Here is a 202,110-nt window from a genome sequence, read left to right on the forward strand (position 1 = left end):
ATTTATCTGGGTATATCACGGTTGCTCCCTTAAACTTCAGAACTGCAAATATTGTGATTATTATTCAGACACCTGTGTGTCTCATCGTCCACTATTTTGTTTGTACGCCAAGATTACCAAGATTCATTGCTTAATTAATTGTCAAACCCAAAAGACTTGAATCAACAAAATTCTTAGGATTACATTTTTATTTTGGCGATTTTATCTTTATTTTCCTTTAAATGGGCAAACATTATTATAAGAAGTGAAAGGGCAAGGTTTAATTTCTCTTAATCTGTCGGTCATTCCAAGTGTTGATATTTTCGAATTCTGTTAGCTGTAAGACGGTTTATTGCAGAATATGAAACATACACCACGTATAAATGACGCAAAGATTATAAAATCGGATTAAGATCAATACGTATGAGACTAGCTAAAATTAAATGTGAGAACTATATCACGCGTCGAAGGATCACATGTCCAGATCAAAAATACACAATGGATACTTTGCAAAAAATTCATGCACTAATATTTTACGAAAATCTTAATCATGTTAATATATATATAGTATTTAGAAAAATATCGTGTTTCGAGCGAAGAAATAAAATTTAAAAAGTTTATTACTGCAGTGAGGTTTATGAAAGAATAAAAATAAATCATTCGCAGTCTGCATCACTCATAGAAAAGTTTAGAACTTGTTTTACTGGAAGTCAAGATTTTATCATCTTGCAAGATGTGTTAAGTCTATTCTGAAAAATTATCTTAAGGTTTTTTTAAATCTAAAAATAAATAAATTATTTAATTAATTTTAAAAAATATGTCTATAATAATCAAAGATATTGTTAGTGTGTATGAAAATAATAAATAATGTATGAATAAAAGACTGTGAAAACAAATTAGATAATGTTCAAGCCACAAATGTCGACACCGGTAATCTTTTTAGAAAGATTTGACACCATTTGTCGAGTGATGACAGACAGGGTGTATATTGTTGAATGAGATTTTATCAAATTCTCCTCAAACACAATTTTCATCCATGACGGATTGAATCCAGAAAAATTACGCAACACCTAACGGCCCATTCAGTGCCACGATAGCGTGTAAAATCATTACTTCTGGTAAAATAAATACTGAATTTGTAATGGTAATTAAACCCTTTTAAATGATAAAATCGCAATGTAAGCAAAATTTATTGAATATCAAAGTTTTTTATTAAATTGAAAATCGCTGATGAGTAGCTAATTTTTTATCTTCTATTGTAAATCTATGATACTGTTATATAGATATTGTTATATAGATATTAATAAGTGGGTTTGTCATGAGTTTCGTTATCCAACTCTTTTAGTTTCTTTAAAAAAAAAATTAAGAAAGAATATTGTGATTTACATATTCAGTAATTAAAATGCGATTTAAATCTTTAAGAAAATGTTACATGTATCTTAAGTCTCCTAGATTCTGTTCATAATTATTTATAGTTAAATAAACATGATATATATCTTAAATATACATAAGTGGATTAAGAAATTTGTCATTGTAATTTTATGTGATACAGATAAGAGGTCCGTCTTCTAAGATTCGTCAAATTTCAAATGAAAACAATCCAAATACTTGGACGGTGTATATGCAAAGGAATCATTTCAAATACCAGCATCTTCTTAAAAACATTTTAATTCATCATAATTATTATAAATCATTCAATTTTGAAAAAAAAATAGAAAGAAAGTAATTAAAAACAAAAAATTCATGAAATTGTAAATTATCCTCAGCTAAATTTGACTTTAGAAATTATTTTCCTCTGTGTCAAATGTGCATATTTTCTTGGTTATCCCCTGGTGTCGGATTGTATTTTCAAAGTATTTTACCAAATGCAAATCCAGAAAACCTGTTGTTTATTATCATAATAAATGTCAAATAAACAGCTAAAAAATTCACACGCGAGAATATTTCTGACCGAAAAGATTCACAGAAAATTCAGCTAGAGTTAGATTGCATTTTAGCCCAGTCTGGAATTTTAATTAATATGCTTAGAATAATGGTATACATTATATCAGAAAATCTGCAGGCATGAAATCAGTTACATTTTTACAACAAAATTACATTTTCACACTTTAATTCCTTTCATTAAACCAAAGTAAATATACATGTATATATATGCTTTTAGAAATAAATGATTTTTAATAGTTCCAAAGACTGAAGTCGGAATGTAATGGGTGAAAAAAAATGTTTTGAATTTCTTGTTTATATTTCTAAACTCAGGTCTGCCCAGATATTTGTATTAAATTATCTTCATTTAATTTAATATCAGATACATTTAATGCTACACGGTATGGTCTTGTACTAAAATTATAATAGTAATTGAACTTATTGGTATTATATTTTTGTCTATATTTTGTACTTATATTGGTTTTATTGTATTATACAATATTGTAATATTGCCATTTACTAATATTCATGCTTGACTTGTCAGACTAAATCTTCATGAAAATATATGTGTTTGTGCGAAATATACTAAATAGCAGGTTATAAGTTACAAACTACAATAATTAACAATTCAATATTTTATTTTATATAACACTAAATATCTACCACCAGTTGGTCACATTAAATGTGTTACCCATGTATAATATTAACAGAAAGGGATAATGGTTATTTAAGGCCACTTGCTACTGAAAAATTTTCAAATCAAATATTGAAAGTAGATACTAGATCCATATCTAAACAAGTAAAATAAATAAGCTTGGCCACATAAAGTTTAATTCTTAGTTGTTGCCTATAAAATGTGATATAAAACTTCCAAAGATTATAATTTTGAACACAATAGGAAATTTATAATTTCTTAATATGTATGAATAACGAATTTTATTTCCAAATAATTTACAAAAATAGAGAAAAAAAATAGAAAAGTATCCATGCATCCAAATTATTCGTTTGTAGTAGCAAGTGTCCTTATGACAATTTTCAGATTCTGAGAATAATTATTTTACTAAGTCTAACAATGAGTCATTTAAATTGAGTAAATCAATAAGAAATTATAAATAACATACATATTCATGTTTATAATCCATTTGATCGGAGCACTAATGAATTTGAAATGGATGTTTATAGGGGAAAACACTCTACAGTTTGTTGTCACTTTAAGTGTCGGGAGTTAACACTATTCGGTATTTTGGAGTATTTTGCTGATAAAAAAAATAATCGTTTGCATATGTCATTTTCAAAACACATTTCTAAAATTTGCCGTAATCACAACTGTAGGCGCTAGCGGATTTGTAAGGGTTTCTGAAGGCCGCCAGCTGACAACTGGAGGGGGACTGCGACTGCCCCTGGGCACTGAGAAGTCTCTGACTTTCAAACACGTCCCTGACGGTAGAAAATGGCGAGGGGCTAGGGAAGTCCGGGTTATTTAAATGGTTAATTTCTGACGGTGTCGCCATATACCAGCCGTTAGGTGGTCGTCCGTAAGATTGGGTCTGCGACATGGAAAACATGGCGGGGTTGATGCTGTTGGCCTGCGGTAACGAGGGATGGATGTGGGCCGGTGACGGCTGGGGGGACCCGTCTCCACCGCTGCCGTCCTCTGTTGCGGGGGGTGACATGTTTAATGATGGATTCCCGTTTCCAACGGTAGATTGCGTAAGAAGGGCCTGCGCAGCCATGTTGCTGGGGTAGTTGTAGCCGAGCGGTGGCGACATATTTTGGTTACAAGTGGATATGTTCCGATAGATATCGTTGGATCTGGAATACGAAAGAAGAGAAGGGCTGACTAGGGATGTGGGGCGACTAGGGGCATAATTACACCCGGCCCCGGGTATGTCACAGTTAGAACTCACGTGAGAATTGGTCATTATGTTTTCTACTGAAAAGTTTGAAGTTGTCGGTTCCATGGGATCGCTTGGGATCGGTAGAGAACTTGGGCTGGAATGAGATCGGTTGGTTGCAGCAATAACATCCTCTGAATTTTCCAAGGGTTCCAGTTTGGTGGTGACCGGCGGTCGAGATGGTTTAACATCGGGTTCGCACTCCCGACTTTTACAAAAGTTATCCTTTTCGTTGTTTGAATTATCGGAGTATTCGGAACTTGCTTGCTCGTCTTTTGTAACATGGCCACGATCTGGAGATTCGTCGTCGCGGTTTTCCGATTTTTCTAAGTCGTCAGTAACTTTGGAAAGTTTCCCCCTGAGATCTTTCTTCTTAAATCTTCTCCTTCTTCGTAAATAGCTGCCGTTGTCAAACATATTGTAACTGTCCGGGTCTAAACTCCAATAACTACCCTTCCCTGGTTTTTTGTCGTCCCGGGGAATTTTGACGAAACACTCGTTTAGCGACAAGTTGTGTCGTATACTGTTTTGCCATCCTTGTTTATTTTCTCTATAAAACGGAAATCTGTCCATAATAAACTGGTAAATACCATTCAGGGTGACTTTTTTGTCAGGCTGACTCTGAATCGCCATCGCAATAAGCGCTATGTAGCTATACGGGGGTTTGACCATGTCTTTGGGTGACTGGTGGGGGGCTCCGTAATGAGAGTAGGGGGACGGGCGCCCCATGGGTGCGTACTGCTCCGGGGAGTACATGGCGGCTGAAAGTCCCCCCATGGCCATCGTGGTGTATCCCCCGTGTCTGTAGTAGTTTTGGTCGCCGAATAAGGCTGGCATCATGCTCAGTCCGGGACCATTGCTTATCCCAGGAACGTTTGCACTGGGATGATAGCGGTGTTGTAAGCTGCCTGGTTGCATTGTTGTTCCTGAAACTCAAACACAAACTCCAAATATTATTTTTCTCCGTGAATCAAAATGTCACATTCGCACAAGTTTATTTCTCTTGGTCCTCTCGCACTCAATCAAAATGATTGAACAAGTTTTCACAAAATATTAAGTGAGTGTTTATATTTCGGTGTCTGTTTCTCGCATCGAGTGTGTTGAGAATAAGCAATACACTGTTATTATAAGCAAAGATTCTCAATCGCAGCGTGCCCCAAATCAGCACATTACTGATTTACTATCAACCTCGATTTTCCATATAAGGAATCCTGGCCCGCCCCTTACTCAACATCCTACCAATAAGCAATCGAGATTGGACATTCGACCCCGCCTCACGCCACCGCACACAGTTCAATGACTAGCATATCGTGAGGAATATCAGAGTACCTTGAGGGAATACACGAAGGATATCTCATTAATCTTAACAAATATTATTTTTTAACAAAATTGAGTTTGAATAAAGTGGGAAGATTTCACGAGTTTCTTGGCGGGTAAAGTTTTGTTAACAGTATAGATTCAATTTAAGAGATTATGTTGTATATTCCGAAAGTATTATTTAATATACATGTACATTATATATATGAGAATCATTTTGTAACAACCTTCGTGGGTTTTGACGTCATATTCTACGATTAACACTTTTTGTAATAAGAAGACTATCAATATGAATGTCAATTCGTAAAGCTCAAGAAGGCTGCATTATAAAATTAAAAAATATATTTTAAGCATTTTTCAGGCGCTGTACTGTTCATAAATATACTTACGATATTACGAATTCAAATCAATTTTGATTACATAAATGCATGACTACTTTGTTTATTTCAGTATCCTCCAATATCCTCCAACACAAGACGAGTGTGTTCAATAAACAATAGCTTAAAGTATTTTTGTTGTTTTGTTACATAACGTAAAATTATATTTTATTGATGATTTTTGTTTGTTACATGTAGCTGAAATTACAGTTTATTTATAAAGCAGATACTTCGTTGAATTTTTGTGCATGCAACTGATGTCGATATGTATTTCCAGTCGCATGTTAACGAGAGAATAGTGGCAATCATTTCAAAAGAAAAAAAAAGATTTAATGAAATCAGAAAAAAAATTGGAAATAGTTTTTTTTTTTCATTGGAAACCTTATTCTATTAATGCATATATAGCATATTCCAATGTATTCCAAAAACACCTATTAGAAGTTAAAAATAAAGAATTAGAAAACCTGCCCGTTTCTGATGATTTAATTATAAAATGAAACAATGCATGTCAATAAATAATAATCATAATCATCATAAAAAACAAAAAGATAAATATTCATTACCAAACAAAGATTTAAGATTATATATTGATGATGAATAAGCATAGATTCGAAGATGAGGTTAGGGTTAGGGTTAGTTAATAAAATGTTGTTAATAAAATTTACCCGAATCTTGCAAATTTGTTGAATGCAAAAAAATTATTATTTACATCAGCAGTAAGGGAATCGATACACCCTGATATAAAGATTTATATTGGCCATTGCCAATTAAATTAAAGAAAATTGTTCACGAGGTTATTTCTAAGCCGTTCGTATATCTAACACGCAAAGAAGAAATGATGTACATCTTCAGCTTAAGTGGGAATCTATTTCATGTATGATATAAATCATTATTAAGTATGTGATTTTTATCGCAGGAATATCCGAGATTTCCCGATAGCTCATTATATCCATACTCTAAAGTGTTGAAAATTACCTTCGTTTATTTCATATTTGTACATTTGTACTCAAATATTAGTCTGTATATTTTTATTGTCTAAAATACAAATTTTCAGATAAAAACAATCATCTGAAATATGTTAACTTATGTTTTTTTGTACATTTTTAATGGGGATTGTACCGTTTGGTTTTTTTTCCATAGAAGAAAATCAATTAAAATTTCCTTTTACACCCAGTACATATTACGTCATATAATAAAGACCTTTGGGATGTACTTAAAACACGTTTGTCCATTGTAGACATGTATAATATTTCAAAATAATTTTGTTTGGTGGAAACAGATTGTTTAATATTTCAGCCTTCAAGTAGTAGCATTTTTTCTCTCTATGCCAAACAACTATATGGCTACGTGTTTAACATTTGTCAATCATCAAGATCTTATTATATCATAAAATAAATTGATAGAAAATCTCATGAGAAACTGCAGATTTCCGAAGCAAAGCGTTGAAAAACACCTCCAATTTATAACAATCATTTTATTCATGAAACATGACATAATAAATTTGTATCGCGGATAGGAAAAAAATAAATCATTCATTTACCACAAAGCGTTGAATGAAGTCTAATTACTAGTAAAATGTTGAATGAAGAACTGTCCGCGAGTAAGTTAGGAAACCTGAGAGTTTGATGGATGTGCTCGCTAGACTTCGTCCAGTCGTCATAGGTAGATAATTTACCGTCCAGTTTTAATTGAATAATAAGTGTCAGATTGGGTTCTAGTGGTCGAGTATGGATACAGGTGTAGTGAAATAGAGCTCGTATTGTCCCCGTCAGTCTCGGCTCCGACCTCGCGGAATCTGCCCCAATGGTACGGCCTTTCGTGTCCACCAAACGGACTAAATTGAAACTGTAACCCGATAGAAGCCGATTTTTCGCTGGGTTTCAAATATTATAAGACTGTCATATACTAGGTGCGTCACAATCTGCCACTTCTTCGACCTGCCAGATTTATATTCTGAACGGTCTCTGTCATGACCGTCCAGACTTCTGCGAATCATAAGAAAAGTTCCGGAGGATGTTTGGTTTGTATTCTGCTTCCACCGGGGGCCTGAATCGCGGCTTGTTTTCTTTCGCCCTAGGTTATAACTGGTTACTCTTGCTGGTAATTATCTGCAGATTCCCCCCTCAGCATTCCTGTACAGGGTTTAACCAGGTGGGATTCAACTTGACATTGGTCACTTTGTTCCCAAACAGTTTTCCTGATTCAAATCCCGCTTTTTTTTTTCTTGACCTGTCTCGAATTCAGCATACAAATGAACATAAGTGTTTAGAGATTAACATCAAATTGTTTCGAAAGAAAATGAAACTAAAATAAAATTTTCATGTAGATTTACAACAATATGAAAGTTTAGATTTTTTTTAATCATCAAAACATTTACAGACTCTTTAGTAACAGTTAATTGGGATGTGGAGTACCAAATATATCAAGATAAAACGTAAAATTCAGTTAATGTACATGACATTTTATCGACTTCTTACGAAAGTCCAAAAAGTTTTCATAACTTTTTAAAATAATGCGTGAAATAATATGCGTGAAAAAACATCAAATAATAATGTGTGAAAAAATAATGCTCTGATTTTTTAAAATTTCATATGACTTTTGAAAAAGTTATAAATATTTAAACAATAAAATGCTTTCTTTGTTTGTTGTTACTGGAATGAACGGAAGCAGCTGTTGCAGAAAAAGTACATAACCCGCGTAATTTTATTGTTTATATTTATATCTGTTTCAATTATCATTTTAAGTAGGATTAAAAATATTAATTATTGTGTTAATGATGCGAACGTCTTTGTACGTTTCATTGATGGAACGGCCACTGATCAAGAAATCTGTACAGGTGATATGCCTAATGTAGTTTATGCAGGGATGAACGCAATGGGTTTTCTTAAGAAATAAAGAAGAAAATATTCAGTGGATGTAAATATATTTCATATGAAAAATTTAATATGAAAATTATTTTAAAATGTGTTCAATGTGTGGGAAGACTTAATCTTTAATCTTCATCGTTCTTAAATTTGTTGAAAATATTTTTTATTATTTTTATTTCAATTAATTTGTTTGTTTGTTAGTTTGTATGTTTTTATTTGTTTGTTTGTTTTGGTTGAATAAAGATGTAACGTGCGTATTATGATATATAAATGAGTAAAAGCCTTCCGTACATTTTCTGTCATGGCTCTAAGTCTTGCCCATTAATCTGGAAATTTGTCAGACAGCACGATAGAGATCGATCTGAATTTGGTTGTAGATTCTGACAGAACTAGCCGGTAAATTTGTCAAATTCTAACGAGGGCTTTACGCGCAGTTGAAATAGATAATAAAACGTGTGATTATTGCTACGTCATGGCGGCGGATGCTTTCTATCAGCGGACGGTTCCCAAATATCCGACGATGTTTGGAAAAGCATTATGTTCTTAAATTAAGTATAAATATAAGAAAATAAAAACACAAAACATGGTCCATGGGTTATTGCTTCCTTTGTTGTAAGTTCAATCGAAATCTTGCTGGTCGGCCCTACAGATTAAGTCTAATGTTTTTCTAGGCGGAGAATGGACGAAAATTTCTTTTTCTGCCTCAGTGCTACCTTTCATTTAGAAAAACAAAATCAACCACGGACATTTTCCAGTTGGCGCATAGAAATGCCTTGTGTACTTAATGTAATTTAACGTGCGATTGAAAAAATAAAATTCCTGTTCTTTAAATGTTTGAAGAAAAATATTGCAACAAAAAGAAGGAACGAATTTCCAAACTCGTAAAAACAGACAGCAATAATTTTGAAAGACAAATCAACTTGCCATCGCTGGAGTATCAACATGTAATAAACTTAATAGATTTCACTTTACATGTTTTGAAAAACAATAACCGGTGTTTATTATAAACAAATTAATTTGCCTTTCAAACATATGAAGTTAAGTCTGGTGTAGTGGATAGAGTCTTTTGTAAGGTGTTTTAAGTGGTTCTGAATTGGCGAATCTTGTCTCTCTCACACTGGGAAACCGTTGCAGATGTAGCGTTCCTATATACACTGGGCTTTTTGCGCTCACTTGATGCGATCTAACTCGATCTATCGCAGATTGGACCCGATAATTCCCAGGCTTTACAGTAAATAATGATTCATGAACGTCAAAACAAAATTTCTTAGGTTTCAAACACTGTTGGAACTCCTGAAACTTTGGCCATTTTTTTGTTAAATTTCCCCATGTGTAGACGACCGTCGATTGCTATCTTCTAATGAAGCAATGCCCAGACCTGCAATGGGGTCATGTTCTGCATACATTAATATTTCTCTACAGTCATTTGACTCATAAGTGCATTGAAGAGGATCTGTATGTAATTATAATGATTTACAATACAATTATCTTAACTTTTTATCCTCTAGTTTGTTTTTGCTCATGTTGCTTTTTAAGCAATAATTTTTTACAAATATACACGTAGTTCTTTTCTTTCGGTGTATTTTGCAATTTTATACATGATTTGTATGTCATTTGTAAATGCAGTGTACAACTGTAAACCACTTCATCATATTTTTTTGAACGAGGTACAGTGTCATTTTTAATTATTCTCATATAAAAAAATCAAATTAATTAAAACGTTGTCCACCTAAATAATTCATCTCGTCTGTCTTTGGCATAAGTCCAAACATTTGCTGAGGTTTTAATTTAACAGCTTACCAAAATAAGCGATTTTCAAAGGAATCTCGGACACCTGCAAAAGCAAAGCCAAGCAAGAATGACCCTTGTGTAAGCGCGATATCAAACGGTAACTAGCCCCCAGAGATCGAGGATTTCACCCTCCCCTGGCCGTGAAGACTAAATTTCAGGAAAGTGAGCACACTTCAAAGACTCGATGATTTGATGACGTCAGATAATCATCGGTTGACATGGTTAATTTGTTGCCGTGCTGGTTGAAATGATATCGGGATGGTAGATCGCTTGACAAAGTGGTGACATCTTTTTTCTTTGATTGCGCTGTTTGAAGTTTCTGTAAAAATGACGCTTTTTTCCATTGCTTAAAATACATTAATGGGTAAAATACTTGTGCTGCTAAGTCGAAATGTATTTAAATAAATGCATAAATAAATATAAAATCTATACAAAAAAGTTTGTGGCATTGTAAAATGTTCTTAAAATTATTGTCTCTCCGACGATTTTTTAAACCTTTAAAACTTTTATATCCACAATTTAGACTTACTGAATAAACAAGCAAATATACATTTCAATTTAAATGTAAATTAAATAATTTAGGAAATAAAACAATTTAATTCAGTGACAGAAATAGCACATGGGTTCTGTAAGAATTCGGGAACAGTCTGGGTAATTAAATGGCGTGTGGAGGGTCGGGAAAGCAGATGGTGAAAAACCCTGTATATATACTCCCCAGTTCTCCATTTCGAGACTTTAACCAAACTGTTCTTTGTAAAATAGCATAAATACTGAAAGATGTTAAATGGAATTACTCTAAATAGTTTGTGTGTAGGAAAGACAATTAAGACATCCATGTTAAATAAGCAATTTGCACCCGTCCTTTGAAATGTTTCATGACAATTTGTTTCCAGATTTTAAAAAAGAACAGTGATTTGGATTAGCTCAGAATTTAAAATTTGAACTATTTCATGACAGGAAAATATAACTGACAAGTTTGATTTGATCAATTGCACTATTTATAGTCGACATGGACCATGATCGTGAAGTACAAGACATATGGAGTGCTAAATCCGATGTTATTAAACAGATGATGAAAGAATGGAAGATATTCCGCCACACAATCCCTGATAATACCTTCTGTTTCTTTTATTTCATAACTCGCCACCAACACAACATTAAACAAGCGACGAAAACTCGATGTAAAATTTAATTTGCTTTTATCAGATAGGTTTTGTAATGCAGAGCTAGCACCATCGAGCGATCCGTATCTGAATCGAAGGTGAAAATTGAATGACGTTGCATGTAAACAATTTGACAAAGAATTCGTCTTTATCTCGGAAAGTATTCTGTAACAAGATGGGGCGGATAGACGTTACGTAAGGATTATCAGATGACATCGGTCGTGTCTTATAATTCTTTGTCAAATATTGCGAAGCTATGAACCATTTCTGTCTTGTGTACATGTATTCAAATTTAATTTGATTCATTTATTTAAATTGTAATTATGCATATCAAATTGAGGATATATTTCAATAGCAATACATCAAATTTCTTAAATTTTTGAAGGCAAGAACAGTGTTATTTTCATTCGGGAATTCCAATACGTTTTTGGAAGAGTGCTTAAATTGTTTCTGATTTTGGTTGTAAAGTATCGGTCACTGCATCTCTTAGAAATTGCAATTTGTATTTTAATATATTCTTCAATAGAGAATATAAAAGACTTTGTTTCCACTTACCAGGTGGAACATGTATTGTTGTTAACATATACGCTATTTCCAAAAGCAGCACCGCATACATTTACATATTAAAACATGATGTACATCTATGTACCATTTTTGCATTGCAAACAATACTGCATATTGCGTATGAATTACATGTAAATCTTGGTGCTGAATGGAGAGAGAATTCGGGGTATGAATGTGATATAATTCAGAACAGACCTAGACCGGGAGTGGTGGGAATATGACTTTATGTCAAGACCCGATTATAAATCCGTACGTCAGAATTCACCTGCTCCAGTGTCCATCGCGAGGGGTGCCCAAAGATGCAAGATATATAGGTCATTGGTTTCCAAGATAAACAAATTAAAATTCTTGCAATCACCAATCAAAGCACATCACCTGCCACAGTGATGGCTTTAAAAACACCCTGTAGTTTGGCTTGCACGTGTTCCAATGATAAGTGTTTTACTGACGTGAGAACTAAGCATTTCTTCCTTGGTGTTCCTCTACCCTGGCGGATACCTTAGTGGGAGGGGCTGGTGGTGGCTCACGTGATGGACCGATATCGAGGTTGTCTTCAGCAATTTTTTTAAAATTCATAAGAAAATTATCACAATATAAATGCATTGTATATTAGAGTTTTTTAGCTCCTAGGAAAGATTTTTATCAGTTGTGAATGGGTATAAACTCGTACATGATGGCATAAAATTGCAAAAACTGTCGATTAGAATGTATTCTTCTCATATTTATATTGTACTTGAAATTTAATGAAATTTTCATGCATTCAAGAAGAAAATGTCCCTAGATGATTGTTTCATTTAGATTAACTTTGGCTCTTTTATTTTAGGAGTATTGTATCGACCATTGAACTTACGAAATGATGACTGTTGATACTCTGGTTTCATCAGATTGTTTGTCAATAACTTACCTCGTTTTAGAAATTGTTCATACGTAGCATGTTCTTGCGTAACGAATCAATTGAGAGATATTAACCCTGTATGAAGGTGATAAGGTTATATTGTGGCAAAAGTAAACGAAAGAGAAATTGACGATTTAAAAATTAATTTGAAGTCATTACGTTTATAATAACGTTTTGTTGTTAGATACCCATTAACGTTTTTTTCCTGGTAAAATGTCCAAATATGAATCAGATGTGCCAGGCTTTGTGATATCTTTTATTCCAAGCTTTCTAGAATATATTTTGTCGATATATTTATGGAAATAGCTATTATATAAATAGTGCATGTAGTTGAGTGTAACACTGAAAATTTTCACCCCAAGAAAACCATTGTCAACCGAGGCACGAAAGAGAAATTGACGATTTAAAAATTAATTTGAAGTCATTACAGCAAACGTTTTTTTAGTAAAATGACCGAGGTTGACAATGGTTTTCAACCGAGGCACAGCCGAGGTTGACAATGGTTTTCGAGGGGTGAAAATTTTCAATATTACACTTAACTACATGCAATATTTATTATAGGTATTACACTGAATGTTTTATACAAATACATATAACAGTGAACCATGCGCGCATAAATTCTGCGCAGTCGCTATTTTTTGGAATATCACCCGTCGTCAAGCACTGTTGACTGTTGCTACGCTGGAGGACGTGGCTTCATTATTCAGCGGGTAACAGTGTTTTTTAACAAATGTTTCTCGACCTATCAGATTCAACTAATTTTCATGAAAGTATAATATTGTTAATTGATATTATGCCTAATGTAAACATTTTTATATAGGAAAAAACAGTAAAAAAAAAATCAGGAAAAAAATGAGAGAGAAAAAAAACGAACACCCACCCCCTTCCCGGTTCTAAATGTCTGTTTTAAAATGTTCCTAAAATAGTGTCTTTCTAATACGACCAATACTGAGAGGAAACGAGCAACAGAGAGAGAGAACAGGGAACGACTACCAATCGATTAGAAATCACGATTGTCAGCTATTCATACACACTTAAAGTACGCTATCAACGTTTGTGAAATTTTATATAATCAATATCCTGTTTTATAACCTGGCTATCCGATATCTGTCAATGGATTATATGCAAAAACAGATTTTAAAACAAGCTTTCCATTCGTTGAGAGACTCAAGAGAATATTAAAAAAAACAATGATCGCATTGGCACATGCACTACGTCATGAAAACGTCACAGAAATAAAGTCTATAAACATGAATGAAAAAAAATGATAATAGGTGAGTTGTGTAAGGACTAATAAAAAATACCATGGAAAAGTTATTGAAAGATATTTTATAAGTAAAATGTATTTACTAGTAGCTGCCAAAAAATAAGCTAATTTAATGAAAATATGCCCACGCTTAAGACAGAAGTTTATCTGAGATGTCAGCTAAAATAATTTGTACCGATTCAAGTTTGTAATCTTTACCTTTGACTCAATTTGATTCACGTTTTCTTTATATAGCCTCGGAAGTACTGAAATGAATCTGGAAATATTTTACAGAAAATGTAAAATTGTTATCTTGATCTGTGACCATGTAACCTCAAAACCAGTAGGGTGTTGCTTAATTAGAATGAGTCTTTGTTTCCTTTTCAAACGCTCAAAGACCATTAAAATCATCAATAGAAAAAAAACATGCAATATAAGAAGAAATACGCACGCTAACTCTCGATTCCCGCCTACATTTTGGAACCATTTAATTCACTATAAATAGCAAATATAAATATAATATAAAAATATAAATGGCCGTAAAATCTTCGTTTAATACAAAGAACAGTTCAATGTAATTGATAAGTCGTCTTAACACCAGCGATAAACAGTAAATTATCCATAATTCCAGTTCTTGGAAAAAAAAGGGGTAGACGATATTTTCCCTTGAAATCGGAGTTTCAAGTATTTCCATATTTTGAAATAGTCTTGGATATGATTAAATGTTCCTTATATCTTTTGTTATGTTTTAAGCAAATGAATAAAACATAAATATTTCAATAAAATATAATGTTTCAGTTGTATATCGCTTTGAAATTGATGAAAAATAAGCATTTTTTACGGGTTTTTTTGTCAATAAACATACGCCCCCCCCCCCCTGTGTCACACAAAAAGCTTTGGTATGAATTTGTGAAATAACATTCCAAATTACCTGTAAAAAGGAATTTTTGTGACACAGGGGGAAAGATGTTTTAAAAATATTTTCCGTTTTCCGTTGATTTCTAAAGTGAAAAACACAAGTTTTACCAAAATTTTAAAGTTATCTCTCTTTGATTTCCCAAATAAGTAATGTTTTATGAAAATCCATATAATTATCTATAAAATATATTCATAATTCATCGAATATGTTAACTTTTGAAAATTGACTTGGAGGTAGGCGGGAGAACAATACTATCGTTCGCAGTTCTTTATGACATAGACCTTTGACCCGAATTAAAATTGAGTCTTCTATAAGCCATAGGGGGTTATATATTTTCATTCCAAATGCTAGAGTACTCTAAAAGATATTTTCTCGGAAGTAAACATTACCATGTCATTATATACATGTATTATGAATTTTTGACCTCGAAATAAACAAAGATCTTTGTTAGGTTAAAAGAATCACCTTAAAATTAATTAAAAAACAACAACAACAAAACAAAAATGGAGAATTATCTGGAAAGAATTTCTTTATGCAAAATATATAAATTTGTGACCGTGATCTTTGATCTTATGGTCTCAAAATTAATAATTAATTATTAAAATAATGACAAATTAATAATTACTTAGTCAGAAGTTGTTATATAAATATGAAAATTCATTATAAAAGCTAATGTACTTTCTAAAGTATTTTCATCCAGAAATGACTGCGCGCGGGACAATTATGACTTTGCCATATATTATTACCTAAACTTTTGGCATCAAAATATTATTTTTTAATTAATAGAGAGTTATAAAATTTATTGCAATAAAATGAAGGAATATTAGGGACAATATCCGGGAATGACATATTTTTGTATGGCACCAACGGGCTTCCGTAAATAATTACTTAGTCAGAAGTTGTTATATAAATATGAAAATTCATTATAAAAGCTAATGTACTTTCTAAAGTATCATCCAGAAACTGACTGGGACAATTATGACTTTGTTACCTAAACTTTTGGCATCAAAATATTATTTTTCAATTAATAGAGAGTTATAAAATTTATTGCAAAAAAATGAAGGAATATTAGGGACAATATCCGGAATGACAATGATACAGACCGACAGAATGACTTCAGACAGACAGACAGATTCAAAGAATTACTTTAATCAGAAATGGTAGAAAACATTTTTATATTAGATAAACTAAAACAAAAATCTTGCAGCTCTCTTGCGTGGTAATTACATGGATATATAACGTTACTAACTCCGTATTATGTAATACGTTCGGTGTATTTGGGACTTTTCAAAGTTTTGATTAATTGTTGTAATAAAATATAAGATTGGCGCCTCTGCTATAATCCTAAAATGGTAACCATTTACGACTTTGTATATACCCTGGATCTTTGGGAAGTACCACTGAGATCAAGGCAAAGACCGCTACCAAAGAACGAAGGTTAAAAACGTTAAACGTGAAATAAAAATATGTGAAATGCATGTATGCTTTAGGTTGAAAATCAAAGTACTCAGAAGTACAGAGAGCCGGGCTTATTTACAGAGTAGAATGAATTTCTTACATGAATCACGTTTATATTCCGAGGAAAATATATTTTAAAACTATCAATATAAATGATAAGACACTGACAGTGAGTTTTTCAATCCTAACACCGCGGTCCGATTTTGTCAGAATCATAATATTAATCTGGTACCGCAGCTGAATGTAAACAAACAGGCCAGTCTGGTTCCCTCTCCTGCTTTACCTCGTATGTTTAGAGAACTAGGATAACACTGATTATCAAAAATCCTTACGCTATTGAAGTATGTTCTTTGTTTTAGGACTGAAGTTTTCAAAGTCATTACTACTAATGTTTATTTATATAGATAAAACTTCGTTTTATTTTGTTGCTTTATTTAGCGTTTGTATTATCTCAAAAGCGGTTGAGAATAAGAACTATATTTCTGCACGTAACTTTAAAATGGCGACTATGGGGTTGACTTCCTGCCTTGAACAGGATGACATAAGCCGGCAATTGCTCTTTGATCAATAAGCCAGGCTAAAAATCATAAATTAGCACACAAAAAGATAGGCCAGACAAACATTTCTACAGAAAAGAACCGTATAAAGTTCTATACCCGGTCAAATACTGGACAGCATGCTCAAAAGTGCCAATGAATTACCCAGGCGTGGTCGTGGGAACCGGGGTCTTCCCCCTGACTTTGTCGGTATACAAAATACTATAGAAAACATAGCTACTGTATGTCTGTGCCCCGTCAATAAAAATGTTTGTCGGACTATTTTTTAAAAAAATTTTATTTATTTTTATTATTATTATTATTATTTTTTTTGGCTTGTCAGGTAAATTTTGGTGGTTGATAGTGCTCCCATCTGAAAATGTATGGCTGTGCCCCCAGACTGAAATTGCTTCCATCAGCTCTGAATTAATTCTACCTTGCCCTTTTATAGGGTAGAAATGTCTACGTTTTACAAGAATGTGTGGAGGACTTCAAAGTACGTTAATTCATTAAGAAGCATAAAAAGAAACTTGTTGAACAAAAAAATAATTTCAAGGTACCCCTGAAAAGTCTTCAAATAAATATGAATTTCAAATTATTCCACCTGGCTGAGAGATAACCATCCTTAAAGACAGAAGGAAGATTGAGCTTTAAATACATGTACTATAAAAATAAAAAATCTATAATTTTGTTTTTAACATATATTGTTTCAGAGAACTGTTTCAAGAATTAGTGATAAACCGTGGTAACTATCATTATACACGTACATTTTTTCCACATTGAGGAGTGTGTAATACAGAGATCTAGAGTGAAGGTCAATGCGAACTCATATAACGGTCATCCAAACATTAGTTGTCTGCATGAAGAATGACAGATGTAATATATTCTAATTAAGAAAAAGGTGAATTGTTGCAACAATGTCTTCATTAATTAATCCACATTATGAAAAATTATCACCTTTCTTACTTCATTGACGGATGCATAATTAGCTGCTATGTAGCTTCTTATTTGGGGTGGGTGGGGTGTTTCTCATTGAGCAGTATACAATGTATTCACTATTTCTATTGCAACGTGATCTGAAATTACTGTATACACGTTGTAACTATTTCTATTTTTGCAAAGAAATATATAATTCACCAATCTAAAAATCTAACGAGGAAATGGGCTCAAATAAACTGAGACCAAAATTATCTCAAATTTTAAAATTTAATTTTTTTTTTGTCCAAAAAATTGCTAAAAAATTAGCAGTTTTGTCTAAAAATTTAAATTCAAACAGATGTTGAAAATTTTGTTACATTTTTCAAAATTATTTCAAATGTTTAATTGGTTTGAAATTTGGCTTCAGTCTCAGTATATAGTCCTTAGCCCAGTTATAATTGTCTTTTGAATTATATGGGAGAAATGTTCAAATGGGATATATATTGTTTTAAAATCTATTTTTTTTCTCAACAACGGACGTTTTTAAAATGTGTTAGCAGAAAGTTTGCTTAGTCAAATACTCTAATGACGATTTAATACGTCGAGTTTATTAAATCTGGCAGACAAAATGACAGCCGATTGAACGAGTAGAGAAAGAAGCAGGATCGGGGGGCATTGGGTAAAACAGATTTAACTGGGCGAGTTTTGCCGCCGTTCGTCTGTGACCTATCAGAGTTGCTGCAATGTACAGTTCTACAAAACCGTCAGTCTAAATCAAAAGACTGGACATACACTAATAAGCCTGCCATTCTATTCAACTGATATGTTAATTAGTTCTGGAAGCACCGTAAGGAAATCGACAGATAATTTTGACTTTGTAAACCCGCGATAACCGTCTGAGCGTCTTAGCGGGGAATTTGGCAAAGAAGTCTGAAGCCACGAGAAGAAGACCGCGATTTAACCGATAGAACTTGTACGCGGGAACACCAACAAGGGTCTTACCTCTCCCCAGGGGCACTATTGGCATTCCCGCGCTAATTGACTCCCCGTAATCACAATTAGTGATTGTGTATCGATCACTGTGCTCCTTTAGCAACTTTGGGGAATCATTCCGAGCGATACAAATACAGATTATGTTTTCTCACAACAAAGGTGTTTGTTCAAAGGTATTTTTGTTGTGATTTCTGTGCTGTTTCAGAAAATATTACTGCTACAGATCTATTTACCCAGGTCGGTGGTAGTCATTAAAATACAATGAAAATGTTTTCTCGAATCGACGGGAGAGCTGAACATATCTATAACGATCTGTTTAACTATTTTAAAAGATATTATATTGAGAAGCAATGCTCTGCATGTATTCTAACATGATGGTAAAAGCGAGAGCTTAAAACCAATTTTTTATGCTTATTATTTGAAAACCTCACATTCTGGAGAGAAATATTTTGCGGATGGTTTCATGTACAAATTTTCTGAAGCAAGTGGTCAGATGAGCTTCTCGATGCTGGATCTGGAAACTTCGTTTAAGAAATAGGTTGACAACTGGATGGTCATTTCAGGAGGAATGGGGAGAATTTTTGTGTACTGCAATGCCAGTCTTGGATAGAGAAGCTGATTACATACAAATGTCAAATGATTTCTGTCTGCACGGAACAATTAGTGCATTAATTTACTACATTCCTTTATGTTGTCCGGAATCCGCCAAATCTCACGAGAGAAATCGTGTTTCCATTATTTCAAAAAAGTATGCCAGTACATGTTTGAGGTGGGGCGAGAGCCAGAGCACGTGCGCTTTTCTGATAAAGAAATTTTTTCCATTTATCAAGCTTACATCGGCGATCGGGGTGCCACAAGGAATTACATTTTATTACATTTTTATTTAAACGTCAGCACTTTCGTAATAGATGCAAATTGACGGTAAATGCGATATTTTACGGACCATTTGCGCAATATTCGATGCATATTTATTGTACGGTTTGCATGGTAACACATGTATAAGTTTAAGAGCATTATTACAATGGTTTTTTTTTCTTTGTGCTGACCAATGATAAAACTCTTTTTGAAAAAAATATTTCGATTTTGCAATGCAATGTTAAAAATTTTAATTTAATGGTACGATTTATTGGTAAAGAATGATTTTAATTTTTGCCAGAGAATTGAACAAGAAATACATTTTGTTTATACATTTTGAAGTAAAACCTTGACCATTGCTGGATGTTTATTACGCTATCCTATTACATTCCTACTCTGAAGGCTGTAACCCGACTCTGACCATCTGGGGACAGTGTAAATGCAGGTCTTTTCACTCCGAGTTCCGCTGGGGGCTACACCCGCCTTTTATTATATTAACGTGATATCATCAGAGAGTCTATATACCCGGACTCTGTGTATTCTCTATGTTCGTATTTCACGCTCCTCTGTCATGCGGCTTGACACCTTTAGTTATGAATTATAGGACGCGGTAGGTTTCTTCATCTGACATGCGTGGCAAATAATTACTAACTGAGAAATCATGTAGAAAAACAAATTGATAATTTTTGAAATAGGTTTACTTTAAATGAGGGAAATATATAGACTTAAAGTAATACATTTATAAAGCCAATGATATTATTATTCCAATATTCATTTTCTCTTTTTTTGAATTTAAGATTATTTTGAAAAAGTAATATATTTGAAATATACTAGTATTTAAACGCACAAAAAGAAAGCATAAAATGTGATGCTAACCTTAATTTTCCTTCATTTTCAGTTACCCACCATTAGTTTATTGATTTTACTTTTAGAAGATTGTCATAACTCAAAAATAGAGTTAAGTAAAAAATTAAAACGCTTAGATCACATATTTTGTTATTCTTGTAATTAAAAAAAAAAGCAAGATGAATTTGTTAAGGTAAAAAGAATTAGTTTTCACTTAAATTTGCATCAGGCGCAGGAGTACCATTTGTGATGTCCATAAATTTTTTTTCTTCTTTATTTATAAAAGAAGAAAATCGTGTTTTCTTTAAATTAAAAATAGATAAATAAACAAAAGCTACCAAAAACAAATATGATGTTGAAATTCGGACACTTTGTTTGAGTGCTTTGACGATGCTTTGAAAATGAAATCTACGGACTACTAGTATTCACTTTTATTGATAGTTTTAGAAAATATGAGTATATGTTCAAATATTTTATGGACAGTTATTTTTTAAGAATGTGCATGAATATACGTTAAAATAAATTTGGGAAAAATAGATGGTTGAGATTCACCACACCGGGACCCCCACCCCTAAAATCCTCTGTGTTAAATATATTCATATTTTTATGTCAACCTTCAAGAAATACAAAATGTTCGTAGGGGCGATTAGGAAAATGTCTTGGAAATATTTCTAGAATACAGATAAATATTTTAACGAAAACAAGCATAACTGATCAACCAACACAAAAGAGAACACGAATTTTCAATCTGGTATGATAAAATCACATTTTGATACATTAGAACTGGGTAAAAGTAAGAATGGGCGGGTGGGACATCGGGGAGCCGGATAGATGCGGTCATTGTGTGACCGATATTAGTTCTGATATTATCGAATTACGGGCTATTGTGGAAACAGCTAGAAGTTGATGGGGCATATCAAACCTGCATTACTGTTGACAAATAATACAGACGGCGATAGCCCTGTTTCATTATCTACTTCTGTCTTATATTTCACCCATGTTTCCTTTCAAAATATCGTAAACAGATTGTCTTATTTTGAGAGAAACCTTGGAAAATTTTATAATTCAGGAATCATGACATTAAAACCATAAGAAACTATTAATCATTTTTATATGGGCTTGGAGTTGTGGGATGTTGGGAGGACGTTGGCCATTTAAATGGAATATCCACGGAAGTAAAAAAAAATCTTGATACGGGATCATTAATCATTGATTGAGATGGGAATTATGTGGCTTGATACATTTATTAGAAATGTTCTTCAGGAACACAACTTGATGCAAGCAAAAATTGTGATGAAATTCTAAACAAAGAAAATGTATTATTTTTTGCTTTTGTTTATTTCTTTTTTCAAATTAACGGTTATTTTAGAATTTATGAAAATAAAAACGAAAAATTGCTTAGCTATATATATCGTAATGATGATTTTAGTTATGTTCGCAAGTCCTTTGGATTTTCAAACGAATTCCATCAGTAAAGGTCCTCTATTGATCTAAGAATTTGAGATGAGGACTTGGGTTCTGGGAACACGATTATTGCTTGGTCCTACGTTCTTGTTAGGTAGTGAACCGAAATAAAAATTCATTATATTAGACTTAAATTACAACTGTTTAAGACATCGGTTCCATTCTTACTGCGCCTAAGTCAAAAACAAATAAATACAACAAAACATATGTTTCAATTTTCTCTGTTTGTATGTACAATGATAGTTACTGATATGAGAGTAAATATTTTCTTTTTCCCGGATTCTGCCACGCACGAGCGAGAGACGCGAAAGATTTCTAGTATGACTTAATTTCAAAGTGCGTTTTTCTTCCAATGTTTCATTGTGTCTTGCTGAGTAAACTATTTTTTCAATTCAGGAATTCATGTAATTCATACATGTATAAACTTTTAAGACGTTTTCCCGATGTTCATAATCTAAAATAAATAGCCTTTCTCTGGGTTCATAGTGGATTCAGATTGTTTCCCTCCCTACCATCTGGTTTTCTATAAATTAGATAAATATTGAAAACACTTGAAAACAGATTCGTACAAATCTCCTATGAAAGATTGTCATCGAAATGTTAAGGTAAATTTAAAAGCAACGATTTATCCAGGTGTTTTAAGAATACATATCCATCATTTTTAACTCACTCTTAAAATTATTTATTCCAATACATGTTTCATTCTTTAAAAGATTTTATCAACGATTTATCCAGGTGATTTTTCAAAAGGTCAAATACATATAGCTGTGTACATGGTAGATTTATGCAATGTAATTTTATACCAAAAAAGGGTCTCTCGCCCCTCTCAAAGTGCCCCGCCCCGTTTGTTTTATTAGTATTTAAAACATGTCGCTATTTTTAGCGCAGGGGCATGAGGAGAGTTATTGCGTATAAAACAGGTTCTCGGCGGACTTTATGTTCTTATTACCTCTATTAGAACTGTTTAATAAGGGCTAAATAAATCAAACACCATGGATTGTTTAAAATTTTGAAAACACCGAACATGAAAACATGAATATATACATGTATGCGCATAGAAACTATATGTGATTTTGCGCTTTATAAATTAATAAAATAATAAAAAATAATAATATGTGACTTCATTTCTGCATATACTTTAGACTAGTGGTTATGTCTCTCGCTTCAAATGTGAGAGGTCATTGTTTAACTTTTTTTTTTAACTAAATGATAGTATTCAGCATGTGAAATGAAAAATTTATGAGGTTATAAAATCATCATTCAGTGTGATAAAATTATATTCTTCTATACACATAATATAAGCAACCAAATCTTTATATTATTGACATACATGTATTTTATTTGCTTCAGTATACATGTATCTTTAAATAATTCTACAAATTCAGTCAGGGGGAAATTTTTCCCTAAGCGAAAAAGAATTCTCTGAATTAGCTTGTTTTGTTTGTTTCAGAATCATTATACTTCTAAAATTATTCAACACCGAAAAAGAATAGTTCATATATTTAGATACTCAGTATTTTCCTCAACGAATCATATTCGTAAATAAATTTTGGCTTTAATTCTTATAAGGATTTGTATATATGATAATAATTTTCTTTTAAAAAAATACTCTTCTTGAATATTTAATTCGTTTGTTTTAATTTGTCCCCACGTGTGTTTTTAAAACAAATGTGTATTTTTCCAAACATTTGTAATACAGTGAAATTAAATTAGAAAGTAAAAGTTTTTTCTTTAGAATACGCTTTTTAAAAAAATTTTTCAAAGATTCACGGCATTTCCTTTTCATGACAATTCTTGGAAGATATACCAAAACAAAACCCCCTCTATATTATAATAATTACAACATGTAATCTAACGAGCAGAATGATTTTATACGATCCCGAAGGAGCATCGTCCGATCTGAACTGTCAACCAAAACGTCACATTCCCTTTTCAATTTGCTCCCCTTCTCTCTCGGCTATCGGCAGCTATAGTTCCCTAGGGAGGATATCAAAAGGCGTGTTATCAGCGAGAAAATAAACGGTAAATCAAGAGGCAAGAGCCCAATGAAGATTTCAATGTTCTCGTCCCATTAGACACGAAAGGAAAACAAATAGAACCGCATATAATTCACAAGATATCGAGAAAGGGTGTAGAAAGGGAATCATTATCATTTAGATTTACCTTTTGGGTGCATAGTTGTAAAGAAGTAAAATATATAAGACTTTAATAAAAGCTTTAAACAGTTTATCAAGTTTTATGAATTTTTCAAAATTTAATATCTGTTGCTCTTTTTAATGCAAAATGACGTTCATAACAGAAACGGAATGAACAAAAAAATTTTTTTAAATAAAAAAAGCCAGCAATGTCATTGGTTTTTGTTTGAGTGATGATGGCGGTGACTTAGCCCACCTGTTCCGGAGAACATCTGACTTTTGTTAGTTTCAGGATGATTGTCAGTTTCTCGGAAGGAAGTTGAGAACTTGCAAAAATGTGTGGAAGAAAGCAGAACTAGTGCTGATACGTCCCTGATTTGACGGAATGGAGTGTAATTTGGTCTGCTGACAAATGGCGCAATCGTGTGTGGCAATTCTTGAAAATTCTTTTATTTGATAGATTTCAAAGACAATCACTGCAGTGTAGCTCTCAGAGTGATCGAGGCTTGATTTACGATGGCTTTTCTTACATTTCACTTAATTTCTACCACTTGTCAGATTTTTTATATACCCTTACCTTCTTGCTAACACGTGAGAGAAAGTATAAATTGGCAAAACTTTTTCGGGAACACAAGGTGAGAGAAATCAAAGAATTCTGCTCTCATTTTGTATCATTTCATACACAACGGTTACTGAAGATCGAAAAAGCTCATTTGATGGAATTTCGCGTATTTTGCACTCAGTGACTATGTTTTTAAATTTTTGCAAATCCATGTAGTTAGCCATAATCTTCATTTGGTTTTCAAGTACTTTCTCCAGTAGAGGCATATTTGGTTGTTTCATTTTATTTTATATCTCAGTAATGAAATATGATGCTAACACCCAGAATCATATCAAAAACATATATATCAGAAACTAATAACTCTTTGAACAGCATTTAGACAATTTAATCGAAATTTCGCTTATATTTATTTTCTTTTTCGGGTGAATTACTCATCAGATAATAACAAAAAGCAAAAAATTAATAGAGAAATTGTCGTTTTAATCATGCATAGCCATTGAAATTATTTATGTTATTTATTTATTTATTTTCATAATTTTAAATTTATTTGCCGTGTGTATATAATTACACGTACATTGTACGAGTTAAATTCACATCCAAATCTATTAATTAATTTTTAGCTCTACTGGTCAGAGACCAGAAGAGCTTATGCGATAGTAATGCGTCCGTCGTCCGTCCGTCTGTCTGTCTGTCTGTCTGTCTGTAAACAATTTTTCAAAATGCTACTCCTCCTACAGTTTTTTATTTCAATATAACTTGGCACACAAGTAGACTACACTAAGATACATAATTCTGTGTATCGGTTTTTGATTTCGATGAACGGTGTTGCCGTGGTTACTAAAAATAGAAATTTCTGTGAAATTCTTTCAAAATACTACTCCTCCTAAAGTTTTAGTCTGATTTCAATATAACTTGGCATACAAGTAGACTACACTAAGATACACAATTCTGTGTATCGGTTTTTGATTTCGATGAACGGTGTTGCCGTGGTTACTAAAAATAGAAATTTCTGTGAAATTCTTTCAAAATGCTACTCCTTCTACAGTATTAGTCTGATTTAAATATAACTTGGCACACAAGTAGACTACAATAAGATACATAATTCTGTGTATCGGTTTTTGATTACGATGAACGGTGTTGCCGTGGTTACTAAAAATAGAAATTTCTGTGAAATTCTTTCAAAATGCTACTCCTTCTACAGTATTAGTCTGATTTCAATATAACTTGGCACACATGTAGACTACAATAAGATACATAATTCTGTGTTTCGGTTTTTGATTTCGATGAACATGGTTACTAAAAATATATATTTCTGTGAAATTCTTTCAAAATGCTACTCCTTCTACAGTTTTAGTCTGATTTCAATATAACTTGGCACACAAGTAGACCACAATAAGATACATAATTCTGTGTATCGCTTTTTGATTTCGCTGAACGGTGTTGCCGTGGTTACTAAAAATAGACATTTCTGTGAATTTCTTTCAATATGCTACTCCAAATACAATTTTAGTCTGATTATAATATAAATGTGGCATGCAAGTAGACTGCACTAAGAACATAATTTTAAATTTATTCTATTTTGCTGTGTGTATATAATTTCCAACTGCTTAAGTACTTTTCTCTTCCTTTGCTATAAGTACAAACCATTAAGCTTAGTTTTTTTTTTATTCAGAAGCCTATAATTAGTCACTGTTTGATCATCCATCTCGAAAGAATTTCTCATTTTGATTTATACAAAAAAAAAATGGCACTTATTGCACTACTTTATACGAAGACAGGTTTTCAGCATAAAATAAAAATAAATAAATAAAAAAATAATAATAAAAATTACAGGGGGGAGGCGAATTGCTTAAAGGTTATTGTAAGTTTGGTCAGTAATTTCTGTTTACAATGATCGATACATGAAAAAGTCTACTTTAAAAAAGTTTGAGATGTTCTCGTACATCTCTAAATTTCGTTGTTCCTAATTCAATTTATTGATTTGAATATTGCAGGTACAAAAATAGCACAAGACCAAGGGTTAATCCAATAAGGATGAGACGTGTTTTTACTTACAAAGATTTCGTCCTGTGTGCATGAACTTATAAAATCATTGAGTAAAATTATGTTAAAATCGCGGATTATATACACGATTAACATATATTTTATTCGCGTCAGTACGGTTAAAAGCTAAGGTGTAGAAGATATCTTTAAAGTGAGAGAGAGAATTTATTGAATCACCAATTAGAGTCTCGATATGAAAATAACCTCTGCCAGGTACTAGTGTGTTTTATCTCTTGAAAATTTAGTTGCTACTGTTATTTGTTATGATATTATGTTTATATAATTGTACAAATTGTAATATTGTTTAATATGGAATAGTTATCCTTAATAAATAGAGTTACATACCTTGGATTTGACTGTCATTTTCATTCATATTACATGTAATAGGAAGTGTTTAATGGTCTCTAAATAGTGAAGATAAGTATTCGAATAGACTTCATTTAATTCATAAAACAGTTTAGTATATTCCTTTGACAATATTAATTGAAATATACGGCAATTTGTATATTTTCTCTGGTGTAGAATCCGTTATACCGCATCAAGTTAAATCTTGTCAATTCATGCTGCGGGTCACCACTTACAAATTAAAACCGTGACCCGCAAATAAAATTATTAAAAATCTTACAATGTATCAAAGGGTGACACAAATTAAATTATCTCACATCGGGATCGGACCACGGTGGGCGACATTGTGTATCTCACCGCCGTAGTGCGAGGTTCCGGTGAGCGTTATGGCGGCTTGAGTGACACTGACAGCAAACCCCAGATTTCAGTGGTCAGTAATAACATCTTTTGTTACAGTGTAAAGTCCAGATTCAAACCCTCTTGTCCGTGTAATACACCCCGATTGGACTTGATCGCTGGACAATACGAACTATTTTTCTCCGGGCTGTGACAGTGTGTAGTACTCCGCCTTCGGGCTCGAAAACGATACGATGGTTGTTCATTCATACACATCGTAATCAGCTCATGAAGTATAACTGTGTAGGAAGGGTCATTAAACAATTTTAAAAGTTTAATCATCGCCCGAACCACCTCATCCCGAAATCTACACAAGTTTCTTTATAACTTTAATCAAATTTTACATACCAAAAATAATTTGAAACAAACTACCACAAATATCCTCACCAGGTGCGCGAGGACAAATGTTATTTTCCCAGGATCTACTAAATTAATGTACTTTATAATTTTGGGGTAATTGACATTGATCAGATAAGGAAATAATGTACTTTACACTGGTCAGTCGATTCATATTGGTGGACAGTACTTATTTTCTTCTTGTTGATATTCAACGCTTCAATACTATTACTTGTACTATCAATTAGGTCGTTGTCAATTCGAGAACAAATTTGACTTTAAAAAATAAAAATAAATCTCAATCTAAATAGTTTAGAACTTTTCTTTATTTCGTTTAAATTGACTTTTTCCAAACATTTTTTATTAAACTGCATTTTATATTACGGAGGATATGTTGAATAAAAAAAAATCTGCTTTACATGCGCTTAATGCTACTAAATGTAACTGAACACAGGAGAGCTTGTACATTTAATGTTCTTTCAAAGATCTATTGCGACGAGCTTGTTGACTTTAAGGAAACTTAAACTCTGTTTATTATGTTCATTATATCTAACAATAACTTAAAGAGTTTATTTTGAAAACACACCTCGAATAAAAATCGCTTTGCTTTAAAGTTGGATTGTCGATAAAGTCTATAAAAGCTAATTGTAGTGCCACCCAAATGACGACCCAGCAACGCTCATCTCTACAGCTTTACTATCTGTGGCAAAATGATCGGTAATGGTATGAATTTTACATTGATTTTATTTTAATTTACTTTAAATAATTTTTCCATCTACATGTACTAGTGTATTTAAATGTACATGTACGTACTTTTTAAACATTTTAATTCTGAATAAAATTAAAAGAACACTACAGTTTAACATTGAAGATATCGTTTTTCGGAAGGTTTTCATTACATATAAAAAAAAAATACAAAGCTCTGAAAAAAAAAATCAACACAGACAATGCATCCTCACCAAGAGTTCGAAAATGACTCTTGTGTTATTTCCATACATAATATATTAAAAAAAAAAAATTAAATGTGTCATTCTTTTTCTATTTTTAAAAAGAAAATTACATTTTTTTGGAGAAAGAGAATTTCCCAGAAGCACCCCTGGGGTCTGCCAATTTTTTTTTTGATATTCTATATGTGGACCTTTAGTTCGCTGTTACTCAAGGTAGAATTAACCGTGCCTAACGCGCTGATGGCAGTCTGCAATGTTTTGAAAACTTGTCACATCAACATTACATGATTTCAGCTTGATCCCCCTTCTGAATGCTCTACCTGTCACTGTACGGATTTCTCGATCCTTTCTTCGATGTAAATAATACTCTGTAGAAAAATGCTTCTTTTTACACAAAAAAATACTTTAATTTGCTTTATCTTTTCTCCGTGTATTATTATTACATGATGTACTACTTGTATTTCTGGATTTTTTTTTAATTATTATATGTATTTATAAGTGTTTTCTTTTTGTTCACGGGAGTACAAAATGAAATCAAATATTTATTAGCATCCCTCAGAAATTAATTTGAAATTTCTAGCCTTCCGACAACATCTTTTTAAATTCTATTAATCGCGACAGAAATAGAAACTCTAACCTTTCCCTAAGAACTGATGCATCTTTTTTAATTTAATCATATCTGTATTGACACCAGTCATCGTTGCCTGTTTATCTGCCGTAATTCTGACAGAATAATCCACTATATATTGTTTATTATTCGAGAGTTTAATATGATGTTACGAGCATGACACAAAATGTGGATACTGTACGTCGATGTACCCTTTCTGAGAAGAACGTTTTTACGGCTAATTTCATGGCGTCACGTGCTAAATTTTACAAACTGTCAGGTTTCCAATTCACTGATAAATCCATCCTAAACCATCAACTGTCAAAAAGATATCTATACATTTTTATTAAAAAATTATAACCATAATCCAAATTAGCTTCAGACGGGAGAACGGTTGGTCAGACCGTGCGCTTGTGAGCCCCGAGCCCAGAGAGGGGGCGCTTATTAGCGTATTAAGTAACACATGTTATCATTTTTGAATCTTAAAATACATGTGAACAGTTGCTGGCTTCTTCTGATCAAGACGTGCCACATCTTCTGAAGGAAGAAGTAAATTGGATTAATCAAGCCATTGGAACATGCACGTGCATAAAATATAAAGCGGCAAAGAGCTTCCTTGGTTTTGATAAAGAAAGGGTAAACTTGATATATTCGGAGCAATGACATCAGGAACTATCGTACGGCGCGCTACTAATCAAATGTGATAAGAATTCGGCGTTACCTTTCTAACAACATTTGGAAACTAGCTTGTTTAAAGCGAGATAACTTTGAAATCAAGTCGACAAATAGCTAAATATTTGAAACATCATTCATCTTTCATAAAGAACAGGGCAATTACGGATAGATAAAAAGATTTAGCGCAGATAAATCCAAAAGTTAAAATACCACCCAAACAGTGAACGACTCTTAAGGGGTCCACGAGGAATCACCGACAGAAACGTCACGGAAGTTTCTCCGACAGGTGCGAGTTAGGCTTTGTGTGGCCTTCGGTTATCCTGTACTTGACTGTCTGATGAAGTTTAAATAAACAACTTCTGTATCCGTTTGCGACCGTACCGTGCTAGAACTAGCATAGAAAACAATGCAAAACACGAAGTAAACTATCATCCTTCTAATATGTACACGTTATCATCTAGTGGTCTCAACAGATGATTTACTTTTTAACATGACGGCTTATTTTCCTCTAAGGCTGCGATGGTAGTTTGTCGAGGTCCCGCTGACTTTCCCCAATTCACACGTCATCACTTACAGAAAAGGCCCGTCACTCAATCCCCGGACCCGATACATTTCCCCATCTTCCCCACCACCAAAGGCCTGGCTTACATTACACCCTCATCTACTGAGTTCGCCAGAATCCTCGCAGTCTTTGCCGCTTAGACGTGTTAATTACAGACAAAAACGTTGGCCTCATCTTCCTCGAGTTTGGAATCTTAATGAGAACCGACAGGGGATGATCGGATTTCGATTAATTTGACGTTTTTCGGTGGCAAACACTTTCAGGATAATCTTGTATACATCCCTGCCATTCTCGCTGATTCTTCGCAGAGATTCACGCGGTGGTTACCTTGTTTGACATCTGTCGCTTCGTTAGATCCTTCCCAGGGATTTAAAACGTCACTCAACACATTTCAAAATATAACGTAATGCATAATTCAATGGTATCATATATTCTCAAGCTTATAAAATTAGGGTTTAGATACGGTATTCATGTATGATATCAAATTCCAGTTCAGTCAAAATAAAAGGTTTCAGCAATCATTCTCTGTGTAATTCAATATTTATTGCGAATCGATCATTTCCGACCAAAAGAGAATAAATGGAGATCATCTACTTACCTAATAAAGAAAATTATTTTCAATATTTTGAGTTTTATTTCACATACCGATATTTTCATGGATATTTGCACATGCATTTAAATTTTAATTTAAATATAAGTGGCAAAGCTTTGTTGTATTAAAAAATAATTCAAAATTGATTTTTGATTGATTTGAAAATTGAAATAATTCTGTTCTCAGTTTATGGTCATTTATTGGCATCAAAATGGTGTGTGTATTGAAATCAGAATTTTTTTGAAATCGCGTGTATTGGTAAATATTTGGTAGAGGATGATGCAAATGTCAAATATCTAAAATATCAAGAAACTGTAAACTTTTTTTGATGTTATTATTTTTTCGACATCACTTTTATAAATCTGTACAATTTTCCATCCCTCTTTGGACATTATTGAGAAACTTATTCCCTTTGCTTCTAATATAAACATTTAGTTGATATTATTTCCACGACTTTGGGGAAAAATGTTTTTATTAACTGCCTTAAAAGTTCCCAAACTATCATTATATCTTTTAAGCTCTTTTTCTTTACAAAAATTAATGTTTTGATAAAACATATAATTAGTTTTCATCTCATTTGTCAGTTTAAAAATGTGCTTTTTCTTGTAAAGATTGAAGCAAAACTTATTCAACTTTTTATTTTAATTCATATTTACCGTCTACAACATGTTAAAATGTTCATTCTTTCAAAAACTTGATTTAAAATAAAATGCATGTTTACATTGAACGTTTGTTTTTTTCCTAATTAATTTTTTAGACCATTTGCCACCAAAAAAAAAATTTACAAAAAAAAATAAATATGTAAAAAAAAATTTCAAAGTTAAAATAAAAAAAATCTTATTTAATATTACGGGAAAATGAATTATTGATAGAAAAAAAAAATTGTCAACAATTCTACCATTATCCATGTATAAATTTTAATACCTTTCAATGCAATTCAAGTTCCTTTAATTTTAAGTTATAATGTCGTCATCAGAAACTCACAGATATATACCTGAAGTGTATATCTTTTTATATATTTATATTTTTATTATTTCTAATAATTTTATTTATTGTATTAATATACTGAATGACGGAAGTTACACGGAAAAGGCATATATTTTTCAGAAAGGGTTATCTCTCTTTCTTCATAGGCAAGTAGTTTGACGCAGCTAATCTGAGGAATTAACACATTTTAAAATGATTTCATAATACACATTTTCAAAAAGAAAATCGCGCATCTTCGGAAAACGACATTGTCAAGAAAGAAAAAAAAACTGGTTTACCTAACATAATTTCAGTTAACTTTAATTTTTTATTATCAAAACTAACATTATATGAAAGAAGTAAGATGAGAGTTATTGCCCTTTGCACAACCGTATCCTTAACTAATATAATTTTGTTTTTCTCAAAAGTCTTTAACATCCAAACTTACGACTTTCAACACTTTATACAAAAATTCCTCACGATAAAATAAAATTGGGACTTTGATATTACAGAGTCTTAATTAAAAACAAAACTCATCTTGTGAATGGTCATCATTAGCAACATACTTCGTGAAATGATTGTAAACACAAGTACTCTGAAGTTGATATTAAAGAGGATGCTGGAGTTCCTCGTTGACAATATTTATGTAGTCTTTGGAGACAAAGTTTTCCAACAAACTGACAGTTGGAATTCCTATGGCTCCTGTTTTTATATTCCCATAAATCAAAAGAATTTATTGGAGGTAAACACTTCTATATAAAACGAGGAAAACACTTGCTGTGGCCTTTAATTCAACATTTAAATTACAATAAAATTGTTGTTTTTTCATCTGAAATTTGTTAACAATTTTTTGTATATTTTGGATAAGTACTCATAAAGTGTAACTCAAAACCCAGTGTGAATGAAACATTTAAGAGATTTTTGCACTTAAATTTCATCTCTTTGGTTAATTACTTTAACCCTTATTATATTTGATCAGATGTAAGCATGGCAATAAATATAATCTTATTTTACGTAAAATAGTTTGAATAATTTTATCATTAAACAAATCCAAATTAATGGTAAATTATTGTGTGACCTTTTTGCACTAAAAATAACATATTTGGGGTATTAAAAAACTTAATAGGCAATAAAAAAAATTTCTTATATCAAACTTTTTACACTTAAGTGCTGATCAGTGACAAGTTAGAGTTTAAAATTGAAAGAAAAAGGTGGGGTCAGTGATGTTAATTTTGAAAATTTGTATCAGGCAAAAAACAAATTTCACTTTTTAATATATTTTCATTTTTTGGAAAATGTGCAACCTAAAAATATAAATTAAGAAAATTTTTAGCAATATGGAAAACTGCGAGTAAAAACTGGCTAAATTTCCATTACATTAAATTTTATAAATGTGCAAAGGGCACAACTCTGTCCATAAATCTTGCTTCTCTGTAGATTTTTGAGCAGTTTTTTCATTGAATGTTAAAAAATTTACATTGTTGAATTTAAATATGTTATAAAAATTGAATTTTAATAAGTAGTTTTAAATAGTGCAACCTAAAAAGCTGTAGTGAGAAAGTCATGTCAACTCGAAACCTAGTGAATGAAATGAGATGTTTCATTGTTTGTAAAATACTTTTGTCCCCCTCCCCCAAATACTGGAATTTTTGAAGAGGCACAACTCTTTAAAAAGGATATCAAAACAGATGACTTAAATATTCTTACAATAAATTTGTATTCCAAATTTTATTTCAATATGTGCAATCTTTGCAAAGAAAATGAATGGAAACTGAAAATAACTGGAATTTGAATTTTGTAAGTCCAAAGGGCACAGCTCTGTTCAAAATGGCTCGATCGTACCCAAGACAGTACCTTAACAACCTAGATATTCTTATAAATCTGTATACCAAATTTCATTTCAATATGTGCAACCTCTGTGGAGAAAATGATGGTGGACCGAAAGACACACAGACAGCGGCACAGCAATATGCCCTCCCTTCTTCGAAGTAGGGCATAATAAAGGATAATACAGAGTCTATTACATCTGTAACATGTAAGTCGACTGCATACGCAGTTGAGAACCGGAATAAGGACATCTGTCATTCAAAAGTAATTATACAGGTTAAAGATTTTTAAAAGTACGAATAGATCAAGCAAAAAAGTGCAAAACAGGTCTTGTCATAATGAATGCACCTGTGAAATATGAAAGCCCTAGCACCAACGTTCACAATTTATTGCCATGTTTAAAGTTTTCCAAAGAAGAACTTTCCGGTGTGTCAAACTCTAAGGTCAAGATCAAAATTGATGGTACACATTGTCATCTCACAGCAATTATAACTCCAAAGTGTACAATCTTTTGCCCGCGTGACGCAGTGGTTGGAGTGTCTGCTCTACAGTCACAGAGTACGAGTTGATCCTTACGTCGTGGGTTCAAATTCTATTACGGGACGTGGAGACCGATCCTTCTGATGAGACCTTATGAACAATGACCTGTGTCGCAGAAAATGCTGGCACAAAAAATCTCTCATTGCTCAATGACCCTTAGTACCGAGTATCGGTCAAAATTTGCAGCTCCCCATCGGCAAGTGGTGGCGTCTCCATATGATCAAAAATCATCGAGAGGGACAATAACTACAAATACACAAAACCCACTAAAAAGGATTTTCAATGGTCAAGGGACGCCCGCGTGGCGCAGTGGTTAGAGCTTCTGCTAGAGAGTCGTGAAATAAGGAGTTGATCCTTACGTCGCGGGTTCGAATCCCAATCTATGAAAGTTGAGACCGGTCCTTCGAATGAGCCGTATAAACCGAGGTCCCTTGTCACAGTAGGTGCTGGCATGAAATAGACCCTTCACTGCTCAATGGGTACAAGTGACGAGAAAAGGACCAAATTTGCAGCTCTCCACCACAAGTGGTGGCGTCTCCATATGATTGAAAATTCTAAAGGGACGTAAAATAACATATAATCAATGGATCACAAAGACATCTTGTTTCTAGTTGGTACAATTAGAGTCAATTTAGATCACAAACAATGCTTTTAGACTGTGATGAGTTGTTGAAAAGTACGTATGCCAAAGAAATCACTACAATGTGGTATTTGATTGATGTGTATATTGTTTAACGTCCCTATCGAGAATTTTTCACTCATATGGAGACGCCACCACTTGCCAGTGGAGAGCTACAAATTTTGTCCTATACTCAGCACTTACGACCATCGAGGCTGAGGGATCTTTTTCGTGCCAGCACCTACTGCGACACTGGAACTCGGTTTAAAGGATTTCACGAAACTGACGAAAATGTTTTGGTTCTGAATTTTTGACTTGTATTTCTTGGGATTTGAAGAAAATGATTAGACACTTCCCGAGCAAAAAGAAAAAAACTTTAAAAAGTTTCAATTGGTTTTAACTGTTATGAAAAACGTGGAGGTTGAAACAGTAATGATTTTTTTGAATAAAAATTTTTTTTTAAAAAAAATATCAGATAGTCGTGTAAGTGGCGCAGTGGTAAGAGCGTCTGCTCTAGGGCCGCGAAGTAAAAAGTTATCCGTATGTCGCGGGTTCAAATCCCCCTGCGGAACGTGGAAACCGTTCCTTCGGATGAGGCAGCATAAATCGAAGTCCCGTGTCGTAAAAGGTGATAATACGAAAATAAACCCCTCACTGCTCACAGCCCTGAGTACTGGTGTTAATACGATCCCTCACTGCTCATGGCCCTGAGTATAGGAATTTTGAAATCTCTACATGGTGGCGTGTCCATACAAATGAATATTTTTTCCTGAGGACGATAATTTAACAACACACAAACAAACATAATTGAAATTGAAAATGTATTTAATAGTCCATTCAATTCATGCCGTGGAAATAAGGAAAGTCTAAGAATAGAAAGATTATGCAGGATAGAAGTGTATATCAAGATCGAAATCAGATCACAGCGTCTCATTGTGGTCCCCCGCTTGAAAAGTGGGGGATATTAATTTGGGTCTGCCCGTCCGTCCGTCCGTCTTTCTGTCTGTCTGTAACGCTTTCGTTTCCACACGATATCTCTAGAACCCTTTGAGCTTTCGCAATGAAATTTTGCATAGCAACTCCCTTTGGACTACAGAAGGACCCTATTGATTTTGAGGTCAAAAGGTCAAAGGTCAAGGTCATAAATTCGCAAATTCTGTCTTTTACAAGAATAGATATGGGTTACCCCATATTCAAAGATATTCGACTTTTAGATTTAATATGTTTAACAGTGTTTAATGACGTTTATAAAAATAAAACTGCACTGTCTAGTTATAGAACTTGTGTAAATTTCGTGAGTCCGTAGCATTACGGTCACCCGTCTCCTAACCATGCTAACAAACAGTACACATACCTATGTCCGCAAGACAGTTAGCCTTGGTCTATACACACGTGCGATGGAGTTGTCAAACGGACTCCCGAGAACAGAGAAGTTACGATGGCAGACAGAACTTTTTTTCATAATTAGATCACAGGAATACAAATTCTGATTCATAAAAATTAAACGATTGTCAGTTTAGAAATCCCCGGCCAGTTCGGGTTTTGTTACACATGCATTTTACAGGTACTCTCGGACCTAGATATTCTCTGTTACCAAACATGTTAAGATAAAAACTGAGGAGGGAGCGAGCGTGGGAATATTCACATTTTTTATTTGCATTTAGGGGGGAAAGTGATCTTTGGAGGAAAAATTAACATTAATTTTGGTTACACAACATTATTCTTATCATGAACAATTATGTTGTATCTACTTATTAATGATGGAACTATTTTTGTCGGAACAATTTGTGTGAGTCGCCGCTGACTACAGTAATATATCTTGAACTAATAGTATGCACTGATCGAATATATTAATAACACTTTCGTTTCCGTGCGATATCTCGAGAACACTTTGATCTTTTGCAATGAAATTTTACATAACTCCCTGTGGCCGAAGGAAGACCCTTATTGATTTTGAGGTATATATTCTGTCTGTATGAAACACTATCATTTCCGGGCGATATTTCAAGATTCTGAGCTTTTGCAATGTAATTTTACACCAAAACTCCCTCTCATCCCTCTCAAAGTGTCCCGCCCCGTTTGTTTTATTGAGCGCTAGCAACTACGTTAGTCCAAATTCCTTGAATACGCATGCTCGGCCGCCATGGCCGTGCATTCTGGGAAAACTGTGAAATCTATTACAGATAGACCGTACGATAACAATTTCGTTGTATCATGTTGTAGCATGAAATAACTGTTTATTTATTGTGTAGCTTACACTTTAAAGATAACTTCATATTTATAATATTTCAAATTCTGGGGGTTTTGTTTGCTGACGGAAAACCCCGAGTCATTATCTGATTCTTCTAAGCAATGACAAGGAAGTTTTTTTTTTTTTTACATCTGGTATAAGCACAACCAAAGATAGATTCTAATTTCTGCTTGGTCAATTCAGCCAATCTTCCAAATTCCAGAAACAGAAGCAAGAATTTACACTAAAATTAACGAATACATCCACTATTTGCATTAAAAAAATTCTGATGTGTATGGCTTTTAACCTAACATATCTTGACAAAGATGACCCAAAGGACCAATTAAGCTACTTCACATGCGTTCCAAACTCTCTGGACTCTTTACACAACATACACTTTGAGTTATTTTCTATATTACTTTCAACTCCCATGTATTTTCTTTGCTAAATTGCCAGGCAATTCTCTTCTTTGAATCAGCTCATACATGCAATGTCTCAATCGGCATCTTCTTCTTATTGCATAGAGCCCCCCCCCCCCCATCTCCAGTAAAGGTTATATATGTTCCTTTGCGCCAAAACTCTTAAACTATAGGTCACCCACCCACCCGTGTTTCTTTACCTATGTGTCTATAAAATACGTTTCACAAAACAATAATAACTTTATCACTCTCCAACCTCGATAAAAATTAAAGAATTCATCAAAATAAATCACTTGATCACGGATCTTCCTTTCTTTGTTTAAAAATTGCTACGGCGCTAGCTCACCTATCTTTTTAAAAGATAAACTTGTTAGTATTTATTGTATTATATGTCGCTATTTTTAGCACAGGGGCATGAGGAGAGTTATTACGTATAAAACAGGTTCTCGGTGGACTTTATATTCTTATTACATGTAATAGAACTGCATTGTGTAAAATTTTGACAGTATCGAACGTGAATACATACATGTATGTGACTTCATCTTTGCATGTAATTTCCACTGATTTAAAGCGGCTCCGTGGTCTAGTGGTATGTCTCTCGCTTCTTATGTGAGAGGGCCCTTGGGTTCGCATCCCGGGAGATCTAAGTGTTTTTTTTTTCGAAATACATTTTTTTTTTACTAAATGATGGTATTCATGTGAAATGAAAAATTTATGAGGTCTGGCTTGTACAAACTCATAAAATCATCGTTATAGTGTGATAAATATTCCGTATAAAAAGAATCTTCTATACACATAATAAAGAATAAGCAATCAAACCTTTATATCCATATTGGCATATTTTATTTGCTTCATTATACATGTATACATTTAATAATTCTACAAATTAAGTCAAGGGGATCCGACCCCCCCCCCCCCTCCCCCCGAACTGCGCATGGTTTACTTTTTCCCTAAGCGGGGGACACAAATTCTCTGAATTAGCTTGCTTTATTGGAAATGTCTGCTGTACAAGTTGATTAATGTGCTCAAGTTATCTATGTTTTAAGCAAAAGGTTTATTTAATTTAACTGACCCCCTTTCGAGATTTTTTTCAATCATATTAAGATGCAACCAGTTGCTTGTGGAGGGCTGCAATTTTTACACCTATACTCGGCTATCAGGACCATTGTGTAGCAAGGGATCTTTTTCGTGCCAGCACTTTTTGTGCGAGTGGACCTCAGTTTAATTTTTCTCACCCGAAGGACCGGTATACACGTCCCGATATGGACCATTCGAACATGTGACGTAAGGATCAATTCCTAATTCTGCGACTCGAGAGCCAACGCTCTATAACCACTGCGCCATGCAAATTTTATTACCCAGTCAGTTGGACCAATGAAAACATGGGGAGATGATGCAACCCTGTCTAACCCCTGCGGGACCTCAGTTTCTATGGTCTCATCCGAAAGATCGGTCTTCGAACCCGCTACATAAGGTCAACTCCTTAATTCGCGACTGTATAGCGGATGCTCTAACAACTACGCGACGTATCGAGTTGACCCTTAAACCCCTGTCACACCAGGGCTGCGTCCTCACGGCGACTGCACGGCGTCCTCAAAAAATGCAAAACGCCGAGGTGATCGCAGTAGAATCTCCTACAGCGCCGTGACAACGTGGCGAGATCTCCACTGAACGCCGTAGGGTCGCGTAGGGTCTCCAAGAACGCCAGGGGACGGCGATCACTTTGGGCATGCACAAAGTACGCGCCGTGTGATCGCGGTCTGATCAGAACGCGGTAGAAACGTAGTATGATCGCCGTAGCAGCGCGGTGGGATCTCCAACAACGTGGTGGGAGCTCCGTGCGAACGCCGTGAAGACGCACATGATCGCGGCACGAACGCAGTGATAGTAGACTGCGCTTCCACGGAGACCTCACGGAGTCCTTGGAGATGTCACTGCGTTTCCATCGCGTTTTTACGGCGCTTCTAATGAGATTTATCGTCTTATGATTTTTTCGACTGCGATTACACGACGACAGCACGGAGTTGTCACAGCGATCATTGCGCTCCCACGGCGTTTCTACAGCGTCCGTTGGCGATCACAATGCGCTTTCACGGCGTTGTTAGAGCGTTGTCACAAAACAAGAGCAATGGGATCATATTTGATCAGCAATAATCCCAACGTATTTGTTGCACTAGGAGCATTTAAGTGAAAAAATGGAAGAGAAAATTACACTAGAACTTGTTCTGTGTTTCACTTAAATTTTGTAGAAAACTTTTCGGTGTGTTTATTTATTTTTTTTTTTACATTCATAATAAAATAAAGAAAATCTAACAACACAACTGAACCAATGAAATTAAAAAAAAAGGAGTTTAATCATAAAACTATTAATAATTTAGTACTAAATTATTTAAATATAGAACATTTTTAATTATCAAGAATATTTCTTGAGTTTAGAGTGCATTGTGAACGTATTGTGAACGCAGCCAGCGCAGTGAGAACGCCGTGAACACGAGGTGAAAACTCCTAACGCGCCGTGAAAACTCCGCGGAAGCGCAGTCAATCGCCGAGAGATCTCCGTGGAAACGCAGTAGAACGCCGTGAGATCGCCGTAGAATCGCGTCCGTCGCCGTAGGGACGCCGTGACATCTTCATATTGTGAAAATTTTACAGAAATATGTGCAATTTTCCTGCGATTCCACGGCGATTTTAAAAATTTAACAGCGCCGTAATAACTCCGTGTGAACGCAGCTTGGTGTGACAGGGCCTTTATACAGCGGGTTCGAATCCCACTATGAAAATTGGAGACCGGTCCTTCGGATGAGGGCGTATTAACTAAGGTCCCGTGTCGCAGTAGGTGCTTGCACGATAAAGACCCCTAGATCACTGTTCAATGGCCGTAAGTGCCGAGTACAGGACGAAATTCGCAGCTCTCCGCTGGCAAATGGTGACGTCTCCAAATGAGTGAAAAATTCTTGACGTTAAACAACATGTACAAACTACTTTTGTTATCCCTTTCGTCTTTGTGACAAACCCCACGCAAGAAAAAAAACTTTTTGGGGGTTTGACTACGGTGTCTTCTTAATTTGCCATGACTGTAGAAACTTTCTGGTAGGGGGTTTCAAATGAGTAAAGGACTTTATGTTCAAGCATCGTTTCGTATTGATGTACCATCCTCTTACCCTATTCAAATTTAACTACAATTTTTGAAAAGAATGATATCCATTCTACATAAAACGAAAAGAAATTAAAATGAAAATGAAACAATACAAGTATGTGAACAGCATAAACACGGACCCGTGGAAATTTCAGGGGTAGGACCTTATTCACAAAGCCTCCGTAATTTCCGCAGTCGCGGAGCGTTTACGGAGGGATTGCGGAAAGTTTACGGAAAGATTACGGGTGGTTTACGGCGTATTCACGAAGCTTCCGTAAACTTTGCGAAATTTACGGAAAGTTTCCGCAAGTGAAACACGCTGAACGGGCACCTGCATTGAACGAAAAAGAGTTATGACCATATTAAAACTTTAATAGTTTTGAGGGTGTTTTGTTTATTTTTTTAATCAAATGTGTTGCATACTCGAAATTAAAGAATCAAAACTTAAATGAGTAATAACTTTCTAAGAAAAAAAAAGAATAAGACAGTATTTTATCACGTGTTTATATTTTTATAGTGAACAAAAATAAAGCTTTTTAAAGGTTATTTATAACTATTGAAATCAAAATATTCATATTGTTGTGATTATTAGATAACTAAATGTGTAGTCGGGGAGGGGGGGGGGGTCATTTTTTAAATATACTCGATTGAAACTGGTAATTATTTATATAATAAATGAATAAACAGCAATTTACAAATAATGAATAAATAATAAACGTTTTCGGCGTAACATATATATTTGTACATAGGTTTAGATAGATTCTCTTGATATCTCTTTTGTCCTGTGAACCTATTGTGACGTCATGACTAAGAAAATGACATCATTGAAATTCTGACAATTAAAGCTGAAATTATGGAAGATAGAAAAAAGAAGCCGCGCTTTTGTGAAAAAGAAATTGAAATATTAGTTCAAGGAGTTAAAGAACGTTCAGATGTCATCAACTCAAAATTCAGTGACATGATCAGCAATACAAAGAAAAAGCAAGCGTGGGTGGAAATTATGGAATCTGTAAATGCTGTCTCATTCTCAAAAAGAACTGTCGATGAAATTAAAAAGAAGTGGGATGATGTGAAGAGGGGTACAAAGAAGAGAGCTTCTGCCGTCCAGAAAGAACGTTGTAAGACGGGGAGTGGAAAACTGGAAATTATACCTTTAAGCCCAATGGAAGAAGATATTGTGTCTGTAATGGGAGAGGAGAGGATTTTTGGATTCAGCTCGTATGTAGACACCATGATTCCACCTGTAAGTGAGCCTAATTTCATTCCGTCATTTATTTGCTTTAATCTAAAACAATATGTTTGTTTCAAGACTTTCAACAATTTTGAACGATGTTCACATAAAAAGCCACTAAATTTCAATATATGGATATACATAACCTATAGTACACAAATTATCGCGTTCGAATCGCTTTATTATATTAATTATAATAATTCAGAACTTGAGTGTTAAATCTGTGTTTTAATTTTTTTCTCTGCATTTCTAATATGCCATTATAGTTACTTCCCCTGTCATAGAGATGGCGTGATTTCTACATTTATCCTTGTTTCCTCTTTTTATAAAAAATACTTTACTACTGACGGTTAATTCATGTTACATCATTCTGAGATGATACTGTGGATACAATTATAGGGATAGTAGCCTATGTCCTTAAAACTACTGTAGAAACGTGAGTTAGAAATCTTCATTGAAAAAAAAAATGCAGATTGTAAATATTGATCTTATTATGAATTTCCCTCCTATAAAAAAAAATATATATATAATTTTTTTATGACATGAGTTATTAGCAAGCCAGAAATTATCAAGTTTATCATGTACCAAATTCCATGCACTCAGACACCAAGCAAAGCTGTCTCTGGAGAGAGTCCACCACAAGAAGTACAAGAGGTACAGACGACTACAGAAGGAGGCATCAGTGAAATAGCACCAGAATCTGCTTTCTGCACGAAGAAAATGAAAAGGCGGCCAATCCAATATGAGGCCGATGAGAGGTGATTTTATATGCTAGTATTTGGATAACACATTGATTGCATTTTTCTGAGTAGCATGCCAAGAAACCCCGTCCATTTTCGATAGCAATGAAGCAACGGCACTTGTTTCTTCAATAATTTTAACCCATAGTATAATATTTTTTATACAATGGGTTAAAAAATTACTACAGAAACAAGTGCCTGTGCGATGAAGTCCAGAAAAGTGTAATTGATGCAAATCACCCATGGGATCTTATGTTTTAAGTTTTCGTAGTTAAAAAAATAAATTTCTTCCCCAGGAAGTAATCTCATGTGCCCTGAAGAAAATATATAGTTCTTTTCAAAAACCTTCATTTATTTACAAAGTAAGTAAAATGCACGAGGCACAAGTTCCCAAACTGCAAAAATAGATTGGAAGAAAATTTTAAAAATTAAAGGGAAAAAAAGTTATATGTATGCGCCGTACAATTTATATATACTGGGGAAAATATTTAGATTTCGTTACACTTAAACATTTGAAGTGCATCTAATTTTTACTAAACGATTAGTTTACTAGAATTTTTGTTATATTCTACTTTTTTTACCGCATATGATTTGCATGGAGACACCCCCCCCCCTTTCACCCATCAAAGGAAAAAAAAGGGAAAAAGGTTCAAAAAGTTCTAAATAATAAGTATTCTAGCTTTAATTTAAAACCAGTAAAACTTTCGATCCATCCCTCAAAACTGCTGACATTAATTGGCTTACACACATCTCTGGGAAACTCTTTTTCCGCTTTTATTGAGTTAGATCTAAAACTAGAATACGTACCTTTTTACTAGCGCTCTCGATCGCTAGCAGCTACGTTAGTTAATATTCTTGAATACGCATGCTCGATGTCACGTTCGGGAATCATGGGTAAACTACTAAAGATAGACTGAACGATAAAAATTTCGTTTTGTCATACAAATATAAATGCTCTGAAATTGACACTGGCAATACTAGTCTAGATCAGGATACATACATGTACAATCGGAAGTTTAGAGTTTTATTGTCTAACCTGCACTTAAATGTACAAAAAGTAACAGTAAGTTGGGTTTTATAAAACCAAGATTATGACAGTTGTGTTTCTAAAATTGTAATAAATGCATAGCTTTTCTAATCTTCCTTCATGATCGCGGCAACCTCGGATATATTTTCCGAGCTTGCCAGACCGAAAGGCCCGAATGGATGCTATTAGTAAAAAAATAGTAATACAATGGAAATCTTTTAAGTAGGTACTCATTGGCTCTTCTGACCTTTTTTTCACCTCGAAATTGAAAGCAACGCAAAATACAGAATGTTGTTAAGAGTTAAAGAGTTATCCATTGCCGACGTGAAGTACACTCTTATAGATTGACCATTCTGAATTATGCCCCCCCCCCCCCCGTGCAACAATGTGTCTTTTTTTAAAATCTGATTCAGCAAATTAAAATTTGGTTCAGATGATTATCTTCTGTTTTTCATTATGCTACAGCGCTACCTCACCCATTTTTTTTTTAAAAAGATAAGCTTAATTGTCTTGACATAACTATACGTTAGTACGAGTTTTTGAGTATACTGAATGATTGTTCTTCGGTAGCATGGTACTACAGAGAGAACTGATCAATATTCAAAGAGAATGGCTAGATGTGGAGAAAGAGAGACTCGGTATCGAGAGGGAGAGGCTTCAGATAGACCGTCGACGCCTGGAGATGGATGAGCGGGCCAGGGGATTTTCCGCCACTTGTAATAATTCGGAACGCAATACATCGGAATTTCAACTGTTCAACGGTGCATTTATGCAAATTTGAGGAATATTAATTTGCATTTGATAATTCTTTTAATTCTTATATCCACTGTTTTCTTTGATTTGCATGTACATACAAAACATAAAGTTCCATTCATTATGAACAGCATATATGTAAGTTTTAACTGTTAAATACGATGTATTTTTCCAGAATTACAAATGAACAATAAGTTCTAGACATCGTAGTTATCTCTGTTTTCTTTTCAATCTACAAAGAAATGTAAAGAAATTAGATAATACATACAATTGCTCCTATTTTTTTTATCACATTCTGCAATTTGAGAGAGAGAGAGAGAGAGAGAGAGAGAGATTTGAAATATGTGAGAGACGTATTACCTAAAACCTATCTCTGATGATTATGGCCCTCATCTGCTGTCCACTTCGATCCTGAACATCGTTGTCCACTCTTTCGTCGGTATCATTGTCATCGTTATCCTGCTGCATTTCAACAGGGAACCCTTGCTTTTCACATATGTTATGAAGCACTGCAGTAGATGTGATAACATCCACTGCAGTCTGAAGTGCAACGGTCAAGGGTCCACCTAAAAAGTTAAAACCCAAAAAATATTGGCTGGTAAGAATGACAATACAAAACATATGTTTCATCTGTTCAATCAAAATTTCAGCGCGGACCTCGTTGAAAACATCCAATTAATTCTAATTGATTTTCAATCCGGCTTGCAGTTCCCTTGTATAAAGTATTAGACATAATGCTTGATATTTCTCAAATGATTTAAAAATGATTTAAATCAATGTTCCCTCAGGAAGACAATGTTTTTAAAAATTTATTTGGCATCCACTGTTTTTAAAGACATGCGGTACTTGGAAAAAATCTAATGCATTTTATAGAGGGGGATGCTTGTGGTATCATTTAATTTAATTTAGTACATACATTTCTAAAATCTGCAAATTCCAGGGGCGGGGGGGGGGGGGTGTGCTTTTGAATTATTATAGAAAGAATGGCGGTATCCATGTGCTAAAAGAAAGTTAGGGGTGCATAATGGCTGACAAATTGCGCATAAGAGATGGGTATTCCATAGCGTACTGTTTGTAATGGACGGACGGACATAGACAGATAGATGGACTGACAGACGGACGGACACCCTAATCAGTATAGTTATATACCCCACGTTTGAAGCGCGGAGTATAATGATAAAAGCTGCTAATTTTTTGGTCTTGCTACTTATTCAGCCTTACATGTATTGGAAAAAAGGGGGGGAAATACATTATCAATACGATGCCTTAGATATACATGTAAGAATATTGGCATTGAATAATTCCATCTAGATATTAAAGAAACATACCATATTTGTGAATACAGAGCCATCGACTTTTCCAACGACCAAAAGTGTCTTCTATCCTTTGTCGTGCTTTTTTATGAGCTACATTAAAAGCCCGGTCAGCCTGTGTCTGAGGATTTTTTAATGGAGTCAAAAGATATTGGCGCAAAGCATATGCCTGATCCCCCAGGAGATGCCCAACGTAAGGCTGACCCTCGAACCATTCTCTCAGCTTACAATTGTTCCAAATATAAGCATCGTGAGTGCTGCCAGGCCATTGGACCACGATATTTGTAAGCATCTTTCTGTGGTCACACACACCCTGGACGTTGATGGCATGGTATCCCTTTCTGCATACGCAGGCATCTTCTCTTTCCGATGGCGGCTTTATAGCAATGAGAGTTCCATCAACACAGCCTAAAGTGTTGGGCATGTTGAATTCCGTGGAAAAGCCCTGCTTTACTGCCAATTGTTCTGTATGTGTTGCTGGGAATTTTACATAATTTCCTACTTTTTGAGCCAGAATTTTGGATGTTTTCTTAACAATCCTCGACACAGAGGGTTGGCTTATTCCCGATATGTCTCCAATAACCTGTTGGAGCATAGTGTGTGATAGGGTAATGTGCGTAATCAATGAATTTTAGAAATTTTAATCATTGCTGATCATGATGAACATTTAAATTTCGATATGATCACAAAGGACTAAATCGCAAACAAAGCTGCACTTTATTTTAGTATGAAGAAAATTAATCGTTTTCCACATTACAATCATGCATGTCTATGTATTGTACATGTATATCTGGTCCTATATATATATATATATAAAATCTGCTGACGCTGACCAGGCTATTAGTGAAATACTAAAGTAATTAATTTTAGAGGCCAATTGATCGGTGAAGAATTTTCTATTCCTATATGAAATTTTTGTGAGCTTGTCGCTTTTTGCTAAATATAGTGTTTTTGTACAGTGTTCATGTTACATTTTTATTAAAATAACTATTTTGTTTAGACTTTAATTCAATTTTTCTAGGAGTGTACTCAAAAATATAAGTAGAAAACGTAATGAGCTTCGAAATAGTCTGCATTTATTAAATAACTTTTCTTAGTCAGCGTTAGTTACAGAAACTTGATAGAGTTTTGCAACCTTTATTTCGGGTTTTGTCTAATGAAATGTATGACATCATACAAACATTGGCATATTTAGTTGTTTTTTTAATAATAATAAAAACATTAATAGAGCTCCTTTTTTAAATTATTATAAAAAAAGAATTTATGAATAATTATCAATTACAGTAAGTTTTAATTATTTTTCAGGAAACGCAATTGTCCTTCATAACTAGGTATGGGTCTATAAGAAACGCTATAGGCCTATATATGCTTAATATATCACTGACTTAATTGAAAAATGGGATTTTCTACAAATTAGCAAATTAAATATTTTAGAAATATAAATGTCTCACTACATGAATGTTTTTTGAAATTAAAATACCTGTTGAAATGAACCCGTAGCATAAAACCGGAGTGCTGCAAATACCTGCAGCGATGCAGGAATGCTGTGTGACCTCATTGTGGGAGGCTCTAAGTCATTCGACAAGGTATCAATAAGTTCAAGAATACACCATCTTGGCATCCTGTAGCGGCGAATCAATTCCGTGTCGTCATAGATGTCTAAGGGGTGTGACCGATCTCGGAAAACCCTATCTTTTCTTATCGAAACGGAGCGCTGAAACATTATCTGGAACGCCATGTCTGTGCAATATGACGTCATAAATAACGTAACAATTGTTTTGGCGTCATGAGTGTTCGTTGTAACTGTATTGTACTGTATTGAATATGAACAACATATTCTAATCATACTGTATTTGATATGAATCGCATATTCTAAAACTTTTCCTAGTAAAGGAAACTCCGTACAAATGATAACATTAAAATGTTAATACAGTGTACTTTAAAATATTTTGTGCTCCAAGCTGTTTTTCATCTCAATCATATAAAAAAAATGAAGTTGCTGCATTTTTGAATATTTAAGGAATGAAGCTTATTTCAAGTTATGTTATACGATATAACATAACTTGGGGCAGTTTACGCTTTTTAAACCGCGAAGCGGTTTATAAAAAAGCGTAAACTGTCCCAAGTTATGTTATATCGTATAACATAACTTGAAATAAGCTTCATTCCTTATAATTTAATTTCAATATAGATAATGAGACAATTATTCCATTTTTTCCTTCGGAAAAAAGGCTTCAAATATCGCATATTTTAAAAGTTAACGTCAAGCGGAGTAATACGCTTTTGACGTAACTCATTGTGACGTAGGCAAGTTATGTTATACAAAATGGATAAAACAGTTTAACCAATCAAATGACGTGATACAACTGAAATTAAATTATTTGAATTTACATTTAAAAAGACAAAATTTCAATTAATCTTAAAAAATATTTTAACATGTGCTCATTTTCGGAATCTTTACGGGTAGTCATAACCTCCCGTAAAAAAACGCATGTTTTACGGAGAGTTTCCGCAACGTTTACGGATGCGGTATTTACGGAGGCTTTGTGAATAAGAATTTTTCGACTGCGGGTCGTTTCCGCAAAGTTTACGGGTCCGGTTAGTTTACGGAGGCTTTGTGAATAAGGTGTCTAGGAATCCCATGTTGACCGGTCATGTCTGCTATGAGTCCTAGCCTACTGATCAGGTAGATGGAAAATTAACTAGTTAAATTTAGTTCAAACACAAAGATATAACAATGTCCATCAAAATGCGACCAAGTGGTTGTATTTATTGTAACGACCGAAGAGTCTCCTCCGTGGCATAGTGGTAAGAGAGGGGGCGGCTCTAGAGTCGCGGAGTAAGTAATCCACTGCGGGACGTGGAGACCGGTCCTTTGGATGAGACCTATAAACCTAATTCCCGTGTCGCATTAGGTGTTGTATCATGTTGTAATTTTGAATTTACTAGTTTTCATGTTGTAAATTTTGCATTTACCTGCCCCTTATAAATTTAACAGTTGACACGAAAAGTTCTTTCAATGCTCAATGACACTTCATAGATATAAATTTGCAGCAAAATTATGTCGTATTCAGTGATCAAAGAATCCCTTTTTCGTCTGCTTTCTAATGCTTCGGTCGCCTGCGTGCCGCAATGGTTAGAGCGTTTGCTGTAGAGTCGCGAATTAAGGAGTTGATTCTTACGTCGCAGGTTCGAATCCCACTGTGGGATGTGGTGCCTGGTCCTTCGGATGAGATCATATAAACCGAGGTCCGGTGTCGCAGTAGGTACTGGCATGAAAAAGACCCCTCCATGCTTAATGGCCCTAAGTGCCGAGTAAAGGAAAAAAATTGCAGCTCTCCACCGGCAAGTGGTGAAAAATTCTCAAAAGGGACGTTAATCAATATACAATCAATCAATCCTAATGCTTATTGGATTTTCCAGAAAGAAACTGTAGGGTCTCTATCTTGAATTGCTGATCTAAACTTTGCTGCATAAGCTGACAAATAGCATCATCTATGGCTGAAGTCTCTGCATATGGTTGTTCAAATTGATATATACAATGTAGCTTTAAAGCTGAACACGATTCGTAAAAAGAATTTGTCCGCCATATTTGTTCGAGCTCTCGCTACATCTGCAGGCCCTTATAAATAGAACCGGTCACTTCGTCACTGTTCAGTGTAATGAATTGTCACTGGTGTACATGGACGTATGCTATACAATACTCAGTAGCGACAAAAAACTACTTCTTCCAATGTAGGAAAGTAACTTAAAGATACCAAAGACACTTAAGACAATTCTCAGTTAAGCTTGGACTTTCAGTAATGCGTGGCATTCTCGGCGTTACGTAATTAGTCTTTGTCAAATGGCGAATAGATTCTCATTGGTTAAGAAATTAATAATTTCAGGAAATTTAAATTGTTGACAACGATGAAACGACTTAAGACAACGATTAGACGACGTAAGCCCCGCCTCTGTGCCGTGCGAGAACTGGTAATTGGCTATTTGCTCCACTAGTTGACATTCGGCCAAATTTCTATCCTATGTTTATTTCAACAGAGAAGGAAAGCTGCGTAAATTTCAGAAGCTTATTATGTAACAACAATTTCTAGGTCAAGGGTCAAGGTAAAAGAAAATAGCATCTATGTTTAAATTCTTGTTCAGAGCATATTTTCTCTCTCCTTGACCTAATCTGACTCATACTTCACCCACAAAGTGTTTAAGGTAAAGGGTGTGCAGTGACCATAAGCGATGTTTCTAAGATTAAGGACATATCAGAATTATATGAAAAAATTTTGTCCGGAGTGAGCATATCTTCTCTTCCCTTGGTCCAGTGTGGCTCATTTTTCACTCACATAGTGCCACTGCTCAACGGATGTGCAGTAACTTTGAACGAAGTTACTATGTCAAGGGTCAAAATAACCTCTCATAATTTCTATAAATTAAGTCCATTTAGACTTAAATTTTACCAATTGACTTAGATTACGGAATATTTGTGATTTTTCTTTCCATATTTTCGACCGGTCGTGGTAGCCTAGCTAAAGGGCGTTCGCTTCGTGATCGGGAGGCCCGGGTTCGATTCTCGTTCGTCGCGGCTGTGTCAAACATAAGATATAAACATAGGTAGTGACTGTTCCTTCGCCAAGCGCCAGGCCCTAAAAGTGAACGTCACGGGTCTTTCGGATATGACCTTAAAACGTTGGTCCTCTGTCACGGTAGGCATTGGCACGATACAGAACCCTCACTCCTCAATGGCCCTGATCGAGTGCTGAGTATTAGGTCTAAATTTGAAACCCTTCATCGTCATACGGTGACGTCTTCATGTGAGTGAAAATTCTCGAATGGTACGTTAAACATTATACATTCAAGCCATAGTTTGATAGAGGATAACAATTTTCACAGAGGATAGAATTCTAAAAAAAAAAAATTTATTATTTATAGGTCACCTGAGTAAACTTAGGTGACCTATTGCTATTTGTTTTCGTCGTGCGTTAATATTTGAATATTTTCAACTTCTACGCAATCACTCAACCAATTTCAACCAAGTTTGGCATAAAACATCTATGGGTAAAGGGGAACGAAAATTGTGAATTTCATAGTCCCCGCCCCATGGGGCCTGAAGGGTTTGGCCAAAACCACTTAAATTAATGCAATCTTTAAAACTATTCTTCTTTACTCCTGGACATCAAGCAGTCAAACTGTTTGCATTATTGTAATCAGCATTGAGTCCTCTACCAAATTGTGAAATTCATGGCATAAATTCTTTGAAAATCTTCTTCCCTGCTCCTGGGTATCGATGCTTAAAGTCGGGCCCTTTGAAATATCCGCCATCTTAATGATATCTACCGGTGGTTTACATTTGTTATTCAAAACCTAGATCCACTCCTTAGTTCGTCGAAACTCCAAAAGAGATGATGGCATCTTATTCTCTAGAGGGGGATAATTATGTAGAAGTGTAAGTTCCACGACACCCTACTAACTTGAGTTTATGGGTAACCCTTAAGCTCAATAGGTAGAACACTGGACTGGCAAGCTAGATGTCCTGGTGTCGTATAGTGAGACTTCCCCCATAGTGAGGCTTCCCCCGGAAGGCTCATTATATAGTGAGTCTTCTCCCCACCCCCCCCCCCCCCGGAAGGCTGGCTATATAGTGAGACTCCCCCCCCCCCCGGAAGAATGGCTATATAGTGAGACTTCCCCCACGGAAGTTTCACTATATAGCCTTTCTTCCGGGGGAAGGCTCACTTTATAGCCAGCCTTCCCCCATTCATAGCGACACTTCTCCCTCTTATTATAGTTTCCGGAGCATTGTTTTATTATTTAAAAAACTTCTAACAGTGTTAATTCATGACGAAATTATCTTCCATATATATACATGTATTTATATATTTATTTTATATGCATGAACAGTTTGAATATCGTTTTAACTGTTGGATATCCATTATAACATATAACTGACTTTGTCATGATGATCTAGCCTATGAATATTTCGCAAATATAATTAATTTGATATGGAATATTTTTAAATGAAAAAATATTAATCTTATAATTATGTATAGACAATAAATTTGACTTTATCTAAAAAACATTTTTTTAACAAACATTTTATTTCATTTGCATGTTTATTTCATAAGATGCTCATGTTCAGTCAGTATAGACGCTGCCTGGTGATGGTCATCAAGATGATCTCCAAAGCCCATCAATCCAAATAAAGCCCGGAAACTTCCAACAAATTGGAAGTATGATCCAGGAATGTAAATATCGCCTGGCTTCACATGTTTTATTCTGTTTTCAATTTCGAAGGTCAGATCCAAAATATTAAAAGTCTGCAAGCTCGTGGTCTTGGGGGTTATCATAGACACACATCAAATCCTCCAAAGCTTCGCAATCCAAGGTAGAGGCGAGTAAATGTCTCTGTTACAGTAGAACGTTCATTTTATTACCGTTTTTGTGCGCCCGTAGTCGAAGATTCGGGTATATAGTTTCTGCCCTTATAAATATCCACCACTGAACAGAAAATTTTTTCCATCAAATTTCTCCAGCTTGATGTTGCAGTTTTGTTGTAGCTGGCACTGACTTATTGCATTTGTTGTTGGGGTGTTAGTACTTGCTGCTTTTGCTGTTGTTGCTTGAGCACCAGTAACTGCTGTCTCATGGAGGCTTGCTCTTGCTCTTCTTGTCGTTGCTTTTCTAGCTCCACTCTTTGTTTAAGTACTTCGATTTCCTTATTTTTCTCGTGGACCGTAGCCATGATTTCTGCCTGAAGCTTACTTGGTTCTGCCTGTGTGGAAATCGAGGCATTCTCGGGCGTTCCTAATGGCATGTTTCTTCTTTTCCTCAAGTTATACTTGGGCATACGAGATTGTGGTTCTCAAGGAAGGTCTCAACAAGCTGTCACGTTGATTTCTTGACTGTACATGAACTTTTCTGAGTATATTTTAATTTGGAGAATATATTTCTTTACTCCGTATTTGGATTCGCTCTGCTCGTGGGCAGTATTTGGCTTGTCCTCTTAAGAGAGTGGCTGTAAATATCCAAAGCATAAAGAAATAATATGTGTTCAGTTAACACTAAATTTTCTATTTTGATAAAAATTTGTTGGGAGACAATACTTTTAACATTCCACCCAAGCAAGGTGAGTTCGGATAACCTAAGTACGGTTTGATTTGATTTTAAAACTTCATTTAAATCAAGAAACATATATTGCCGGGTCCAGCAAATATTCCACCGATCCCCTGTCTTTACACTTTACCAAAATACTTTAAGTGCTTTTCATGAATTTTTTTTGTTGGAAAAGAGTTTCAGGTCCTTGACGCGAGTTATTTACCTTGTCTTCTTAAGAATGTTGCATAGAAGGAAATGTGATTTCTGAGAATTTGGGAAATGATTTACTTGGCATAATAAAGTAACCTGTCTCTTTGCTTCTATTAAGAGACAAACTGGCTAGCTGTTCTGCAGGTTGTATAGATAAAAACCATTTATATCAACTGAATGTAAGAATTTATTCCGTGATTTATTTGACATTGGACTGGTTCCAAAGTGACGAATTCTGACAAACAATATGCGAAAATATCCCAAGAAAACAAGGTTCCTATGACACAATGTCAAACATATTAACATTTTTGGTCTATTTAGTTGTGATGTATGTAAGTATTCAACGCTTAAAAGTACGGCTCCACTTTGGGACTTTCGGGTGTTAAATACTAAACTTTTATTTTGAAGGAGACTCAATTTTATATACAGGTATTGAATTACATGTAAAGTCCCTGAATACAATAATATTACTTAATTGAAAGAATTCATATTTATCCATGCCACTTGTTTTAATCCAATTATGGATTCTTTTCTTTTCTTTTACATCAATTTCTTTGTGGTTAAAGATGATATAAAATATTCATTCCATGCAGCATGAATTAAAATGAACACTACGGTAGAAAAGTCAAAATATCTCAAGATTTATCTTGTTTAATTTATAAGGTTGCACGCCAGAAGGATTATTTATATTATCGATGTAGATTTGGTATGGAAATCGATGCATATCAAAATATTTGGTGGGTTTTTTACAGCGAAGGTTAGTGATGATGGAGCCGAAATGTTTATACACAATTTCAACCAGATGTAGTTTGTTTATATTTATATTGAAAGCGGTCTTTAATAATTATTTAAAATAAACAAGTAAAATACAAACACATTATCGAGAAATTAGCAAGAAAGGGAGGAGCTGATCTGCCACACAAGAGGGCTAAATGTCTGTGTGCCACAGTCAAGTCTGCTGAGGCAGCAATTAACATGGATGGAAGAAATTTTTCATATACAACTTCTTCAAAAATGTCTTGAAGTAACATCTTAGATATCTGTTTGATTTTAAAACTGTTTTGTTGTTCAATGTCCTTTGGTCGCCTGCATGGCGCAGTGATTAGAGCTTCAGCTCTAGATCAGCGAAGTAACAGTTCATCCTTACGTCACGGGTTCGAATCCAATTGTGTAGACCAGTCCTTCGAATGAGATCGTACGTATAAACCGGGGTCGCAGTAGGTGCTGGCGCGAAAAAGATCCTTCACTGCTCAATGGCGTTCGAGTGCCGAATATAGGACAAAGTGTGTATCTCTCCACCGGCAAGTGGTCTCCACATGAGTGAAAAATTCTCAAAAGGGATTGATTGATTGTATACTGTTTAACGTCCCTCTCCAGAATATTTCACTGATATGGAGACGTCACCATTGCCGGTGTAGGGCTGCAAATTTAGGCCTATGCTCGACACTCACGGCCTTTGAGCAGGGAGGGATCTTTATCGTGCCACACCTGCTGTGACACGGGGCCTCGGTTTATACGGTTTCATCCGAAGGACCGCCCCATTTGGTCGCCTTTTACGACAAGCAAGGGGGTACTGAGGACCTATTCTGACCCGGATCCCCACGGGGACTCAAAAGGGACTTTGAATAACATACAATCAATCAATGTCCCTTCGAGATTTTTTTCTGTCCTTGAGACGCCACCAAAGTTCGTTTTTGTTTGACTTTAATTATTTAATTACTCGGGGCATTATTTTGAAAATTAGTACTGAAAGAAATGTAAGGTAAATGTATTGAGCTTAATATAATATTTTAAAGGGCTTCTTTGACTAGATGTACTACTGTATACATATATATTATTTTTACCCAAATTAGGGTCTTCAAGTGTTAAATGGTTTACCTGTAAAAAGTAAAGATAACAAACACTTATCATGTCAAAATTTCCATAAACAATACAAATATGTGAAGAGGGCATAAAACACGGACCCCCGGAGATTCAAGAGGTGGAAGGAGTTAGAATCCCTTGTGCCCCACTCTCCTTGAGTAATTTAAGAAATGCAGATGTTGAAATCCTTGTAACATCAACTTATCAGTGAATATCTTGCCTCGCTTTAGAAATTGATCGTACTCAGAACATGCTCTTAAGTTAAGTTATTGACAAACAAGTTGATGAAGCAAGGATATCAACGGTCTCGTTTTAAGTCATCTATGGTCGATACAATGACCTTGAATTGAAGTGAAACGATAGAATGCACACGCGCAACATCAGAAGTCGGACAAACCATTAATATTTTTCTTTACTATTTTTTAACTGCAAAACAGATGATAACTCGGGTGTAATTTTTGGCTACCAAGTTAAGTGAAACATAGTTTACATAACGAAAATGAACCAAGTTAATTTGGGGATAGAAAAGTCGGGCTATATATAAAAAAAATTAAATAGTAAATGACACTGTAATAAATGCCTTTCAGAATACCGGTATTTAAAATTTAATATTTTTTTATGGAAAAGTGTCAGTCTAAAGATTGTCGTTAACAGACTGAAAAAAAAAATTTCAAGACAGGCATGCTATCTATTGTCTGTATAATTCAACAGGCCTAATTTTGACTTTGTTTGGTATATATCACAGGGAACAGGAAATACAGACAATTGGTTTGTTGATAATTTATAATGATAGGAACACGTGTATACTGAGGATATTAACAGTTTCTCGCTTCTTCTCTGGTGATCTCCACAAGAACATCAGTCAAGTACCCATAATCAGAGTCTGGCCTGTGTTTGTCGACACGACGAAAGTGCTTGAGAGTTGAAAAATACAAAACGGTCTCCTTGCCAGCCACCATCCGATTTGTGTGTTATTATCTAGCTCTCTGTTATGAGCTTGCTTTGTTTACACATTGCTGCAAAAAATAGAGGATTGTGTTAGAAGGTAACAGGTAAACTGAAAATGAATTTTTAACTAACCCCTCCTTCTGTTTTGATTTCATACATCAGTGCAAATTTTTAAAAAATATATCCTTTAAAATTACATGAAATTTTATGACTTTGTTATAAGGTATTTTGCCTATAGAGGTTTTACTTTCAATTCAAAAGCAACGTACTTGAAATTATTTAACCGTGAAGAGAAAAGAAACAGTTGCTAAAATCTCAATATTGACAGATATTTATACCAGAAAAGAATACCCAAATATTCTTTTGATGATGGTAGTTTAAACATTTAACCATTCCAATGATACGATTCATTCCTAAACCTTGCCCAGTTGACAATAGAATTAACTGGAGTTTCTTCTTCAAGTGAAATAGGATTAAACATTTTTCTTGTGGCTTCGGTGACCACTAAATGATTTTCAAACAGAAATCAGCAGAGGCCGTAGCAGTAGAATTGTCCAGTCGGGTCGGATTTGCTTTTGGTTAAACATCAACACCTGTGTTTGACAAAGCGTTCACAAGACATTGATGTAACTTAAATTTCTGATCAAATAGACTCGTTCATTAATCTTGTTTGGGTAACCAGTAACATATTGGATTGTGTTACTGTCAGTATGTGTAAATAAGAGACTGCCACCACCCTGTCAGGGAATGGACATCCATCACATATTGTAAGAGACTGAACAGCAGACCAGTAGTTAAATAATGTCACATCACTCCTCAGGAAAACAGCAATTATCTGTGATAACCAGTTCATGGTGAATTATTGGATAAAAAAAATAACATGATAAATTACATTTGTTTTTGTCCAAATTTTCAAAATGAAATACCCGAACATCAATTTCCTTTACTTAACACTTGCTTGTTTAATAATTTTTTTATTATACGAAAGGACAAAAAAGGGCCTTTTTTGCTTTCAAAATCCAATTTTGTAAAAAATAAGATTGAAAATTTCAAGTTATTTTGTTTTTGTATTTCAGTTCAAAGGTAAATTGAAACTAAAGAAATCAACCAAAGTGCTAAAAGTATTTTCTGTTGAACAGGAAAAAGAACGAAGAGTTGGTTGCAATATGAGTTAAGAAAATCGCTTTTTTAAAAATCATTTCTTTTTAATTTCAAATTCGATTTTGATTTGTACACATTACTAGTTATATACAAATTTCTGAACATTAAGATATTTTTTACTGCTTGCACTTGAGGACAAATGATACGTTCCTCAGTAGTTTCCCCCAGATTTCGTCATGGACGTATTCTTACTTTAACATGTATTAATTTTTGCTTACTAAAACTTGCTGTACCTTACCTGGAAGTTTTGCAAGATACCAGAGAAAGGTGTTTCCTATATAATCCTTTTGGGGGAAAAATTATATTTGACGAATCTTTTTTGTGTTTTATTTTTAAGAGATTTAGAAACCGATTTAGAAATTAGAAGATAACTTAATTTTCGAAATATATGTATTTTTTATACATAACGAAGAGATGCAAAACAGATTATTGACGTACACTAAGAAACGCATACTAAGACCATCAAAAGATGCATTTGAAATAGTATCTAGTGAAATGCTGTAAAAGAACTTTTATTTGAATTCTTGGAATTAATATCGAAGACTTGAAAGAAAAAAGAATTCAAATTATTGGTTTTGGTGAAATGTGAATAAAAGTTTGTTAATCTTGCGCTTATAATGTTTGCAAGGAATAAAACAGTCCACTTTCCCTCTAGGTTAGTGGTCTATGTACCTGAGTTATAAAGTGTGAAGGACAAACATTCTCGCCAGGATTTCCTCGCCTCTGTCTACAGACTCAATCCTGTTTTGTTAGGGGATAAGGATTTCTCCGACACCCCCGGGCGATAGAGTGACCTTCTCAATCGCCTTTACCATCTCCTAATATTTGTTTTAGACGATTTTCTGTGATTGATCGCGCTTGTTTATTTATACGAATGTTGTATTATTTTCTCTAATGCCTCTTGATGTTATATTTAAATATAAGCTTTCGCACATCATATTTGGTATCTTCAACATTCTACATCATTCCCTGAAGCCAACCCACATTGAGTTCTTGGATAGTTCAAAGGCGATTTTGGCTACTGAAAATTATAGCGATACTGAATCCTTGTCCTAAAGTATAACACGAGTATAAAAAGATGTAAATTTTCTTCTAAAACCCATGGTATTATACAGGTATACATGTACGTTTGCTTAGAATTTTCAGAAAGTTAAATTTTGCTGTTATTTTTTTTCTATCCTTTACTGCACGTAATGATCTTCTATTAATATTGCCAAAAGAAAATCTGTCTAATGATTGAGGTCATAAAAACAGATTTTTTTTTTTAAATCTATTAATATTTCTATGTTTTTGGCGCGTAATGGTAAATAATAGTGATACTTATTAAAATAGTTAATTAAATTTCGAACATTTTATCAAGAGTTTGGGGAAAAACTGTCCTCTAAGCGATTTTCTTTATCTAATAGAAGATATCTTTATCGGCTTATAAGCATGTAAAAATTATTACTAATTAATCCTTTTTAATCCGCACACCCTTTTTATACTTTTCGGGGAAATGTTTCCTGGAGATATTTTCTTTTACAGGTATACTCACTCCGGTTTCCGGCTCGATTTCCACCAGATCAAAGTCGGTACTTAGGAGGGTGGGTGTGAAACGGGTGCGTTTGATTACAGAACAAACAGATTGACCAAATCTTGCCCATTGAGAGGTGTTCCCTGCTTCTTTAAGACGCCTCTGGTTGTTGAGATATGGAGGTGGTGGTGAATTATGATTTGGTGTCGATAAAATACTTACTGACAATTAGCCCGCTAATCTACCGATAAATGACTTTTACACGGGATTTTATCTCCTATTTGTGCTTATTTGTTTGGAAACTTTCCGTTTATTTTGACAATACAAATAAATCACACATATTTTCTTTTTTTCTTTCTCTCGCCCTCGAGAAAAAAATTTATAAAATACGTCTAACAAAAATAATGACAGCTTTTGCTCTAGTTCTCATCTCGGTGGTATTGCATCACAAGTTCCACCACTTTCAAATAATCGAATCAATCCAAAAGTGGAACATTTTCTTTAAAAACTCAAGTTCGTCAATAATTCAGAATCCACATTGGATGATTTTATTTCATGTTATCAATTTTGAGCTATATTTTTGACTCACTTCGAGTATAACGTTAGACTGTTTTGTTACATTGTGCGTGTGTTTCACCCGCCTGACAAAATAGACATCGCTCTGTTTAGATGTCGCCGCGGTCAGGTTGATAACTTGCGCTTTTTAAGGTTCTGAAATAAGTATAAATGTCTCTTTCAGTTCTTTTCTCATTTTTCTGGTTGTCAGAAAGAGTTGTCATCTTTAAAACGCTGAACCATGCGCTTATAAATGTAAAGAAATACTGGAAAATAAATAAACTTAATAAAAAATCATTTGAAAAATGGAAAAGAAAATCTCTCTCTCGCTCTCTCTCTCTCTTTTTTCTCTCTCTCTCATATATATAAAATCAATTTGCGTAAATCAAAAATTCAAATCTTGCTCTAGTTCTACAGTAATCTAGAATTTTACTTGCAACTATTTTTTTTTTTATTTACATGTCAAAATCCAGATGGATACAGAGATTCTAGGTTCAAGAATAAAAAGATCCATTTTACTAAGGTGAATAAAGTATAACACAGAAAACCTCTTATCGGGGCCAGTGCCACCGGCTGTAGATTTCTGGATTCTTCAGGTTGACAGGGGGCCCAGATACAAATAGCAAAAAACAAACGACAGTTTTTGTAAGGTGAAGAGGCCAACATTTTAGGTACATTATAATATGACTGGCTCCCGAATATGACAAGTTCATTTGTTTATCAAGAGAGATTTACGTGTTATTACTCCACGGATCGAAAATAAAGAAGTACATAATGTGTGTAATTGTACTATTAAAAAATGAAACGGAGTCGGTGGTAAAAAAAATAAAAATAATTGTTTTCAATTTTCATGACATTGGACTAAACTTAACCTTTTTGGTAAAGACTTTCATGTAACAAATTACATATTATTTCTTTATCCGAGAAAATGAAATGTTTTCTCATTTTTATTTACACATGATTTCCTGTTTTCTGTAAAAAAAATATTATTAAAACTGCGATTTGATACATTTATTTTCGTTTTTTTTTTCTCAAGTTCAAGTTCATTTTATTCACCCGAACCATTTTTCTTACTTCCGATTTTTAAACAATTTTATCATTATTATCTTTTTTTTATTTCAATTTGATTAAATACAGAAATTGAATTAATAAATTCAAGTACAACTCCCGTGCCAATTAAGAGGGAGTAATCGTTGTTTCCCTCAACAGTGTATCGATATGTTTTAATTGACAGTTAATAATTAAACAATAAATCGTTTTATTCAAACGATAGGACGACGCGAATTGTTGAATACAGTCGGCGCTGGCCCATTAGATACTACCTGCTGGTAGTGATAATATTTTGATTTCACGGAGTTTATAATGGAGTACTGCTTTTTGTTGTATTTCATGAAGAAACCAGGGAGGTGTTGAAACGATTAACACGCGGTTAAGAAAACTGATTGATTGACAAAACGTTTCAATAAGACTTGTCTAATGGTTTTTCTAGTGAAGTAATTTCATGACCTTTGTAATGACTGTTTTTTCAGCCATAACTTTAAAAGCTAAATCCATTTATTTAACCTTTCAAAGCAATCTACTCTGTTTTTCTTGTTAACTAAATTTTGAATATTTTGTTCGGTTTTCTTCGATGTTTTTGGAAAATATTGGGTCTGTTCATAGACTAGTTTCCATTGCCTGCGTCACATGTTCGCTGTATCAACTTCTGTTTGAAACTCTACAATATCAATATTTAAGTTCACACCAGTTATGTCTATATATTTCTATCAAACAACATATGTCACAAATTTTGCTTGTAAATAGTATTGTGGTTTATTAGTAATATTTTTTTCAATTTCGAACAAAAAAATTTGCAAATTAACCCTAACAATAGTTTTAAATAAGAATCTTAAAAATAAAGCTAAAAAAAAAATCTATGGCTACGTATAGTTTCAGCCATTTTTTGCTTTTATTTTTTTATTTTACGTTTATCAGAAATGGTTTTGAAAAAGTTTGTAAAATTCATGAATATTTTTCTTTATTTAAAAAAAAAAAAACCCATGGGTTTTGAATTTTTTTTTTTCAAAATTATATATGTTTGATTTACATATATCTATAATTGATTTGTGTTTCTGATCTTTTAAAATCGTTTTCATAGCCGTCATTTTTTCAAGTTAAAAAAATCCAACAGATGGCGAAAACTAAACTTTAACTTATTTGAAAGAAAACTAAGATATTAGATCATTATTATAGCTGTGGATCCACTTTTTTAAAACTGCTAATGAAAATATAAAATCTAATATTTCTATTGTTAATTTCAACTACCTTTTTTATGAGTTTTCTCAAAAGCGTACACTAATTTCTGATTTCTTTTTTTTAATTTATTCCTTTCATTAAATTTAAATATTTCACTAAATGATGAAATAAATACAGGTCATTCCCAATATATGACCATGTGCGGATTGAAAGTATTATTTCATACAACTGCATGGTTCTTTGAATAGTTTGTCTTTGTTTAACAGCATGAAATATTTTTCAAATATTTTGTTTTTGTTTTAATTTGAAAGATGAATTTTATTTTTTGAATAGGTTCTTTTTATTAAATAAAATATGAATCTCAAAAATGTGACTTTTATACAACAGGAAAGAAATAACTTACTTATCATTAGATCTACTGCAGGTGACTGCATAATTCAAAACAAATCAATACCACACAAGTAATATTACACAACACTTAATGATATCAAATATAAGTAAAAATTTTGCCAAATTCCATAAAACAAGATGGTACGTAATGCCAACACAGTGTTTTTGTGATTTAGTGAACTAGCAGGGGTATTGGGTTGCCTTTTTGCATGATTGTACCGTTTACACTCCGATTTCACCGGGTCTAAAAACTGATAACGATCTGGACGGTTAAAAAGCAGTTAATTAAACGAGAGAATCTGTATAACTGTTTGTAAAAATATCACTTAATACCTGTTTATGCAAAGGGTGGTCAATTTCTCGATTTGAAATTTTTAAATAAACACTTTTAATACAGCATGGGTGGGCGTCGAGATAACGATAGTCGGTGTTTGTAAAACGCTTACAGTTGCATCGCGCAATTTGATTGGCTGACACACGCAGCGAAGTGTTAACGTATGTCTAACTGACAGGGCAAAAGTGAACAGGGGAAAAAAGCTACTCTACAAATATTTATGGGTTTTGGCATTTATTTTAGCATCGAAAGTCAACGTGCTTTATGAAAACAATTAGATAGAACAATATATGCTATCAGCACGGCGGATAAACAGGGATTTAAAATTGTTTCACCGGTGGCCAGCAAGCCAGAGAAGAGCAGAACCTGAAAGTAATAGGATGGAACTCTGACTCTCGGGCATTTTGAACACGCAATTCAACAATAAGTGACTGAAGTTGAAAAATTAACTTTGTTAAAAGTATGTCTTCCCCAAATGAACTTGTTCGTGCGCAGCAACTGGCAATGGTTGGAAATTCCTCTACTGGACTGTATCCTCAGTATGGGAATCTGGGACCTGGGATGCCTCCATATCCCTACCCAGCGGGACTTTATTGCCCCTCTCTGGATTTTAACCGAGCCTATGCTCTGAGGATGATTGAGGAGATGCATCGGAGGGACCAACCTCAGAAACCCCCGTACTCCTACATCGCTCTGATTGCAATGGCCATCAAGAATGCCCCGGACAGAAAGATCACCCTTAACGGAATCTACCAATTCATCATGGAAAGATTTCCTTATTACCACGACAATAAGCAAGGTTGGCAGAACTCAATTCGGCATAATTTGAGCCTCAATGACTGTTTTGTAAAAGTAGCAAGAGAAAAGGGAAAGCCCGGGAAAGGGAATTATTGGACTTTGGATCCAAATTGTGAGGAGATGTTTGAGAATGGTAATTATCGCAGAAGGAAGAGGAGAGTGAAAGGATCAGGCAAAGAGGATGGAGAGCAGATTGAGGGTAGCTACGAAACAGACAATCATTCGGACGCTGAGGATCGTACCGACGAAGAGCTAGCCGGTCCAGACGAGAATGATAGCGGAATTAATGTCGTCTGCTCGGACGAGGAAAATTCCAAGGATGGAACAGAAAATCGTTTTTGCAGCGAGGAAGTGATTTCCAACTCTCCTGAAACTCCAGCAATCCGAAAACGACTTTTTACGATCGATAGTTTGATTGGAGACGATTCACCGGTGCATTTCCAGACGGACACAAACGGAAAACGCAAACTGGAAAACTATGAGAACATTTCAAATGAAAAGAAGAAAAAATATGACATTTTTGACAAAATCCCCAGCCCTCCTCCAAAAATCATCGACTTGAAGGGACAATCGCCAACCTCATTTCAGATTTCTCTCGCTTCTGGACTGTATAGCAACGGTTTCCTCCGGAACCATCCACATGGTTTGTCACCACCGATGGGAGCATACGCAGGGTATCCTCCTTTTGGGGGATTTTCCTTACCAATCAATAACCCACAGGAACTTATAATGAGAGCACAAGGTCTTGGACATTTTCTAAATGCCGGAACCAGTGATCGGGATTGGACGGCTCGGACATCTCAGGCCGGAATTAGATGATGATGTCTGACAAAATAATGCTGTGCTTTGATTAATTTTGAAATGAATGAATGAGAGTTTTGCTGTTTTGTACTCGGAGAACCTTGTTTAATAATCAGTGTCAAAAATTCCACAATTGTTTATATTAATGTACAAATCTGTCAATTTTTTCATCACTTCTGCCGATGTATTTGACAAGGATAGTGGACTTTAATTGTGAAATATTACTTTTTTGGATAAATGACATTTTTAATACCAAAAACCATGAGTGAAGCAGACAGTGAATGAGATTGTCCATAAGAATTAATTTTCCAGAATTTTGTCATAAAGCTTTTTTAAAAGATAAATATCGTGTGCTGTACATGGAAAAAGGAGATGAATGGTCTAGATATTTTATTATTAAAACAGATGTTGTTAATTATTATTTGTATATATTTTATTAAATAAATAGTATTCGTCTACGCATATTTGTGTCATTTAATTCTTAAGCTTTTTTCAGGGAAATTACAATGTTTCTAGATGTAAATAATATATTTGTTCAATATTTTGTACAAATCGTCCCGACTGTAAAACAGGGTTATGCTATATCAAGAACTTTTAAAAATTAATTGAAACCATAAACTGCGAAAAAAAAAAAATTTGATCAAAGAATGGGTCCATATTACATTGAATATGAAGTCAAAAGTTAATTTTTTTTAAAGTAGAAGACATCGTCATGTATATGTACTAAAGACGAGATATGTAATCAATGTTCTAATAGATTATTTTCTCAAGAAATACGATCATTTCCTGGGAGTTCTGTCAGATTGGGGTGCATTTATTTATGTGTTCTGTGCATCGGAAACTGATTGCAAGCGTTGAGTAAATATTTATAATGACATTTAGGGAAACACCTATTTGATTAAATTGATATTTCCCTTATCTTCTGATTTTCGGGGGAAAATCTTGGTCTGTTTCTCTCTTTCCTCCAATAAGTCTACTAATTCGTATATTATCGTATAAATATTTATTGTCCGATTATATAACTAATCCATTGATATTGGATCATTTAAATTAAACCACATTAAAAAAATAAACTAAATATATAGTAATAAAATTATAGTAATTAAAGGTACATGATAAGAAATTAAGAATTTACATACCTTTGTGGAATATTATGAAACAGAGATTTGCACATGCTTACATGTTAAATAAGAAAAATCTACTATTTAATAAATAAATTAAATCATGAATAATGAGAAAAAACATAATGTAGAAATCAAGACAATAGAATATATATTAAAGAAATTTTAACCCTATTACGAAGTGTTCGAAACCTTATTTTTACGCAACAATTTTAAATTTAATGCACATTTTAAATTATCATTGTTAAAGTTTATTAATATCTACTACTAAGTAATTTCATTGGAAAAAATATTCTGCATTTCAGCAATTAAACACAAATATGGATATACACGTATATATTAAAAAAAATATAAATGTATTTTAATTATTAGTAATAGTAATCTATTTAATGTTTTGATAATATTATTGAATATTGGTGATTTTGTAATACCAGGTATGTCTTAAAAGCTTTTTCCTTTCATATATTCTTTTTTTCTAAGTCCGTGTATTTATGTAGGAAAAGGTATTATTTTTTCTTTCATTTCTTGGAAAAAATACATAATACATGGTCTTTACACTGATACAGAAATACCAGGAAAAGTTTTTTTTAAAAAAAGGAAACACAGTCTTTTCGAAAAACATGACAAAGATTTTGTTAGAACCCGTGAACATATGATAGACTTTGATAAAGCTTGCATCCCCTACTTGGACCACTCCGATCGGAGACGGCAATAACACAAGTTACATTTTATTTACGCTTTCCCTGGTTTTGTATTTTACAGTCACCCAGGGTCGTACTTGGGGGGGGGGGGGGTTGCATCCCCACTTTTTCGAACATAATCTAACCCCCCCTCCCCGGAAATAGGATTTTCGAGTTTGGACATTAAAAATATTGTTGGAATTATTAAGTTGTCCTTTTTTGGCTACCCACTTAAAATGATATTATATGCCCTTTAACCCAAAATGTTGGGACAGAAAGTCGGGTTAAAAGGGTCCTTCGCTGAAAGCAAGTTCCCAAGGTTTGATATATAAGCAAAAAAATCTTCAGGAAAAATTAGAAGTTTTTGAAATTAATTCTGAGCTCTACTTTTATTTTCTACTTACATCTACAGTTTCTACACATATCTGTGTTTTTTATAATGCAGTGGAGGTAAATTAAATAGAGTTTTCAGCCAAAAACCTTCAGACACTTTGCTCCTTTGGGACGATTGTGTAACATGCAAAACTGTACATTTAAATTGAAGGAAAAATAATTTACTAGCACGCTTGGTTTGCAAAAAGTAGTGGTTTGAACATTTTTTTTATGTCCAATGCGTAAACACAGAATTTTAGGGAAGAAAATATTAAAATGGTATCTTTCTCTTGAAACTTTCATGAGACAAATACCATTAAAGTATTTTCTTGAAAGCGAACTTGATCGTTAAATGTATTTATTATTTGCGTATAAATGTGCCTTATTTACGGTACGGTAGCCAGTCCTCTGTCTCCTGCCAGCTGATGCCTAAGTACACTGACTTCTGACTTGGAGTGACATAATCAATTTCTCAAACGTGAGTGACATGCGACCAACACCGCCATGTTTATTTGGTCCGCTTCAGAGCAGGGGAGAATCAGTTTAATGTATTACAACCCGCCAAAGATGTTATGAACTTTTGTAATTGTCAATTTTTTGTAAACATATGGAGTAAATTTGATACTAGTGGGAATCTACTTTAGGACCATAATGGCTGATGATTTGTTTTCTCGCACGGTGTCCTATGTAATGTTTACCTGTCATATCCTATGGAGCAATAAGTAACAATAAACTGATTGCAACATTAAAATCTCATTTTCAACAAACCGAACGCACATTTCGTGTACGCGTACATTGCATGAGTACACTCAAGCATACCATAAAAAGGTCAACAGTTTTAAGGAACGACATGACCTTTTGACACGTGTGGAGTTCATAATGGGGTATTAAGTTTCCGTGTGGTCGTGCGCATTGAAGAGAAAGCTGTCAAACCGGGAATCGAGCATTAAGCCGTATTCGGCTCGAAAATAAAGACACGATTTCTTTATAAAACTGCAATTATATAAATAGAATTTACGAGGTTTATTTAAACAATAAAATGCTTTCTTTCTTAGTTATTACTGGAATTAACGGAAGCAGCTGTTGCAGAAAAAAAAATTTCTGCAATAGCTGCCCGTTAATTCCAGTAATAACAGACAAAGAAAGACATTTTATTGTTTATATTTATATCTTTTTAAATAATCATTTAAAGAAGGATTAAAAAGTTTAATTATTGTAATAATGATGCGTACGTCTTTATACGTTTCATTGATGGAACAGCCACTGATCAAGAAATCTGTACAGGCGACATGCCTAATGTAGTTCATGCAGTGATTAACGCAATGGGTTTTCTTAAGAAATAAAGGAGAAAATATTCAGTGGATGTAAATATTATGTATTTATAAAATATTGATGCAACACGGAGAATGGTTGTCATTTCACTCTTGAAAGACAAACCTGAAACGCTTCGTGCTTACCACGCCAAAGATCGTCCGTATAGATCTGACATGCGTGATGTCAAAATAAATATTAGCCAGACTGAGCTGTATAGTATGTGTTTATAGTTAAACAATATCATTTCAGTTCTCTGAAAATAATATCCAATAAACAGATGTCCAAGCGTGATTCTGTTTGTTTTATTTAGAAGGAATGAACATTCCTTATGTACAAGCAAATTTATGTTTTCTCAGATATTAGGATATCGTCTCCCTAATTCAAGATTTGGACGTGTATGCCATGCTATGTTTTTTATATGTAGCTTAAAAAATATATATTTTATAGCTTTACACTGATGAAATCTGGAAATTGATAATCCTTTATTTACTTGTGTTTACATTGAAATCTTCACGGTTTTGCCAATTTTGAACATTTAAGATGTCATTGGCAAATTTATATCCACGTATCGTGCATTCGCTCATTAATATATAATTTTTGTCAAGTTTGTCGAGCAAAATTATAAACATTTCCACTTGTAATCTGAGACAAAACACTAATTTTCAACAATTTCGGTCCTGTTTGTTTCGGAAAAGCCAGCAAAATGCACTATTCGTAAAGAATCACATCACCTAGAGTGCCCCAAACGAGATAAATTTCCATGCTTCTTTGTGTCATGTTGTACAACCCAAATCTCACTGACGATCCACAGTTGTCTTTTAAGATCTTGTAAAATAAACAAATAGTTATTTTCGAAAATAAATACACGAGTGCTTACTTTAAATGCCAAATGTCACAATAATTAATACGAATTTTTGAAAAAAGAGTGATTACATTACGTCATGAATGAAATCACGAACAAAGTCACGCCCAATTGCAATTCTCGCGTTATCTGATCTGCGGGTGCGCGAGAACAAACCCATGACATACCGAAGTGAACTCCAAACATCAAAATTTATAAATTGATTTTTAAGTGTCAAATCATGAATGAAAGCAGAAAAATTTTGTCCGATTGTCCCAGAAGTAGTCATATACAGGAGGTGTATTCTTAGACGTAAAACAGGAAGCTCGTGTGTAAACTTAATTTATTTTCATCAGTTTGCATCCAGAGTTTGCCAAATTCTGCACACCATGCAGAATGTATTTGGAAACACTTGGAAATAATTAAAATAATTGTTTCTCACCTTCAAATTGATACACCTGATCGCAGTTTTGAAATTAAACAAAAAGGGAAAGATTACCCTTGAACAATAACAAATCTTAATTGAAACCCTCGCATTTTGAATTGAATTTACTCTGAGATTAAAAGAGAGCTGACATGAAATCGTTCTCTACTGATTACACTGGATTACACGGCTCTGCTGATAATCTCCATAAGAATGAGTCAGGTTAAAAAACTTACATTTTTTTAAATTCAAAAAAAGGATAATTCAAGATTTTTGTAAATTTTCAAATAATTTCCGATATTTCGCTATATATACTTACATGTATTTGATTTTTCTTAAACTGAAATGTAAAAAAATTAATATGAAAAAAAAATTCTGAAACTGTCTTGAAGAACCATTTTTTAAAGTATGCGTTCTTGTTTTTTTTTTTATCAATAGCCTAATATTATTTTTTACTAACCCTCCCGTTTAAGGCCAGCATCTACTGCGACATGGTACCTCGGTTTATACGGTCTCATCCGGTCTCCATGCAAACCCTCGACGTGAGGATCAATTTCTTACTCCGCGACTCTGGAGCACGCACGCTTACCACAGTTATATTGTCATTTTTAATTTACCGGGTGGTAGTAAATACAAAATGTTACCACACGGTAAATTCAAAAATTACAAAATGACACCACTGCACCAGATGGGCGACGAGAAAGTTAAGTAAATTCTTTACAAAACTTTTTTTGCTTGTGGAAGGAAAACTGTTCATGTGAAGGAGTTCAAATTTGTGATTTATCAATTTTTTATGGGTCTAGAATTCATAGCAATGCGAATAGATAACATGAAAGGATTAAACAGTACGTTCTCGTAAGTCAATCGCATAGCGTTTTGTAAAAGACCTACTATAGTGTACAACATGTATATATACATGTACTTGCTCCTTGTAACTTGAAACAAACACTTATCAAAAATCTCTATGTCTCATCACTTATACAAAACAATACCAGAGTACTCTGAAACGAAACAAAACCAGAATAGTTCCAGAATACTATGAAACTAACTTGAAACAAAACAAAACCAGAATACAAACAAAACCAGAATACTCTGAAACGAAACAAAAAATCTCTGTGTAAACTAAACAAAACCAAAATACATCACTTATACGAAAAAAACAATACGAAACAAAAGAGAATACTCTGAAACGAAACAAAACCAGAATAGTTCCAGAATACTATGAAACTAAACAAAACCAGAATACTCTGCTAAACTAAACAAAACCAAAATACTCTGAAACAAAACAAAACCAGAATACTCTGAAACGAAACAAAACCAGAATACTCTGAAACGAAACAAAACAATCCCAGAATACTATGAATCTAAACAAAACCAGAATACTCTTAAACTAAACAAAACCAAAATACTCTGAAATGAAACAAAACCAGAATACTCTGAAACGAAACAAACCCATCCTAAAATGTATTTAAAACAATTGAACAATCCAAAAAAAACTGAGCAAAGTAATTCCAAAATACTCTGAAACTAAACAACCACAGAATATTCTGAAATCCTACAATGCCAGAATATTCTAAAAACTGGACAATCATGGAATATTCTGAAACTGTAAAATATCTGAACACACTCCGAAATATTAAGATACCCGAATATTCTGAAACTGAACAAAACCAGAACGCTTGGACACTGAACAATACCAGCTACTAGAGTACTCTGAAACTGAACAATCTCAAACTACTCTGAAACTGAACAAAAGCAGAACGCTCTGAAACTCGGCAAAACAATAAGAGAACGTTTTGAAAACCAGCAAACCTGTATCACATTTCTATGAAACTAAACAATACCAGAATGCTTTGAACAAAATAATGTCAGAAAGTTCTGAAACTGGGCAACAAATACAAGAATGCTCTGAAATTGTACAAATACCTCTGAAACTGAGCAAAACAATACCAAAATAGTCTGAAACGGTACAAATACATGAATACTCTTAAAATTAAAAAAAACGATACAATTTAATGACGATAATTGTTTGAAGTACCAGGTATTTTCTATGCAGAAGAAATCTATTCATTGATGCATCTTTATTTTTCTTTTTTTTTTTTTTTAAAGAAGTCTGATAACTTTATACATTGTACATAAATTGTAAAGTGACAACATATGTACACGTACACAAAAAATATACATTATGTTGTCATGGCATGTATAAAATAAAGAAACTTCTTTTTGCCGGGTTTGATTGATTCATTGGTCAAAGTGGGCGGTACGGGTCGTCACGGACGCGAGACAATGGACAATTATTATCCAATTAAACCACACAGAAATTAAACAAAGTGACAGGGGAGGCGGGGCAGTCACTTCGCATTATACACTGTCCTAATTTCGACATCGGATGTAGATATATATCTTTTAAATACGTGTATTGCAATGAGCAGATCTTTTTGCCTTCAATTGTTTTCTCTTTATAGTAAACCCTAATATTGTAAAACTGTATTTTGCAAGGTCGATACTTTTCTATTATCTAATTCTAAAGATGTTATAAGACCATCATTTTTTAAAAACAATTTTTTTTTCTATTTACCTATTTCTTGATCTCATTCCTTACATATTATTGTGATTAACGGATAAGATCTCCCGAGAATTCTACGAGATATGTGACTATGATGGTACTTTACGTCTTATGTAACCATGATAAGAAAAGTCACAAAATCAACAAGACACTTCCCAAAATATAAACTTAGATGTTGGTCTTACTAGATAATCAAAAAACATTTTGCTAGCATCTCGTCATGCCCGTAATCTGGAGTGACAATCGGCATATGGAGAAGTATTGTTTATTGTGAAAATATCCACTCTGTTCGAAGAGATCTGTTTTTAACAAGGTATGGAGAGTTCTGTTTATTTTTCAACAGTTACCGATATATATCTCGCTCTGATTTTGTGGAAAAACTTATAGTGAGTGTTGATTTTTTCCTAGGTCTGTCGAGCAAGGAGATATCATTCCCAGCTCCTTGCTGACAGATGAAACTTAGGGTTTCACGTGTGGTCCTAGCAGCAGATTTTACGCCGGAAATTGAACTCGAGAATTGGTTTTAAATATTTGATTTAAAGCTAATACCCAGTATTGGTAGCTCTGTTCGCTATATATGTTTATAAAGATTCCAAAAAGAAACACAAACGATCTCTCAGTTACGTCAAGAAAGTAAATCCAATTATTTCTTGTCTATACTCCAATCAATTCACTTCCCACCATCGAAGTACTTCACAAACGGATGTGATAGGGCAGTTCTACCAAAGAAAAAAAAATACTGGACAGTTCTTGGCAATCAGAAGTTAGTACAGTACCTATTCAGCAGTTAATTTTCAGTAGACATGTGATATGATATTTCTCCAGTTGTGTGACAGAATTTACTCCCAAATGCTAACCATGATCATGATTTTTTTTTATCAGTTGATTTGCTTTTTTATGGCTTACTCTTTATTCTGACTTTACAACAACGAAGAATTGGGGGAGACGGCAACAAGCAGCTAAATAAAAATTTTCTATGGCAAAAACAAAAAAAAAAAACAAAAAATGTATATATTCTTTGCTTATCATAATTGAAATATTAAACAGGCTTTGAAATCTAGGAGGGACTATATCTTTGGCGGAATCGCGGCGTATGAAAGTATTTCCTTATCTGCCTTTTGAAATGTTTACAGAACAACATAAGAATTTAACAAAAAATTTTAAACAATGAAACATTTGAAGAAATTTTGAAATGTAACTAATAGTAAAACTAAAAATAACGGATGAAATCTGGGTTGGACTATATCTTTGGTGGAACCGCGGCGTATGAAAATATTCCCTTTTCTGTCGTTTGAATTTTTACAGAACAACGAAGAAATTTAACTAAAAATTTTAAACACTGGAAGAAATTTTGAAATGTAGCTGAAACTAAAAATAACGGATGAAAGAAGATGGGCGCATTTGGCGTGTGATCTTTAGGAGTCATTTGTACGAAACATTTAATATGGTTTAAGTGTACATGATTTGGTTGGCTGACCATAGCTGGTCAGATTTTACAAACATAGCTATAGGAATTTTTCTTTCATTCAGTTTGAAATACCTTGTCAGATTGTAACATTTATGTCCATTTTTCTTAGAAAATACAATAACAAAGTAATGCTTCACAAAAAAGTAATTCCTATACGATAAAAGGCATATGATAAGTGTACATGCACATTTAAAATTAGAATAGAAGATTTCGATCTCGGTGCAATTGAACCAAAATTTATCTAATTCAAAATTGTAATAAATCAGTACATAAAATGAAACTGACAAAAAAATTGATTGTTTGCATCCCCCCCCCAAAAAAATAATAATGCCTCTTGCGAGGCTCTAATCAAAATCTTTTCATTTCTAGTGCACTGAACAGGCAATCCATATTACTGAGCTATCACCGCTACACATATTTGGGTTATTATAAAAAGACAAAGAAGCACCATATTTTCATAATTGAATTTTGTGGAAAAGGTTCATTTTTTATGGTCTCTGGGTCATTTCTCCATTTTTTTTTTACAAATGTATGTTCGTTTCTTTGAATTAAAATGCACACAAATAAAGTTTCAAAAAAATCATGGAGAGAAGACCCAGATATAGAAAAATTTTAGAAAAACGTGCTTAAAAATGTACCATTTTGCACCAAATGTCTAATCTAGCCAATTTTGAAGTAATTTTTAAGCAAATCAAAACTCACTATCAATTATTTTCCTTTCCCATTTCACAGGAACCCGATAAATTAAAAAAAAATTTAAAATTTCATGTGACATGTAGATAAAATTTTCACTTTTCAAATACGCCCAGATTCATGCCGAATGCCAATCAAAAGCGCCCTCTTTCTTTAAAAATAAATCAAATACTAAGTACATTTGTAAATATGACTTTTCATGCAAGCAAACTATCATTTCAGTGTTAGTTTTAAACGGCTTCCAATTTATTTACAGATTTGAGCAAAAGATCAGTAAAAAGAGATTTTCCTTTTTAAGTAAACGATCAAAACTTTTATTTTTTATCACTTTCAATTTTTATCTGAGTAGTTTACAAAATATGATAATAATATAATAATATAACTAAAAATTATTCGAATTGGCCAATACCTATTTTCGCTTTCAGTAATTTAATTTTATTTGGTAATATCATAAGATAGACACTATATATATAGTAACATTTTCAATGCAATAAAAAGTAGCCAAAACATAAAAATAGCAACATGAATTGTTTTATTCTTTTAAAATGTCAAGGGAAAAGATTAACCTTAACCTGACTTTGCTTCTAAAATAAAACGGTTAAATTTAATCTTATTGATAAAATAAATTTTGGCGATGTTTTCTTGAAATAATGCAGGGAGATTTCATTAATTTTTAAAATAAAATAAATATAGAAAGAATCCACCCTCTATAAAGGATGGATTTTTCTCATATTCATCGTTTTTTTAAAAAAAATATGGAAATTTTCACTTACGGCATTTCCATTCTCACAATTTTATGAGTTCAGATGCATTGTAGGAAAGCTATATTTATTTTCATTGAATTAAGTTCAATTAATTAATCGTCACTAAAATTGTATAGGTGGACATATTAGTTAATGAAGAGGAAAGAAGCAAAGAAACAGATGCATTTGTCAGCTTTTGTCCTACATTTTCGGATGAGCGACCACTTTTATTTTTGGGGGGATTGGGGGGAGGGTCATTCTCAAGTAAACATAAGCTTTATCTGGACCAAACTTGCAAGGATGATGCATCTAGGGATGAAAAAAATTGTCTTTTATAGTCTGATTTTCCTAATGAACAAAATACCAATAATATGTCATCATTTATTAATATTAAGCTTTATATACATGTATTTTTCTGGTGTTTATTAAATGTATGTGCTATTTATCATTTAGAGAACCATACCATGCCAATTTTTTTCTTTGTAAAATGTTACACAATTGTGATGATACAAATGTACATTTAGTAGGAGAGAAATAGAGAATGATATGCTAATGTGTAGAAATGCCCCCCCCCCTTTCCCCGAATTCTTGAGTTTTCAGAATGTCTAATTTCTATAACTTACATGTCTTAATTTCACCTGAGAAACATTCTCTATAATTCTTATCTGTAAATCAGAGAGAAATCGAGAGGATTACAATATTAAAGATAGCTGGGGTCCCCTAAATTGGATAAAATTTCAGACTACAAAGATCTTTGGAGGATTTGAGTTTTATCCTCCTCTGAGAAGAGGAGATCAGATCAGAAGGTTATTACAGTGTTTGTTTAGCTGTGTAAAGTATATCTACTGCAATCAATTAAATCCGGCCGCAGGTAGAAACAGATTAATTGATATCTAATAGCCCTGAATGAGCTGTGAATTAAACCTTCACCGTTATAATATTTGTTCTTATCAGAAAGCCCTTTGGAGTATATTTGGCTAAAATAGTATAGAATTTAAAAATTATTTTGATAAACAGCCGTGATCATTATGCTTGTGGATTTACAAAACATGGAATAAACTGATACTTATTATTTTGTTATTTCGCCCGATTCAGTTTTTTCTTAGTCTGTTTTCTTTGATATTATTCGCTAAAAGGTGCCGGCATAAGACTTTAAATATACGTATTTGGTTTCTTCTTATTTATATTTCGATAACCAACTCGAATTTAAATAACTTCAAAGGAAGTTTACAAAAAGTAAAAAGAAAAACAATTATTTTTTTCTGATAACTCCAAATCATATTTAAGTGATGACTAATAAATCGTTTTCAGACTTATTTTCAAATGAGTGCGCATGTATGATAATCTATTGGTTCTTAACCTGTTGACGTAAAGGAAAAACTCTCACAATAATATTTTCGCCTAAAATTGATATTAGAAAAACTCTAAATTTTACGTAGAATTGGTGTGTATGCGAGGAGCGGTTGGGGGCTTTTTCGTTTCATTCTGAGCTTAAACGAATCAGAATATGTAAATTTTGCAAACTTTTAAGGAACAGCACATATCTGATAAATACAAAGTAGGCGATTTTCTCACATAAACTTTCCGAAAGAAAATATATCTAGTAAGTTCGGTTCCACTTCTTAAATCGTACAGGTTCACCAGAAATTAATATTATTAAAAAAAAATATCTCAGTTAAATTAAACAGGTTTAGAAAATTCACACAATGACATTTCCTTGAACGCTAAGAAATAATGGAATAATTGGCATTTCTGCGAGTCCGTCAATGTTGGACATGTTTATTATTCGTGGTCAGAGTATTACACAGCAACAGTGCAATTATTGACAAAGTTTTGACATGTTGACAAAGAAAGAAGCAATTTTAGATTTGATTTCAATAAACTTTTCATTAAAATCGAATTTTCTTTCAAAGAAACATTGTACATCTTGGTTTAAATACTCTTCTTATTTGTTTATTCCATTTACCAAAATTTGGCCCGCAAACAGCTGCGTTTGACCAGCAAACAGACCTTTCACACTGGAACCAATAGGCACAATTTTCCATTCATTAAAACAAACTTCTCAATAGTAAGAAAAGTGACGAATTCCCTCCCAGGGAAATTAATAAAAGTTTATATTTCTTTTGAATTTGTTGTATATAAACCACATATGTGTATATATCTTGTTTTTGCAATAACCGCCATGATCATGTCAACAGCCCATTGTGGAGGCGGAGTCTGGTCCCGTTCTCTTTCTGCTAGTTCCAGGAATGCAAGCGAAAGAACAATTTTTTTCACCTTTTTCTTTAAACAAACCAGTCTTTCATAGCTTGCACCTGGGCTGACAATTCTTTTCCGTTATCGATTTCTGGGTTTGGATCCTAACACGTGTTCAAATAGAAGTTATCACTGATATTGAATATTTCTAAATTTGTAACCAAAAGATGGAGAAGAGAGGAAAGTCGCACTACCGTGCCCCATTTCATGAACTCGTAACATTCCCTTGCAGGGCGGGGGTTTAACCTTTTTACTGACTAATTTCGTTGATATTTAGCAACAATTAACATGGCTTTTGTTTTAATTTACCCATTCGTGTATATTATACTTTTCCCCTACTACAAGAATTTGTACATTGAAATGTTAGTCGAAAGTAATCTGTCGGAACAAAGAGCAATTATTTTACTTGGTGTACTCCATCTATTTCTCTGTAATGCTAGAGAAATTAACAGCTAATAAATTTCTTATTTGCTTTCCATATGGTGAATGTGTATTCCCTCCAACTTTTTTCACGGGAATTTCAAGTTTTATGTCTACCTAACAAAGGTAGCAATCGTTTTAGTCGAAGTATGTATAGTGTAACAGTTTCTGACCATCTAAAAGCTGTCTGTCATGCGTCATCTGTAAACTTAATTTTTTTCATCGCCACCAATTTTAACCATGTTAGAATCCTTGTAAGTGAATAGAATTTTTATTTGTTTAAATGAAAATCTCGAGAACCATGGATCAGGAATGATGAAAGCTTCCCCTATATTTTTTTTTCAATTTTGCTTTTTGACCTTGACCCTTGTTGCTAAGCTGGGGTTTGCAAAATAGTGCTAAAAGCTTGATATTACAGCAGGATATATACATTGTCCTTTTGATTATGATAATACAAAAGCATTTTCATATAGATTGAAGAGCAAGGATTGGTCGCTTTGGCTATTGTGTGGCTGAAATTGGGGTCAAAGAATTATTTAGGAATAAATACTAGTAGGAAAAAAAAAATTATTTAGGAATTCAAACAAGACCAGTAGGATCGTAATTAGTTGTGGTGATGTGCAGTGATTTCCATGTCCATAGCCGCAAAAGGGAGTCAGAGAATATCCTTTAGCCGGAAGACGATGAAGAAGTTTTTTTTTAATCTCAATTACTGTATATTGACATTTGAAAGAACAAAGGAAGACTTATTTTGATTGGCAATTAATCTCAATATCCTGTAAATTGAAATCCCGAAATCATAGATTTACATTTTTTAAGCGGGAATCTTTGGGATAAGTTTTACATTATAAGGAAGAAATCAGGATGTAATTCAAAAAATAAAAACTTATTTTTGAAAGACATTCTCTTGTGATAACTATCAAATATATATGAGAAAGGTCATAATCAATCCAGGATCACATTTTTTTCAGTCAGAATACAATCCCCCTTTACATTTATCCCCTCAAAATATCAAAGTTTGAGAAAATTGTAGATATTTGCTCTAAATTTTACCAGTATAATTTTAAAATTTTACATAAACAAGCTACTTTGATGTCAAAATAAAGTAGATTTATTGTGCATTGGTGTAACTTACACAGTATTGACCAAATGCTCCCACGCCAGATACATCGCCCTAAAACAGAAACTCTTTGGTATTTTTCTTTTTGGTAAATCTGTTGAAGTAAAAGCTCAGGTTCTGGATTTGTACACACAACAAATTCCTAATCCCTCTCTCAAGAGCTAACCAAGAGCATTATTTTTCTTGCGGTACTTTCATCTTTAAAATGACATCAAATAGGCCAAACTTTAACTTAATCTTTGTTTTATTTCATTTTAAATAAATACAAAACTCATGCTTTAGTCTTTTAAAATTGTAGTTTGTTTATCCCAAAAGAAAATTCAAAATGAAATAAATTTGCCTATTTATCTTGAGAATTTTTTTCTGAATGTGGAGAAATTAATCTCTTTCTGCTAAGGGCCTCTTTACTTTGCTGAAGAGCGTTTGTTACATTCTACAAAAAAAGTTGAATCATTGATTGGTGAGAAAAGAGTTAAGTTAATATTGTAAGTAAACATACATTAATTATAAAAGATGACAGAAATTAAATGGTGGGAAACTTTTGATAGCATCTATTTTGAGAATTTCAAAACTGGCATTTTTAAAATATTAAAATTGTTACAAAAATATTTTATCCAAATATCCCCATTATTGATGGTGTAAAAAAGGAAAATATGATCATATTTTGAATTGGGTGAAAAATGATGTTACATAATTACAGTGTTACAGAGATTTTACTTGATTTGAACATATTTTATTGCACAAAATATATACAGTGGGATTGGGCACAAGTTCTAAAAACTTAAATCGCCCTCTCCCTACATGAGATATTATAACAGGATGAATTAGAAGTGTTCAACAGTTTGTACAAAATAAATAACAAGTAAATTAAATAAACTCTCATTGTGGACATATATAGACTGCTACATTATTGTTTATACAAATAGTTTTAAAAAAAATAAAGTGTACAATCAGTTAAATCTACCAGAATGCTGAATATAAGAATGTACAAGTGATAATTCAGCATGATGTCTTTAATAGGAAGTGTGCGAGGAAATCAACGTTCAAGTCACCTACAATTATAAATTTGTTGGATATATCTGATACTTTTTCAACTGCCCATAAAAATTTGTCCCAAAAGGATTTTTCGCTATTGGGTGGACGATATATACAACAAAGGAAAAGATTACAGGTAGGTTCACTTATTTCAATCCAGACGCATTCGATTGACATGGGTTCAAGGTCAATGCGACGAATAGCACGAAAACATGAAGAAACATAGATAATGATACCTCCACCATTAGAATTTCTATCTTTGCGAAAAATTGTATCATAACCTTCAATCATAATGTCACTATTACAAATACTTGAGTCCAAGTGTGTTTCCGTGAAACATAAAATATCAAAATCCGTGATTAATGCTGTTACATTTTCAATCTTATGTCGTAAACTTCTGATGTTTAAATGAAATATATCCAATGTGTGTATTTGATCATTTGTAGGTCCCGGATTTATTTCAATGTCCCCTGACAAAAGATGCAAGAAAAAAAAATAATTTGAAACCAAAATTGCAGATGCAAAACGTTTTGAAAAATACCACACATTTTTTGTAGTTTAAACCATTTCTTGCTAGAGTTTATCAAATATAAATGTAGATTTTTGACATCTAAAAAAGTAAAGAACACTTTTTGGATCGTACATCTGCTATTGCAGTAAAAGTTACCAATAGCGGCTCGATATTGCTCGATAGAATTACCTATCTTTGATTAAAATATTGATACATTTTTCTTTAAAAATAGATCGTAAAGCCGCAAGGTATAATTTGTGAGAGCAATATCGCAAATTGGGCGGAGCATACATACAAGACTGTGAACACATGAAAATGGAGAAAAACAAACAAAAACAAAATAAAATGGGGGTAAAAAGACAAAAAAATAAAGTACAAAACAAAAATGGAAATCTATGTGATTCAGTCATAAATGACATATGTACAAAAGAACGACCGATCACCATGAACAAAAAGAAACCAAATGACATAATCAAAGGAGAGCAAGTGGGTGAATAGTGCTATATTTAAATAAATGTAGTGCTTAATAGCTGCATATAATATAATATGATACGTAAATTGATATTTTGTATCCTTGGGATTGTAAGTGGCAGTCTTGATGAATGTCTCACATGTTTTGGTTATTTATAATTCATTTACCCGTTAAGGAGATTTTCAAGATCCTCGAATGAACGTACTTCGTAACGGTGTCCCTTCTTTTCAAAATTAATGAAAATTCTCCCGTCGTAGTTTTACTTCCCTATTAGCCTAGTGAAAAAAGGTCTCTCTCTCTCTCTCTTGATTTGTGAGTTTCTTAAACTATACATACAAGTAAATGAAGAAGACATAGAATCTGATATTAATAATTTTATTTCCATTTAGTGATAAATGACATGGATTTCACATTTCCTCTGATTAGGTCCATGGAGGTCAGCCAGATTTTTCTTCCTTGAGAAACACAACTGGTTTAATATGATTGTTATAGTGGAAGCAATACACACACCCTCAGTTTTTTTTCTATCCTATTAAATTAGCAACATCAATAAGCCAAACCTCAACCTGAGGCCTTGGAATGTACATGTACAAGAAAGGGACACAAGACATTTACATCGGTGTGTTCCCCGAATGGCTACTGGAATAAAACAACAAGTAATTATCACACTCAATTAAGGGGCCCTCTAAGGGGTACAGGTAGACTTACCTGTGTTTACCTGGATAAGCAATATTTTGTAAATCAGATATATTCATTCAATTATATTTTAATTCAGAGGGTTTTCTATTTTCCAAAATATACTGAATAAAAATATATATAAATATAAGTAGATAAAATTAAGATTAAAGAAAAATGAAATTTTTATTGTACCTTGAATTTAATTTTTTCCCCAAATTATTAATAGTATTGATTGAGAACTTAAAAATTATTATCCCTTTTTGTGCTACATTTTCAAACTCTTTTAGATAAATTAACACAAGTGGGTTTTTTTTTAAATAATATACCGGTAGATATATATGTATGATAAATAAAGTGTTTCTATAAAGTTTTGTTTAATTTATTTTATTTATCTTTCATTTTGAATTATCAAAACATTCTATTAAATAATCATAAAATCCAAATGAAGTTTATGAACTTCTTCACCTTTCATAGCAATCCTTTAGTTGCAAAGAAATATACGGAGATGGACTAAATAAATTGTAAATATGTGTTATATGAAAGTGAAACAGTGTTATCTCATATATAATGTGAAAATCAGTGCTGCTAATCAATAGAACTTCAAGATAATTTATAGTTTTTATTATGATTTGTGCTTGTAAAATTATTTATTTAAAAAATATGTATACAAAATATTTATATAGTGCTCAAATTAAAATAAAATGAGATGAATTTCCATTTTATTTTGTTTCAATTATGGTAGATTGTTCATACCGGTAAGTCTACCTGTACCCCTTAGAAGGCCCCTTAATTGAGTGTGATAATTACTTGTTGTTTCATTCCAGTAGCCATTCAGGGAATAAACCTTTACATCTACTAATGTTAGGAGGTTGTTTTAGCAAACAAATGTACACAACAGCTCTATAAAGGCAGCTGTCATTGGATTTCAAACACTGTGTCAAAACACAAAACAGATACATTGCATAACTATTTGGAAAGTAAAAGCTTAATAGACATACAAGATATAAACCACAGAAATAATAATTCACTCTTGAGATTCATTCTAAATTTGTATTAAATACTATGCATACACATAATACTGTAACATAGTCTTTTTATCTGTAACTATCCATAGATTCAATTTATATATTAATTTAGTTTTGGGGAAAACTTGTCATCCAAGTAAACATGTACTGGCTAAATTAAATTTGTTAATATGAATTACAAAATAAATAATATCCAAACTATTCATCATTTTATGACAATTTGAAGTTAAATATATGTAGCAAAACAAAAACAAACAAATCAGCTTGCATATTTTTGATTTACAGAAATGTAAGATTTTTAAATAAATAAAAAAAAAATCACATGTAAAATTCCAAATAAGAATCAATGCCAAAATATCCTTAACAATTTTGAAGTATTCAACCTTCATCAGCAACATTAATCACATCAACTAATCAAATCTAAATGTTAACTTTGATCAACTTTGTTTTTCTACATCTTAATGTAATAATATTTGCTAGTCACTGCTGGGACTAAATACGTTGAACACACAAGGGTTGTCTCTCAGTGTGTATAATGACAAAAGAAAATGCTCGAATGTACAGATATATACCATATACAATGTATAAATATCAAAAAATGTGTTAAACCTGACTTATCAAAATTGATCCTGATCATCTAATGAAGGTTTAAAAACACTGAGTAAATATTTCAGTAGAAAGATAGTATACTTTAGTAAATGAATTAGCCTACGCTATACTATTTGTAAACAGTTAAAGGGCAAGTTGTTATATAAAGCATTAATTAACGTACTGGTGATATATCACAAAAATTCACTTCAATCATTGATTGAAAATAAATAATAATTGCAGTATTTCATGAACATAATAAATACATGTATAAAAACAGAATTTGATCCCACATAAAAGTATGTCCACCCACGAAATGTACGGCTAAGGAAAGAGTCTGAAAAAAAAAGCATGGATTTATTCTGTATGAAAATTCACACTCATCCATAACTTTGAGTACCAACTCAGAAGGAAATTCTTGCTTGCAAGTCATTAGTTCCAGAACAATGCATTTTAAATTAGTACAAATGGAAAATAAAAAGATTTGGGATTCTCTAAAATTTATAGGAGAAATGATACACTATTGTACAGACCTTGTGATTGAATTAAGCCAGAGGATTAGTTTTCATTAGTTTTATATCTTCCTCAACCATTTCTTTGACCAGTGCCTATGGAAAAATACAGAATAAAAGTTTGTTTTGGTACAGTCTTTAATAATTTATAAGCATTTTCATTACTACTTTATCTGTATATGAGCGAGACTAACTGCAGAATTTTAGCTCTCTAAAAATATATATAGAAAGACCAGAAAGCTATAGTGTCACCCATAGAAAACCTATATATTTATTGCAAACAGAAATTTGAGGTCAGTTCTGGTTTTATGACATTACTTGGCATTACCAATATTAAAATCTTTGCATTTAATTGGATCTATTTCTGACAGATTCCCTTTTTCTCAAATCTGTATTTTTGATCAAAATTATCTACTCACATCAAAGGAGTAATTTGGCTGCCATTTCAACTCTGTTTTTGCTTTGGTACAGTCTCCCAGCAGAAATTCCTAAAAGTAAACAACTTAAGTTAGATACTGAAAATTTGAAATTCATAATGTAGTATTCAAACCTTTGAAAAAAATTAATTTATTTTTAAATTTATTTTTTATTAAACCAAATATTGGAGTCATTACCTAGAACATTTGTAACTATGGACCCAAACATCTTACTGGATTTAAATATATTTTATTGATTATCATTCCTAAAATTTCTTTGACATTCCTAAATATATTTCCTATTTTGTCATAAAATGAATTAGCCAAGTCTGACTTCTTATAGTAGGAAATTATGAAAAATTTCTTGGCTCAATTATAACAGTAACGTTTAACTAACAAACAATGCAAACAGATAAATTTCCTGTATTGTTTATAGATATTTGGTACCAAACCCAACAAAGAGCAGCCCAAAAGGTCTCCATACGAAAATGGGTCATAGACTGTCTCTTAACACAGAACAGACATTTGTATCATCTTGCCATTAAATCTTACTCATCAGTTACAAGCCTAACTGAACCACTTTTAATGTCAAAAACGTTTTTGTGTGTAAGAAATTTTTAGGCATCATTTTTTATGATTTATTAGAAAACAACGGTGGTGACAAGATTTCAGTGTCAAACTGTGGCTCTCGTCTGTCGCATTTTTTGGTAAGAAATCTGAAATTTTATGGGGCTTTTTATGGCTAAAAGGGGTCATAAAACTATCAGGCTGTGATGAAAATAAATAAATAAATTAAGTAGTTCTACAATAAAACAATAATGAGCAGTGTTAGGCCTGACTCACTGGTAGGCTAATTTTCTCCAATATGTAATCAGTACTGTGTGATTCTAATTAAAATATTTATTTTAAAATTTTACTCTATTTTAAGGGAATTCTCAAACTAGTGTACCTTTTTTTAGTTTTTTACCATTTTGAATTTGAATCCAAGAAAAAAAAAGTTTATTACTTGTATTGACCATTAAGCTCTACTAATGGAATTCAATGTAGCAGCTTTACTTATTTGTATTAGGAGAAAACTATACATGTGCATTTAAAAAAAGAGATTTTTTTGTACAGGTACCAAGAATAAGTTGTTGATGCTTCTGGTGAATTCAATTGTATTATTTTACTACAGCTATTTTATCAAATTTTGTATCATGAGAAGATGATCCAAGTTTTTAAATTTTGTTGGGTTGATAAAATATGTTCAACTAAAAAAATTAAATGATGCTATACATGTATTTACATATTTCTTCAACTTTTTTTCTGCAACCACTTTTTGCATTAAATATCTTTTTATTTTTGTTACTAGTCGCTTTAATTTGGTTTTTTTGTGTGTGTGTGTGTGTTTTTTTTTTTTTTTTTGGGGGGGGGGGGGAAATAAATTACACATAAAACAAAAATTTATATATAAAGCACAATTATTTTTTTTTAAACATATATCTCCCTTTTTCATACTTGCTTATAGAGCTTCATTATTCACTCCCTGTCATTAATGTTTTCAGTATTGTAGCGACACATTAACTATATTTCCTAATTTGTTGTGTATACTTCTACCAGCGCAATTACATGTAACCAGCAAGTAAAATATGATGTGTACTTAGTCAAAAATGCCAAACTCTCATTAAAAACTACTTGTGTTTCGACAAACACAAATCACATATTATTTTTCTTTCTCTCTCTCTCTCTCTCTCTCTCTCTCTCTCTCTCTCTCTCTCTCAGTAGACAAAAATATAGCAATCTATTAAATACTTCATTAATTTGTTTTAAAAGTTTGCTTTTTTTTACTTTTATTAAAATTCTGGTTAGCTCTGAAAATAATATAGATGAAATAATAATGAAACAATGAATCAAATGTGTTGTTGAATGGCAAGGTGTGAAACCCCCAGGGCATGTCGTTTCCTGCTCAGGCACTGCAGGAAATGATCGCGGCTAAATTACTTAATACACAAAAGGGGAAAACAAAAATAACATTGAATATTTATTAACCTTACAGTTTCATTACACTGCACATCCTATCTTACAACCATAAAATTGACCAAGTATAAAATGTGTTTCAGCTACATGTATTAGAAGGGAACATTCAGTATACTACAGAATGTAGCTCCATCTCTAGCTTGACCAATAAAGAAAAATTTACGACCACAAACTGAACCAAGAATGACAACTCTTACCACTTGTACATTTTATATACAATAAAGAAATTAATTAATAAACAATATGAAGATGTACATTTTTAAAAAGATGTACATCTTTTTTTTTTCGAATGTGAAAAAACTTGAGTTCAACATTTATTACAGTTTGCATATAATCTAATTAAAATTTCTAGTATTTAATTTTGTTTCTTGATAGATTCTTAATAACACAAAATAATTAACCATTGTAACAATTTAATAAAATTTTCTATTCAATTTCAAATATTGATATGTAATTTTAGAAACAAAAATAAACTTATTTTTTCTTAGTTTAAATTCTATTCATAGCAAAATTAATTAATAAACACACGGTTTTTTGTTTTTGTTTGTTTGTTTGTTTTTTTTTTTTTTTTTTTTTGTTGTTGTTATTTTTTTGTTACTCAAATTGACCCGATACCTCGATGATTTCCTTCCCATCGTTGTGATTATACAGAAAAATGTTATTAATGACAAAAATATAGCAATCTATTAAATATAATTAAATTTGTTTGACTGTAACCATTTGACCAAGTATAAAATGTAAGCATCATGTATCACATTATACTACAGAAAATTATTTAAAAATTTACGACTACAAACTGAACAAAGAATGACAACTGTAGGACGGAATGACCCCCTCTCCTTCCCATCTACAGAAAAAATGTTAATAATGTAGCAATTAATTAAATTTGTTTGTATTCAATCTAAGCATCAATCACATGCAAATTATTTAAAAATTGAAGAATGAATGATATTGTTATAAAATGTATCATCAACCATTCAAAAAATTGATACTAGTAAACAATGCACTCTAATTAAATCAAAACCATTCCGAGAGGCTGTGTTCTGTTTTGCCGAATTACTCCACCATTAATTTACTCATATGTCTCAAGTTTTATTAGGTTTCACATGCTGCCATTAATACCTGCACATTTAAATTTTGTTATACTTTGATATAAACCACTCCATAACTCAACCCATTTTTGTTAAAAATACATGGCACCTGTAGTTTGGTGTATGACATATGTGCATTTATTTTGTCACAACTCAACTAAACACTTTAAAAATATTTAAAAAGGAATTAAAATACTGACACAAATTAATCTGCAAAGTGCGTTTTTCTGTCCAGGTTTCATGGTGAAATATTATTTTAGTGCTTGCAAGTACAGTTTTTCATCAACAAAAAAGATTTAATTGTCTAGTTGTCTCTATCTGCAATTTTCAACATCAAAGAAAAATATTGCCAGTGTACCCCAGATGTTTAAAATCTTAGGGGTTGTACAAGATTTTGCTAATCACTGACAATAAATTAAACAAACGAAATTATGAGCCATTTCACTCAAGGCAAATATGAAAAAATAAATACTTTTCCTTTTTATGATTTATAATCTCTCTGATGTGTACGTGATGTTTATCATGTACTTATAAAAAGGAATTTCTAATTAACAAAAGCTTTCTGTCCCCGATATAATCTAAAGCTAAGATGACATTACTACTACTGTTTATCTTTTAAAATCAATAGCTATGATGTATTTATTGGGGTATTTTAATAGTATGAATCATTTCAGTTGATAAACCTAAATGTATACATTAACTGCTACTTTTTATTTGGGGATAAGATCATTATAAACTTTAACCCCCCTACCCCTTGGTCTATTAAAAGTATACCATCCCCTCCCAATATCAATTTAATTTCTCCTAATTTCTCTTTTGAATCCATATCTGCTGTGTGTTATTCATAAAAATCAAATCATAAAATGACAATTTTAACAGTTCTTCCACATACACCAAGACTATAATTATAACGCTTGCCATCTGTACCAGGTTTACATAATGTGCCTAAGTTTAACTCCATGCATCCAATGTGCCATAAGATCCTTGATCTATATCAATAAATAATCTGATCCACATATTTGTAATAATATTACTCTTCTATCCACATTTTCACTGTATACCCATATTCCACGTCTCACTCTATCCACATATCTTACATACACATGTGTACTTCTATCCAAATCTCGTCATTTTCACTGTATATCCATATTTCATGTCTCACTCTACCCACATCTTACAAACATACTTCAGTCCACATTTTCACTACATGTATACCCATATTCCAGATCTCTACACACTTTATCCATATCACTTACAAAGTATCCACAATATTTAACACTGTACCTCCACATCCACCTACTTCATTTTAAATCGAGCTGCATCCACACTGTATCCACTCTTATCATCTGAACTTGTTCAGAATACTTACACTATATCTACATTCACGACTTTGAAGGCTTTCTCCACAAATTCCCTGACACTGTGGGCTTCTCCCATAGAAATGACAAAATCCTCCGGTTTCTCATGCTGAAGCATTTTCCACATTGCCTGTGTGAACAAAAATTATTTACACTGAAACTTTTCAATCACTCTTTAACCACTAGTTTCAAGATGGTAATTTTTTGTTTCTGACATTTTTCTTTGAAAAAAAGGCTATAAAATAGGGTTTTTTTTTTTATTATTTACAAATATATATGCATGTATACAGTCATCTATAGTAACCATTACTGTAATTCTGTAGATTTTTTTTAAATGTGACATATATATGTTCAATTTTTTCATCGACTGGAGCCATATCATAGTCATCTAGTGTCAATCCATTATTCTTTTATGGTAATAAAATTATTTCAATTTATAACATTTTATTATGATGAAAAAAATAAACTATCCAATTCTAAGATGAAAATAGTTGTAGATTTTTAAAGTAACAATTTTAGAATTAGATTGAGGTGATGTCCATATACATTTTGTAGTTGTTTAACAGTGCTCCATCACTTAATATGTTATGGAGAATTGCTCTTAGTATTCCAGGAACAATAAAAAGCAGATGTTATATGATCAATTTAAAATAATCCTCACATTGGAATGTTAATGCCATTTCTTAAGTGAAGAAATCCAGAAGATTCATACACCTTTAAGCACAGACAAACTTAGAGCACAGAGACAAACTTAAAGAAGGGATTCTGCAAATCCCATTTTATAGGTTTGCAGTGTTTATTCATGAAAATTGAACTGCTGCTCCAAAGTGTCAATTCGCCAATGTACAAAGCCAAATTGACATTCACTTTTTGTAAAGTTGAGGATGAAAAAATATTATTGCAGGGATTTTTTTTCTGACAGAGGTTTGCTTTAGGAACCACTTTTGTTTGCTTAATTTTCTGAAGACAATCTGGTGTTATTTCTCAAAACAAGTGAAGAAGGAAATGCAAACTAAAACTTCTTCTTAGTGATGTTCTGTATTTTAATTTAATCTAGAAACTGGAAACTTTAGCATCATCCTCTTATACTAGGGAATCATTTTGTGGAAAAATTAAATCAGCAATATGAAAATCTCTATTTATTTTCGTCATATAGTAGTATTTTTTTTTAAACCCATTTTTTCTCAACCATGTGTCCTTTCTCATGTATACTACAAAGCGGACATCGTTACATTTATGAATGGAATGGTATCTAGCTTTAGTTTAAAATGTTCCTTTATCAAGATAGAAATACATGATACATGCATCTATATTGGCTCAGTGTGCAGCATGTACCTCTACATAGTCCTTGGCGTGTCCCCAATCTCTCTTAGCGTCCAGGTTTCCCAGCTGTACGTTCTCCTGTTGTCCCAATATAATTTTAGCAACAGCTCGCGTAATCTTTCTCGTCACAAAAGTCTCACCTAGAAAAAAAAATATTATCAAGTTGGATTTCTGTATCTTGAGTAGTGATTTCGAACAAAGCATTTTCAAAGTCCGTTTTTACTTAAAAGAAAACAGCTTTGTATTTACCTACATTTAGTTAATCTGATGCCTAAAATGAACTGCCAGGGACAGGCCCTATTGCTTCATTATACATGTTTTAGATATAATTTGTTATACTCATCAGCTTCCCAATAAATTCAAAACCCATGGGGAATGAAAATCACTTCTTTATAAGCATTAATTCATGATAAGCATGTTTGCTATAAGCATATTTTACTGTATGCCTTTTTAAAATATAAAGCTATCACTTAGATTTTGCTACAGCTTAATTAGTTAATTTTTATGGCTTTAATAGTTTTACACATACTACTTACATTATACCATCAGCACAGTTTATAGGTAGTACAATATATTTTTTTTTTAAATCCTCTATTTTTTATTCAACAAAAACTAACCTGATTAGCACATGATCTTACAATAAACTTCTGTCAGTATGCTTAATTTTCAATTATTCATCATAAGTTCACAATTTCCTATAATATCTTTGATTTTTGTCGGAGATTTGATATAAAACACAATCTGTAATCTCATTTGCAGAATGACTGGAAGACATCATTGTCTTGTCATCATCTAATTGACTGCAATTTTACAAAGTCCCTTTTCTGAGGATCAGGGGACGCTTTGTTTTGATAATGTCAGACTGAGAAGAAGATTCAGCCCACTTTTCTATTCCAATCATGCAAATTCCACTTCATGCAACTTTATTTTTCTGTAAGGATTGACGTGGGATAAATTAGTTATTGTCAGATTCAAAGTAACTCTTGAAGTGATTGAATATGACCCCATGTAAGAAAACATTCACAGGAATCTGATCCTGTTGTCAATCATTTAAGAATAAAACTTTATCCCTACATCTCAGGATAAAGAAAAGATGTTTGCTTAGTGTTATATCAGGAAACTGATGAGAAATCTAGGTAAATTAAGTCATTATTCTAAAACATTTCTAAAAACTGCATGGTCTATTATCTTCAAATGCAAACACAATTATTAAGTTTAATCTTGAATTGATTGAAAAAGGAACAAAACCTACATCATGGACACTCTTAACTCCGCTAAATTTTGACTTGCTTACGGGGCGGGGTTTTCATTTTTAATTCATTTTCTCCCACTGAGTGCAAGTGTTATCAAGTTACAAACCATAACAAAATCCAATACTAAGAAAACATCTTGACATTTTGTTATGCTGGGACAGATGTGGGAGCTGCCTGGGGCTGATGGGAAGGTTTTCCGACTGAGTAGATGGCTGACGGTGACCTCAGATGATATTTGTTTGGGGACGGGGTGAGTGTCAATTTGTGCACTGCCTGCAGCAAGTACCATGTTGATAAACATTGGCCTGTCACAAGTGCTCTTTCAAATTTAAGATTTGAGCATGACAGTAGATTGTTTTTAAACAGTAAAATTCCTTCAATGGCCCAAATGATCAAATTTAATTTCTTTTCTAAATTCTTAAACATGAGATTTATTTTCTTCTCTACCAGTGACATTTGTTCTGTAAATAATTAATCAAATGACTTGTGTAGGGAACACCTATACAAATCTCTTAAGTGTTTCAATATTTTCAGCTTATTTTTGTAAACTTCCATGTGGTTGTGTATGTTGTACAACATGTTATTGAGGACACAGTAAAACTCGGTTATAATGATGTCATTGGGACCTGTGAAATTACTTCGCTATATCCATAATTTGTTATATCCAAATAAGAAATTCATAACATTTTAATAGTTGGGATCCAAGAAAACTTTCCTAATTATCCGTGAATTCGCAATATCCGTGTTAGTACTTAACAAGCTTTATTGTACAACATATCTGACAACTTTGCAGTACTTCTTTTCATTCTTGCTGATTATTAATACTAGGTTACTGATACATGTATAAGACTTGACCCTATGAACTAAGTTCATGACCTCTCACCTCTCCTGGGACTTTCATGGTTAAATAGGATTCCATTGCAGGCAAACATGTCATAGGCTTCCCTGTAGTTTACAACAATCCAATAGGCATAAAGCTTGGCAACACCTGAAACACAAAAAAACAATTCAATTATATTACAGCATGTATTTACTTAATGCCATTTTTTAGGCAAAAGTTGAATTTTTCATCATCCCCTACAAGAAATTTTTCTGTGGGCAAATTAATGAATGACTTATCAGAAGTGACAATTATACTTTTTATGTATACTGTTATGGTATCCATCGATTTTAAATAAATTTACTATTACGTGTGTATTTTAAATAGTATCCACAATTTTAAAGTTTTATATATATGTATTTCAAAATCAGTGGGAGAAATAAAGAATAGAATTTGAACACTTTTTGCTGACTAACAAGCCAGAAGTTGGACTATTGAGGAAACTTGTTCAAAATAATGATTACTGAACATTCCCCCAAAAATTGCAGGGAATTAATTTTTTGTGTAATTTTGCGAAGAGTACCACTTGCAAAATAGATTGAATCACATTTGATTTGTTGGTGCTATGATGAAATCTCTTCATTGACCATCAACTAAAAAATAATTGTTCTCACCTAATGTCCAAGAACCATTTTGTTATCTGTATTAAGTACTTATGAAAATTAAGGAATTTACAGTATGCAACGGATCAGTGACATTTTCATTTTCTGTATGAATTTCTCACCGTATGGGGACCTTGGATAGAAGGGAGTGGTCTCTTTTTGGGGGATTTCCTGAACCTTTCCAAACATTTCACTGGTGGATGCCTGGTAAAATTTGACCTGGTCCGCTAGTCCACATGTTCTGATGGCGTCCAACAAACGCAGCGTTCCCACAGCGTCAACGTTAGCTGTGTACTCAGCTAATTCAAAGGAAACCTACAAAGTGTTATAATCATCATTACACCAAAAATCAAAACAATGTTTACATTACAATAACATCATGGGAAAAAAATAGAACTCTGCACAAAATTCATAATAAAGCTACTAAAAGTGAAGTGTTGAATAAATTGTGTAACAGTATATTGTAATTTATATTGTAAGCTTAGAACCCCTCCCCCCTTTTTGTTTATTTGTTTGTTTTTAAATTTTTAAACATCCATTTTTGCTCCATATAGATTTTTCATTTTTCTACTCACTTTCTAAGTTGTAATTCCTCAATTATTTTTACTACAATATTAATTTAATTTTTTTTGGTTTAAGGGGAAGAAGGACCTTTAGCTGAAAAAATACCTGTCTTAATTTTTTCATATTTTGCAGATCTCTAATATAGTATGTACTACATACCTTAAAGCATATATATCAATAGGTTTCTAGACTTATTTTTGAGATATTGAGTGACAAATACTATACCCCACAGTGTCTAAGTGGAGTTTTAATTCTCAATGTTTCTTGGCCCATTAATCGGTCCATAATGGATTTTTTTCAATATAGATAAAAAATATGTCAGCTAACATGTGTCTTTTAAAATATTTCAGAGTATGAATAGGGATAAAAATTCGAAAAAGCAATATTCTTTTGTCACATCGCATCTGGAGACGGAAAATTACGTACTTTTTAAGACAATTTAAACAACAACAAAATTAATTTGCAAAAAATCCTGTCATTCAATATTTTAAAATTTACATTGAAATGCAAGATCGTCATGTTATTGATTAGTTGTAAAAATATCGATTGGTGAAGCTAAGCTTAATATTGCACAGGACATAGTTAAACAAGACTTGAGCTTGAGAAAAACGTGTCATGTTTACATTTCTGGAGTACGGGAAAACCCAACTATGATGTCACACTTTTGCTGAATAAGCGAAATAAGACATACCTACAAAATATTTCCATCAACAACCATGTAAAAATATTTTTTGTGCTCTCTAATTCACAAAATACCCCACCATGTACTGATTATGACCAGTTTTTATGATAATACTATCCGCATTTTACCGTGTATAATCTTACTGTACTGAGAGATCTACTGTGACGCAACTTCGACGACAACGACTCGTTGGACGCGCAGTGTAGGGAAATAGAAGAGTGGATCAATTTTTTCCGTAATTTGATAATATTTGCAAGAAAGTTTGCATGTTTTTAGATATTTTTATACAAGATGGTGAACTCAAACAAACAGTCAAAAAAATATACAAGTACTGTTGTTTCAGTCTTGTTTTGTACATATTTTATCAGAGATTATGACATAATTAAACTGAGTCATGTGACCAAACATCCTTCATCCCCTTAAATTGTTTTGATTCTAATGCAATAACTGTAAAATTTCTCATACAGTGATTTACATACAATTTTTTCTACTCATATTTTATGTGATAATACATGTATTCATTTCCTTTATCATCCTTTACAATTTTAATTTAGAGTGAGGTACACGAAATATGATATTGCATTCAATTAGAAGCACTAAATGGGGGACAAGAAAGAGAATTTAATACATCAGAAACCCTCTACAATGGGGTGTTAACAAGGAGTTCCCCACCAGGGGGCAGTGTTAGGGACAGATGAAATAACACTGCTGAATGGATTCCATAATCAGGTTAAACTGGTAAATTAAATCTGAAATTAACGCTGTCTGTTCCACTTATTTCATTATAGTTTTGCTGAATTTAACACAGACACAGAAGTGTAGAAAAGAGGGTGTATCCATGTCTGATGGGAAAAGAAATACACCATTGTCAGATAAGATATTATATGCATCAACCTCAACCCCCCACCCACCCCCTTCTCCTTTGCACTTTAATTGCATTTTTAATTAAAAAATTTTTAAGTAAAATATTTCTTTAATTCCTTTTAAATTCACATATTTAAACCGAACTAATGAATACAATAAAGTATACATTATGTACTAATGTATTTTTGTTAATTTCCTCAACATGATTAAAAGCCTAATTCAGTTTTCCTTTTACGATTTAATTTCTACATCATGTTTAACAAAATAATGTTATGAATAATATGAACAAATAAAACAGCTGATGTTTTCTATGTATTAATTAGAATATCCTTCTCATCTCTGTTGACTTAATGCGCACATTTTGACATATCTAATTTAGTCCACAGTCGCTAAGATGAAAAAGACAAGCTCTAACTAATGTGTATGTCAGCTGTTTTAAAAAGCAAACCGAATGTTTCTTATAAATAAGCCGATGACATTTTCAATTTACGCTGTTGATTAAATTGTACATGGCATGTCGTCTTGTCAACCCATCTGGAATGAATTTGCAAGCATACAAAGAAGGATAACTCCTACTGGTTACTGAGACCTTGACAAAGTCCAAAAAAATCTCTTGCATTTCTTCCTTAATTTTACCTGCACTCAAATAAAATAAGAACAGGATTTATGTGTTTTATTTTCTACATTTTTTATGGAGAAGAAATATTGAATATAACTTTTTCAAAGACAGACTAAAAAACAATTAATGTACAGTGAATCGCAGCCCTTATGAATTTCAAGTAGTTCTTTCTCATGAATGAACTACATGCATTCATCAATTTACACAAATTACAAACTAATTAAACTACAAAAATTTTCTAGGGTCCTCCATAAATCTTCAGCATAAATCCTACTACATGTATAACTATGCACCACATGGTCTGACATTAAAATTGGTAATGTATTGCAGTTATATAATTTATATTGACTTTTTATTAGTAAAAACCTTGCCCCCCCCCCCCCCCCCCCCTCCCCCACGAAATAGGATTTTCGTGTCTGGGAAATAGACATTTCCTTTTTTTTTTTTTTTTTTTGCTTGTCAGGTTTTTATGGAGGTACAAAAAATTTTTTCTTACACTTAGCCCCCCCACTTTCAATTTGCTTCCGACGCCAATGAGACCTAAATACTGGTATTTGGGTACAAGTTATAGAGTCCAGAAATTATTCATTTATTTGTTCAATTTTTTAAATAACACAAACAGAAAGTCCAAAAAATGTTGTAAAAGGTGAAAAGAACGGCATCTCACCATCCAATCATGATTACAATTTTATGTACATTAAATTTCCAAAAAATGAAAATTTGTTTTTCTAGCATATTTTAAAGAAAAATAATGACAATTCATTTAAAATCATCGAAAAATTTCTTGTAAAAATATCATGATATTATCGTGATATTTTGGGAAAATATTGTGATATATTGCGATACGAAATTTTTGGCGATACCCATATTCCAATATTATACAGTGTATATCTCTACTCTAGAAATACAGTATAATCCCTATTAACCACCCCTGCCCATTGTAAATATCCATGAATTTGCAATATCATTGTTCGTACTTAAAGAGTTTTACTGTACCATATTGTATATGTCAAAGCGATCTGCAAGTCCGAAGCTTTTTCTTTATATACTTTACCCTAAATATCTCTAGCCCTCAGATATCACAAAAAAAAATTTCTAGGTTCCATCAAGTTCAAGAGAACAAGGTTTGACTGTACACTAGTGTACAGTGTATAAATAACCTACATGTAAATAAAATTTCCCCACAGCTGATAACGTTATTTTGTTACCAAGTCTTGTAACATGTGTCAGTTGATGAGGACGATATTACTTACCTTGACATGGCTCTGGGCTCCCAGGTTGTAGATTTCGTTAGGACGGACTTGACTGATAATTTTAACTAAACAGGTACTGTCTGTGAGATCACCATAGTGAAGATGCATGGCTGAAAAGAAAGCACAGGGGTCCATTGATCAAAATGTTCATGTCAATGATTTTACCAGAGCTAAAAAAAAATTTTAGCCAATTAACAACTGACAATAAAAATTCACTAATTTCTTAATTACTTGAAAAAATTTCCCTGTTTATTATGACATACAAAATTTCTACAACAAAATAGATATTGTAATAATACACCAGGGAAGTCTAGCTCAAATCCATGCACTGTCACCCATGCCTAATATTCGGTTTGCAAGGTTTAACCCATGAGGACCAATGTACATATACATGAAATATACATGAAACTAACCCCTATTTGGAAAGTTTCATGAACAATACTTGCAAAGATTTATACCCAAGCAGTATTTTCAGCATTTACAGCAATGCAAACATTTCATTATGCTAATGCTTACTCATCTTCCCAAGTCAAGAGTTTCTGATCCGCTCCGCTCCACAAGTTTGACGGGGTTTACTGTCATGCCATCTAGTGAGATTACACATTTTGAACTCTACTGACCTCTGCTATTGGCCAATCAGAGTAAATGAATTCAACAGAGAACTTGAGATAATATTGTCAGTCAGTAATAAATTCAATATAACTGAACTAACTAGAACTGTCCAAACGGGACAAAATACCGCCGGCTGGGTTTATCAGAAGTAAGTTTTTCCATAAGAAAGATATGGACCGGACACGAATTATGAAATTTTTCTTCCAGTGACCTTGAACTTCCCCAAATGACCTTGGGTCAAGGTCATGACACACCCTTGGGTCATGGGCAATCTTTGTGTGAAATGACAACCTACCAAGTTTATCCATAGGAAAGGTATGGACTGGACAGGAAGTATAAATATTTTCTTCCAGTGACCTTGAACTTCCCCCAAATGACCTTGGGTCAAGGTCATGACACACCCTTGGGTCATGGGCAATCTTTGTGCGAAATGAGAACCTACCAAGTTTATCCATAAGGAAGATGTGGACCGGACACAAATTATGAGTTTTACTTCCAATGACCTTGAACTTCCCCAAATGACCTTGGGTCAAGGTCATGACACACCCTTGGGTCATGGGCAATCTTTGTGTGAAATGAGAACCTACCAAGTTTATCCATTAGAAAGATATGGACCGGACACGAGTTATGAAATTTTTCTTCCAGTGACCTTGAACTTCCCCAAATGACCTTAGGTCAAGTTCATGACACACCCTTGGGTCATGAGCAATCTTTTTGTGAAATGAGAACCTACCAAGTTTATTCATAAGAAAGATATGGACCGGACAGGAATTATGAATTTTTTCTTCCAGTGACCTTGAACTTCCCCAAATGACCTTAGGTCAAGGTCATGACACACCCTTAGGTCATGGGCAATCTTTGTGTGGAGTAGTAGATTCTAATGTCCCTATGTAAGAAAGATATGGACCGGACACGATTGCACAGACAGACGGACAGCTAGACAGACAGACAGACAGACAGACGGACAAGGTGATTCCTATATACCCCCCAAACTTCGTTTGCGGGGGGTATAAAAAGCTGAGACAAACCTTTAACTGGTCTATTTAGTATTTAATGATAAAGACGTTATCCTTGGGACTAAAACTGGTGTGTTCTTCTGTTTACAATTTAGTTTCAGGTTAAATAAAAGAACGATTTTGATTGGTTCATGCAGACTTGCATGAGGTCAATCAGAAAATGCATTTCTGACCCCCTCAAACTTAGTCTATTCGGTCAAGGGTTTATGTGGAGCGGAGCGGATCAGAAACTCCTGACTTGGGAAGATGATGCTTACTGTAAACATTTCATTATGCTAATGATTTCAACAATTACAGTATGCCAATGATTTCAATTTATACATATAATAATGACTTCAATTTGATAGTATATGCCAATATTTCTACATTTACAATGCAGTAAAACTCGTTCAGTACAAACACAGATATTGCAAATTTATGGATATAGCGAAGTCATCTTGGATCCCCAGCTTATAAATATAATGAATTTCTTATACGGTTATAATGAATAACGGATATAGTGAAGTAATTTCATAGGTCTCAGTGACTTCGTTATAACCAAGTTTTGCTGTAAAATGTTAATGATTTCAACATTTGCAGTATGCTAAAAAGAATTGCAAATGATAGTTCTCCAGTCTACTTCCAAAGTAATTTTCAAAAGTTAATATATTTGAATATTTTTATAGATATTTTTACGGATTTTTCTAAAACTTACATTACTTATTTGGGACAATCATATGTCTATAGACAAAAAAACTGACAAAAATGTTTATTTTTTCACCAATTTCAAAGCATTTTAAAACTAAAACATTGTATTTTATCAATTTATATGTGTTTTATTTATTTGCGTAAAACATAAGAAAAGATATAAGGAATATTTAATCATATCCAAGACTATTTCTAAATATGGAGACGCCCTTGAAAGTCCAATTTCAATGGAAAATATTGTCTACCCCCCTTTCTTAAAGAGCTGGAATTAAAGATAATTTACTATCTAGAGCTGGTATTAAATAATTAATCAATTACCAATACCATTGAACTGTTCTATGTATTGAACAAAGATTATATGGCCATACTGCCATTAATATTGAATTCAAAGGGTGCAAAATGTAGGCCGAAATCGAGAGTTAGAGTTCGTAGTTCTTTTAATTATTACAGTACTGTATGGTAATAATTTCAATATTGAATGATCAATTATCTTAATAATTTGTAAAATAAAAGTATGCTGCTGATTTAAACATTTACAGTATGCTGCTGATTTAAACATTTATAGTACGCTGCTGATTTAAATGTTTACAGTATGCTCTGATTTCAAAGTTTACAGTATGCTGCTGATTTCAATGTTTACAGTATGCTGCTGATTTAAATGTTTATGATTTAAACGTTTACAGTATGCTGATGATTTAAATGTTTACAGTATGCTGCTGATTTAAACGTTTACAGTATGCTGCTGATTTAAACGTTTACAGTATGCTGCTGATTTAAACATTTACAGTATGCTGCTGATTTCAATGTTTACAGTATGCTGCTGATTTCAATGTTTACAGTATGCTTCTGGTTTAAACATTTACAGTATGCTGCTGATTTAAATGTTTACAGTATGCTGATGATTTTAACATTTACACTATGCTCCTGGAGTTATATGCTAATTCTTATGCTGTTTTGTGTGTGACAGGAAATGATCACTACTATACCACATCAGTATACTGAATGTTAATGTGTTGATAAATTTGGCTTTATACACTGAGTCAAGCATGTAAATGGTTAAAGCTTGAAATAATGCTATAGTGATTAAGGTTGTATCCATTAAAATCTACAATTTATACATCCCTCCAGTACTTACATTGGTCTGGCAAAAAATGTCAAGCACAAAAAATAATTCAAAAGGTATATGAAAAGAAAAAGCCAAGGGCCAGTGAAGTCATATAGGGCATACAATAGGCTTCAAAATACTGAACAATCTTCAAATCGTGAGATGTTGTATTTTTTGATAAATAAGAGATAGTGTTTATGTATGAAGCATTATTACATGGTTTGATATTAGTTATATTAAAAAAAATTTCTTATGATGGCACAAAGATATTTCCTGTATGGTGCCCCATCTACGTAATTGAGGGTCTTCTTAAATGTAGTGTAGCTGATTAGTTTGTAAAGCTAGCTAGCTTAAGACAGTGGCAACGTAGGCATAAGTGATGTACTAGAATATATCTAATCAAAAGGTCTTATCAATTCATGTTTGTGCAATGATCAATGAGGGGGTAAAATACATACATCCTTCGGTGTGGGACTTAGGGTCGGCATACAGGTGCTCTATCCTCGAAGTGTTGAAAGAACTGGATCTCCTAATGATGCCATGAACCTAGAAATAGTCAACGTTAATCAAATAATTAAAAAAAGTTTTTATATCCTGTTAAACTGCTACCCAGTAGTACATGTACCTGGGGCGATAAAATGTATAATACTGTACAATAAAAAGTGTCTTGTGTCTATAGTACTGTAACAAGAGTTGTTTGTGACCCCCACTCCCTCCATGGAATACATGCGAAGAAATTGAACAGAAACTGCTAATAATTGGTTGGAATTGTTCAAGTCCAAATGGCATAACTCTGTCAAAAATTGCTCTATCATATCTAAAACACAACTTGAATTAGATATCCTTATGATAAATCTATATACTAAATTTCACTTCAGTATGTGCAACCTCTGCAATGAAAATGAACTAAAACTGCAAAATAATTGAAATTTTTCTACACAAGTCCAAGATACATAACTCTCTCAAAAACTGCTTGATTGTACCCAAAATAGAACTTGACCTAGATATTCTTATGATAAACCTGTATACCAAATTTCATTTCAGTATGTGCAACCTTTGCAAAGAAAATGAGGAACAGACACTGCAAATAATTGAAGTCAAAGGGGCATAACTCTGTTAAAAATTGCTTGATTGTATCCAAAACAGAACCTGGCCTAAATATTTTTATGATACTTCTCACTTCAGTGTGTGCAACCTCTGCGTAGAAAATGAATGGAAACTGTTGTTGACTGACAGACGGAACCTATCGATGGACAGAAAACAGCAAAGCATTATACCCTCCCTTCTTCAAAAGGGGGGGCATAATTTTATATCTTGGGGTATTACATCAATGTTTTTCCAGTTCACTCCATTAATAATCAAAAAAGAAAACATCTTTCAAACAAGAGGCCCATGGGCCATATTGTTCACCTGAGTAACACCTTTTGTGACCCCGGCCTTCCCCCGGAGGTCATGATTTGGACAATTTAGAATCTATACTACCTGAGGATGCTTCCATATAAGTTTCAGCTTTTCTGGCCCAGAGATTCTTGAGAAGATTTTTTTTTTACCCTACCCTGCCTTTGTCTTTTCCTGATTATCTCCCCTTGGAAAGGAAATTGGCCCTTCACAATTGAACAATTTTAACTCTTCAATGATGCTTTGTACCAAGTTTGGTTAAAATTGGCTAAGTGGTTCTTGAGAGGAAGAAGATGAAAATGTGAAAAGTTTACAGATGGACGGACAGACAGCTAGACGGACAGACGACTGACAACGGATGATTGGAAAAGCTTACTTAAGCTTTCAGCTCAGTTGAGCCAAAATCTGGTCACCCTAACATAATAAAGTGTAATATTGGTAATTTATACCTTCAAAGAGACATAACAAGCTGTTGGTGTTATTGATCATTTCACTGTCTGAAGTAAGACAAAAGATCAAGAAATTCTATTGTTTCTGTGCAGCTATGTCGTCTCGGTAAGGGATCAAATAAAGAACACCTTTAACTGAACAATACATTGAATTCACGCTGTGAAAATTCACAGATAGTTGGGAGACCACAAAATTAAACACTGCATGAACTTCTTATTTTCTTTCCAAGAATTAACATGCTTTTAAAAAAAAATCAATAAAAAATCAGCTCATATATGTGTATACATATGACCTTGGACGAGTCAAAACAACTTTAAATGATTCAGGCAGGATACCTTGTATGCTCAGATATCCATGAATACAATGGCGAGTAAAGTGTATCATGTGTCATTTAAACACCTGATTTGTAACTCCTCTACAAACTTCTTCACTGGCTTACAGAGTTCTTGAAATCTTTCGGTCCTGTCATCAAGACCGATAAAAACAACCAAGGATCTGTGTCAGTCCAAATGACCGGTAGATAATGAGAGAGCAACTTGCGAAAATCCGAATAAATTTTATATGAATTGCCTATAACCTACCGATCATAATCTGTTAAACACTTCAGTATCTCGTAATGGCTTCTTCGATGAACGCAAAGTACCAAACTATGATTTATTAATTGTTTCATCAAGTTTGTTGACGGCGATAATGTAAGCCAGGTGAGAAAATCAAACTACCCAGTAGATAAAAAACTTATGAAGAAAATCGACCTCCCACGAGAATTAAACGAAAATTATTATAGGATGATCAAATCGGCAAGAAGTGTGCAGTGTGTATTGACGCAGGGTGCAAAATGCATTGATGATAAAATTCAAATACAGTTTTCATCTTTTTATTGACTTTTTTTGGGACTGATAGATATCTGTCTGAACTGACAAACTTTCCATGATATTCAGTCCAAATGACTGACAGCAGAAAAAAAAAGAATTCAAGAACTCTGCATGCTACATGTGAGTAGTGTTTTTAGTGTTAGCTACTTACCTGATAACCTTTGGCCAATAAGAATTCTGCCAGATAAGAACCATCCTACAAATAAAACACATTTTTTTTCCTTTAATATCAAAGATGTTAAAGGACTCTTAGTCCCAAGGCATTATCCCTTAAATTAAGAAAATTACTGATATTTTGCACCAAATCATAAAAATCTGGCAGTAAACAAATAATTGTTTATGTCACTATATCATATCTCACACAGCAATTTGGAAACAGAAATTAAAATCAGTGGTGTCAGCGGTATTCAACACACAAAATTGTTGTCAATAATTAGAAGAAAATGCTATTTAACAAGTGATCTTTAAAAGAATTTCGACGTTGCATTTAGCTTAAATATTAAATATTATACTACCTAATGTTATCTTAAACTCAGTAGGACCAAGGCTGAAGCAAAAACTTTATAGAGAGATATGTGGACATTTGAGATACTTAAATACCATACACAAAGCAATAGTAGATGGGATTAATTGACTTCCAAATGACTTTGAGATATCCATGGTATTTAAGGAATCACCGTCCACTTAGTAGAATATGCCAAGGCATCAACGATAGTTGGAAATGTAGAATAATTTGCATAATGGGCAAAACCGTTATGCATAAATTATCCCACGTTTTCAACTATCACGGTGTCCCTAGCATACTCCGCTAAATAGACAGAGTAGTGTTTTTCAGACACTGTATCAATCAAGCCTCCTTAGCGTTCAGACACAAAGACAGAAGATGTACAGGATTTACATTCAAGTTAGGCCTCTTTAGCTCCTGACCTATCGATTGGCAAAATTAACATCCCAGTAGAATGATAAAAAAATCATCTTTAGTAACTTTCAAAGAGTTATCACAGAGAAAGCAAAAAGAAATGGAAATATTTCAAGATATCTGTGCACATAGATCAAGTATTGTTTATTGGTTTTATATGTTTCTGTCCCTACATTGCAAACATATATTATTTACAATAGTTTATTTAAATGCCTGAAACGTAGACATACTGATAACTTATTATGATAGACCCTTGGTCAGTTTTCAAACATGGCTTTGTTAATTGAAATAGAAAAATTGAAATATTAATTTTGCAAGTCATTTAATCAACTGAGGATAAAAACTGACAGGGCTTTATCCCTTAATAACCTTATTATGGCTTATACAACAAATACGAGGTTCCAGGATATACTGTAGGGCAGGGTTGTGCCTCTCAATAATAATTTTTCAGACACCATATCATATAAAAAAGGTACTTTATGAGTTTGACCCCTCATTAACACCTTTTGATGCCCCCACCCAATGAAATTGCCTCCGGCCTTATAAAACAGGGTGTGTTTTGGCAAATTTTATTTGTCTGTAAAAGTACATAAAGCTAAGTGATCTAATATATTCTACTATTTGGTAAATATATTCAAATAATAAATTCATTTTTTAAAACAATAATTCAATAGATTTTGCTGTATATTTACCTGGCCTGTAATACCGGTTATGAGAGCAATTTTCTGACTCGTTGAGCTAGTCGCCATCTTTGTTATGTCAACGTGGTTAAACGGAATCCTGTAACCACGTGATGCAAAGGGAACTACACCATTGGCTTAAGTATTCTATAAATAAATATGGACGGAAACCCCCTTTCTAACAGTACCGAGGCATTTCTAATCGATATTGTCATTGGATACATTAAAGCGTCCCATAAAGTGATATCCAATCAAAAGCTTCAAATCAGACCGTTTAGGTTTCAAAGCATGTGTTGACATTCTTGAGATCACATGCTGGGAAAGGGCTGACAACAAACTAAAAATGCAATTTTAGCATAAATATATTGATTTATGTTCAAACTATCATGAGTTTTGGGAACACCTTTAAACAAGGGTACAATGACAGAACGTTTGCAGACGCTTCCAATACGAAAATTTTTAGAGAAGATGGGATTAGTGCAATACTTGGACATGTTTTTAATAAGGGGCTACGACAGTGAAACAGACATTACTGCTCTAGACGAGAATGACCTGGACACAATGATGATCTCGGATCCTGATCACAGGCACCAAATATTACAGGCCGGTAAGTTTACTTCCGGGTCAGGATTTGTGGTAAGACTATAAATCAGAGGGCGCTATCTTGTTTACATTTTGATGACCTTTTTTGAAACGAATATTTAACATGTTTATTCTGATAGATTGTGAGTTTATATTAATAAACTTATTTTTAAATTTGTACATAAAAACGAGTAATTACAATATCAATAGAGGAAATATGTATTCCGCAGGTAGCTACACTACTTTCACTTTAGCTTCTGGAAATATAAAACATGCAAGACATTTTATAAAACACACTTACCTATAACCCATTGACATTACCGTAAACAATAAAATCATTCCTCTTTATCTGCTTTAACTTTTAGACATTCAACTTTTAAAACTTTTAGTTATTTTTCTGTCGATTAACCATGTATTTGTTTAAATTGTTCTTTTCAGCCAATCAAAAACTTTACCAGAATTTTGGTAAGCCTCGTTTTGGCGTTACAAACGATATCACGTATCTTTACCAGACCCTCTGGCTGGTCGGAGATTTACGGAGACAGCCGAGTGTCTGGTTGAACGAGACTAGGTAAGACTATAAATCCAAGTAGCCTGTTAACAAATTAAGTAAGTATCTGAACTTACATAGTTAGTAAACATTTTCAGCTCTCCCATGAAATATTAGATAACATTAATCTTAATTAGTTTGTCTTGAGTTTTCGGGGTATAATGGGGGGGGGGGGGGGGAGTCGTGCCCGCCCTCCGGTCAGTCCGGATTCCTTTCCCAGCCAGAAAAAATTTCAAGTCACAGAAAGAAAACAAGTCTAATTTTGGTTGCATCCCTCAATACTAACTCAAGTTAATATTTCTATACCTGCTTATCTGGAATTTCTAATTTTAAAAAAAGTAATTGGGGTTCCATTTCACACACACCCCTTAAATTCTTCCTGTGGTTTTGCACGGGAGCAGATTCCAGAATTGTCCGAAAACCCAGGCTATAAGTATGCAGTTCAGCATGAATTATATGATAGTTCTGAAAGTAACTTAGTTTAAATTGATATTAATTGAATGTCCACTCAAGAAATATTAGAACTAGTTAGCCTAATTCAAGTTCCATAAAGGCGAAGGAAATGATGCGGCGAAAATATTATTGGTTAATCAATAATGATTGCAATTAACGTATCCCGGAGGTGCCTAAGTAGAGGGAAGCTTTATAACTGAATCAGTTTGAAATAATGTTCTGAGACAGTTTTTTAATGTGTATATATTTATATAAAGATTGCTCAAGTTTATTTTTACACTTGGATATATGTTCAGATATATCATTGTAATGGCATTGTGTGTATAGTACCTGTCGCGCACCTGTCGTTTCATGTCCGACATTAATTTTGCATCCCTCCGCAGGGAAAGCGATTATCGAAGTGAAATGAAAATAGTGTATCGATTTCAGAATTTGTGGTTACAGTGGGAAACTGATAAATGAAAGCATTTAAAGGTGTTATTTTTAACAGACAATTACGGAATAATGCAGCAGTATGCTTTAGTATTGATTTATTGTTCGTAAAGACGTAAACCGCAAAGATGGTTCTACATATATACATGTTCAAAATGCCATATGTATACATGTACATGTACATGTTTATGCTACAAAATTCTCTCTTTGTACAGTCGATCATGTATTTAAAGATAATGAATCAAAAAGCATATATTCATTTTATGATTTACGTGTCATAATTGAAAGATTTATTAACAATATCAGTACCTGTCTATCGAAGTTTTGACAAACGGAAATGCACTGTAGAAAAAACGCATAAATACGCACTGTTGTTTTGGGTATTATACAATTAACATATAGGGGGCCTACATGTATGTAGAGAATTTGTACCCGTATTCAAGTACACAGTACACAACTTAAAACATTTCGTCTTGAGGAAAAGACATGTAGTAAAACGGGAAATTTAAAAGAAGAAAAAAAAATGTTGAGGTTTTGCGTGATTCAGGCAAATTTTTTCAAATTCCTGACATTATTTTCTGATAAAATTACAGGTTTCAGAACCTGAAAAAAAATGCTTGTAAAAAAAAAATCCCCTAATGCAGCGGCAGATCATCGATATTACACGTCTTTTAGTAAGCCAGAAACTGAAAACAGTTCTAAATTTGATTTACAAGTATTTAATTCCCGTAGTTCTTGATTTTGAAAACTTTTTTCCAGTAATGAAACCCAATTCAAGCCTGCCTAATCCTCTCTTTTCAGCGGCACAGTATCGGTCTCCCGGAAGTTTTCGGATTCTTGATTGGTTACAACGTTATGGCCTGGAACATTATTACGTCGGTTTCATACAGAGTGAAATTACGTCAATGAACGATGTGAGAAATATGAAAATAGATGAGAACCTGTTTGATGAACTTGAAATAACACTTCCTGGACACAAAAAGAGACTGAAGCGAGCAGGTAGACATAATGTGTATCTTAACCCTATTGATCGTAAAATGGAAGCAAATGCATAGTATTTCGTATTCCAATTTAACTATATGGAGAATTTTAAATTATTCAGATAATAGAAAATATGATTTTACACCAAAACTGCCCATATGGGTCTTATATTTTCTTTTATTGTAGGAAGGGGGTGGGGGGTTGAGAGATATTTATTATCATGACAACCTTTGTGGCATCGATCGAAAATCAACGACTCGTTGTTTGGGTGACAGTTAATTCTGTTTCCCTAAGAGCATTTCCTTATGATTCCACAAATCCAATTAATTAATTGACAAGCGTACTGTATAAGTCATATCGGTAGAATTTTAATATTTTACCCGATATCAATATCCCGGGTTCTGTCTCAGTCAAACATTGACTGTAAATGATGCTGGATCGATTTCGTCCTCCTTTGATTCAGAAATCAAATATTTCAAAAGCAGACCAAAAAAGACAGGTGCGCTTTGGTTAGTGGGTAACAAAAGAATTTCATTACTAAATAATTCCATTGTAACGTATCGATATTTTAAACTTTAGGCTAAACAGTTTACATAATAAATTAACCGATTTTGCTGACAGCATGAATGAAATAGCTTGTAAATTGTAATAGAACTTGTATATTTTAAGATGTGACAAGCAATTGCATTAAAATATTCCATATCAGAGGATACTTAATAAATTACTAATTTATATTAACAAACATACATCAAATACTTGGACTGTTTACAGTAGAACCTTATTTTTTCCCCCAGTGACCCAGTTACAGAAGGAGCAGGCAGGAGACTGTCCCACCGAGGATGTATTAGCTTGTGGTCGGTGGAAAAAACCGGCCACGCTCAGCGACGCCAAGTTTGATTTCCTTGTGGTAGATGCCGGTATTTACTCAACTAAGGAACCCTCTAAATGTCGCAGAATAGGTAAGGAGTGAATCTCTATAGATTAAGGTGCTCACACTGGGTCTTTTTCTCACCAAACTAGCTGCAGAATTGCTAACCTGATACATACTCGTTGCAGCTAGAGATTGATTGATTGTGTGTTGTTTAACGTACCACTCTGGAGAATTTTTCACTCATATATGGAGACACCACCAATTGCCGGTGGAGAGCTACAAATGTTAACCTGTACTCGGCACTCAGCGCCACTGAGCAGTGAGGGATCTTTTTTCGTGCCAGCAGCTACTCCGACATGGGATCTCGGTCTATACAGTCTCATCTGAAGGACCGGTCTCCACGTCCCACAGTGGGATTCGAACTCGCGAGATAAGGATCAACTCCTTACTTCGCGACTCTAGAGCAAATGTTCTAACCACTGCGCCACGCAGGCGACTGGCTAGCTGCTCGACTAACTGAAAGATTCGGTCAATTTTTAAAAGATTTTTTTTTTATATAATATTAATTCTTGATTTAGAAAAATTGCCCACTTCACCCTTGTGCACAGTTAAACTGAAATAAATGTTTCGATTCCGCTCTTGGTGATTGCGTAATTTGATCAAACTGGGGGGGAGTGTCATTGCAAACTACTTTAACTAGATACATTTTACAACTGATTAAAAACTATGTTGAGTACTGTTCTATTTCAGAGTTCATGGTGGACACAGGCAGTGACGTGACCACGATCCGACAGGAAGTTTTAGATGAACTGGACCTGGAAGTTCTGGGGCGGATACACAGTAAAGGTGTTCACGGGTCTAAAACCACGACCCTGTACAAAGCCAAAATACTCATAGGAAATCAGGAAATGGAAATAGAGGTACACGTTAAAACTCAGAATAAACATATGCTTTGCGAATTAATTAAGCATACATTAGCAGTACTTAAGAATTTAAATACTTTAAAGACTACTTAAGAATCTAAATACTTTAAAGACAACAACTACTCTCAGTTTGTGAAATATAATACTGATGTCTCTTTACAGGTCATGGGAGAGAGTTACGATTCATTAGGTAGTCGTGTTGTGCGTCATTTCCGTCATTACGTTGACGGCAGGCATCACGTGTGGCTTCGCGGAAACTTCTGTGACCAAGACAGTAAACTGTGTCAAACAGCCAAACACCAGCCCCTGAATAACGTGTCCACTCATCAGTCACTTATTTCTGATTCTTTAAATAGTGCAATATCTGCTTCCCAACCTAAAAATTCTCAAGTCCATGAACACCAAACATCAGACAGTGCTATGCATAACAATTCTACCTCCAAAAAGCGAAAGAGATCGTCCACTGAGGAAGATGGTCTTCCGTCCAAAATGTCTTCCACGACATATCTTCATGTATCGCCAGATGAATTGGACCTGTGATACATTTGCTATCATAAGTGACTTTGAATCAACTACGGGGCTTATTATAGAGCTGAAGAATTCGATTCTTGTTGGGCATTTTATCTTCTTGTATAATATGAAATATGGTACACCTTCCGTCCATAAGAATGCGATAGTCCTCTAGACTGTATTTATATAATAAAGCATGCCAGTATAATATTTATAGGCATTATAGTTAAATTAAATAAATCTTTATTATGAAAAAAAAGATCATTTGAACCGCTCATCTATGATCGCTACTTAGCTGCACTGGTATTGTTAGAATCGTATGTGAGCGTATCAAAAGATCTATTTTAATTTGAACGTATTCTTGAAAATAGAGTTAATGATGGTTGTTATGTTGTGCTCTGAGTATATGTTGAAACTTGTATGTGTGTATTAAAAATTATATACGTACCCAAATTGAGTTATCTTTTGTGAACCATCGCTGCTTTTTTTTTTTTACCAAACTGAGGCTTGGCCTTATTTCTCTTTCTCCTCTGCATTAGAAGATTTGAAAATCTATGATAGTTCACTTTTCCTGCATGGAAATTCTTCAAAATCACATCTCTTGTCTTTAATACATCTGACATTCCAGTCAACGAATGGGAATCTGATTTACCATACGTACATTGGATTCCTGTAGAGCATCCCCCAGAAAATACACTCTTAGGCCCCTATGGGATTTAAGAAATGTATAAACCGATTTAATTAATTTTAAAATAATTGAAGTAAAACACAGACAAATATATATGGGGAAATTTGAACCAGAACTTTAAAATATTGTGCCGATATAAAAAAAAAATGCAAGAGATGTTTGTAAAATACTTATGCCCCCCCCCCCCCCAAATAATTGGAATTTTTCTAAGTCCAAGGGGCCAGATGAAGAAACGAGCATGGCAGTGAATTGGTCATACATGGAGAAAGACCCAAAACAGCATCATTAGATAGGCATTGGACTGGAATCCACAAGGTCAGAGAAAACAAGGGCGATCATTACACAGTTGGAGGAGAACAAGATTGAAAGAGCTTGAAAACATTGGAAAAACCTGGAATGAGGCAAAAAAAAATAAGCCCAAAACAGAGTAAGGTGGAGAGCGACTGTAGTAGCCCTATGCTCCACAAGGAACGAAGAGGACTATGTAGGTAAGTAAGGGGCATAATTCTGTCAAAAATGATTTGATCGTATCCAAAACAGGACTCGACATAGATATTCATATGATAAATATTTCTACCAAATTTCATTTCAGTATGCGCAACCGTTGCGAAGAAAATGAAAGGAAAGAAACTGCAAATAAGAATTTCTATGACCGAAGAAAATGAACGGAAACTTTTATATGGACCGACAGACAGACCGACCGATAATCTCAGCGAGATGATGAGATTTACCAACCGACAACAGCAAAGCAATATGCCCGCCCTTCTTCGAAGAGGGCATAAAAAACGTCAACGGAAGAAATTAAACTAATTTTAAAAAATTATAGATTTAGTTGATGACGTCATAATATCAGAATTACACTCTTTCCTATGAATTGGTCAAAAGTCACTAGTGGTCTTTTCCGTGCCAGCACCTACTGCGACACGGGACCTCGGTTTATAGGGCCTCATCCGAAGGACTGGTCTCCACGTCTAACAGTGGGATTCGAACCCGCGTCGTAAGGATCAACTCCTTACTTCCCCGACTTTAGAGCAGACGTTTTAACCACTGCACTACACTGTAAAAAATGCGCTTAGAAAATAAACACTTCCATTACATGTTTTGACCTAAACATGTATAAGATTGTGTTTAACGGCTAAACACTTAGGTCTAAACGTGTGTTAGATTGTGTTTAACGGCTAAACACTTATGTCTAAACATGTGTTATATCTAAATGATGTTAAGATTTAACACATGTTTAGATATGTGTTTAGAAATTGAACACTTTTCTGTGAAGTGCAGAGTTATCTTCCCGGAAATGACGCATATATATTCGAATGATAAATAGAGCGGTTATCGAAACAAAGGAAATCCCAAATGTTAGCTAAAGAAGATGGATTAAAGGAAGTGAATGCTAATCAAAGTGATAACAATGAAGAGATTGTGAAATGCATTTAAACTGCAACATTACTGCGATAAAAGGTATGTTAACTATTATTTTTATTTTACATAAATTGACCATGATGGGCTACGTAAACAGACATGCGTTTGCACATGTAGCTGTAGATCAAGATTACCTTCGGTTATATTTTGTATTCCTGAAATCTAGAAAGGAGTACATTATATAGAATATCAATTATATCTATAACAGTATCAATACTAAATAGTGGTTATATAGACGAGGTTCAATAAAAGTAGCACAATAATAGCTATCAAACATGTAAAAAAAAAAAAAAAAAAAAGGTTCATACAAATCCAGCCATTGAAAAGCATATTTTGATAAGATCTTAATTTCTTTCTTACAGGATATGGTCCACATCGAACTCGAAAGCAAAAATACACGTATCAGAGAAACTGTTGCCATCTCCAAGTCCACAATGACATGCCATCGTTCTTACATTTTTCAACAACTTTCTAGGGGAAACAGTTTTGTGAAGTCTGCTGTTCGTTATAGCTTTGAACAACCTAAAAATATTCTCAAATAATGACAGTGGATTACCTACTGACGGTCACAGATGAAAACAAATTATGCGTGTGTTGCTCAGTGAAAAATTGCTGGAAGTTAAACTTGATACAGACATGAGAAATAACTGCTTGCTAATCTGGTTAGAATTAAAACCAGCGTGTAAAAATTTAATGTACATGTATATTTAATTTAAAATTCTTTATAAAAAATCCATGTTTGAATGTTCATTGAATAAAATTTAAAATGTAAACAATTGTTATTTTTTCAGTTTTCTTGCAGGAAGACAAGGAAAACATCCAATATGTATCATAACATGTTTTGTAAAGTGTTTAAAGTCTAAACATGTAAGTGTTTAGGGTCTAAACACTTTCCGTTACACGTAATGAAATTCAATGTGTTTAGAATTTCAACGAATCAAAAAAAGTATGACAAGAAAGTGCTTAGGAAAGTGTCTATTATCTAAACACATTTTTTACAGTGTACGTAGGAAGCGTTATTTAGCTTAAGAGACTTGACTGAAATACTAGTAATCTTCGTTTTCCTTGCCTGATAAATGATTGTACAATTTCCTTTTGGTCAATTTCTAATGAATACCTAGTGAAGGCAGAGCATTAGTGCACAAGTTAAAATCTCCAGAAATTCTTTGCAAAGTACTGCGCGTGTATAACTCTTGATTCACCACTTGTACATGTACTATGCGTCTTTATCGAGAAAATAAAAGGATCTTTCAGCCTTACATTTTGTGATAGGTAACACACATGCAATGTGCAGAAGAATTTTCACGTTCGGAAAAAACGTCCCCATCTATACAAAGTTGAAAAGAAGGATCAGATTGCAGAGCTTGTCTGGTTTCTTTGCTCATGTTAACACAATTATAATGTTTCCAATCTTGAAGTTCTTTCCCTTTACAGAAAGACAAGACAGGTCGCTTCCCCAAAATATCAGTTTTGAGGCAAGTTTGGACAATTCCTCTTGTGAGAGATTTGTCATATTGACAGGCAACAACGAGCATATTGAATATGCAACCAGATCTTCTTTCTGAAACCTCAAATTCACTAAGAAAAAAGTCCGGGAATGGCATAGCCACGAGAGAGCTAATAATTTTTTGCAAGTCCAGTATTTTCTCTGTGTTGCTCTTGCAAAGTACTTGGGATTTTAATCATATATCAAGGTCATCTGCAATTTGTTTTGCGTTTTCAAAGCGAGAAAAGGATCTTCCAGCCTTACATTTTGTGATAGGTAAGACACATCCAATGTGCAGTGAAAAATTTATCTCTTTTCTGGAAAAGTCAACGGTTTTATTGTTTCTAGGACTTACCTTACAAACACAAATATTGAAAAGAAGGATCAGCCAAACAAATTCAAAGAGCTTGTCCCCCGCTTTGGTGTCTTTGTTTCATGTTAACACAATTATAATGTTTCCAATCTTGAAGTTCTTTACCTTTACAGAAATTATCATTGAAGTTGATTTATTTGAAGGTGAAAACGCTTTCCTGACCGTTAAAAATATCAGTTTTAAAAGTAGGTCAAGTCCAAGGTCAAGATCAAAGGGTCAAAGTTGTGAGAGATTTGTCAAGGATTGACGTATGTGCAACAAAAGCATATTAATATGCAAAAGTTGTGGTCAAGGTTAAAGTTTTTACATAAACCTCAAATTCACTAAGAAAAAAGTCAAAGTTGTTGATATCCAATGGCATAGCCACAAAGAATACATATGTGAAATATAATTTTTTGGATTAAAAGTTATGGAGGTTAATTTCTTTTTAAAAAGTTAAAACTCCAAGGTCAAGGTCAAAGGGTAAAACCCTTGGAATTTTAATCACTATATCAAGGTCATCTGCAATTTGTTTTGCGTTTTCAAAGCGAGACTCAAACTCAGTATCTACCGCTGTACCGCTGTACGAATTTCTTTGATCCTATCCACGTGTTCCTCAATCAACTAACTTGAAGTGAAAATGTCAATATCTCTTTTCTGGAGCTTCAGAGTCAAAGGTTTTATTGTTTCTAGGACTTACCTTACAAACACAAATATTGTCGACACAGAGAAGGACGTCATCGAAGCCAAAAAACTCTGTGTGGTCACTTTAGTTTCTCTATCCCAAGACCAGTCTTCAATGATACTGTCATCAAGGTTTTGATTGATAATGTGCTGCAGACATTTGATGACGAACTTTTACATAGAGTAGAACACATTAAAGCAGATATGATGTTCAACCCACCTAGTCTTACAGAGTCCAACTACAGACCCCTCATTGTCCCCCGCTTTCGCGAAAGCAAGGAGACATTAAATCTCATTCATCTGTCAATCTGTCTGTCCGTCCGTCACAAAAACTTTAACCTTGCCCATAACTTTTGATTTAGTGGAACTATGACTCTCATATTTCACATGTGTATTCCTTAGGACAATATCTTTCTTTGGGCACCACCAAATTTGACCTTGACTTTTTAGTTTGACCCACTTTTACACAAAAATTCCAAACTTTAACTTTGGCCATAACTTTTAAACAGTAAGTACTTGGACTTTTATATTTCACATATTTTTTGTGGCAAGACCTTTCACTACATACCAACAACTTTGACCTTTTGACCTTGACCTTGGAGATTTTCATACTCATGAAAAAACTTGAACTTTGGCCATAACTATTGAACAATAGGTATTAGGACTTTAATTCTTATCACACATAATCCTTGTGTGAAGACCTTTCATATAATTTCAACAACTTTGACCTTTTGACCTTGGTCTTGGAGATTTCTGTACTTATGGAAAAACTTTAACCTTGACCATTTCTTTTAAACGGTGAGGTCTAGGTCTTTCATACTCCACATATGTAATCCTTGTGGCAAGACCTTTTATAGGATACCAACAACTTTGACCTTGACCTTGGAGATTTTCGTATATGAAAAAATTTAACCTTGATCATAACTTTTGAATGGTAAGGGCTAGGGGTTCCATACTTCACATATGTAATCCTTGTGATAAGACCTTTCATTGGATTTCAAGACCTTTGACCTTGACCTTGGAGTTTGACCTACTTTTTAAAAATGTCAACCTTGGCCATAACTTTGAAGGGATTGGGCTAGGACTTTCATTCCTTACATATGTAATACTTGTAACAAGAGCTTTCTTAAGAAACCAACAACTTTGACCTTGGAGTTTGACCTACCTTTCAAAAAATTATCCCTGGCCATAATTTTTGAACTGGTGGTGCTAGGGTTTTCATACTGAACACTCGTATTTCTTGTGAAAAGACCCTACTTTAGTTACCAATTTATTTAATTTGCACTTAAGTTTAATCTTCTCTAAGTTGCCATACGGGGGGCATCAGTGTTTCAAAAACACAGTCATCTTGTTCTTTATAAGTTTTGATTGAGAAGAGAAGGAGTTTCCATATTTTTTGACATGTGCATTACCAGTGTCAAGATATTTGCTATACTATGAATTCTGGCCCCTTGACCTTCACGATTGACCTTATTTTTCAAAGAAATCAACTTCAGTGTTATTTCTAAATGACATATGCTAGAGCGTTCATAAATTAATACATTTTGCAAATAAATTCCGAAACAGGTGCACAAGAGTTCTTACTTACTCCTCTAATACTACACTACATACAAGATGATGTCCGTAAACTAAATTTAGATTTTACTCAGATAGTAAGTATCGTACATAAAATTAAAAGTCTACTTCAATTTTCTAAAAACAGCCATGAAATAGCATCAACGTAAGTATGGTGGCGTTTCCGGTTGGAGGATCTATGCTATTGCCAAATTTTAATGAAACTGACTACAAACAATCGATTATTTATTTCATAAAATGTCATCATTGAATTATTCAATCAAAACTTGATTTAAGGAAGGTCCATACTTTTACGGATCCGGTTTTAATTTTACACACCAATATGAAATTCTGATTATCACTTTTTTATTGAAATGAAATATTTTGGGTGCTTGAAAATAATTTAATAAGTATATATATTTATTAATTATAGTGTCAATTCGAATACAAAGCATTTAATGTATACTATTTATGGAAATTAACACTTTACACTCTCTCCATATGATTTACATGGTTTTAGCACATACACAGACACAAAATTCTTAATTGCCTTTATGAACCTAAAGCTTTGAAAATTCTAAATTTTTTTTAAACAAACTAACTTGAGGTCTATTTTTATGGATTTTAGACCTATATCATCTTTTTAAATTTTACTTCCGTTTTAAATTTTGTAAAAAATTATTACAAAACTTGATATTCCAAAAATGGGGATATGCGTGTTCAAAGGGCTGTTTTGTTAAATTTTTTTGGTCAATCATAATAAAGTTTGTGTTTTTGTTACCCTTAGATATAATTCTTACTAATTTTAAAGAAAAAATGGCATGTAAACAGTTTAGATTTTGAGAATTATTAAAAATAAAGATATTTTTAGATTTTATTCTAAAAAACGTGGACAGATTCAACATCAGTTTGTTAATGTTTTCCAGGAAAGATTTCAAATATTCTCCTGGCAAATAAATCATAATGTTTTTTGTTTCCACAAGTTTTAATATAAATTCGATGTGATTTGGTGCATAGCTTAATAAAATATGATATCACACTTCTTTATGTTTAATTTTGGCTGTTGAATTTTTAGAGGTATGTACTCTGAGACAAGTTGTTTGAAAATTAACCTGCAAAGTTATGTCTTTTATGGGTGTTTTAATTAGTGTATGAGTTATTCAAGGTATTCAAGTTAAAAAATGATCAGTTTGACAGAAAATTTTGAAAGTACGGACCAAATAGTGCTAATTATTTTCGTCAATCACCGATCTCAATATTGACGGAAGCCTCTAGAACATCATGTCCCTTTTGCTACATTGTTTTAATCAAGAAATGATTGTAACTAATTTAATTAACGGGTTATTTGACTAAATAGTTTTACAAAAAATAATGTTTATTATTATGTTATATAAAATAAAGACAATATAAAAAACAATAGTTTGGTAAAAACGAGTAAAGAATGCTCGGGAATTATTAGAAAAATCATATTACATTGCCGGGAAAGCCACTAATATTTATTAATACAAGGATTATTTAAGTAGATAAATGGCAATAGATCATTGCATAATTAAATATAAGTGTCCGATGACATGTGGCATTCTGACAGCGAGGAATGTCAAAAGTTGATGACGAATTAATGATAAGTGTAAATATCGTAAGTACAGGAAATACATGGATCGAAAGACTGTAATATTATGTAGTCAATGTATGTTTTTCTTATGAGTTTACCGGTAAAAATTGTATTTTCCTTACTGAGAGCATCGTTGAAACCCGAAGTACAATTTGTACTTTGTAATTAACTTGCTTACAAGAAAAGAGAAAACTTACTGTATTGTTCAAATACAATTAAAGCTGCAAAGTTTTGTGCAAATCAGTTTTTTTTCTAAAACAATCTTTTTTCAATTACTTGGCATTTTTTGGTATAAGAATATGTACATGTATGCACCTTATTGCTACTTTTTACTTATCGATAAGGGTACATATAAAATTATAAACCAAGACCAAAGTACCTGTGAATTTTTACCCCTCCCCCCAACCCCCAAAAATCCATTTATTTGTAAATTGTGTATATTCGCTCCTTTATCCTTCATAAAAATGAAATAAGAACATCTGAAGTGCAATATCTATAACATTGTATGAGGTTTCACATAAACGTCAAATAAAGAAATTTTTATTTTTCAAGTTTTCACAAAAAGTGGCTGGGGATGGTGACGTACATCTACTTCGTGAAGGATTTTGAACAAATTTTTTCTTCCCTCTATAAGTCTGTAGTCTGTCAGTAAAGTCTATAATTTACAACAATATATTTAATTTTTTGTTGTAACTGGTAACTATATATAAATTCTATTTTCCACGCTTGCGCGGGTGTTTATCTAGTATGCCATAAAAATGGCATCTCACCCACAAGGATACCGAAAGCGGAGGACCACAATTCTTTGTATTTGCTTGTTTTCTATAATAATCTCAAAAAACCCTTGTCTGTGTGTCCATCTGTCTGTCTGTAATTTTTTTTTTAAAAATGCTACTCATCTTACAGTTTTGGTCTGATTTCAATAATCTGGCATATAAGTAGACTACACTAAGATTCATAATTCTGTGTATCGATTTTTGATTTCGATGAACGGTGGTGCCTTGGTTACTAAAATTAGAAATTTATGTGAAATCTATGGCACGCCAAATTCACAAAAATGAGATAATCATAGTTTCACAATTGATAAACTAGGTTTATCGACTGTAAACTATAGTTTACAAACCGTAAACTATAGTTAACGATTCGTTAAGTATAGTTTTCATCTGTAAAACTATATTTAACGGTTGTTAACTATAGTTTACGAATGTTAATTTAAGTTTATCTGTCTGTAATAAAGCGTTAACAATAGATTTTGTTGATAAACATAGATTCACGTTTGTAAACTATAGTTTACAATCGTAAACTATAGTTGAGAGTTGTTAATCATAGTTTCACAAATTGTGAAACTATGTTTATCAGATCGTTAACTATAGTTAACGGTTTGTAAACTATAGTTTACAAATCGTGAAATTGTATTTATCAGATAATTTATGTTTTGCAATCACAAATGATTGTTTTCGGTGTTAAGTATAGTTTACGGTTGTGAAACATAGATTATCGCGTTAACTATGGTTTACAGATGTGAAATATAGATTAACGTTGTTAACTATAGTTTACGGTTTGTAAACTATAGTTTACAACCGATAAACCTAGTTTATCGATTGTGAAACTATGATTACCTCATTTTTGTGAATTTAGCGTGCCATAGAAATCCTTTCAAAATGCTACTCCTTCTAAAGTGGGATCTTCTAGCAAGAAATACGATTGTGAAATACGAAATCCCTAGCACCACATGTTCAAAAGTTATGGTCAAGGACAAATTTTTGAAAGGTAGGTCAAACTCCAAGGTCAAGGTAATTCTTGATATCCAATGAAAGGTCCTGTCACAAGGATTAAAAATTCAAAGAATTGTGGTCTCCCGCTTTCGGTGTCTTTGTGGGAGTGATGTGATTTTTTATGACATGTTGTCTCAAATATGAACGCCCTTTCATATGTCATTTAGAAATTATCACTGAAGTAGGGTTTTTTTTTAATAAGGTTAATCGTGAAGGTCAAGGTCATTGGGTCACAAATCATAGCATGCTTAGAAATATCTTGCCACAGGTAATACACATGTAAAAAAAAAAACATGAAAGCCATATCTCTTCTCAAGATAAGGAACAAAATGTGGCAACATACCGAAGAAGAAACTTTTCTTAAATGCAAATTAAGGAGGCTGGGGGTCAACAAATTAATCACAAATTAACCACCAGATTTAACTTATATTTTAAGATATGGTATCTTAAGCTGTCAACTATCATTTGGCAAAGAAAAAATTCATATATTTTAGCTTTAAAATTTGGTCATTTTTTATATCTTTATATGGAGCTCTTCTTTTAAAGGAGATTGAAATAGTCTGAAAATGGCTGCCACCCCCCAGCCTCGTTAAATTTGACATATTACCCAAATTTTTTTTTTCATTAAAGTGGGTCAAACTCTAAGGTCAAGGTCATTCTTGATATCCAATGAAAGGTCCTGTCACAAGGATTAAATATGTGAAACATGAAAGCCTTAGCCCAAACCCTTTTAAAGTTAAAGGTTTTTTTAAAAAGTAAGTTAAACACCTAGGTCAAGGTAAAGGGTCAAAGTTCTTCGTATCCAATGAAACGTCTTCTCACAAGGATTACAAATGTGAAGTATGAAAGCCCTATCCCTTACTGTTCAAAAGTTATGGCCAAGGTTACATTTTTTTCACAAGTACAAAAATTTCCAAGGTCAAGGTCAATAGGTCAAGTTTGTTGGTATTTAATAAAAGGCCTTGCTACAAAAAATATATATGTGAAATATGAAAGTCCTAGTATCTACCATTCAAAAGTTATGGCCAAAGTAAAAGTTCAGAATTTTTGTGTAAAAGTGGGTCAAACTCCAAGATCTAGGTCAAAAGGTCAAATTGGCCAAAGATGGGTCTTGTCACAAGGAATACACATGTGAAATATGACGGAAAAACTGACAGCTAGACAGCCTGACGGACAGACGAATGAGATTTAATGTCCCCTCGCTTTCGCGAAAGCGGGGGACAAAAATATGTGAAACATGAAAACCTTAGCTCTAACCCTTAAAAAGTTATGGTCGAGGTTTGTTTTTTAAAGTAGGTTAAACTCCAAGATCAAAGGGTCAAAGTTCTTGGTATCCAATGAAAGGTCTTTGCACAAGGATTACATATGTGAAATATGAAAGCCTTAGTCTTTACCATTCAGAAGTTATGGCCAAGGTTAAAGTTTTTTCACAAGTACGGAAATCTCCGAGGTCACTTGGTCAAAATGTCAAAGTTGTTGATATCCAATGAAAGGTCTTGCCACAAAGAATACATTTTTGAAAAATAAAAGTCTTAGTATCTATCGTTCAAAAGTTATGGCCAAGGTTTAAAGTTTTAATAAAGTAAGTCAAACTCCAAGGCGAAGGTCAAAGGGTAAAAGTTCTTGTTATCCAATGAAAGATCCTGTCACAAGAAATAAATATATGCAATATGAAAGCCCTAGCTCTAACCCTTCAAAAGTTATGGTCAAGGTTTGCATTTTTTAAAGTGGGTCAAACTCCAAGGTCAAGGTCAAAGGGTCACAGTTCTTTGTATCCAATGAAAGGTCTTCTCACAAGGATTACATATATGAAGTATGAAAGCCCTAGTCCTTACCGTTCAAAAGTTATGGCCAAGCTTACAGTTGTTTTCATAAAAAAGGGAATCTACAAGGTCAAGGTCAAAAGGTCAAGGTTTTGGGTATCCAATGAAAGGTCTTGCCACAAAAAATACATGTGTGAAATATAAAAATCCTAGTGTCTACCATTCAAAAGTTATGGCCTAAGTAAAAGTTTTGATTTTTATGCCCCCTTGAACGAAGTTTCGGGAGTATATAGTTTTTGTTGTGTCCGTCCGTCTGTCTGTCTTGCTGTCTGTCTGTCTGTCTGTTTGTCTGTCCGTCCGTCACAAAAACTTTAACCTTGCCCATAACTTTTGATTTAGTGGAGTTATGACATTCATATTTCACAAGTGTATTCCTTATGACAAGACCTTTCTTTGGGTACCACCAAATTTGACCTTTTGACCTTGACCTTGGAGTTTGACCCACTGTTACACAAAAATTTTTAATTTTTACTTTGACCATAACGTTTGAACGGTAGAAACTAGGACTTTTAAATTTCACATATATATTTTTTGTGGCAAAACCTTTCATTGGATATCAACAACTTTGACCTTTTGACCTTGGAGATTTCCGTACTTATGAAAAAACTTAAACCTTGGCCATGTCTTTTGAACGGTAGGGGCTACTTCACATATATAATCCTTGTGAAAAGTCCTTTCATTGAATAAAAAAAATGTTGACCTTCTGACCTTGACCTTGGAGTTTGGCCCACTTTTGAAAAACTTTAACCTTGGCTATACCTTTTGAAGAGTTAGGGCTAGGGCTTTCATACTTTACCTATTAAATCCTTGTGACAAAACCTTTCACTGGATATCAATCACTTAGACCCTTTGACCTTGGAGTTTGACCTACTTTTTAAAAACTTGAACCTTGGCTATAATTTTTGAATGGTAAGGGCTAGGGCTTTCATACTTTACATAAGTAATCCTTGTGAGAAGACCTTTCAGTGGATACCAAGAACTTTGACCCTTATACCTTGACCTTGGAGTTTGACGTACTTTTAAAATATGGGTACCAATATATTTAATTTGCATTTTAAAAAAGTTCAGTCTTCGCTTTGTTGCCATACGAGGTCATCAGTGTTTCATTAGCGCATCTTGTTCCTTTTTAACTTTTGATTGAGAAGAGAAAGGGCTTTCATATTTGACATGTGCATTTCCTACGACAAGATATTTCCGAGCATGCTATGATTTCTGACTCCTTGACCTTGATCTTCACGAATCACGATTGACCTTATTTTTAAAAAAATTTAACTTTGGTGATAATTTTTAAATGACATATGATAGGGCGTTCATATTTGACATCTCACCCACAAAGACACCGAAAGCGGGGGACCACAATTCTTTCTTGTTATAAGTACAAATACAAGACCTTGTTTGCAATTACAACCTACTTTCATTAATTATCGCCCCTAGCAAGAGGTTTTGGCCCTTCATTTGAACAAACTAGAAACGGGTCAAATTCAAAAGTCAATCCATATTTTTTCCTTCTTTAATATCTGATTGCTTGGGGTTTTTTTATGCCCCCGTAAAGGCCGGTATACACGATGAGATTTGTAGTATAATACAAGTATTATAATACTTTCTTGTACTCACGCTAATACATATCTTATAAGATTGTAAATAAACTACGTGTTTTCCCCGCCACAATTCTCTTTCTGTCAAGAAAATAAAAATGGAGGATGAGGCTCTGATAGCAGTGGTTATCATCGGACTATGCACTGCTTGATATTTCCACTAGTCCTCTTCCCCTTCCCATAAAACCACGAGTTTTTTAATGTCTTTACTTGTAAAGTTGGCCATTATTATTTACCATGTGCTTTTTGTAGTAATGATAAAAATAGGATGACCCCTAGTGTCATTACATTTCATTGGTTGAAAGTGATAGGTAAGTTAAGACTTGTATTAGGAAATAGAGCATTGCTCTATTCTTAATACAGTTTTATAAGATTCGAAAAATCTTATGATACACTGTATTAAGAGTGTATACACAGTAAGATTTTGTATTATAATACAAATCTTATAATACAAATCTTACCGTGTATACCGGCCTTAAACGAAGTTTCGGGGGTATATAGTTTTTGTCGTGTCCATCCGTCTGTTCGTCTTCCTGTCTGTTTGTCTGCAAAACTTTAACCTTGCTCATAACTTGATTTAGTGGAGCTATGACTTTCATATTTCACAGGTGTATACCTTGTGACAAGCCTTTCGTTGGGTACAACCAAATTTGACCCTTTGACCTTGGATTTGGACCCATTTTTATAGAAAACTTCCAAACTTTTACTTTGGCCATATCTTTTGAACAGTAGATACTTGGACTTTTGTACTTCATATATGTATTCTTTGTGAAAAGACCTTTCATTGATACCAACAAGTTTGACTTTAGAGATTTCCGTACTTTTAACCTTGGCCATAACTTTAATCGGTAAGGGCTGGTGCTCTCATACTTCACATATGTAATCCTTGTAAGATGACCTTTCATTGGATACCAAGATCTTTGACCTTGGAGTTTTACCTACTTATAAAATATAAACATTGACCATAACTTTTAAAGGGTTAGGGCTATTGTTTCATACTTTTCATATTTAATGCTTGTGGCAAGACTTTTCATATAATATCAAAATTTTTTACCCTTTGACGTTAACCTTAAACGTTTGACCTACTTTTTACAAATTTTAACCTTGGCATAACTTTTGAAGGGTTAGGGGTAGGGCTTCCATACTTCATATACGTATTCTTTATGGCAACACCTTTCATTGGATACCAATTACCTTGACCTCGGAGATTTCCATTCATATGAAAAAAACTTTAACCTTGGCTTACTTTCATATTTCACAATTTCTAGTGAGAATGCAATACTTTGGGTGCCAATATATTAAATTTGCATACAAGAAAAGTTTAATCTTCGCTATGTTGCCATACAGGAGCATCAGTGTTTCACAAACACATCTTGTTTTACATGTACCTTGTTTTTCCAGCATGTGGCAAGAAATTCCCTGAATTAGCTAGTTGGAATAAATTATATACATCTACTTGTCTATTATTCTTCTTTTATTTGATGTTTTATTTCCACTCTCAGCACATATTTTTTAAACAGAAAATCAATACAATCAAACATTAGCATTCAGCACTTTTACATGAAATATATATCACATATTAATCACAAAATATATATGAGAGTCTCTCAACCAAAAAAAAAAAATCATATACTGATTCGCATCTTAAAATTCATAATTTTTTCTCCAAAAATGTGTAAAAAAAATATTTTATTCTAAACTTAAGACATCACATGTATATGCTGTCTGTAAGTTTTCATGAGACTTTTAATCATTGTTAATATAATAGGCCCATGATCTTAGACACCTGAATTATTTACATTAAACATGTATAAACACTTTGCACTCTTTGCAATATTTCCCTACACATATAATCTTAGAACTTCTGAGGACTTGTCAATTACCGTATAATCCCTATTTACCACCCTGGGCACTTGTGAAAAGGTGGCGGTTATTTTGCTTTTTTAGTTTTAATTTTTATGTCTTATTTTACTTCAAAAAATCTTTTGAAAAAAAAGTAAATTCAGAGAACGACTAAAAGATTTCCTAACTTTCCTTTAAGCCAAGATACTGGTAATCCACCAAAATTATGCTATATCAATCATTTTCTACTGAGAAATTAGAGATTACACAAGGAGGACAAATTTTGTAGGTAACTTTCACTTTCAGAAATACATAATGATTAGGTGGTTCTAAAATCTTTCACTTTCAGGAATACTTTACATAAGAGTTACCCTATAACCAGCTTTCATTTTCACTTTCTTCAAATTATGGCACACTTTTGATGCAATTCTAGATGATTTTCATCACTGTACACAGGACTCCAACAATTGAAAAAGGCCTAGGGGCGCTTGTAGGGGTAGGGGCAGTTAGTAGGAATTATACGGTAATTTACCTGTATAAACTTTAAAAGACACAGTTTGTTCTGATTATTTTGGCATCTATATCTTGTGTTAGTTCTGACTGTAAGATTTTATTACAAATAGCTTGTATTAGGATCTGTTTCCTGCTTTTAAATTTTCTGATTGGGATGTAATTTTTGACTTTCTTACCTAAGAGGAGTCAAAAACAAACAAATATATGTAAAGTAATTAAATACTATGTGAGAATGATTTTTGTATAAATTCATATCTACAAACCTAATTAATAAATAATTAAATGTCAAAAAAGAACTCTCTAAATTCAAGCAAAATAAACAAATGACTGCTATCATAAAAAAAAATTAAATAATCTATGATTTGCACAACATCACTGTTTTAAGCAACAAATCAGTCATCAGTAGCGTCGGATCTTCTTAGAGGAATCTTCACTCTCCACTTCCATGGTCTCTTGTATAGACATAGGGGGCGCCACGTAATTAAGAAGGGAATTCTGGGACATCTGACCAAACAAGCTGGTCAGCAATGCCACGCCATAGCCTGTAGCTCTTTCTCCCTAAACAAGTAACAAAAATATTCAAAACTTTCCATACTAAAAATCACCTTTCACAATTAACAGAGTAAGTTCTTTGAAAAAGCACATATTTTTATCATCAAAGTTGTTGTAGAGTTTTGAGTAAATACATAATGTTTTTAAAGCCATATGTGCATTAAAAAAAACTAGATATTTATTAATGTATAATTATATAAAATATTTTTTTTAATTTGCAGTAACTTACATTGTGAACGGGGGCAGCCATATCAATATGGAGCCAAATTCCAGGATAGTCAAATCCGAGGTTTGATGCTATGTAGAGGCCAGCACAGGATACCTGAGCATTACTCCTGTCCTGTAAAACAAAGACACAATCATAACAGGGTGGACCTAAACACTGTAATTCTGGAGAGGCAAGCAAATCTTACTAAAAAGAATTGTCAATCTGTATAAGTCAGTGCTCAATATACAGTGTATATTTCTATATTGAGAACAGGAAAAAAACCTACTAAACCTTAGAGAATAAAGTTAAAAGAATTATATAATTGTTTTTTCTTTGAAAATAAATTCTAGTTCTGCCAAAATTTCTTCGATTCATGATTGCCATGGCAGTACTATGAAAGAGGAACAAACTAACTGTGCTTTGTTAACATTGCCGCATGTTGTATATGGTTATTATGGTAGTGATAATAATAATTCAGTCTCACTTACTGCCACAGAGTTTTTGGCATCCGCTATTGCACTATTGAATTCTGGGAAATGAAGCTCGGGGGAGTATGGCATAGCATGTACTAGGTCTGCTGAATTTTGTCCCGCCTTCACGCACCACAGCTCCATGTTTTCATCATTGGTGACAATACTGCCATGGTATTTACCTATCATCACAAACAAACCCTAATGTCAACCAAGAATTAAAGGATTGGAAAACTAGAAATCAAGGAAACAGTTCATTTTTTCCACTTACCAGTAGCAATTCCTTGGGCACCAGTTAAAGTTGCCATGTCAACAACAACATCAGCTTTCAAATCTTTCCTAGCATAAGCAACCTTTAGAAAGTAAAAAACAAAATAATTACAGGTAAAATTTCCAATGCATTGTAAAGTAAGACATGAATACATTATAGAACTCACCCCATCAGCCAGAACAAGTCTTCCTTCTGCATCTGTATTATTCACTTCCACAGTTCTGTAATAAACATAAAATGTCAATGTAATAGTTGAAGAATGGCTCAATATATACCATGTAAACACTACTTGATAAAGCCCCCTTATAAAATCTGAAGATCATTTTTACTTCCTGAGTAGTGTGTGTAGACATCATCAGTCTGTGTGCCTCACTTTATAAACACTGACCATTTACTTTGACTTGTTTTTAGATTGTCTTACCTCCCTGAGTAGTGCGTATAGACATCGTCAGTGCGTGTGGCCAGTGGTCCTACTGCATTCTCAGCCACACAGAACACAGCATGTAAATTCTCACTAAAACCCTGAAATATTAATGATTACATAAAATAATGTATCCTTATCCCTCCACTTTTTCACCACAAGTTGTACTTACATGCATTTAAACTTGAAGGCTTAATAAAAGATATGAAAAAGAAATTGTACAAGGAGAAATCATAACTACAGTATTAATTATACATGCCTGTTAATATATGTAGTAACTATTTAAGCTCATTTTGACAAGAATTCAACAAGACTGAATTTTACTTCTTTTAGTTACATGTAAAGAAAATGGTGAGAATGTGATGGGAAGGCCTATCAATGTGATAAAAGAAGTAAATAATCTTTTTGTTGGTAAATTGTTTGCAGGAAGAAATGCCTAAAACTATAGATATTTATACATTACACTTTACCAGTTTGACAGCCCCATAGAAAGCTCCAAGGATACCTGCAGCTCCTCCACAGTCCCTCTTCATCCCACACATACCAGTCTGTAACAAAAACAAGATTAACCTCTGTCAGAAATCTCAGGAAAAACATATATATAAACAGTACCTTCATATAGCATGTGGTCCCATTGTACACTTTTTATTATTTCCAAACTTTTATTAGGAATGATTCAAGCAAACAGGAATTGATCTAGTGTCTAAGTCTGGTCCATAAATGAATACCAAGATTTTTGCCCAAATTGCTCAATGGTTATTGCACTGTATAGGCACCATTCTAGCTATGAGATTTTTCTCTCTTATGTAAAAACAACCATAACAAACCACAAACATAGGTAATCAGAGATTACAGAGCTCACCTCAAAGAATGTTGTCTTTAAGTAAGGCAAATTAAGTCACACAATTAACCAACAAAAAGTGTATATCCAAAAATGCAAAATTTATGCAATTTTGATACTTTGGAATAGACCTATATAAAAACTTAAAACTAGTTCTTCATCATGAAAATGTAATTAAAATCCAGCATCTGAAGCAAGATTGAGTGTTTTCATCCCTTGATGCATCATTTGTGCAACTTTGGTTTATATAAGCCTTATAGTTTCTTGGTGATAACCTGCACCCATAACTTTAAACGAGGTCTAATCTGGAAAATGTATGTCGAATTCAGCATCTGAAGCAAGTCCATTAGTGTGCATCCTAAGATGTATCATCCATGCAAGTTTGTTCAACATAACTCAAAGTTACTTGGAAATGCAAGTTTGGTCATTATAGGGCTCAAAGTTACTTGGAAATGAATCCTGCACCATAAACTTTAACCTGTTTACTCAACCGGAAAATGTAGGTCAGATTCAGCATCCGAAGCAAGTCTGGTAGTATGCATCCTAAGATGTATTCCAGGCAAGTTTAGTCATTATAGGGTTCATAGTACCTTGGAAATGAAACCTGCACCAAAAATTTTAACCTGTTCACTCAACCGGAAAATGTAGGTCAGATTCAGCATCCGAAGCAAGTCTTGTAATATGCATCCTAAGATGTACCATCCATGCAAGTTTGGTCATTATATGTCTCATAGTAACTTGGAAATGAAACCTGCACCAAAAACTTTAACCTGTTCACTCAACCGGAAAATGTAGGTCAGATTCAGCATCCGAAGCAAGACTGGTAGTATGCATCCTAAGATGTACCATCCAGGCAAGTTTAGTCATTATAGGGTTCATAGTACCTTGGAAATGAAACCTGCACCAAAAATTTTAACCTGTTCACTCAACCGGAAAATGTAGGTCAGATTCAGCATCCGAAGCAAGTCTTGTAATATGCATCCTAAGATGTACCATCCATGCAAGTTTGGTCATTATATGTCTCATAGAAACTTGGAAATGAAACCTGCACCAAAAACTTTAACCTGTTCACTCAACCGGAAAATGTAGGTCAGATTCAGCATCCGAAGCAAGTCTAGTAGAATGCATCCTAAGATGTACCATCCATGCAAGTTTGGTCATTATAGGGCTCATAGTATCTTCGAAATGAAACCTGCACCAAAAACTTTAACCTGTTCACTCAACCGGAAAATATAGGTCAGATTCAGCATCCGAAGCAAGTCTTGTAGTATGCATCCTAAGATGTACCATCCATGTAAGTTTGGTCAACATAGGGCTTATAGTTACTCGGAAATGAGACCTACACCAAAAACTGCACCAAAAATGTTAACCTGCACCAAATACATTAACCTGGTCATTCCTTTGCTGAAATTGCAGCATCTGAAACTTTGACTGGTACAATGAAACACATTAGAAACATCTTCCATGCATGTCTAATCAATATAGGACATAGAAGTACTTAAAAAGAAAACTGCTCCAAAAAACTTAACCTTAACCCGGGACGCCGACGCCGACACTTCGTTGAGGTGAGCTAAAAAGTGAAATTTTTTTAGCAGCAGAAGCCATGCCCACTGACCTACTGAATCCAAAATAAATTCTATATGAGCTCTTCATCAGACCATACTATGATCAAAACATGTCATGTTATAATGAACATAATAGTTTGTGAAATTGTCAAGTTTCTCTATGGAAACCAAAACATTATTTTCAATCTACTTAGGCCAAGAAACTTGTACACTTTTAAGATACACTTTTTTTACAAGTATATTTGAATTTTTCTCTTGAGAAGCGAGCTTACCCTAGCTTTAATGCAGAGTCCACCAGTATCAAACACAATCCCCTTGCCGACCCAGGCAATATTTTTGGTGGCTCCCTCTGGTTTGTGGCTCAGCACCACTAAAGCCGGTGGGTGTTCTGCGGCCCTTCCAACATTATAAATGCCTGGTCAAAGAAAATGTACAGTGTATGTAGCTCTGACATTATAAATGCCTGGAATAAGGAAATCTACATTAAAACAGGTTCAGATGCACGTATTAAAACCATGATCAATAACTATGTAATCTACATACCCCCAAATCCTTTTTCCTTTAGATCCTCTCCCCGTACAATATACGGAGTGATCTGAAGCTCCCTAGCAACAGTCTCTGCCTCCTGTAAATAAGAGATCAAACAAACATTAATAGTCCTTGGTAAACTTAATACAACTAAAAAATGGAGCATTAAGTATGATAAAAGATCTATCAAAATATTTGTAAACTTAACATGCATAGCAAAAAGAATAAGTAATAAAATGAAAAAATTCTAAAATGCTACTTTTAACTGCAATTTTGTAAATATTATTTGCAATTTTAGTGATAATAAAGTGTATATAAAATGTGCTTAGCAACTTCAATTGTAAATATCTTACAAATTAAATTTCCTCTATTCACTTATTTTAAGACTTATTTTTACCTTTACAAAGTCATCTGTGTTCATATGAGAACATGGCTTATCCACAATTTCTGCAGCGAGTCTGATGCCATGAGCTGAGGCCGACAAACAGTGAAGATCGTCCTTAGTAAGCGGCTTATCCTTGTCTGGCCCAACCAACAGGAAGTCCACGGTCAGCGTGTAATCTACGGAGCTCTGTCCAGACTTCCCCGAGTACAACGGCAAAATTCTGGCTACAGCACAGCCCAGGGCGAACACATCCTTTCTCTCACACACAATCTACAAAAGGATAATGTGATAAAATATAACTTGTAATCAATGCTGAATTCACTGAATTTTTTAACATCTAAAATATATTTCACTGTAAGAATTTATCATATAAAATACTTAGTGTGCTAAATGATCTATACATAGTCATTCAAAGGAATCCCCGAAAACTACTAAAACTTAAAAATATTAACTTTTTCTGAAGAACTGCATAAGCTTCATAATTTCATTACCACAACGAATTCATCCTGGCCAGACAGACAGCCTTTCACGAGTTTGGACAAAGAATGAGCACGAGATGGGGTGTTGTGTCGGCTACTCTTCAGGGGCAGGGCAGCTAGGGTGGCATTCCTTAACCAGAGGGGACAAGTATCAGTAGGGGAGGGTCGCAGGCTACTCACAGCTAGACTAAACGTCTGAAATGTAAAGTCAATATCTAGACTATTAATTGTCTGAAATATACATAGTCAACAGCAAGGCAAAATGTCTGAAAAATACACAGTTATGGTCATCAGCAAAATGTCTGATTCAGAAATATACAAAGTCATGGTCAACAAGTAGACAATATTGTCTGGAATAAACAAAATCATAGCATATATTCTTATTTATGCCAGTGACTCTTCAAACAAAATAATAAAAAACAACATTGTTGTACTTACTTCTTTGTTGACTCTAGGTTCCAGCTTAACTTTGACATCATCGAATGTGATACTTGTGAGGTGAGGCAGCTGTCCTACAATGACCACCGGGAAATCTTTGGGATCTGACTCCGTCAGTTTCCCCCCATACACCAGCTTAACAGGCATCTTCTCTCACTGTGGCAGTTACAGTTCTGCCACAAATACTGCCTAAAGAAAGAATAGACCTCTACTTTAAAACAAGATACTAAACAGTAAGACTTTAAAATACTCCTTTGTGATTCAATTTCATTTTTTTGTACTTTTGGGAGGTATCTTGATGGGTATTCTATTGTGCGATTCAGATGTTTTTAATGTTTTAAAACAATTAGTAGTGGGCTCATGGAGGTGGAATTCCATTGATAAATTAATGATAACCTTTTTCAGTATGGTAGCTGCATCAGTTCTTGTGAAAAAGGGAAAATTACCTAATGCAAAAGCAAGTAAGATAATTTTTAAAAATGAAGAGGCCATGGGCCACAATGCTTACTAGAGCGAAAATGAAATGATTTTCGCAATAAAATTTTAGTAGAAAAGTTTGTCTTGAACATCACAGCATCCATTATAACTTAATGTCCTGAAAGTAATAGATAATATACATTAAACCCTTTCAATTTTTCCCTATGGATTATGGAATAGGTTGATGCACAAAATCCTATCAATGTCTTACTAAGGAGTACTCCTACAAATAAAGAGCCTCAGTGAACATCCCTACGCTCCTTATAGACCTTGGACTCTTACATCCAAAGGCCATTTTCTAACAAGCTCATTCCGCCTGAGATTTTGGGCAGAACACATAATGTGTGAAATAAAGTGAAAACAAGTAATTTTCAGTAATTACGTGTTTGCATAGGGTATAAAATTCAAAAGAAATCATAAAATCTTTTTTATTCAGTATGCATCATTGTTCTTTAATCAAAATTGTAATTAGTTCAATTTGTCACCAGAAGTACTTCTGGTTTGACTTTATGTTATTTTGTGGATTTGCTAGTCAGAAAACAAAGTTTTTGTTGCAGTAAACAAATTCTAAATAGATCACTGGTTTCAATTTCTGCTTCGATTTAAAAAAAAATGGATTTATCGCTAATACAAAAGATTTAGAGTGTTTTATGTGCAACAGAGCTGTGGAAAACTTTTTCAGGCAGCCAGTCATTCGGACCGTCAAGAAGACAAAATAGTTCGCTCCGAAGTAATTTTTGCCGGTCCAAAATATTAAGTTGCAAAATTGAAAGGAAAAGCATAACATTTATTTTTTTGATTACACTTTACTTAATAATAACATTCAATCTTCATTTCCAAGTCCACCTCCGTTTTCGTTTTTTGCTTTTATAACAATACTAAGCCCCTATAGATTTCATCACTTTTGCTGTTTCAGGCAGATGACAATGATAATTCGATCTGCATAGTAAACATATTTTTTTAAAACATTATGCATTTGGGAATTATATTTTACCCTGAAAATGAGTCTAAGAAATTTTGTGCATCAATAATAAAGATACCAACATCATAAACATGATTGATGAAAAAAAAAACCGAAATCTAGGACCGTCGAAACAGTGGAAGTACTAGATTTACCGCTTTACTCAACTGTGTTTGAATTTTTTTTTTTCGATATATTTTACATACCCAGATATTTAGCCTGTCTTTATCTTTTTTTATGTTTCTACCTAATTCTGTCCCATTTGTAAATTTAAAAGGTCACGCGAGACAATGCTGGTTTCGCTTTCATTTATAGCCTCGATCTCGTGCAAAGAAAAAGTATTGCGCAATCGTATGTAATGTACGATAATTAAGCTGGAAAGTGCGTCGATGATAGGCCCTAAATCAAAATGGAAAAACAAAAACCTTTAACAAAAAAAGAGGTCTGTCATTTGGACCGACATCGATATGTTTTTTATCACAGGCATTGTTTGCCGGTCGTGCCGGCATGACCGGCAGTTTTCCACAGCTCTGGTGCAAGTTTTACCGTAAATAGTGAATATTTTATAGTTTCAAGTCATTCATTAATATTAAAAGCCTGAATTTTTAATTAAATAATTTATTTCCACTTGAGGTTTTAGCGGCAAGAATTTTTACAATGGACGCTAGAGGTTACATATCACCAAGTCAAAAGTATCTCACCATGAACCATGCATGAGTAATTAAGGAGATAATGAAAAGTAACATGAAAGGAGAAAATGCATGGCTGGACTTGGAATCAAGGTTGGGACCTCTGTATCACTAGTCAGGTGCTCTACTGGTTAATTATTAAGAATAATATTCACGCCCAAACCAATACAAGCAGAAAAGAGGGGATGCACTGTAAAATATGAAGTTCACAGGTTTCTCACAGTACTGACAGTAGTGATCCTTATGGAAGCAACTCAAGTGACCCTGCATACAGTTACACTGTGTTTATAAAGTGAAGGGGGTGTCATATGAAAATTTAAAACAATTTTTATAAAAAATGAAATTAAAATACATTAAAAATATTGATTTTTACCATTCAATTAGCTGATTAAAGCAGCATTCAGTTTAGGAAATTCTGGAATGATATTTCATTAGTAGAATGACTTTTATTTATCTATAGTAATTAAAATTACTTGACAGTTTGCTTGAAACTTAGTCTGGAACACTCTTATTCTTCTCTTACCTGGATACCTGCTGAGTTATTAGGGAAAAACAGCGGCGGGTGGGTTGCTATTTGCAATGGCGTGAAGTCACCTTTTGATGAGTTAAATTTATCGGTTATTTCATATCGGGCTCGATGTACAATATTTACCAAAAGCAGAAGGCGTGCTCATATATATTTAGATTGTTTAGTTAAGTTGTCACCATGAGAAGTTTAATTGAATAGAAAAATAATGGATTTAGAATTTTCAGATTTTGAAGAGGCGTTGGAAGCTTTGAGGGATTTCGAAATTGAGTCTCACTCACAGTTTGTGACCTACCGCAAAACAAAACATTTCAACACTTCACGTGAGTAATTTGTTTATTATCGGAGGTACTACCTGTACAACTGTTGTCCTTTAATTCGCTCCAATAATAATAATTATAGTTTAGGCTTCATGTCAGTCAAAATTTGAATTAAGTGTTAAATTGTTTTATTTGTGCACATTTTTAATTATTCATATAGTTTTTTTTGTACTTAAAATAGAAGACTTTATTTAATCTTAATTTGACTTATTTTATTGTCTTAGATTATATTTTGTTGTGTAATAATTTGCACATGAACTGAAGCATTTTGTTTTTATTATGTACACTCATTTTGCATTGTATCAGGAAGTAAATACATATTATTGAGCAATTTATTGATTTGATTGATTTAATTTCTATTAATTATTTCTTGTCGTGTTATTAATTTCCTCCGTTATATTTTTAGGCGTCCTTTTTTACATGTAAAATAAGTTTTATAACTTTTGATTTGTATTCTTCTTTTTCATTATAAAAAGTTTTTTTTCTTGATTTAGAGGAATTTCTGTATGTGGATGATTTAATTGCTATAAATTATACGTTGTTGTATTATTATAATAATCTCATGAAGAACCCTCTATACACTAGAGAGTTCTGATTCTATGGTATTTGTCTGCAATTAGAGTGATCTTACCTTGGATCTAATTCTAAATAAAAAATAGAAATTTACAGTATATTACTAAATTTTAATAATTTCAATTATTTTTTAACATTTCAAAAGGTCAGGATAAATTAGTTGATAATGTTATTTACATTATTTTCCCTATAGAAATAAACAACAGTTATTTCTATTCACTGATATTAATGGTCTTTGGACATTTTTCCTGGGAGTTAATGTCATGCACCATACAGTGAAAATTAAATAGATAAGCTCAATATTGACTCCTTTGTGCAATATATTTTTCTCAATGTCCAAAAACATTTTGAACTGGTATATATAGGATCCGTAATCTTGATTTTTTTGCATCTTTTCAAAATGAAAATGAATCGTTTTTAATATTTATCGGTACACTTATCATACATTGTATATTGATATTTATACATGTTTAAAAGTAATTTCTTTTTTTTTTCATTGCCATGAATTGTATTTTGTCTAGTTACAATTGGTAAGTGATCAAGTTTTCAGATGTCTTGTCAACATTTAAATTGTGTTTCAGGATTTATGTGCCCGAATAGATAGGACCTGTAACATAAAGACATTTTATTTATTATGATTTAAAATATTTTGTTGTGAACATATACTTTTGTATACTTTTGTTTTGTTGATTAAATTTAGTTGGAATTTAGTTATCTTTTTTTCCTTTATTCATTAAGGTTCTAAAAAGGTGTTTTACGCTCATATCGGTAAACCCTATATCATGGCAAACTGTTTATTACTGGTGTTTTCTTCCCAGCCATTTTACGACATGCTTGTATTTCTTTCTGGAAACTGGAAACAGCATAAAGAAAACTCTTTTTTCCCAAAATTCATATCACATAACTACGGAAGCGTATTAGGACCGCAGCAGTATTTTTTTTAATTTGTTATAACAAATTATTTATTTGTTTAAACAAATTATTAATTTGTTAATAATTTAACAAATTATCAATTTGTTTAAACAAATTAATAATTTGTTATAACAAATTTTTAAAAAAATACTGCTTCGGCCCTAATACGCTTCCGTACATCACAGAATCATACAGAGCTGCCAACTCTTACGATTTTGGCGTAAGGCGTACAAAATCAGTGTCTAAAATACGCCTTACGATTTCTCTCCATATTCTGATGATTTCAGTTTTTCTCGTTCAGAGTTAATAATACCGGTATTTGCATAGCTGGCAGTCCATAGTTTCTACATTATAATATGTTCATATTTCTTACAATGTTTGCTTGTATCATCGTTTCTGTTTAAGAAGGTCGATCACATTCATGTCAGTGTTTCAAAGTAAACAAAATGGAAACAATCATGCCTCAGACTGCCTGTTCATTTACAAAACATCTTCAGCGCATAGGCGTCGGAACCGGGGGGGCTTAGCCCCCCCACTTTCTTTCCAAATGTATACTTAGTATAGACTTAGCCCCCCCCCCCCCACTTTTTTTCCAAACATATACTTAGTATAAATATCGTAGGTTTAGCCCCCCCCCCCACTTTCAGCAGATACATGGCAGTATAGGTAAATAATGGGGAAAAGTTGGTGTATAGAAAAATAATTTTGGTACTGAAATTCGAATCTAACCCCCCCCCCCCCCTACACCTAGCTCCCCCACTTTGAATTTGCTTCCGACGCCATTGCAGCGTCAGGGGGCTTATGTGGTCCTTAGATCCCACCTTACTATTTGTCATTTCAGAATGTTGGCAGCTCTGATCATATACTAGTATCATATACCATAATCTGGCGGAATATGCTCATGTCTTATCAGTGTGAGGTATGAAAACCTCAGCACCAACCGTTCAGAAGTCATGATCAAGCTTAAATTTTCATAATTTTTGCAAAAGATGATTGAATTCAAAGGCAAAATAAGCCTATACCAAAGGAAAGGCCTATTCACAATGAGCAGACAATTCAAACATAAATGCAATATAAATGTACATTCAATGAAATGTTTCGGTCATGATTCAATGTTTTTTACGAAGAGACACACACGATAAAAGCAATATAATCCATATCAATCGATCATCGGGGCATAAATATTACTATATTCACACAAATCTATTTATTCAGTAATCTATTTAATATCTAATATTATCCCATTTATAAGGCTTTTACTAATATATTTTGCAAACTTTTAGTCAAGAAATCGTACAATGAAGCGCATTGAAGTTTTAAAATTCTCCATTGCAATGGAAAGTTTTGAACATTCATTAGAACATTGATAGTCATAAATATAATGACACGCATATTTCTTTTGAAAAGAAAAGCAATGTTCAAATGGTTTATTTAAATACCTGTAGGCATTGCATAAATACCATAGGAATAATTTGAAATGTAAAAGAAAAATACAAAACAATACGCTTTATACAAACAGGAAATCCACATTAAACAATATTATTATATAGTCTATTTATAGTCCCTATATAATCTATACAAACGCAAACAGTTCATAACACTACATATTCACCGGATTTTAGGCCGTATTCACCGGAGGGTCAATGCGCGTGCAACGGCATTGTGACGTCACAATCAGAACATCGAACAACGTTGTAAACAATTGTGGCCATATTCACCGGAGGGTCACTGCGCGTGCAACGGCATTGTGACATCACAATCATAACGTCAAACAACGTTGTAAACAATGGTTGCACCGGCCGCAGCGAGCTACGTATCTGAGCAGAAAAACAATTATTCAAACCTATTTCAGGATTATTTTTTAACATTTGGACGTCTTACATATAGCAAAATTCGGAAAGGAAAACAAGGAAGTTACAAAGAGTAATCTGGAGAATTTTTTCTATTTTCAACAATGGAAGATCGCAAATGAAAATGGTGTCGTCATACAGCCTTCACTCTCTTTTTTATTCGAATCCCGACTATATAATAAAACAATTATGGACTCTTATGGTGTTGAATATGGTTTGTTATTCACCAGAAAAATATCCATATTAACCTCGGCTTCGCCTCGGTCAATATGAATATTTTTCTGGTGAATAACAAACCATATTCAACACCATAAGAGTCCATAATTGTATAATATTCAATTGAAATATGAATATATGACTGAAGTTAACTTCACGCCATTGCCCGTGTATATAGATATCTAGCAAGAATACTTATCGCCATTGTACGTTTTCATGAATTTAAGCAAGGGGAATTTACACCATTGCACGTGGAAATGCAGATTTAGAAAGGTTACTTCATGCTATTGCAAAAAACTGCAAATCTGACAAGGAGACTTAACGACATTACACGTTTATATTATCAAAATATAGGAAGGGAACTTCACAACATTGCACGTTTATATGAATATATTAGTAGATGTCACGCAATTTCACGTTTATAAGAATATATAAATAAGTTAGTGACTTGACTACATTGCACCTTTATATGAATATGTAGCAAGGGGACTTCACTCCATTGCAAATATATATTATGAATATGTAAGATCGTGACTTGACTCCATTGCACATATGATTATCTACCAAGGGTACATCACGCCATTTCGCGTTTTTTTTTATGATTATCTAGGAAGGTGACCTCACGTAATTACAATTTTATATGATGATCTAGCAAGGCGACTTCACGCCATGGCACGTTCATTTGATTATCTAGAAAAGGGACTTCACGCCATAACTTTAAAATGATTATTTAGCAAGGGGACTTCACGAAATTGCACGCTTATATAAATACCTAGCAAGGGGACTTCACACCAGTGCACGTTTAAATGGTTATATAGGTGGATGACTTAACGCCATTGCAGTTTTATATGATTATATACCAAGGGTACTTCACGCCATATCCTCTTAAAATTCTTATAAAATATAGGTACAGAATGTCAATTGCACCTTTATATGAATATATATATTCGTAACTCGACCCCATTGCACCTTTATATGAATATCTAGGAAGAGGACCTCTTGCCATTGCGCGTAAAAATGATTATCTGGCAAAGTGACTTCACACCATTGCACTTTAATATGATAATCTAGTAAGGCTACCTCACTCCATTTCACCTTTATATGCACATTTATCGAGGTCACTTCACGCCATTGCATGTTTATATGATTATCTAGGAGGGTGACTTCAAGATATTGCACGTTTATATGATAATCTAGGAAGGTGACTTCACGCCATTGCACGTTTCTATGATTATCTAGGAGGGTGACTTCACGACATTGCATGTTTATATGATTATCTAGGAGGGTGACATCACATCATTGCACGTTTCTATGATTATCTAAGAGGGTGACTTCAAGATATTGTACGTTTCTATCATAATATAGGTAGGTGACTTCTCGCCATTGCACGTTTCTATGATTATCTAGGAGGGTGACTTCACGCCATTGCACGCTTATATGATTATCTAGGAGGTTGACTTCACAACATTACACGCTTTAATGATTATCTAGGAGGGTGACCTCACGCCATTCCATGTTTATATTAGTGTCTAGGAGGGTGACTTCACGCCATTGCACGTTTATATGATTATCGAGGAAGGTGACTTCACGATATTGCACGTTTATATGATGATCGAGGAAGGTGACTTCACGATATTGCACGTTTATATGATTATCTAGGAGGGTGACTTCACACCATTGCAGGTTAATATGATTATCTAGGAGGGTGACTTCACAAGATTGCACGTTTATATGATTATCTAGGAGGGTGACCTCACGCCATTCCATGTTTATATTAGTGTCAAGGAGGGTGACTTCACGCCATTGCACGTTTATATGATTATCGAGGAAGGTGACTTCACGATATTGCACGTTTATATGATTATCGAGGAAGGTGACTTCACTATATTGCACGTTTATATGATTATCTAGAGGGTGACTTCACAACATTGCAGGTTAATATGATTATCTAGGAGGGTGACTTCACGCCATTGTACGTTTATATGATTATCTAGGAGGGTGACCTCACGCCATTCCATGTTTACATTAGTGTCTAGGAGGGTGACTTCACAACATTGCAGGTTAATATGATTATCTAGGAGGGTGACTTCACACCATTCCATGTTTATAAGATTATCTAGGAGGGTGACTTCACGCTATTGCATGTTTATATGATTATCTAGCAGGGTGACTTCACGCCATTGCATGTTTATATGATTATCTAGCAAAGTGACTTCACCCCATTGCATGTTTATATTAGTGACTAGGAGGGTGATTTCACAACATTGCAGGTTAATATGATTATCTAGGAGGGTAACTTCACAACATTGCATGTTTTCACAACATTGCATGTTTATATGATTATCTAGGAGGGTGACATCACAACATTGCACATTTCTTTGATTATCTAAAAGGGTGACTTCACGCCATTGCACGTTTGTATGATTAACTAGGAGGGTGAATTCACGCCATTGCATATTTATATGATTATCTAGGAAGATGACTTCACGACATTACATGTTTATATGATTATTTTGGAGGGTGACTTCACGCCATTGCATGTTTATATGATTATCTAGGAGGGTGACTTCAAGCCATAGCATGTTTATATAATTATCTAGGAGGCTGACTTCACGATATTCCACGTTTATATGATTATCTAGAAGGTTGACTTCACAACATTGTATGTTTTCATGATTATCTAGGAGGGTGACTTCACGCCCTTGCATGTTTATATGACTATCTAGCAAGGTGACTTCACCCCATTGCATGTTTATATTAGTGTCTAGGAGGGTGACTTCACAACATTGCAGGTTAATATGATTATGTAGGAGGGTGACTTCACAACATTGCATGTTTATATGATTGTCTAGAAGGGTGACTTCACAACATTGCATGTTTAAATGATTATCTAGGAAGGTGACATCACAACATTGCACATTTCTTTGATTATCTAGGAGGGTGACTTCAAGCCATTGCACGTTTGTATGATTAACTAGCAGGATGACTTCACGCCATTGCATATTTAAATGATTATCTAGGAGGGTTACTTCACGCCATTGCACGTTTATATGATAATTTAGGAGGGTGACTTCACGCCATTGCATATTTATGTGACTATTTAGGAGGGTGACTTCAAGCCATTGCACGTTTGTATGATTAACTAGGAGGGTGAATTCACGCCATTGCATATTTATATGATTATCTAGCAGGGTGACTTCACGCCATTTCACGTTTAAATGATAATCTAGGAAGGTGACTTCACTATATTACATGTTTATATGATTATTTAGGAGGGTGACTTCACGCCATTGCATGTTTATATGATTATTTAGGAGGGTGACTTCACGACATTGTATATTTATACGATTAGGTAGGAGGGTGACTTCAAGCCATTTCATGTTCATATAATTATCTAGGAGGGTGACTTCACGATATTGCACATTAATATGATTATCTAGGAGGGTGACTTCACACCAATGCATGTTTATATGATTATCTAGGAAGGTGACTTCACGACATTACATGTTTATACGAATATGTAGGAGGGTGACTTCACAACATTGTATGTTTTTATGATTATCTAGGAGGGTGACTTCACACCATTGCATGTTTATATGATTATCTAGCAAGGAGACTTCACCCCATTGCATGTTTATATAAGTGTCTGGGAGGGTGACTTCACAACATTGCAGGTTAATATGATTATCTAGGAGGGTGACTTTACAACATTGCATATTTATATGATTATCTACGAGGGTGATTTCACGCCATTGCACGTTTATATGATAATTTAGGAGGGTGACTTCACGCCATTGCATATTTATATGATTATCTAGGAAGATGACTTCACGACATTACATGTTTATATGATTATTTTGGAGGGTGACTTCACGCCATTGCATGTTTATATGATTATTTTGGAGGGTGACTTCAAGCCATTGCATGTTTATATAATTATCTAGGTGGGTGACATCACGATATTCCACGTTTATATGATTATCTAGAAGGTTGACTTCACAACATTGTTTGTTTTTATGATTATCTAGGAGGGTGACTTCACGCCCTTGCATGTTTATATGACTATCTAGCAAGGTGACTTCACCCCATTGCATGTTTATATTAGTGTCTAGGAGGGTGACTTCACAACATTGCAGGTTAATATGATTTTCTAGGAGGGTGACTTCACAACATTGCATGTTTATATGATTGTCTAGAAGGGTGACTTCACAACATTGCATGTTTATATGATTATCTAGGAAGGTAACATCACAACATTGCACATTTCTTTGATTATCTACGAGGGTGACTTCAAGCCATTGCACGTTTGTATGATTAACTAGGAGGGTGACTTCACGCCATTGCATATTTAAATGATTATCTAGGAGGGTGACTTCACGCCATTGCACGTTTATATGATAATTTAGGAGGGTGACTTCACGCCATTGCATATTTATGTGATTATTTAGGAGGGTGACTTCAAGCCATTGCACGTTTGTATGATTAACTAGGAGGGTGAATTCACGCCATTGCATATTATATATGATTATCTAGCAGGGTGACTTCACGCCATTTCACGTTTAAATGATAATCTAGGAAGGTGACTTCACTATATTACATGTTTATATGATTATTTAGGAGGGTAACTTCACGACATTGTATATTTATACGATTAGGTAGGAGGGTGACTTTAAGCCATTGCATGTTCATATAATTATCTAGGAGGGTGACTTCACGATATTGCACATTAATATGATTATCTAGGAGGGTGACTTCACACCATTGCATGTTTATATGATTATCTAGGAGGGTGACTTCATGACATTACATGTTTATACGATTATGTAGGAGGGTGACTTCACAACATTGTATGTTTTTATGATTATCTAGGAGGGTGACTTCACACCATTGCATGTTTATATGATTATCTAGCAAGGAGACTTCACCCCATTGCATTTTTATATTAGTGTCTAGGAGGGTGACTTAACAACATTGCAGGTTAATATGATTATCTAGGAGGGTGACTTCACGCCATTGCATGTTTATTTGATTATCTAGGAGGGTGACTTCACGACATTGTATGTTTATACGATTATGTAGGAGGTGACTTCACAACATTGTATGTTTTTATGATTATCTAGGAGGGTGACTTCACGCCATTGCATGTTTATTTTATTTTCTAGCAAGGTGACTTCACCCTATTGCATGTTTATATACGTGTCTAGGAGGGTGACTTCACAACATTGCAGGTTAATATGATTATCTAGGAGGGTGACTTCACACCATTGCATGTTTATATGATTATCTAGCAAGGTGGCTTCACCCCATTGCATGTTTATATTAGTGTCTAGGAGGGTGACTTCACAACATTACTGGTTAATATGATTATCTAGGAGGGTTACTTCACAACATTGCATGTTTATATGATTATCTAGAAGGGTGACTTCACAATATTGCATGTTTATATGATTATCTAGGAGGGTGACATCACGACATTACATGTTTATATGATTATTTAGGAGGGTGACTTCACGCCATTGCATGTTTATATGATTATCTATCAAGGTGGCTTCACCCCATTGCATGTTTATATTAGTGTCTAGGAGGGTGACTTCACAACATTACTGGTTAATATGATTATCTAGGAGGGTTACTTCACAACATTGCATGTTTATATGATTATCTAGAAGGGTGACTTCACAATATTGCATGTTAATATGATTATCTAGGAGGGTGACATCACGACATTACATGTTTATATGATTATTTAGGAGGGTGACTTCACGCCATTGCATGTTTATTTGATTTTCTAGGAGGGTGACTTCATGACATTGTATGTTTATACGATTATGTAGGAGGGTGACTTCACGCCATTGCATGTTTATATGATTTTCTAGCAAGGTGACTTCACCCCATTGCATGTTTATATACGTGTCTAGGAGGGTGACTTCACAACATTGCAGGTTAATATGATTATCTAGGAGGGTTACTTCACAACATTGCATGTTTATATGATTATCTAGGAGGGTGACATCACAACATTGCACATTTATATGATTATTTAGGAGGGTGACTTCACGCCATTGCACTTTTGTATGATTAACTAGGAGGGTGAATTCACGCCATTGCATATTTAAATGATTATCTAGGAGGGTGACTTCACGCCATTGCACGTTTATATGATAATCTAGGAGGGTGACTTCACGCCATTGCATATTTATATGATTATCTTTGAAGATGACTTCACGAAATTACATGTTTATATGATTATTTAGGAGGGTGACTTCATGCCATTGCATGTTTATATGATTATCTAGGAGGATGACTTCACGACATTGTATGTTTATACGATTATAAAGCAAGGTGACTTCATGCCATTGCATGTTTATATAATTATCTAGGAGGGTGAATTCACGATATTGCACGATTATATGATTATTTAGGAGGGTGACTTCACGACATTGCATGTTTATGTGATTATCTAGAAAAGTGACTTCACCCTATTGCATGTTTATATTAGTGTCTAGGAGGGTGACTTCACAACATTGCAGGTTAATATGATTATCTAGGAGGGTGACATCACAACATTGCACATTTCTTTGATTATCTAAAAGGGTGACTTCACGCCATTGCACGTGTGTATGATTAACTAGGAGGGTGAATTCACGCCATTGCACATTTATATGATTATCTAGGAGGGTTACTTCACACCATTGCATGTTTATATGATTATCTAGGATGTGACTTCACGACATTGCACGTTTATATGATTATCTACGAGGGTGACTTCAAGCCATTGTACGCTTATATGATTATTTAAGAGGGTGACCTCACGCCATTGCATGTTTGTATGATTATAAGGCAAGGTGACTTCACGCCATTGCATGTTTCTATGATAATATAGGAGGGTGACTTCACACCATTGCACTTGTATATGATTACCTAGGAGGATGACTTCACGCCATTGCATGTTTATATGATTATCTAGAAGGGTGACTTCACAACATTGCATGTTTATATGATGGTCTAGGAGGGTGCCCTCACGACATTGCATGTTTATATGATTATAAAGCAAAGTGATTTCACGCCATTACACTTTTATATGATTATCTAGGAGGGTGACCTCACTACATTGCACGTTTATATGATTATCTAGGAGGGTGACCTCACGACATTGCATGTTTATATGATTATCTAGAAGGGTGACTTCATAACATTGCATGTTTATATGGTTAACTAGAAGGGTGATTTCACAACATTGTATGTTTTTATGATTTTCTAGGAGGGTGATTTCACGCCATTGCATGTTTATACGATTATCTAGCAAGGTGACTTCACCCCATTGCATGTTTATATAAGTGTCTAGGAGGGTGACTTCACAACATTGCAGGTTAATATGATTATTTAGGAGGGTGACTTCACAACATTGCATGTTTATATGATTATCTAGGAGGGTGACATCACAACATTGCACATTTTTTTTTATTATCTAGGAGGGTGACTTCACGCCATTGCACTTTTGTATGATTGAATAGGATGTTGAATTCACGCCATTGCATATTTATATGATTATCTAGGAGGGTGACTTCAGGATATTGCACGTTTATACGATTATCTAGGAGGGTGACTTCACGACATTGCACGTTTATATGATTATCTAGGAGGGTGAATTCACGGCATTGCATGTTTATATGATTATCTAGGAGGGTTACTTCACGATATTGCACGTTTATATGATTATCTAGGAGGCTGAACTCACGACATTGCACGTTTTCACGATTATCTAGAATTCATTTCACGATATTGCACGTTTCTATGATTATCCAGGAGGGTGACTTCACGACATTGCATGTTTATATGATTATCTAGGAGGTGACTCCACGATATTGCACATTTAAATGATTATCTAGCAAGGGGACTTCACGCCATCGCACATTTATATGATTATCTAAGCGGGTTACTTCAAGTCATTGCACATCTATTTTTTTATATAGCAATGGGAATTCACGCTATTGCATAATTATATGATGATCTAGGAAGGGAACTTCAGGCCATTGCAAGTTTATATAAATATATGTATGATTCATAGATATGAATGTGGCTACTTAAACATGTTTGTTGCCTTTAAACGAAGATGGTATATTACCAAATTTTCCATGTATTAGATTTTCCAGATGATCTAAGAAGAAGTAGGATATGGTTCTCTGGGAACAGTAATGTTACTGGACCTCTGGCAGCCAACACCCCTTTCATTGTGATTGGGTCATGGGATCTAGCTTGTATCCATGGAGATAAAAGGAAAGGAAGACAACAAACAAACGTAATCAAGGAAAATTAATAGCAATATTATTATTTCTTTTCAAGTCCGAGTTTACCGATAATTACAGATTACAGGTTACAGAAGATATATGTTCTCTTATATTTTTGAATTAGAATCAGAAATCAACTTTTAATCATTTGTGGACACTGTATTCCCCAGTGTTTTTGAGACATAAGATACAAAAGAGTCTGACACATTTGTTTCATATTTGGAAATATTAAAACTGAAAAGTGTTAATGGTAAACTATCAATACATCTTTCTCATAAACGATATGGCTTAAACTTTATAATCGTTAACAACTTATCTATAAATAAACCATAGTCAAGTGCAGTTGGACAGAGTGTCTCTCACGTTTAATTAACTATTAAAGGACACATTCCACCTATGAACAATTTATAAAATAATGCAAGCTATTGACAAACATACCGATGAAGCAATAATAAGAACTGTTTTGTTTAAAGTTATCATTTCGCAAGTTCCATGGTCGATAATTCCACATTGTCAGCAAATGCAATATTTCATGAAGTCAAATTATGATTGTCATATTTCAAAGTACATTTTAGACATAATTAAAATGCTGATGGACTTTTTCAAATTAATTATTAAACCATTATTAACAACTACATTTTATAACGACATTCCTGACCGTTTTCCTCGATCATTGGAAAGAGCATATGATGGGTGTGATCGGTCAGCCTGGAATGGAATTTTCAGCTTGAAAACTGTTGCTTTTCTCCATATTTTAATATGTAAGAATAAAACATAAATGTACAACGTGCATTACATCATTAGGCAAAATAAGAATAATTTTGATTTCTGAAGATTATGAAAAATATTATATAAGAAAGTTATCGTCATTTATCATGATTTATCCCCTAGACATTGACTGATCACAACTATAAGAACAGACGAAAAAAAAGACAAGAAACTAAGAAGCAAGGTTGTCCCTGTAAGGTTATAATGCAAGAAGTATTGGCATTTGAAGTGCAGCAGGTCAGTTGAGAGGACACAATCGTAAATTTATTGTACTTTCCTGTGTAAAATAAATAATAGAACTGATAAAAGGAAGTTTGGGATTGACAAGACTCCTTAACTACCCTAAATGTTCTTATCATTCATTTTAAACGCACATTACAGGAGCCAACATCCAGAAAAAGAAGACAAAATTTGTCGAAGGCTATAAAAGCTGGCAAACATGAGGAGTCCAAACGAAGATTATTTATTCTTCGACAGAGAAACCAGCACTCTAATCACATAAGTGGAGAAGTAATATTTCTTTCTATAATCCCAGAGACAATATCAAAAGCCCATTTGCTCACATGAATTTCTTGTTTATCATTATTTATTGTAATGGTATTACTGTTTCTAAGCAGAAGAAAACTGGAAAACATTTATCTCATGTATTTATCTTTCTATCGTCAACTTCCTTACTTATGTATTAATATACCTTCAACACCTGCATAAGGTGTTTATATATCTCAGTTGATTCGATACGCAAGAGCATGCTCTACGTACGAACAGTTCATTAAACGATGTAAGTTAATGACAGACAAGTTGATGAAACAAGAATATAAACAGTCTCGTTTAAAGTCATCATATCATAAGTTCTTTTGTGGATACAATGACCTTGTCAGAAAATCCAATTTATCATTGAGTCAAATGCTGACCGACGTTTTTCATACTACTTTGCAAGTCCATAATTTATACACTGATTTGACGACTATGGTTGGCCGTTCTACTCACAATTATATATTTTTACTCCACTAAATCATTTTTAATGCAATGGAAATAAAACACTGGTCATTGCTACTCACAAGCTGAACACGACTCGTAAATAGGCATACGCCATTTTCGACATCATTGTCTACGACACGTCAACACTAGGGTATACTCCTCGCATTCGTTACACCTGACTAGTACTGCTTTATTGCCACGGGTATCGGCGTGGAATGGCTACCTGTGTTCGTGCTGATTATCTTGCATTACCGTAGTTTACATTTTATTGCAGTTATGTGTATCTGTGTTGTTTGTATACTGCAATGACCTATACTACTATAAGTGTAAATTTATTTGGTACTAGTATCTTACTTTCCTGCATTAGACGAAGTATTACGTTATTATTCTCGCTACTGAGTCCTGTATAGCATACGTCCGTCTACACCGATGTCAACTGATTACACTGAACAGTAACCAAGTTTTGCCCTTTATATATGTGTCTGCAGAGTGGCAAGAATCGGGGGCAAAATGGCGGACACATTACTTTTACGAATCGTGTTCAGCTTTAAGTCGAAAATGTCATAGAAAAAAAATGTTTACTGGCTATAGACTATGGACGCCAGATGGAGGATTGGCATCATTTTATCAGTAAAGCTCTATTTAGCCTTCGACTCAGTTGAGGTAAATTCGAACCCCAGTTCTAAGAGCGAAACAGTAACAACACTTATATGGTAATACAATGTAAATGTACAGATTTCAGGTGTCACCAGAAATATTTCGAAGGATGTGTCAAAGAAGATTCATGAGTTGGCCTCTTCGGGTGTAACACAAGTACCCTGTGTGCAACGAGAATTGCGTATTCATGTAAAAAGATTGCCATTGAAGAAAAGGCCTTCAACATTTAATCAACAGTATTTTCCCTCCAACAAAACTGTCTATAATCATATTCAGCTTGCTATCGCAAAAAACAGGTGAAGATATAACTTGTATTTTGCCCTATATTTAAATGTCTTATTAACAAATTAAGCTTAATATCTCTTTCTCTCTACTCCACTATATGCCAAGTATAACAAGAGGCCCATGGGCCACATCGCTCACCTGAGAAGCTTTGACCATTCTGTTCTTTACCAGATTTCCCCCTTGTTATACATAATGTATCCCCACCCTACCCCACTGATAATAATTTAGACATTTTGAAATCTACACTACCCCATGAACTTTCCATGGGCACATATGTTTCAGCTTCTTTGGCCCAGTGGTTCCTGAGAAGAAGATTTTCAAAGATTTTTCCTATATATTTCTATGTAAAACTTTGATTCCCTATAATGGCCCCACCCTTCCCCGGGGGTCATGATTCCTACAATTTAGAATTTACACTACCCAAGAATGCTTCCACATAAGCTTCACTTTTTCTGGCCCAGTGGTTCTTGAGAAGATTTTCAAAGATTTTTCCTATATATTTCTATATAAAACTTTGATTCCCCATTGTGGCCCCGCCCTTCCCCCGGGGGTCATGATGTGAACAATTTAGAATCTACATTATACCAGGATGCTTCCACATAAGTTTCAGCTTTTCTGGCCCAGTGGTTCTTGAGAAGAAGATTTTCAAAGATTTTTCCTATATATTTCTTTGTAAAATTTTGATACCCCATTGTGGCTCCGCCCTTCCCCCGGGGGTCATGATTCCTAAAATTTAGAATCTACACTATACCAGGATGCTTCCACATAAGTTTCAGCTTTTCTGGCCCAGTGGTTCTTGAGAAGATTTTCAAAGATTTTTCCTATATATTTCTATATAAAATTTTGATTCCCCATTGTGGCCCCGCCCTTCCCCCGGGGGTCATGATGTGAAGAATTTAGAATCTACACTATACCAGGATGCTTCCACATAAGTTTCAGCTTTTCTGGCCCAGTGGTTCTTGAGAAGAAGATTTTTTTAATGATCCAACCCTATTTTTGTCTTTTCTTGATTATCTCCCCTTGCGAGGGGATATGTCCCTTCATTTTAACAATTTAGATTTTCCTTCACCCAAGGATGCTTTGTACCAAGTTTGGTCAAAATAAGACCAGTGGTTCTTGAGAAGAAATCGAAAATGTGAAAAGTTTACAGACGGAGAGACGGACAGACAGACAGACGGACGACGGACAAAATGTAATCAGAAAAGCTCACTTGAGCCTTCGGCTAACAATATTCACTCATCTTCTATTATATTTATATAATAGACTTTTAGATTCATATAATGGACTTTGAGATTGAATACTGTTCGTTGTCACCTTATCCTTCTTATACTAGTGACTATATCCTAATAATGATCGGTAAAAGTTTCAAAGTGTCTTTAATTGCATACACATAACAAACTTACCCCATTGAAATTAGTTTTTGTTTAATTGTGTTATTAGTAATATGCATTTACTTTTACTCTTGTTTGAAGAGCTAACAAAATCGATAATTTGGATTATTATATTGAAATTCAATTTCGGTTTAGTCATCAAAGCTTTTAGCAAGTACATCATACGGAAAAACAACACCTCACACCAAACACCAACACCAACAAATACCTCACATGAATGAAAATAAGAAATAAACAGATTCTATATTACTGTGTCGAGAAAAATGCAGTAATAAACACAAGTTAAGAGACCCTTTCTAAGTTAAAAAAATATTGTTAGAAATCCACATTTAGCCTCAAAGGTTGTGTTTGTGAGAGTGTGTGTGCAATTGTGAGTGTATGTATGTAAGAGGGAGAGAGAGAAGGTGTGCATTTAGGAGGGGGAACGGCAAGATGGGTGGGTTTTTGTCAAAGTTAACATGCAATTCTTCATCTCAAATGTTTTGTAGATATTCAACTGAAGAACAAGAGAACGTCAGTAAACACTTGGCATATTTGTGCAAAAATGAGAAACCACCTGGGACTTTTCAATACCATTTTCAAGCTCATAGGTTTGTTTTGTTTTAGAATATTAATAAGGCACCAAAAATCACAATCATACAAAGTAAAGAATTTTTTTAAACTTAAAGAAATATATTCATTGTTGAAATAATTTAGGCAATTATAAAAGCATTAAGACATTTTGGAATACAAACCAGAGGTACTGCAATGAGCTCACTAAATGATACCCCATTTCCTATATGAGTATAATGACAGTGGACATGTTATACTAAGGAAGACCACAAATATGTGTCGGATCAAAAAATGAAATAGGAGGCACACAATAGAAATATGTAAAAAGTATTCCCTGAAAGTCTCATCAAATTTCATTCAGAGGTATGATAAGAGTTGCAGATAAGAGATGGGTTCCCAAAAGCATAACAGACGGACGGATATCTTGATTTCTATATACCCTCCCTGCTTTCAAGAGGGGTTATAGTAAAAGCAAAAATTCAGCTTTAAAACAAAATTGGTTATGTCTTTAAATGTGAAGTAAAAATAAAACTGCTTCTAAATTACAGTCAAGAGGAAGAGAAGAAATTTCTTATTGTCCTACAGACAACATGGCAGCAGGAACTATTGGCACAATTTGGAAATTGCCTCGTTATTGACAGTACCTTCAATACAACGAAGTTCAACATTCCGTTGTATGAGCTTGTTGTGCACACCAACACTGGGTATACTCCTATTGGAATAATCATCACTGAAGATGAAACAGAAGAACAGATTGCAGAAGGACTCAGCATCTTGAAATCTTGGAATGCTGGTTGGAGTCCTTCTGTGTCTGTCACCGATTGCGACATTGCACAGAGCAATGCACTGAGCAAAGTTTTTCCAGGTTAATATAATATGTATTTATAGTTTTTGTTGTTATTTTACCATGTCGTTTAAAATTAGATTAATTACTGCTGTTTTTTAACTTTAAAAGTATTTTGTTCATTCTCATTTTCCCTTTCCATCCCTTTTTTAATATCTTAAGACATTAAATTCTTTCTATAAAAAACCCAAATAAATAAATAAATAAATATACGAATACTAAGAAATCCGTATGTTTATAATTCAAGATGTCCTTGGTATAGGTATGTACATATAGAAAAATAATCCAGAGTTTGGAAAAGATGATCACATTTTATTCCATAGCGCTTTCGCCATTCGGCTCTTCAGTGGATTTTGAATAACAATAGCAACATGACATGATAACGTCGTTATTATGACGTCATAGTTAAAGGACAACGTTAAAATTTGGCGCAAAAAATGTCTGTAGAAAGCGCCAGAGTAAATAGACTTGACACTGTAAATGATACATATTTACACAATAATAATCAATAATTAATAAATTTTAAAAAAAAAACAATATTAACAGTCATTGATTAAATCAGAACATTTATCTGTTTAGTTTAGGCTTAAATTTATCAATGAAATATTGTTCTTTGGCCCGCCGTAACTGTTCATTTTCCTCGGTAACTTTATAAAACGGAAAGATACTGAAACGTCCTTTACCGCATTGTTCAAAATGTTCGCTACACGGAGTATTTCTTACGGAAGGGTCCCTTATCTGCTGTTTGTGCACTCTAACACGGTCTGATATTTTATTCCCTGTTTGACCAATGTAATTTTCTCCGCAACCACGGCAAGTCATGCAATATATGACGTTCTTGGTTTTGCAGTTCATATTATGTTGAACTCTAAAATTCATTCCCGTTTTGAATGTGAATGATTCTCCACTTTGTATAAAATCGCAAGTTCCACAGCGTGGATCGTCACATTTGGAAACTGTAAATATTTCCTTTGTAGAAGTGAATTTGGCTTTGGAAAGGATTTTTTTTCAAATTTGGCGGTTGTCTTCTACTATAAATCAAATTCTTCTCCGCAATAAGGTCGTTCAAATTTTTTTATTGTAGAAGTATGGGCAGACACTGTTTCGTTGTGTTGAAGATGTTGTGATTTTTTGGATTATAAGTGACAACGAATGGAATTTCTGTGTACATATTATCGGATTCATTCTTTCTGTTCACTTTCCTAAGTTCTGTAATTGGGATTGCTTCGGCTTTTCTTATCGCTTCGGCTATAAGATTTTTTGGATATTTTTGGCGGCGTAGAAAAACACTTAATTCTTCAAATCTTTTTGTTCGACGTTTTTCGTCCGTAACTATTGTGCATATTCTTCTTGCCAAATTAAATGGTATATTCCGCTTCGTATGTGAAGGGTGGCAGGAATTAAAAAGAAGATACTGGTGACTGTCAGTTTCCTTGTAGAATAAATCTGTGGAAATGTTGGTGTTTTCCTTAATTATAAGTATATCCAAAAAGGGAAGTTCTCTTTGACTGGTTTCGATAGTAAATCTGATATTTCCGTGTAATCCATTAAGTAAAGTGTGAAATTCCTTCAATTCTCTTTCAGATTTGTCCCAAAAAATAAAACAATCGTCTAGATAACGTTTCCATTGATGTCTTACATAATTGGAGAATTTCGATCCGAAAACTTTTTCGGTTTCGGTGTACATCTTTTCTTCAAGGAATCCTAATACTAGCGTAGCGTAAGTTGGGGCTACCTTTGTGCCCATTGCGGTACCTTTTACTTGTAAAAAGTACCGGTTGTCAAAGAAGAAATCGTTATTTTCCAGAACTAGTTGCAATCCCTCTAATATAAAATCCTTGGTAAATCTAGGGTCTATCTGGTTTTCATGTTTATCTACCCAGAATGATATTGCCTCTAGTCCCAAGGTGTGTGGTATATTTGTGTATAGGCTAGTCACATCAAGGCTTACCAAAATGGTTTTTTCCTCAACTTTCTTAGGGATATGGTGAAGAAAGTCCATATCGTCACGGATGAAACTTGGTACTAGCTGACAAAGAGGTTTCAGAATTATATCTAACAAGTTGCTTAGTCTCTGAGTAGGACACGATGGACCAGCTACAATGGGTCTAAGTTTTAAGTCTTCCGGTTGTGGTAATTTAACATAGTTAGATTTCCTTCCCTGTATACCGTCTTTTATTTCCTCTGATTTATGAATCTTAGGAAGTCCATAGAAGTTACTGTTTTTAACTTCAAATTGCAGAAGGTATTCTTGTTCCTTTTTATTAAGGATACTTGAGAATTTAGATGTAAATTTGCTTAATTTTCTCATTGTTTTCCTTTCTTCAGAATTTGCGAGTTCTCTATAGAACTCTTGGTCATTCAGTTGATCAAGGGCCATTTTTTGATAATGTGATTTATCCATTATGACAACGGCTCCTCCCTTATCTGCCTGTTTAATGATAATGGAATCATCCTCTGTCAGACTTTTTATTGCGTCTCGTTCTTTCTTGGATATATTATCCTTTATCTGAACGTTGTTGTTATTTGCTTGAGCTGCACTCTTAAGACATTGTATATATTCGTCCAAATGTTTATCTCTGTTTGAGTTTGGCTTAAAATTGCTTCTACTTCTTACAAGAGATATGTCATCACTATCACTGGAGTCTTCAAAGAATTCCCTCAGTCTTAATTTACGGCAAAATTCTTCAGTGTCTTTAAGGAGATCGGCAGTATTTCTTCTAGGAGTTGGTGTAAACTTCAATCCCTTTTGTAAAAGTTTTATTTCAAATTCATTTAGATCCCGTGATGAAATGTTAATAACTTTCGGGTCCATCTCACTAAAACTCGTATTTAGTGCTTGTTTTTCCTTTGAATTTGAACTTTGTGACGATCTTTGTGGAACAGTCCTTTCCACAAAAAATGATTCGAACTATTATACTGAGGTTTAAAGTAGGTGCCTGAGTTTGTAATTTCTCTATGAGAATTATCCGTCTCGAGTATTTTCTTTTTATGTAATGGATTTCTCTGTTCATTGAATGAGAATTGAGCATTTCCACTTGTGAACATAGGGTGTTTCCGAGTGTTCCCTTAATGATTCCGTTTGATCCGCTGTTGATTCTGGTCATTACTTATTTGAGTTCGCACTGCCTCAGCATATGTTTTCTGATTTTCATTTTCATTTTTCTGCTCAGTTGATTTTTTATGGTTGAAGTTCTTTCGTTTATTTTGCTTATGTTTTTGCGTGTGTTTTACTGGTTCATTTCCGTAATTTTTCTCATAATCCTCCAGCCATTTTTGCTTAGCCTCTAAGATTTGTTCTGATTTAGCCACTTCACGGGAAATGTCTGTTTTCCATAAATCAAGAAGTTTTCCTTCTATTTCGCTGTCGTTCTGTTGAGTTATTATCTCTACCATTTTCTGGTCACATTCCTCATATTTGTTTTTGTATTTGTATTTGGGAACTCGGATCCGTAGCAATGTAATTTCGTCCTCCATTTTATGCTTTGCTAGATTGATCCTAATTTTTGTCTCTTCAGCGGGTTCATTATTAATGCTTTTTACCCTGTACTTAAGTGGGAGAATGATAGTTTCCCGTTGTATCCAATTCTCATAAGTACTTGCAAGTTGTTCACTTCGGATTGCATTCCAGTATGCTTGTTTCCTTTGATTAAGAAGCATATTCCACGTGGAAAGCATTTCTTTCTTTATTTGATACACACCATTTTGGGAATTTATTTCATTTCGGCGCTCAGAAATAACATCTGCAATTGTTTTATATACTTGTGCGTCGATATTTCCTGCGATGAATTCACCTCCTTCTGATTTGAAGTTGTAATCTCTAATAATTGTGTCAAGTTTTAAATCAAAGGAATTAATTTTTTCCTCTAGTCGTTGAAAAATGTCCGTAAAATTCCCTACCTTGGTGTCCAAAACGGATAGCTTGTTTGAAATTTCCTCTAGGGGTTGTCCAAATTGTTTGTATATTTTGCTCTTGTCTGTGTCATCTTCTTCATATACCAGCATTCATATATTATAATTCAAGATGTCCTTGGTATAGGTATGTACATATAGAAAAATAATCCAGAGTTTGGAAAAGATGATCACATTTTATTCCATAGCGCTTTCGCCATTCGGCTCTTCAGTGGATTTTGAATAACAATAGCAACATGACATGATAACGTCGTTATTATGACGTCATAGTTAAAGGACAACGTTAAAAATTGGCGCAAAAAATGTCTGTAGAAAGCGCCAGAGTAAATAGACTTGACACTGTAAATGATACATATTTACACAATAATAATCAATAATTAATAAATTTAAAAAAAAAACAATATTAACAGTCATTGATTAAATCAAAACATTTATCTGTTTAGTTTAGGCTTAAAATTATCAATGAAATATTGTTCTTTGGCCCGCCGTAACTGTTCATTTTCCTCGGTAACTTTATAAAACGGAAAGATACTGAAACGTCCTTTACCGCATTGTTCAAAATGTTCGCTACTGAAGAGCCGAATGGCGAAAGCGCTATGGAATAAAATGTGATCATCTTTTCCAAACTCTGGATTATTTTTCTATATATATATATATATATATATATATATATATATATATATATATATATATATATATATATATATATATATATATATATATATATATATATATATATAGAAAAATAATCCAGAGTTTGGAAAAGTATATATATATATATATATATATATATATATATATATATATATATATATATATATATATATATATATATATATATATATATATATATATATATATATATATATATATATATATATATATATATATAAAAATAATCCAGAGTTTGGAAAAGATATGTATATATATATAAATATATATATAAATATATATATATATATATATATATATATATATATATATATATATATATATATATATATATATATATATATATATATATATATATATATATATATATATAGAAAAATAATCCAGAGTTTGGAAAAGATATGTATATATATATATATATATATATATATATATATATATATATATATATATATATATATATATATATATATATATATATATATATATATATATATATATATATATATATATATATATATATATATATATATATATATATATATATATTTAAATTTCAATAATGTCTCAGTAATCGGATAACAATATTTAAAAAAAGGTAAAAAGAAAACACAAAAATCCTCAGTTAAGCTTTAGCGCTTTCATTTTCAATCTTCAGAAGCTTACAATAGTATCATAGTTACAGTGATAGTTAAAGTGATTATGACGTCATGTTAAGCGGAAAGTTAAATGTCTCAATCTTCAGAAGCTTACAATAGTATCATAGTAACAGTGATTATGACGTCATGTTAAGCGGAACGTTAAATGTCTTTATGTCATCACATGTCCTGGATGCAAGGAATATTATATTTGTGAAACTGGCAACACTCTCCCTGCCCGTGTACGTATACATAAGCAACACATTATTACACCCGAATACAGAAAAATTAAATTAAGTTCGCACCTGGAGGCGTGTGGTAAAAAACAATTGAAAATTTTCCCTTTCTATAGACTCAGTTGTGCGACTGATATCCAGAGACGGGAAAAAGAAAAACATTTTATTAGCATTTTTCAGCCAAAACTTAATAGTGTTTTATAAATTACTTGTGATTTTCCCGTACTTTTGTCATATTGTATCTATGACGTCATAATAGACATTTAACGTTTCGCTTAACATGACGTCATAATCACTGTAACTATGATACTATTGTAAGCTTCTGAAGATTGAAAATGAAAGCGCTTAAACTTAACTGAGGATTTTTGTGTTTTCTTTTTACCTCTCTCTTTCTCTCTCTCTCTCTCTCTCTCTCTCTCTCTCTCTCTCTCTCTCTCTCTCTCTATATATATATAATGAAGAGGAAGCATAAAAAGCACTAATATAGATATTCATCAATAATTTCTGTAGATATTTATGTATTTTTAGACTGCTCTCAATTTCTGTGTAAATTCCACATCATCCAGGCTTGGAAGAGATGGCTATCAAGAGGTGAAAATAAACTGACAGGTGAAAAGGACGCAGTTTTGGAACAGTGCGTAAAATATTTAAAAATACAATACACAATTTAGTGAACATCTATTATTCTGCTGGATTGCAAGTATTTATGCATACAGCCTGATGGTATCTTGCATTATATAAGTTAGTAAGTAATCCTACACTGATATATATGATGTATAAATTATATTTTTAAATGTGTATATATATATATTTTTTTTCAACAGTCTGAAAAGTATAGCAGATTCTGCTACTAAGGATGATTATCACAATAACGTACAAAACTTAATGGATACAAATATGTGGAACGAAAATGAACATTTTCAAAATTACATCAACAATTCCTGGCTGAGCATTGCTAAGGTAACAATTTAAATTTTATCAGTTAAGTTAATATATATTATTAAGTTGTTTATGTTATTCATGCTGCACACAAATGTATTTAATCTATGTAATCTTTGCAATTTTTGTAGAAATGGGTGAGAGCCTTCAGGCCTCTTGATGAAGATATTGTCGTGTCAACAACAAATGGGGTCGAAGTCCACCACCGGATTTTGAAAGCCATATTAAACACCAACGGTTGCAGGACCGTACAAAGTCTTGTTGATGTTCTCATAAAGAATTATTTTGAGGAAATGCTGAAGAGGTAAATTGATAATTATTATCATGTTCATGATGCGGATTATATTTTTTTAAAAAGGGTACAATGCCAGAGATACATCTGTTTCATATATGATATATTACTAAAAGAAAACGTAAATGCTAAACTATAACAATACAAATCTTATGAAATGCTTTATGACAACAACTTTCTTTCACCAATTTCACTATGGCGCGACCGTACCCAAAACAAAACTTGATCTAGTTATTCATCTGATATATCAGTGTACTAAATTTCATTGCAGTTTGTGCAACCTCTGCGAAGAAAATGAACGGAATCTGCAAATAATTGGAATTTTCTAAGTCCAAGGGGCATAACTCTGTCAAAAATGGCGCGAACGTACCCAAAACAGAACTTGACCTAGATATTCATCTGATATCTCTGTATACTAAATTTCATTGCAGTATGTGCAAACTCGGAAACTGTAAATAATTGGAATTTTTAAAAGTACAAGGGGTGCAATTCTGTAAAAAATGGCTAAACCGTACCAAAAACAGAACTTAACCTAGATATTCATCTGATATAACTGTAAACTTAAACCAGTATGTGCAACCTCTGGGAAGAAAATGAACAGAAACTGCAAATAATTGGAATTTTTCTACGTCCAAGGGGCATACTATAGTAACTCTGTCAAAAATAGCGCGACCCTTCACGATGTGGATAATTTTTTTTTTAAAGTACAAAGCCAGAGACACATCTGTTTCATATGATATATTACTAAAAGAAAACTTAAATACTTATCTTACAATACAAATCTTATGAAATGCTTTATGACAACAGATTTCTATCACTAATTTCACTGACTTTTGTAGCAGTATACACTTTTCACCCGCATATATTGTTTATTTCTATCACTATATTTGATTTCCTTAAGCATGCAAACAATATTTAAAATGTGGCAAGCTATTGACACACAAATGAATCAAAACTGGATATAAAAAGTCATTTTTAAAGTCATAAGTTCGGAGTAATATGTTAGATATTGTCAGTACCAGTTAATACAATCTATTGTTAAATCAAATACTCTGTCGTCTTTTTATGCAATTGAAATAAAAATACTTCATTAATTTCACCCTGAAAAGTCAACAATTTTTTACATTGTCCTAATCATGACAAGGAGCACACGGCGGGTGTTATCTGTCGCTCTGGTATGCTTAATCCTGATTGGCATTTGATCCGGCCGCCTCTTGTGTTTTTGGAGGTCCTTGTTGCCCTGCTCCCTACTAGTATTTATATTACTGATACTTACGTTTTGAGCTTGATAACTGTTCTCTACATCAACAAGAGATTTTTGTAAAACACTTATGCCCCATTCCCACTAATTGAAATTTTTCAAAATCCAAAAAGGGCAAAACTATGTTAAAAATGGCGCGAACGTACCCAAAACAGAGCTTGACCTAGTTATTCATCTGATATATCTGTATACTAAATTTCATTGCAGTATGTGCAAACTCTTACAAGAAAATGAAAGGAAACTGCAAATATTTGGAATTTCCTAAGTCCAAGGGACATAAGTCTATCAAAAATGGCGCGAACGTATGCAAATCAAAACTTGATCTAGATATTCATGTGATATATCTGTATACCAAATTTCATTTTAGTATGTGCCAAGGTTGTGAAGAAAATGAACGGAAATTAAGTGGACCGACTGACAGACCGACCGACCAACAGAACTACAGGCAGCAGCAAAGCAATATGCCCTCCCTTCTACGAAAGGGGGAATAAAAATTCAGTTAAAATGAATTTCTACCATTAATTTTAAAACGATTTTTTTAGATATGTGACCAAAAACGTACAGCCTTTGAAAACATCCAAGGTATATAATGATTCAGTACCTCGATTTCTGATAGAAAAGACACCTCCATTTATGGAGCATTGTTTGTCTAGACTCGCAGATGCCACTCTAATCGACCCTTCAATGGTTCGAAGGATTTCTGAATCACTGTTCAATGTCACCTCCTCATCTGATCCCTCCAAGACTTATGCTGTGGATTTAACAGCCCCACACTGTGAATGTTTTGACTTTCAGAAACATTTTATGCCATGTAAACACGTGTTGGCTGTTTTTACGATGTATAAATCATCATCAGATGTTTGCAATCATTACATGAATTCTAAATACTTTAACATTAATCAAAGATTCTTGGACTGGATAAACAACAAAGATGTTGAAGCTTTGGCTTCTGCTTCATATGTGAAGCAGAAAAAAGCAAGAGATGAAGACGACAATAATTGTAGTGATGTGTTTATTGCGACCGAAGAAATTCCATCTCTTGCACTCAGGAAAACAAATGCATCGTTAAATAAATTAAAGAATTTTATTAACAATACAAACAGTGAGGAAGCCATCAAAGAGTGCAATGTACGTGTCACTGAAATATATTCCACTTTGGAGAGGAAGTATGGTTTTCCGTCTTCCTTTTCGAAAATGAAAAGTCGAAGTGGAAACAATGGAAAACTCCAAGTGCCATCTTCCTTTCTCAAGACGAAAGTAAAGAACAGGCGTCGATTACAGAATAGAAGGAAAGGTGAGTCTGAATAATGGAAACTATTCAAACAATTCATGTACTTCAATGAATGTTTAAGGAGAGTATTGATAGAAACATGTTGCCATAGCAAGAATAAAATCTTCTTTTTCTTCTCAGTGATTAGAAAACCTTACAACAAAATATGTATTCCATCGTGTGTTATTTATTCATGAGATGAGTGTATTTAGGTGTTAGTTCCAGGGACACACAAAAAAAACTCTAAATCATTTTCTACACACACCGGTACTGTTAAAAAGCTGCAACATGGAAAAATTAGTAATAAGTCACAGAATGATAGGTGAAATATTGGAAACTTGATGTTCACATTATATAAGTTCATTACAGTATAAACGCCATTTGATCCAAAACTAAATGGGTTATAGAAATCCTAAAGAACGTTGTTTTTTGATTGTCTGCCATTAATTTGACGCGGACGTCTGAGAGAATATAAATCAATTCGTAGGTTCTCCTATACGTCCGCAATAAATCTATATGTCAAAGCAGAAGATTCAATTCTATTTTTCCGAAATAGATACGAAAAAATTATTTGGATTGAAATAAATTTCCAACTTCAAGTTTAGTTTCAATCAAATACAAATTTTAAAAATAGTTTTCCAATAATAGACTCTACTTTCCCAAAAGGCAAATCCAAAAAGCAAAAATCAACTCAGTGTTAAGGACATCTGTAAAACAAAAATGATGAAAATTGCGACAAACCAAATGAGGTATAGTGACAGACGGATAGAACGACACACAAATAAACAGGCTGACAGATAAACAGAAAAGCAGACAGGAAACTTAGGGTTCCTCTGGTCTCACCGATAGGTGTCTAACAAAAATAAAATAAATAAAAGGATTTCCATGAGGACAGTAATCCTTAAAGAAACTCTGTTTTCAAAATTGTGAAGGGGAATTCAATTTTTTACAACTTCATTTATTTCATGATAATGAGGAAAAAATGTTCTTTCTTTTAATGTTGCTACTGTTAAATCTATTTTAGTACATTCAATTTCGAAGAGAAATCTACGTAGAGAATCCAAACGAGAGGTAAACTAATGATTTTAAGAAATGTGATGACCTATATGTCCGTTATTAACTCAAGCATTATAGTGATGTATCATGTATTTTGATATAACATCTATTTCTGTTTTACAATTTTTGCAATCATATTGACAGGGTATTGTTGAGAGTCATTTTACTGGAGAGGAAGACAAAGCTTTCAAGGAAGTACAGATGGTATAATCATATTGCTTACAAGCTTACAAGACCAACATATGAAAACTTAATATAATTGTTATGATGATAGGTGGTTTCAATAGTTTTTATTCCTTCATAAATACCAAATCTATATAAAAATCATTTATGAGGTTATGTGTAACAATATGCGATGTTTACAGTAAATATTATGCATTAAAATTGAATGTGAAGTGTGAACATTCATCAGAATAAGCACTGTTCATCAAAATATATGTATATACAATTCATTTTGAATTATAGAATTTTAAAACAAAGTTACTTTCCTTTTATTTTAAAAGACATTTTGTGAAGAAGATGAAGAGATTTTAATCGAAGAATGCGTGCAAGCGGCTGAGGTACGCCTATTAACATAGATTTGAAAATTATACATGTATTAGGAATTGCTTTTATGCATACAAAAATTTCCTTTCTTTTCTTCTTTTTAATTTCTACATTTTCTTTACTGTTATCATTTTTGAATGAAAACACTTCTATGCTTTTTGCATATAATGATTGCACTTATATCACAAACAATCAAATATTCCCATTCATGACTCTTATATTTAGTATCTATAAAAATGTATATTTCTGACTTTCTCAATAGACAATATGTAAGGACAAAGAAAAGATTGCACCTATGGAAGGTTTGCAGGAGTCTGAGGTATTTATATAGATAGAGAGAGATGCATATGTTAATGTGCATACATATCACAAACTAATTTGCATGTTGAAATAGACATCAACATTCAAGACAATAATAATAAGCATTTATGAAAATGTATATTTCTTTCTTTCTCAACAGACAATCTGTAAGGACAAAGAAGAATTAGCATCAAAGAAAGGTTTACAAGAGGCTGAGGTATATATGTATAGAGAAAGATATGGGAATTTCCAAACTGAAATACATATCAACATTCAAGACAATAATAATAAGCATTTATGAAAATGTATATTTCTTACTTTCTCAACAGACATTTTGTATGGACAAAGAAAGGATTGCACTTAAAGAAAGTTTGCAGAAGGCGGAGGTATATATATATATATATATATATATATATATATATATATATATATATATATATATATATATATATATATATATATATATATATATATAATGTGCATACATATCACAAACTAATTTGAATACATGTATTTAAACACATTTTTCCTTTTAAAACTATTCCATTTATTATTTATGAGAATGTATTTTTCTTACAGACAGTTTGTATGGACAAAGAAGAGATTACGCCTAAGGAAGGTTTACAAGAGGCTGAGGTATATATGTATAGAGCGAGATATGCAAATTTTTAATCTGAAATACATATTTACTTTCAAGACAATAATAATAATAATCATTTATGAAAATGTATATTTATTACTTTCTCAACAGACAGTGTGTATGGACAAAGAAAAGATTACGCCTAAGGAAGGTTTGCAGGAGGCTGAGGTATATATATTAAAAGATATGTTTATGATAATGTACATACATATCACAGACTAATTTGAATATTGAAACACATTTTTTCTATTTAGGACTATTCCATTAAGCATTCATGAAAATGTATACTTCTTACTTTCTAAACAGACAGTGTGTATGGATGAAGAAGAGATTACGCCTAAGGAAGGTTTGCAGGAGGCTGAGGTATATATTTAGAGACATGTTAATGATAATGTGCATACATATCACAGACTAATTTGAATATTGAAACACATTTTTTCTATTAAGGACTATTCCATTAAGCATTCATAAAAATGTATATTTATTACTTTCTCAGCAGACAGTTTGTATGGACAAAGAAGAGATTACGCCTAAGGAAGGTTTGCAGGAGGCTGAGGTATATATATTAAAAGATATGTTTATGATAATGTACATACATATCACAGACTAATTTGAATATTGAAACACATTTTTTCTATTTAGGACTATTCAATTAAGCATTCATGAAAATGTATACTTCTTACTTTCTAAACAGACAGTGTGTATGGACGTAGAAGAGATTACGCCTAAGGAAGGTTTACAAGAGGCTGAGGTATATATGTATAGAGCGAGATATGCAAATTTCCAATCTGAAATACATATTTACTTTCAAGACTTTAAAAATAATAATCATCTATGAAAATGTATATTTCTTCCTTTCTCAACAGACAGTGTGTATGGATGAAGAAGAGATTACGCTTAAGGAAGGTTTGCAGGAGGCTGAGGTTTATATTTAGAGATATGTTTATGATAATGTGCATACATATCACAAACTAATTTCCTTACTCAAATACATATCAACATTCAAGACAATAATAATAAGCATGTATGAAATGTATATTTATTACTTTCGAAACAGAGATTTTGTAAGGACAAAGAAGAGATTACACCTAAGGAAGGTTTACAAAAGACTGATGTAAGTATATATAGAGATTCGCATAATAAATATCACAAACTAATTTGCATATTGAAACCCAATTTCCCATTCAAGACTAAAACATCAAGCATGATTGAAATTTTTATTTCCTACTTTCTTCACAGACATAATGTCAATTCAAATCTATAGAAAATTGCAAATTACCCCGATATAATGTGCATGCATATCACAAATTAATATGTTCTTCTTTTTTTTTATAACACTTCTTTTTTCCATTTATTTTACAAAATATCATAAAATTATGAAAATTGATCTGGCAAGCATTATTCAGGTTACCAACTTGAAAATAAATTTATAACAATATTTTGTTATATGAAAATAAGTTTGTATTATTTATTTTAAGTAGTTTGCCTTTCATAGATTGGCTGGCTTCTTCAGTCTCTCATTATATGCCTTCCTATCAATATTGTCAATAATCTGTAAACACTTCAACAGTTTGTTTATAAGAATGCATTGAAAGCTGAGAGCCAGGTTCTGTTTCAGAGGCGACAATTGCAAAATATTGAAAATGTAAAATTAAATTTGAAATCCTACCCAGAAACACGGCGCCATTAAATAATATAAGCAGGAAGACAAAAGTGTAAGAATAAGAATTCATCACCAGTCATTTACCTGTATATTATTTTTTGCAGAATCCATTTGACACCTACGAACTAACAATGCAATTTGATGAAGCCATGGAATCTGACATAGTATGTTTTTAACCATACCAAATAAATTTTGGTTTCAATTAAAAATGATTTAATTAAATTCTACATTTGGTAAGAACCAAAAACAGTTGCCTTTTGGACTAAATATGACCTATCTCTTATGATTTTTGTAATATTTGCTACCATAAATATTTAAATTGCCCATAGGATTGATTGATGAAAACATGTAGAGGGGACCTGGCTATGATTCACTAAGAAAACGTCATTCTTTAAACTCAAGACACGAGGTTTCATTAAAATGTATTGATTTCTTTAAAGACTACACTTGTAAATATGATACTGGTTCCTAGTCTTGCACACTTTTGAAAGAATTGCGAATTTTTTGTCGGATTTTTTAAAAATACGAATCCAATTACTTTGTACAACTTCAATGCCTATAATTAAATCATCAGCACGTGTATTAGACATTAAAATGAACGGAAAGTAATACATAAATATTTATGATGGCGAAAAATACCTTTTTTCGTCTAGAAATTTACACCTTAGTAATTTCATTACTTTTTTGAAATTACTCTGTGCATTATATATTTTATTGGAACCTATTGCAATATTGATTGATGATATCATATAAGTCATAATAAGGAATTATTGCAAGTTAATATACGGAATTATTCCTGTTCTATTTCTCATGTTAAAATGTGTTTTTGTATAAAATTCATTCTCCTTAAAACTTTCAATTAAAGCACATTAAAGAGTCTTGTATGAGTTTGCTTGTATTTTATCATATAATAAATAAAGCTATTGTTGTGTTTTTCAATCAATAGGATGATTTGGTCACCTTTGAAGTACAATATTAACTTCGACCTTCGGGCTCAATGAATATTGTACCCCTCAGGTGTCTAAATCATGGAATTGATCTAAAAAAAAAACAACATTTGTTTAATCATTCAACAAGGTATATTTTAAGAATGTATATTTTAACAGGAATCGTATTCACCTATCACTGAACGAGAGCTCAATACCTTTTTTGAGAAAGTGCCATTTAACCCATCGTTTCAGGTACGAATTCATACTACAACGAAATTTCATCACCTTGGGGACACTTCGTCCAAATCTACTTATGCTTTTTGTATTTTACGCTGAATGTTAAATGTATATTGAAGTGTTAAACTGAAATTTGTTTTAATTTCCATTTTTCTTTCCATGAGATTTCATTACTGTTCATGCATTTTAGATACCATTACCTGATTATGTGGAGATAAATCCTTATAATCCACATCTCTTGCGAATGAAAGTAAGAGAAAACAAATTATCTGAGGATGAGATTCCAGATTCTGTCAAGAATTACAAACCAAAAAGAAAAATTAAGCTTTCATCTTATAAGGAAACTGAGGTTTTTATGTTCATATAATTCTATCATTTTATAGATACATACCTGTCATTAATAATGTTGAAATGGTATTGTTAAGAATAAAAGTTTAATATTCGGCAAATTTTATCAATTTGGATAAAAGGAAAACTAGTCACTAAATAGTTCAATACATTGAAAAAAAAAAATCTCATTCAAGACTAAAATATCAAGCATTTATGAATATTTTTATCTCTTACTTTCTTAACAGACTGTATGTAAGGACAAAGAAGAGATTGTACCTGAGGAAGTTTTGCAGGAGGTTGAGGTATATATATATATATAGGCAAATTAGAATGTGTATACATATCACAAACAATGCATAACGAAAATCTTTTGAAAATATATATATTTAAAAAAAAAGAAAAAGAAAACACAAAAATCCTCAGACATTATTTTTATTTTGGATATATAAATATATATTTCAGGATTGTCATAAAGAAGAAGCTACAATGAAACCCCAGGTTTAGCATGTTTATTTTAAGTATGTGAATAAAATTTCAGATTCAATAAAAATTTCATGTTTTATAAGCAATATTTTTACATCTTGCTCTTCCATGAAATTCATCATAAACGTGCTCAAGATATAATGTTAATATAAGTTAACCATTTGAAGAATAAATAGTCGCCTCTACTCATCTTGAAGTGAATTTTTTTCTGTTAAACAGCTTAGCATTTTGACACATTTGGTAATTTGGTAAAAAAAAATTGGATTTGGTAAAAAAAAATGTTTTGTCAAGAAGCATAATCTTCAATGAAACCCTAAGAATTCTTTCTTGTTTATTTATATGGATACTTTTTATAAAGAATTTATAAAGAATTTAAAGGTGTTTGTAGACTGGTTTTCATGTCATATATTACCCAACAATATTTTATTTTCATTGATATTTTTGAAGCAAAATTCAGGAAAGCACAAAAGAAAAGCTGAAATCGCATACCAGGTACATAACAAAATAGATAATAAATTAGTATGTGTGACATTATTTGAATTTCATTGATAGGAATATGATTAAATCATTTAATTTTTTCTAAACAAATAAGAATAATTCATTTCTAGATATTGTTAACATTTTTGCATTTTTTATTCGATGTAAAAATATCAAAGTATTGGTTTAATAGATGCAGAAATTTTAAATGGGATATAATTGCATATCGTTTGACTACTTAATACATTTTAAAGGACCCTATAATACCCGACATCGAAGAAATCTGGAAAAATCATCGGGGATCGCCATCATTAATGGCAATAGTCGGGCCATATAAATTATATGGAACATCCTTTGATTCTCTCAGAAGTGGAATGGAGGTTACAGATGAGGTACTATATTATACATGTATAACATGAATTTATATGAACATTTAAATATCATATATATATATATATATATATATATATATATATATATATATATATATATATATATATATATATATATATATATATATATATATATATATATATATATATACATATATTAGTAACAGCAAAATATACTTAACCTAGACTCTGATTTCTAGATAATTGATGCCTACTTGCAATCCCTGATAGATGCAGGTAACCACAATGTGTCATACATCAGCTGTGTTGTAGCAGGGAAATTATTACTTCAACCTAGTGTTTGTGCTCTGATGACATCGGTAAATTACCATTTCTCAATATATTTTTTTCATTTCAATTTAAATAAATTTAGTATAACAGAAACAAATATGTAATTAATATTTAAAAAACCAAATAATTTTAAACACACACCCTACCTGACACCCCCTCATACACCCACACCCATACCCTCCCTCACACACAAACAAACTATATATATATATATATATATATATATATATATATATATATATATATATATATATATATATATATATATATATATATATATATATATATATATATATATTGAACAGCTATCTCTGGATGCATATGAACAAATCTTTTGCCCATACAACAACAATGGCCATTGGGAGATGTTTGTGGTCATGCCAAAGGAGAAGACTATAAAGTATATAGATCCGCTGGGAGAACTTACAAAGAAGGGATGTAATATATTACGATCATGGAAGACGTTCATTAACCGGCGTTTTTCTGCGGGTTTGGAATCTACTGGACCAAGCAAATGGAAGCTAGAGACCATTCAGCACAGCAAACAAATGGACTCTGTCAGTTGTGGAGTTTTTATCATGAAGGTTTGTAACATTTCAGAAAACAAAAGCATTATTTTGTTATACTATAACTCCGTCGAACAAGTTGAACGATGTTGTCAAAGGCACAATTAAAAAAAACCTGAATATTTCAATTCTCATACAGTATATATATTGACAATTCTCTTACATTTCTTTCTTATGAAAATTAACTCAGCTAGAAGAAGCATGAAATGAATCATTTGAAATGATTCAAATTACATTCTTTCATATTCAATTTTAATTTGAGGCTTAATATGATATACATTTTGCAATAAATTTAATTTAATTATTTCTTAACAATTTTTTATAGTTTGCTGAATTGCTCATACAAGGAAAGCCACTATTTTTTAACAGTAGACATGTGGACACAATCCGAAAAGACATTGCTGCAATTTTATTAGGAAGTTGTGGTTGGTAAATTATAGAAGTCTTCATTTATATAACATAACATTTATCCATGTTTTGCTATCCACTATTTTCAAGAATAAAATTGAATAGAAATTAAATTTTATTTGTTAATTCTACTGTCTGTAGGGAATGTGACAAATAATTGCCGTTCCTGTGGCCAGAATTACAGATTGCAGCACAAATGGGTAAATTATAATTAAATCATCCCATTCCAAGATAAATAACACGTTATTTAAATGTAAACGTTTTTAACAATATAGAAATATTTGTTAATTATCGTTTAAGTTTATAATTCAAAGAAAGTTTTAGACAATTGAAATCACAATACCATATAAGCAGAATTTTGAACGAGGATTTATTTTCGGCATTATAAGCGAGGATGCTCAGTTCGCTTAAATTGAATATCGCTTAAAATTTGTGTTTTATTTGTAATAGCTTCTTTATTGAGGAGTTTGAATTAAAATACCAGTCTTTAACTACATCTAGCCTCTCGCTAAAATGTCCCTTTATACGGTATTTCAAAATGTCCACTTATACGGTATTACCAAAATGAAAGGCTTTAAAATGTACAACTTTTTCACTTTATATTCAATCCTTCTCAAAGATAAATTAAAGTTCAGGCTTTTTATATCACTGACATCTTCTTTTTTCAATAAAAATGGAACTCGTAAATTTACTTCAATTGTCATTGGTCATTTACATAATTACTTTGTTAAAAGCACTCTGATTGCTCACAAGTACTATGAAATTGACAGATGCTTGACGCTTGAGTTTCTCAAGGTATTCCATCGATTGCGCCCCGTTATAAGCACACCTATTTTTTGTATTCATATAAAGCACAATTTGTGCAAAATCCTAAGCGTGAAAAGAAAAAAACGATTGCAGTGGCATTCAACTGTACATTTAGATATATGGACGATGCATTGTCAATTAACAATAATAATTTCCATTCTTATGTCGATACGATATATTCTGGTGAGCTTTAGGCAAAAGATACCACAGAGTCTGAAACATATGTTTCATATTTTGATATTTTACTTGAAAACGATGCTAATGGAAATATATCCACCAAGCTTCATGATACACATGATGACTTTAAATTTTCATTTGTCAAATTATTGCAGCAATATACCTTCATCACCTGCATACAGAATTGATATATGCCAGTTAATTCGATACGCAAGAACTTGTTCTATGTATGAACAATTTCTAATAAGAGGTATATCATTGACAAACAAGTTGATGAAACAAGAATTTCAACCCTCTCGTTTAAGTCATCATTTCGCAAGTTCTACATACAATACGATGAGCTTGTCAGCAAATACAATTAATCATACTAATATATAGTCCATTAATCATACACTGAATTGAAGATGGAATTTCTCGTTATTTCCGGATTAGGACAAGGAGCACACGGCAGGTATGACCGGTCAACAGAGGATACTCACTCCTCCATAGCACGTAATACCACAGCCGATGATCCCTGTTTAATTGCTCTGCTCCTATTTTGTATTGTTTTATGGACTTTTGATCTTTAATACTGTTTGTAATCTTCATATGTTTCATTCTATTAGATACAATGCAACTCTTGCCAGTGGTGGCACCATTTTCAATGTGCTGACGTATCAAGATCATACGATGAAGCCAGTGATGACTCTTTTTATTTCATCTGTAAGACTTGTCGCGGACTCGATACCCAACCTTGCACCTCACAAGCGCGGGAACCTCCCATGAAAAAAAAGAAAACCAATCAGGATGACTCTCATGGAAGAAAAGATAACTTGTTGCAACACGAACAAAAAGTTAGTACAGAATTAACAAGGGAACCTTTTGTTGTTTGTAAATTATCTAATCTGGTCAAATTATGTGCCGGATGCAGGGAGAGATTTGAGAAGCCGTTAAGATGTCCAAAAGATATAGGCATACGCCACAGGGAGATGGACAGTTTCTTTGACAGAAAGGAAGGGCGAATGCGTGAGGTATTTAACAACAAATACTATCATGTCTCGGCTAACTGCATTCAGGCTAGAAACCCGTTATTCACCAAATCATCAATCTGTGTTCCACCGGACCTCAAGTTAACACAGGAACATTTGGCACATTTTAAATGCCATGGGGTAGACTTAACATCTCTTCTTCACAGAAAAATTTAAACAAGAAGATGTAGAAAGAATATGTGATTGTATTTTTATGCACCTATAAACGACGATTAATCAGTCAATTAATCTGTGAAGGCCTTATTTTGATACCAACATACTTGATTTGTATTCCATAATTTTTTTTATCAAGTTATCAGACGGGGTATCAGTGTTTCATTTGGATGCAAGAATTTCCATAAATTTCTTCATTTATGTATATTAGTTATTTTTACCTCTGCATTAAATTTCAAAGTTATGTTAACTAAAATGGTAATTGAGAAACGTTGTTAGGGATGTATTAATGTATCAATTTATAATTTAGTATCGATATTTAGGGAATGTGACGTATGGAAACCAATAAGTATCATACAGGCATATTTTCTAATGTAAAACAGTTGGTAATTTGATTATTATAGGTTATATTAATCACTGTTTGGAATTAAAATTTATCAATAATTATATAATCAATATGGAAATAGCACGTCTTAGATGAATATAACATTATACGTAGACAACCTTATTTAACAAGTTGATTTCACAGTCATTAAAAGTTTAAATCTGAAGTGTATTTGTTACGACAGTAAGACAATAACTTAGGAATAGGTTATAAAACAATAAGTTTTATAAAATCCATGCATAAAATGAATTACAGACTTTTTCGTTAAGCTTACTGTAGATTAAATAAATCTGATATTGCAATATATAACATTGTATCATCATATTTTGCTCAGTACATATTGTTAATTTTTTTTTTTTACAATTGAATTTTGTCTATAAACTGGTGATGTTAATTGAATTAGCAGCGGTTGTTAAGTAAAGCCAAAGTATTTGTTCCTTCTGAACTTATGTTAACACCTTTTTAATGCCATCGAGTGGAATTAATAACTGTTCTACGCAGATAAATTGAAACCTTAATATATAGAAGTCTAAATGACATGTGATTGTATTTTTGAATGCAAGAAATTCTATCAATGCTATAATCTATGCAAAAAATGTGATCTTTACATTAGCAATAACTTTCACAGTCAAATTCAACTCAATGGATACTTTTGAAACATCGTTGATATTTTTTTCATTATTTTTGTCTTTAATATTATGATGCAAAATGAATGAGTATCATAAATCTCTTTATTTTCATATATTCATGAAATGGCAAATGAGAACTATTTCATAATATGCAGAAAAAATAAAGGCTTTGATTTCTTTAAATGCATATCATTGATAACTAATTTTGATGATGCTGTGGTCAAAAGGTCGCTTTCATTACGTTATAAAAAAAAACCATAACATAACCTGTGTCTGTGTCTTCAATATTCATTATAAATTCATGGATATGTTTAATAAATGCTATTGTTATATAACTCAGTGATTTTTCAGGGACGGGGGGCAAATGACTATCATCTAATTGATATGAAAGTCATTAATAGGTTAACATGAAGGTCAACATGTACTTACATATAAAACAGAATTTATTTACCTGCAAGTTTTTCTACGAGATATAGAAGGGTGCATTTTATTTCAGGAAACTTGCATGTAAAGCATTTAGAAAAAATTATTACTAATATTGACGTGAAGTCACCCTCCTAGATAATCATATAAAATTGCAATGGTCTGAGGTCACCTTGCTTTATAATCATATAAATGTACAATGGTTTGAAGTCACCCTCTTAAATAATCATATAAACATACAATGGCGTGAAGTTACCTTGCTTTATAATCATATTAATGTGCAATGGCGTGAAGTCACCCTCCTAGATAATCGTATTAACATGCAATGGCATGAAGTCACCCTCCTAGATAATCATATAAACATGCAATGGCGTGAAGTCACCCTGCTTTATAATCATATAAATGTGCAATGGCGTGAAGTCACCCTCTTAGATAATCATAGAAACATGCAATGGCGTGAAGTCACCCTCCTGGATAATCATATAAACATGCAATGGCGTGAAGTCACCCTCCTAGATAATCATTTAAAAGTGCAATGGCGTGAAGTCACCTTGGTTTATAATCATATAAATGTGCAATGGTTTGAAGTCACCCTCTTAAATAATCATATAAACATACAATGGCGTGAAGTTACCTTGCTTTATAATCATATTAATGTGCAATGGCGTGAAGTCACCCTCCTAGATAATCGTATTAACATGCAATGGCATGAAGTCGCCCTCCTAGATAATCATATAAACATGCAATGGCGTGAAGTCACCCTGCTTTATAATCATATAAATGTGCAATGGTGTGAAGTCACCCTGTTAGATAATCATATAAAAGTGCAATGGCGTAAAGTCACTTTGCTTTATAATCATATTAATGTGCAATGGCGTCCTAGATAATCATATTAACAAGCAATGGCGTGAAGTCACCTTCCTTGATAATTATATAAAGTGCAATGGCGTGAAGTCACCTTGCTTTATAATCATATAAATGTGCAATGGCGTGAAGTCACCCTACTAGATAATCATATAAAAGTGCAATGGCGTGAAGTCACCCTCCTAGATAATCATATAAAAGTGCAATGTCGTGAAGTCACCTTGCTTTATAATCATATTAATGTGCAATGGCGTGAAGTCACCCTCATAGATAATCATATAATAGTACAATTGCATGAAGTGACCTTGCTTTATAATCATATAAATGTGCAATGGCGTGAAGTCACCCTCCTAGATAATCATAAAAACATACAATGGCGTGAAGTCACCCTGTTAGTAAATCATATAAACGTGCAATGGCGTGAAGTCACCCTGTTAGTAAATCATATAAACGTGCAATGGCGTGAAGTCACCCTCCTAGATATTCATATAAAAGTGCAATGGCGTGAAGTCACCTTGCTTTATAATCATATAAATGTGCAATGGCGTGAAGTCACCATCCTAGATAATCATATAAACGTGCAATGGCGTGAAGTCACCCTCCTAGATAATCATATAAACGTGCAATGGTGTAAAAAGTCACCCTCCGAGATAAGTCACCCTCCGAGATAAGTCACCCTCCTAGATAGCCATATGAACATGCAATGGCGTGAAGTCACCCTCCTAGATAATCATATAAAAGTGCAATGGCGTGAAGTCACCTTGCTAGATAATCATATAAATGTGCAATGGCGTGAAGTCACCCTCCTAGATAATCATATAAACATGCAATGGCGTGAAGTCACCCTCCTAGATAATCATATAAATGTGCAATGTCGTGAAGTCACCCTCCTAGATAATCATATAAACATGCAATGGCGTGAAGTCACCCTCCTGGATAATCATATAAACATGCAATGGCGTGAAGTCACCCTCCTTGATAATCATATAAAAGTGCAATGGCGTGAAGTCACCTTGCTTTATAATCATATAAATGTGCAATGGTTTGAAGTCACCCTCTTAAATAATCATAAAACATACAATGGCGTGAAGTTACCTTGCTTTATAATCATATTAATGTGCAATGGCATGAAGTCACCCTCCTAGATAATCATATAAACATGCAATGGCGTGAAGTCACCCTGCTTTATAATCATATAAATGTGCAATGGTGTGAAGTCACCCTCTTAGATAATCATATAAACGTGGAATATCATGAAGTCACCCTCCTAGATAATCATATAAACATGCAATGTCGTAAAGTCACCCTCCTAGATAATCATATAAACGTGCAATGGTGTAAAGTCACCCTCCTAGATAAGTCACCCTCCTAGATAGCCATATGAACATGCAATGGCGTGAAGTCACCCTCCTAGATAATCATATAAAAGTGCAATGGCGTGAAGTCACCTTGCTTTATAATCATTTAAATGTGCAATGGCGTGAAGTTACCCTCCTAGAAAATCATATAAACATGGAATGGCGTGAAGTCACCCTGCTTTATAATCATATAAATGTGCAATGGCGTGAAGTCACCCTCCTAGATAATCATATAAACATGCAATGTCGTGAAGTCACCCTCCTAGATAATCATATAAACATGCAATGGCGTGAAGTCACCTCCTGCTATAAAAGTGCAATGGCGTGAAGTCACCTTGCTTTATAATCATATAAACATGCAATGGCGTGAAGTCACCCTCTTAGATAATCATATAAACATGCAATGGCGTGAAGTCACCCTCCTAGATAATCATATAAACATGCAATGGCGTGAAGTCACCCTCCTAGATAATCATATAAACATGCAATGGCGTGAAATCACCATGCTTTATAATCATATAAATGTGCAATGGTGTGAAGTCACCCTCCTAGATAATCATATAAACGTGCAATGGCGTGAAGTCACCCTTCTAGATAATCATATAAACATGCAATGTCGTGAAGTCACCCTCCTAGATAATCATATAAACGTGCAATGGCGTGAAGTCACCCTACTAGATAAAAAGTCATCCTAGATAATCATATAAACATGCAATGGCGTGAAGTCACCCTCGTAGATAATCATATAAAAGTGCAATAGTGTGAATTCACCCTGCTTTATAATCATATAAATGTGCAATGGCGTGAAGTCACCCTCCCAGATAATCATAGAAACATGCAATGGCGCGAAGTCACCCTCCCAGATAATCATAGAAACATGCAATGGCGCGAAGTCACCATCCTAGATAATCTTATAAACATGCAATGGTGTGAAGTCACCCTCCTGGATAATCATATAAACATGCAATGGCGTGAAGTCACCCTCCTAGATAATCATATAAAAGTGCAATGGCGTGAAGTCACCTTGCTTTATAATCATATAAATGTGCAATGGCGTGAAGTCACCCTCCTAGATAATCATATAAACATGCAATGGCGTGAAGTCACCCACCTAGATAATCATATAAACATGCAATGGCGTGAAGTCACCCTCCTAGATAATCATATAAACGTGCAATGGCGTGAAGTCACCCTGCTTTAGATTATCATATAAATGTGCAATGGTGTGAAGTCACCCTCTTAGATAATCATATAAACATGCAATGGCGTGAAGTCACCCTCCTAGATAATCATATAAAAGTGCAATGGCGTGAAGTCACCTTGCTTTAAAATCATATAAACGTGTAATGGCGTGAAGTCACTTTGCTTTATAATCATATTAATGTGCAATGGCGTGAAGTCAAACTCTTAGATAATCGTATTAACATGCAATGGCGTGAATTCACCCTCTTAGATAATTATATAAAAGTGCAATGGCGTGAAGTCACCTTGCTTTATAATCATATAAATGTGCAATGGTGTGAAGTCACCCTCCTAGATAAACATATAAAAGTGCAATGGCGTGAAATCAACCTCCTAGATAATCATATAAACATGCAATGGCGTGAAGTCACCCTCCTAGATAATCATATAAAAGTGCAATGGCGTGAAGTCATCCTCCTTGTTAATCATATAAACATGCAATGTCGTGAAGTCACCCTCCTAGATAATCATATAAACGTGCAATGTCGTGAAGTCACCCTCCTAGATAATCATATAAAAGTGCAATGGCGTGAAGTCACCTTGCTTTATAATCATATAAATGTGCAATGGCGTGAAGTCACCCTTCTAGATAATCATATAAACATACAATGGCGTGAAGTCACCCTGTTAGTAAATCATATAAACGTGCAATGGCGTGAAGTCACCCTCCTAGATAATCATATAAACATGCAATGGCGTGAAGTCACCCTCCTAGATAATCATATAAAAGTGCAATGGCGTGAAGTCACCTTGCTTTATAATCATATAAATGTGCAATGGCGTGAAGTCACCATCCTAGATAATCATATAAACATGCAATGGCGTGAAGTCACCTTGCTAGATAATCATATAAATGTGCAATGGCGTGAAGTCACCCTCCTAGATAATCATATAAACATGCAATGGCGTGAAGTCACCCTCCTAGATAATCATATAAACATGCAATGGCGTGAAGTCACCCTCCTAGATAATCATATAAAAGTGCAATGGCGTGAAGTCACCCTCCTAGATAATCATATTAATGTGCAATGGCGTGAAGTAAAACTCTTAGATAATCGTATAAACATGCAATGGCGTGAAGTCACCCTCCTAGATAATCACAAAAAGTGCAATGGCGTGAAGTCGCCTTGCTTTATAATCATATAAATGTGCAATGGCGTGAAGTCACCCTCCTAGATAAACATATAAAAGTGCAATGGCGTGAAGTCACCCTCCTAGACACTGACATCAACATGGAATGGCGTGAGGTCACCCTCCTAGATAATCATATAAACATGCAATGTCGTGAAGTCATCCTCCTTGTTAATCATATAAACATGCAATGTCGTGAAGTCACCCTCCTAGATAATTGTATAAACGTGCAATGTTGTGAAGTCACCCTCCTAGATAATCATATAAAAGTGTAATGGCGTGAAGTCACCTTGCTTTATAATCATATAAATGTGCAATGGCGTGAAGTCACCCTCCTAGATAATGATATAAATGTGCAATGGCGTGAAGTCACCCTCGTAGATAATCATATAAACGTGCAATGGCGTGAAGTCACCCTCCAAGATAATCATATAAACATGCAATGGCGTGAAGGCACCAACCTAGATAATCATATAAAAGTGTAATGGCGTGAAGTCACTTTGCTTTATAATCATATTAATGTGCAATGGCGTAAAGTCAAACTCTTAGATAATTGTATTAACATGCAATGGCGTGAAGTCACCCTCCTAGATAATTATATAAAAGTGCAATTGTGTGAAGTCACCTTGCTTTATAATCATATAAATGTGCAATGGCGTGAAGTTACCCTCCTAGAAAAACATATAAACGTGCAATGGCGTGAAGTCACCCTCCTAGATAATCATATAAACATGCAATGTTGTGAGGTCAATCTTCTAGATAATCATATAAACATGGAATATCGTGAAGTCACCCTCCTAGATAATTATATAAAAGTGCAATGGCGTGAAGTCACCCTCCTAGATAAGTCACCCTCCTAGATAACCATATGAACATGCAATGGCATGAAGTCACCCTCCTAGATAATCATATAAATGTGCAATGGCGTGAAGTCACCCTCCTAGATAATCATATAAAAATGCAATGGCGTGAAGTCACCTTGCTAGATAATCATTTAAACATGCAATGGCGTGAAGTCACCCTCGTAGATAATCATATAAATGTGCAATGGCGTGAAGTCACCCTCCTAGATAATCATATAAACATGCAATGGCGTGAAGTCACCCTCCTAGATAATCATATAAACATGCAATGTCGTGAAGTCATCCTCCTAGATAATCATATAAACATGCAATGTCGTGAAGTCACCCTCCTAGATAATCATATAAAAGTGCAATGGCGTGAAGTCACCTTGCTTTATAATCATATAAATGTGCAATGGCGTGAAGTCACCCTCGTACATAATCATATAAACATACAATGGCGTGAAGTCACCCTGTTAGTAAATCATATAAACGTGCAATGGCGTGAAGTCACCCTCCAAGATAATCATATAAACATGCAATGGCGTGAAAGCACCCTCCTAGATAATCATATAAAAGTGTAATGGCGTGAAGTCACTTTGCTTTATAATCATATTAATGTGCAATGGCGTAAAGTCAAACTCTTAGATAATTGTATTAACATGCAATGGCGTGAAGTCACCCTCCTAGATAATTATATAAAAGTGCAATTGTGTGAAGTCACCTTGCTTTATAATCATATAAATGTGCAATGGCGTGAAGTTACCCTCCTAGATAATCATATAAACGTGCAATGGCGTGAAGTCACCCTCCTAGATAATCATATAAACATGCAATGTTGTGAGGTCAATCTTCTAGATAATCATATAAACATGGCGTGAAGTCACCCTCCTAGATAATTATATAAAAGTGCAATGGCGTGAAATCAACCTCCTAGATAACCATATGAACATGCAATGGCATGAAGTCACCCTCCTAGATAATCATATAAACATGCAATGGCGTGAAGTCACCCTCCTACATAATCATAAAAAAGTGCAATGGCGTGAAGTCACCTTGCTTTATAATCATATAAACGTGCAATGGCGTGAAGTCACCCTCCTAGATAATCATATAAACATGCAATGGCGTGAAGTCACCCTGCTTTATTATCATATAAATGTGCAATGGTGTGAAGTCACCCTCTTAGATAATCATATAAACATGCAATGGCGTGAAGTCACTAGATAATCATATAAAAGTGCAATGGCGTGAAGTCACCTTGCTTTATAATCATATAAATGTGCAATGGCGTGAAGTCACCTTGCTAGATAATCATATAAATGTGCAATGGCGTGAAGTCACCCTTCTAGATAATCATATAAACATGCAATGGCGTGAAGTTACCCTCCTAGATAATCATATGAAAGTGCAATGGCATGAAGTCACCTTGCTTTATAATCATATAAATGTGCAATGGTTTGAAGTCACCCTCTTAAATAATCATATAAACATGCAATGGCGTGAAGTCACCTTGCTTTATAATCATATAAAAATGCAATGGCGTAAAGTCACCCTCCTAGATAATCTTATAAAAGTACAATGGCGTGAAGTCACCTTGCTTTATAATCATATAAACATGCAATCGTGTGAAGTCATCCTTCTAGATAATCATATAAACATGCAATGGCGTGAAGTTACCTTGCTTTATAATCATATAAATGTGCAATGGCGTGAAGTCACCCTCCTAGATAATCATATAAACATGCAATGGCGTGAAGTCACCCTCCTAGATAATCATATAAACATGCAATGGCGTGAAGTCACCCTGCTTTATAATCATATAAATGTGCAATGGTGTGAAGTCACCCTCTTAGATAATCATATAAACATGCAATGGCGTGAAGTCACCCTTCTAGATAATCATATAAACATGCAATGTCGTGAAGTCACCCTCCTAGATAATCATATACCTTGCTTGATAATCATATAAATGTGCAATGGCGTGAAGTCACCCTCCTAAATACCCTCCTAGATAATCATATGAAAGTGCAATGGCATGAAGTCACCTTGCTTTATAATCATATAAATGTGCAATGGTTTGAAGTCACCCTCTTAAATAATCATATAAACATGCAATTGCGTGAAGTCACCCTCTTAGATAATCATATAAAAATGCAATGGCGTAAAGTCACCTTCCTAGATAATCTTATAAAAGTACAATGGCGTGAAGTCACCTTGCTTTATAATCATATAAACATGCAATCGTGTGAAGTCACCCTTCTAGATAATCATATAATCATGCAATGGCGTGAAGTTACCTTGCTTTATAATCATATTGATGTGCAATGGCGTGAAGTCACCCTCCTAGATAATCGTATTAACATGCAATGGCATGAAGTCACCCTCCTAGATAATCATATAAACATGCAATGGCGTGAAGTCACCTTGCTGTATAATCATATAAATGTGCACTGGCGTGAAGTCACCCTCTTAGATAATCATATAAACATGCAATGGCGTGAAGTCACCCTCCTAGATAATCATATAAATGTGCAATGGCGTGAAGTCACCCTCCTAGATAATCATATAAACATGCAATGGCGTGAAGTCACCCTCCTAGATAATCATATAAAAGTGCAATGGCGTGAAGTCACCTTGCTTTATAATCAAATAATTGTGCAATGGCGTGAAGTCACCCTCCTAGATAATCATATACGCATATAAGAATTCTTCTTTTCGGGTATGAAAGCAAAAAAGATGTAGTTTTATGTAGACTTCCTTTAAATATCAGGGAAATCCCTACCCAGCATGGTTCTCTCAGTTCCAGGAAAAATCCCCCTGGATTTTATACGAAACTGTGTTCAGCTAACTATACTTTTACAACAGCCAAGTTCATCGTAACTGATATTAATTCATGCTTAGAAAAAATATTTTGAAATGGAAATACTTCAAAATTTGAACAATTAGTTTACTATGATAAATTTCAGTGTCTCTTTCCTTTTTTATTTTTATAACCGCATTTGATTTGGAAAGTCCCCCCCCCAAAAAAAAAGTGTGGGTGGTAAGAAGGTTTCTTAATAATTACTAGTAGTATTCTAGCCTTAATTTAAACCCAATAAATGTGATGATCCCTCCCTCAAAACTGCTTAATTGCCTCGCACACATCTCCCTTAAGAGATAATCACAGATTAATGTTTATTTTGCTTTTTTCAGTTCCCTAAACGTACTGCTAGAATGCGTACCTTTTCCTAGCATGTTCGGGCATTTTTGCATCAGACTTGCGATGATTTTTTCATGATATCAAAAATTATGTGAAAGCTTCTTAGTTTGAATTTAATATAATTTAGGGCTTACTATTGAATTCATACAATAAAAAAAGCAACAGCGTGCTCTTGATACATGGCTTGTTTAAATTACGTTGGTTTCCGTTTTACAAAAAAAGTTACATTTTTTCATAAAAATAGATGGGAATTATATTCATTTTTAAAGATTTTTATAAAAGGAAGTATAGTAGTAAAGGATTCGATTTACAAAAAAAGTTGCATTTCGTCATAAAAATAGATGTGAAATATATTCATTTTTAAAGATTTTTATAAAAGGAAGTATAGTAGTAAAGGATTCGTTTTACAAAAAAAGTTGCATTTCGTCATAAAAATAGATGGGAATTATATTCATTTTTAAAGATTTTTTTTTTTTTTTTATAAAAGGAAGTATAGTAGTAAAGGATTAAATATTGTCCGAGTGTACTTTGTTGTTAAAAAAAAAAAAAAAAAAAAGATTGGGTTCGTTTTCATAAAGGATTCGTTTTACAAAAAAGTTGCATTTCGTCATAAAAATAGATGGGAATTATATTCACTTTTAAAGATTTTTTTTATAAAAGGAAGTATAGTAGTAAAGGATTAAATATTGTCCGAGTGTACTTTGTTGTAAAAAAAAAAAAAAAAAATAAAGATCGGGCTCGTTCTTCATAATGAGATATAAGCGATAAATTTAATTTTTCAAAGGTGACTTCACGCCATTGCAAATAGCAATATCGGGTGGGTTGCACCACACAAACAGAATTTGGAATTTAAAAGTAAATCGTACTTTCAAAAATTCGTATATTAAAACAAACTTGTCAAACAATTAAAAAAAATCATGCTTATTATAGGAATGTGTTTGCTAGTTCATAAAATATAAATTCCTTTTATTATCTATTAGTTGAAAGAAAAGGGAAAGGGCTAGAATGCTGTTTCAGTTTACGACTAAACTATGGAACACATTACTGCACACCGGCGACCCCCACAGCTGATCATCACCAGTCTCTCGACTCTTCTTTTGCATAAATGGTTATAAGAGGTCACAATGTCGTTTACTGTTGATGGAACTGATTCAGACCTCAATAGTCCACAAAAATTTACGTGTGAAAGGCACGCCAGCAAACTTTTATGTGCATTGAATAGTATTAGAAAGAAGAGTCATTTCTGTGATGGATGTGTATTCATCGATGGAAAAGAAATACCTGTTCAAAAGGGAATTTTGGCAGCGGCCAGTCATTACTTTAGGTAAAACATAGGATGCATTATTATTATTATTAGAGAATTTTAAATTTAATCCAAAAGTGACACGAATTTGATTTAGGGAATTTATTCAAGGAATGAGAAAGGGGGAGGTGACCATGATCTTTCAATTATTGACCTTGAAAGCAAAAAGAGTTTTTCTCAGTTGAGAGGATCACGACCTATTGATTTCGAAATCAGTGGGTTTCTTTTAATAAGTCAAAGGAAGTTGTGATCATGGTGATACACAATTTTTCAATGCACCCCCCAAATGAAGTTACGAACTTGCAACTAAAAATTCTTACCTTGTCCTTTAAAGCTCAAAACAAATAGGGATTTTCTTTATGTCATGGGGACTTATGATAAAACATTTGATTACAATGACAGAAAAACTAATATTATATCATCTGGGAACCATTTTATGCAATATGTGAATTTCTGTTATAATTCATTGACCTTTTGGCACTAAAATCTAATGGAATCTTGTTTAAATTAAAGGAATCATGATACAGAATTGCATTACAAATGCTAAAGGACTTATTAAGTGTACTACATATGATAAAGCATATGCAATTCTTTAGAAAAGTATCATATCAACATAACATTTCCTCTTGTAGATTGGTGTATGATAAAGCTTATGATTATAGCAGTTCTGTTGAGGGAAAGCCAGCTTCTTCAATGGCAGGTCATGATTCAGAAGTTGTGGATTTGTCCCCTTTACAGATCACAGTAGACACATTTGAAATAATCTTAGATTATTTATATACATCAGAAATTGTGCTGGATGAAGAAAACATACAGAACATTCTCCAGGCAGCTGATCTTCTGTTATTAACGGATTTAAAACAGGCATGTTGTGAATATCTTCTGAAATGCATAACATCGCAAAATTGTCTAGGTATCTGGGATTTTGCCTCAAGATTCAACTGCTCTTGGGTACGTTTAAAAACCACCCAGTTTCTTGAGAACAACTTCAGGTTAGTAAAACATTTTGTGCATGAGAGACTCCACCGTCGGAAACCCATGGGTGATCTCGTCTTTACTTATCACCCGGTGATAAGTAAAGATGAGATCACCCGTGGGTTTCCGACGATAGAGAGACTCATGCAAATGAAAAATATATTTTATTCACAATGGGTTCCTTTTCTACAATTTTTTTATACTATTACGTATGTATATTTTAAAGTTTTCTTGCATACAGAATACTATATTATAAAGCTTTCTTGCATATACAACTCATATAATACGTGTACAGGTAGACACTCAGACACTTAATCAATGTTCACTTAAATTATCTCAAGCAAATACCAATATTTTGGATTTCAACACCGTAAACCACATGCATTTCAGCTTTATTTATTTTAAATAAAAGATATTTTATAGATACATGTAGTTTAGAAATCTTTTAGTTTCTATTTATTTTTTATAGTCCATTGAATTGTATATGCATTTTTAGAAATATTACCAATTATGGAGAGTTTCTACAACTTCCCCTTGACCTGCTGACCAGCCTTTTGTGTACCGACACACTCAAAGTTCAGACTGAGGGGGACATCCTGGACAGCATTATACGATGGGTGAAACACGACGAGGAGAACAGGAGGGGGCACCTCTCAGATCTGATCAATAACTGTCTCAGGGTGCAGCTCCTCAGTGAAAGCACTCTCCAGGGGTTAGTCGAGATGTATCCAGATATACACAACTTTGGGATCCAGGAAATGATTCAGAACAAGCTACAATGTCAGAATGGGGCTACAGACAAACCAAGGGGCGTAACCAATGTATTAGTGTGTGCTGGAGGAGACTCAAGAGTTATTCAGTAATTATCCACAATTTATCAATTCCACTTTTAAATTGCACATATTTTAAGATATCCTACATTGAAAATTACCAAAATTTAAGTTTAAAACTAATTTTTAATCAATTTTATGTCGTAGTAATTTTGACAAAGAGAGTGGAGTGAGAAGGGATGCTTACTGCTTTTCTGCCACGCCCACTGGAAACAGATGGTTAGAGTTACCTCCCATGATGCAGAGTAGAAGTGCTCATAGTGTAGTTGAAGCAGGTACACAAAATAAGTAATACAGCACTAATTCCTACTGGATCTGTGATTCATCATCTCTTCTAAACACTGTTTAGAAATCTTTTGATTAGATTAAGTATTTTTCATGAAAGGAAAGTGCTCATACTACAGAAAGTGTAAATCAAGTGCATAGGGTGTTTCAGCAATCACTATTTAAGTAAAAGTTTCAAACTTTAAAGAAACTTGGAGAGCTCTTGTTATACATGTATTCTTATTTCTATAAGTATATTATTAAGTTTAAAATCTTTTACATGCAAGACTGTATGTAAATTATGTGGTACATGTAGTTATTGATCCATTAGATATTCACCTTTATGAGGATGTCTGTCACACTGTACTGTATTTTGTAGGAGGGTGTCTGTATGCTGTTGGAGGTAAGGACACAGAGGACAGAATACTGGGCACAGGTGAGAAGTTTGACCCCAAGGTCAACCAGTGGACTCCAATCAGTCCAATGAACCATGCCAGGTTTGGTTTTGGTCTGGTTGCCATTGAAGATGACATATATGCCATTGGAGGCAGCAATGATATCAGAGAACCCAGTACTTCTATGGAAGCCTATAACATTTTTAGCCATAAATGGACACCTCTACCAGAAATGAACCTGAGAAGGGTGTGGTCTGCCTATGCAGTAGTGGACAAGAAGATCTATGTTATAGCCGGTGGGATGGTGGGGAAGTTGTACGAGTCAGTAGAATGTTTTGACACGTGTACCAATACCTGGTCATCCGTCTGTCCAATGAGAGAGAGGAGATGTGATGCCAGGGCCGTAGCTTGTAGGGGGAATATCTTTGTGTTTGGGGGTGTTAGGAGGTATGAATGTCCAAGTGCCATGCATGGAGGGAACAATATTAAGTTTTGTGGGACAGAAATTTACAACACTGCTCAAGACAGCTGGCAGCAGGTCCCAAGACAACAGGAGTTTCTATGCACAATGAACGATTCCTCACAAATATTTTCGGTGGTGAAAAATGGAGACGAGATTTGGGTCATAGGGGACCTAGAGATGGGTGGAAGGTTTGAATGCATCCGAGCTTTTAATGTCTGTAGCAGGCTATGGAGAACTGTGTCTGTGAATGGTCCACCAAACTTACGGGGATACCCGTGTTGTATGTTACGCATACCTAAACATGTCTTTAAACAGTTACCTAATTCTAAACCCCCAGTTCAGTGATGGCAGAACTGTGTGGTATAAATGTATATATACACTCCTCTTTTAATGTACCCCAGCATATTATGATGATAATTTTTATTTAAGCTGTTGGTACAAATGTATAAATACCTAGTACACTCTTCTTGATGTGTACCAGGAAGATTATAATTTCTATTTATAAGATACAGTAAATGTATACTGTGCAGCTTCTTGCAGCTTAAATTCCTGTATAATCATTTTTATTTTTGAATTTTATTATCCACATAGGGAAAACATTATTGCATACATTTTTACAAATGTAGGAAACGAAAAAAAAAGGGCAATTTATGATGTTAAAATTCTTTTATTTAGACAAGATTTTGTTCTTTTTGTGAATTATACAAAAAAAATTGTAAATTGGGTACATTTTTAATTTTAAGGAAATACATGTAACATGTTTCATTTCATTTCTCCAAAAAATAACACCTTAAAAAGTGCATGTACAAATAGATTTTATACAGTGATACCAAGTACAGTTGAATCTCAGTATCCGAATCACTGATATCTTGAAAACCTTGGATATGTCGAAGAGATTTTGCAATCTCCCATGCAGAGTTATCCTTCGTTACTCTCTCAGACACCTCTGCAATGGGCTCACGTCAATTTTTTTTACATAACATAGAAAACGTTAAATTTGCAGGATTGTTTCAAATTAAATTAATATCTATTGCAAAAGTCAGACATAAACATAGAAATAAAATTATAATGAATTAAAACAAACACACTTTTTCTTGTATCTATCACTGTGATATATGCGAGCAAACGACAGAGGTGAATGTAATGAGCTGATGGTAGAGAGTGGAGATTTTGAAATTATATTGAAGTAAAGCATATTCTCTGAAGAACAGTCATATTTAGGGATCCTGGACTTGAAAAATATTACCATTAAATTTTGTTGGAGTATATTTGAGATATGAACGTAATTTTTGATAATCAAAGAGAACACGAACTGTGGTGCTTGACAACAGCATTTTTCATGTATAATGACGGAGTGTTAGCCCAGGTAGTTCATGTGCCTAATGAATTTTCATAAATTTTATAAAAATACCTTTCTTTTATTTACATTAATCATCCCACGACTTGCCACAAATTATGCCATTCATGCAACTATCATTTTTATAATAAAAAAGAAAAAAAAGGTTGTACTTTAGATTTGATGTTAATAACAGAATTATGATGTCCCTATGGAAATATTCTTGAGATTCAGAAAATGAACTGTTTTCTAATTCTCAAAGAATCTTGGGAAAAAATATGACTGGAAATGTAAACCTTTTTTTTTTTTTAATTATTTATTTGTTAGTGCTTCATATTAATTTATTATAGGTCAGAATAAAATACACAGAACTTCACTGTATGTGCTTCTGTAGAAGAATCAATTGTAATGAGCAATGAACAAAAATGATTTATATCTGTGCATTTACTAGTATTGTTCCCAGCTGTGCTGGTAGAAATTTAATTTACAGTTTATTTACCGTATCAATTTATGCAAAAAGGTTAGTGCATGTACAATTGCTTTACCACATAGTACTATATGTAGTAGGAAATAAAGTGTACAAGAAAAGTAAAGTCATTTGACTTCTTTATAGATCTTCTTTTTTTTTTTTGAATATGTTGACTTGTGTCGTTGTTAAGCTGCAATTAAATCATCACAAATATGAAAAGTTTCCTAATAATTTCCAAAGTTTTAGATCAGATATGAATTTTTTTCTAAGTTGTATATCTTTATTCTGAAACATGGAAGAAATTACTCTCCAGTTATTCCTGGCTCTGCTATGAATATTTCAAATTGGTACATTGATTATTAGCAGCTTCCAACAATTTTCTACACATTACAACAAGGTTACTTTTTTCTGAATATATCTTTAATTCATGTAACATATCATCATAAAATAAGAAATAAATATCAATATCATTAATTGTGCAAAAACATACTATTAAGCTTTAAACACATTCTAAACAGCATTCAAATTAATCTTTGGCCATACTTACAGATTTAAGTACAAAAAATATCGTTCAACCATCATTAATACTCTAAATCACTGTACAATGCAAGTAACATCTATAAAATATTACTGAATGCTTAACATAGATAAGAATATTAAATTCTTCATCGTTAAAAAAAAATCAACAGAAATTGAGAAAAACAAATATCAAGCACTTAATTCTTTGTAACTGTCATTATTCCTTTGGCCCGGTTGGGAACTCTTTATCCATGTGTTTCAGCATCTCTGTGAGATAAGTTTGTACAGTAGCCAGTGAGGCCACAATGGCAGGAGACCCAAATCCGTGACAAATCATACTGAATCGGGTCAGGGGATTCTGAATTTCTGGCTCCAAAATATTCTGGGGTCTGGAGTTTCCTATGGGGGAACGGTCCTGATTTAAAATGTCCATAAATTCTTTTAAAATCTGTTTTGAGGCAATGATCATGTTTTTCCTTGCCATCTGTTCTTCGGGAATGTTGCTACGATACTTTGTAACATTATATTTGGCACACTGTCTTGATGGAAATTCAGTTTCACATAAATATCCAAAATCACGAGCGAGACGAATGGCTTCCCCCTCCACTACAGAGGTCAGAAGTGTCACGGGTGCGGACTTCCTTCTCCCGGCAGGTAGAGCTAGGCCGATCTTATCCAGCTTCTCTCGCAGGTTCTTGCCACCATCTTTGGACTTTGCCCTCCGGAGGACTCCTCCCAGAAGTGAGGCATTGAGACACTCGGGAGCGGATAACCTTCTCTGGATCTCAGCCACCGTGACTTTGTACTTCGAGGTACTGCTGAGTAGAGAAAGACGGCCATCCACGAGACAGAAAACATCCGCTGGACCAGTGGAACTAGACACAGGCATATCATGTGATCTGGATTCCTTGTGAGGTAGAAGTGCTCTCTGAAACTCCATTTGGTTGGAGATTTCCCTCGGAACATAACTTGTATCTTGAACTGGAGAATCGTTGCTATTTGGAGAACCACTATAAGAGGACTCGGACATGTGCAGATTATCTGGTTGTTGGTTTTGCTCACCATACATGACAGGAAGATTTTCAATGTCATCTCTCAGGTAAGCGGGGTCTTGCTTGAACTCTGAGGTTCCATTCAAGCTATGTGAAGGATAATCATTCTGTTGTGATTGGTAAAAGTTCATTGGAGGATAATGTTCTCCATTATACTGAGAATGCTGGCTCGGATATCTCTCCATTCCTGGAGGTTGTGAAATCATGAATGGGGGTGGAAAGAATGGATACTCCACTCCCTGACTGGTGGGGGGATATTGTGGAGGCAATCCATTGTGGGACGGGATACCAGCAGAGGAATACACACCTTCATGTGACTGACAAGAGGTCGGGTACAGTCCCCCCGGGAATGACTGGCAGGTCTGAGGATACATCCTGGACTGTGAGGTCAGGGCTGTGTTACTCAGGGGTGTAAGTTGTCCATTATGGGTGGAAGAATTGTCAGAATGTCCATTATAAAGTCCACTTTCACCACCTTCCATTGCACTTCTCATTTATGTCACCACAAATTCACAAATTAAAATCACAATAAAAAGAACTATGAAAACAGTCACACACTGATCACTAGCAATTTCCTATAATGCTATAACAACCTGTCCCATTTGTATACTTCCTGTTGAATGATTCAGATTAAGGAATTTAGAAGACAGTGTCTGTGAACTGTCCTGGGGATATGTATATACACCACACCTTACAACAATACTCTCCCACTCAGCTAGTCTTACTCGCTTTCACGTGGAGTACAGATACTATCTCAATTAAACAGTGGGCCAATCAAATGATGACACAGTAATGATAGGAGACACTGATAGGTAGGTCTAATTACGGGTAATTAATTGAAGTCAAAGGGTGATTGTGATGGTCTTACACAGGTGTGATAATGGGCTGCCAGACCAACTACTGTTATTTATAATTAATTATTGAACTGTAAATCTAACAGACATAGGTACTGCTAATTCCTTTTAATTTCAATTATAAGAATTTTTTTGGTAATACTTTTTTCAGTATATTTTACATACTTTAAATTCTTTCAATAATTATAAATGTTAAAAGATATGCTTCTTCATATAATTTATAAAGTGAGAGAATGCTGAAAATATCACATGTATACAACAAAATCAAGATTACTTTTTTTTAATTAGTGATTTCTTTCAATTATAAGTCACAAGTTACAATAAGTTTCTACTATTTTTTCTACTGAAATTACAAGTATCAAATTAAAATCAAATGCAAAATGATACTCTTAAAATATATTTATATATTTAAAATTGAAAATTTAGAAAGAGAAATACAATTATTTCTGTCAAAATTAACAATTTTCATCATAAGACTAGTGAATATTAAACCAACATGAATAAGTTGTCAACATGAGGGAAAACATTAACTACAATTTTAAGTATGGCACTACTTTTAAGTGAGGTAAAAAAGCAAATGTATCAATAATAATAAATTATCAATTTTAATTGTAAGATTTGATCATTTGATCAACATTTCATTAGAATCTCTTTAATGAAAGACAATGAACTAAAATTTTACATTTGGTAAAATAGCATTCCATCAATGTATGAATACCTGATGCATAACATACAATTAACAATGTTCAATTAATCATGGGGAAACATGGGGTAAAACATGACACTGAAAATTTTGGAAACATCCTTCGGTATAATAAGATATAATTTCTATAAAAATAACCAATTTCAGATCTAAACTATATAATTTTTGTATATCTGACCTTTAATTTTAGGAAAGTTTGCTTTTATACATGTATTATCTAGTTAAGATAAACACTTAGTCTTACAGAAGTTTGGGGATAGTGTTCATTTTCCTCTAAGATGGACAGCTATAGAAGTTTGGGGATAGTGTTCGTTTTCCTCTAAGATGGACAGCTATAGAAGTTTGGGGATGATGTTCATTTTTCTCTAAGATGGACAGCTATAGAAGTTTGGGGATGATGTTCATTTTCCTCTAAGATGGACAGCTATTGAAGTTTGGGGATGATGTTCATTTTCCTCTAAGATGGACAGCTATAGAAGTTTGGGGATGATGTTCATTTTCCTCTAAGATGGACAGCTATTGAAGTTTGGAGATGATGTTCATTTTCCTCTAAGATGGACAGCTATTGAAGTTTGGGGATGATGTTCATTTTCCTCTAAGATGGACAGCTATTGAAGGTTGGGGATAGTGTTCATTTTCCTCTAAGATGGAAAGCTATAGAACTGTTGGGATGGTGTTTATTTCCTCTAAAAGGGACACTTATAGAATTTTGAGGATGGTGTTCATTTTCCTCTAAGATGGACAGCTATAGAACTGTTGGGATGGTGTTTATTTCCTCTAAAAGGGACACTTATAGAATTTTGAGGATGGTGTTCATTTTCCTCTAAGATGGACAGCTATAGAACTGTTGGGATGGTGTTTATTTCCTCTAAAAGGGACACTTATAGAATTTTGAGGATGGTGTTCATTTTCCTCTAAGATGGACAGCTATAGAACTTTTGGGATAGTGTTTATTTCCTCTAAAATGGACACTTATAGAATTTTGAGGATGGTGTTCATTTTCCTCTAAGATGGACAGCTATAGAACTTTTGGGATAGTGTTTATTCCTCTAAAATGGACACTTATAGAATTTTGGGGATGGTGTTCATTTTCCTCTAAGATGGACAGCTATAGAAGTTTGAGGATGATGTTCATTTTCCTCTAAGATGGACAGCTATTGAAGTTTGGAGGTGATGTTTATTTCCTCTAAGATGGACACCTATAGAAGTTTGGGGATGGTGTTCATTTTCCTCTTCATTTCCTCGGATTGATCGTTGTCGTCATCGTCATGTTCCCGGAATCCCTCGCTCGCCTGAGTCTTCCCCAGTAACTCCATCATAGCCTTTGACTCTGGATCACTTTGTAAGATGCTCTTCTTTGTTTCCTTGAAAAAATAATTTTGAAAATGAAAATACATGTATTAGCAGTACATATCTAGTTTTGCATGCTTATTTAAATAAATGTAGAAAGCATAGGTAAGCAACTTTACTACTTTTGCAAGTTATCACATTCATTGAGGAAATTTACTGCCCCATTGTCCTCCTCAAAAGCAAGGACTACTTGTAATATACTCACAGTTTTCTCCCCTTCCTCATCACTATCCTCGCTCTTCTTCTCTGGACCCAGGGCCCAGACTTCAATAACGTCCACCTCAAACTCTGGGTCAGCTGACAGTTGAGGACTGCCATACGTTGTACACTTAGGCTTGGCCTTACTGTGGCCATGGTTAAAGCTGCTGTCTATCCACAATCCAAAATAGTCCATCTGTCCTCCCATTCCCTGCATAAAGGAGAGACAAAGAAGAATAGAAAGAAAATTAACAACTGAAATACATGTACCTAATCAGTATCAAACAACAGATGAATGGCTGAATTATCACTTGTTCCATTATAAGGTATATAATTAAAAGATCAATAAAAATTTACAGAAAAAATTGTTAAGTAAATATTGATAAAAAAGTAATCGTTAGATTTTTCTGTTCTGTTTTGTGAAATTATACCAGTCCATTAAGTAGAGTTGCCTGTCCTTGGTTGAGGTACATGAAGTTTTCATTGTACATGGTTGGTGTGTAGACCCCATACTGTGGACTCAGAGTAAAAAGAAAACAGGAAGAAGAACCTAAAGAAATAAGAACACGCTGTATTAGTAATGTAATTCATTAAGTATTAAATTTTATTCATTCATTCATTCATTTATTCTCTCAAAAAACCATACAATGGTACAAGAGGTACATATATACATATTTACAATAATTATGGACGAGCAGAGATTACAGGAGGACAGACAGTGTCAAAAATCTTTGTAATAAATATACACAGTTTTCGTAAAAATGCTGGATCTGTACTTGTCATCAAATTACAGAATTTTATTATATTTGGGTGAACATAGTATTTCTGCAACAAAAAATCTTTTCGAATCTTATATAATGCATTACACTCCAGTAAATAATGGAATTCGTCTCCTATCTGGTTATTATTACATAGATTGCACTTTCTTTCATTTCTTTCAACATTATTCCATCTACCCATCTCTATTGGAAGACGATGGTTACTTGTCCTGAATTTTGAAAAGATATTTCTAAATTTTCTTGGTAAAATAGTTAAATATTTTTCACATTCAAACTTTGTTTTAAAAATTCTATATGTAATACCTTTACTGGAATTATTCAAATCACTATACCATTTCTGTAAAAACTGATCTTTGAGCTTTTGGTTAATTGTGGTTGCAATCCATTTAACACTATGAAAATTTTGACTAGTCCAAATATTACAGAGACCCGTTGTATTAAGAATATTATGTATGAAAGATATCCATGGATTACTAATCCCATTTTTTAGTGTATTTATTATAAAGATGTAAATAAATAATTCTACAGATCTTATTCTCATTTCCATGTATCATTTTTCCCCAGTAAGATATCATTCTTGTATAAATGCGCACATACATCGGGTAACGTCCAGTTTCCCCGTATACCATAAAACTCGGTGTACTAGATTTTAAGTTTAGAATATATTTTAAAAATCTTAAATGTAGACGTTCAATAATATCTATATTTTCGAATCCCCATATTTCACATCCATATAATAAAACAGGAACGACAACTTTATCAAACAGATCTAACTGACAGTCCAGAGATAGATTATATAAACAAATTTTTCTAATAATGCCATACATTGCCTTTTGTGCTTGATAAAGAAAGAAAATTAACAAGAAAGACATAAGTGTTTCTTGACCTTTGAAAATGACCCTGATCTTGAGAATATAATACCAAGGTAATTGAAATCTTTTACAGTTTCTAAAACATCGTCATTGTATTTAAATGTATGTTTGGGTGGTCGTCCTTTTGAAAATATGACAATTTTTGTTTTCTTAACATTAACATGGAGTTTCCACGTTTTGCAATATACAGAAAATTCATTTAATGCATGTTGTAAATCATTTGCGGTTTCAGCCATAATAACCGTATCATCAGCATAAAATAAAATAAACAGCTTGATAAAAATGTTAAGATCATCTTCAATCTCTTTAGAAAAATTCTCTAAACCGTTAACATTCCTTTCTGTAAGGTAATTTTCTAAGTCGTTGATATACAATGAAAATAAAAAAGGTGAAAGATTTTCACCTTGTCTAACCCCGACATTGCAGTTGAAAAATTCAGAAGACACACCATTCACATTAATTCTTGATTTTATGCATGCATACATATTTCTAATATAGTTGAAACACTTCCCACTAACACCGTTTGAAAATAATTTGTACCAAAGGCCGCCTTTCCATACAGTATCAAAAGCCTGTTTAAAATCGATGAATGCACAGTATAACTTTTGTTTGCTATTTATAAGGGCTTGTGACAGAAAATGCAAAATCAATATATTGTCTAAAGTAGAATACCCCTTTCTGAAACCTGTTTGACTCTCATTAATCAGACTGATATTTTCTGCATAAATTTCTAATCGTTTTTTTAAAATACTCGTAAAAAGTTTCCCTAAGCAGCTCAATAATGTGATCGGGCGGTAGTTCTCAGGTTGTGTTGGATCTCCTTTATTTTTATAAATAGGTTTAACAATGCCTACAAGCCATTCTTCCGGTACTATCCCAGAGTCAAAGATAAGATTGAACAATTTCTCGTACAGAGACAAGAACAATGAAATAGTGGTACTAATATGTTCGTTAAGAATGTGATCGCTTCCAGGAGATTTGTTGTTTTTTAGGTCTTTTACTGCCGACAAAATTTCATCTTGCGTAATTGGACAATCAAGTGTTTCATTATATCTACTTTGTTCAGTGATATTACATGTAATTGAATCTGTTTCCTCTACATCGACTTCATTGATATTTTTGAAGAAATTATACAGATTGTTTAAATCAGCTGTACATGTGTCATTTTTATTTTGGCTATTTAATATTTTCCAGTATTCCTTCGTGTTATTTGTTCGTAAATTTTTAATTTTCTGAGATAGATCTTGTCTGTAAAACTGATTGATGAATCCATTACTTTTTTATACTCTTTGCTAGCTAGTTTTAATTTCTCTCTAGATTCTTGGGTTTTAATTCAGAAGTTGCAATAAATCTGTAAATCATCTGAATATGCTCAGGGGATATGAACTCTTGCAATTCTAAAGTTTCAAGATTTTTTCAAAATTTGCTGTAAAAATGCAAATTACATTTTTTTATTTCAGGATCAAAATCCCAACTAGACAAAAAGACAGACAGTCTGAAAACAATTCAGCTCACAATCTTAAACCTTAACGCATGAATAGAACTTAGCATTGGATATACAGATAAATGTACCAAAAATTAGTTTTGCTTCCTCAAAGAAAAATCTTACCATAAAATTTAGCCCTACACTCCCAGCTGTCAGCGGCCATGCCCCCAAACAGGTGCCCCGTCTTGTCCCTGACCACCAGTAGGGTGGGACCCTTATTTATAATTTGTGTTAAGAGCTGAGAGAAACTGTCCCCGAAAACTGAGTTGCTGAACAGGAAGCGCCAATGCGACTGATGCATGGTGGGTAGGTTATAGTTCAAAAACAACACAGAATTGTGGTCCAGTACACTCTGGACTGCCTCATTACGATGACCCACAAATATTGGTATTGGCACCATTGCTGCCATATTCTCCAATATCTCTTTTTCCTAAAATTTTGATTATTGTACAATTTGAAGATTTTAATTATTTTAAAAATATAAATTTATCTATTTTGTAGACAATTAAGCTTGATGGGAAAATGAACAACTATGAATATCTTACATTCTCAAACTGGAATAGAATACTGAACACAGTGTCAAAGATGTTCATAAAATGTGGCGTTTTGGACATCCAGGTTTCTATATCACTGATGCACATTTTCTCATTCTCTTCACTAGCTGTAAGAAATATTCAAAAATGTTATAAATTTTTGTAGAAAAGTAAAAATCAGAGCATGAACTAGCTCATGCAGGGCATCCTTGAAAAGTTATGCGTGATTTGAAAAATGCATGCAACAATTTTTTTGCATTGTAAATTTTCATGACATATTAATAACCTTGCGAAGATGCATTCTCTGGACATAAACAACTCTAAGTAAAAGTAACAGAATGAGATTCAAATATTCTACTGATACAAGACTAGAAATTAAGTTTATACTTCAGATCCCTGATACAAGACTAGAAATCAAGTTTATACTTCAGATCTTTATAACCTTGACCTTGGTCCTTACGAAATTGATTCAATTTTATGCAGATTAGTCATAGACTTCTTTCCCAAATGCTCAACATTTTCTTTAAAGTCAACATGTTTTATTAAGATTTACTAACCTGTAAGTCCCTTTGTAAGGTAGGACACAAACTGCTTATCCCCCTTCCCTCCCGTGTTGAGGGTGTGGATCCCCCTCCAGTGGGGGAGCTGGACCAGGTAATGTTTGTACACCTGTAGTAGACCTGTGGTCACCTGTAAAACTCACACCTTTAACTGTACTCACTAGAGGACAGACATGTTTATGTTTGACAATCTTGCCAAAAAAAGTATGGAATCTTTCAAGGTTAGCTAAGAAAGGAAATGACAAGAGATTATGTTTTATTTATGATATTCTTTTTTTAATTAAAATTTTAGTCAAGGTCATTTACATCAGAGACATCAGTTGCACTAATCTGTGTTGAATTTTTCATTCCACAGAAAATGGCTGCCTTTTCTTCGTAGGTGCCCTTCAAAGCATGTGATACAAACACTTGAAACTGCTGTAAAGTCACTCCGTGTTTGTGTTTCTGGTGACCATGGTGATGTGTCTGAATTTGGCTGATGTACTGGTGTAAATTCCTGCTTAACTCCTTGTTTAATGGCACAAGTCCTTCCTAATGCAAAACAAAATGCAGAAATAGTCAGTTTGGATTTATCTTTTAATATTTATTAATGCTACAACCATCGTATCAGGAGTAAGTCATAGCTTTTGTGCATTTGCAAGAATTCGATTTCTTAAAATCATAATTCCTTTTTTTAAAAACAAGGACTTTACATAAAGCTACCACTGTCAAATGTACCTGAAGAAAGGCTGATCTCCAAAAATTCATTGAAGGAAAGTAAAGCTATAGTATACAATGACATAGTATTTTTTTTTTTTGCCTCTCCCCTCCCCTGTAATCAAAGATTCAGGGGTATATAGTTTAGCACTGTCCATCTCTTTGTTTGTCCATAAAACTTTAATCTTGCCAATATATCTTTATAGTGGTTGGGGTTATAGCTTTCATATTTCATAGGTACATTACTTGTGATAACACCCTTTCTTTGGGTACCATCAAAGTTTACCTCTTCACCTTGACTATTGAGTTTGACCCACAAAAAATACCAAACTTCAAATTTGGTCCTAACTTTTGAGTAGTTGGTGCTTGGGCTTCCATTCTTCATCTGTATATTCATTGTAACAAGACCTTTCAGTGGGTATTAATATTTCTTTACCTTTTGACACTGACCTTAGAGTTTGCCCCACTTTTAAAAACTTTAACCTTGGCCTTAACTATTGAACAGTTAGAATGAGGGCTTTTATTATTTCTCAAGTTGATTCCTTAAGACAAGACCTTCCTCTTGATATCAACAATTTTGACCTTTTTATTATATACCTAATGTGTATCACTCAATTTTACTGTTGATTTTACGCTATCACGTGACGTCGTGATGATCACCACACTGTGGTTTTCTGAATCCATATCACCACTCTCTCAAACTGATGACGTAGTACGCAGAAATATGACGTTATTTTTCTTGCGCGCTAAAAAGTCCCTTGTTATTATGCTTTGGTTTATAAATAAATATTATACAATTGATCTTTAAAGTTTTATTTCGATATATTCAGCTATTTATAAGGGGGTATATAATAAATTTATCATTATAACAGTAACTTGATCCGAAGAGCCGCATCACGTCTCGTTGACAGGCGCGGACAAACTCGATGCTTCGCGTCTCGTTAGATTTGATGATACGCGCCTGTCAACTCGACGTGATACGACCCTTCGGATCAAGTTACTGTTATAATAATATATATTGACCATGGGGTTTGTGAAACTTTAACCCTTGCAAAAAGCTGCCATATGGGGACATCAGTGCATGGCTCACAAACACATCTTTTTTTCTTTAAATGTGCTATTTTTAGCATGTACAAAAAGGCACACATTGCTGCACTGCTTAAATTTAATTTTGAGCTTGTCTGATAACAATGCACGTGAAAATTGTTCTGTGACTTTATATGAATATGAACCCAAAAGTTTTGGAGTCATATAAAGCATTGCCAGGTGATTTGGGACCACACAGTTAATACTTCTTGATTGATATTATAAAGCAGGTCTATTCTGGTCAACAAGATAATTGTTAATGATTCCACAAAACTTGAAGCAATCGTACATATCCATGCCTCTACCCACACAAGATGTTATACAGTTATTCTAACAATGGAAATATATATGTTGCTGAAAAGTATTCAAAAGTTGCAATGCTAAACTATTTTCATTTGACTTTAATTGCTTTTTTGATAGTCCATATAGTACGTACATGTACCAGTTGGGGTCAATCGCCCATGGGGATATACACTGTAAAAGCCTATCTGGGATACAATATCCCAAATGGGATATAAATTTACAGTGCAGTCCAATTTTTTCAGTTTCGACAAATCTCATTGAGATTATAGCTTACCAAAATTTCTTCCCTTTTTTAGTATTTGGATAAATATGGATTCATGATATTTATAGCCAAATAAAATTTTCTGTTTTTTTTTTGTTGTTTTTTTTGCACTGTAAAATTATATCCTATTTGTAATATTATTTCCCAGGCAGAGTATTCTATGTATATCCCATTTGGACAACTGGTCCAAATTAACCTGTAAAAGGTAAAGATGATGAACAGTGATCTGTCTAAAAAAAATCTATAAACAATAGAAACAAGAGAAGAAGGTATAAATCAAGATCCACTGGACACTCCAGAGGTGGGATCTGGTGTGTAACAGGAAAGGAGAAAATGCATGGCTGGACCGGGAATCGAACCCGGGACCCCTGTATCACTAGTCAGGTGCTCTACCGATATAGCTATCCAGGCCGAATGGGCTATACATTCCTCCCTCCTAAAAGTCTTCGCCCTCGAAGACACAAAATTTTTATTTTAGCTAGGACTTTCACCTGCAATTCCAGGGGTTCAACGGCACCAAATCTGTAACATAAAGGAGAAAACTTTTGGTTGACAAGTTTTTCTGTATGCCCATAGTCAGGTGCTCTGATCCCTTGGAAGTATCCAACTTCCCAGGATCATGAAACAGACTGTAGGGTTGCAGTCAAAATTTCAATTATCTATAAAATCTTTAAAACTTTTTAAAGGAAACACATAATTGGCATACAACATTAATGATGATACAAAATAAAAATTTCCAATTTTTGCACCTGTAAAGAAATTCAGCATCTAAGGAATTTTTTGACTTAAGCTTAAGATGCTTCATGATCCCGGGGCCAGGCCGATATCCACGGCCCGAACCATCACAGGTGCCTCGTAGGAGTAAGCATCAGCACCGGATGGTCATTACTCCTCAGGACTAGGCACATATGCACTGTAATGCACAGATGGACACATATGAATACTTAAAGTTAAATACACGAGATTTTGTTGTCTATCTCTTTTTAAAAAAAATTATGTTATATGCAAAAAAATACGGATAAACTGATAAAAGTTATTCAATAATTTTAAGCTAGACTAACAGCTCTAAATTGTGCTAGACCTGTTTACCTGAAAAGAGTGTAAAGATTTAAACAGCTTATCGTATTTCGACTGGATACACAAGAGCTCCCTCTCGGTAAATAATTTTGGGGCGGCAGATTCCTTGCTTTCTGAACCCCCCATTTCTCATCCGATTTCCTTTCGTCACATTGGCTTGTTTACGTGTTTTGAATATGAGTCACAACGATCCCGATGAAAATTGATTTACAATCTCGTTAAGCATGGAAAAAATTATGTCAGAAGAAAAAAAATCGATGAGAGAGGGAGGGAGGACAACCACAATAAGCTCTGCAAAGATCTTACAGCATACTTACTAATATAGATATTCAAAAACTTCTATATAACAAGATGTGTTTTTGAAACACGGATGCCCCCGTATGGCAACACGGCAAAGAATAAACTTTCTTCAGTGCAAATAAAATAATATGTTGGTACCCAATTAAAGTAAGGTCTTCTTACAAAAAATGCAATTGTGAAATATGAAAGCGTTTGCACGACCGCTGTTCAAAACTTATGGCCAAGATTTTTTTTCGAGAAAGTTTTTGAAAGATAGGTCAAACTCCAGGGCCAAGGTCAAAGTTGTTGGTGTCTAAAATATACAAAGTCTTGTCACAAGGCCGGATTACATATGTGAAGTATGAAAGCCCTAGCCGTAACCGTTCAAAAGTTTAAGCCAAGATTACATTTTTTTAATAGTAGGTCAAAGTCCTAGGTCAAGGTCAAAGGGTCAAAGTTCTTGGTATCTAATGAAAGGTCTTGTCACAAAGAATAAATATCCAAAGTTTGAAAGTCTAGTACGTCCTAGTATCTACCGTTGAAAAGTTATGGCCAATGTAAAAGTTTGGAATATTTGTATAAAAATGGGTCAAACTCAAAGGTCAAGGTTAAAAGGTCAAATTTGGTGGTACCAAAAGAAAGGCCTTGTCACAAGGAATAAACCTGTGAAATATGAAAGTCATAGCTCCACTTAATCAAAAGTTATCGACAACGTTATTGTTTTTGCGGACAGACAGACAGACTGACAGACGGACGGACACAAAAAAAAGAAAAATGTACCCCCGAATCTTCGAATACGGGGGAATGAAAAAAGTTTCGATTCGTTAATTCTATATAAACATGAACACCGACGGTGTGTAAGGCATTTTTGAAATGAAAGCATATTTTTAACAGCACCATTTACATAGATAAACAAGCAAATACAAAGAATTGTGCCACCCTTTCCCGCTTTTGGTGTCTTTGTGGGTTAAGTGTCATTTTTTATGACATATTGTGTCAAATATGAACGCCCTATCATATGTCATTTATAGAAATTATCACCGAAGTTGATTTTTTTTAAATAAGGTCAATCGTGAAGGTCAAGGGATAAGAAATCATAGCATGCTCAGAAATATCTTGTCACAGGTAATGCACATGATAAATATGAAAGTCAAATCTCTTCTCAATCAAAAGCTATACGGAAAAACTAACAACTTTGAAAAGTAGGTCAAACCTCAAGGTCAGGTTCACAAGATCAAAAATCATAGTGTATTTAGAAAGGTCTTGTCACAGGTAATACACATATGAAAGCTTTATATCGATCTCTTTTCATTCAAAATTCATGTTATAGGTTTAAGTTTTTGAAAAGTAGGTCAAACTTCAAGGTCAAGGTCACGAGGTAAAATAATATTGTTTTTAGGATAGTCTTCTCACAGGTAGTATACATTTTGATATGAAAGCCCTATCTCTTCTCATTCAAAAGATGGCCAATTCAAAGTAATAATTTGTTTTAAAGCAGGTCAAACTTGAAGGCCAAGGTTGTGGCATCGAAAATTATAGTGTATTTAGAAAGGCCTTGTCACAGGTAATATACATGTATTATATGAAAGTCCTATCTCTTCTCATTCAAAAGATATGACCAGGGTTTAAGTTTTTGAACAGTAGGTCAAACTTCAAGTTCAAGAGGTTAAAAATCATTGTTTATTTAGAAAGGTCTTGTCACAGGTAATATACATGTACATACACATCCCTAATATGAAAGCCCTAACTCTTCTCATTCAAAAGTTACCACGAATACAGAGTAATGTCTATTTTTTAAATAGGTCAAACTTCAAGGTCAAGGTTACAGGGTCAAAAACCAAAGTGTATTTAGAAAGGTCTTGTCATAGGTAATATACATGAGTATATGAAAGCCCTATATCTCTTCTCATTCAAAAGATATGACCAGGGTTAAAGTTTTTGTGACGGACGGACAGATGAATGAGATTCGCGAAAGCAGGGGACAATAATAGTCAGGCACGTATCATCGGGGGGGGGGGGGGGGGGGGGGGGAGTTATAGTTTTTGCCCTGTCCGTCCGTTTGTCCGCAAAAAAACACTAAAAAATAACACCGCCCTTTAATTATTATTAATAATTTTTCAAGATTGCTAGAAGCTATGGCTTTCATATTTAAGATGTGTATATCTTATGACAAGACCTTCTTTTTGGAACCGACATATTTAACCTTAGTCCGAAATATCTTACGTTTTCCAGGCCTTTTCGTAATTTTGATATTTTACGTGCCCAGAAACCTGGCAAAGAGGCATGAAAAAGCCTGGAAAACGTGGAAGTTTGATCCACTTTAAAAAATTAATTTAAAATTTAAAAAACTTTTAAAAAAACTGGCGAATAAATTTAAAAAACTTTGATTAAACTGGCGATAACTTTTGAATGGTTGGTCCGTATGCAATCATATTTCGATGGTAATTTATTGAAGCAAATTCTTCGATCTTTTGATAACAATTTTAAATTTTTTTACCCTCATCTTGTTTCACAAACACAAACGGAAAAGGATAGTAATCATCTTGCGTACGACGGTAAAACTTCATGCAAATGATATCCTTTCATTAATCTAATGCAGATATTCTCTAATTAAGTTGATGGCTCGTTTTAATACTCCCCCATATTAATGAAAAGGGGGGTATTAAAACAAGCCACCGACTTCTCAATGGAGAATATAGTACAGATAGCTAGCCTTCTCAAGTCTATGAAAATATCCCTGACAATTTTTAATACGATAAATATTAAAAGATTCCATCATGTAGGAGGAGGAATGCTACACCATTATTTAAAATAAATGTCTGTGTGGGAGGGGGTTGGAGAGATTTTTAAAAAAGATGTTTTATTTGCAAATAATATTATTTAGAGGTTAAAAAATTGCTTCTAATAAATTATATGCATAATATATAAATAATCTAATACAAATTAACATTTCAAGAATTTTGATACAGTCCGTAAATGTTCAAAAAGTTAATCTCTTTGTGTGCTTTTTCCAGAACTTTGACCTGAGTAAGAGCTTATTTTTAAATATTGGTCATATAAGGTTTTGGTATAAAATTCTACCAGAGACATATAAAACCATATTTTTTTATGGTTTTATATGTCTCTGATTCTACTGAACTACCCCAAATCTGTCTCTGGAACATTAAAATTCAGCTACGTAAAAAATTATTGATTTG

General features: G+C 33.5%; 11 protein-coding genes across 14 annotated transcripts; 5 read left to right on the top strand and 6 right to left on the bottom strand.

The window, feature by feature from the left end:
* Positions 1-3,039: 3,039 nt before the first annotated feature.
* On the bottom strand, positions 3,040-4,879 carry LOC134283007 (forkhead box C1-B-like). Its single transcript, XM_062765428.1, has one exon. It carries the CDS (start codon positions 4,713-4,715, stop codon positions 3,207-3,209), a length of 1,509 nt encoding a protein of 502 aa, XP_062621412.1. The 5' UTR covers positions 4,716-4,879; the 3' UTR covers positions 3,040-3,206.
* Positions 4,880-41,109: 36,230 nt separating this feature from the next.
* Positions 41,110-44,725, top strand: LOC134283049 (myb/SANT-like DNA-binding domain-containing protein 4). Its single transcript, XM_062765489.1, has 3 exons — positions 41,110-42,186; positions 42,778-42,932; positions 44,512-44,725. Exons 1-3 carry the CDS (start codon positions 41,797-41,799, stop codon positions 44,720-44,722), a joined length of 756 nt encoding a protein of 251 aa, XP_062621473.1. The 5' UTR covers positions 41,110-41,796; the 3' UTR covers positions 44,723-44,725.
* A 106-nt stretch (positions 44,726-44,831) lies between these two features.
* Positions 44,832-48,001, bottom strand: LOC134283048 (putative nuclease HARBI1). 2 transcript variants are annotated; one of them, XM_062765488.1, is made up of 3 exons: positions 46,023-48,001; positions 45,055-45,260; positions 44,832-44,926 (listed from the first exon to the last, which is right to left on the bottom strand). In XM_062765488.1, exons 1-2 carry the CDS (start codon positions 46,600-46,602, stop codon positions 45,055-45,057), a joined length of 786 nt encoding a protein of 261 aa, XP_062621472.1. In that variant the 5' UTR covers positions 46,603-48,001; the 3' UTR covers positions 44,832-44,926. The 2 variants fall into 2 exon arrangements, with proteins under 2 accessions (XP_062621472.1, XP_062621471.1); XM_062765487.1 differs by lacking the exon at positions 44,832-44,926 and having other exon boundaries at positions 45,046-45,260.
* Positions 48,002-62,501: 14,500 nt separating this feature from the next.
* On the top strand, positions 62,502-64,351 carry LOC134283008 (forkhead box protein C1-like). Its single transcript, XM_062765429.1, has one exon. It carries the CDS (start codon positions 62,762-62,764, stop codon positions 63,914-63,916), a length of 1,155 nt encoding a protein of 384 aa, XP_062621413.1. The 5' UTR covers positions 62,502-62,761; the 3' UTR covers positions 63,917-64,351.
* Positions 64,352-82,075: 17,724 nt separating this feature from the next.
* Positions 82,076-103,550, bottom strand: LOC134283017 (GDP-mannose 4,6 dehydratase-like). Its single transcript, XM_062765437.1, has 12 exons — positions 103,410-103,550; positions 101,950-101,994; positions 99,537-99,624; positions 95,659-95,768; positions 91,799-91,991; positions 91,078-91,182; positions 88,954-89,081; positions 87,630-87,748; positions 86,001-86,016; positions 83,157-83,225; positions 82,759-82,833; positions 82,076-82,562 (listed from the first exon to the last, which is right to left on the bottom strand). Exons 1-11 carry the CDS (start codon positions 103,464-103,466, stop codon positions 82,771-82,773), a joined length of 993 nt encoding a protein of 330 aa, XP_062621421.1. The 5' UTR covers positions 103,467-103,550; the 3' UTR covers positions 82,076-82,562; positions 82,759-82,770.
* Positions 103,551-103,646: 96 nt separating this feature from the next.
* Positions 103,647-109,156, top strand: LOC134283050 (uncharacterized). Of its 2 annotated transcripts, XM_062765490.1 has the most exons (5): positions 103,647-104,004; positions 106,216-106,413; positions 107,190-107,354; positions 108,017-108,186; positions 108,352-109,156. In XM_062765490.1, the coding sequence occupies exons 1-5, from the start codon at positions 103,818-103,820 to the stop codon at positions 108,727-108,729; spliced, it is 1,098 nt and encodes a 365-aa protein (XP_062621474.1). In that variant the 5' UTR covers positions 103,647-103,817; the 3' UTR covers positions 108,730-109,156. The 2 variants fall into 2 exon arrangements, with proteins under 2 accessions (XP_062621474.1, XP_062621475.1); XM_062765491.1 differs by lacking the exon at positions 106,216-106,413.
* Positions 109,157-123,146: 13,990 nt separating this feature from the next.
* LOC134283053 (probable aminopeptidase NPEPL1) lies at positions 123,147-181,911 on the bottom strand. Of its 2 annotated transcripts, none has more exons than XM_062765494.1 (13): positions 181,893-181,911; positions 130,204-130,392; positions 129,778-129,960; positions 129,299-129,556; positions 128,917-128,998; positions 128,646-128,788; positions 126,438-126,515; positions 125,968-126,068; positions 125,713-125,767; positions 125,547-125,628; positions 125,294-125,457; positions 124,827-124,937; positions 123,147-124,603 (listed from the first exon to the last, which is right to left on the bottom strand). In XM_062765494.1, exons 2-13 carry the CDS (start codon positions 130,348-130,350, stop codon positions 124,445-124,447), a joined length of 1,563 nt encoding a protein of 520 aa, XP_062621478.1. In that variant the 5' UTR covers positions 130,351-130,392; positions 181,893-181,911; the 3' UTR covers positions 123,147-124,444. The 2 variants fall into 2 exon arrangements, with proteins under 2 accessions (XP_062621478.1, XP_062621477.1); XM_062765493.1 differs by lacking the exon at positions 181,893-181,911 and adding an exon at positions 132,854-132,874.
* Positions 133,065-170,320, top strand: LOC134283018 (uncharacterized). The gene is made up of 34 exons (XM_062765439.1): positions 133,065-133,179; positions 144,872-145,026; positions 145,907-146,020; positions 146,165-146,293; positions 147,497-147,714; positions 149,583-149,684; positions 150,195-150,511; positions 156,477-156,582; positions 156,773-156,908; positions 157,019-157,191; positions 158,983-159,734; positions 160,735-160,781; positions 160,911-160,970; positions 161,270-161,326; positions 161,575-161,631; positions 161,773-161,829; positions 161,942-161,998; positions 162,192-162,248; positions 162,364-162,420; positions 162,559-162,615; positions 162,749-162,808; positions 162,947-163,003; positions 163,119-163,175; positions 163,310-163,366; positions 164,020-164,079; positions 165,022-165,096; positions 165,272-165,430; positions 165,657-165,713; positions 166,626-166,763; positions 166,964-167,083; positions 167,360-167,638; positions 167,946-168,045; positions 168,170-168,228; positions 169,618-170,320. The coding sequence occupies exons 1-34, from the start codon at positions 133,065-133,067 to the stop codon at positions 170,194-170,196; spliced, it is 4,680 nt and encodes a 1,559-aa protein (XP_062621423.1). The 3' UTR covers positions 170,197-170,320.
* On the top strand, positions 181,303-186,473 carry LOC134283051 (gigaxonin-like). The gene is made up of 5 exons (XM_062765492.1): positions 181,303-181,593; positions 182,205-182,564; positions 183,044-183,406; positions 183,525-183,652; positions 184,021-186,473. Exons 1-5 carry the CDS (start codon positions 181,394-181,396, stop codon positions 184,842-184,844), a joined length of 1,875 nt encoding a protein of 624 aa, XP_062621476.1. The 5' UTR covers positions 181,303-181,393; the 3' UTR covers positions 184,845-186,473.
* Positions 186,474-186,725: 252 nt separating this feature from the next.
* Positions 186,726-188,369, bottom strand: LOC134283054 (transcription factor AP-2-epsilon-like). Its single transcript, XM_062765495.1, has one exon. The coding sequence runs from the start codon at positions 188,367-188,369 to the stop codon at positions 187,041-187,043; it is 1,329 nt and encodes a 442-aa protein (XP_062621479.1). The 3' UTR covers positions 186,726-187,040.
* Positions 188,370-190,631: 2,262 nt separating this feature from the next.
* On the bottom strand, positions 190,632-198,760 carry LOC134283055 (MTOR-associated protein MEAK7-like). Its single transcript, XM_062765496.1, has 8 exons — positions 198,647-198,760; positions 195,517-195,741; positions 195,208-195,340; positions 194,663-194,778; positions 194,241-194,547; positions 191,412-191,530; positions 190,988-191,191; positions 190,632-190,796 (listed from the first exon to the last, which is right to left on the bottom strand). Exons 1-8 carry the CDS (start codon positions 198,758-198,760, stop codon positions 190,632-190,634), a joined length of 1,383 nt encoding a protein of 460 aa, XP_062621480.1.
* Positions 198,761-202,110: the final 3,350 nt, after the last annotated feature.

Source organism: Saccostrea cucullata, unplaced genomic scaffold (genome assembly GCF_032062105.1).
Source record: "Saccostrea cucullata isolate Sc308-1 unplaced genomic scaffold, CSIRO_AGI_Scuc_v1 ctg88, whole genome shotgun sequence".
Lineage (NCBI taxonomy): Eukaryota > Metazoa > Mollusca > Bivalvia > Ostreida > Ostreidae > Saccostrea > Saccostrea cuccullata.

Coding starts and splice junctions, on each gene's coding strand:
- LOC134283053 (XM_062765494.1), bottom strand. CDS start 130,350: ATGCCTGTTAAGCTGGTGTATGGGGGGAAACTGACGGAGTCAGATCCC. Junction 125,458..125,546: donor TGCCCAAGGAATTGCTACTG/GTAAGTGGAAAA, acceptor TTGTGATGATAG/GTAAATACCATGGCAGTATT. Junction 124,604..124,826: donor TGGCTGCCCCCGTTCACAAT/GTAAGTTACTGC, acceptor TTACTTGTTTAG/GGAGAAAGAGCTACAGGCTA.
- LOC134283051 (XM_062765492.1), top strand. CDS start 181,394: ATGTCGTTTACTGTTGATGGAACTGATTCAGACCTCAATAGTCCACAA. Junction 181,594..182,204: donor GCGGCCAGTCATTACTTTAG/GTAAAACATAGG, acceptor TTCCTCTTGTAG/ATTGGTGTATGATAAAGCTT. Junction 183,407..183,524: donor GGAGACTCAAGAGTTATTCA/GTAATTATCCAC, acceptor TTTATGTCGTAG/TAATTTTGACAAAGAGAGTG.
- LOC134283049 (XM_062765489.1), top strand. CDS start 41,797: ATGGAAGATAGAAAAAAGAAGCCGCGCTTTTGTGAAAAAGAAATTGAA. Junction 42,187..42,777: donor TAGACACCATGATTCCACCT/GTAAGTGAGCCT, acceptor CCATGCACTCAG/ACACCAAGCAAAGCTGTCTC. Junction 42,933..44,511: donor CAATATGAGGCCGATGAGAG/GTGATTTTATAT, acceptor GTTCTTCGGTAG/CATGGTACTACAGAGAGAAC.
- LOC134283018 (XM_062765439.1), top strand. CDS start 133,065: ATGGATTTAGAATTTTCAGATTTTGAAGAGGCGTTGGAAGCTTTGAGG. Junction 167,639..167,945: donor GTGGAGTTTTTATCATGAAG/GTTTGTAACATT, acceptor AATTTTTTATAG/TTTGCTGAATTGCTCATACA. Junction 168,229..169,617: donor ACAGATTGCAGCACAAATGG/GTAAATTATAAT, acceptor TCATTCTATTAG/ATACAATGCAACTCTTGCCA.
- LOC134283008 (XM_062765429.1), top strand. CDS start 62,762: ATGTCTTCCCCAAATGAACTTGTTCGTGCGCAGCAACTGGCAATGGTT.
- LOC134283050 (XM_062765490.1), top strand. CDS start 103,818: ATGACAGAACGTTTGCAGACGCTTCCAATACGAAAATTTTTAGAGAAG. Junction 104,005..106,215: donor GCACCAAATATTACAGGCCG/GTAAGTTTACTT, acceptor CTCTCTTTTCAG/CGGCACAGTATCGGTCTCCC. Junction 108,187..108,351: donor ATCAGGAAATGGAAATAGAG/GTACACGTTAAA, acceptor GTCTCTTTACAG/GTCATGGGAGAGAGTTACGA.
- LOC134283054 (XM_062765495.1), bottom strand. CDS start 188,369: ATGAGAAGTGCAATGGAAGGTGGTGAAAGTGGACTTTATAATGGACAT.
- LOC134283055 (XM_062765496.1), bottom strand. CDS start 198,760: ATGGGGGGTTCAGAAAGCAAGGAATCTGCCGCCCCAAAATTATTTACC. Junction 191,531..194,240: donor GTGTAGGGCTAAATTTTATG/GTAAGATTTTTC, acceptor TTATTTCTTTAG/GTTCTTCTTCCTGTTTTCTT. Junction 190,797..190,987: donor ATGAGGAAGGGGAGAAAACT/GTGAGTATATTA, acceptor TATTTTTTCAAG/GAAACAAAGAAGAGCATCTT.
- LOC134283007 (XM_062765428.1), bottom strand. CDS start 4,715: ATGCAACCAGGCAGCTTACAACACCGCTATCATCCCAGTGCAAACGTT.
- LOC134283048 (XM_062765488.1), bottom strand. CDS start 46,602: ATGCTCCAACAGGTTATTGGAGACATATCGGGAATAAGCCAACCCTCT. Junction 45,261..46,022: donor GCTCTGTATTCACAAATATG/GTATGTTTCTTT, acceptor TTAACTTTTTAG/GTGGACCCTTGACCGTTGCA.
- LOC134283017 (XM_062765437.1), bottom strand. CDS start 103,466: ATGGCGACTAGCTCAACGAGTCAGAAAATTGCTCTCATAACCGGTATT. Junction 101,995..103,409: donor TAACCGGTATTACAGGCCAG/GTAAATATACAG, acceptor TTTTATTTGTAG/GATGGTTCTTATCTGGCAGA. Junction 82,834..83,156: donor AGCCAAATTACTCCTTTGAT/GTGAGTAGATAA, acceptor ATTTTTCCATAG/GCACTGGTCAAAGAAATGGT.